The sequence below is a fragment of the Neovison vison genome, chromosome 9 (assembly GCF_020171115.1).
Source record: "Neovison vison isolate M4711 chromosome 9, ASM_NN_V1, whole genome shotgun sequence".
NCBI lineage: Eukaryota > Metazoa > Chordata > Mammalia > Carnivora > Mustelidae > Neogale > Neogale vison.
Window position 1 is genome coordinate 23,230,983 of NC_058099.1, and position 287,439 is coordinate 23,518,421.

Below are 287,439 nucleotides of genomic sequence, written 5' to 3' on the forward strand. Positions count from 1 at the left end.
TCAATCTCCTTATGTGTGAAAAGGAGAAGGTTGGCCTGGACTAGATGAGTTCTTGGGTTCTTTTACCATTTACCATTCTGGGAGTCAGTGTTCCAGAGAATTGAAATTAACAGCCAATCAAAGCCATATAATGCAACTGGAGAGAGACGTAGCACATTTCCATGACTTGTCTCCAAGATACTGTCCCTCAAACCTTAGCAGGGTTGAAAGCCGAGACAAGGATCGGCACCCTCTGGTTCTTGCCGTTCTGCGCTGAGAACAAAACCTGTAAAGACTGCAGAGACTCTGACCTCAGCCTAACTCTGAGGAACCGCACATGTGGGAGTCTGATGGCCGACTGTCCACCATCTTTATAACCCACATTCTGTTTGGAGCAACGAAAAGATTGGTATTACATTGTTTTGCAAAGTACCTTAATAAGCGACATTTTTCCCCCAAATTTGGGATGTGTTTCATTCTGAACCGTCTGTGACTCTACTGAAAAAGTTTGATGATATAAAAACACACAAGTTATGCAACACTTTTTGTTGTGTGCTGACATTTTTAATCTAATAATTGTCTTGATTTCTGAAAGGGTTTTCTCACTCTGTTTGCTTCTTTTTTTTTTTTTTTTTTCTCTAAGTAAATATTAACTGTCTCGGAGGCGAGTGCTCTCTGCCCATGACCGCCTTTCCTCTGTCAGGAGCATGACGGTGCTCCCTACCTATTTCTGTCTTGACCTGGTAGGGCAAATTCTAGATCTGAATTAGATTCAGCTGTCATGACAACAATAACCGACGTAAAGAAGTTTCAGTACTTTATGTATCACACAGGGCTGCCAGGGTGGCTCCAAGAGCCGGAGGGTCCCAGGTTCCTTCTCACCTGGTGCTCTGCCATTCCCAGGATGCTGCTTCAGTGCTGAGGTCCGTGATGATGGCTCTAGCCAGCCTGATGGAGGAAGGGGGAAGGAGCAAGCAACCCCCCCCAAGGGTATATCATCTCGATGTTGGACATCTCCATGGATTAGAACTGAGTGGCAGCATTATAACTCTTGCAAGGCAGTCTAGGAAAGGTTTTTATACCCAGAAACTATGTGTCTTACAAACTCAAGAGTTCTGTTTCTGAGAAGGAAAGAATGGGTTTGAGGGACAATTAATAATCTCTATCATAGTTCAATCCTTTGGTTCTGCCATTCCTCCTCTCTCCAAGGTAGACAACTCAAGCCCCAACCACTTATGCCTTGAAGCTAAAGCTAAGATCACCTTTGGATGATCTGTGGTCTTCTCCATCAGCTCTGCGTGACTTCTTGTCAAATGACCTCTAAATTCAAGACAAGTCATCTCCCAACATAGCATAAATAGCAGGGAAGTAAAAACAGGAAAACAACCACTGAAAACTCATAAGAGGAAAGAACAGAAAACATTGCTCCAAGCAGTTATCCAAGCCCACTGCACAGGAAGAACAAAGATGCTTCTAGAAGGCCAGTAAGTCCCTCCGCTGCCCAACAGCCAAGTCCTGCTCTCGGGGGGGACTTCCTTGTCCATGGTCCTCCATGGCCACATCCAAGGTGGGAATGCAGTGGTGGGCAGCCTTCTTGGGGACAGAACAGCTTTTGTCACCTGTTTACTTCTGGAGCAGTTTTGGGGGGTAACCAGAGTTGTGGTTTCTGAATGCCAGCAAGTACCCACAGCTGAAGGTCTGGCCTAGAATGACATTCTGTGCTCTGCTCATGCCTCTTAAGGGTAGCTACCTTGAGGCCACCAGAAAGAGAAGCCTTGGGTGGGAAGGCAAGACCCTTCATCTGACCTTTAGAGCTACCTAGTTATTTTCTGGCTGAGAGTCCTGAAGGTGCCTTGCTGCCCTCAGCCTTATCTCCTGCTAAGGCTGCCACTTCAAGACCACTGCCTTGAATAGCTACAGTTTGAAGAACAGCAGCAGTTGGTATTTTCTGTACTTGAAGACCTTCATGCATTTTGAGCACAGGTAAAGTGCTCAAGCCTTAGCCAAGCCAGGCTCCCTTCCATCTCTGCTGCAGCCCACCGGGCTCAAGCCTCAGCCAGTCTCACTTTTATGGGACTTCGTGAAAAGCAACAAGGAACAACAGTCATACTTATTGTGCTCTCCCACCATTTTCTCTGTTATCTGGCCTTGGTCAGCATGAGGTTCCTCCTCCAAAGTACTGCAGGTGACACTTCCATCAAAGTGACACCTTAGTCGCTGTATAAAAGGCAATGTCTGTCTTTGCCATCTGCTGGCCTGCCAATTCCACTAAGCCAATGCCATATTTTAGTTTGTTATTTGCAACATCCTACTTTTGAGGATCAGATTCTGAATCCCAAAATCAAAGTAAAGTTGGCTGGAACAAAATAGAAATTTATTTCTTTCTCAGATAAACACAGGAGTCCAGAGCTGGTAAAGGGGCTAAATGGTTATCATGATCTGTGCCCCTCCAATCACATTGCTCCATTAGCCCCAGCATACGTCTTCATCTTCTACCTCACAGTCCAAGATGGCTGCTTCAGCGGCAGTCATCACATCCACACTCCTGCTGGAAAGAAAAAGGGAAATGGTGGCAAAAAATGCCTTTTGCCTTAAAGAATAATTCCTAAAAGTTGCATAGACTTTTTTGCACTGATTTACAAACAGTTGGCCAGAACTTAATAATATGGGTACACCTAGCTGCAAGTAAGTTTAGGAAATGAAGTCTTTATTCTGGGTGGTACACTACCCAGCCAAAAGTCTGGAGTTTTCTTATTGAAGACGGGGAAATGATGGTTTGGGCACCTTAGCAGCTCCCCTGCAGATTCCTTGACTTCAGACCTACTAAAGGGCTGACTTAGGAGGAGCTACTCTGCTCAGACCTAGCACACAGGGAGGATGCAATGAAGTCGTTCAGGTGAGATTGATCGAAGGTCTGGAACTACAGCACTCACCAGCAGACAAGGTCAGCACCCATCCCTTCCATGCAAACATTGTTGGAATAAGAATAGACTGATAACACAGAATCAACTTCTTTTCTAGAAACTCCAGAGCCCCACCCCCAAATTACACAAGTTAGTCTCCCCTTGGTCACCGTTGTATCCAATACTGGTCAGTTCCTAAACCTCTGGGTTCCTCTCGTGGTCAAGGAAGGCTCCAGGATTTCTGCTGAGGCTGCCCCCAGGACTTGGAACATCATCGTCCAAACCAAAGGAAGAACCAGGGAAGACCAGTTGGGACCTGCGGTGGCAGAGGTCCAGGGGAGAGATGGTGGCAGTGAGGACGAGGTAAGTGGTCACAGTCCCAACATAACATAAGAGGAAGAAGAGGGACCTCATAACTGACAGGTGTGCAGAGAGAGGAGCTGAGGGCGGGCCAGTTTCTAGGCTGGGCAACAGGGTGCGTGTGGCTGCCGCAAGCCGGGAGGACCAGGTGTGGGGAAGAGGATGAGGTTGCTGTTTGGGGCTGACGGAGCCAGTCTGAGGAGTCTCACACAGCCACATCTGAACACAAAATTTCATTCCTAAAAATGATGTAGATACTCCTGGGTCCCAAACACCCCATCGGCCGCTGTAGTTGCCTTTTCCTTTGTGCTCTTTCTGCTCACATTTTAATCCATTCCAACGCTCTCGGTAATTAAGTGCAGTTATTAAAATAGTCCATCTGAGAATGAATACGCAGTTGTCATAGTCTTGTCAGGCTGCAATAACGGAAGAGGACAGACAGGGTGTCCCACAGCGAAGGAAGAAGAGAGGAGAGAAGAAAAATGAGGTAAAATATTTTAAAAGATTCATGATGCCGCAAAAGTGCAACAGAACCGCCTGGCGTGGAGGGGCATTGCCTAGGAGAGGCGCGCGTGTGACGAGTGTGAGGTCACTGTGACCTCGGCCTCCGGGGCTCCCGCGAGGAACCGCGCGCTCACATGTCACCCAGACCAGGCGCACGGCTTCGGTTGCAGTGAGAGACCTACCTGGCACCGGCCGGAGGTGTGGAAAGGAGAGCAGGCCTGATCGTAATCGAGGCCAGTGAGTCACACGTGGAAACAGAAGACACGCTATTTATAAACCAACCTTAAAAACTCACCAAATTGAAAGAGAAACAACTGAGAAATGCCTAGACACATCCTAAGATACTTGTTCCAGTCGGAGCCCTTCAGAGGCCTCTCGTTTCTTGTTTCAAATCTGCGTTGTCCTGGATGACACGGAGCGTGGAGGCATTCTGTTCTTGCGTTTGGTACGCACCGTCCGGGCGTGCGGGAGCCCAGCAGGCCCAGGAGCTGCTCCCTTCCCTGCAGTCGGTGCCCAGCGGCCTCCTGTGTGTCTCCCTCCATCAGCAAACCCGCCTCGGGCAAGCCCTCTCGCACAGATCCTTGATCGTCGTCTTTCTGCCTCACTCATCCCAGGTCAAGCTCTCCTGTCTTTCCTTCCTACCACCCAGAACCCAAAAAGCTGTTCATAGCAGTCTCCTTCACAATGAACAAGATGTGGAAAACAGCCAAATGTCTGTCAGCGGATGACTGGAGAGACAAGACATGGTCTGTCCACACAGCGGAACATTATCTGGCCAGGAGTAGGAACGCAGGGCTGACACACGCTACAACATGGGTGAACTTTGAAAACACGCTAAGTGAGCGAAGCCAGACACAAAAGGTCAGGTGTCGAATGAATCCGCTTACAGGAGTGTCCCGAGAAGACAGATTCATAGAGACAGAAAGTAGATGGGAAGTTGATCCCAGCCGGGGGCTAGGAGGAAGAAGGGTGGGGAGGGGCAGCTGATGAGTGCGGGGTTCCTTTTGTGTGGTCCTCTGATGGCTGGGAAGACACCGCCTCTCTTGTGTGTTGAGTCCGTGGTTGTGCTCACTTTATCTCCCTGCTAGAGCCATCACAGCACAGAGAGAAGCAGGTGTCACTAAATAAATGTCCGCAGAATGAACACCAGCCAGTGCTCTTCCCTTTATGTTGCTGATCTCAGCCAGGACCCTGTTCTCCCGAATACTCTGCCTCGATTATGTCCCTTAACACCCCATCACCCTTCCCCCCAGGACAAGAAGTTATTAAAGGAGCTGGGGGAGAGACGAAAGAAAAAGATCGCTACGTCTGACCACATAAAAATTCAGGACACCATACGCACCAGAAAAAGGCAATCAATAAACTGAGAAAAATATTTGTAGCAAATATGACAAAATTTTCAAAGAAGAGATACCATTTTTAGCTTTACACTTGGCAAAAATAAAAGTCATGTTTTTAAGCATATTTAATGACAGTTTTATGGAAAATATTCGAATGGAGAAAAGCCTACAAAGGAAGTCAACATTTTGAGAGTGATTAGACCAAAGTTGTGGGATTGGGGGAGGGGGAGGCATTTTTGTTAAGTTTTGTTCTTCTCCAATTGTTTATGATAAATAAGCATTACCGATAGGATCATAAGGACAACACAACAGATTTTGCTGACTTTCCTGTAACATAAGTCTCCATGTTGATAAGGGGGAGGTGAGATGATGGTGTTAGAACATCAACTGGTACAACCTACCAGGAGGGCTACCATTTTAACCTTTGGTCTTAAGAACTTGAAAAATGTTGATAGTCTTTAATCTAACTTCTAGCCATTGATTCAGTTGATTAGAATAAAAAGCAGCTATGAAATCAAACAGAAATGGAGGCAATTTTTATACATCATTGTTCTTTGCAGAGATTTCTAAAGCACGGAAACATGGGAAACAATGGAATTGTCCAATATTGAGGATATAGGTTAAATCAATTATGGCATGGTCATACAAGAGAATGTGCAATCATGGAACATACCATTTGTAAGGAACAGTTAAGCAAAATTAAAAATGATGATGTAATGTCCAATATAAAAGGCTCAATACAAACTAAAGAGCGTGGTGTTCAAGGTGTGTACGTGCATACAGAACAAGAGGCTCAAAAGATTCTACCACTAGGTTACCAGTAACTATCTTGAGGTTTATGAATTAAGGTTGCTTTTAGGTTTTTTCCAAAACTCTCACGTATCTTTTTATAATCGGGGGAAAAAATCATTTTTAAAAAATCACTTTTACCTAGTCACAGATTGCTTAACAGTACAACTTAACATCACAAAGGCATGTGACCTTGACCCAGCAGTTTCACCTTCAGGAATGTATTTCTCACCTGTGTGAAGTAGCCCACGTACCTGATTATTCACTACAGCATTGTTATGGCAGAAGCCTGAAAACAACTCAAATGCCCAGCATAGAGGTCTAGTTAAATTGTAATACAGACTTACAATGGAATATTCAGCCTTCACAAACAGCAATGAGGAAGCCCTTTATTGTTGTTACTCTAGACTTTTACAAACTAGCATAGTAAATGTTCTATACTATCCTTTTATTACTATTATACGAATGTAGAATGCTCTTCCGGATAGTGTTAAATGAAAACAGCAAGATAAGAACAAGGTGTAGAGAAAACTTCCAATTATGTAAAAAAAAAAAAAAAAAAAAAAAGTTGAATAGAACATCCATCTATGTGAATAGACTACATATAGTTGTAGCTATAGACAATAGACACTTGTGTCTATAAGCATAAAATAACTCTGAAAGTTCATACAAGAACCTTGGAACACAGTGTTTTAAAAATGCAGATGTTTTACTCTAGATGCTTTGGTACCTTTTTTTTTAAATTTTTATATTTTTTTAAGTCCACTATGATTAACATTAAATCAGCAGCTGTATGGCCTCTTTAGTAATAAGTAATGCCCAAAATTAAAATAAAAATGAACAGCCACTGGTTCCCTAGCATTGTTGTTCAGAGCTTGGACTGTGAATTCAACTTGCCTCATTTTATTTTATTTTTTTAATATAAATTTTTTTTTTTTATTTGACAGAGTACAAGCAGGAAAAGTGGCAGGGGGAGACAGAGGGAGAGGCAGACTCCCCGCAGAGCAAGGAGGCTGATGTGGGGCTGGATCCCAAGATCCTGGGATCATGACCTGAGCTGAAGGCAGACGCTCAAGGGACTGAGCCACCCAGGCACCCCTCAACTTGCCTCATTTTAAATCCCAACTACAGTGCTTGGTGAGACTGTAAACATGAGGGGAATTTCTTAACGGCTGTAAGCTCAATATCCTAAGTCTTGAAATAGAGGTGACAGTAACACCTGCCTTGAGGGATTGTTAGAAGGATTAATGCAATTATTAACTGAGGATTAAATGAGATAATCCATGTAAAGTCCTTTATTGTATATGTATAATACATAACATCTATTATGATTCCTTGATTGACCTGGGGATGGCTGGTTCCCAGGGCCACTGGAATCTTCCCTGCCTCCCCAGTGTGGAATGCCATCACCTACGTCATAAAACTGAGCAGATTAAATGAATTAAAACATTTGAAATCCCTGAAACAGTGCCTGGTTCACAGGAAAGGTTAACAATTGTTCTGAACAGAAACATTTCTTTCCCATTCTTTCCTCACATCTCTGAACTCGTGGGCTCCCTGTGTTTCAATAATTGTATCTTTCCTAGAGTTTCTACATAGAGGGGCTCCTGGGTAGTTTAGTCATTTGAGCAGCCAGCTCTGGATTTTGGCCTGGGTGATGATCTCAGGGTCCTGGGATAGATCCCCGGGTCGGCTTCTGTGCTCAGTGGGGAGTCTGCTTAGGGATTCTCTCTCTCCTTCTGGCCCTCCCACTGCTCACTCGCTCTCTCTCAAAATAAATAAATCTTGAAATTTTCTATGTAGACACTTTCTGAACCTGCCTATTATTTTTCCATACTGTTCTGCTCTGGTTTTAAGGCTCATAGTATCTGTTCCTTCATCACTTCAAAAAATTATAAACCTCCTTGTTCAAGAAGGGTTTTTTTGCATCGTTTTATCATCTTTAGCTCTTGGGTTGCAAAGTCTCCCATTTGTTGCAACTGCTGACTGCATGCGACAGGTTTCCTCACTTGGGTTTATAAATGTGTCGCAAGCCCTTCTTTATTGGCTTTCTGGGAGCACCCCGTACTCAGACTGTAGAAGTTTCCCTTCTCGTGGTTTCCTGGACCTTCCGTCCCCCTCCAGTTCTAGACACGTTTGTCCATTCCTCTGTCCACTTGGAATCCTCATACCCTGCAAGTGAGGGGAAGCTTCCATGTTCCCAAGAGCCAGAGCCAGACCTGGAGCTGTTCCAGTCCAGCCTCCTCATCGACAGGCAGCCTTTGGGACTTGGAGCTTTCCTCAGAGAGGCAATCAAAATTGGACGCTTAACGAACTGCGCCACCCAGGCGCCCAAGATGTGCAAATTTACTCAGTTGAATTCAGTTGAATTTTATTTTTTTAACAGTACTGAACAGAGATTTGGAGGAAACGTACTAAAATGTTAACTGAGCCAGTTTTAGCGTTACAGGAATGAGTAACTTTTCTTTCTACTTGTTGGTATTTTCCACATTTTTTATTCCCTTTACCTTGGGGAAAAACATCATAAGCCATGTTTATTTTATTTATTTTTTATTTATTTGAGAGAGTGAGTGAGAGAGAGCACGAGCAGGGGGAGCGTCAGAGACAGGGAGAAGCAGGCTTCCCGCAGAGCAGGGAATCCAACTCAGGACTCGATCCCAGACCCCTGGGATCATGACCTGAGCCAAAGGCAGAGGCTTAACCAACAGAGCCACCCAGGGGCCCCCGTAAGCCACTTTTAAACGTGATTTGCCAATCAGCTAGTGGGAGGTTGCTGAGGTGTCGAGAGAGGACCACTTTCTCCTGACAGACACTGGGGGCAAATAAAGCAGCTTTAGGAGAGATTGTGCTGGGAGGTGGAGGGACTGGGTGGGAGTCCCTGTTCTGTCACGTGTTTGCTAGACCACCCATGGAAGCAGCATCTCTCCGCATCTTCTTTCCCCCTTGTAAACGGAGATTGCCCATCAGTTGGTTGATTCCACAGCGCTTTATGGATTATGTGCCACTTCCTTGGCTCTACTTGTGGGGTCTGGGACTGCCACAAAGAACCAGACAGATGTACACTGGAAGGTCACATTCTAAGGCAGAACTGCCCAATAGAACTTTCTAGGATGATGGCAATGTTCTGTATCTCCACTATCCAATATGGCAGCCACCAGACCTATGCGGCCCCTGAACACTTGAAATTGAGAGCTTCTGGGGGGCAGTCCTTTTTCTTCACGTGTAATTAAATGTAAATATCCACAGGAGGCTAGCAGCCGCCTCATCGGATTCTGCCATAAAGAGCGGTGAATGCCTCTTGCCCTATCACAGTCTGCAAGAGGGTCAAAGCCGCGTAAACACGGGGCTGTGGGCGTCCTCAGATGGGAGGGTGTACCGTGCCTCCCTCGGACAGAGCGAGCTGCGGGGCAGAACTCGGCTGTGGGGACCTTTAAGAGTCGGAGCCTGCTGTCTGGAGCATGAGAGGGGGAAGAAAACACTCAAAGTGGCAGGCACGTGGTCTGGGATCAGATCTGCTCCACCGGCAAGCTGCGGTCTCCCTGGGGAGCACAACGTGTCCTGTTGAGAACAACAGGTAACTAAATCTGTCCCAGTGACATCTGACTGCTCGCTGGCTCCCATCTCTCTCCCGCAGTTGGCCCCGGGTCCCTCCAGCTGCTTTCTTCCCCGTGGGCGGATCTCTGCCTTTCAACTTCCCTTGAAACGGGTGGTGCCAACCCACGTGGCTTCATTCCACACATACCCACCCTTCCCTCTGCCGCCCCGAACCCTTCATTCCAGATCAGGCTGGTTTTCTCAGCCAAGAACAAGGGGCAGCAGCCGCGCCTTCTGGCTTTGCCTGACACCGTGTTCTGATGACCTTCTCCTGGGTGTTCAGGGGCCTCGTTTGCTCTGAGAGCACCCTTTATAACATACCGGGCCCCTTTTCCACAACACCCACCTTCCCCCACTCACCCTGCTGCAAGGGATGCCCTGGGGCCACAGGCGAGCCCTGCTGTCCCCCCTCCTCCCCTCGACCACAGATAACTGGGTCAGAAGTGACCCCAAATCAGCCAATCTAGAGGTTTGCCGGCAGCCTGTTTGCTGGTGGTTTCACTTGAAAAGATGGGCTGAGCCTATCAGATGCTTTCTTGCCGGGACTCGTACAGAAATGCCCAGAGAATGAGGGAGTTAGCAGTGGGGGATGAAGTTGAAAAGAAGTTTTGAGATGGCATCGGGACCCACAGAGGTCACGGAAAGCCTGGCTTGTCGGGAGGCCACCGCAGAGAGGAGAGGTAGAGAGGTGATGAAAGAGACAGAACAGCTGGCCTGATGGCGTCTCCAGCTCGAGTCCCCGCCCGCGTAACCGAAGACACCCGAGAAATCTCTTGCGGGTAACTTGTCATGTATCACAGATCGGGTTTCCTGGAAACGGGCTCTGAGGGGAGTCACGTGCAGAAGCGGTATAGGGGAATGCTTTCGAGAGATCCACCCCGTAAGAAGGGGAGGGAAGAAGAAACACACTTGCAACTGAGTCTCGGTTGATCCTTCGGGGAATTCTGGAGCCGCGGTGGCCCTTCAGAGTTGTCCCAGAATTAAGGCAAAGGCTTTTGAGGCATGCATTAGCCAGTCCTTGGCCATGGACCACGCCGAGGAAGGTGTGTAACCTGGAGGCAGGCAGTTCCCAACAGCAGATGGCAATTCCCCTGAAGTGCATGGCTGGGAGCTCTCAGCAGCCCCCCTTCCCAGCCTCTGGGGCACAGGAGCAAGGACACTGGAGACGGGATCTACGTAAAATAGTGTGGTACCTGCGTGACATGTCTTCACACGCGCGCGCGCGCGCGCGCACACACACACACACACGCTTAGAGCTCCCCGAGGCAGAGATTACGTGCTCTTGTTTTCTTCACTTCCAGTCTAGCACCTGGAACAGGGTATTAATTGAATCAGAGTCAACACATACATTGAGCATCTCTCCTGTGCCAGGCTTCGAGCTAGGTGCATTACATAGATTACCTCTCAGAATCCTCAAAGGGAAAATCTTCTGAAAGCAAAAGTTGTTAGCACCATTTTACAGAAGCAAAAATTGACTCTCAGAAAATAACTTGCCCAGTCAGCCCGCAAATAAGGGTAAAAGTAGAATTTTTTTTTTTTTAAGATTTTGTTTTAGTTAGTTGACAGAGATCACAGATCACAAGTAGGCAGAGAGACAGGCAGAGAGAGAGAGGAGGAAGCAGGCTCCCTGCTGAGCAGAGAGTCCGATGCGGGGCTCGATCTCAGGACCCTGAGATCGTGACCTGAGCTGAAGACAGAGGCTTTAACCCACTGAGCCACCCAGGCGCCCCAAAAGTAGAATTTGAATACAGGATTTGACCCAGGGCTCTGAGACACCACTCATAGCCAAGACAGCTAACTGCCAGTTAAGTACCCATTCTCTTCATTGTTCTTACTGATGGAACCCTGGTTTTATTTGGGGATGACTTGTTATCAGCTAAAAGGCTGCATTTCCCAAGCATTCCTTATGTTAAAAGGGTGGCCAGTGAGACACAAATAGAAATCCTTAGCTGGAAAAAAAAAGAAAGAAAAAAAGAAATCCTTAGCTGAGACTTTGAGGAAGTTTTTGGAGCAGAGGTATTGACTCCCCTTAAAGACTCACCCTGGTCCATTCCCATTGCCTTCCTCCCACCTGAAATTTGACACAGAGTCAGAGGCTGCAGTAACCATCTTGGAACTTGGAAAATAGAAGCCATACTCTCAGGTTGGGAAAATAGAAGCCATACTCTCAGGTTGGCAGAACTGAAAGGCAGAAGTTGGAGACTTCGGACAGTCTCCAGGACTGTCTTAGAAGACCCGCCTCTAGCTGTTCAAGCCCTTATTGGTTTAGGTTAAGGAATTTGCAATTCCTTACAGATATATTAGAGTTTGTTTATTATTCTGTCGTCTTGTAGATACAACCCAAAGTCACATTTGGATTCCACAGTTCACAAAACTGCATGATGAAAACATACTTTTGCCGCAGTTGGAAACTGTATTAGGCAAATATGTTCTTTTTAATATTAGAATGTTTCGTTCTCACACTAACATATAACATCTGATCAAAGTAACTGTAGTAACACCCTACTTTTATTTAGCTCCTTGCAGAATGTGCATTATCTAATTTGGTCTTTGTAACAACTGTGCAAAATAGGGAAGTGTTACTCTTCCCAATTTACTAATGAGAGGAATGAAATTCAGAGGTAGCAGATCGGAGAATCTTCAGATCTTGGGACAATGAAAGACCACGAACAGTTGGATCGTGTCCATTTCATATCAGGTATCTTTCGGTTCTTTCTTCTATACCAAACAGAACCCAAACTTCTTAGATGGCATTGAAGGCCTTTATAACCAGGATCCAAGCCTCCCTCTTGTACTTGATCTTCTCCCAACATGAATCTGTATCAGATTGTATCAGATCAGAATCTGTATCCCTATTGCTCCCAGCTAAGGGAGGAGTCATGGGATTGACAATGGAGCAGTAGCCTGGAATCCCTCCAGAAAGGGAGACGGAAACCAGACCTTGAATGCAGATAGTTTATTTGGGAGTTGCCCCAGAAGTGTGAGGTACAAGAGAAAGTGAAAGAGGGAAATAGGAAAAGACCGTTGAAGAGTGTGTTATATGAGTGACTCCTGGGGCCATTGGGGTTCCATCTTGCCATGGCCCCCCGGAAGACACACAGGATGCTTCTTGGAATTATCTGCTCTAAAATAAACAAGGAGACATATTAATCCATTGACTGCCATCCCCCATTATATGATGGGTGCCCCAGAAGGCATAGGCTCCCCCACCCTTCTGGGCTGCACACGTGTAAACCATCCTTCTCAGGAGCATTGGAGAAGCCAAGGGACAGAACAATGAAAGGTACAGAGCTTGTCCTTGAGGTGAGATGCTGTCAGGCTGAAGTGAATTAAAAACCCACACTGTTTTCAGTTCTGATCAAATACGGATCCTTCTAGATGAATAATCCAACAGACAACAGCTCTAAAATCTGGTCATGATTCAACAAACAGCTCCCTGAAATCACTAGAAGGAGGAAAGAAACCAGGCCGATTCTGGGGCAGAATACACATGCAAAGCAGGGAAATTGTACAACGTGACTTCCCATTTTCATAATGTCCAATTTACAATGTAAAATAGCCCAGTGTATAATGAACCAGGAAAATGGAACACATTCTCAAGACAAAAGAAAAGCAACTGAAGACGGTTCCAAGATAATCCAGATGTTAGAACTTGAAGACAAAGATTTTTCAATAACTGTTGTAACTACTTGCAATGGAATAAAGAAAAATATACTTCTGATGAATGAAAAGGTAGAAAATCTCAACAGGGCAAGAAAAATCAAAATGATTTTTAAAATGGAAATTCTAGAAATCAAAAACACAATATTTTAATTTTTAAAAATAAAATGGATGGATTTAAGAGCCAAATGAAAATAACAGAGGGAAGAATAAGTGAACTTGGACATAGAGCAATAAAAATTATTTAATATGAAGAACAGAGAGAAAAAGCTTTTTTTTTGTTTTCAAGAAGAGACTCAGGGCCTGTTAGATACTATTGCGTGATCTGACATATAGAATTGGAGTTCCAGAAGGACAGGAGAGAAGGAGAATGGAAAAGAAAAAACATTTGAAGAAATAACGGCTGAAATGTCTCCAAATTTGATTAAAAACATAAACTTCAAGATTCAAGATGTTCAATGGACATCAAGCAGGATAAACACAGAGAAGGCTATGCTAACCCATGTCACAGTCAACAGTTAAAAGCCAAAAATAAGGAATAAATACTGACTGTGGCAAGGGTGACAACAGGTTATATACAGGAAACACTGTGGACACCACGATTGTGTGCACAGAACAGCCTAAGGAATGTACACAAGAAGAAAAAGGCTATAGAATAATAAGTGAACCCATCAAGATCGAAGGAGTCAAGGCCAACATATGAAAATTAATTGCATTTCTACATACAAAAATTAATTGCATTTCTACAAAATTAAATGCATTTCTATAAAATTAAATGCATTTCTGCATTTCTAATTACAATTAGAAAGTAAAATTTAAAAATCAACTCCTTTTTTAATACACTCTAACGTACTATAATCGAGTCACTGAGAACCTAGCATAAAGGTAGACACAAAAATCAATGGAAAAAATAAAGATTTTAGAAATAGCCCCATTCTAACATGGTAAATTGATTTCACAAAGAAACCAAGGTATTTTAAGTGAGGAAAGAATAAACTTTTCAACAAGTGCTACTGGAACAACTGGATATCTATATGGAAAAAAAATTAACTTTGACCCATATATCAAACCACATAAAAAAATTAACCCAAAAGCATCCATAGATCAAAGTGTAAAAGCTAAAACTAAAAGTCTTCTAGGGAAAAGAAAGGGAGAAAAACGCTGGTGACCTTGGATTAGGAAAAGAACACACAAAACCCAAACTTTAAAAAAATCGATAAAATGGATTTCATCAAAATTTAAACTTTTGTTCTTTGGGAGATATTGTTAAGAAAACCAGAGACAAACCACAGACTGGGAGAAAATATTTGCAAAACATATATGTGACTGGAATCAGAGGTTTAGAGATGTGATGTGGTTGCAAGAACCAGAAATCTAGAGGTGAGAAATTGATGGCTACAGTCTGGCTGCTCAGTGATGCTATCAGAGACACTGACTCCTTCTCTTTTCTCTGTTATTGGCATGACGTCTTCATCCTCATGTTTTTTTGCCTCGTGGCTCAAGATGGCTGCCACAGTTCCACCAACACTTCATCACATCAATTAGGAAAAGGGGGAAAAAGGACAAGGAGCCATACCTGCTCTGTCTCTCTTCTTTTATCATAACAGCAAGAGATTTTTCTAGAAGCACCCTGTAGCTGATGTCTGCTTATTCTCACTGGCCAGGAAAAAAAGTCACATGGCCATCACTAGCTCCAAGGGAATCTAAAAAGCAAGGGATAAATTTGTCATAAGTGGTCTAGATTTCCTTGTCATGATCACCGCGGAAATGGTACTACAGATGCCTCAGGATCTAAAAGCAAGGATCTATTAGCAAGGAAAAAGAAGGGTGACCATATGTTAGGTACTCCAGTTATAGTGTCTGCCACTACGCCCTAAGCTCTAGCCATAAAGAACACTTTCATTTTCCAACATATCCCAAGCTCTTTCGTGTATCTGTTTCTTTGCATCTGCTGCCTGGAAAGACTTCGCTCTTTGTCTTCACCCAACAAACGCCTTCTTAGCCTTCCAAAATTCAGGGCAATTTTGCCCCAATAAAAATACATATGAAAAAGACCAAAAAAAAAAAAAAAAAAAAAAACCTGGGAAGACATCATCTCCTTCGGAATGCCTTTCTCTCTCTCTTTCTCTCTCTCTCTCCCTAATGTGAATTAAATATCCATCATCAAAAATGCCTGAACTTCCTGCAAAGCACGCCTAGTGGATTGTCCATGAAGCGAAAAGCCAACTTCTTCACTCCTCACAAAATGGTACCAAATCAAGAGAAATCTTTGAATGGCTCTGCATTTCCTGATTCTAAACAATGCCTGATATTTAGTTGCATTTCTGCCATTTGATTCTTGAAGACACCCCCAAAATCCCTAAAGTTCTTATAATGAATTTCCTTTTTTTCGTTTCTGCTAATTCAAGCCAGTTTCTGTTACTTGAATCCAAAGAGTCGTAATTAATCCATGATTCCTCGCTCACTGGAATTGTAGCATTGCCTACGAGGGCAGAGAGAGTACTCACGGAGGGTCTATGAGCTGCCAGGCATTTCCCAGCTTCCACAGGGGTTCACTTGGGCGTGGTCATGGGACATGGGTCTAGCCAGTGAACTGTGAATGGAAGTGATGTATGTACTTCTGGGCCAAGGCACTTAAGAGCCAATGGACCTCTTGATCTCTCCTTATCCGACTCTGACAACAATGTGTCATATATGGTATGACTATAAAAAGGAAGAGGGGTTCCTGACCTGCCCTGGACTTTGCATGAGCCAAAAGAAACCTTGCTTTTTTCATGATCGGCCACTATACTTGACAAGTCAGTGTGATGTAGCAGCTACTGTTAATTACACTACTGCATCCTTTTAATTATAGCTCTATGTTACCGGTCTCTTTCATTAGAATATGATCCATTTGAGGTGAGTAGCAAGTGTTCTCTCTATGACTGTAGTATCAGCCCTTTACAGAGCCTGGGACAAGTGTGTTAAATATGTGTTAGATGAATTACGAGTGAATGAATCATTCCACCTGATGTTTTAACACCTCAAGTAAACACTAGTAACCAAAGAGAAACTTCTAGAGCTGGAAATTGAGCCTAGAATCTTCTAACTCCAAGCCTAGGGTTTTTTGTGGCTAGCTGTCATCATTGCGGGTCGATGATGGGAACTGTGAATTGACTCCAATGTGTGGCAACTCAGAGACAGGCAGTCTATGTGCAGCTTTCTAGGACAATTATTCTGGAAAGTCATTTCTGGGAAAGGGCCCAAGAATTTATGCACAGCAAAGGAGAAAGACTTCTTTAAACATTGACTGCTTCTGTTGCTCTGGTCATGAAACTCTGAAAACAACACGAGTCAGAAGCTTCCTAGGGGACAGAGGAGCATCTGTCCTTTCCAAAAATTCAGGATTCCTGTTAAAAACTCGACTACTGGCTATCTTCTCCATGCCCCAACAGATCACTCTCTACCGTTCTGCTCTGAGCTTCCTAACGCCAACCAGGATGCACTGCAGTGTAGAGCTCTGGCCTCCAGGAGGTTCTGTCTAGCAGGGATTTCTAGCAGGAAAGTGAAGGACTCTAGTGGGCTGCTGCCCCAACTGAAGGTCACTGGTCTCTGTTAACCCCTTCCTTGCCCACTCTCTTCAGCATAGGGACTGTACCAGCTCTACTGTTTCCATGCGTCAGGTCCTACCACACCCCTTGGGGTTCCCTTACACCCCATACCTTTGTAGTTACTCCCTTTATCGGCAACCCTTCCCCAAACTATTCTGATTTGAGGGTGTCGTCCATTTCTTATTGAGACCCGGACTGATGGAGTAAATTTTCCAGAATACAGATTCTTTATCCCGATTACATTTTTACATGCTTAGTGTGGGCCTTTCAGATAGAGACTGAAGAAGAAAATAAAAGTCATCTATAATCCTACTCCTAAAGAGTAGCTAACATTTTGGAGCATTTCACATTTCTTTTTTTTTTTTAAAGATTTTTATTTATTTATTTGACAGAGAGAGATCACAAGTAGGCAGAGAGTCAGGCAGAGAGAGAGAGGAAGAAGCAGGCTCCCTGCTGAGCAGAGAGCCCGATGTGGGACTCGATCCCAGGACCCTGAGATCATGACCTGAGCCGAAGGCAGCGGCTTAACCCACTGAGCCACCCAGGCGCCCCATCACATTTCTTTCCAAGATTTTTCTGAGCACACATTACATGGGTTTTATTATTATTATTACTATTATTATTATTGCAGTAAAGCATAAACAACATAAAACTTACCATTTTAATCATGTTTAAGTATACAAGACAGTGGCACTAAATACATTCATAATGTTGTGTAACCACCACTATTATTTATTTCTAGAACTTCTTTGAAAGACTTTTTTTTTCTTAAAGATTTTATTTTTAAATCACCTCTACACCCAACATGGGGCTGAAACTCACAACCCTGAGCTCAGGAGCTCAAGTGAGCCAGCAAGGCACCCCAACACTTTCTGGTTTTTTTAGAGCAGTGTTAGGTTCACAACAAAATTGAGAGGAAGGTACAAAGGTTTCGCATATACCCATTTCCCCAGATGCATAGCCTCCCCCATCAGGATCCTCCTCCAGAGGGGAACATTTGTTACCATGGGAGGAGCCCACAGTGATACCCCAGAACCGCCTAAGTTCAGAGTCTACATGAAGGTTCACTCTTGGTGGAATACATTCTGTGGGTTTAGACAAACGTATAATGGCACGCACCTGTCAATAGAACACATACAGAATTATTTTTCACTTTTCTAAAAGTCCTCTGCACTCCACCTGGCCATCTTCCCCCATCTTACATGTCTTTTACACTCTTTCAATTTCAGTGCACACGTAACCTCGTTAACACCCTTGCATCATGAACATTTCCCCGTGTCATTGAAGTCTTTCTTACATGTCCTGCTTCAAAGTTCTATACCATAATGTAACGTGATTATTTTTCCCGTGTCCCGATTTAGGTGATTTCTATTTTTTGCCGTCACAAATGTCACTGCAATGGCTATCCCAATTCACGAATCTTCATTGAAATTTCTAAATACTTCCGTAGGTCCTTCCAAGTTTTTACCCTCAAGTAACGCCCGATATATCGTCCACACTAGAGGGAGCTGGAGAGTTCTCAAAAACAATAGTTTTCTGTGCCCCTACGAAGAATGAAAATAACCTGCCAAGACTGGCAGAAATATTAAAGGCATCTGAGGGCTTTCCCTCACCACTGGCAAAGCTATGCCTGATCTCATGAGGAAACAATGTGAGCATTTTCTTCCCAGGCCTGACCGACCATCTTGGGTCAGGAGCAGAGCTCAGTTGGCTATTTTGACGGACAAGTGTGGTCATGAACCTTGAGATCTGTCGATGACCAGTGAGTGACAGCAAAGGCCACACTCCATTGGCAAAGAGGGCTCTGAAAGCGGGCCCCACCCCAGCCACAGGGAGCCACAGTCCCAGAGCCCCGGGGGCCAGGGGCCCACTCGTTGTGGAACGAGTTGTACTAGCTCTCTGCACTTGTAGTGTCCCTACAAGTGCAGAGAACCGGTGGCAGAGTCGGTGGGGGGTAACTGTCCTGAACCAAGGCTCAGGGTCATCAGCCAACAAGTGGGTGGCAAGTCATGTGACTAGGACGCCTGAATGGACTTGGAGATGGTGGAGGCAGGGCCCTGAGCTCCCCGGGCTTTAGATCCTCCTCTGCGGCCCCTCCCACCTTTTCTAGATGGTTCTTCTAGCAGAAGAGTCTGACCCAGGGAAAGCCCAACAGGCAGGGCAAATGCAGCTGAGAAGATCCCCCGAGGATTAGGATGGCACGGTCTGTTGCCCTGGGACCATGGACTTTGCCTCTCCATCCCCCTGTTCCATCTTCCTGGGGATTGGCCCCTCCTGGGTCACCAGACTTGACTTGCTCATTTGTGCAGGAAATACACTGAGACCTTCTTTCCTTAAAACTATACATGTAGGAAGTTTTGACTGTGTGCTAGAGTACTCCCAGGAACCAAGGAAGGCAGTAGATGTTTACAGACGGCAGAAATAGGAAGCTATGGGAAAGGGGGATCTAGCCAGGCTCAAGGACATGCTTTCAAATGCTAAAGGCAACACAGGTAGGGTTCAGGCAAGAGCTTTCCTCTAAAAAAAATAAAATAAAGTAAATCTGTGGTTCTCAACCTTAATTACATAAAATCACCTGGAAAAATTTTTAAATTAAAAAAAAAAAATTAGGGGCACCTGGGTGGCTGACTCAATGGGTTAAGTCTCTGCCTTCAGCTCAGATCATGATCTCAGGGTCCTGGGATGGAGCCCTGAATCATGCACTCTGCTCAGTGGGGAGCCTACTTCCCCCTCTCTCTCTGCCTGCCTCTCTGCCTACTTGTGATCTCTCTCTGTGTCAAATAAACAAATAAAATTAAAAAAAATTTAATTCCCACTCCCAGAACAATCACATAGAAATGTCAAGGGGTGGGACGCATTCCTCAGTGGTTCTTGGAGCTCCCAAGGTGATTTCAGCGTGTAGCCCAGATCGAGAACCACTGGCCTTAAAAGAACAATGAAAGAAGGTCGAGGCTTTAATGGATCGAGCGCTATATAAACTTAATGACCAGATTGCTAGTCTGTACTTAGGTATTTCATTTCTTTAAATCTTGCTTTACAATGTACTCTGGACTTCATTGACAAAGCCAATTAGAGATCTATAAACAAGTTATAATGTCAATAGTTAAACTTAATGAGGAAAAAATACCCTGTGTCACTGTGCTTGAGGAGCTCCCCCTTGTCTGGGGAAAGCTTTGTGAGCCGAGGCACCCGAGGCCACCTTTTTTCACTGAACAGGCAGATGGCTTGGAGGAAGGTGAGAAAAAGTCAAAGTTCATCAAAGCCAAAGCCTAAAGATAGCAGGTTGAGAAGCCCGGGGAACATCAGCTACGTGCCCAGGGGGATGAGTCTGGATTTGAGGGGCAGTGGTATTGCCAGAAAGCTGAGATCGGGGGCTCCCCTGGCTGGCAGCACCAACATTCAGGAGCCCCTTTGCCTGGACTTTGGTTGGCCTTGCCGGCAGGAAAGCCCAGGTTCTTCACATCCCAAAGCCTCAGAATGCAGCCTTCTGTTTCTTGCCTCCTCTCCTCTCTTCAACCGCAGACACCCTCCCCTTTGCAGGGTAGGGCACAGCCAGAGCAGAGATCCTGGGTCAGCCCAGCGCAGGTTCGAGTTCCATCACTGACTAGCTGTGCCACGGTCAGGAAATGTGTAAAGCCTTCCAGGTTCTGTTTCTCCTCTAGGGACTCGGCAGGTGATCTAAGAGTGTGGAGTGCAGCTTTGTCAACCCAGCAGGACCCACGAATGAGGACAAGATCTTCTGTTCCCCTTGGATTAAGGACTCTGCCTCGTCCACCTCGGTTCATCCTCTCAAGGATTGGCCCCTCTTAGCCCGTCATGGTTGACTCATTCATTTGGGCAGGAGATAATAAAGTCAGAAAAATCTTTGGGTTCAAGCAAGGGGGCCCACTGCTCTGGTACCCTCGGTCTATAGGGTCCTGTTCTGGTGTTCCTTTGCCTATACTCCTCCCTGCTGGGTGAGAGGTTAATGGGTCAAAAGGACCTGCCACTCAGAATCCACGCTCCCCATCTGGGCCATATTGCAGGGGCCAGGTCCCTGAAATGCCCCGGCAAAGGAACACCAGAACAGGACCCTATAGACTGAGGGGACCCCCACTTTTAGGGTTTGTAGAGGCTGCTCCCCAGATCCATACTCAAGAGGCTGTACCATGCTGCCTGTCTGAGCCCCGGTAGCAGTCAAGGGCAGCTGCTGGGGAGCAGGAGTTGGGGGTGAAGGTGGGCAGAACAGAGAACTCTCGTTTCCACACAAGTGTGTCCTCCTGGTGTCTTAGGACAGAGTCAGGGTTGAGAAGAGAAGGGGCAGTTCTCCCTACCTCGCCACACCAAGGAACCTGGGAATTCTAAAGGGGAACCTAGACTCGCAGGTCATTATGAAAATATTTGTCAATTTAGGAAATTAGCACTTCCTTGGACAACTTCTTAGCTTGATTTTTAACTTTAAAACATTGGTGCGTATGGTGTGTGGTCTGTGGATCTCCATATGTACTCCTCGCCTGGCCCTCCCCTTGTGAACGGCAGGCCTGGGGAAAACACCACTATCATTTAGGTGGTTGTGAGGAGTCAAGGAAAAAAAAAATCGTATGAGTACAGAGGGAGTGCTCAGTAGGAATTATACCCTTTTCCTTCAGGCTCATTGATGTCACTCAAAAAAATGAAGTTTCAGAAGAGGATCCTTCTCTAGGTAAGCCACCACCTTCCTCCCTTCTGGTTCTAGAAGGCAGCTCGAGCTGTGTTCACTGACTGGGGCTAAGATGCCCTCAGGTCTTTCCACTGAGAGGCGGATCCAAGCTTGAGAGTTAAGCCCAGATCCCACAGTTAACTGTGGCCCCCGAAAAATGGCCCTTAGGCCAACCAGGAAGTCTGTGGCCTCCTTCTGAAGTGGCTCTGGGGTGAGGTAGCCTTGGGGCAGGCAGGGCTCCAGGAACCCAGAACTTCTGCTGTGTGTTTCCAGGGATCAGGCAAGACCTGTGGAGGGAGGTGTCTGGGGTGGGAATCCGCAAGGAGGGTAAAGCAGCCACTTCAGAGACTCTGAGAGCTGTCTGCAGAAGTGCTTTGGCCTAAGCTCAGGAATGGTGCCCACAAAACCATCAGGGCTTCTCCCCCACCCCACTCCACCCCATCCCCCCCTCCCGTCGTGTGGGGGGGGGGCGGAGCAAGGAAGGGGGGAGTGGGGGAAGGGAGCTGGTTGATCCAGGATCCAGCAGTTGAGGACTCAGGGAAGCCAGGCTTCCTGGAGAAATTGGAACCCGCAGAACAGGTTCACTCTGCTGTGTGTCTCCTATTTTGCTAGTGTATCTGGTTTGTACTTTGACAGTGCCCACTTACTGCCTGCATGTTAAACAGTAAGAGAGAGTATGCAAAGCTGTCAGAAGACAGGGCTGGGTGCAGGAGGACGCCACAGACACAGGGAACAGTGTGGGCAAAGAGCTGGAGGCAGTGAAGGAGACCCTGAAGGAGTGGGGGGGGTTGGGGGGGAGGGATGCAGAGGAGGCTGTACAGGTAATCGGGCCATACTGGAATGGCCTTGAAGCCTTCTGCTGCTGCTTCGTGGATCCCAGAGGAAAATGTGCCAAAGACTATAATACGATTTTCTTCTCATTAGAAAACTCTCATTTCCGGGGCGCCTGGGTGGCTCAGTGGGTTAAAGCCTCTGACTTCCCTTGGGCTCGGGTCATGATCTCAGGGTCCTGGGATCGAGCCCCCGCATTGAGCTCTCTGCTCGGCGGGGGGCCTGCTTTCTCCTCTCTCTCTGCCTGCCTCTCTGCCTGCTTGTGATCTCTGTCTCTGTCAAATAATAAATAAAAATCTTTAAAAAAAAAAAAAGAAAAGAAAACTCTCATTTCCTATAAACTTTAGGAGATTTTTTCATATTGGTTACCACATGTTAAGGAATGTTTAACCCATATATAGGCTGGACCTCTTGCTGCTTGAATTTTCTTTCCCTCCCTCCCTTCCTTCCTTTCTTAAATGCTTTCTTTTCTTTTCTTCTATTTCCTTCCTCCCTCCCTTCTTCCTCCCTTTCTCACTTTTTCTATCTTTCTTTCTATCTTTCTTCATTCCTCTCTCTCTCCTTCCCTCCCCCCTTTCTTTCTTTCTTTCCTTCTATTATTTAAATAACCAGACAAAAACATTTAACAAGTTATTTTTCTTTTTAAAGATTTTGCTTATTTATTTGACAGGCAGAGATCACAAGTAGGCAGAGAGGCAGGCAGAGAGAGAGGAGGAAGCAGGCTCCCCGCTGAGCAGAGAGCCCGATGCGGGGCTCGATCCCAGGACCCTGAGATCATGACCTGAGCCGAAGGCAGAGGCTTTAACCCACTGAGCCACCCAGGTGCCCCAACAAGTTATTTTTCAATTGCAGGAAAGTTCATCTGATAATTTTGATGTTCCACTTAGTTCCAGGAAACACCTACCTGAAAATTATTATTAAAAAAACATGCCCGGGTGGCTCAGTCAGTTGAGTATTGGTCTCGACTTGGGCTCACGTCACGATTTCAGGGTCCGAAGACCCAGTCCCACAACGGACTCATGCTCAGCACAGAGTCTGCTAGTCCCTTCCCTCCCCCTGCCCCACTGCTCACTCTGTCTCTCAAATAAATAAATAAAATCTTTTTAAAAATTACTGGAGACTTAAGATGTCAAAAACAAATGAATTTTATAAAAATGATTAATGTATTCAAATGCTAGAGAAGGCTGCAACTCTCAGAAACAAGATCTGTTTGGCCATCCAGGGAAGGAGTATGCTTCCCTGAGATTAAGAAATATGGGCTCACTTTGAGGCACAGTATACAAAGCCTTGAGATTATACTCTGCCACAGTTTACCTGAAGGGCTTGGGGGTTAGAATGCAGTAAATTCACCTACATGCCTATCATTGTCCCCCCAACCCCGCCAACCCCATGCGTACTTTAACTCCCTGTTGCCCCCTCATACTAAACCCAGGTTGGCTAATTTTGATGATAAAACACCAGTTCTTTATATCTATTATTAGTATAAACGTATCATTGTTTGTTTGCCAAATCCCTGAGGGGCAAAGGTCTAATTAATCTATTAAGTCTTCTCTTGGAAAAAATTCAAACCTTTCAGATGAGAAACCTGGGTGGATATCATCAGTGTGTTTTGCAATGGGGCTGGCTGGATTGCTCCAGACAAATCAGACGGCCTCCGCTCAGCCCGTTCTGAGGTTCGTGCAGGCTGGGAATGCAGAAAGAGGGAGCGGTTCGGCTTGGGGCTGTTAAGCAGAAGGGGCCTGCAGTGGGGCACCTGGACGGCTCAGTCAGCTTAGCATCTGACTTTGGCTCAGGTTGTAAACTTGGGGTCCTGGGATCCAGCCTTCCATGGGGCTCGTGGCTCAGCGGAGAGACTGCTTGAGGATCCTCCCTCTGCCTCTCCCTCTGGCCCTCCCCTCCACTGCTTGTGCTTTCTCTCTTTCAGATAAACAAACAAAATTTTTAAAAGGCGGGGGTTGGGGGGTGGGGCAGAGGCAGAGGTTGGCTGCAGCATCTGCAAGCAAGCCAATGTCCCAGGCCTGGCGCCTCTGCAGGGGAACCGCTGGGCTGTGTCTGCAGAAGTGGCAGCAGAATAAGAGGAAACATGGCTAGAAGGGAGGCCTCAGGCATGTCTATGGCACGGGCCTGTAATCTTTCCAGCAGTGAACTTGAGAGTGGGGGCTTAGCTCCGCTGAGTGGAACTCTCTCCTGAGGCTTCCCCTGATGGATGAGGCCCTCGTTAACATGATCCCCCCATAAGACCTCCCAGGACAGCCTGGTACTTACTGGTAGTTGACCAGGTGGCAACAGAAAGTTTGGTTTGGCTTATTTTTTTTTATTGTTATTTTTTTAAGTGCACTTTTTTTTTTTAAATAAATATTTTATTTATTTATTTGACAGACAGAGATCACAAGTAGGCAGAGAGGCAGCAGAGAGAGAGAGGAGGAAGCAGGCTCCCTGCTGAGCAGAGAGGCTGATGTGGGGCTTGATCCCAGGACACGGAGATCATGACCTGAGCCGAAGACAGAGGCTTTTAACACACTGAGCCACCCAGGCGCCCCTGGTTTGGTTTATTTTTAAGCGACAACGTTCTAAGTATTCTCCATACCTTCATAACATTTGAATCCTGGACTGATCTCCCCATTTAAGGCTCCTGTCCCTCATAGGGACACAAAAACGAATCACTACCTCATTGAAATGACAGCTAGGCTGTGTTGCTAGGAAAGAAGGATAAGGAGGGACCCATTGACCTTCCTTCCCTACAAAGTGAGAGAAAACCTCCGGAGCTCTCCATCCAAGAAGCCTGGGACCCCTGACTTCACGGGGCTGAGTATCCCTCCTGGGGCAGTTGGGGGCCGGGGGACTTGATCACGTGGTTTTAGCTCATTGGCTCTCCAGGCACAAATGTTACACCATTAAGAGATTTCCAAACCGGCTTTGTGACATCTGTACCCACAGAGTGGGCACAGAGTGACCAACATTTGGCAGTGGGGTAGCGGGAAGAGAACACAGCTCACTCTACACCCATACCCAATAGAACTTTCTGCAGTAATGGAAACGGTCTACGTCTGCACTAACATGGCAGTCACAGGACTCAGGAAGCACCCGAGCCCTCAAATGGGACCAGGACCCTTAAGGAACTGAATTTTTCCTTTTGTTTCACTGAATGTAAAGAGCCACAAGTGCCTGGTGGCTGTCATATTAGACAGAACAGCATGAAGTTCTCTGACCTCAAGAAGCCAAGGGAGGGAGGGCAGCTTCAGTCCTCTTGGACTTCTCTTTTTCTTTGCTTCTCTGACCTCCAGCGTCTCCTTGATCATCACTCTCTGGCAGCTCCATTGCCAACGCCTCTCCTCAGTTAACCCTATCCCACTGGCCAAACTTCAGCAAGAGGCAACATTACACTATCTGCTTAGAAAAGACTGAGCATGGCTTTCTCGGAGCAGGATGCGGTTGGCAAGGATTGCTGAAGCTGAGCGTGATTTTCCAAACTGCTAATTTGCTAAAATAATTTGGGAAAGTGCTACTTTGAAACCCTGACATGAGTGAAAGCAACCTTTCCGAAATTTGTAGGAGGCAAAAGTCCATGCTACTGGAGGTTATGTTTGCTAATTGTCTCAGTGGTTGTTTATTAAATGGCTATAGAATGTTTATTTCTTGCTGTCAAAGCACTTGGTCCAGAAAGGCAGGCTCGCTTGCTGAGATTTTCTATTGTGACCCAATCTGAAGATTTCTTATCAACTGGAAATTTGGAGTTATGTAATCAGCTCCCTGCACCCCTCCCCCGCCTCCAAGAGCCACAGATGTTTTCACGATAGCCTTTGCAATCCAGGCAAATTGTCCCATGCATAAGCCCTGCTGAGAAAAGAGAGGCAGGTAGATATAGGGGACTGTGTTTTGTACTAGTCTGGTCAACCACCTACAGCTGGTTGGATCAGGGCTGGGCGTTGACCCCAGAGGAGCCAACTCCATTGGCCAGCCAGTGACCTGGCACAGAAGAATGTCCTCCATATAGATTCCCTTTCTCTGCACTCTAAACTGGAAACAGAAATGGCAGGTGGGGGTTGAGAGGGGAGAAGCCAAATGTAGTGGCTCAGGGAGCAAGCTCTCGGCCAGAGACTGATTTCGCATAAAGTGTTCAGAATCTGTGTTTTTAAAAATTCCTCAGGAGACTCCAATGCACTGATACCCAGTTTGCTTTAATTCCATAGGTACTCGGTTTCCTCCGATAGGACGCTTCTACCCAACCTCACACTTTCCATTTGAAACTTTAACATAAGACACAGCCAGTATTTTGCTATTGTTGGGAGCAATTCAGTGTAAAGCTTTCAGTTCAGTATTTCCTTAGGATAGATTGCTAGTAGTGGGGTTAATAGTCAAAGAGATACGGATCTTTGTGGTTCTCGCTACAGATTGCCTCCCCAACCGGTTGTGTGACTTCGCGGTGTCATTGATTAACTGAGCATGTCAGTTTCACCACAACCTTGCCAGCACTGGGACTATTATTTTGCATTTTCCTCCTAATCCCCTGTATTTCTTTAGGAAATGTCTGAAAGTGCCTGAAGTCTGCTTTAATTTGCATTATCTTTGATTACAATTAAGATAATCATTAAGATAATGTTTCCCATTGGTATGTTTACTGTGTTTTCTCTTCTGAGTTTCCAAAAGTAACGTCATTTAGACACCCCTGCTCCTACTATTTTTGTCCTTTTTCTCCTTTGCTCCCTTTTCTATTTTCCAAAGTACAACCCAGCTTTGAATATTTCCAGTGGCAGCATCCTAAAGTCCACCTCCCCACCCCCACCCCAGCCTCCATCAGAAAAGCAATCTTTTTCCATTGTAGTGAAATCCCTATTGTCCTTTCCAGTGGTGTTTTGCACACGACAACTGGCACACATACTCATTCAGGAACCATGTCTTTATAAAGATAGGACAACTGGATTAAAGAAAATTAAACCAGTTTCTTTTTTTTTTAAGATTTTATTTATTTATTTGACAGACAGAGATCACAAGTAGGCAGAGAGGCAAGGAGAGAGAAAGAGAGAGAGAGGGGGGGGGAAGCAGGCTCCCTGCTGAGCAGAGAGCCCGACGTGGGACTCGATCCCAGGACCCTGAGATCGTGACCTGAGCTGAAGGCAGCGGCTCAACCCACTGAGCCACCCAGGCGTCCTAAACCAGTTTCTTAACTGCAGGACTTCTCAGGGCTTTTATCACTCCTTTAACAGATGTTTGATGAAATTCCAAGAGAAGAATGTATGAGGCACCTTTTCCACACCTCTTTTGCCTGCCATAATGATCCTAGTGTGCTGAAGCATGCTGAAGGAATGGTGTCCTGAAGGAGGTATTTTGAGAAGCCCTGCCCTGGCCTAGAGGTTATACCCACATGAAAGTCAGCAGGCTGACGCAGTGGGGCAAAAACATGGCATCCCTTAGTCACTTCACTTCAGCCACCAATACACAGTGATGGAACACAGACAATATGTCTCTTTTTAAAGATTTGTTTATTTTGAGAGAGAGAGAAAGAGAGAGAAGAGTGTGTGTGTAGGATTCTTTCCATCTTCTGCCCCTTCACAAACGGTGAAGGGGCAGAAGGAGATGGAGAGAATCCTCAAGCCGACTCCCCGCTAAGAGGAGAACCCCTCTCGGGGCTCGATCTCATGACCCTGAGATCATGACCTGAGCCAAGATCAAGAGTCACACACTGAAGCGACTGAGCCACCCAGGTGCCCTGAAAACTACCTTTGTCAGACATTCACTGTTTGGGTTTTTAGGTTTAGGTCTTTGGTCCACTTTGAGTTAATTTTTGCATATGGTGTAACATAAGGGTCCACTTTCGTTCTTTTGCACGTAGATATCCAGTTTTCGTCGCGGCCCGATTTACTGAAATCACTGGCTTCCCTACTTGAATGGTCTTGGCGCCCTGACTGGAGCAGAGTCTGAAATCCAGCTGTCAGATTTCAAGCGGTATGGCTGTTCTGTAGTACAGTGTGTGCCCCAGTTTTCTTTAAAGCAGTCTTTCTCTCCCGGACCCAGAAAGGTTGTCATCAGCCAGGCTGAGAGAGCCCCTGACCTGCCTCCCAGGGGGTGGCGAGTAGGCCTCAGGCATGGCCCGAGGGCAGCCCTACCACAGGCTGCTCCCTCTGGATGCAGCCACACCAGCAGACAGGGCCTGGCTCAGGGACTGCCCAGACCGGTTTGCAGGGTTTCTGTTCCCCGGGAGCTGCTTCCCTGGCCACCGTGGCAGCTTTCTCCCTCTCCCTCTCTCTCTCTTTCTTTCTGGCTCCATTTCTCCTCAAATTCTCTCTCTTCCTCGCTCCTCTCTCGTCTCTCCAGTCCTTGCACAGCCTTGCCAACCCCCAGGCCACAGACTTCACTCCCACTCCAATGTCCAAGGCTGGGGGGCCCCGTCCTCCCCTGGGCTGCCTGCCTGGACAGCCGGGCTCTGGCCCAGAAGATTTCTATTTTTTTAATGGATATAAAATTATCGATAATTACAGGAACAGAAATGCTAACAAGAACAAGTCACATGTACTGGGTCCTTACCAGGCATAGTTGGCACCCTTCACGTCCTTTATTCCTCACCCCAGACCTGTGAGGCCAATACTATTATTATGCCCTGTAAACAGAGGAGAGACCAAGGAGTGAGGGCTCAGATTCTGTGCCCAAGGTCACACAGCAAGGATTTGAAAGAACCTCTGACCCATACTCCTGGATTGTGCAGCTTGGGGACCCTGGTCATTGTGTGCCAGCCTGTGTGTGTGTGTGTGTGTGTGTGAGAGAGAGAGAGAGAGAGGGAGAGGGAGAGAGACAGAGAGAAAGACAGAGAGAGAGATACAGAGAAATAGAGAAAGAGCAGGAGTGAGCACACCATCAGGACAAAAAGGCCTGGGGAGAAGAAGTCACTTAACTAAAGTCAGGATGGTGGGCAGGGGTAAGATTGAGTCTCAAAGTTCGTTTCTCGAACCCCAACCATGGTAGTTGGCACTGGTCCCCCTAGAGCAGCTGGGGAGCAGATTTGGGGCAGGGAGCCAACCACCGAAGTAACTTGCTGTGAATGTTCTTGAACACATGTCCAGGACCACTCACCAGGTACCCCGCCTCTTCCTCATGCCTGGATCCTGGCTGGTCTCATGGATCCTGGTTTCCCAGCAGGCTCAAGCCTACCCTGTTCTGTTGGAATTCCAGCAGCTGGGTGCTCACAGGGGCAGGGGATGAACAGGTAAACAAGACATGCTTCCCCTTCAAGAAGATCTTAATCTGGGAGGGAAGAGGACTCGGCAGCCCCAAACCTAGGAGCCACCTGGCACCTGCCTCCCTTGCCCCAGTAGCCCCCATCCCTCGCCCTATTATATTGGGCAAATACCTTTTTCATATCTCAATCCTTTCTTTCTGCACGCTCACCCACGCCGCCATCATCTGTAACTGGTCTCTCAGCACAGAGAAGCGGCCCCATTTGTGTGGCAGAGGGAGATATACATGTATATGGTGCCCTAAGATGACAGAGAGGGAGACAACCAGGCCTATCTAGAGAGGGTCAGAGAGACCTTACCTCAGGGGCCCATCTGGGTTCTGAAGGGTGAATAAGAGTTTGCAGGTGGGAAGGTGGGAGAATGTATCTGGAGAGGGATGGATTTGCATATAAAGGGTTAAAAGGTGCTTTGGGTACCTGAAGAAAGATAATCATTTAGAATTCAGAATGGGGGAGGGGAGTGAAGTGACCAGTGGGCAGTGGCAGCAGGCAGGGCCAGACTAAGAAGGCCTTTTCCCCAGTAGGTAATGGGGAGCTACTGAAAGACAGGCCTGCAAACGTGAGGGAGAGCCTGGTGTAAAACCTGTTCTATCTCCGCAGCAAATAAATAGAGTCCAGCTAAAAATCAGTTTGCGGAGTTTGTCCAGATATCAAACATAGATGGCCCCAGGCCCCCTTCCACACTCCTGGGACTGTCATTTTTACCAGCGTCCCTTGTCATCAGCCTTGCTGAGAGATTATAAATAGGGGAAGGGCGTGGCCCATTTCCTTTCCAGAATCGTCCATGGCTCTGGCGCTGGGTAAAGGGTGGATTGGAGAGGGAAAGATCGCAGGGGAGAGATGTAGTGGTCCAGGAGATCAGGTAGTAGCTGTGGAAAGTGGGTTGGCAGGGTATGAAGGTCACGGGATGAGGGAGGAGGAGGGCTGGACCTTTCTAGCTTGGACGGCTCTCATTGGCTGAGAAAGGCCCAGCTCTGTTCCCCACAGCAGGAAGATCTCCTTGGCCCCCCTTTGCTCTCCGCCTGAAGAGGAGGGAATCCTAATCTGACTGGTCAAGCTCCAGGGCGACGGTTAGGTCAAGCTGACTTGTGTGTGGGGTCACGGGGCATAAAAAAAGGACGCAGGAATGTCTCCTCTCTTCCTTCCGCCCACACTTACTGTGCTGCCTGTGCATCTGGAGTTGGTTACTGGCGAACATGGGGGGTGGGGATGGGGCAGTTGGAGAGAGAGAGAGAGAGAGAGAGAGTGAGAGAGAGAGACTGTGTGTGTGTGTGTGTGTGTGTGTGTGTATGTCTTAGTCCTTCAGGCTAGGCCCTGGGCTCCATCTCAGCTTTATCAGAGGGCCCCTGGGTGCTGGGCAAACCCAGCAAAACCCAAACAAAGCCCGGCTTGTCTCCACCACCAATGCCCTTGCTGCCTGTTTCCCCTGGGAATCTCCCCGGCGCGGGGGAGTGGCAGGGCAGGGCAGGCCCACGGTGGCTTCCATCTTAATGTCATCAAAATCCCTGCCTTTAGTTCTCATAGCTTCATCAAAAGGGAGCAGGGCGGGGGGAGGGGATGAAGGGATGAAAAAGAGGGTGGCGTCTCGGAGGTCAGAAGCTGGCTCTGGGGAGCACAGAAGCGCAGGGCCCCCTCCCAGTGAGTCAGTGAGGGCGGGAGCTGGCATGGCTGCGGGCAGGGGCGGGTTGCAGTTTGGAGAGGCCCCCGGGAGGGAGGGAAGGAAGCCCAGCCAGAAAGCTGTGGGATCCTGGGCTTCCAGTCCTGGCGGCCCCGGCTCACCAGCTCGGTGGCCTCGGGCAGGTCCCACCTCTTCTCTGCGCCCCTGTTTCCTCAGCTATAAACCCGGCATAAGAACGCCTCACAGCCAGGATTATCTTAGAGTCATTAAATGCGGTCATGTCTGTGACAGCCCTTAATAAACCATAAAACCTCTGCACAGCACAGAGAAATAGTATCCTTTTTGTGATTCCCTTGGGAATGAAAAGCAGGGTGCCTCTGATAAGCGTTTGTCACTTCTCAGCTCTGCTCAGCGCCTCCCTCCGCTCAGCTTCACAAAATGCCATTTATTCCTTCCCCCAAGACCCTCTTTCAGGCTGGTAGTATTGGTCCTACTTGCCCATTTTACAGATGCAAAAAGTGAGTCTCGGACAAGACTCCAGCAGAAATGCCCTGTTCTTTCTTTGATACTCACTGCCTCTTTGGATGCTAAGCTTTCCAAAAACGAGTGGTCTGGATCTACCATCTCCATGTCCCTACTGTCCTTTTCTCTTAAACCATACAATCCATTCATGGCTTCCACCACAGAGCTGGTTACAAGGTCACCAAGGTCACAGCTTGTCCCCAGCTAGCCCATTTCAGAGGGCCCTCGCAGACCTCACTCCTCTTAAACCTTCACTGCTATACATCTTACCCTACCCGCTCCCTCCTCTTTCCGCAAATTCTCTTTCCTTGCCTTGAACTAGGGCTTGAAGTTGACCACGGAGAAGGAGGGGATGGGGAGGGTTCCTTTTGTGTCTGTGGTTTCTTGGTTGGATGATGTTAACCCAGGTGAGTCACAGAAGCCTCGCTTACTGGAATACTGCTTCCACACTGTGTTCCAAGCTGTAGCAGGATTTCAAAAACAGCTGCTTCTACCAGCAACCCAGCTGCCAAGGGCTTTCCACAAACAACTTAGCTTGGTTTGAACTGACTTGACAAAAGATGGGTTTTCTTTTTCTTTCTCTCTTTTTAACCTGATGGCAAAGAGGATCAGAGCTATCATCTTGTGCCTTGGCTGGGCATGGAAAGGTTAATGCCAGCAGTCTGGGACCTAGCAAAAGGGGTCATTATTTCAAAGTACACTCTCCCAGCAGGAGAGGAGCAGGGTCTAGGCAGAGGAACCCAGCTGCTGGTGATGGGGTAGGGGTGATGTGTGCTCCTGAGTGAGGGAAAGGCAAACTCCTTAGGAATGTCCAGGAAGAGGGATAATATTGGGGGGAAAAACCGAAAAGCAGCAGAGTGGACAGACTCTATAAAAATGTCCCCTTCCTGCTATACGCATCTGTGGTCGGAATATTAGGACTGTCACATCAGAGCCACGGAGTTTCCCCAAAGCGGGATGCATAGCCTCTAGGGACAGGAAACCCACGCTAGGGTTGGTGTCAAGCAAGTGAGGGACACTCTGATTTCTCTCCAGATGTTATGTTTTGAGTCTAGACAGAGGGCTGGATAGTAGATATTTGGAATGGAGATCTAGGGATTCAATGTTGAGGAGGAAGTTGGGAATATGATCCGGAGCAGGGAAAGGATTGGCTAAAAATATGAGTTAGACACTCAGTTGGAGTCACTGAGTCCTTTTGTCATTGCCGTTCCTATATCTAAAAATTTAGATGATTTGTTAACTCACCATTTATTTTTTAAAAAAAAGGTTTTTATTTATGTATTTGACAGAGAGAGAGATCACAAGTAGGCAGAGGGGGGATGGAAGAAGGCTTCCCACCAAGCAGAGAGCCCGATGCTGGGCTCGATCCCGGGACCCTGAGATCATGACCCAAGCCAAAGGCAGAGGCTTAACCCACTGAGCCACCCAGGCGCACCTTGCCATGAATTTCTTAACAATTCAGTGATAAGCATTGCCTTGCTAATTATTTGCTTGAAGATGAGTCCTTTAAAGTATGAACAAAGTGAATGTCTATTCAAAACAATGCTTATGGGGGGCCTGGGTGGCTCAGATGGTTAAGCGTCTGCCTTTGGTTCAAGTCATGATCTCCAGGTCCTGGGATGGAGCTCCATGTCAGACTCCCAGCTCAGCGGGGTGTCTGCTTCTCCCTCTCCCTCTGCCTCTCCCCCTGCTTGTGCCTTCTCTGTCTCTGTATCTCTCTCAAATGAATAAAAACAAAACAAGACAAAACCAACAAAACAATGCTTATACATTGGAAAGAGAGCAAATAAAGAAAAGGAAAGATCTGGGATCTGGAAAATCATCATTCTAATCTGAGTCACAACTTAAATTATAAATTCCAGGGGTAGCTTCAGGCATGGCTGGATCCAGGTTGTCAAAAATCAAATAGACACTAGAAATTGATGTCTCTCCATCTCTTGGCTCTGCTTTTTTTTTGCATGGTTATCATCCTCAGGGTTTCCCCATGTGGTGTCAAGGTGGGCCCACGGCAAACAGCAAGCTTGTCTAGGCATAACACTGCTGGTTCCCAACAATCTCAACAAGAGGTCCCAGACTGGCCTCCATTGTCCTGCCTTAGGTCACTGCCCATTTCTGAGCCAGTAACAGGCGTCTGGGAAATGCAGTGCTCTGATTAGCCAAGCCTGATCAGGTGCCGAACCTGAGGCAGGGGATGGGGTCAGCTTCACCTAGACCATTAGGACTCTGAGTGCAGGTAGAGTAATTTGCAAAGTAACCCAAACCAGCCAGGTGTAGGTTGGCAGAAACCACAGCAGCTGCCCACGACACAGTCTGTAATTAATGCTAGCCATCATTAGTATGGAACAATACCAGAAAGATGAAGCATTTACCAAACACTAGAAAGGGTAGGGAAGGCTTTGTGTTACCTAGTAAGGTCTCAATGAATGCCTATGGAGGGAAAACTTTACAGGGGAGTCAATAGGAACATATACTGGAGTGTAATCTTGTTCTATGAAGAAAAGAGTCTGATGGAATGAGGGCACAATTTTATTGAGTCTAGGAAAGGAGCCAGGAAACAAAGGATAGGGATAAATGGCACATTTGTGAAAGGAGTTCCTTAGAGACAGGGCTAAGGGCTGTTTAATTAACATGTGAAACTACTCTGGAGGGAGGGAGTGCACGAGGAACTCTCCAAGGTTTGCAGATGACTCGGGGTGTGTGGAGTAGCGACAGCAAGGACTGTGGGGAGTTCTCGTGGACCTGAGGAGGTGGGTGAAGAAGTGGGAGCTGACTTTTAATGAGGACAAGGCAAGGAGGTGACTCTAGAGACCAGACTCCCAATACTGCCCAGGAAACTGAGGAAGTCAAGCTACTAGTGATAACCAAGGAAAGGACCTGGCATTGAGTGTCCACCGTTTCTGGGGAACTTCAGCCCGATATGGTTCTAGACAGAAATGCAAGGGAAAACACGGGGGCTTCTACATAATGATCTGAGGACAGAAGGGCTCCTCAAAGACTGATATGTTGGCAAACAGGATACATGTGCAGTTCCAGCCTGTTCGTGCTGAACACAGAGGAGGGCTGAGAAATGGCAATGAACATTTTGGAAGGGCTCAGCTAACAGGGACAGAGACTTCTAGGTCCAAAAGGCAAAGATGAAGCAAGAGCTATCGCTATTTTGAGATCCGTAGCACCGTGAGCAGACAAAATGCAAACTGCCTCGTCAAATGTTGACATTCTCAGGTTGAAACTTGAGTGACATGGAATTTAATCAAAGGAAGGCCTGAGCCTCTGTTTCTGCTCAGTGTGATAGAGAAAAGAGTGCTTGAATCACTCTACTGACAAGGACTGAATGAGATCCAGTGGGTGACAGCGCTGATACAAAGGAGATGGGGGTAACCCTACAGCCACATGGCAGCCCCACGGAATTCTCAATGACGCAGTGCTGTCGGTAGCAGGTGGCACGTGGGATCTGCAGTCGGGAGGCGGGAATGTGAGTTCAGGCTGTACTCTGGTGTTCATTCTCCCCATCTCTAAAAGGCAAGAGCAATTCCTACGCCGCCATAGGGCGATAGAACGATGAAATGAGATCCTGAATTCATTCAACAAATGGTTTTGTTTCTTTGTTTGTTTGAGCACCCACTACTTACCAGACAGCAATCTAGGTGCTAGGTGGGTATACAATGAGTAAGAAAAAGCCGTGTCCTTCCAGAAGCTGGTGTCCGGTGGGAGACAAGGAGAACCAATAATCACAACCTGAAGGACGCTCCCTATGGAGGCGTGGCTTTGAAAACTGTAAATGCAACAGATCTGCTAGGACGTGATATTGCCCCTGTATTTGTTTCCTATTGCTGCTGAAATAAATTACCGTGAACCTAGTGTCTTGAAATAGTACAGATGTACTCTTGTAAAATTCAGGAAGCCAGAGTTTGAGATGGATTTTTACAAGCTAAAATCAAAGACTGCATTTCTTCTGGAATATCTAGATTATTTGGTCCTTACCTTTTCCAGCTTCCAGCAGCTGCCTGCATTCCTTGGCCCTTGGACCCATCACTTTGACTTCTGCTGCCAATGTCACATCATTCTAATGCTGACCTTCCTGCCTCCCTTTTGTAAGGACCCTTGCAATTAGATTTGGCCTACCTGGTTCGTCCAAGATCATCTCCCAACCTCAAACTCCTTAATTTACTTATATCTGTAAAGGGGATCAGGATGTGGACATCTTTGGGGGGCCATTACTCAGTCTACTATAGTACTTCTGGGCTACCCAGCGGGAAATGAGCTGTCCTTAGAAACCAGTAAGCACACGGGGCTACTTCTGAACACCAGCTTGCTGATGGTATTCTATTAAGTGGAGTCTTGGGGGAAGGGGAGCGGAGTACGTATCTGAAGGCTGTTTGCAGATGCCCCCTCACAGGACAGTGTCACGTGGTAGAGCCCTAGAGAACGTACAGAGAACACTACCGAACAGTCAAGGCACTGGCGGTTGCTGGCCAGGAGCTCTGAGACCTCAGGCAAGGATCTTACCCCTCTAAGCCCCAAACTCTAGCCAAGACACAGGGTTAAACAGAACTGCACGGAAGGGCTGGAGCCAGGATTAATGAAAATATCACCCATGAAATGACCTAAGACATCATCTGATCCTCAATCAATGTCCATTTCCAGAATGCTGCCTGAATTCATCCCTCCCTCTTTTTCTGTCCCTTTTGCTGTGGCCACTGCCTCCTTCCAGACCTCTCAGGAACCTTCACTGTTTGCCAGTCCTGCCGCATGCCTCAGTCTGGCAGTGGTTAGGAGTCCTGTAAATGAGCCCCTGTAAACCGTGAAATCTGGAGCACGTCTCTTAAGCACCCTAAGCTTCAATTCCCTCCTCTGTACAATGGGGCTAAGACCGGCTGTAGAACCAAGTTATTCCCAGGATTAAGTGGGATGATGAATGCAAAGGGCTTACTTAGCACAGTGTCAGGCACACAAAAATAAATAAATAAATATTTTTTTAAAAATGGCAGTGTTATTGTTCTGGAGAGGTCTGCCCTCCTTTCAACCTGGTCTTCCCCAACATTCTTTCCAGCAACACTGGACGATCCATTCTCCCCCAAGCAGAGCTTGAACTCCTATACCTGAGGGGCATTGTTTATAAATACTTCTCTCTGCCTCTGACCTAAACCGGCCTTTCCAGTTATGACTAGTTATTTGTGCAGACCTCTGCATCAATACTGGACACAAGCTTCTTGAGAGAAGGTATTTACTTTTCTTGTGGACTCGGTTGGAAAAGTACTCCCCACTCCATGCCCAGCCTCAGTTTCCTTACTTGGAAGGAGTCCATTGGACTGGAAGGGCCTAAAGAGCCCTTCCAGCTCTGAGATCTTAAACGGACAGAACTTAATTTATCAGGGACACTGTAGATCACCTAGTGTTCCCCTTGCCTTTTCCAAAAGGGGAAACTGAGGGCTCAGTTGGTCCTTCCCTGAACGCTAATCTCTCCCTCCCTCTCGGGCCTCCGGGACAAGGCTTCCCGCAGGGCAGGCAGCCCCGGTTTCCTCACTAGGCAAGGGGAGACCCTCGGGCGGCTGCAGGGCTGCGGGGCTCAGGGAGCCGGAAACACGTGTGTGCTCACCTACGTGTACACACGTGAGCACACCTACAGCAGCAGGGGGCGCTCGGGCCGGCAGGGGGCAGCACAGCCCCGGTTTGCAATTACCCGGCGCAGCCCCGAGGGAGGAGGGCGTGCTGCAGTCCCGGCGGCGGCGGCGGCGGCTGGAGGTGCAGCCTCCCAGGTGGGAGGCGGGGGCTGCGGGCGCAGGAAAAGGCGCCTCAGGAGCCAGCGCTCGGCGGGGCCTCCTCCGGCCCCGGGCGCGGCGCGGCGAGTGGGAGCGAGCGCGCCGGGAGCACGCAGGCGCCCTGCTCGGCTGGCCCTCGGCCGGCGCGCGGCGCGGGAGCAGCCCGCAGCCCGCGCCCAGCGCCCCCCGCAGCTCCGGGGCCGCCCGCGGCCGGCCGTCGGGAGCGGCCCCTCAGTAGCAAGCTCGGGCCGCCGGCCCGGGAGAGCGCGCGGCGGCGGCGGCGGCGGGACGGCTCCGGGGCCGCCCCGAGCGCGCCCTCCCGCCCGCGGCCACTCGCGGCCGGCGCTGGCCGGGCCGGCGCGCCCCGCAGGCAGCCGGAGCGCGGCCTCGGCCTCGGCGGGAGCGAGCCCCGGGCCGCAGGCGTTGGGAGGCGGCGCAGGCGGCCGCGGGCACTGACGGCGTCGCGGGGCGCTCCCAGGCGGCGGCGCAGCGGCGGGGGGGCAGGGGGCGGAGGCAGGGGGCGCCCCCAGCCAGGATGCTGCGGTTCCTGCGCCGGACCTTTGGCCGCCGCTCCATGCAGCGCTACGCGCGGGGCGCGGCGGGGCGCGGGGCCGCGGGGCTGGGGGACGAGCGCGACGGGGGGCCGCGGGGGGGCCCGGCCGCTGCCGCCGCCTCCTCGACGCTGCCCGCCGCGCCGGGGGGCAGCGTGTTCCCGGCCGGTGGCGGGCCCCTGCTCACCGGCGGCGCGGCCGTGCACATCTCCGCCGCCGGCGCTGCCAAGGCCACCCTGTACTGCCGCGTCTTCCTGCTCGACGGGACCGAAGTGAGCGTGGACCTGCCGGTGAGTGACGGGCCGGGTCCGGGGCACTGGCACCCCTTCGGACAGCTCCCCTCCCCCAGTGTTCCTCTCTGGGTTCCCCTCCTGCACCTCTCCGGGAATCCCTTCCCCCTTCTCCTGCGAGCACTCCCTCTCCCTGCTTCCCTCTCGAGCCACTCCGTCCCGGTCTCTTCTGGAGCCCTTTCGGTGTCCCCGTGTCCCCGTCTTGGGACATTGCGCTGCTGGGTCGCGCCTTCTCCGGCTCCCACCTCGTCCCTAGGGCCTCACTCCCTCCCCCGCTCACCCCGTCCCCTCTTCCCGAGTCCCCGCCCCCTGGCGCGGGTGACCAGTGTTCCCCTTCCGTCCCCCAGGTTCCAGGGGGGCCTTTTTGGTGCTGGGGTATTGGTTAGAAAAATCTCAAAGCAATGCGAGACTGCCCCGCGGTGGCCTGCTTGCCCCCACAAAGTCGCCACCAGGCCTTGTCGAGACGGCAGGGAGGAGAAGCCCCCTCCCCTGCTGCCCAGCAGGTGCCCCAAGTTTGGGAGGGAATCTAGGGGACCATTTCTCTCCCGACCCCCTCGATGTCCCCCACCCCTGCCCCATCCTGGTCGCAGAGCCCTTATCAGCCCTCCGCTTCGCAGGGATTTGGGGGACTTGGGAGCTAACTCTATAGTCGACTCTTGGATCCGGCCAACTTTGGACCGGCGGAGCCCTTTGCTGGGGCGCTGGGAGTCGGCTCTAGGACGTCCACTGGGCCTGGTGTGCGGGACTGCCCCTCACCAGCACCCCGGGCAAAGTGCGTGGGGTGGCCGAGGAACCCTCCCCCCCCCCGGGCGGTGGCGCCGGGTGCGGGGCCACCCGCCCACAGGTGGTTGCACCCCGCCCCCCTCCAGCAGTGAGCTAGGCTGGCGCTGTTGTCCCCGCCAGGGCGTCCAGCTTTCTAGCCCGAAGGGGCCAGATGTGATCAAATCAAATCCGCACATTAATGGGCGCCTACTGGGCACCCGGCGCTGCGGCAGACGGTGCCTTTGGGAATCTTTGGGTGTGACTGAGGACACAGCGCCGGTGGAGCTTTTAGATGAATGTCACCGATCATTCCGAGGGGTTCACGCGGAAAAAAGAACATACCCAGACTTCCAAAGGAAACATGTAGGCCTTCCCGGGTGTGGGAAATTCTTTAGGCTTCCCAAGGAAAGTAGGAGGGAACTAGGAGCCTGTATGGCTTTTAGATGGGAAAATCCGATGCTGCTTGGCCTGGACTTTAATGCAGCCTTAGGTGTAATTTTGAGACAGTTTCAATTTATGGCAATTTTATTTTTGTGCCTCCTAGTGCTCTCCATAGAATATCGTTTTGTTATGATAATACCCTTGCGGGGCCTTTTTATTCAGGGAAAAGGAGCCAATGTTCCTGTGCTTAGAGCTGTTGTCTTTAAAATAGCATTAAAATGTTACTCCTCCCCACGACTGAGGCTCTCCAGCTCTCCAGCTCGTCTTCAGCTGGGAGGGGAGGCCCCAGGAGCCTGGAGGATTGGAGAGCCCGGCAGCTGGTGTGTGGAGAGGATGTGGCGTCTTTTGCATCTCGGATCGGGGAGAGGAATGCTTTTCCCTGAGAACTTTGACGGAGCTCCTAGAGGATTTTCTTGTCTGTTCTCCAGGGATGATTCGTTTATAAAATGTATTGCTTCTGTCAGGTTTGTGCGACAGGCTTAATTGGGGTTTCTCAGATGAAAAATGCAGACTGAGCCAAATGCATACGTGGTGGGTCAACCCAGACAGGTACCCCAGCGAACAGGTTGGGATGGGGCCCACACTGAGTGTGGGGGAGGGGGGATATTTTACATCCGGAAAGGTTTCTCCGCCTTAGGAGAGGTTGCTTGACAAAAGGTTTCCCTGGGTTTTCTTAATGGTGGCAGATTTCTTGATGCTTTTAAGACGTGACAGAGCGAACCCCAAATATTATTTATACAGACGCACGCCTATGTATAGCCACCTGTCCAAAGACAAAATGCAGGCTTTTGTCATGTGAGCCCTCAGGGAGGAATGATCAAGAAAAACCACCAGTGGGCACGGCTCATCGATTTAAAGATTTATTAGATATTAGAACTGCATCACACAATCTCCTGCGCTAGTCTTCCCAGATCAGAGTTTTAGCTGCTGTAATTAATTCCCCCAGTACGAGGTTAGCAGCAGGCTCCCAGTGAATTTGTGGATGGATCCATCACCTGCGTGCTCCTTCCTAAGACGCATTTCCCCAGGCTCACGTTTTATGCTGTCTTGTTGGGCATGTAGCCCCACTTGTCATGGTCCCCCTCTTCTGCTTTCCTGGTTTTCACCGCTTCCTGGGCCCTGGTGTTGCCCTGCTCCCTCTCACACAGATAGGATTCACCGTTGGCTGCCATACCCTAAGCTGGATTTTCTGTCCCCCTGTCACTTCCATGGGCACCCAGTGCACTTGCCAGGCTGACTATGGCTCCTTTGTCATTGAGACCCAGTGGTGATGTTAGCTTCAAGGATTCCTTTGCTCTGCACTGGAACAGGGGTGATGCATTGTCATCAGCCCTTTGATTCGTCCTGATCTGGACACAGATTCTGCAGTTGACTTGACCCCAGAAGCGCCTTTGGTGTGACCACGCTGGGCCACGCACGGTGCTGTGTGCAAAGGCGAACGAGGGGTGGCCCAGAGGCTCCCGGGAAACACAGGTGGAAACACGACGTTTTATTCTAAGTGGTGCTCTGTGATGCGACCGGGTGGGGACCAGCTCACCCAGACAGGGTGCTGGGGGATGGGCAGGTTACGGGGGCTTCCCAGAGACTTTGACTCTTGCAGTGGTAGGACCTCAAATCTGCGTCCCTTGTGCATTTTTAGAATACTCCTTATGTCAAGTCCACTCCTGGGCTAATCCGTGGCCTGTGGTTATATATTTGTAATAAAGGAAGAAGCACCTGTGATCCTTTCCAGCAGTCCCCCAACAGGGCCTCCAAACCCCCTTGTCTGGGCTGCACCCCCTAGCATGCCTGCCTGTTTTTAACCTTCACCGAGGTTACTCAACCTTTGATAAAGTGTGAACAAAAGGGTCTTTAAAAAAAAAAAAAATCCCTCTATACTGTGCAGCCTGAAACGGGCTTGCTGTGCAAACCTCGCTTCCAGGGGAGTCCCTGGCTTGCCCTGCAGCCCAGAGAGGCACCCTGAGCCACTCTTCGTCAGAAAACCTGGCCCTGCTTGGGAAGGCGCTGCCTCCCTCTCCTAAGAGCTGCCTGGCCCTGCTCGGCCCTCAGGTGTGGTCTGGTCCGCGTGGGGCAGGACTCCCTCGGCCTGCCCCAGACACTTGCCTTCTATTAATGCAGCTGAAGATCCCATTAGTGTGCTTGGCAGCGGCACCCGCTGTTGACTCATATTAGCTCTCTGTTGACTAAATCCCTGGCATCGCTTTTGCTGCTTTTGCTCGTGCGGCTGTTGCTCAGCCCCGTCTCCCCCTCCCCTGCGTGCACAGTCTTCCAGCAGCTCTGGGTGGAAAGCTGTGAGGATGCGTTTGCGACTGGCTGTTAGCACTCCCGCCATGCCTCTGGAGGGCACGGCTCTTGGGTCTGGAGGGGTGCGATTGGCGTGGTCGCTTTCTCCGAATCTGGAACTCAGCATCCACTCGCTGTGGTGGGTGCGAGCAGGGAGAGCTTTGGAAGAGCCGAGCTGAAGTCTTGCTGGGCCAGCGCTGCAACCTTGGGCTGCTCAGGCCCTCTGAGCATCGATTTCCTGGTCTTTCAAATGAGGATGTGGGCAGGATTATGTGAACAGCGTACAAAGCTTCAGCACACAGCAGGCCCCTGGTCGCTTTTGACCTCCCACACCTCCTCTCTGGACTATGGAAAGGGTTTGGAAGCATGTCTAGTGATGGACCTGAAAAACCCCAAAAAGCTGCGGCAGGAAGGCTAAATATCTCTTTGTGGAAATCAGAAGTTGTATGGGATGTGAGAGATGCTTTTTTGAAAGTTTCACTCTATTTTTTTTTTTTCCTAAGACTTTATTTATGTATGTGAGAGGAGGCGAGAGCGAGCACGGGGGTCGGGGGCGGAGGGAGGCAGGCGGAGGGAGATGCAGACTCTTGGCTGAGCAGGGAGTCAGGTGTGGGGCCAGTCCCAGGACCTGACATCAAGACCTCAGCGGAAGGTAGAGGCTTAGCAGACCTGTTTCACTTTAGATGCAGAAAGGATATCCCCACCCCACCCCCCACCTTAGATGCAAAATTATTACAGTTTTAGAGCTAGAATCTCTGATACAGCGGAGTCCACGTGATAGAACATAAAGATCGTATGCCTTATTTCGGAGTTGAAAGGGACCCTAGACAACACACACCCCATCCTTTGTGCATATGGGAAACCGAGGCCTGTGCATGGAGACTAACTTTGACTTCCCTTTAGTCACTCAATGAAGAGTCGGAATGGGTTACTATGCGAACCCCGAGTGCCTAGCTTTGGAGGTGAGTGTAGGATCAGTGGTAGAAAGACCGCCCCCCCTAGTCCTGACCCAGACTGTGGAAAGGGGGTGGGCTATTGGGAGGAGGACCCATTTTCCCCAACAATGGGAAACCCCAGCAAAATGGTTCCCTAACTGCAGTGTACTTTCTTTTTCTCTGCAGTTAAAATTCCCAGGGTTCACCCCCAGCATTTCTGACTGAGTGGTTCAGGAAGCTGGACTTCTCGCAACTATCCCAGGCGATTCTGGTGGCCAGGGTCCCTTCACACCCCGTGAAAAGCACCGGCGGTAGAACGGGGAGCAGAGGGCAGCCGTGCTGTGCGTTAAGAACTACTGTGGGGGGCACCTGGGTGGCTCAGTCGTTAAGCGTCTACCTTTAGCTCAGGTCATGATCCCAGGGTCCTGGGGTCGAGCCCCACATCAGGCTCCCTGCTGAGCAGGGAGCCTGCTTCTCCCTCTCCTGCTCCCCCTTCTTACGTTCCCTCTCTCACTGTGTCTCTCTCTGTCAAATAAATAAATAAAATCTTTAAAAAGAAAAACAAAAAAACCAAAAAACTACTGTAGGCACACTAGCGCCATGGTCATCTCTGAGCCGGGGGGTTGGCCGTGTCAGCCCTGAGCTTTAGGGAGCCCATTTTTGTCCCGGTGGAGTGAGGCTGGGGCAGTTGTCCCCGGTGAGGGCTGACAAGGGCCTGCCTGGCCTGCAGGACCGGGCAGAGTGGTGGGCAGGGGGAGTCCGTTGAGTGTGGGTGGAGGGGAGGGCAGAGGCCTCATGGGGTCTGGTGTGGAGGCGGGGAGGTCTTCACCCTCAGGTGTAGGTGAAATGGAGGACCCTTGAGGACACCCCAGAAAATGGAGGAAGGCAGCTCCTCATTTCCACCCTCTCCCAAGGTTCTGACTTCTGTGACACTTTGCCTCATCCTGGGCCTCTGGGTGGCTTACTTTTTCCTGCCCCTGAGGGAAGGTGTTGGCTCAAGGTGGTCCTCCTGTGCTGACCCCCAGTGTCAGCCTGTGAATGAGGCCATGGGGTACCTCAGACCCCTACCTGGGTCTCAGTTTATGTATTTGCAAAAATAACTTTGTTAAAGGAGGGCTAGTGGGAGCGGGGGCATTCAGAGAAGAGGAGAGGTGAACATCCTTCCCAAGTGGGATACAGACGTGACCTCTGTCACACTGTAGTTTCACACTTGCTGGACTGTCAGTGTTAATATGGGGGAGGGGGGCATCTGTTAGTGTTTCCCGTGCCAGTAACGTGACCCTACGCTGGTCCAGGACCGAACAAATATTAACTTTCTAAGCACTTTCACGTGCATAATCTCACTGAATTCTGTCCCTAGTGCACCTCAGGGATGAAGGCACAGGTCTGTTTAATTTTGAAATAGCAAAAGGTCAGCGCGCGCGTGTGTGTATGTATGTGTCTCAGTAGGGGTTGGGGGGGTACTTTCCCTTAAATTCTTGCCTAGGGACTTAAAAAAAATCCACTCAGTAACCACAGAAATCCTCCATCCACAATTTGTCCTCAAAACAGGTGTTCCTCCTTGCCCACTGCCTGGGTCCCTGCGCCCGCCCTCCTCCACTCTGCCTGGAGCTCTCCCTTCAGCGGGCACCTCATTCTGTGGGCACTCGGGTGACCTTCTCTGACCTGTGCAGCTGGGGGCAGGCAGATTCATCTTGCTGGATTTTTTAAATTTTCCTTTTTTTTCATATTGGTGTGTGTCTTCGGCCCCTACTTTCATTTCACATTAGAACACGCTTAAAGCAGAAAGACTAGAAAATAAATGCAGAGAACGCAGAGAAGTGGAAACATCTAAAATTTCATCAGCGATAACCAGTTAAAACTGTGGTGTATATCCATCTGTAGTTTTTTTTTCTTTTTGTATTTAGGTATAAATATGTACTCAAAATGATGAATTTGCGTGGGTTGATTGAAAGTCCACCTCTTCGGCACTATTGAATAGGGATCACGGGCCCTGAGTTTGTGTCCCTAGAGGGTAGAGGTTCTTGGCCCCCCTTTATCTTCCCAGGGACCCTCAGCCGGGGTGGGAGCCCCCAGGGCTGGTTGCCCTCTGAGCTGTCCACCTATGTACTGCCCTGCCTGAGTGAGAAGCAGCCTCCCCATCCTTGGAGAGCCTCACTCCACCATCAGCTCTGCTTTCTGCCAGGTTTGAGGCCCTGCTGATGGAGCCGCAGAATTCTCTCACGTCTGGGGGCTTGTGTTCTGAACACCTGCTTTGGGTGGTCACTGTCCTCTCACCGGCTAGGGATGCCGGTGCTCAGCTACCAGCAGGAGCCAATCTGGCAGAGATGGGCGGGAAGCTTGCAGCGTCCCAGGTGTGCCCCCTCTGCCCTGATGCCCCCAGTCTCCTTCTGCAGCCTCTGGCTTCTCTCTAGAGTAGGGTTGATCTCCCTAGTCCTGCTCGATTTTTATTTCTGGTTTATTTTTCATCGTTTCCCAGAATGTGTCTGTGTACCCGTAGTAAACAGTCAGCAAGGGCTCCTTGAGCACTTACACTGCGCGGAGCGTTGGGAGGGATCCATGAGGGATGAGATCATTCTGATCTCAAAGGGGAAACCGGGTGAATACGTAACTGGTAGCTCCACCTGAAGGAGGGCGGAGGGTGAGCAGCCGATCTGTGGAGTGGGGCTGGCGATGGTTTGATACCCAAAGTGACATCAGGTTGTCCCAGAGGATGCACAGGAGGGAGTTCATGCAGATTTGGTCAGAAGGTGTCAAGGCAGAGGAAACAGCAGGTGTAAATGCGTGGAGGTTGGAGCCAGAAAACCCCATTTCCTGGGCTCTGGGCTCCTTGGAGTAGAGGAGGATTGTAGAGCTCTGGCTGAGTCCCTAAATCTTAAAGGAGCGAGTGAGGAACCTTGAAAGCACAGATGTGTGTCTTTAGCTAATCAGAGCTGAGGCTTACTGAGCATTTGCTGTGTGCCTGGTCTGTGCTAAGTGCTTAAGGGATTGGCTTGTTGAATTCTCACGAAAACTTGGATGGTGTAATGGCTGTTATCCCTGATTTGTAGAGGGGGGAATCAGGGCTCAGGAGACAGGTTCTAACACTTGGCCACGTCACATAGATAGTGAAGGTAGACTCCAGCTGGAAGCTCAGACTGTGAGGAGAGATTCAAGGTCTGGAAAGTCTGACAGCAGGAGCAGGCCTTGCTGGGGGTGGGTTCTGAGACTGTCCCAGGGCTCCTGAGGTGGATGGGGACCTCTGAGCCTCCTTTACAAGCCAGTTGGGGTTTCCAGAAATCAGATTAAATGCTTTTTAAATTTTTTTAAAAAATATTTATTTATTTAAGTAACCTCTACCCCAAGTGTGGAGCTTGAACTCACGACCCCAAGACCAACAAGAGTCATACACTCTCCGCCCAAGCCAGCCAGGTGCTCCCCGAGTTGCAGCTTTCAGGCATGCTCATTGAAGACACTTCCGCCCAGAGGACAGTCTGGTTTGATGGCCGTAAATTTTCAACACTGAGGTCAGAAGTAGCCGTAAATTTTCAACACTGAGGTCAGAAGTAGCCTACATCTTGAAAAAGTGCTTCATAGAACAACACTGAACTTTTCACCCAGAAAAGCATTCTGCATATTCCCATCCTGCGCCCAGCTTCTGTCCCTGTGCTTTCATATACGTGTGCATAAACCCGGTGTCAATTTTTTTTCTCCCATCCCAGCCTTCGTGACAAACCCCTCATCATTTGGTGCCCTCTTCTGTGACGACTCCAGACTGCATTCTCCCTGCAGTCTGTGTGTGTGTGATGTGACGTGATTAATACTTGTCTCTCCCTGTCTTGGGGTTGACGGCTGATATGCAAAGCACCTGGTATCTTCTCTGATAGGCAACCCTACCCCTTAGGCTTGCAGAATCTGTGTCACTCGCCTAATTGCTGCTGTGCGGGAAGGTATTATTATCCTGTTTACACGTGGTCTCAGCTAGCATGTGGCCTTGGGCCACTCAGGTAATGAGTGTGGTAGAGTCTCAATTGCATCTAGGATTTCTTTTAAAAAAAAATTTTTTTTTTAAAGATTTTATTCATTTATTTGACAGACAGAGATCACAAGTAGGCAGAGATGCAGGCAGAGAGAGGAGGAAGCAGGTTCCCCGCTGAGCAGAGAGCCCGATGTGGGGCTCGATCCCAGGACCCTGGGATCATGACCTGAGCCGAAGGCAGAGGCTTTAACCCACTGAGCCACCCAGGCGCCCCGCATCTAGAATTTCTGACTCGTTTTCTAGTGCTCTTCCGCCAGCCATGCTGGGCACACTCGGCCTCCCTGGCTTGAAACGTGTGTTCCTGGGAGCGCCTTTGTGATTTGACAGGTCAGAATTTCATGCAGGAAAACCTGCTGTCTTTGCCTTTCAGCATCTATGGCCCCAGGTCCTGTCTGTCATTTCTCCGGGTCTTTCCCCTAAAGTCATAGCTGGCTGAGTGCCCAGCGTTTCCTTGTGGAAGCTAAGGACTAGAAGGCACAGTCCCCAAGGTGCTCTGCCCCCTGTGAGATCATCTGGAGCTTCCTTGTTTCCCAGCACCGAGCTCGGTCTCGAATGCAGGACTGTCCCTGCTGCCAGCCCAGCTTGGGGGACGTGGACTGCCTGGTTCCATAGGGGCCTGCGGCGCCGGCGTCCCTCAGCCCTGTCGTGTCTCCTCCATGCCCGTTTCTTTTCTATTTGTTGTTGTCCCTGTCGTACCTGACCTCAGCTCAGGCAGGTTGAGGTCGGTGTGATAGTGCTTTTCCTTTCGCCCACCTCCATGCTTGGTCAGCGACAACCACTTTGAATTACGTTTTTTTGTTTTTTTTTTTTTAATTGTGATATAGTGTAAGTAACATAAAATTTACCGTTTTAACCATTTTTAAACATCCAGTTCGGTGGCACAGAGTGCATTGACATAGCTGTGCGGCTGTCACCACCATTCATCTCCAGTCATCTCTCCACGCTGGAACTCTGTGCCCGTTAAAGGATAATGGTCCGTCCCCTCCCTGCACCCCCGGCAGCCACCCCTCTACTTCCTGTCTCTACGAATCTGACTACTCCAGTTATCTTCTATAAATGGAGTTATGCAGGATTTCTCCCTTTGCGCCTGACTGCTCTCCCAGCATAGCATCTGGGATGACAAGGGTCATCCGAGCCGTAGCATGTGTCAGAGTGCCCTTCCTTTTTCAGGCTGAGTAGTAGTCCAGTGCAGGCCGGCCCTGCATCTCGTTTACCCATCATCCGGGTTATGGACTTCTGTGCAGGTCTAGGCCTTCCTAGCTCAGTCCTGCCTGTTCATTAGTGGTACTGCCATCGGAGACTCAGATGTCCCCAGCCCTCCGCTCATGGTTCCATTCTGGCGTTCTCTCCCCTGAGACTCTTCTGCTCTGTGCTCTTCATCGTCCCAGGCTATCTGCTCTTTGTCTCCCCCCCGACACTCTTTTGTCTGAATTACTCCATGTGGGCAGGTTGTCAGTCTTCCAATTTTTGGAGCTGCAAATATAAATACAAGAGAGTGTACCACGAATAGTTTAAAGAAAAATAATACCATGAACGCCTGTGTACCCACCACCGAAAAAACAAAGACATCAGGATTAAGCATCTGGATTAAGCCTCACCCCCAACTCCCACCTTGCTTAGTGGTGAGTTTGCTTCTCCCTCTCCCTCTGTGCCTCCCCCTGCTCGTGCTCTCTCTTGCTCTTTCTCAAATAAGTAAATAAAATCTTTAAAAACAAACAAACCAAATAATACAAAGACCTCACCAATGCAGTTAAAGCCCCGATGCTCCTCCTGACCACACTTCCTGCCCTTCCACTCCCCTGATATAATGTCTCTCGTCCTTTCCTTTTCTACGTTATAGGTTTACTGCATCTGTATGTTTATCCACATGATATATTGTTTTGTGTGCTTGTAAACTTTATAAAAATCGATTTTTTTCAATACCATGTTTATGAGATTTGTCCATATTGATGAGCTCACCCTAGTTGTTATTCCTCTAGAATTCCTTTGCATGAATCTCCTGAAATCTGTCCTTTGCTGGTGGACCTTGGGGATGTTTCCAGTTTGGGGCTGTTGGGAAAAAATGCTGCTTTGAACCTTCTGGAATGAGTCTCCTGGTGCATATATGCAAGCAAACGTCTCTCCTGGGTATTCAGTCAGGAGTGGACTGGCTGGGAGGGCAGTGCACAGGGCCTTGTAAGATCACGCGAAATCATTTTCCCAGAGTCCCAGCAGCATATAAAAGCATCTGTGAATCCATTCTTCCACACTTGGCACTGTGCAGCTTTTTTTGTTTTCTTTTATTAGTCTAGTGGGAGTTCGAGGAAAGTCACTGTGGTCTTCACTGTTCAGTCAGTAATGAGGTTGAGTGTGTCTGCTTGTGTTTGTGAACCATAACCATATTTCCTCTTCGAAGACTCTGTTCTGTGATTTTTGCCCGTTTTTTTTTTTAGTCATCCTGTTTCTCCTGTTGTGTTCAGCTCTTTCCCTGCTAGTCTTTATGAGATTGTCTCCCATGTGTCGCCTTCTTCTGAGGTAACCTTCATGGAAGTGAGAACACTTCTCTCTGAGTTCCCACACAGGCCTTTCCTTCCTAAGTGGGGAATTAATGTTTCGACTTCAGTTTTGCTATGCGGGAATTTTAGAGTCAGTTGCCGCTGGTGGGTTTTGGTGAGGAATTGTAGGTATCTGTAGATTGCACTTCAGTGCTGCCTATTTTTTTCAGTTTTTATTATCGAAATTTCTAAGCATATGCAGAGGTAGAGAGAACCCCATGTATGAACCACATAATGAACCCCAAGTACCCATCATCAGGCTTCATCTATCAAGATAGCCATGCTAATGGCCATCTGTATCCTCACCTCGTCCCTTCCCAGTGATTTTTTTTTTTAAAGATTTTATTTAACAGAGAGATAGCACAGCAGGGGGAGCAGCAGAGGGAGAGGGAGAAGCAGGCTCCCTGCTCAGCAGGGAGCCCAACATGGGACTTGATCCCAGGACCCTGGGATCATGACCAGAGCCAAAGGCAGACACTTACCCGACTGAGCTACCCAGGCGCCCCCTTTCCTGATGGTTTTAAAACAAACTCCAAACATGTAATTTCAAACTTGCACTTCAGTGTACATCTCTAAAAGACTAGGGTTATGTTTATAAATAGATCCACTATACCAGTAAAACACCTAGAAAATGGTTATCGGAAGATATTTAGTCAGTGTTCAGATTGTCCTGTTTGGCTGTCAGCAAGGTCCTTTCATTGCATTTGGTTGATATTTTATCTAGAGCTTTTTAAAAATTGTTTTCAAAATATTTTTTCCCTAGCTTGTTGAGGTATAATTGGCAAATAAAAATCGTATACGTTTGGAGTGTAAAGCTTGGTGATTTGATAGAGGTATAAATAGTAAAAGCTGTTACTGTGCATCGAGCTAATGGACATGACTGTTGCTTCACCAGTTATAGTCATGTGTATCTTAGTGAGTTTCTGAGATCCACTTTTAGCAAATTTCGAGCATATTGTACATTATAATTAACTATAGTCACCATTGCTGTATGTGAGATTCCCAGAACTTGTTCGTCTTCTAACTGAAAGTTTGTGTTATTTTGACCGACATCTCTCCATTTTCCCTACCCAACAATTTAAAGGTCTCAATCTAGAGTTTTCACCTCCCCCCCGCCTTTTTGGGGGTCATTTATTTGCCGGTTTGTCCTATAGTAGTCTCTCACTTTCTGGATTTTGTCGATGGCATCCTCAATATTTGGTTACCCTCAAGTGCTCTTGGTATAGAGAACTGGCATTATTTGACGCATCTGACTTTGGGCACACAGAACCATAAGAAGGCTCTTTGTCCCGAAGAAGCTTGGGTGGAGACAAGTTATTACACCTGATGTGAAGAGTGCCATAGAGAACTTTAAGCTCAAAAAAAGGTCTAAGGTAAGGGGACTGAGTGGGACAAATGAGCAACCAGAAAATCCCAGAGAGAGAGTTGGGCTCTGAAGACAAATGGGAGAACAGCCTTCCTGGTGGCCAGATCAGCATATGCAAAAGCACTGAGGCTTGAAATTATCCATTCAAGATTCCTACTCCTTGCTCAAGCCCTGCCAGTGACCCCACGCATCCTCTATTTTTCATAGGATGTTTCTATGTTTCTTCTTCAAAAAGGTCCAAATTCCTCATCTCTGGAAAGTTTCCAGTATATTTGATGAAAGAACGTCTTTTCTTTTTTTTCTGTATTTAACACCCTCTTTCGTCATTAGCTCCTTTACTTCTTTTTTTTTTTTTTTTTTTTGAGAGTGGGGGGGAGGGAGAGGCAGAAGAGGAAGAGAGAATCCTAAGTAGGGCATGCAGCCCCGATATAGGGCTCAATTTCATGACCCTGAGATCATGTCCTAAGCCAGAATTGCGTCGGATGCTTAACCGACTGAGCCACCCGGTACTTCTCTTGACACTGGTTTTGAATGTCTCCCTTGACCTTGGATTCTTCCTTTCTCTAGGTCACTCCTATTTGGGAACCCTTCCATTTTCTGGGAGGTGCCCAGTGAGCCCTTCCCATCTCCTGGCCGGAGGTAGCAGCAGACATCTTAGGGAGCAGAATCAATGAACTCTTCCGAGAAGGGAGACAGGGCAGATGGTGGGGCAGCGGGAACCACTGGGTTATGCCCCTAATGGAGCCCTTGGAAGCCACATGGCCCAGAGCTGCGTTCTGGGATGGCAGGTCTTCCCTGTGTGCGTTGGAACCTTCACTGCTGCTCCTTGTAGCCTGCTGCTGCTCACCTGTGGCAAATGAGCAGTAATTAGTGTGTAATAAGAGCGGTTGCCTGCACGCAGCCCTCCCGGCTGCTTCCCCTCTCCATGGCCGACTGACAGTCAGCAGGCCTCTCGGCTTCTCTGAGACTCCTCTACCTCTCCTGAACGCCAGCCCCTGTTCTCCCCGGGCCCTGCAGAAACACTGCCTGCCCTCTGGCCTGGCCATGAAATGGACGTGGGCTTCATCCAGGAAAGACCCAGGAAACTGTAAAAGGCTTATGAGGGTTAGTTATTAACCTGCAGAGCACGCTGGCAGCCTGATACACAGCGTTTCACGGGCCGTAGTCCTTTTACTGCTCCTGCCTGCCGGACCCGAGGCCCCGAGGTCCAAGCCGCCTACTCAGTCGGTCGTCGTGTGTACTGAGTGACATCGCGTTGTGACGATGGCCGCGAGGGTGGCCGGTCAGAGTCCAGGGTGGGGCTCTGACTGGGCTGGAACCGGCCCCCATTCATTCCCGCAAGCTGGCGGCGGCAGGTCCCACGGGGTTCTCCAGGGTGAAAGCTGAGACAGGGAGGTCCGGACGCCGGGATATTGTAATGGGAGAGCAGGGAGGCCAAGGTCGAAAGTATTTGTTCAGGGTACATCATCAGGGTTCTCTGTGAGATTTATTTTGCTTGGAAGTCCAAAAGTCTGTTGCTTTGCCCTAGAAGCTGAGGTGGATCGTTCCTCTGAGACCCCTGAAGAAAAAAATGAAAAAATTACATGCTGTCTTCTAAAAGAAAGAGAATGGTGTGTACCTGATTGGAACCCGCCCTGTATCTTACCAACTCACGTCAGGGGACGAGCTCTTCCACGCGTGTGACTTGTCCAGAGAGCTGCAGTGCCTTGACTGACAAGACCTGTGTTATCTCATTTCTTTGTGAAAAACCGCAACAAAAATTCAGGATCATCTAGTGTGTTCAAGGCCCAGTGTGGGGAGGATGAAGTGGTTAAAACTGTCGACCCTCCTTAGAAGCTCTGCGGGGCGCCCTGCACACCTGCTGTCCCTCATAAAAAGGAGAACGAACACCTTCAGCCTGGCCGTGGTAGCCCATGGTCAGCATGTGACCAATCTCAAGGATTCAGCACTGCTCCTCCCCCCTCCTCATGGCCCCAGCTTGGGGTTTCAGGCTCCTTCATCATCTGCACCCTGGGGGGCCGTTTTGCCTTGTGTTCCAGCCTTCAGCACATCATTGCTTTGCCCCCTGGCTTTGCCGGGGTACCGGTCTACAGCCGGCCTACCACCACCAGAGACCCGACCATTTCAGGGTTTTTTTAGACTCCCGAGGGGATTCCACGGTACAGCCAAGTTTGAGAACCAGCGTTCCACGGCAGGCATCACACCCCTTACGTTCATGTAGTGTTTTACGTTTGGTGCCATATTTAATCCCAATAGCACCTTTCTGAGACAATGATGTGCATTCTCCCTTTACAGAAAGCTCAGCAGGAGCATTTTTGCCCATCCCACAGCTAGTAAACGTCCGAACCAGACCTGAAATCCTTCTCAGGCCCCACGTCCACTTTTCCGCAGGTCTGCCCCTGGGCTGCACCCCGCCGGTCCTCTTGGTCCCCCCCACCTCCGTTCCCCATGCTTGACTTCTAACCTGCACGCCTCTGCTGGGCTCTTCCCCTTCTTGCTGGCCAGTTCTGGCCCCAGAAGGGTCTGGCCATCTCTCAGGGTGCATCTCAGAGGCTCTCAGGTCTGTGAGGCTTGTGCCGAACACCTACTTCCCTCCTACAGAGTCTTCCCTCTCCTGCCTGAGAGAGCTCGAGGGCCACTTCTGCCTTGCAGGGGAACCAGTAGGTTTCCTGCTGAAGTAGTTGTCCATGTAGTAATTCGAATAATAGGAAACATTATTGACCTTTTTTTTTTTTTTTTTTTTGAAAATGGTTTTCTTTTGGTAGAGCACACATTAAAAATTCGATCATTAGTGACATTTAGTACACTCAAGGCGTCAGGTTCCCATCATCACTGCCTAGCTCCAGAACGTTGTCGTGACCTCACAAGGAAACCCTGTACCCGCTAAGCAGTCGTTTGCCATTCTCCCTGCCCCTGGCAACCACTGATCTGTTTTCTGTCTCTGTGGATTTGCCAGCTGTGGATATTTCATATAAACAGAATCGTACAGAATACTTGGCCTCTTGTGTCTGGTGTCTTTTCCTTGGCATAATGTTTCCAGAGAACATTGACCATTAACATTAATGGAAGCACTTTACATGGCTTAACTCATTGGCTCCTCACAACTGTATTAGCTAGGTGCTTCCTATGAGCATCCTCATTATGCGGATGAAGAGATTGAGGCTCAGAGAGGTTAAGCAACATGCGAGAGCACACACAGGACATAAGTGCTCTTGGCTTCCTCATTGTCCTACTGGTCTCTGCTCTGCCTGCTGTTGACCTTGACCTTGAGAAATTAGAAGTGTAAACTCTGTGTGTGAAGTAGAAATTGAAGGGCAAAATTGCAACATCAGGAGAGGATTAATCTATGGCATCAGGATAACATACATGATGCAGCTCCAGGAGCAGAAACCAGGAGAGGTACCCCTCAGGAGACTGCAGAACAGAACTGCCAAGTTGGATTCTACAGGTTTAATTCTTCGTTTAATTGGAGTGGATCAGTTTTGTTAGAGATTTTTTTTAGATGTCAGAGGTCAAGTCTGAGGATTGTGTATCTAGCGTCGGAATCCAACTGGTATTCCAGGATCACTGAAATGTTGCAGGATGAGTCTCAAGAGCTAAAAAGTGAAAAGGATCCCACCTAAAAGATTTCTTATAAAACTAGTGCCTACTGTATGCTAGACATAGTTCTGAATGCTTCCTGTATACTTACTCAGTTAATTCTCACAAAAAATTTACAGGGTGACTATTGCCCTATTATATAGACAAGGAACCAGGTGCAGTATAGTCAAATACCAACTCCAGGTTCTTGCCACTAGAATGTGGTACACCCAAGAAGTCCGACTCCAGGATCCAGGCTCTTCATCGTTTTTTTTAAATCCTCATTTTCATTTTTAGACTATACCTTTCCTGAAGGCAGTGAGATCAGAACAACCTAGTTGCTTGAGTAGGAAGAAGATAAGGGAAAAAATAATGAGAAAATGTTTTTATTAAAAAGTAATGCTACCTTGTTCTATCAGTTCTTCACTTTTTACTTTTTTATTCTTTTTTTTAAAGGTTTTATTTATTTGAGAGAATGAGTGGGGGGAAGGTGAAAGGGAGATGCAGACTCCCTGCTGAGCAGGGAGCCCAATGCGGAGCTCAGTCCCAGGACCCTGGGATCACGACCTGAGCTGAAGGCAGAGGTTTAACCAACTGAGCCACCCAGGCACCCCAGTTCTGCACTTTTTAAAAATAAAAGCAATACTTGTTTAGTTTAGAATTAGTTTAGGGATTACCAATTAAAGAAAGTACAGAGTACAAATCATAAAATACCTCTACCAAGAGTACCGCTTTGACATTTTGTATATAACCCTGTCCCTTTTTCTCTAAGCGTTGGCAAAAAAAAAAAAAAAAAAAATTTTTTTTCCAACAAAAATGTGATCATACTGTGTATACTTAAAAAAGAATTCTGGTAAAACATGTTCTCAGTCTTTACACTGTACTACGGCTTATATGTGAAGAAACGCTTGGAGAGAGATGGTCCTTGTCACGGGCGGGAGAAATCTTATCTTTGCAGCCAAGAGAGCCCCTGAGCCCTTGTGTAGAAGGATCCACAATGGCTGTGCTATGAGAAGGCATGTTACTGGGGACTTTCGACTCATGGTAGGGCTGAGGTTGGCCACAGGTTCTGAGCCCAGCTGAGCATGTTGGATCTTCATGTGTGTTCCCGGTCTTCATCTCATTTAAAACTTGTAGGCCAGGGGCACCTGAGCCTTTGGCTCAGGTCATGATCTCAGGGTCCTGGGATTGAGCCCCGCATCAGGCTCTCTGCTCAGCAGGAGCCTCCTTCCCCTCTGTCTCTGCCTGCCTCTCTGTCTACTTGTGATCTCTCTCTATCAAATAAATAAAATCTTTAAAACAAAACAAAACAAAAAACACTTGTAGGCCAGCAGAGCAGGTGTTCTCAGTCCCATTTGGCCGAGGGGGTAGACCAACCCAGAAAGGTACATTGTTCTTTTGACTCTTTGGAACTCCCTGCCGCCTCATTGTGCTTCTCAGATAACCATACTGCCAGGCAGAATGACCGGGCACCATCACAGCTGGACAGGTGAAATTGTGTGGGGGTTCCTTGGAAGTAGAGATGGATTTCCCCCAGGGGATCTGAAGCTTCAGGGGAGGTGACCATTGTACTGATTGTGACATTGAGTGACAGAAGATTGGCAGTCCAGGTGGACAGACGACCTCACCGAGGAGGGCAGGAGGGGGATGTGTCTGAAGAAGAGAAGCAGAGGAGACGGGAAGAGAGACTAGCACCCCTGGACACGTGGTCTTTGTCTCTGCAGGGTGGTTGGAGGTGGATGGACAGACTTAGAGGCTGTCACTGGCGTTGTGGGTCTGAATCAGGGTGATACTGGACATGGGCAGGAGAGGCAGGGCGGCGGAGTTGGAGGACCTGGAATGCAGTGGATTTGGTGGCTGGATTTAGGAGTGGGATTGAGGGAGAAGCTGAGATGGGACCCCCATGTTTTGTGCATGGCAGGTTGGGGAGGTAGAGAATCCTGAGGGGAGAAAAGCAGTAGAGAGGGACCCTAGTACCGTGTCGGCTTGGTCTTTGCTTTCGTACAGTTTGCAAAAGTAAGATTTTTGTTTTCTTTCTTTAAAAGGTCCTCCAGATGGTGTAAGTTTTAAGGTGCCAAAAAGCCCAGATTCACTACTGGTTGGGTTTTAGATGAGGCCAGTGTGAGGGGCCAGCAGGTCACACTCCTGGGGAAGAGTCTGGTTGGGGCTTGGAATACAGTCCATGTCTGACAGGGCCAGCTAGGAGGCTGGGACAAGAGGGTCAGGTGCTGATGTCTGTAGATCTCTGGATGCTTGTTCTCTGCCAGGCGCTGATTTTATGTGGGTTTTTCAGCTCAGACAGTCCCTGAGCATAGGGGCTGATGTTCCTATCACTATTTTACAAATGACAAAAGGGAGGCACCCTAAATTCTTGGCCATTCTGCTCTTTTGCTGTCCACATCTGGGCAGGGTGCACATTTTCAAGGAAGAGCAAATAATGAAGAGATGGGCATTCATTGAATGCCTTGCTGTATACACACAGCCAAGCCAGGGGGCTAGGTGGATACAAGACAGAGTCAAAGATGCATCTTTTTTCTTAAGCAGCTGCCTGTTTAGTGAGAAAATGGGCCTTTTGCATTCACTGAGAATTTTACAGCTTTTCCATGCTTTCCTCCTGTTTTTCTTGCTGAAGAACCAGGGCAGGAAACCGGCAAAAAATAGTGATACACCTTGCTTTGTGTAGAACATGTTGCAAGTCAGCCCTCATCGGTCAGAGCTCTGAGATAGTTGGCGCTAAAATGTGCAGAAACTCATATCTGGCACATTGGACCCAGGGAAAAAGCAGGACTTGAGTATTCCATTGAAAAATCGTGGCTCTGAATCCCAGTGTGGGTTATTTTTAGTCTCAGTTGTTTATCTCCTAGCTATCCACATAAGATGGCGTGAGAAGGCGATGAAGACGTGTCTATATGGTTTGGCCCAAACTGAATTTTAAGCTTCCTCTTTTTGTATTCCCATGCATTATGCTAAGTGAAATGAAGCTTCCACAAAAAAGTACTCCCCCTCCCCCCATATGATTCCACATATATGCAGTTCTAGAGCTGGCAAAGCGAGTCTGTGGAGAAACTAAATCAGAAGAGCCGTTGCTTCTGGGGGCCGCTGGGATTGCCCGGGAACTTTATGGGGCGACAGGAACGGGCTAAATGGTACCAGGGTGGGGAGTTACACAGATGTTTCCACCCGTCAAAGTGAAACTGTGCAGATATGTTAAGGAAATTTATTACCACCAGCCGAAATAGATTAAAAATTTAAAAGTTTAAAAAAAATTAGTGGAGGAATGTATAAAGAGGATGCAGAATGTTGGTAATTGTTAAAGCTGAGTGGCAGGTGTTTAATATGCTGTCCTGTTTTGCGTTTGTTTGAAATTGTCCGTATTAACAGGTTTTCTAAAGAAAGAGGGGACCAGGTTTTCTTTGTTGATTCCTCCTTTCAGGAATCCAGTGAATCCTCCTTCCAGAGAAGTCTGGTCTCCTGAGGGACATGCATGCTCTCTGGGCACTGGGGTTGGTCCCAGCCAGGCCTGGCTATGCTGCTTTCTCCAGTTTCCTTGCTTTCTGTCTTGCTGGTGGCCATGAATCTTGAACTCTGGCTTTCTCCCACTGGCACCTGCCACCACCCCTATTTTTTTTGTCCCTGTCCTTTTGTTACTCCTTTTTTTTGGGGGGGGGATTTTTTTTTTCCAATTTATTTATTTTCAGAAAAACAGTATTCATTATTTTTTCACCACACCCAGTGCTCCATGCAAGCCATGCCCTCTATAATACCCACCACCTGGTACCCCAACCTCCCACCCCCCCCCGCCACTGCAAACCCCTCAGATTGTTTTTCAGAGTCCATAGTCTCTCATGGTTCACCTCCCCTTCCAATTTACCCAAAAGCACATACCCTCCCCAATGTCCATAACCCTACCCCCCTTCTCCCAACCCCCCTCCCCCCAGCAACCCACAGTTTGTTTCGTGAGATTAAGAGTCACTTATGGTTTGTCTCTTTTGTTACTCCTTTGATCCGGGAACTGACCCTCCCCTTTTGTGGGACTTTGACCATCCCACTCCACCCAGGACGGTTTCCTCTTATCTTTGACTCTCTGGCTCCTTGGGGCCACCGTGATTCCAAGTCATTCCCTGCTGTTAATTGACTTGAGTTTCATTTCTCTTTAGCTTAGGGTGGTAAAGTGCCACCTGCGTGCCTTTGTTCAGAGATACAAGGTCTGCGAATTGGAGGACAGTGTCCCCACATTCCTAGGCAGCTGTAAGCTAGTACGTGCTGTGTGAATCTGTTTATATGAACTTCGAAGCAGGCAAAACAACTCTGTGGTGCCTGTAGGATGGAAGAAAGGGGTAGAAATGGGAAAGAGGCATGTGGGGGCTTCTGGGAGTCCAGTAATTTCCTATTTTGTTTTTGTATGTTACCCTTTCATTAAAAAGTAAACTAGAGGGGGGCGTCTGGGTGGCTCCGTGGGTTAAGCCTCTGTCTTCGGCTCAGGTCATGATCCCAGGGTCCCGAGATCCAGCCTCGAGATCCAGCCTCTCATCCGGCTCTCTGCTCAGCAGGGAGCCTGCTTCCCCCCTCTCTCTCTGCCTGCCTCTCTGCCTACTTGTGATCTCTCTCTCTCTCTCTCTCTTTCTGTCAAATAAATAAATAAAATCTTTTAAAAAAAAAACCTAGAGGTTAAGGCAAGGCTTTACAAAATCACCACTTTTCACATGATAAAATTCAAATTTGTAGATTTAAAAAAAAAAAAAAAAAAAGATGAAGATCTGGATTCCCAGAGTGGCAGTTGGCCAGATCTGTGTAGTGACTGCCTGTGCTCCCAGCCCCCCACCATTCATCATGGCCTGCTTCAGTCCTGGGCCGGCCTAGCCCCGTGGGTGCACCACTCCCATTCGTGGTTCTGCGCACCTCCGGCAGGAATCCGTCAAGGCGGCTGGCGTGGGGGTGGTACCTGAGTAAACCCACACAGAGTTTCCTCCTCCATTCACATTCTGTTGGTCTCCTAGAAGGTATGAGTGTTGTGGTGGCGGGGGAGGGGCGTGTCAATGCCTGCTTCAGTGTCAGTCTTACAGGAATACCTTTGGGCATGGATTTGACGTCCTGAGGTGCTGGGATCTTGTGTTGTTAAGACATTGCAGGTGAATTAGTTCTGCTTGAACTGGGGACAGTTGGGATAGGCTTAGGACCAATGCACAGCAGTTAAAGAAGGTACTCGTTTGTACCCAGATATCGAGGTCTGTCAATCATTTCCTATTTGTGTATTCTATTTTATTTTATTTTAAATTTTTAGAAGATTTTATTTATTTATTTTGACAGAGAGAGAGAGAGATCACAAGTAGGCAGAGAGGCAGGAAGAGAGAGAAGGAAGCAGACTCCCTGCCGAGCAGAGAGCCCGATGCAGAACTCTATCCCAGGACCCTGAGATCATGACCTGAGCCGAAGGCAGAGGCTTAACCCACTGAGCCACCCAGGCACCCTGTGTATTCTATTTTAAAGTAACGTTGCACAATAATACTAGTTAGTGCTTGTACCTTGCTTGGCATTCTGTTGTTGCTTTTAAAAATACATTTACGAGGGTGCCTGGGTGGCTCAGTGGGTTAAGCCACTGCCTTCGGCTCAGGTCATGACCTCAGGGTCCTGGGATCGAGCCCCACATCGGGCTCTCTGCTCAGCAGGGGGCCTGCTTCCCTTCCTCTCTCTCTGCCTGCCTCTCTGCCTACTTGTGATCTCTCTCTGTCAAAGAAATAAATAAAATATTTTTAAAAAATACATATACGATTGGTGGGGCACCTGGATAATGCCATTGGTTAAGCATCTGAGTCCTGATTTCAGCTCAGGTCATTATCCCAGGGTCCTGAGATCGAGCCCACTTCAGATCCGTGCTCAGTGGGGAATCTGCTTGAGCTTCTCTCTCTCCCCTTCCCTCTGCCTCTGCCCCTCCCCCTGCTCAAGTGTGTGTGCACACACATGCTCCTGCTCTCTCTTAAAAAAAAAAAACCATAGATGATTGGAAAATTTTTTTCTTAGTTAATGGATATGAAAGACTAACTTTCTGGGTGGTGAACCCACGTCAAGATTCTTATAATAGTTCACACTAACCACAAACCACATACCTCAGGGAAATAATCTTGTTAATGCCATCCTTACAAATCCAAACCTACAGGCTGTAAGCATCACACCTCCTTTCCTCCATCTGAATGTGTCATTCTCTGCCTTCTTCTTGCAGGATTTTTTTTTTTTTTTTTTTTTTTTTTTTGGTAAGAATACTGAGTCACCAAAAAGAGAGGGAGAGAGAGGAAAAATCGAAGGCCAGCTAGAAAAAAATGTGATTTGTGTGCCCTTGCCTCACATGGGTGGTTGCTGTGCCTCAGTTATAGTTCTGTGTCTCTACCTGCCAAGCCCACCATAGACAGGGTTAAAAGTCTTACGCGCTTTTCCACTCATGAACTTTTTTTGGAAACTTGTTCACGCACCCAGAGCCAAGTAAAAAGCCTGAAAATTCTGTGCCTTAGCAGTTGGTGTGATCACTAAAAGTTTTCAACTGTAGGCAAATTTCCTAGTTGGGTTCACCGCCCGTGATTTTAGAATACCAGGTCTGGGTGGCACCCGAGGAAGTTGGGCTCCATGGCTGCTGTGACTCAAGCGGGGCCCCCCAGTGAAGGCTCTGGGTCCCCAGAAGGCTGTGCGTGGGGGGAGGTTCCTGGGGCTGAGAGTCTGCGGTCCTGAGCACAGCTCTGGCTCTGCCCGGGCCCGCTGCATGTTTCCATCTTCTCCACACATCCCCGGGTGCTTGTGTCGTCTCCAGTGTAGAAGCAGGAAACAGACCCCAAAAGGCTAGGGGGCTTAGCTGAGCTTATGCTGCTTGCGAATGGTGGAGCCCAGGTTCAAACCTGGTTCCAACCCGAAACCGTGGGCCTCCCTCTGTTAGCTCAGGCTGTGGTAACAAAATGCCTTAGACAGAGTGGCTTAAAGCACAGATGTTTCTTTTCTCTGGTTCCGCAAGTTCGAGATCAAGGTGCTGGCAGAGTTGGCCTCCCTGGAGGCCTCTGTCTCTTCTGGGCTGGTGGCTGGCTGGCTCCTTGCCGCTTCTCCTCTCCATCTCCCTCCTCGCGTGGCCAATCCCCGTTGTCCCTAAGTGTGACCTCGTCTTTCTCTAAGGATACCAGTCAGATCAGAGTAGGGCCCACCCTAATGAACTCATTTGAACCTCTTTAAAAGACTCTGTCCTCAAATACAGCCCCATTCTGAGGCACTGGGGGGGCTAGGGCTTCAATGTATGAAATTTGGGGGGACACAGTTCAGCCCATGACCCACTCCCCTGTTACTTGATCTCCATAGAGCTGTCCTTCTGTGAACGGGCATGCTAGGGAGAAAGAGGCCACCTCCATCAAGGGGGCTGTCTGACGGGCTCACTCTGGGGCTAAGGCCCGTTAAATTCTTCATTTCATTTGGAACTTAAACATCCTGACCAGGTAAGAAATTCCCTGGCCCCAAACTCAGCCCGAGTGGAGAAATAGAGCTGGGACTGAGCGGCTCCCCCTTCCCTTCTCCTCCCCCCGCCGCCCTGCATGCGGACCCTAGAGCTGGTGCCTTCGGCCACTGCATCACCGGGTGGGCTGTGACATCTGGAAGCCCCTGGAGGGTTCCGCAGAGAGAAGGGAAACAGTGGTGACAGGACTGGGGCGTTCAGGGAAGCTTTGTGTGTGAGGCGGCCTTATTTTGGAAATCGAGTCGCACTCCTAAACCGCTGGTTGGATGAGGGCAGTCCTCCACCCAAAGTTAGTTCTCTTCATGTTTCTTGGCTGGTTTCCCTGGGAATTCATTGCATATTTATTTATGTGGGGTTATTTGCTTTCAGAATTGCATGGCGGGGGAATCTGCAATCTGGCTGCAGAAAGTAATTTGGCAATTCATTTTCAGGGCTGCCCTTCTTCCAGCAGCTTGTTTCAAACTCAACCTCTGGCACAAAGACATCCATCATTTTAATTGCGCGTTACTGTTTAGTCAGGCACAAATTCATTTCATTTTCTTTTTCCTTTCTCCTATGGGGTTGTTTTTTTTTTTTTTTCCTGAACCACCATTTAAAAAAGCCAAAAATATTTCCCTAAACCAGGCACTTTTTATAGTTAAGGAGTTTTTAACACTGAGGCTTCTGGTTTTTCAGTGTTGCATATTTGGTTCTTAACCTTTCAGAGACGCAAGGCTCGCTGTTCTTTCTCCCGTTGCGATAACATCCATAATACAGTTGTCTCAAGATGGACCAAGGAAAGACCGTTGACAGTTCTATCGGTCCCAGGGTCAAAAGATTCACGTTCTCCTGACGTTGCGCTGGCTGCCTGGCAGCTTGACCTGCCTCATTTCACCCACCTGTAAAATGAGGGACTTGAACGCGCTGATTCCTAGAACATTCCTGTGTTCCTCCTTGGGAACTTGGATGTTGAGGAGGGCTCCTTACCAAGGCCTGCTCACTGTGGCTATCTAAGGATGCCCACCAGGGAGCGTGTTCTGTTCTGTATCAGATGTTTTTAATCTGCTTGGTCACAGTTGATGGCGGGTTTTTTTTTTTTAAGTTCAAGGATAAAAATCAATCCTGTATCCCTCAGAAACGTTCTAAGGGATAAAAATCACTGATGCCATGAAATTAGATAGGGTAGAATGTTTAACTTTCTTGTCCCACGCTTAAAAGATTTCGCTTTTGTTGCTGCACATATTTTCTCACTATAAAAGAATGTTACTGGTGTCGGTGAAGTTGGGCACGGAGTACAGTAGCACACCCCCTTTATAGGCTCCACCAAGGACCAGGGGCAGGGATGAAATGGGACTTAAGAGCCACAGGTAGGTCCGAGCTGGACAGAAGTCTTGGATTTCTTGGATTTTGCTTTAGGGTCGTGGAAGAAAATCAGTTGTTCACTGCTTGGATTTGTTTCCCCTTTTTGCATCCCGTAGCACCTTCACCCTCGCTGAGGACATAGACTGGTCCCAACCCCTGGCTTGGATTCCCAAAGGTAGGGCTCAGGCCAGACTGTGTTGACAAACTCCAAACCCTAACTCCTTTGCCGTTTGTGAGCTTATTATGGGACTTACTATGGAACTTCTCGAGCACACGAAGTACAGAGAATAGTATGCAACTCTCAGGTGCACAACACCCGTTTATTAACTGTTTACCTGCAGTATTTTATTCATTTTGTTTTATTTTATTTTTGTTTTTGTTTAAAGATTTTATTTATTTATTTGACAGAGAGAGCGAGAGAGCACAAGCAGGCAGAGCAGCAGAGGGAGAGGGAGAAGCAGGCTCCCCACTGAGCAGGGAACCTGACGCGGGGCTCGATCCCAGGACCCTGGGATCGTGACCTGAACCGCAGGCAGTCACTTAACCAACTGAGCCACCCAGATACCCCTTTCTGGTGCAATTTATTGAGTTCTTAATATGTAGTCGGTGAGTGTAGAGTAATATTCCAACTCTTGATTTTAATATTGCTCCTTAGGAGAATTAGTGGCCTTTCAAGAATAGTTTTTTGGTTTGTTTATTCCTTTTTCCCCCCCCAAAATGAGTATGTTTATTCTACTTCCTTATCTCCAAGCAGGTGATACCCTAAGCTAGCATTACAGTGTAGGGATCTCCAAAGAAACATTTTTTAAAGTTACACAAAGATTTATGTACACATACATATGCCACGAACACCTGCTGTATCTGTGTATGTGTATGGTTTTCATTTTGGTTATCTGTTGTTGGATAACAAACTCCTCCACTTAGGCTCAGTGACTTAAAACTACAACCAGGATCCTCTCCGTCAAGGATGTGAGTGGGGCTCAGCTGGGAGATTGTTCTGCTGCTCCTGGCATTGACCAGGGTCACCAAGAGTATTCCTTTGGAAGATGGGCTGGTGTGGAGGGCCAGAGATGACTGTGCTCCCTTGGTGCTTTGGCAGGGAGGTCTGCAGTGGTTGGACCCCGCTGGGACAGTTAATGGGAATACCTGCCTGTGGCCTCTTCAGCCTGGCAGTCTTAGGGTAGTCGGGCTTTTTACATGATGGCTGGCTTTACCCGTAGAGAAGCATCCCAAGAGAAGGGGCACCTCACCTTGGAAATGACAAAACATGACTCACACCATATTCTATTTGGCTGAGGCAATGCCAGATTCTTCCAGATGCAAGGGAAAAGAACAAAGGTCTTAAAAAAAAAAGAGAGAGAGAGAAAAGATCTTGTTGCCATGTTTGTAAGCACCACAGTTAAAAAATAAAACACACTGGGGCGCCTGGGTGACTCCGTCAGTTGAGGATCCGACTCTTGGTTTTGGCTCAGAGTCATGAAATGGAGCTCCATGGTCAGCTCAGAGTCTACTTGAGATTCTCCCTCTCCCTCTCTCTCTCCCTCTGCCTCCCGCCAGCTGTGCGTCTCTCTTTCAAATAAATAAACAAAACTTTTATAACACATGGGCATGCACATGCACGCACGTGTGTGTACGCGCACACACACACACACACATACAAACTTAACACCTTAGGTACTTGCCACCTGCGAAATTTTGAGTCCCCCGTGTACTTGTCTTCTGACGAAAGAAAAAGGCCCCTGGGGTGGAAAGCCCCTGCCCATTCAGGTCCTTCAAAGCAGTCTCCTGTCTGCTGTTTCTTTTTTTTTTTTTTAAGATTTTTTTTATTATTTATTTATTTGACAGAGAGAGATTACAAGTAGGCAGAGAGGCAGGCAGAGAGAGAGGAGGAAGCAGGATCCCCGCCGAGCAGAGAGCCCGATGCGGGACTCGATCCCAGGACCCTGAGATCATGACCTGAACAGAAGGCAGCGGCTTAACCCACTGAGCCACCCAGGCGCCCCTGTCTGCTGTTTCCATTCACTAGAGATTTCAGTGGACTCATTTGGGCAGAGAGCACAGTGACAGATTACATGACTCACCTGGCCTAATAAGGAGGGTGATAAGGAGAGGCCTCCCCAACCTAGAACTTTTAAGAGCAATTTGTCCAGTGAATCTTTGTGTTAGGGAGGCTCTCTGATGCTCCGTTAATGTCCCTGTTGGTAGGAATAGCATATTGCAATTGGCCTGTTAGATATGTCACCCCAAACTGAAGAGTATTCAACACTTGCTTTCTCTGATGTTTCTTACTATAGTTTCAAGCATAACATTTGAAGATTTGTTTTATTTACTTGAAAGAGAGAGCATGAGAGAGAAAGAGAGTGAGAGGGAGGGGCAGAAGGAAAGAATCTTTTGTGTTTTTTTTTGAAGATTTTATTTATTTCTTTGACAGATAGAAACCACAAGTAGGTAGAGAGCAGAGACAGATAGGGGGAAGCAAGCTCCCTGCTGAGCAGAGAGCCCAGTGTGGGGCTTGATCCCAGGACCCTGGGATCATGACCTGAGTCGAAGGCAGAGGCTTTACCCACTGAACCACCCAGGCGCCCCAGAGGGAGAGAATCTTTAAGCAGACTCCTTACTGAGTGCAGAGCCCAACACAAGGCTCAGACCCACGTGATCAGGATCTGGGTCGAAACCAAGAGTTGGACGCCCAACCAACTGAGCCACCTAGGCGTAACATTGGAAGTGTGGGTCGAAACCAGTTTTCAGACAGCCAGCATCAAGTAGTTTTAGGTGTCTTGGACTTCATTCAGCATTGTAAGGAATAAAAGGAAAACCATCCCTTAAACTAACTGTTGAGTCTCTTGTACGTGTTTGGAAGGAGCTATAGGGAGACAGAGGTCACTAGATGTTGGCTATTCCACACTGATTGAAAGAAGGTTCATAGGATCATGGCCAGGGGGATCATTTAATTCCAGCAGCAGCCCTCTGAGGGCTGTGGCATTAAGGGAACAAATGAGTGCGTTGAATTTCTGTTGCTTGGCCGGAAGACGGGATTTATCCACCAGGAACAGTGGCTGAGCAATAGTTAATCAATAATGCACCACACAGTCTGTGTTTTAAATTGATCCCTCCATTACTTGAAGCCAATATGGCGGTGTTCTGCGGTGGAATGGTGAGACCTAAAATCTGCCCACGCCGTCCTCATGCAGCATATTTAAGAGCCCCTTTCCCATCCTGGAAAGGACCCTGGTTCTCAGTGCAGGTGGTCAGTAGGGTCTCTGTTCACTGAGTCATGCACCAAAATAGCAGTCACTTTCTTCCGAGATCGTTCTTACTTCCCTGTTGATTAGAAATTAAGGGCAGTTGTTTTTGTTGCTTCCTCTGATTTCTAGGAGATTGTTAGCCAGGCATGTCAGGAAATTAATATCATTGTGCTCTGTTTTACCAGAATTGAATTTCCAGGAGCTGCCCAGACTGTTGATGTCCCCCTCAGCACAGTGTCTTGGCTTCTGTGTTAGTTTGTGAGCAAATCATCTGCTGTCCCTTCTGCCACAACTTGCCTGCCCTCCAAACAAATTAGTAATTGCCTCCCCACCACGAGATCTGTTTGTGTTGGACTGCGTGGCCTTTTAGCCCAGACCATGCTTGAAGTAGGCTCTCAGTATTTGTGTGTTGAATTGGGCTTAAGGAAAAAAAAAATTATTATTATTTTTTTAAGATTTTATTCATTTGAGAGAAGAGAGTGTGAATGAGAGAAGCAGAGGGAAAGGGAGAACCTCCCTCCTCCTGAGTACGGAGTCTGACATGGGGCTCAATCCCAGGACCCTGAGACATGACCTGAGCTGAAGGCAGCCGTGTAACCCACTGACCCACACAGGCGCCCCTTAAGAAATATTTCCTGTTTGCAGGACACGTTCTGTGTGCTCAGAGCCACAGAGGCAAATGAGTTGAATAGAGAAGCAATGGAGTGAGGTAGAAAGAACTCTATCCTAAAAAAAATCAGAAAGGCTGGATTCTGATTTTAGTTCTACCACTTATAGGCAATATGAACTTGGTCATGTAACCTCTTTGAGGCTCAGTTTTCCTCTCTGCAAAAATGGGGTCTTGGAACGCTGGTAAACCTGAAGCCGTCTTCAATTAGGGGTTGGAATTTATAAGCTGGACAGTCTGGCTTTAAATCCTACAGATGGTGGATATTGTTACGAGTCCCCAGATTTTGCTGATGGCTGAGATGGTATTTCTCACAAGGAAGTTCAAGGTAATAAATTTTCTTTTGTAATTTCAGGTATTTATTTGGTAAATTCAGATAGTTGGTAATTTCACATATCCTAGAGTAAACAGTTTCTATTTGTTCTTAATGACTTAGTATATTGATGGCAATGGAGACAGAGATGCCTGGGCTGTGTGTGTGTGTGTGTGTGTGTGTGTGTGTGTGTAAAATAGCTAGTTCTACTAAGAATATAGAAAATTATCAAATTATAAAGTTGTGTGGATGGGGGGCCCAGAGCTGGTAACTAACCAGGAGATCAGCACTTCGGAGAAACAGTTGAAACGGGCCCTGAGGCAGGTGCCTTCTGGGAACTGCTGGCTACAAGCGACCAGAGACCAGGCCGACTTCGGAGAGCTGCATCAACTCAGGGCCTTTACGAACCTGGAAAGGAAGGAATTGATTTCCAGGGACCAACATGGGTTTATAGAAATCCCCCAAAACTGGGACTCGTCTCTGCTTTTCCCAAAGGGAATTACTAAACTGCTATCGTGGACTCCCTGAACTTTGATTTTTGTTCAGTATTTGGCAAAAAGCACATCATGTCATTCCTGTGGACAAGTGAGAGAAATGAAGTTTGAAGGAAGGTAATAATAATTCCTTTGTGTGGCTAGGGCACAGCAGTTGACTGTACGTGCTCATATGCTTCCTTGTTTTCTTATGTTTTATTTCGTTTTACTTGATTTATTTTTCAATAAGTTCCACACCCGATGTGGGGCTTGAGCCCACAACCCTGAGATCAAGAGTTGCACACTCTACCAACTGAGCCAGCCAGGTGCCCCTCTTGCTTTTGCTTAGTAATACAATGACTCAGCAAGGATTATAGGTGAGAGCACCCCATTTTTCAGATGAAGCTGAGACTCATGCGGTTACCTAAGATCACGGTCAAATTACTAGAAAAGTGGTACAACTGGATTCTAACCCAACATGTTTGGCTTCTAAGAGTCTCAGGGCATGACCCCACCATGGTCACACTGTGTATGTTAATAACTGGGTTGAGTCCACCATCAGATGGCACCTTTGGTACTGTACAGCTCAAGAAGGCATCCCCACTTGCCACCTCCACCCCTCCGCCCTCACTCCCCACCCCTGCCTGCATTACAGTTCCCGCATTTTGTAAAACAGAGATCAGTATCTGATACGTGGGGTAATAGCCCAGGACTCGTAATGTTCTTAACAGGATATGTCATGGGCCAATTTAAATAAGATGACATGTGTCTGAACGAATGTAAAAGCTTGCACTTAGGTTTAGAAATGATCACCACAATTATTTGGGTTATTTTTTGGCCCATATGTAAAAATCCCAAACTTGAGATTGTTTTGGGTATGTATAAGGCATAGGCCAGGGTGGTATGGCTTCCAGAACACCAGTGCGTTGGAGCAGACAGGGCGTCTGGAAGGCAAGATGGTAGGTCCAGGGTTCTGCAGACCCCTATCCCAGTTGGCTGTAGAGAACTCCCAGTGGCGTTGGGCTGGGAAGATCAGGCTTCCAAAAAGTCAGGGGTTTGGAGACTGTTGTGGAGACTGAGGGTCCCCTTCATCTGTCCTCATCAGCGTGTGTTTGCTGAGCTTCAGAATGTCAGATGGTTGAGAAGCGGGGGTGAGCCGGACAGGGTGCCACAAGGGAGACGTTTCATAATGACCACTGTCGCTTCATCGTGGCTGTGGGGATTGGCTTCCTGCCAGCAGGGTTGGGACTAGGGACGTAGGAGGTGGGCACCTGGGCAAAGGGATGACACAGGCAACGCCGTTCGAGGGGACCTGCTGTGTATGTTGGGTGGGCGTTGTGGTCAGAGAGTATATTTGACTGGAGCCCAGGGTACATGTGGGGCCTGGGGAGATGAGACAAGTGTTGGGCGGGGGAGCCTGCCGTCCATCTTCGGATGCACAGATTTTGTGCAGAAGAGGGACTGAGGTGAGGGCTGTGTTGTGTGAACTCCATTCTGGTGAACACAGAGAAGATAGGTTTTTGCAGGGGCGCTCGCTTTGGTGCGGGTACAAGGAGATGTCACTGAGCTACAGTGGGGGAAGGGGAGAGAGCCTTTCTGAGGGTGGGTGCAGAGGGCCGTGCCGTCTGGCGTAGGTGGAGCGGATGGACAGAGAGCCTCGTGTGCCTGCAAGGACACGGCTCCTAACCCTTGCACTGCCCGGATGTCCTGCTTATCCATGTTAGTTCCCAGCCAGAGCGTATCCAGTTACCCAGCCCCCAGCTTCTCTCCTCCTTTCTGACCTGGGGATGCCCGGCGTGGGGTTCAGATGCATTGGCTTCTGTCCTTGTTCAGGACCACAGTTGGCCTGTTACACTGCGCGTGGGTCAGTCTGCGGTGAGACACTGCTAGTTGCCTCTTATCAAAGAGGGTCAGGGTGGTTCCTTTACTGGGGGAGACAGTTAAGACATCAGCTGTCCAGGAGTCCTCCTTACCAGGAGGATGGCCGGGAACCCATAAATACACAGCCCTGGAAGTCCTGACCGGCTGGTAGAGAGAGCACGGTGTCCGTACCGTTGCCTGCTGGCTGCCTGCCCTGCCCGGCCTTCAGCTGGTACCTTTGTACTCTTGATTTGCACAGGGTGTCAATGAACTTGGTGATTTTTTTTTTTTTTTTTTAAAGCTCCTTTCTGATCCGAAGTTGTTGCTCAGAGAGACATACTGACTCAGAACCACGGTTGCGGGTCCTTGTGCGAAGTGATGTGTTGAGGCGGGAGGAGGGAAACCAGAACCCAAGGGCAGAGCTTATGCCCTGCCGTGTTCGGGGACAGCCTGCCGTATGCGTCTTGAGGTAGAAGCGTCGCTGAATTCCAGAAGAGTGATCCGGACTGAGTTAGGGTTTTACACTCAGTACAGTCAGCTTCAGAAGGCCGTGGGATGAGTGCTCCTGCTACTGTAGCTCAGTGGTCATGCCATTTTGGGTGCCGTTGCTCCCCAAGGATGACTTATTCATTGACAGCTTCCCGTAGCTCTTGGGTCTTCCGGATTCGGTGACCCCAGTGTACCCCAAGCCCCGGAATAGTGGCTGGTACTCCATGAGGACAATATCTGTTGAATGAATGAGTGGATTCATCACAGCTGAGGAGACATCAAGGCAGGGAGGCAACAAGGAGCGGCCTCCAGTCTTGTCACGTTAATGGGTCTCTCACTGTAACCACTAGACAGCACTTCACTTAACAGCCACAAAATCGCGTTTAGGTAAATGGCCTTGGAAGTGCAGCACGGTTCTCTAGGCACTTGTTCCTGGAAGACTTAATGTGAAAAGATTTTAACGAGTGCATCCTCATTTAGGCCTGCCGCTGGTGAAGTATCAGTCTGCTGTCCACACTTTAGCATGGTCCATCCCGAAGATGCGCTCTCGGTGCCAGACCCCATCCTCCCCGCCCCCCAACCAGCAGAGCCGGAGTGCCAGCCAGGCAGCAAACATGTCTATGGGGCACCTGCCGTGTGCCGGCCGGGGATGTGCTTTGGGGATGGAGGGAAGGGGAGATGAACACAGTTGGTCCCTGCCCTCAGCCTCAGGTCGGAGTAAGACAGGAACAAAGGCGACTGCGGTGTAGGGTGATAAGTGCCTGTGTAATAGGGACACACGCTTGCTTATGGGAACACAGGAGGGGCACTTACCACGCTGGGTATGGGGAAGGGTGGGGTAGTGAAGGAGGGCCTGTTTGGGCGAAGCCTGAGATGACAGTCTATGGGCTCCTGGGGGCTGCCCCAGGTGGCGTGTCCAGGCTGGCAGGACAGGGAGTTACCTGGGGCCTTCTCGGTTTTTGAGTAGACACTCTGTGGGCCGGGAGGAGCGAGAGGTGGCGGTGGGTTCAGGGGGTATGCCCTGGACCCTCCTGGCTTTGTCTGACCTTTCACTCCCTGGGACCTCTGTTTTGAGGCCCCCTCTCTCCCAGCCTTCATAATCTCACCAGATTCTTTTTAGAGTGGGAAAGGGCCACTGGGAATTCTCTCTTGCAGAGGAGGAGACCGAAGAGCGTAAGGGGCAGGGGGAGGTGAGTGGGGGAAGGTGTTTAGAGATGAGTCAGTAAACATGGTGCTTCCCATCCACCAGGCCCTGCTGTGTCTGGCACCTCCCAGTCCAGCTGAGCCAGGATCTGCCGGGATTGCAGCCGGGCTGGTATGGCAGCGGGACCAGTGGACTCTGGAAGGGTCCTTTCCTTGACCTCCCCCTTGAGCTCCTTCTAGATAAGAGCCATTTTAGAGAGATAACAGAAACCTAAGATTTGGAATGACCTAGAGAGAAGCTTGGGCCAGCTGCCCTTGTTTTCATGTGTGGATCTGTGTGCTTTCAGTTCCTCCTCTGTGAACGTTAGAATGATATACCTGGATGGTAAGCCCAGAACCAAAATAGGGAGACCCAGGTGGGGGTGGGCGGGATTTGGGGTCAGCTGAGTTCGAGCGACCCTGTCCATTCAGGGCGCTGTGCCTGATTCATCGCTGAGGGAGACGTCCAGGATGGACATATGGATTTGGGGAAATTGTGAATCGCTTAAGGTCACAGTTAATGCATCTGGGACTAGAGCATAGATCTCTTGCTTCCTGCCAGCCCAGTTCTGTCTGCCACATCCTGCTGCTAAAGCTGGTGCTGACTAGTTCTGTCCCACTAGGAAACCCACTAATGAGGCACTGGTGCCATGGTAATAGGTGTTGGGTAGACCAGTAGTACCGGCAAATAAGGGGAAAATACATCTGGAGGAAGAGTGCCAGAGTAGTGATTTTTTTTTTTTTTTTAATGTTATTTGTTGTGTAAGAACTACCAAAAGATCAGTGTTAAAGAACATTTGGGAAGAAAATCATCCATAGTTTCTCCATCCCAACATAGCTCTTTGAGGTTTCACAGGCCATTTTTATCAAGCCGTCCCTATAGCATAGGCAGATTTTTTTTTTTTTAATTTTCTTTTGCATAGGCAGATTTTTATGTAGTTGGAATCACACAGAACTTCTTGTTCCTTTGTGGCCTGTTTACTTAATATCGACATAAGAATTTTCCTGATTCCTGTCTCATCTTTAGAATTATCCTAACAGCCCAGGAGTATTCCCAAGTGTTGAAGGGCCCAGCTCTGTGTCCCTGTGGTTGGAGTTCCGGTTGTTTCTTCTTCCTGCCCCACCCCCACCCTTCCTGCTCCAGTAGATAATGGTACAGAGAACATCCCTGGGCGCGCATCCTTCTGCTCCTGTTGAATTGTTGCCCGTAAGGAGTGTTTCCAGGAAGGAAGGAGTCCGAAGGTTGTAATCCAGTGCTATAATTTTGAGTTGGGTTGTTTGGGGGTTTTTTTTTTTTTTTTTTTGGCTTTTTTTGAGTGCTGTTTTATATAACAGAAATGCAGAAATGCAGACGTACAAATAAAACAAAGGTATAGTTTAACAAGCTACAGGAAGGCAGACACCCTTGTACCACTACCCACGTCAGGAGCTGGGACCCTGTCAGCCAGCGGGAAGTCTGCCCTGGGCTCTTTCCCCAGCACATCCCCTCTGGGCCCTCGAAAGCAACAACTCTCCTGACTCTCTTGTAACCACTTCTTGATTCTGTCTTCAAGTCTTACCACTCAAGTGTGTGTCCCTACACATTGCAGTTTCGTTTTGCATTTTTTTTAAAGGTGTCTTTTAAATCTTTTTTAACCTCACGGTGCCCCTCCATCTCTTCTGTTGGTTGAAGAAGCTGTGTGGTTTGTCCCGAGGAGTTTCTAGAATTTCCCACAGGTTGGATCTTGCTGGTTGCAGCCCCATGGAGTTCAGAACATTCCTCTGCATTTCCTGCAGTTGGCTGTTGGATCTAGTGGTTGAATCAGCCCAGGCTTGGTTTGTTGTTGTTGTTGTTTGCCTGCAGAGAGACAAAGGTGAGGAGCAACCATTTTGGGGGAGGGTGTTCTTCATCGGGGGTACTCGATGGCTAGTTGTCTTCTGTTGTGATGTCAATAGCCGCTGAGGCTTAGCACCTACCATTCGTTAGAAGTCACAAAACTGTGATATTGCAGGTCTGTTATTCCTTCTTCATTTCGTTGTTGGCGTACTACTGTAAGAGAAATTTTGCCTCTCTACTATTTTTAATACCTTTATTGAGGTGGGCATACCATATAACTCACCTATCTGAGGTGTATAATTCGGTGGCTTTTAGTATATTCATAGAGTTGTGTGTCTCTGTCCCACACCCAGCGTGGGGCTCGGATTTGTGACCCCGAGATCAAGAGTTGCATGCTCTGGTGACTTGGCCAGCCAGGCACCTCTGGTTTTGTTGGGATTTTTTGTTGCTTGTGCTTGTGATGTTGTATCTAAGAAGTCATTGCTTAATCCAAGGTCATGAAGATGTGTGCCTCTGTTTTGAGAATTTTATAGTTTTAGCTCTTGTGTTTAGGTCTTTGATCCATTTGGATTTGATGTTTGAATGTCCCATCAATTGCTCTTTGATGACCCAGTGCTGCAGCTAACGGCCAGATCAGGGCCTCATCTCTTCCCTCTGTTTACAAGTTTTTATAATAAGATGTTGGTTCGCTATTCATCCTGTGAAGTTGTTGTTTGGTGTTTTGTTTTGTTTTCATAATGAGTGATTAGATTTAATGATGAGTCTTTATTATAATAAAAATAATTAAATTTCCTTAAAAGATTTTATTTATTCGAGTCAGCAAGAAAGTGAGACAGAGAGAGAGACAGTGAGAGAGAGAACAAGCAGAAGCAGAGGAAGAAACAGACTCTCCTGCTGAGCAGGGAGCCCGATTCAGGACCTCGAACCCAGGACTCTGGGATTGTGACCTGAGCTGAAGGCGGATGCTTAACTGACTGAGCCACCCGGGTGGCCCCCAAAATAATTAAATTTTTTTCAAAATATGTATACTGGGACGTATACATGTATGCAGTGTAGAGACAAAAGTGGTTTGGGGGTTTGTTTCTTTTTAAAACGTTTTGTTCTTATCCAGCAGTCACATCCCCAATTTTCATCTACCCGATTGTCTTCCAGAAACATGCCAAAGGCCAGGATCTGTTCGATCAGATCGTGTACCACTTGGATCTTGTGGAAACAGATTACTTCGGCCTCCAGTTCCTCGACTCTTCCCAGGTTACTGTAAGTATTCTTTTGATCCATTTCGGGACAGGTTGACTTTCCGTGCTAATTGTAGATCCAAAGTTGCTGGAGACTGGTAGAGGGAAACATAGGAGTTAAACCATGACATTGCTGCCGTAGCGAGCATTGGGGTGGTGGTGATGGCACCCCGTGCCGCTGCTCCATGTGCCCCGCTTTGGGATGGCCAATAACCAGGAGAGGAAGAGAAAAAGAAGCATTCCTGTTGTGCAGGGAATGCATTCGGGAAACATTTCCAAGCATAGGGATGCGACTTGGGCAAATCTCTGGAGTTGGTAGAAAGTAGATGACATACCTAGGAATTCTATTAGTGATGTTTTATTTTTAACCAGCACAGAGATGGCAGCGTCATCTGTGGCCTCTTGCCGGGTGGAGGGTGTGGGTGCCGTGGACACACTGAATGTGATCCCAGCCAGGCGTAGTGGGTGCAGGCGCCCGCTCGGAGCAGGTCTTGGCACTGCCTGAGAACGAGCTTGCAGGCTCCAGGAGGTGGTGTTAGGTCAGAAGGACTTCCCTTGCTTTGCCTGAGACAGAACCGTCCACGGCGGGAGTGCCAGAGGGAGTGAACCCGATGGGGCTCAGCTCTGCTCTTCTCAAAAGCATGAATGACTTCAGAGTCTCCTGCCCCCATGAAATCTAACATTGGGTTTCAAAGGCAATTTATTCCACAATCAAAACGTGTTTTTTGAGGTGGGTGGGGGGATGGGTAAAATAAAAGGGATTAAGACTGTATGTATCTTGGTTAGCACTGAGAAACGTATAGAATTGTTGAATCATTATACCGTCTGCCCGAAAGTATTACCACACTGTATGTTAATTGAGTAAAAAAAAAATATTATGAGGAGTATTTGAGAGGCAGGGCAGGAGGTTGTGGGGGGGGTAGGGAGAGAAAAAATGAAACAAGGTGGGATCGGAAGGGAGACAAAGCACAAGAGATTCTTAATCGCAGGAAACAAACTGGGGGTTGCTGGAGGGGAGCGGGGGGAGGGATGGGGTGGCTGGGTGATGGACATTGGGGAGGGTATGTGCTACGGTGAGTGCTGTGAATTGTGTGAGACTGATGAATCACAGACCTGTCCCCCTGAAGCAAATAATACATTATACGTTAATAAGAAAATTTACTGAGTATCAGTTATGCACTGAGCCCTATTTTAAGTACCGTAGATAAAGCAGTGAGCATGTATATGACAGATGGTGGTAAGTGTTCAGAAAAATAAAGCAGAGTAAGGGGAGAGACAGACTGAGTAAGGGGCGGTGCTGTTTTAGGCTGTAGGAAAGGGTGGGTTCCCTGATAGGAGGTGTCTGAGCATCTGTGGCTAAGCCTTTCTCCCTAAAGACACTTCCTCAGATACTCCCTGGTGGGACATATGGGACAGTTAAGACTGAGATTCTCAAAATTGCTGCCTAGAAGTTGGGTCCACCTGAGAATGTCTGTGTGATACGGAGTCCCAAGATGATGCCACGGAGGCCGGACTGTTCATCTTCCTGGCTGCATACCTTCTGGACTTTGTTCATCCTCCTGGCTGCGTACCTTCTGGGCAGACGCCCGCTCTCTTCCCACCGGACGCCCCTCAGGACTTCTTGTCTGCTGACAGCCCATCCCCTTACCTCCGTGACTGTTGCCTCAAGCATTCCAGCTGCCACCTTGAGTTAGGGGTCCGGATTCCTTCTCCATGTCCCAACTGGAGATTCATCCCCGCCCAGTGGGAACCCTGGTCGGGGGCCCACCAGCCTTCCTCTTTCTGCCCCCTGCCCAGTTCTGCTGTCTTCCAGGTTGGGCCATGGGTGCCCTGCCTTCTGACCTCACAGGTGGTCTCAGCCTTTCTTTTTCACTGGGCAACCTGGGAATTCAAGTTGCCCATCCTTCTAAATATCCTGGACAGTGTTTCCTCGCACTGAAACTTCACTTGGGCAAACCTCACCCGCATTCAATTGGGTCCATCACCACCCGATCGCTCCAAGAGCTGGAATTCTGTCCTTCCCATTCCATGATAACTTCCTTGGTTCCATCTTTCCAGTTCCTCTGCACCTGGCCTTGGACCTTAACGATCACCTCCTGCCTCGTTCTCCCCTCTCTCGACCTGGTGGAGCCTGAGCCGTCTCGCCTCTTGTATCCTCACTTGCCTTTTGATGCTCCTGCCCCCGTCACTGTCCCGTAGCCTCCTCTCAACACACAGGCCCATCTGTCTCCTCTGCTGCCTCTCCCAGGCTGGCAGGCGTTGCTGGAGAGTCACGGGCTGTGCCTTCTGGCACCAGCACAGGTCACAGATCACAGATGCAGCAAAGTCAAAGCCTCTGAGCTACTCCTGGAGCCTTGTTAGCCCCTCTTGGACTCGGTTTCCCTGGTTCCCTTTGGAATCCTGAGCACAGCCCCGCAGTCCAGTTCTTCCTGCAACGACTCTGTTCGTGCGCTTGGGCTTGCCTCTTCCTGAGAAGACTGAAGTCATTTAGCTAAAACCCTCTGCGTTTTCTTACCCTGCACCTCAAAGTTTCTCTTTCTCTCTGCCTCTCCTTTCGTTTGGTTTCACGGAAACGTGCGTGTTCCTCTAGCAGTTACCCCTAGACCGGCATCACAGTTCCATTTCCAGTCGCTTCCCGAGTGCCACACTCCGAGTGCTCCTCTCTGTCTCCGGTGCCCTCCAGCTCTCCCGTCGTCTGACCCCGTCAGCCCTCCGCTTCCCGGAAACGCTTCTGTCTTCTGCCTTCTGTGTGTCTTCATGCACGTGGTATTTTGGGCTTCAGAAGATTGGACTGTGAGTCTGACCTAGACCTTGTTCCTGGCTCTGCCTGTGACTCAGCTGGGGGCTTTCGATGAGCCACATGTTCTCCCTTGTCCTCAGTTTTTTTCATCTGTAAAATGGGGTTCCCGGACCGGTTCCTGAGAGCTCCTCCAGTTCTCGTGTTCTAAAGGGGAGGCAGGTGTGTCTGCCCCACATGGCTTCTCGTGTCCTCGTTTCTGCCATTAGAGCCATGTGCCTGCTGTCCTGGTGCCGTGTCCTCATCTCTAGGTGGCCCCTCTTCAGCCACTCGGATTCCCAGAAAGCCAAGGATGGGACTCTATTACGAAAGACCGAGCCCTGTGCCTCTGCTCACTGGGCTGCCAGGCATTCCCCTTGGCCAGCGCCCTGGCTCAGTCTCTGCAGGATCCAGGCGTCCTTCCAAGGCCAGACACCTGCAGACGCTCAGACTCTACAGGCTCTCATGTCTTTCCAGCTTCCAGCTCTGAGCGCGACATGCTTTTCTTCCCCCACAAAGCAAGTGCAGGGTCCTCATCTCCCTGACTTTGAGGGTCCAAGGATGTGCGGTAGATCCCTTCTCATTAGTCTGACTTCTAGGCTGGGCTCCTGACAGGCTGGGTTCTGGTGAGGCCTGCGCTTCTCTGTATCCCTGTGCTCGTGGGTTCCCCTCCTAGCATGCCCTGTCTCACCCCGTGTAACCTTCTGGCTGTCCTTCAAGACCGTCTCAAACAACAGCTCTTCCTTCATGCAGCATGTCCGGACGTCCCGGGCTTCTCCTGCTCTCTGGAAACCTTTGAGCTGTCTTGCCTTCTGTAGCAGTTGGCTCCTCTGGCCTGGGGCTCGTTATCTGTGTATATAAACAAACCTTTCTGCTTCAATCCTGACACTTAAGACTGTTTCTCCCTGGGGACTCTTGTTGACCAGGCATACCACGCACAACCTCCGTCTTCAGCCCCAGAAGGGACCTTAGCAGCCATTTGTCGATTGTTTCTGTCTTCTTGATGGTGAAATGAAAGCCTCAGACTCTGGCAGGGCCCTCGGTGAGTAGCACAGCTCAGACTCAAACCCAGGTTTTACGACCTCATGGCTAAGTGCTCTTCTCAGTACACTAGACTTGCGAGCCTGTTTTCCTAACCGTAAAGTAGAGGCAGTAATGTGTGTGTCGCAGGGGCAGGGACGTTGAGGGGCTCATGAGTTAGGAGGAAGGCTTTTGAAGTCTAACATAGCTGTGGGTCTCCGTTCTAACGAGGCAAGCTGAAGGAGGACCGGAAGTCACCACCGGAGGTGACGCACTGAGGCTAGCTGAAACCTGCAAGGCCACCTTGCCTGTGGGAGAAACATTAGCGATTTAGGTGATCCCTCTGGGACTGTTCCCAAGTCATTTATTTTGCGGGCGCCTGTGACAAACGAAGCAATTGATGGCCGGTGTAATAGATGGGGGCCAGGCAGGGAACAGTCCGCTTGGCCATTTAGCTTATGGCCTTGAGGGGCTCCCGTGAGAAATGGCATCCCCACCCCACCCCCGCATTCAGATCCCAGAGGGCTGGCAGTGGCGGGATTTGGCACAGCTCTCTGCATACCCAGCGTCTGTCCCCAGCTCCCTGAAAAGAGCCAAGCCTGGTTACCATAGTGTGCTGCCCAGCCCTGAAGCAAGGTCAAAGTCTGTTGGCATTGCCTATTTTTAGCAGTTGAGGCTGGGGCCTCCTGTTTGCCTTTTCCGTATCAAGGCAGGCAGCAGCCCATTCTGTAGATCTCACCTTTGCACAACTCAAAGCAGGGGTAAGGGCTCTATTTTTATAGAGGAGAGCTTTCTTCTGCAGGAGGAGGCTCTGGCCTCCACCCACCTAGCTTTCTTAGAGACTGATCAGATAGCTGCTGTTTCCTGAGTTCCCACTCTGGTGAGCTCTGAGCCAGGCATCAACCTAAAGGCATTGCAAATAATTCTTTAAACATCATCTGGAAAACTAGCTGTAGAGCAGACCCATTTTATAGACGATGAAGCTGAGGCTCACTAGGAACCTTGTAAAGGTCAAAGTGAGGGACAGAGGCAGGATGCAAAACCTGGTTTTGTTCCAAAGGCCAGCCCTTTCCAGTGGGCTCTACTGGTTCCATTACACATGGTAGCATCTCAGCCACACACGTCCATGTGCGTGCGCCCGCACGAAGGACACTGTTAGGCAGTGGCCATTCAGCAGACTTTGCCTTGGAGCTTCTTCACTGTCCGTCTCTATGGCGCAGAAGTAATCAGGACCCTGTTCGGGCCTGCCACATTCTGGTGGGGGAGATGCACCACCCACCAGTGGAATACAGGGGTGTGTGTCTTTACTCTGGGAGCCTCGAGGAGGATCATCTGAGTATCAGTGATGAGCTGAGCGAGGCATCAGAGGGAAGAGGGGTACAGGAATTTGGGGCACTGGTAACAATAGCCCCACCAAGCAGGAGCCTCCTTCGGGTCATGCAGGTAGAGCACTCTAGATGGCCAGTGTGGCCATTGTAAGTCCCTCCCAGAGCCCCTCCCAACGCGAAAAAGGGACATTTTATGGGGGCACGCTTTGCAGCAAGGGACCCAGAACAGGTGATTTGGACCTTTGTCTCTAGACCGTGGGATGTTTTTCCTCTGGTTTTTGCAGCCTAGAATTGGGCGGATGGGTAATAAGAGGCCCAGGGCTGCGAGGTGAGGTTGACACAGATTTGGTGGCTGCCGAGAGGGTCAGCGTTGAAGGGATGTTTGCAGCTTTGCTCTGACGATCGCTTGGAGGGCCATCACACGTGCCCCTTATTCGGACACTGCTGAGCCTTCCAGCTGTCTCAGGTGCACCTGGAGGGAGGTGTTGTCGGGATGCTATTGCTATAAGGCACAGGCAAGCCTTCCGCTTCGGTGGCTCGTCACAGTTTCCATGGCCACTGAGCCGATTCTTCAGACCGCGTGTTCGAGCACAGCTCAGTGCCCAGATGAGGAAACAGTCCCAGGGGGCCTGCCCATGGCCACACACCGGGTGGGCGGCAGAGCTGGGCCTCGAACTCTCATCTTCTGCCTCCTTCTATTTTCGTCCAGAGGAGTGGGAAACAGCTCAAGAAATGCCACCGGCCTCCCGGCAGCCTGAGTCTGAAGGCTGGCAGAGCGAGGGTTTTCCTGCCCACGTGCTAATATTGATGCTAGCTGGAGAGCTATTGATAGAGGGGTCTCTAAAGTTGATTTAGATGAGTCCCTAAGGAAATCTCGCATAGCTGGTAGATGTGAGGTTACGGGGCTTCCTGTGGATGAGAAGGAGCCATCCCTCCGTAGGTGGGGAAGGCACTCTCTCCAGATCTCTGTGTGTTCACCAGACCGGAAGCTCACCACATCGCCTTTTAAGTTTTTGCGGAGGCTTTGCTACAAGGGCGGGATTGATTCAATCATTGGCATTGGTGAGTGATTCAATCTCCCGGCCCCCACTCTTCCTCCTCCCGGTCCCCAGGGGTCAGAAGTAAGCTTAGTCACAGGTTAGTTCCCCTGGCTCCAAGCCCCCATCCTCAGGTGCTTTCTGAAAGTCGCCTCAATTGACATAAACTCAGGTGGGGTTGAAAGGGAGTTGTTACGACTGTCAGGACACCTTTATTGCTCTTACAGTGTAGAAAATTCCAAGGGTTTTAAGAGCTCTGTGCCAGAAACGAAGACCAAATATATATTTCTTATTATAAATCCCATCACACACAGTAAGCGCCAAAAGTGTCCTTTCCCTTCTTTCTCTTTTCATCCCTTGGATGTGATTATCTCTCCACATTCCTTCCAGCTCCGATTTAAACGTGAACTAGACACCCTCTGTAAGCGAAGAAGCTCTACAGGTCCCGGGCAGCCAGCGATGAGCTGCGGCACTCACACGTGATGGCGAGGGCTCAGGGGGTGTTCCGGCGGGTTTTAGACCCTTTCGGCTTCTCCTGGCCATCACAGTTCAAGGGCTTCTGTGCAGATTTCGGACAGCTCAGTTCTACAGCCAGCCTTCTCCATGTCATGGTTCCAGAACTGATGTACTGTCAGGACAGATGGGCTTTGCCATCTTGATTTACGGAAAGGGTTCTGCCAGATTGACTTGGATGAGATGTTCAGATCAGAAACCACCTTCCTAACACCTGTTAGAGGGTTTGAGTTAAATGTCATGCCCTATGAACTTAGAAATGCCCTCTTCTATCCCCAGTGACTGGTTTAATGGTCTCTTAAGAGGGCTGGAGCCATTCGCCTTGGCCTTTGCCGACAGGCCGTGTGGCTATATTTAGCTGAACATCTAAGACTGGTCCCACTGCGGCGGAATGCAGGCCTCTGTGCAGGGACAGTGCAAGGATATGATTTACCAAAGGCCACGCTGGGCCGTAGTGCCCGGGTGTTCATCATGAGGTGGTCTTGTGGGATAAAACACAAGTAATCAGAGTTTGGCCAGCTCCTGTAGCTAAGAAGAAATTCAGGTCATTTTGAACTGGTTGGATACAAGATAGGTTTTATCATCTCTTGTTCTAGGATTCTGGCTGGATTTCGTATCGCTTCTGATGCAGGCAAGCAAACCTGATCTGAATCCTCCCGATAGGGCCAAGGAGCTTTTAAAATGAAACTGTTTCCGATGACTTTCCCAGTTTAGTGGGCCGAAGACTTCTCCATCCTGGTACGTCCTGCTTCGGGCAGGGCCCCGTGGCTGGGCAGGAAGGATGGAGGCCAGCCGCCCCACATGGATCAGGGAGCTCCTTACCCACCATGGCCAGAGGAAGAAGTAGGCTGCTGTCCAGGAGGAGCACTAGCCGTGAACTGTCAGTTAACACCAACCACAGACATCTGGCCAACAAACCCCGAAATTGCTTGAGATTTCACAAAGCATAGACAACGATTTTCAGAAGAGGTTGCGGATGTGTCAAGATTCCCAAGATCCGTAGGCTATGTTCCTGGGTCAGAGGAGGATATGGGAAGACTTCAGCACTAAATATTTAATGGGCACACAGGGAGCCTTTAAAAAATAGTAATGCTCTGAGACTCTGTTTAATGGATCTTGGGTGGGACTTGGGTAGTCGGGACTGCAGTGCACAACCAGGGTTGAGATCCATCGCCACGGGAACAACACCGGTCCGACTTGGATCGAGATTGTAGTTTGACCGCGGAGGGAGGGGAACAGGGGGCTAAACAGGTTCTATTCCAGATAGAAGATAGAAGGGAAGAAATGGGACAAACCCCTTGAAGCTCTGAGCCTCTGGGTCTAAGTTAGAAGGCTGGTTGTGGGGAGAACTTTCTTTACGTGGTAGTAGTACATTCATTTCAAAGTGAGGGGAAGGAGTTTAGTCATCGCCATTGGTGTGACACTTTGGCAGGAAAGTAAATAGACGTTTATCAGGTCTGTGTCTGTCCTCCTCCCAGAGGCTAAGGTCCGAGGTTTTCTGCTTGGTTGAGGGCAGCAGTGACACGGCATTCTGACGGGACGAACTGATCTTCAAAACCTGCCTGCTAAGCAAACCACGGAATGAACAATGAGAGTGACAGTCTGGCTCACGCCTTGAAGATCGTATTCTCATTAAAAGTAAAAAATTATGCAGAAAAGTAAAAAAGAAAAAAAGTAAACCGCACCCACCGCCCCACATCCACGTCTATAAATCCTTCTGGGCATATCTTGATAGAAAATAATAATTTTCTATAAACGCAATCCTGGGGGGTTTTTTTGGTTTTTTTTTTGTTTTTTTTTTCCTTTTCATCAGGTGTTGAGCTGTGGGTCTCTTGCCACGTGGATAAAGAGGCCCACATCCGTTTGAAAGACTGAATAGTGTTTCACCACAAGGACGAGCCATTTTTTTTTGGATCCTTTGTCGATAGACATTTAGGTCATTTCCAATTCATAGCTATTAACAGGAGAGCAAGCAGCCTGCGCTTGCCGCGTCCTGCCGCGCGGATCTTCCCTCATCACGTGGTTGCTGAGCCGGAGGGTGGAGATGGCAGAAGCCCACGTCCTCCCCTCGCACTGCTCACGGCTGATTGTGTTCTAAGTCACCTGTTACTTGCTCTTGTGTTTCCTCGTTCCCCTCCTCCCACACAGTCTTAATGGGCTCCGTGGTGAGGGGTAGAGTACGCCGCACTCCCTCAGTCCTATCCTTCCTCGTGGTTAGAACGTGCGGAGCCGAGATTGCTCCTGACACCGGCCTACAGTCCCTAACCTGCCTCTGGTTCCCAGCAGCCGGGGAGAGACCCCCCTACTCTGGCTGGGTCATTCCAGACGTTACCCTCACGGGCACGTTTCAGTGCGTGGCCAGTTCCTCTTTGCCCCCTTTACCCAAAAAAAAAAAAAAAAAAAAAAAAAAAATTATATCAAGCCTGTATTTATTTCTCAAGAATCTAATAGGGGCCTGTGCCTGGCAGGAGACAGGAGAAGAAGGATTAAAAGCGCACCGTCCCTGCCCTCCCCGCTTGGGATCACTTGGAGGGGCTTCCAGAGTAAGGGTCCTAAGTACTGTTTTCCCTGGGAGTTAAGCTGCTGAGGCTCCTCAGGACAGTGTAGTATCAACCACTTAGACATGATAGAGAAATTTGCATACGAGGGAAATGGTTCTATGACTTGCGGGGGGGTGGCTGGGACGCAAGTGTTCTTGCTGATGAAAATGACGGGAAGCTGAAATGTCCTCGTTGACCAGAGCAAAATGATCTCCAGCAAATAAATCTCTGCCTGTCTTCCCAGCTTCCTTGGGGGTCCTTTTCCAGGCAAAAGAATAAAGGGGTCATGAATTTGGGTTTTCTAATTTTAACATTTACACTGACAGAGCTTCAAGACGCATGTGTGGTCAGAGGCTCCCGGCAGTGTGGCTGGTAGTCTTTCCTAGGCTGATGGTGACTTGGGAGAAAATGGAGTATATCTTGAGAAATTTAGAAGGAAAAGCCGGTCGACACTCCACTGACCAGAAAGGGCCTCCACGGATCAATTAGTTAAAAGGTTTAAAGTTCTTTTAGGCGCCTCTTTGAAAAGTTAGCATTCGCATGAAAAAATGTATTTTACCTAAGCATGGATTTTTTTTTTTTTTCTTTTAATACCATCCCACACAGCTTGCTGATCCCCAGGCTGAGAACCCTGATCTGGTCTGATCCCTGGTTTCATGGGTAGAATGACTGAAGTTGGTAGAGGAGGGTAAATGCGGGCTATGTTGTCTAGCTGATGAACTATTCCTAAAGAAACCTTTTCTCTCTTTCAGCACTGGCTGGATCATTCCAAACCCATAAAAAAGCAGATGAAAAGTAAGTAAGCAGAATTTAGCATACTCACTTATTTCTTTGATCAGAGAGTAAAACTCCTTTGCCAATGTTTTGAGGTATTGTGTTTTCCTCAGGACTTGGGAGCGTTTTAAAATAGATTCTGTTTTAAGTGGACGATTTCTCATTTCTTAAAGCTGGCCAAATGTTAGAGTTTAAAATTTGGATAAGGGTTTTTGGTAGATATTAAAAAACAGACTACGCTCTCCTTTGAAATCAGGCACTCTTGCCAATGAGAACTGATTAATATGCTCTTCAGAAGCATGACTTTATGCCTATTACATTCATTTGCTAACGAGTTATAAAAGTGGACTCAGAGGATGGGAAGGCCGGCATTCTGACAGTCCGGTCCAGCTCTCCGATTTAACAGGTGTGGCAAGCCCTTGTCTTCAGGGTTGTGTATGCATGGGTCATTTTAAAACATGTAGTACTTTCCGGTGTCCTCACTGTATTTTTAGGTTACGGAACCCTTGATTTGTATGTGTCCCTTTCCTTTAGCCCACTTCTTACTTTGTAAGAAGCTAGTATCCGTTTGGAATATCTTGGCAATTGGGTGAAAGTAAAATGTCAGCACTTAGTAATTCATCTAGACGGTTAGGGTTTTATTCCAGAAGGAGTTACTAGCTGCGCCATCCTTGTCAACGCGAAAGCACATTTCAGTTTTCCAGACTGGAGGATTGAAAAGAACTCACTAGCTTTCTGTGCCCCATTGCGTCCTCCCCGGTGTAAGTGTGAGTGTATGACTAGATTTAACGTGTTTTTCCTTTTGTCCATTCTCTGATCTTCAAAACTGGGGGAAAACGTCTTCAACCTTCCATCTCCGTGTGTTCAGTTGGACCTTCTTATGCTTTGCACTTTCGAGTTAAATATTACTCTTCGGAACCAAACAACCTTCGTGAAGAGTTTACAAGGTAGGACAACATGCAGGACAAGGTTTCCCTCTTTCCCGTAGCACTTGCCTTGCAGCTTACGGGTTCCCTGTGTTGTGGATCTGCCTCCTCTTCTGTCTGCTGGCTTTCAGTTCTGAGCAAGAGTTCTTTGTACTCTCCCTGTGCTTGTCTCTGTCTTCTGTTGAAAATCTGCCCTTTGCTTAATTTGAACTTTTTCTTAGCAAATCAGAATTTAAAGATTTTATTTTCTTACCGTGTTTCTGTTTTGTTGGGCTGTGTGTAAACTGGTGAGTCGTTCGAGGGCACTTTATTTTCGTCGAGGTACAAAAAGGCTTCCCTTTTGGTAGCCTTACCAAGGGAAAACCAGGTGTTGGAAGAGCATTTCTTAGTCCCAGATTGCCATCTTATTTTTTTAAGGGGCTGCACAGTGTTCCCTTGATTGCTCCAATATCAAAGTTGTTGGAACCCCTTCATGTTATCTTTCAGCCCCGCTGGATTTCTTTTGAGCTGTGCCCGCCTATGCCTGTCTCTTAGACTTCAGAAACAGTGTTGAAGCAAAAGAGACTTTAAAAACATTTTAAGTACGGAATTTCCCTCCACTTACCCTTCTGGCAGCGAGACTCTCTACCCAGCCTTCCACTGCTTTAGATGTCCCTCTTTGTCATTTGTGTGATTGACGTAGTGGTGACATGTCAGCTCATGGTGGTGGCCATTAGCCTGGAGATGACCCCCCAAGGAATACTTTTAAAGACTGCTTGTCCTCATTCTCCACCCTGGAGAGGCCAACTGGCCTTCCGTAGCTAGGTTTTCCTGTAGAAATTGGAAGTTCTGGCCATGTCAGCCCTGTGTTCTCTTTGATGTAAGTACTCAGCTCAGTGGTGGCACAGCAGCTGTCGGAAGCAGGAACATTCTGGAATGTACTAGAATCTTCAGCTCCCCCATCCTTTGATTTCTGGGTCACCCACATGCTCTTAGATCCATTCCAACAGAGAGTGACCGTCTGCATTGTTTTCCAAGTTCAAACAAATTATTCTCGAGTTCCTCTTCAGAGTCCTTTACGAAACATGCTGCTTCTAGCCATCATCAAAGCCGGTGATTCTTAACCAGGGTTGTGTGAATCAGAAACACTTAGGACGCTTTTGAACAAATCAGATTCCTGGGGACCACTCTTGCATGTAAGACTGATTCCATAGGTATGGGGCGGAGCGTGGGTAGCTTTGGCTTTTACAAAGCACTATAAGTGGTTCTGATGCCCACATCCTCCTGGTTTAAAAAAAAACCACTTAGTTAAGCCAAGACACTTAATTTTTTTTTTTTTTTTTTTACTTAGGTGAACTCCACTTGTGTTATTTGCTGCTTTCCTCTCCCCATTTCTCGTTACCCCAAAACCCCTGCAGCCCAGATCCGGGATTTTTGGGGTGTGTGTGTGTGTGTGTGTGTGTGTACACAAGATTATTTTTTGAAAGACAGAGTCTGCAGTTAACCTGCATCAGGAAAAAAGCCTCAAGCAGTTGCTAACTACTGGCAGCTGTAAACTTTCTGATGCGAGCAGCTGCACCCTTCCCGGAATGTGCTGGTGGGACTGGCTGAGGGCCACGTCCGGGGACTCCGCCCTGTCTGTCCGAGTGGCCACGCCGCATGCCTGTGTGTGAGCTCTCCTCTCCTCGAGCACCGCCGGTGCGGCCCAGGCCGTCACTGGACTGTGCTGTGTTCCATGTTCCATCCTCTGAGTATCTTGCAAATCCTATACATGCGCTCACCTGCCTAGCTAGGTTCTGGGAGGCCTTCCCTGGAGACTCCAGAGGAGATGCTTCCACCAAAAGTTCTCATTTGATTTGGACTCCTTTTTACAATGCGGAATTGTGGGCTGTGTCGGGGGTGGTATTTGTGATGGGCAGATGGGGATTGGAAGCGGCTGGGAAAGAGGGACCCTCTGTTGACTTTTGTGTATGTTTATCAGGTACCTGTTTGTTTTACAACTCAGGCATGACATTCTTTCAGGAAAGTAAGTATGTTTTTGTTCTCACTCTTAATGCAGGATAGATCATAGTATATTTCTAAATCACTGCTGATGTTGTTGTTGTTTTAACTCTTCTACCCTTGTTCCCTTTTCAAAATTCAAAAAAAGTACACCAGGCATTGTAAAGTGAGTCTAATACTTGTATCACTGTCATTGTCATCTTGTTTTAAATGATTACTCTGTGGCTTGAAGCATTTCCAAGAGCATTTACTATCTTAAGTGATGTGCATTTGGGAATAATTCTCTCCCTGATCACATCCCTGCCCCATTCATAATGGCTTTTGTCGTATTTGCAAGCAAGATACGTTATTAGTATGTATACACTTACAAGCATTTGGGCAGTCAGAAGTCTCATTCATCACCATCTGCATTTAAGCAATGAAACAGGTTATGTTCTGACTCTGATAGGAGGTTTCGACATCTCGCCTCATTTCCTTTTCCCCTCTTAAAAATGGTTTTTCAATACCAGGCCTCTGGCGACAATGATTGGTGAGCGCAAGGGGGTTTGGTCTCGCCTGCAGTATTCATTTTAAGGATGGGAAATTCCAGTGTCCTAGCCCTTACAGTTGTGTCACTTCTCTGCATACATACTGACCATATTCTGTTCCACGGAAAACGAAGGCCGTACTGAATCTCAAAAAGTGATCCCTGATGCTCAAAAGAGCCTGTCTTGATTTTGAATACACTCAGAAGGAAATTGGAAAAGTGATGTCTGAATTTGCAGGCTCTGCATCGAACATCCGCTATAGAAACCTTGATGGCGATATATATACCATGGAACAAGTAGATTGTACAGTGTATACATTTGCCTTTTTCAGTCATGCACTACAAATCTTTGGTGTGTGTATTACGAGTGTGTGTGTATTTCTATCTGTATCCCTCTCTGCATACTGTGCTCCTCCTAAGAAAGGCCTCTTATCTTTAGTAATTGTCTTCCACTTGGAAAAATATTAATGGTGACATCTTGTATTTTTATGGTACTTTGTAGTTTCCGTGTACTTTGGCCTGATTTACCTGATTTACACAGTGGTGCCCTGGTCCCCAGCACTGCCTCCTTCCAGCTGGGTGGCTTTGAGCAAGACACGTGAACACTCAGTTCCTCATCTCTAAAGTGGGGGGTGGGGGAGCCCTGGGAGGACCCATCTTCGGGGCTTATAAACTCTGTGCATTGACCGCATTTGGCCATACATGTGAAAGGCTTTGAGAACTATGAAGTGCTGTACCAATGGATGTCATTATTATTTTTCTGACTCAGTTTGTAATTTGAAGTGTGAATGAGATCAGTGATTGGAGGTATAGTAATTCCCCTCCGTGGGTCTGCCTCCCTTCTACTTACGAGAATGCTTGAGTGTGCCCAGCTGTCCTGTTAGATAGTGTGTCTGTCTGCTTATTTTTAACATTATGACCTGGTTTCAAGAAAGACATAAGGCAGCTTGAAAAGGCGCATGTACTAGATCAAGTAAGTTTCAGAATCACAAGGCAAGGGAAGGCTGTTCATTTCATTTCCCATACGTCCCCCATCCTTGCCAAATCCAGTAAAATTGCCCGCAGGGTGGATAGAGACTATACCAGGGTTGGGTGCTTTTGCTAGACGGTGAGACCGACTTTGGAAATAGGTAGCGGAAGTCAGCTTGTTTGCATTGTTTAATGTGGGCAGCAAAAATAGAAGCCGCTGGGAAAAATCATTATCTAAATATCACTACCTTTTGAAAAATGACTTTAATGATATTTTGTATGGTTTACGAGTATTAAAGTTCATATACAGAATTAATTTCCTCTCTCTCTCTTTTTTTCCCCCCAAGATTGAAATGCCCCTATGAAACGGCTGTGGAATTAGCTGCTCTCTGTCTACAAGGTACATTCTTCTTTGGTGGTAATTAGCATTTTAATGTTATGCTCTTGTTTCAGCGATTGATGATCCCGTGTACCAGGCTCAGTTCTCTGCTTTGGGGTGTAATTGCATACAGTACGGCCTCCATCTCCAAGTAGCTTGCGGTCCCGTGAGGACATGGCAGAACCACAGAGAGGTAGCATAGTTGCTGCAGGGGACTTAGAAGGCGAAGGCCCTTCGTGGGGATGAGTGGATGAGGGTGCACAAAGGAATCAAGACACAAAGTAGGGAAGTGCAGAGAGGCATCCGCAGTCGCATGGTGTCAGAGGGTCGAAGTTTAAGAACCCAAAGAAGTGGACAGACTTGAACCCTGTTTAGACAGCATGACTTTCATGCTGTCAGCAGCAGGCCCCTGAAGGCTCTTAAGAGGGAGGCAGGCCTGGTCAGGTGTGCGTTTAGAAAGAGCACACCGTCTGCGATGGGGAGGAGGGACTGGAACAAGACCAGGGCTGCGGCTGCATTTAGAAGGTGTTGCTATAATAAAAGGAAACTGACCAGGGCAGGGGGCACACGCACGCATGCGCACACCCCCCCCAAAAAAAACATTATTGGTGCAGGAGAAGGACCTGGTCATGAGATCTGTGGCAGGTGATGGGAACAGTGAATGGTTAGAACAGTTGGCTCCTGTGAAGGGCCTCTTGGCTGAGAGGTGCCAGGGGGACCCCCAGTAGCTTCTTGAGTGTTCACATCTGGCTGCAGCAGAGAGGTCAGGCCAGAAGCATTGACAAGGTGTTATTTGCTTAGAGGTGGGACATTAGATGGTAGGTTTGCCTGCATGGTTGTCAACGTTGGCTGTTCATATTAGGCACTGGTGGATTTTAGTTTAAAATGCATAAGAAACCCTTGCTAAGGTCTCCAACATTAATTAAGAGGATTCGAATGTGTAACTGCACATAAGGAATTTTATCAGTATATCAGATAGACATATGTTGTGGATTCATCTACCAGTGCGTTTATCGGCTTCTATGGGATAATGAATTATGATGTATTTATGCGTATTACTAATTAATTTTGAATACCATCATAAGATTTGGCTTCCAGCTTTTGTATTTGCCAATTTTTAGAATCGATCTACGTCTTCAAATTATAAAATCACATCTATGATAGAATATCAGGACAGCAGCACAATAGACATATAGAAGGAAGGAAGGAACCTGTCATCCTGCCATCCACAGATAATCAAGAGTGTCTATAAGCCGGGTGCAGTTTTTACAGTGTAATTCCGATAAGTCATATATAATTTTTTGTATGACTTTCTACTTGGTATTTTTAGTGTACATTTTTTGCCGTAAAGATGGTGCTTAATGACTGCAGGATACTCCCCTTACCTCATAATACTATTCCTTAGTCACTTCAATTCTTGTTTTCTAATGGGGGCTCACATATAGCAGGTGCTCAATAAATATAGAAGGAATCGAATGGAGTGGGAGAGGCCCTTCAAAGACTGTGGTTGAAGGGGGAGCCTGCCCCTGAGGTCTGAATGCACGGATGGTAGAGATGACAATATTGTCCTCTGTGAATGTCTGTGCTAAATACAATGCTGCGTGCTTCATGTCCACGTTTCCTGATACAACAGTCCTTATGATGAGTGCTTGGGGGACATGGCAATCTGCTCTCCATTTTGGCCAGGTATAATATCACCAGCTGGCCAAGTAGTATCCATGCTAGAGTTTCTGAGTCTTCAGGAATTTCTGCCATCAGAGTTGGTGGCTCAGCAGTAGATGTCAGAGTGTGGTTAACGGGACAAAGTCCCATCCCTGTCCGACCCGGGGCCATCATTCTGTGGGTCCAGAACCATGAGCGTGCCAGGCACATACATTCTCATCTTCCCCTCCCCTCCACTCTCCCTCACTTCCTGCCATGGGATGAAGTCATCATCACACTCCCAAAGTCCAGCTCTGGTAGGACCACTTGCCACGCTTCAGAGCTGGGGCAGGCGTGAATGAGGTCTCTGTCTGTGAGCCTTTCTCGGGGAGATGACCCATTTCAGTTGGAACCACAACCGAGTGTCATTTAAGATACAGTCATTGTTTCCCATATGAATGAAGAAGGCTAAAGGCTTAGACACACAAGTCAGGGAGGTCTTGTTACGTTGTCCCTCTGAGGCCTCTTTTCCCCACATCCCGTTGGGAGGTGCCACAGCCTGCTTTCCAGTTCGACCCTGTGGAGCCAGTCTGCCTCAGGTCATCAAGGTTACTGGAGCTTGTCTGGCTTTGCATAAAATGGAGGGTGTGTTTTCCTCCCTTGCTTGAGCCTTGCAGACATATCTTGCTGTGGTTGTCCTTGAATGGATGGTGTTCTGGAGGGGCAGACGCAGTGGCCCTGAGTGAAGGCTGCGCTCTTTTGGGGATTAAGTTGATGGTAGATTTGAAAGTTACTGGGACATCTGAATGGCTCAGTCAGTTAAGCATCTGCCTTTGGCTCAGGTCATGATCTCAGGGTCCTGGGATTGAGTCCCGCATCAGGCTCCTTGCTCAGCGGGGAGCCTGCTTCTCTCTCTCTCTCTCTCTCTCTCTCTCTCGGCCACTCTCCCTGCTTGTGTTCTCCCTTTCTTTCTCTCTGACAAATCAATAAAAGCTTAAAAAAAAAAGAAAGTTAATTCAGGCAGAAAGAAAGAGTGGGGGCATTGGGCCGTCGTTGGCTGTGTGTCCCATGATCTTCTTTTGTTTGTGCAGCAGTTCCCATTTTTACAGGCAGGGCATCAGAAATGGCGAGCAGTTAAGTGGCTTGCCCGGGTGGCACAGAGACAGTGGACGGTAAAGGACGGATTCGGGCCCTCCTGTGTCTGAGCTGTTTCCACCCTACCCCACCCCCACTCACCCCCACCGCACACCCTTCTCTGCTGCACCCCCCACAGCCCGGACCCTGGCTGCAGAGCTCACAGACACAGTGAGTGTCATTTGGCCGGCAGATTGTCGGAAGGCGGGCGTGCTGTCTCAGCGTACGTGTACTAGGCGTCGCTCATGCTGGTTCTCGCCCAGCAACAGTGAGGAGGGACCCGGGCCCCCTTGCCCGGTCTCAGGAAAACCTTACCATTGTCTGGCTTCTTCCTGCTGTGCTTGATGAGGTTAGTGGTGTCGCTGAGACGTCACTCAACCCAGGGTCCTGTTGCCCCCCTTCGGCCCGTGGGTGCAGGGGAAGCGTGGTTCCTAGGAAGGGGAGCTCTGCCCACACTGCCCCGCTAGCCTCACCAGCCCCCTAGTTTCAGGGTGAGCGCTTGGTCAGAGGTCAGTGGTAGCCTGGGGAGCCCAGCCCTCCCCTTCGCTGGGTGCGTTATTTCCAGAGCAGAATCCTCATTTGTGACTTTGCCTGAGGTACCAAGTAGCTGCACACCCTGCCCCAGCCCACCCTGGTGATTTTAGGGGGCTGTCCGCCCAGAGTTGCAAATAAGGGTGAGGAGACGTTCACCAGGTCCCCTCCCCGTGTCAGGCAGCATCTCATCCAGCCCTCCCACGTCCCCTCTGAGCGTGGTAGTCCTGCATCTGTGTGGACAGAAAAGGCTCAGCCCTTCTGCAAGCCCATTGAGTCCCTCCGGAAATGTGGGCTCTCGGATTGGAAAAGCTGCTGGGGACTTAGTGAGGGCTGTGACTGGAGGGGTTCAGACAGTATGACTGTGTGCTGACTCATCAGGTGGTGGGATCTGTTGTGTTGAGCCGGGCTTCTCAAGGTGTGTGCCCTGGTCAGCTGCATCGGCATAACCTGGGAACTTGCTAGAAATGCACATTCTCAGGCTTCATCCAGCCCTGTGGTATCAGAATCTTGGCAGATGGGGTTCAACAATGTGTGTTTTGGGGGTACCTGGGTGGCTCGGTGGGTTAAAGCCTCTGCCTTTGGCTCAGGTCATGATCCCAGGGTCCTGAGATCAAGCCCTGTGTCGGGCTGTCTGCTCAGCAGGGAGCCTGCTTCTCCCTCTCTCTCTCTGCCTGCTTGGGATCTCTGTCTGTCAAATAAATAAATAAAAATCTTTAAAAAAACACAATGTGTGTTTTAGCGAGCCCTCTGCGTGATTCTGACGCACATGCAAGTTCAAAGTCCAGGGGTGCAGATCCGTGCTTTCCAAAGTAACCTGTGAGCCCATCACCTGGGCTTCTGGTGAAAAGGCAGCTTTGACATCAGTAGTTCTGGACTGGAGCCTGAGACTGGGCATTAGAAGCAAACTCCCGGGTGATGCAGACCCTGTGCATAGTAGCGGGATGTTAGAGAAACCTCTGGAAGATTCCTTTCCATCCTGGGGTCCGCCCCCTGAGCTGCAGGGGTGGGGTCCTGGCTGGGGAGAGTGGATTTTCTCATTCCTGTCTTGGAGGCCTGGGGCCCCTTGTGTCCTCGGGCCCTCCATTCTGTGGGGTACTTGGCGAGAGCAACTAGTGTGCAGGGCGCCCCGGGCTCTCTGTTGGGACTGCTCACGTGGCTGTTCCCCGTCTGCGCTGGTTCTGGCTGACTTGCCGCAGTTGCTCCTGCAGCCTTGTCACCCCCTCCCTTCCTCCTCCCCTCCGCCCTCCTCCCCTCTCTCTCCCGGCTTATTTTCCCCCAGATTCTACATGTACTGAATGCTTGATTGGTCCTCTCCAGCACTGCAGGCTCGGGAGTGCTGCTCGGACCCACCCTTCGCGAGAGCCTGCCGAAATGGATGTTTCCGAGCAGGTCCTCGTTCCCTGCAGTTGCCTTTTATTGCAGATCTGGGCTCTACCACCTCACGGGGGAAACATAATCTGGGCCTCCTTGGGTAGGAGAAGCAGGCGAGAGAGAGAGAGACACACACACACACAGTCATAACTGAGATAATGGTGTTTTGACCAGTGGGGAAGGCACGAGGATGATTCTTGGGGATTCTGGATGTACGTGTGGGCACCAGGTGGGAGTTCAGCCCTCCTGAAAGGAGGGGGGTCCTCCACATGGGGGTACCTATGCTTTATTACTGTTGTGCAAACTGCCTCTGGACCTGCTTGCAGCAATCACCGAAAGCATTCACCATCTCCTGTTTTGTTTTTTTTTTCCCCTTTTATGAACCTCGCAGCGGAGCTGGGGGAGTGCGAGCTTCCAGAACACACGCCAGAGCTTGTGTCTGAGTTTCGGTTCATTCCAAATCAGACAGAAGCGATGGAATTTGATATCTTCCAGAGATGGAAAGAGTGCAGGTACCATCTCTCATTCTCATGCGTTTCTTTCGTGATCTATAAGTGTGTGTCGGACTCGGATGTGGCAGCACAGTTGCTCTGGTTGAAGACTATAAAACTGTAGCTCCAGCTTTTCACTTCTCGCCCGTGGCTCTCAGTCCCATGTTTCCAAAGCCCCCTCCCCCACCACGACACCTGTCTTTCCTGAGATAGTGAGATACACAGGCAGGACAGAACCACACCCCCGCTGCTCTCTGAATTACAGAGCCTGGTCCCGATTGGCTTGTTCCAGCGGGGGACACCGCTGCTCACCTGGCCTCCTAGAGGGAGCAAGGAGGCTCTGCCTCCAAGTCTTCCTCCACACCTGGGTCTCTGTCCGTGTCCTGTATTTGAGACCACGTGTTGTACAGCGTTATATTTCAGGACATGCGATGCCACAGCTAGATCCAGCCTTGTCGTTTAGGTCTTGCCTCTTCCCTCCTTCTCCCTGGGGTCTCCCTAGCGGACAGTTTCATGCCTTTCTGCCCTCCCAGCCCACCTTCCCAGACTCCGCCTCCTCTGAGTCAGTCGTGGACTTAGAAACGGAGCCTAGTTTCCTCCTATCCTTCCGTCCTTCAAAGGGGCCTCATGACCTTTTTTTTGAAACTGGAAGGTGACGCCAGCCCACTCTCGTACCAGGTCAGAGCGGCAGAGGAAGGTGTGGCTGTGGCATCACGCCCCGACGCATGTCCCCCCTCACCCCCCCGCTGTCCTCTCTGCAGCCAGTGGTGCAGCTCTCTGGCCTTTTTACCTGGCGTAGACACAGCCACGTCCGTGCACAAAAATTGTCGCCTTCTGTGCTCACATTATAAGCGCTGCTGTCTGTCATCTTTCTAGTCAGAGAGCAGTCTGTCCATGGAGGCCTTTTCCTGTTCACTCGGATTGGTGTCCCTTGTTCTTCTAATTGCTGCCAAGCATCCCAATGTGGCTGTGCCCCTCAGAATCCCATCAGGGGGGTTATGAGCCACAGTTTACATGTGTTTCCGTTGGTTTTTCTAAGGGGAAAGAGCCCTGCCCAGGCGGAGCTGTCCTATCTGAATAAAGCGAAGTGGCTGGAAATGTATGGGGTAGACATGCACGTTGTCAGGGTAAGAACTGTGTGGGTTAAGTCTTGGGGTCTCTTGGGGTGCACTGCGACTGGGCCACGTGTGAACAGTGTGCCGGCAAAGTAATGTGGCGAGGAAACTGTTTTGCATTCTGCTCTGTGACGACCTGTTAGAACCCTGTACCGATTGTCACTTCGTTTATTTGTAGGGAAGAGATGGCTGTGAATATTCTCTTGGACTGACCCCGACAGGCATATTAATCTTTGAAGGAGCTAACAAAATAGGCTTATTCTTTTGGTAATTTAGTTTTGTCTAATCTTAAAAATGTCTTTTCCTATTTTGTGGTGGAATTCTCTGTGGATGATCATTGAGGGATATTGGCAACACCCAGACGTGCTTTAAAAACACACCGTACTCTCGCCTACGCGGGTGTTTGGCAGTGGCCGTGAGAGTTCTGGGTAAATAAATCACTTGAATGAATGAATGATTTCTTGAGCAAATCAAAGCTTAAAAAACGTAGAAAGGAAACTGCTGTCTGTGTAGATCGCCTTCCTGCCGATTGTGCTTTTAAAATGTTTTCTCTCTGACCAGGCCTAAAATTACCAAAATGGATTTTAAAAAGAGCAAATTGACGCTAGTGGTGGTGGAGGACGATGACCAGGTAAGGCTTGCCTGTGGTCCTCCGCCCTCGCCGCAGACCCTGCCCGGCGGAGGTCACGGGCGCGCACCGATCACCGCACCGTGTGCTTCGCCTCGCAGGGCCGGGAGCAGGAGCACACGTTCGTGTTCCGGCTGGACAGCGCCCGGACCTGCAAGCACCTCTGGAAATGCGCCGTGGAGCATCACTCCTTCTTCCGCCTGCGCACGCCGGGGAACAGCAAATCCAACAGATCAGACTTCATCCGGCTGGGGTCCCGCTTCAGATTCAGGTGGGCTCCTGCTTCTGCCACCTGGACACACCCTTCTGAAGGAGGGGCCTGGGGCGTGTCTCCTGAATGGAGCCACGTGTGGGTGTGTGTCCAGAGGCTTGAGTCGGACATCCCTGCTTCTTTCTTGAGATCTGACCTTCCGTCCCTGAACTCTTTTAAAGTTTTTATGTATTTATTTGAAAGAGAGAGAATGAGACAGAGAGCATGGCGTTGGGGGGTGGTGGGCAGAGGGCGAAGCTGACTCCCGGCTGAGCAGGCAGCCCAGTGCAGGGCTTGATCCATCCCGGGACCCCAGCATCATGACCTGAGCCACAGACAGTTGCCCCCATGAAGTTCTTTCAGCCTCCGTGTCCTCATGGATGAAATGGGGCAAATACCAAAATTATTATTTGCTGACATGTAGCTGGAAATGTGCAGTAGACACTAGCCACATGTGGCCATTAAGAGTATTATTAAATGAATTTTTTTAAAAAGTAATTTGGGTGGGAGAGCACATGTGGTGCTATTTGGGGAGGGACAGAGAGAGGGAACCCCCAAGAGCAGCTCAATCTCGTGACCAACGGGATCATGGCCTGCGCCAAAATCAAGAGTTGGATGCTCAACCGACCAAGCCACTCCAGCACCCCAAGACTAATATTAAATAAATATTTGAATTAAATTATTATTTAAATTAAGAAATTTGGTGATGATCAGAATGAGAGCAGATGTCCACATGTGTGCAAGTGACCCAGGATGGGCTCAGTAAATATCTGAATCTGAAAAGACCCCAAAAACATGAAGAATTTCATTTTCCACATATTTTTACTTATGAATGTAAGACCGTGTCTTTCAAATAACATAAAAATTCCTTGGGAGCTTATTAAAAATGAGGATTTATGAACTCATCCGAGACCCTTGTAATCAGAATTGATGGGGTGCGCGCACATACGCGTTCATGAGTAAGGCCTGGGAATGTGCATTTTAAATGACCTCCCCAAGGTTGGTTTCCAAGGCTCGTTTACAGATCTGAGAACCACTGTTATACACTCTAAAACTTCACCTGCTTTCATAACCTCTACCCACACAAGGCATGTCCTTGAACTCTTGAATATGCCAAAAAATGTGCTCATCTCAGATTTATGTACTGTGCAAGGAAGTGGCTGTTGGGGTGGCTGCCAAGGTGGGTTTTTCCATCCTGGGAGGAAACTCCCCCAGGATTTGGCCAGACCAGGCTCCTTCTGCTCCTTGAAGAGAACTGAGAAAGGAAGGGAAGGTCGGAGACAAGGATGCCTCTTGGAGGCACTCAGAGCAGGAGACAAGTGACCCCTTCTGTGTGAGAAATCCTCAGCCGGGCGTGACTGGGATACAGCTGCTCAGATGAAAACAGTGCACGTCCTGGAAACGGCAGCGAGGCCGCACGGTGGTTGAAACCCAGAAAGCCTTGGTGAAAGAAGTCCTTTTTCCCTTGGCAGAGTAAGGAGGGCCAAGGTTGACTTAAGTGGTCATTGATTACGGCGTTTTAGAGGAGGTAAATGTCTACATAATGTGTTGTGAAAGGTTATTTTATTTGTGGATCATTGTTCTCTCTCAGTCAGATGTTCCGAGTACTTGGACCTGCTCTGTCTATGGAGTTAAGGGGCTGGTACCTAAATTGCAGGCTTTTGTCTTTTGGTGGAAATATCTGCCCCTATAATACAGCCTGCGTTTGGCAGAGGTTTTATTTCCAAATGCAAGGCTAAATTTAGTATGTGTCTTCACCAAAGGAGTTCACGATAAGTTGAAATTTACATTGGAGCTCTTGAAAATAGAAGCGTGCTTCCAAATATGCATAATGTACTGATATTCTGATATATGCAATGAAATATTTACCTTCCAGCGGGCGGACAGAGTATCAAGCCACACATGGCTCCAGGTTACGAAGAACCAGCACCTTCGAGCGGAAGCCTAGTAAACGCTATCCATCCCGGAGACATTCAACGTTCAAAGGTGGGGTGTTGTTCATTCTGCCTGGAATTTTACCTTAAAGTTTAGTGGGTTAAGCCCCAAAGAGCTTGGTAAAGCCATTCTTAAAGGAACTGTCTGCCGTTCTGCTCTGTCATTCTGAAGCTTTTGACAAAATCCCAATGGGAAGGATTCTCTTTAGGGGCATCAGGTCACTTTTCCTGTCCACTCTCTTTAGTTTTTCCCATTAGATGTGTTCATTTTCTTGTCCCTCTTTTTCTTACTTCTTTCCTTGTACCTCTTTGCTTCTGCTGAGCCCGGGACCTTAGGAATATCGTAGGTTACCACGTTTCTTGCCCATGAAAGATGATCCTCTGTCTTGGAGGGAAAACAGTCCCTTCTCTCTTCCATCTTACAATTTCAAATGGGGACGTTAGTCTCATGCTAACCAGAATTCTGTCCACATGTAAGAGCAGATCCAGAACTTTAAATCCCGGACTCAGGTCTCACGGTGCATCCGAACACACCCTGCCCTTGAATTTAGCCTGCCCCTCCCCCTCTTGCCAGAACTCCTTGAGCCTTGTCTGTCCATTACTACTGTGGCCTCACGCCTGTCTGAGGACGGACGCCCAATACGGCACCAGTCAGTGAATGAGCAAGCAGCTTGTTTAAATCTGGCCTCCACATCCCACCTCCTAGCTCTCCTTCTGTGCTTAATTATTCCTCCCTTCAGGACACTTAGTTTAGCATTGAATTGTGGGCTCTGCCATGGCATGGCCTCTGTACTCCAACCCCCCAGGCCCTCTCCTACATATATATATATCACTTACTCCTAGTGGTCATTCCGTAGGTTTTTCTCATATAACTCAGGACTTAGCGAGCCTTTGTGGGATCCGCATCTGTACTTGCCCCTGTTCTAGAATCTAACCTTGTGTTCCCCACTGTTTCCTGCCTTTTTGAACCAATGGTGCAATACCATGGTAGCCAGAAGCTCTCTAAAGTTACTCTTGGCTGCTTTAATAAAGACAGAATGTCCGGAGCCCAGGAAATGGGACCTCACCTTCAAGAAAGACCGAAGAGTGAGAGGATGGGGGGTGTCCTCGGAGAAGGGTGACAATGGTTGAATGTGACTGACTGCAGGAATTGGGAGTGACAAGTGATGCGTTGAAGAGAGGAGGAGGGGTGTGTTGCCTCCCTGTCAAGGCTTATGCCTGCTTTGGTCCATTGGGTCAACGTTGTCCAAAAATACTCCAAAAAAAGAATGAACTTCCTTATGGTGTTATCCAAAGATAGAGCCATCTCAAGACCGTGCTGAGCTCCCAGGCCCTGGAGGCATGTGCAGACAGAAAGGGAAAGACCCCTGGCATAGCCTCTGCAGAGGGAGGAAGTTGCCTTTGACTTGACCTTTGACCCCATGGGTGGCTTTGGGGCTCTTCCAGACCACAGGTTCTCTGATTCTCCTCTACTTTCCTTCCCAGTCTCTGCCCTCTTTTCCTTCTTGTTTTACTGGTGTTTTCTCCAGCCGGAGTTCTGGCATCTCTGTGAAGCTTTCAGTGATTTTCCACTCTGCGTCCTTTCAAAAGCAAGTGGAGTCCAGATAAAGGCGCTAACTCTGTCCGTGGTCCCTTCCGCAGATGCACATGCCTGCTCCAGCCAGTCTGTCCTGAGCTTCCCAGTGCAGTCAGGCTTGTAGTCCAGCCTTCCTCATCCCCTTTTGCTGTCTTTGACTCTGTGCACCTCTGTCTCTGTGTCAAGACTGTGAGCTCCTTGGCAGTGAGAACCGTCTCTGATCTCTGCATCTGAGAGCACCAGGCCCTGGGACCGTGCTCAGCATTCGCTGGGTGAATTGGAGGGCTTGGCCCAGGGGAAAGGAGACTTTTCCTCCAGAAAGGAGAAGTAGCTAAGGTGAAGATTTTGCCTCCTGGGATCAGGACCCCTCTGAAATCCCAGAACTGTCCACCCTGGTCCTTGTCCTTGCGTGGTAAACAGTGATACCGCTCTCTGAGATGACACACATTTTTGTTTTTCCTTTAAAGCAACCAACCCGGTGATAGCAGCTCAGTTCTGGTAAGTTCCCCCAGACTCTGGGGTCCAGCTCTTCTAATTATTGTCTTTATTTGCAATGTTGACTTTTTTCTTAGTACAGTTAAACCACAGAGTGAGTCACCTGATGATCTTTCCCCCATTTTTCTCTGTCTGGCTATACCATCCTCCTGGTTTTCAATAAGTACACAATAGAATGTTCCAAGAGAGGTGGGGTTTTTTTGTTTGTTTTTTTAAACACAGCTGCTTTGTTTGCATAGTTCTGGGCTTTGCTTATGACAGCGGTGGGCGATAAAGGTGAGAGGAAGGTGTGCAGTGCACAGTGCGGAGGGCACTGCAGGCAGGGACGGGAAGAAAGGCCACACCCTTAAGCAAAAGCTTCACAAGAGCGCATGTGGGATCTGCTCAGTGGCGCACAGGCTTTACAGACGAACAATACAGAAGTCCTTTACTAAACACCTTTATCGAATGTCATGGAGACAGAAGAACACAAGGCGGAAACCCTAACCCAGGTGTGAGCAGCTTTTCCTGTAAAGGGCCAGAGAGTAAACACCGAGGACCTTGGAGGCCATGCTGTCTCTTTCACGATGGCTCAGCGCTGTCGCTGGCACACACAAGCTGCCATACACGGCGTGTAAATGAAAGAGCACAGCTGTGTTCCAATAAAACTTTCCTCATAAATGCAGGTGGGCCAGGCTTGGCCCTTGGGGTGGGATTTGCCAGCCCCTTCCCCAGCACAGGGGCTCTTGATCCTTGCTGTACATGGGATCTCCTGGTGAGCCTTGAAAGCTCCCCCTCTGCCTGGCCACTCCCCAGGCTAATGGCATCTGTCACAGAGAGGGGGACCGAGGCATCTGGTTTTTTAAAGCTCCTAGGTGATTCTGGTGTGTGGCCCAGGTGAGAAGCCCCATCCCACCTTGCATGGACCTCTTGTTCGATCTCAGAAACAGCTGTTTGCACATGTGGGCTCTGACTGAGAATCACAGGCTGTAATTGTTTGGGTCCTGGTGTCCAAGCTCCAGCCACTGGGAGCCCAGTTTCGTTAGCTCCTGGGTGTTGCCAGGCACAGGGCTCAGGCTGCTGGGGAGATCTTGGAGATGAGCACAGCTTGACTATGGCAGGTGTTCCGGAGAGGGGGCTGGGCCTGGCATGGCCTGGTGGGGGAGGAAAGTGGGAACCCAGGCCCTGGTGGGTGATGAGGATGCAGGCCATGGGACCAGGAGGTCTCCCGCCTCGCCCCACAGCCTTGCTTTCATCCAGCTCTGGGACCTTAGGCCTTCATCCTGGGCCACCTTTTTTTTTTTTTTTCCGTGGAAAACGAGGAGGTTGAGCTAGATCAGTGTTGGTCTGCATTTTCTTAGCCTCCGCTATCTGCTCCCTGAAAGAATGCTGACCTGGGAGCCCAGCGTCAAGTGCAAACAAAAGTAGAGCTGCTCTGGGTGAAGCCAGGCAGGGAGGAGGAGGCCGGTGCCTGCCTGTTCATCTGGCCCTCCCCACCAAGCAGCCCCAAGACATCTGGCAGGGCCCCAGGGTGCTAGAGAACACAACCAGCCCCGTATCACACAGCTGGGAACTCGGCCTTCTGTCTCTGGTTTGAAGCTCTGCCCGCAGGTGGGGGACAAGCAGCTGACTCTTGTGTCTGGGTTCACATCTCAGCACCTAGAGAAGGGGCTCCAGGGTCCTGTTGAACCACTGGGCATCACACCCTGCCCCCCCCCCCGAGGGAAGGAGGAGGTTGCAGGGTCCCTTCATGGCTTCCTTGCTGGCCCGCAAGCACCCCCGTCACTAGAATCCCTGAGGCAGACAGCCTGCCCAGAGTCGCTACACCTTTCTGCACCTGTCAGCGTGTCTTTGAATTCTCAAGGGCTTCCAAGTTATGACATGTCTTTTCTTTGCTTCCTAGGGAAGTGATTGTTTTGTTTTTCCCTAATAAAATTATATTTTTCCTTTTAGCATCTAGTGGAAATTATATATATATTGGGAACCAAAACAAACTAAAAAAAAAATGTCCACTGGAAAAAAAAAACACACACACACAGTAAATATACCCTTTAGGAACAAATGAGCTAATGACCACTGTTTGCAGCTGTTCAATTGCTCCTCAGAGCCTGTGGGATCCCGGGGTGAGTAGGATTGCTGTGGGAGCCAGGGATGAAATTGTGCTCCAGGCTGCAGAGGTGATACCAGAAATAGCACCTTGCCCTTCCTGGTGAGATCCGGCTGGAGGTGAACCTGGCCCGTAGCCTGGCTCTATGCACCCGTCCCCTCGCAAAACTGGAACACAGAGCCATTTAGACCCCAAGCTAGACTCGTAACAATGAACTGTTTCTCTCATTGTCGGAGAAGCAGTAAACCTTGATTTCAGGTACACTACCCTGGCACTGTGGCCCAGTGATGGTGCCGTTCGTGGTTTTCCTGGCAGCAGCCAACCTGCGGACAAAACATGCTGGCTGTGTTTTACGTGAAGCCAGCCTTCTCCACCAGTATATGACATAGAGAGAGAGAGACAGATATATGTGGTTTTTTGTTTTTTGGTTTTTTTTAACCAAAATAGTTATATGTCAGGGTCCATCAAACTAGACTCATGCATCAGGAGCCCAGAACCTTTTCTTAGACCCTCAGGGAGCCCACTTGGCTTTGTGGAAAGCACATGGGCTTTGGGCTGGAACAGCTGTCCCTTCCAGCCCTGGCCCTGCCACGGACTAGCTGGCTGGCCCTGAGCAGGTTTCCTCACTCCTCTATTAGGCAACCTTCCCTTTATCTGTAAGAAGAGGTGGTACCGGTTGTTGACCTCATAGCCTTGTCGTGTGGGTTAAATAGTAACAGATGGGAAGGTCCCAGTGCAGAGCCTTTTATGGAATGAGTGTTCCAGAGCAGTGGCCCTATCACAACCCCGTTGATAGTGGGACCCACCGCGGTCGGTGCTTATGGGCGGCTGAGCTCTCCCTGCGGTTGGAGAACGCTCTGGGTGGCCAACCAGCAATGCCAGTGCAGACCTGGGATGGGAGCTAAAATTCGGTGATGTCACCAAAACATGACATCACGAGCAGCATTCCAGAATATTGCCTTTGTGTTTCTGTGAGCTCAAAAGTGACAAAAAGAAATTGCTGTTTGGTTCCCTCATTTAAACGGCTATTATAAACCGAAGAAGAAATGGTGTTCGGGAAAGTTCTAACAGTGTTGGATTTGTGAATGACCGTTAAATAAATCACAGATCATGCCACCTGTTACATTACAGTTTTCCCTTCTTTTCTTTAGCTCTAAAACAAATCCCGAAGTCCATAATTACCAGGTAAGATACTGCTTTTGAAGATTTTCATTAATACTTCTTGAAGTTTCAAAATCTTCTGCATTCAAGCAGTCATTATGCTTATAGCCAAATTTTGAAGAAACAAGAAGAAAACATTTTTTTGGTTGGCGGGAGGGAGGGGCGTGGTTTTTGTTTTTCGAGAAAACAGTAAGAGGAGATCCTTCTTCCATGAACCCTGGTCCCTCTTGGTCATTTCAGCTGGCCCTCTTTTTTCTTAACATTTTCAGCTAGCGAACAGCAGGGACATATGTTCAAGTTTCTGGGTGGTCAGATACAACCTCTTAGGGGCACTCAAGCGAGGCCGTGTTTTGTCAGTGTGTTCTCGGCCTCAGGAACATGAGTCCCTTGAGATGTGCATCCGGGAAAGGATGTCTTAGTCACATGTTTGGGAGATGGTATGTCCTTCATTCCCCTTCTTGGATCTTACAGGGCCCATTTGGGTGTTAAAGGTATGGAGAAATCCTGCAAAAAAAGACATTTTTTTTAAGCTATTGTTTCCCAAAATCATTTGACTATTGAACAACCCTTCCCCCATTTAAAAAAAAAAAAAAAAAACTGCCTCTCACTTCCCTGCCTGTTTTTTGAACAGTATTGAGCATTGGTTTCTAGAACCTTCTTTGTAGAGCAGTGTGGCAGGCCTGTTGAGCCTGCAGAAGGAGTACAGAGAGGTTTCCCTGGCTAGTGGTTCTGCTCTTCTACCGGGTAGCCAAGCAGGGCCCCCACACCCCTGCCTGCCCACCCACCCGTGCCTGGGGGTGGCTCTTGCTGGCTATACATGGCTTTCTAAACCTGGCTCCAACCTGCTTTTCTACATTTGCTTCCTCCCCACTCCTCCCTCACTAGATTCATGCTAGGGGCAGCATCTGTGTCCTATGACCTCCTCGTTTGGGGCCATTTTTCTTGTGTTGGGTGGTTTCTGTCCAAGGGCACTTACTCTTCTGACACCAGTCTGGTTTTGAATTCCTTAAAAGGGGGTGGGATCCCAATGTATGTGGTCTTGACAAGGTCTCCAAAGTACATTTCAGAAGAATTTTGTGATATCATCTTCTGTGATCTTCTGTGAAATCGTCTTCCCGACGTGCAGAACTTGGACATGACTTCTGACTTTGGGGAATAGCATGTAGAAAGTGGTTTGAACCTGGTAGGGGAACAGCCAGATTTCCCGATCTCATTGCCTTCTTTAGGCCCTTGAATCTTCTCAGTCACAGGTTGGCTATTTGGTCCGGAGGGATTTTCAGGTGCGAGGGACTGGCTGTGGGGGAAGGGAAGAGCTGTGGATGGGTGGTCCTGGCTTGAAGGCACCAAAAAAAATGAAAACAAAGCAAAGCCTTGCCTGCCCAGAGTGAACTTGGAAACAGTTGTTCATTGAACTCCAGGCACAAAAACTGTTACCTAGACGTTCTCATAACATCTGTGGCTTCTACCCCCTGGTCTTCTACCCCCTTGCCAGTCTCAGAGGCTCTGTATTGCTCTATCAAGGTTTGGGAGTGAAATGACCAGGAAGAGAACGTCCTGAGAAGCGGGCTGGTCGGTCAGCGTGAGTGCTGAGAAGGTTTTCAGGACAATGGGCTTGCAGCGTCCCTCTTCCTGTGAGCTCAGCCAGCTGCCATGAAGATTGGATTGCTGCGGTTTTTGTTAAAGACACTGTTGGCGTTTCAGGAGGGGCCGTTCTTCATTGTGGGACTGTCCTGAGACTTACAGGGTGTTTAGCTTCCCTCTTTCTCCTGGTTAGCTGAAGGTAATCCTGTCATCCTCGTGACAAGCAGAAGTGCACATACATATTTCCAATTGTCCCCAGGGGAACAGAACTGCCCTGGTGGGAGCCATCTGGGTTAACATTAAAAAATGCTCCTTGACAGCTTTAGAGTGTGGATAAATTACCAAAGCAGACAAAGGAAGGTTTGGGAATATCCTTCCACGTCTTTATGGCTGAAGTACCCACCTGGCTCTGATGAGTCTGATTTGACTGTGTTTGAAGACAAGCACTAGAATGCGAGGTCCGTTTCTTTTCGAGATTATCCCCTTCTGTTGAAGATCCAACTGGTGGAACCTCCTTTGGGGCCTGGCTGTGTGATCAAAACACTCAAAGCCTTCCAGCTTTGGGCAGACCATCTGAACTCTGAAGTCTCTGTTTCCCGAGAGAGGGCTGCTTTCAGATTCGGCTCCTGAGATCTTTTCCCCACGCCCTTTTTCCTCTAGCATGTCCTTCTGGGGGCTGCCCCCTTCACTCATTGACCAGTGCCTTTGAAGGAGAAAGGCCACTAGAAGGCAGAATTAGGCAGGGAGAGAGGGCATCTTTGGTTTCTGAAAACAGAATGAACAGAATTACTGAGAACTTTCCACAGTACAGAACAGATTTGTGCTCATTAACCCAAACAGCACGGAAAGGAGAAGAAGGGAAGAAATAATTTGAAGAATAATGGTGGCAAGACAACAGTAACTTAAAAGTCAGGAGGGTCTAATGTGCCCCACGGGAAGTCTAGCCTTGAGAAGTCCCCGTGGCTTCCGGCCATGCATGGGGCCGCCACTTTCTACAGGCTGGAGGTGGACAGACCGCCCCGCTGCCCAGCCAGGCCGCCTTGTCTTCACCTCTGTCCTTTTGTGAGTCACCAGTCTGGATCTATTTTCCCATCTTACAGTGGACGAATTCCTTCCCTCTCTCCCTCCCTCCCTTCCATTTTTTCAGGATAATAAGTGCTTTGGGTGGTTTGGAGTTTGCTGTGGCGACCGGGTGAGGGGTGAGGGTTGGTACTGGGTTTTGGATTGTATTTTAAAAAGTTATTCTTGGGCACCTGGGTGGCTCGGTGGGTTAAGCCTCTGCCTTCGGCTTGGGTCATGGTCCCGGGGTCCTGGGATCAAGCCCTGCATCGGGCTCTCTGCTCGCCAGGGAGCCTGCTTCCCCCTCTCTCTCTCTGCCTGCCTCTCTGCCTACTTGCGATCTCTCTCTGTCAGGTAAATAGATAAAAGTCTTTTCAAAATAAATAAATAAAAAGTTATTCTTGCTGCTTACACAAGGCAGAAGTGACCGGCCGTAGTCCTGTTGCCTTGGTGTCCCCGTCCAGTTCTCTTGCGTTTGCAGATGTCACTGTTACGCATGGTTGCTGTCATTCGCGGCAGTGACAGAGATTGTCTCCGCGCTTCCCATTCTCCCCCCATCTTGGGTGTCTTCCATCTCTTCCCGTGAGGGACATGGATAGTGCCTGTCCTGGACGCTCTAAGGGACCCTTTCCGGGCAGATGCCTTCCCCAGCCCCCCATCCTTTGTTTTGGGGGAAATGTGATCATCCTGGGAAGCTACCTCCTAGCCAGAGTTTCCTGAGCCTTTCCATTCACAGCCCTGGGCCCCCTCAGCTGGATGCCAGTAAAAGAGAAAGTAAATGAAGGCCATTGAAATCAAAAGGTCATCGAATAATCGAGTTTGGTATTTCATTTCTAGCCTCCGTACCATCCCACTATCCACCCCAGCCAGCCTCGGTGGCACCCTCACTCTCCAAATGTAAGGTAAGTGCTCACAGAGCTGTGCTTTCTCGAAAGTTCTCCCTTTGTCTCAAAAAACTCGCATCCTCCCTACTTATGAATCGAAAGTCTGCATCAGAAACAGCTGTTAAGAGTTGCTGTGTCAAGACAGAGATTAATAATTTGCTAAGCAAAGGAAGCCAGTGAGTGTGGATTTACCAGTTACGCTTTTTGAAATAAAAATGAATCGGGTTTTGTTTTTTTGGTGGTTTTTTGTTTTTGTTTTTTTGGTTTTGTTTTTTTTTGTAAGGCATTCTAACCTCAGATATTTTTGGTTTGGTTTTGTGTTAGAAATGTTATTTAAAATTTCTAAGTAACATTTTCCTGTCCCAAGAATTCCATTACTAAACATGTGAGTCAAGCTTGGGGATTTTTGTTGAGGGTTTTTTGAAGGGAATATTTTTCAGGGGTGGGGTAGGTGGAGGGGTTGTTTGAGTGTTTTTGGTTTTTTTGTTTGTTTGTTTGTTTTTGTTTTTGTTTTGTTTTTGTTTTTGTTTCGTGACAGATCTTTTTTCTAAACCCAAGGGTCCGCAAACTTTGTTCTGAGCCAGATAACCAGTATTTTCAGCTTTGTTGTCTCTGTCACAACTACTCACCTCTGCCTTGTAGCTCGAAAGCAGCCAGAGACAACCCAAAAGTGAATGGGCATGGCTGCATTCCGATAAAACTTATTTACGAAAACGGGCGGCGAGTGGGATCTAGCCTGTGGGCTGTTTGCTCACCTCTGCCCTAACCTACATCACGATCCTTTCCAAGGAAACTGGCACCTGCCTTGCTGGGTTTTTCATTAGGCTGGAGAGTGTTTTGATGCCAGCTTTGTAAAGGCAAACGTTCCTTTTCAGATTTGAATTTTAGATCAGTCTTAATTGGTGTTTATGTGTGAAGCTCTTTCCGTTGGTGAATTCAGTTTGCATAAAGTTCCTGCTTGGTGAGGTTTCTAGCCTCGCTGCTTGAGAAGGTATGGAGAGAATAGAGTGATGAAAATAAATCCATGTGGAGCACAGCAAAGGAGAGCAATTAGTTCTTGATGGTTCTTGCCACTTTGGTTGGGAGACCTTGGAGGAGGACCACAGTGCAGTTTTATCGACAACACTCGATACTCGGGTAACTTTTTAAAGCTAGTCAGCCCGGTGGAGTAATAACTCTAAATGTTTCTGTATTGCTAAAGGCGGTTTCTTTTCCAGACATAAGAAAACAGAAGAGATTTCTAGAAATGCTATTTTTTATTAACCTTATTTTTCGAGAATTTTAGACTTTTTAGTACCTATTTTACCACATTCGTTTCCTTCTGAGGCATGACCTTGCCCAGCAGTTGGCAGCGGGGATTCTGTGGGAGGCCATGACCGGGTCCTCTCGGGGCGGCATTGGCCTCTCCTGCGAGCTTGCTGATGCTCACTCTTTGCCCCACCCCAGCCCTGCTGGATCAGCGTCTAGGGGTAGGGCCCAGCACTCCGTGTCTTATCAGGCTCTCTGGAGTTCGAGAAGCCTGACATACTTACCCCAGGAAAAGAGAGTTCCTGGGCCCAGCACTCTTGGCAGACGCTGCCTAAGGCATTCACAGCACCCCTTGGCAATGTGCTCACAGCCCTGAGAGGTGCCCGGTCAAGGATACGGTGCCTGGTCAAGGACACCTTGTCACCTAACTTTCCCCAGACTGACTTGCTCACCAGGGTGCCTTTTGAGAAATGATGGTATGGCCGTGGAACGGGCTTCTCTTGACTTGGATGTTGATAGGTAACCTGCATTCTGAATTTTAAAAATACCTCAGAAAATCCATTCATGTCCATTCGTAAGCCATCCCCATTAACATGGCTCATGGTTTCCCCTGCCCACCTCCCTCATGCTTGTGTTATTTCACTCACATTTGTGCATTTTCTTCCATCCCTCCCGCGAATCATTCACCCTGCCAACAAAACAGGCCATGCTTTCAGGATGACAGGCCGCCGCACTGGGAAACATCGGCCAGTGGAGGTGGCAGCCATTTCGATTATGTCCACGACCAGAACCAGAAGAATTTAGGAGGAATGCAAAGTATGGTGTATCGAGATAAACTCATGACTGCACTTTGAGAGACTGAAGCATCTCCCCTCCCTTCACCATCATAGTGTCCTTACACCCCATGAAAAGTGTCTTGGCATCACATAGATGTGTTTGCACAAGTGTCCTTGCGGAAATGTTCTGAGAGATATTCCCGGCGTCCGTGTAAATATTTGCAAACAGCCACAATCACTAGTCCTAACTGTCCTAAACACTAGTCCCAACTGTTGACTGCATTCTCAATAAAATGAAGGTAGTTAAAGGCTCAGGAATCACTTTAATATTCTGATTTTAAAATTGGAGTAAAAGTCTGTGTGTATCGTATTGCTCTGTACTTGATATTTCTTTGTTATTTAATGAATGGGACCGAATAACACCAGAAGAATATGGGAAGATAGCTCTGTGGAGAGCACTGCACAGTCCTGAGGTGACGAGGAGGCCGCGGGGGCCCAGCCCCGGCCACTGGGAGAGGGCAGACAAGCCCTTCTCTTCCGTTGGCCTCCTTTGCCCCTTCCGGAAAAAGTGGGTTGGACTCAATGATCACCAAGCTCCTCTACAATTCTGTGATCTATGCAAAGTTAGTATTTTCCGTCTGAGGATCTGACATTCCAATGGAATTTCTCAGAGGAAAACTGCAGAATTCCCTTCTCTAACAGAGGCTTAACCCTTTCAGAAGCTGAATGAAGCGTATTACTGGTTAGGTGGGACGTGCATATGGGGAGGCTCTGAATTTCCCATTTAAAGCAGGTTCGCCACTTTGAATCCTAGCAGTTTTACGAATCACAAATTGCATAGTGTCCGTTTTGATAGAACTTGCTGCTCTAGTACGAGAATAATTTTTTAAACTATGGATCGGTGCTGCTAGCTTGTGTGATTTCAGAAGACGTAATTATGAATACACACTGTCAGAATTTATAGAACTTGAGGCTCGGTTTTTACCCTGGACTTCAGTCTTTTAAAAAGCAACATGCAATCCAAGATCTATTTATGGCTCAAATTTGAGTGTATAGGATTTTAATGGCATTGTGCCAAAACGTCCTCTCAAAGGATGGGGATGTTGCGCTGTCACTTTGTAGATCCAGCTGATCAATGTGTTTTCTTTGTGGGAAGAACTTGTACCAAAATATTTATTGCCCCTCTTTTTAAGCCACAAAGTCAAACATTTTTTTTTCTCTAAATAGACCTGATATCTTTCCCACCAGCATTTTTGTGAAAGCAATTCTTAAATGCCATTTCCGTATGTGTAATTGTAATTTGGCCCATTTTAAGCCTTTTTAAAAAATGTATTGATGTCTCTGAGATACCTTATTGCTAAAATCTGGGTCTATTCTCGGTTACCACAAAAAATGTGTACAGAGGGAGGGACTCAGCTACGTGCCCTGCACAGTACAGCCAGTCACCTTCAAACTCTTCCAAAGATACCTGTTCACAGGTCTGTTCTGTCTTAGCAGATGTTTTGATCCTCAGTGTTTGTGCTGCCTACAAATAAATGTGTTCCGAATCCTTTAATCTTAACTGATACGTTTTTACAAATGTGTTTCCAAGGAATAAAGATTATTCTTGCTTTTTTGGACTCCATCTTCATTTTATGTTGCACAGAAGTATCCTTTGCGGACGATGTAGATGATGGGACAGGGAGCTTTTGGAAGCCTTGAAGGTGAGCGTTCAGTTAGGTGACGTGGAGTGAGCCCATCTCAGAGTGAAGCTGCTCTCGGAAGGGGTGGCTCTGGTAGGCACAGGGTTGAGGCATTTCTTCATGTGGTGCATCTGTGGTGAAGGTTCTAGACGCCGGTCACAGCGCTGAGCCGAGCAAAGTGGTGGCCGAGTGGGTTTCCCCCATGACCATCCTGTGATGACGGTGCGTGTTTGTCCTGGCTGCCGCTGCTGCTCCTGGTGGAAAGACACCCAAACGTGTGTCTATGGCCCCCCGGAAATCGTGTATACACGGAAACCCTCTAATAAATGCCTTTCTGCTTAAAACAACTTGAGTGGATTCAGTTGTCTACAACCAAGAAGTTGAACCGGGCTGCTTACGGATGACCTCCTAGCTAAATGGCGTGTACGCTTTTCATCCCTCAGCTTAGCGGGCCTTTCCCTACTGCATTTGGCAGTAGTGGTCAGTCACTCGTGGCTTCTTGAGACTCTACGCCCTTGGTTGCTGCGCTCTCTGGTTCTCTAGCTCTTTGACTTTTTCCCCGGTCTTTGTAACGGCCTCATTGTTCTGTCTTCCTGTTAAGTGTTGGTGTTTTCCAGGGGTCCTTCCTCTGCCCACTGCCTTTCTCGCCATCGCAGTCGATCCTGCGTCTCCTGCTGGCACCACTGTATGGCTGTGGACTCCAGAGTCGTTATTGCTAACCCAGATTACTCCTATCTGTGAGTTTTTTAACACTGACATTTCGACCCATATACATGTCAAACTCCTGTCAGAGTCAAATTCATCATCTTTTACTGGAGAAAGAAGAAGATACTGATTCTCCTCCACCCGCAAGAAGAACGTATACGTCCTCCATCCATGGCTCTTTTCTTGCCCCTTTGCCACCCATATCCAGGCAGTTCCCAGGGTAGCTCAGCTCCTGACATGTCCCATTCTGACCTTGCAGCAGCATCTTCTCTGTGCATCAGAGCTGCTCTTCCTGGTCTCCTTGACTCCAGGATCCTGCCAAGCTTCTTGTCCTCACAGTCATTCCAATGATGGACATCTGCCAGAGTTCTCCAGCACCGTAGGGTGAGGCTCGAGGCCTTCTGTATGGAATTCCTTTGCTATCTGCTTCCATTCTATTGCTCTAGCTCATTTTGCCCCATTTCTTACCCTCCTGTTTAAATTTCTACACCACCAAGCTTCTGGTCGTTCCTGGCATGCACCATATCCTGCTGTTGCTCCCATCTGTGCTTTGCAAATACTGTCCCTTCTGCTGAGAACACGCTCACTCCTATCTCCCTTGCCCAACTCCTGCTCACCCCTTCGATGCCTCTGCTCAGACGCATCTTCTCCCCAGGACTCCTACCACCCCACCTCTGCAGAGTGGATTAGTTTCTGTGTTCTGCTCTATGCCTGCCCCTCAGCCCTGCTATATCAATGTTGCATTCACTGCTTTACATTAAAACTGCCTCTTTTGTTCATCATCCTGGAGACTACATTCTTTAAGTGTGAGCTTTGTCCCATGTTTGCCTGTTCCCCAGTGCCTGATAGATGGCAGGTGCTCAATGAATGTCTGTTCAGCAAATGAATTATTCCACATTCATTCTAACAGAAATGTCTAACCAGGGGCGCCTGGGTGTCTCAGCTGGTTAAGCGTCAGCCTTTGGCTTGGGTCATGCTCTCAGGGTCCTGGGATTGAGCCCTGCATCAGGCTCCCTGCACAGTGGGGAATCTGCTTCTCTGTCTCCTTCTGCAGCTCCCCCTGCTTGTGCTCTCTCTCTGTGTCCAATGAATAAATAAAATCTTTAAAAAAAAAAACAAACTGTCTAGCTAGATAACAGTCAGCATGTCATCTCTGAGCTGGTCCGGAGGTATCTGAACAGCTGTACCTAGCCCAGGGCGTCGCTTTTGGGTAGGACGCTGACCACCAGCTGTGCTCTGGCTTCAGCTTCGTCATTGGAGTATGACCCAGTGTGTCTGCAGTGTTCTCTTCCGAAGCACGGCATCATGACGCGTGTGGTTGCTACAGGGCAGATGATGCTGGAGATGCACTGGAAACCCTGGTAGGTTGACAGGGATCCTCAGAAACATGCAGGGACTGTCAGCTAGATGTATGCGCCCAGCACTATGCGGGTCACTTCACTTGATCTTCCGGGCCACTCTGTGTGATGCACAGTGTCCTCTTTGCTCACATTTGGAAGCTCGGGCTTCGGGTTGAGGGAGAAGCTTGCCCATTGTCACACGTGCAGGTCTGACTCCCAGCCCGTGTTCTCGGCCCCTGGGCTTTGACATTTCTCACCAATGACCGTCTCGCCATCTGGGACCCTTTTGACTTCTCTGTATCCATGAGACTAATACTAGATTTTGTTGAGGAGTTCACTACCCTGAGATCTGGTTACTAACTAAAAGCCACTCACCACCACCAACATCCATGTCCCTTCTCACCAGTGGTCTAGTGACCCTGTTCCCTTTCCCAGGGGTCTTGTAACCCCTCACATCTTACCATCACTCCTCCTGCAATCTAGAACCTGCACTTGCTCAATAACCCCTTTCCAAAGGAACAGAGATTGAACATTATTTTCTTCTTAGTGAACCACTCTGCTGGAGGCAATCCACTGTGTCTGTCCCCAGAGCCCCTGAACCAGTCATTTCTTCTGGAGTTATTATCTGCCTGCACCGTCAAGCTCAAGACTCCTTAATTAACGGAATTAACTTTTTGCATTTTTGAAATTCGGGTATTTACCAGTCTTGGATCATCTCTTTTATTTTTCCGTGACTCACTCAGAATATTGAACAGTGAGCTGACAGTGTGGTCAGATTGATGTAATTCATGTGGACTGAAAGACTTGAAATCGTGCCAAGTGATTATCTTGGCCTTCAAAACCCACTTGCCTGTTTCATTTCTTGGTCTACCATTTCCACTGAGAAGTGTTCTCCTTAACAGCAGAGATGAAGGAATAAGGACAGTATGGAAGTACTGCTTTTTTTTTTTTTTTTTTCCTTGCCTGTTAATATGGCACCATCCTTCCAGGTCAGTGACTCTAGCCTCCTGGGTCCTGGTCTGAACATAACTAATAATAGATCCTTTTTGTTGCCCTTGACTTTCCAGCTTTTAACTAGTCCTTTAAGATCTGAGCTCATCAAAAAACTCCCTGAGCAGCCATATTGATCCTTTGGATCAATATTTCCCAAACTCAGCTCTAAGTCAATTCCCTGACTGTACTGAATCTTCCAAAAGGACCAGGTAAATACCTTAAATAGGCTTAAGGATGATTTGCCTCTGCTGTTTCCCTCCAGGAGGCAACCAGCAAATGCCGAGGCAAGGCATAATGGGACAAAGAGAGGGAAACACAAACTGCTGTTAAGAGTCCCTTTGCACATGAAAAGTAGCACATTTTTAAGAGGCCCCAGGAGTATCTAAAAGGTGAAACTAATGTGAAATTGACATTCAGCCTAGCCTCTGCAAAAGAAATCTTAAATAATTCTGCAAATTGGCCAACTTCCCCAGAATTGGGGAGCCAAAGAATTGCTTGGACAGCTTACTAAAAATAGAAAGTGCTAGGCTCTATTTAAGTGGTTGATGGTGAGACCTAAGGAAACTTCATCTGAAGTCTCGAGGCGAGTCCGTGATGGACAAGTGTAGGACCTCGCCTTGGAAAAGCACAGCTTCCTGTCTGGTTTGCTTTCATCTTATGGTTCAATTTGAACTCATTTAGATGCCAGTTCCTTTTTTTTTTAAGTAGCCATGCTATCAAAAAGTAAACGGATACATCATAAGAAGGAGCTAGAGATGGCTACTCAGCATAGTTTTGCACTTGCTTAGGTTCACAGTGAGGTAGAAGAACGTGAAAATTCTAGGGTTTCTTTATATGGCTTTGGTTTCGCCCTGAGTTCCTTCTCCCAGGTCTGTCAAACTGAATCTGTCATTGTTCTGCTCTCCCACTGGAAGCAAGGGTCTAGAGAACTGTATCCACTGGTGAAGAAGGTGGTCTGGACACACCAGCGTAGGGACCCATGCTGAGATTCGAACCCATCATGGGGAAGAAGCAGAAGCAAAATGGCAGGTTGCTGCCCACTGATGAGAGACAGACTGCAGGCCCAGTGTGGAGTGGTGATTTCGTTGGGGGCAGGAGCCCTGCAGTTTTCCCGCGAGGTGACATGTGAATGCTCTGATGTCCTCCACGCTCTGAATCCCAGCTTTGCCACTTCCCAGCCATGTGACCTTTGTCGGGTTTCTTCTCTGTGCCTCCTTTTTGGTGTCCCCAAACAGAATCAAAGGATATTATCCATGGAAGGGGTTTTGCACCATGTTTGGTGGTGGCTGGCAGCAGTTTTTGGTGGTTTTTGAGATTTAAGGCCTTAGCAGTCCATGTGGTGAGAGACGGGTCAAAGAAATGCAGTCTCCCCCAAGGAATGGTCTGTGTTAAAGGCTGCTGGCTTGGGATGTATGGTCTAAGTTTAGCAGTGGAAAGAGGTGCTTGGCTCCAGGAGAAAGATCAGTGAGAAGAGGGTTAGCACAATACATAAGACACGTCTCTGAAACTCGAACAAGCCAAGAGCAGAAACACCGTGGGGATCTTTTGAGACGGAATAAAAAGAAAGAAAGATGATATTTCTGTCTGAGAATACTAGGAAGTAACTATCCAGGCGGCATGTGGACAGTGCTTTCCCATCTGCTGACGGCAAAACTGGCAGAAGAAGGAACTGGTGAGACCACTGAGAATTCATTCTGCGGGTACAATGGAGATCCAGACGTTGGGAGAATTGAAACCGCATCCGCTCTCTTTCCGGCTTGTCTAGCTTAGGGCTTCATCTTCTACAAAGCAGAGGAGACGTTTAACAATTAGGAGGCTAAGTAGAAAGTCAGTAATAAAGGGAGCTGCTGTGCTTTTTCACTTATTTTAGTAGGTAATATGGTGGTTAAAAATTCAGAAGAAAATTCCTAAAAGTTACTTTTCCTCTCCACCTTCTTATTCCCTAGGTCCGCAGTTCTCCCCAGAGGCAAACATTGTTAGTGTTACGTTGTGTCAGTCCAGGAGCTGTTCCACGTATAAACAAGTATGCGTATTTAACCGGTCATACATGACGGTCCTTTAGGCTGCCCCAGATCTCTAAAATTACAGTTTTTCTGCTGTCATTGTACATTCCGTTTATGCACCTGAGTAAATCCATCTGTAGAGAAACTCCCTGGGAACAGGGGCACTGGCTAAAGAGGTACGTGCATATTTAATTTGGACATTGCCTAACGAAGTTTCACTCTAAAGATATTCTACTTGATTACATGTATCTCCCCCAAGCCTCCCGGCCCACCAGCGATTTGACAGGGCCTCCCGTTCCACAGGGACCAAGCGCATAGCCTTAACTAGTTCTTTTAAACCTTTGATGGGTATGTCCATTTTAATTGTATTTCTCTAGAAGCAAGGTTGCCTACCTTTTCATCTTGTTGAATGCCATTTGTTAAATGTTTCCCCTGAACCATCTGGAAGCTCTGCTCTTATGCCCTTACGCTGTGCTCTTTATTAAAGACCAGACTGATGAAGTAAAATTAATCGTGTCATCATAGCCTTTTTAATAGCGGAGCAGGGGAAGGATGGAAAGAGTTGATATTTACCAGACATTTTTTGAAAGCAGATTTCCAGAAACTCAGATAACAATCAGCATGATACAGTGCCCTGGAGATCAGAAGAAAGAATCCGGACAGCATGAAAATAGCCAGGGTAAAGGACTTGATTTGTAACACCCATCTTTCTGTTCTTGTTTAGGAGTTTGTGGAGAACTTTCCACTCCAACTTCTTTTTTTTTTTTTTAATATTTTTATTTTTATTTATTTGACAGACAGAGATCACAAGTAGGCAGACAGGCAGGCAGAGAGAGGGGAGGGGGAGAAACAGGCTGAGCAGAGAGCCTGATGCGGGGCTCTATCCCAGGACCCTGGGATCATGACCTGAGCCAAAGGCAGAGGCTTTAACCCACTGAGCCACCCAGGCGCCCCTCCACTCCAACTTCTTAAATACTCACCCAGACTTTGTGAATTTCCCTGATGCATTGGCCGCGGAAGCAAGGGTTTACTTTCAGTCACAATTAAAGTCCTAATTGAGCAGGTCTAAAATCCCACTGTATCCCAAGACTTGCCAGCGGTTTTATTGCTGGAAAGGCTGCAGAATTTAAAACACCCCAACTGCTGTAGTGCAGGCAGTCCGCTAAGCAGGGTGAGAATAATTAGAGGAACATCCCCGTAGGCTCGTGTTGTAAGAAGACCACAGAACCTACCTAATCATCCCCTCCTGAATTGTGAATGGCTTCAACAGCCACTTTCTGCAGCAGAAACCTCAAAAGCAAGAGCTGTTGCTATGCTAACGGCTAAGCCAGCTTCATCCCGCAGCTGAATAATGGAGGCTGTATCTATATACAAGGCAATTAAACGGGCCCTTAATATTAGGTCCAGTGTATAGCTTCAGAGGCTAACCAAGGATGTTTACAGGAGAAGCTTCTGGAAAACCTACAAGAATTGTGGAACGGAGAAGGGATCACTTGGGGAGATTTTAAAACACAAAAACCGAAATAGATGAATCCTCCTCTGTATCACCTCAGGAACACATACCCAGTGTTCCGCTCCCGCTCCCGCTGCTGTCTTGTGCAATTAGAACGTCTAAAAACCTGCCCTTAACAGAGCGTGCATTTTCTTCATCTAGTGTGAACTTCATTCTGGAATGAATAATAGTTTAATTTCATTCATTCTGATGAGTTGGATGCTGTCTGCCAAGTGGAAAAAATAACACTCAGCTCATGCCCAAGCCGGCCATGGCTCTTTCATGGTGCAAAGACGGGCTCCTTAGACGTTATTCTGCACAGCTCGTAGCTGCGTGTTCGTGGCAATGATTTTTTTTTTTTTTTTTTTTTTTTTTTTGTCTTGCTGCTCCTTGAGGCCTCCCAGATAATACTGTTTGGGGATGCACTTAAAGAAGTGGTGAGGGGTAAGTCTGTTAATGTCACTACCCACCTGATCAAAGAAAATCTTCATTGACAGCAAAAAGTAGACCCCAGAATGCAAAAATGAGAGCCCCCCCAAAAAAAGTCCCTAGGAAACCGAGAAGGGAAAGCACTGTTAGATTTATTACAAGTGAATGCTTTAAGAGAAAACAACTATATTTGTGTCAGTATTTTTTTTTTAAGGCAGGAAAGAGATTGAATAAACTCTTAGTCATGAGCCTCTGTGCAAAAATGCACTCATGAAATATTTATTCCTTGGGCTCAGATCCTGAAATTGATCCGGAATTGTTAAAATCCTAGATTTCTCCACAAAGTTTTTCTAAAGCCCTTCTCACAGCTTCTCCATGCCTCAAATAATCAGAAAGACATTATAAACTTAGTAGGAATCACGTTAGGTTAAAATGGATTTTCTAGCAAAGAATCTATCAAGGTCTGCCTAACCACTTACAGCATTTTGGTAAAACCATTTGATACCACTTTCACCGAAGGAAAATTCCAGATTCAAAGATGGGGACACATACCCCACTACTCTCTCTCACACAGGACAGATGCAGCCACCAGGAGACATGAAGAGCCTCTCATGGCTCCTTAAGAGGTGGAATGTTCTACGGTTTTACAGAGGCTGTTTAGTGTTAGGAACAACGAGGAGCTCCTGACCAACGTGAAGCTTTTATGAATAGACACTTGATAAATTACCTAAGGAGAATTAAACTTTAATGCACTACAACATTTATTCAGCAAATATTTACTGTGTTTCTACGCTGTGCCAAGTACTATCATAGGCACCGGGAATTGATGTTGAAGACGACGCTGCCTTTGGCTGTAGGCAGTTAATAAACTAGTCAAAACAACAGCTACCAATCTTATAGACTCAGACAGCACCTGAGCTAACACTAGAATTAGTTCCAGGTTGATTGCTTAGAAGATGGCTTGAAAGAAATACAAATTGAGAAAATTCCCATCTGTCCATTAGTCTGTATAGAGGAATCTAAACCATGCCATATATATATATATATATATATATATATATATGTATATGTATAATTTGACCTTTTTGGACAAGAGGAAAATGAGGTCGGTTCATCTTTTCTCTCTAGTCACTTAAAAAAAAATAAATAAAACCACAAAGTTACTATAAGAAATGATCCCTATTTAAACAGACCTAACATTCCTAATGTGTCCCATTTCTGAGATGTTGATAACAATTTTCTTCTCAAACCCATTATGAAAAAGATGCAGTCTTTCAAATATACTCTCTTCTTACGGCCAAAGAGTGCGCTTGCTTGCACTGAATGTAATAAGAACTTGTAGCAATATGTTTGTCTAATGACCCACTCTGTTCAGTCTCTACTAAATTAAAATTGATGTAAGTGACAAGTATCCTGGAAACCATGATGAGTAAATGCACCTTCTCTCATCTCTCGGTCGGACGTGGCACAAATCAAATTATTTCATTGAGCCGTAGTTCCTGGCATATAAATACATAATGACTGTTTGGCCAAAAATGCAGTGTCTGGGGCCCAGATAAGTGAAATAGGTTACCTGAGGTCACATAGCTAAGCCCTAACAAAATCAAAGCTAAGTGCCTGCCAGTGTTCTTTTAATGTCATTGTTATGCTCCTTTTATCCACTGGCAAGGCAGTCTCTCAGCGCTAAAGAGAGCACTGGGCTCTCGAGTCAGGTTGCCTGAGTTCAAATCCCAGCTCTGCCATTTACTAGCTGTGTGACTTTGAGAAAGTTAAGTATCCTCTCTGTTACCATTTCCTTACCTGCAAAATACGGATAATAATAACTGTCCCTTCTTCAAACGGTTGTTAGAAGATTGAATATGTTAATAGACAGCACAGGGCTAGGCAACCAAAAATGTTAGCTTTTGAGTTTTTTCCTCTGTGAGTATTTAGAGAGCGTGATTAATGCACCAGTGTTCAGCCAGGAAGTCTGATTCTGGCTGACACCATCTGCTGTAAAAACATGGTAATTGAGGAGATTCTGCTAAGAGCCCTAATTGGAGAGCCACAGTTCAGGCTGATGGACAGGATATGGACTAGTGGAAACTTCTTCTTGTCCTTGGCACACATAGAAAATGACATATTTGTATAGCACACGGTGTAAGTAGATAAGACCATTTGAGCTCTAACCCATCCAAAGTCCATTTGCTGGGAAGCTCTGCCGGGATATTCGTCGATATCTCCCTGATGCTTTTGCTCCGATTAGGAACATGGACTTGTCCCCACCTAGGCTAAAAGTGAAACAGGAGCCAGTTGGCCCCGACCAGGCTCGTCTAGTTGTGTGCTGCGTGGGCTACCTAGAAGCTGGTCCTGCCTCAGGAGCCCTGCTGTGGAGTTAAGCCAGGTGTCATGAACGGATAACAGAGTAACTCTGAGTCCAGGCAGCGTGCATACGTGCGGTAAGCGATCGAGACGTGATGCTGGAGAACTTCAGATAGAGGATACTCGCTCTGTTTTCCTAGGAGAGACTTTCAGCTGGCACAGTGTGGATGGGGGATTTCTTGGCCATCCAGATATTGGCATTTCATTAAAAGCAGAACATCTGTTGATTTCTTGGCCTTCCTGCCTGATTACTTAGTTGTTTGGAAGGTAGAAGAAACACTGCCCGTGTTACTGTTATTAATTCTGGTCAGCAAGGAAGACTAGGTTGAAATGTGTGAGTGGTGAGATCCTTGGGGGAAAAAATGACTCTTATGTCTTGAAATTGTTTTTGGTTTTTTTTCTTAAGATTTTATGTATTTATTTGACAGACAGAGATCACAAGCAGGCATAGAGGCAGGCAGAGAGAGAGAGCGGGGGAGCAGGCTCCCCATTGAGCAGAGAGCCCGATGCGGGGCTGGATCCCAGGACCCAGGGATCATGACCTGAGCCGAAGGCAGAGACTTAACCCACTGAGCCACCCAGGTGTCCCTTTCTTGAAAATGTTAATACAAAATGAGAGGAGCTCAGGGTTTAATCCTTCATGCCCAAGAGAAGATGGGTCTAAAAGGGGAATATTTTTCATATTGACTGTGAATATATATCATCGATCATCTGAAAGAGAAAGGTTTTTAGGGAGCCACAATTTAAAACAGTATTTTATCTTATTTTTTTCAAGATTTTATTTATTTATTTGATAGACAGAGATCACAGTAGGCAGAGAGAGACAGGGAAGCAGGCTCCCCACCGAGCAAAGAGCCTGATGCAGGACTCGATCCTAGGACCCTGGGATCATGACCCAAACAGAAGGCAGAGGCTTTAACCCACGAGCCATCCAGTCACCCCTCTAACAGTATTTTAAATAGAAGGAAGGTGGAACATATAAAAGAATGAAGGGGTGTAGACCTTTTTCTAAAAGGACTTTTAAAGTTTCATAGATGTATGGTTTAGTTGGAACAAAGATGGGGGCGCCTGGGTGGCTCAGTGGGTTAAGCCGCTGCCTTCGGCTCAGGTCATGATCTCAGGGTCCTGGGATCGAGTCCCGCATCGGGCTCTCTGCCTAGCAGGGAGCCTGCTTCCTCCTCTCTCTCTCTCTGCCTGCCTCTCTGCCTACTTGTGATCTCTCTCTGTCAAATAAATAAAATCTTTAAAAAAAAAAAATTAAAAAAAAAAAACAAAGATGAACAGTTTAAGGACAGCCATTCTTTTTTTTTTAAGATTTTATTTTTAAGTAATCTCCAGTAGTCATTCCTGAAGATGGTATATGAGATTAACAGGACAGAAGAAACACTCCTCAACTTCTGTTTTGCTTTTCTCCTTTTTGATAAGGAAACCAGGCAAAATGCTAACTGCCGAGGGTGAAAAGAACGAAGAGAAGGAAACTGAAGTCCAAGATGAGAGAACAGTCAGGAAATTAGTTCAAGCCTTCAGGCGTAGAAAAATGGCCACGGGGAATAAGGAGAGAATTTGTTATGTCATTGCTGAGTCAGCATCACTATGCTTTGAAGAACTACGGAGTCTTGGGGAAATGCCAGAATGGACAGGGAAATGTCATACAGGTTCTTGAAAATTGTGTTTTTAAAACCGGACTGATAAGCTTGATGGTGGTATCAAAAAAGAATCTTTTTTAAGCACTTAGTGTAGGAAGTAATGTTCACTTAGGAATAGCATGGATTCACTCAGAATAAGAGGTGCTAATGTTCCAAGACTCTTAGTAGACTGAGTAAAAGGACCGTGTCTTCCCTGGTTAAGTAGAATTTGTCAGACGCCAGACTTTAATGTTGAAACACTGGGTAATGTACACACTTCAGGAATAAGAATAGCAATTCATATTCAACACCATTTTGCAAGCCTTACCAAAGCAATAAGCCAAGAAAACAGAATAAGCAATAAATACCAGAAAAGAAGAAACAAAATTTATGTGATTATGGAAAATACAAATGAATTACAGTTCACTAGAGAGGTAAGCAAAGTGGCCACAGTCAGAAATATCGTAAAGTCCATAATTTTGTGTATCTAGTAGCATAAAATTAGTGGAAATATAATAATAAATGAAATCCTATTTTCAATTGTGACAAAATTGGAATTCACCTAGGAATTAAATTAATAATATATGTTGCTTACCTTTGTGGAAAAGTAAAAAATTCTAACTGATGAACATTTAAAAGATCTGAATAAAGGATGAAAAGTACCCTATTCCTCAAGAATACACTCTCTCAAATCCATAATATTTAATGCTCCAAATCAGAATTCCAATGGGATTTTTTTTTTTTTTTGGTAGTAACTGGAGTTGTAAAATAATCTGAAAGAGTAAGTACATAACAATAGTCAAGGAAAAAAAGAAGAACAACGGTGTGGGAAGGGGAACAGGATTTGTCCTGTGAGATATTTAAAAAAAAAAATACACACACACACACACACACATATACACAAATTAAGACAATCTGGTGCTGGTTGAGTAACAGAGAAGAAGGTCAATAAAAATAGGAAAAATCCAGAAACACACATAAATACATGTCCCGTATTTTCACCATAAGCATCTCTGACAAGCATTTTCGCTGCAAACATTTTCTTTGCATAACGACTTGGCTGTAAAGTAATTTTGCCCTAAAAGAAAATCATGATAAATAAAAGAGGGACATTCACTTAAAAAGACATTGTGGAACATGAAAAATTGAATAACAAAAAAGTGGAATGACAAAATTCTAAACACTTTATTGCAAAATAAAAAAATATTTGAATACATCAAAAATGTATAGCCTAGAGTCATAGCAACACTGCACAAATAACTGATTTTATTTTGTTACATTGTACCTATGCGCTCTTTTTCAAGGTCTACGTTCATAGTATTACGTACATGTACTTTGGGGGGCACTGATCGATCTTAGCATTGCATTTTTACTTTTGTCCCCACGATTTCTGCCTTGGCTAACAGAGGTATCCGTTTCCAAGTGCTAGGACCCGAATTTGCAGCTGAGCTTTGTATTGTTTCCTAAAAGCTTTCTACACTGTTGTTTGTTCTTGGCACGTTGTCCCTCGACTGTTGCTAGATGTTCCCAAGTTCCACGGGAAGAGTGGAAGGAATGCTAAGGCTGTAGTGTGTTTGTAACTGAGCTTTCTTAATGACATTGCAACTGGTGCATTGTTTTGTGGCCTAGTCGAGTGTGCCGTCTGGCTCTTACAGGGTCTTTCCTACTTCCAGTAAGTTTTATCACCGCGTTATCAGCTTGATGCTGATATACGTAGTTATCATCCACCCCTACTCATCACCGTACAGACCATGATGAGCGCCAACTGAGATTAATATGATAAAAAAATGGGAACTTTGCCAATGGAGAAATGAAACCGAACTGTAAGCCACTTGTTTTATATTTTACAGCAGAATTCTCTTACAGTCGATTAGATATGTGGTGATAACACGTATCTGGACTAATTGCAGTGGAGGTGCACATGGCAAAGGTGTTTACGGGGAAACTACCTAGCAGCACCCATGGTGGATGTTGTACATCAATCCCGGACAGTCAGGAACACGGAGACCGCACGAGGCATATCTTACAGAGGGAATTTCATGCGGGGAATTGGTTACACAAGAGATGAAGAACTAGGAAGCTAGGCTGGACAGGGTGACGAGCCGGAGGGACTGAGGGAGGCGGCAGTTCAACACCCAGGGGCCGGGGCCCCAGAGAACTCACAGCTTCTGCTAGAAACATCACCTGAGGCAGAAAGAGATGGGGAAGAAACACCTTGACTTCTCTCCTTTTCCCACCTTCCAGGCTCTGCCAGTGCCTCCCACTGGCCAAGCCTGCATAAAAGCCAGAGGGCAGGGAGCCTGAGAAATGTATTTCCTTGGAAACACAGCAGGTCGGGGCAGAGCAGAGCAGGGATCTGAGAGCTTTCAGGAAAGTGACTGGCACATGCAGAAGGTGGCATTTCAAGTTAGTGGGACAAGGATGCATTACTCCCTTGGTGATGTTGGGACAATTGCCTCCCCGTTTCAGAAAAGAAAAATGAGAACTTTCCCTTACAGTAGGCACATAAGCTCTTCTTCCCTGTTGGCTCTTCCCCAGGCTTAGATTAGCTGCCCCTCGTCGCTTAAGCCTCATGAAAGCACCTGTCGCACTGCCTTGGACTTGTTACTCAGCAGTGGGCTCCTTGAGGGCAAGGACAACCTCTCACTTGTCTTTGCACTCCCCTGCCTACCACCGTGCCGGGCACAGGAGTTGGCACTTAAATATTTATTGAGTGCATTGATATCTAATTTTCTTTTCCATCTGACCAGTATTAGTTGAACACCTGCTGTGTCCTTAGCACAGGGGAGGGTATGAAAACATGTGACATGACCGTCTCTGTTCCTACAGAGCTCACTGTGTCGCTGGGAAGGCAAGATGTGTACACAAGGATGTCTCAGGCAGTGCGGTTCTGAGGAGGTCTTAGGATTTTCCCGATGAGTGCATTTGCTGCCTGAAATAGAAGCCAAGACAGATGGGAAGATATAGCAGATGGGCAGCAAGCAGAGAGGCAGTAGTCCTGGATTGTGTCCCAGGCTCAGCCAGTTACCCACAGTGTGACCCGGTCACCTCATTCCCCCAGCGAGCCCCACTTCCCCACGTGCAAAGTGAAGAGGTCGGACTAGGGCAGTGGGGCTCAATGCTGGCTGCCCACTGGACTTCGAGATCAATGGTGATGTCATTGGTCTGGAGTAGGGGCTAGGCATGGATATTTTTCAAAATCTTCCCTGGTGATTTTTTAAAAAATCAATTTTATAAAGATACAAGTTAGTATCATACAATTCACCAATTTAAACTGTACAGCTCCATGATTTTTAGCATTTTCACAAAGTTGTACAGCCATTGCTACAATCTAATTTTAGAACCGTTCCAACGCCCCTGAAGAGACCCTATATCATTAGCAGGGTCTTTTGTCTTGCTGTCTCCCCCGATCCTCCCCAGTCCTAGGAAACCACAAATCTACTTTCTGTCTCTATGGTCTTGCCTATTCTGAACATTTCACATAGACGGAATCATGCAACACGAGGCGTTTGTGTCTGGCTTTTTCATTCACTGTGACGTTTTTCAACGTTCTTTTATGTCCTAGCATGGATTAATATTTCACTCTATGGCTGCACCACTTTTATTTATCCATTCATCAGTTGATGGACATTTGGGTTGTTTCTACATTTTTGGCCATTACGATTAATGCCGCTACGAATGTTCATGGACAGGTTTTTGTGTGGACATATTTTCATTTTTCTTGGGCATATATATCCCCAGGAGTGGAATTGCTGGGTTGTGCAGTAACTCTGTGTTTAACTTTTTTGAGGAACTGCCAGGTGTTTTCCCAAAGCAGCTGTACCATTCTGCATTCCCACCAGTGGTATGTGGGAGTTCCCCTGGTGATTTCAATATTTGTCTGGGAGTATAAAACCACCAAATAGAGGGTCTCCATTTTCTGTGATTTCTTATCTAGGATTAGCTCCCCAGAGCTGCCCCCAGAAGCCCATGTCACCCAGAACTTGGCTGAGCTGTAGACTGTACGGGACAGTTGGCTTCCGAGAGCACCCTCACCATTCCTGGCCTCATTCTTGAGAGAAAGCCCTGTTGAGTTCTCTCTTCCAGCTCAAGACCCTCCCCAGTTCCTGCCCTGCCCTGGTCACAGTTCTGGCAGGATTATTCAGAATAATTATTCCATTTTATACCAGTTATAATATTTAATGAAGAACGACATAGTAACATTATTAATATGATACTAATTCCTGGGGTGCCTGGGTGGCCCAGTTGTTGCACATCTGCCTTTGGCTCAGGTCGTGATCCCAGGGTTCTGAGATGGGGACCCTCATCTGGCTCCCTGCTCACCGGGAGGCCCGCTTCTCCCTCTCCCACGCCCCCTGCTGGTGTTCCCTCTCTCACTGTATCTCTGTCAAATTAATAAAATCTTTAAAAAAAAAGAAATACATAAATATAATCCTAATTACTGTAATACCATAATAACAAATGTTATTAATATTATTATAATATTTTAAATATCCCATTATTCAGTATGCAATACATTTTGATTGAGCAGGCTGGGGACCCAGGGTCATAGAGGAGAGAGGCTCTGGTGGGATTAGGCAGGGCCGTAAGACTCCCCCACCCTCCCCAGGTCTGCAGAGCTATGCCCACCCCTAATATAGACAAAAAAGTCCTGTACGACATAGCCCTTGCTAATAGAGCACTCACTTCTCTAGAGTTGGAAGTAGAATGGGAGTGGGGGCTTCCCCTGAAAAAAACGAAGAGAAGAAATTAGATCGGATTCGATTTTTCACTGATGTTTACTAACAGGGCACTTTCTCCCCTCCTCTAAGCCCCAGTGTAACACAAGGCATCGGCAGCTTTCTTGCAGGGTAACTGCAAAAGTTGAACCTGAAACGCCTAGCACAGTGCTGGGCACACTGGCAGCCTCTCCTTCTGCACCAGAGTCCTTCTCAGCTGCCAGCCTGTGGAAGCAGAGGCTGAAGCCTACATAGCCCTTCTCCATCACCCTCTGCAAACCAGGACTTGTGACCTTGTTTCCAGAATGCCAGAAGCTCATGAACGTCCGTCTCTGTTGACCATGAACACAGAGCTGGTCTCATTTCCTGGACTTTAACTAATGGTCCCAAGGCTTTGGGGCTCTGGGTGCTGGTGGACTTGACCTTCTCTGAGGTGCCTAGGAAGAGGGTAGATTCACAACTCTCATGGATGCCATTTACATCATAGTCGATACGAACAGCCTCTCCTAGACTTCTGCAGGGAAGGGTCCGTGAGGCCATGAGCAGTGGTTTCCTTAACAGACCCACAACCCTATAAAACTCCATGAATTGGGATCTCTGGGATGGTGATCCCTTCATGTGCATGAGCTAAGAGAGTTCCCAGGTCCTCCCACTCCTGCTTAGAAACCTTTGCTCTTCTAGAGACCCTCACCCGACAAGATTTGAGCAGCTTCTCTGACCCTCATCTATTTCTCTTCCCGTTTGTCTTGCTCCGTCTTCCCCGTAAGTAGCTGTGAAAGGAAAATCACACATGCATATTTTATTCGACATGTTATTAAATGCAATTTATCACTCCCTGCATATATATTTATTTCCCTGTTTAACTTCTCACTCTGGGTTTCCTTGAAATAAAAAATCACACACTTTTAAACTTGGAAAGACGAGTACATGACACCAGTGCTCTAGTCCAAGTCCATGGCAGACATCACTAATCAATCACAACACTCTTTCCTCCTGAGCTGGGCACAACCTCAGAATTCTTCTCAATCTTGCTTTCCAAGCAAAGGGTGAGAATCACTTGGAGCTGGCATAGGAGATGGTGACTATTTGCCATTCGTCAGAAGGTCTTACTCAAAGCTTTCCAACTCCACCTCCAGCCCTAAACGTACACCAGATCTCTGCTATAAGGCATCTTTCCCCTTGGGTGTTCATTCTCGCATTCAAGGTAATTCAAGGTGAGCCCCAAATTGGGCAGCCCCTCCAGTCCTCCTAGGCTAAAGGGAATTTTCTCTCTTCTGAGCCCCGAGTCTCTGTGCCTCCTTAGGACAGATGTTGTTTTCAGCATCTATGAGAGACAGGAAAATAATGCCAGCGGGCTTTGGAGTCCACATAGCTGTTCTCAAATCCCAGATCCACAGCTTCGTCAGTCCTTCTGACTTCCCTCCCGCCCTCGCTTCCTTCCTTTCATCAAATATGTATGGAGTACCTACTGTGGACCGAGCAAAGAAGCAAAGTTCTATGTATCTATAAAATGGAATGTTTTATGTAAAATAGCTAGCACACAACCTGGGAGAAAGCAAGTGCGAGATAAGTAGTTGGGAGAAAGGGCGATTTTCAGACCTAGAAATGCGCCCAGCATCACCTGACCCAGCTGGTGTTGCAGAGGAGGAAACCAAAGCCCAGAGCAACGGTCCAAGCTTCCCGCACGGGCTGGGGAAGAACTAAGGCTGGAACCCCGGGCGTTTCAACTTCAGCTCAGCACACTTTTTGTTGCCCCCATTACTGGCTGCCTGGGGGAGCGGGATACCCTGGGTTATGTTTCCTGTTGGGAGAGGTGAGGCTGAGCCGTGACCCCCCTGAAGCCAAAGTCACACCTTATTCCACATCCTTACACACACGTACATGATGCAAGACTGACCCCAGGGAAGCGGAGTCTGCCGGAGGCGGCCAGAGTGGACAGGAACTTCCCCCTCGCTGCTGCTCTGGGGACAGTGGGCTGGAGGAGACAGTATAGGCAGGAACTGCAGTTCGGATCCTAAACAGGAGATGACATGGGCTTCCAGAAGGGCAGTTTTAATAAAAACAGAACAATTGAAATTACAGATGTCATAGCAGTCACCTTAGCAAGTGTCTCCTGTGTGGTGCGGTGATGGAGAAGAAGAGAAAGGGACTCCAAGACATCCCTCTGGTCACAGTCTTGTCGTGGGATGGCTAGCAAATTATTTGCTAATATCGCTTTTGATTTCCTCCTCCCATTTAAGGGATGTCTTTTCTTGAACGAAAGTTGTTTAACTTCAGAGTAAGAATTCTTTCAGGTTTCGGGTCTCTGACAAATACAGCTTTCCCCTCTGCGCTTTTTCTCTGAACGCCATGAAGCCCCTGTGTCCTGTTTTGCAGTGACCCCGCAGACGCTTGTTGAACCGATGTCTCTTGGTTTTTAATGGTCAGAACATCTTTTAAAGTACACACAGGAATATCAAGACCCTTGACTTTTCTAAATCCTGACTTTGACACCCTCCACAGCTACCCGCTCCCTTCCCCAGGGCTCAGCAGCTCGGACCGGCTGCCTTTCGGCGTCGAGGAGAACGGGGGACCCAGCCGAGCCTCAGCCAGGCACCATCACCACCACCAGCACCAGCACCAGCATCACCCGAACTATGGCCTCTCGCTGACTCTGGAGAACAAGGAGGGGCCTTCCAGGTCTCCAAACTCCAGCAGTAAATCCCTGACAAGTAAGTAGGGTTGCAAAGGGCAGGGGGAGAGGGAGGGATGCTGCAGGGTATGGATGGCTTCCCCAGATCCTCAAAACAGACCCTTTCTGGGTAGCATGGAAAGGCAGGAAAAGCAGTGCTGGGTTGCCAGGTCGGGGCAGGAGAGGACACGCGCCTTGTTCATTTCATCAGGAGCCGCTGAGAGATTACGGTTTATCAGGAAACTCCGGCTGGAGGTCAACGTAGCCGTTCTCTCTCTGCCTCATTCCCCGCAGTTCCTACTTCCCCTGGCTCAAGTAATAGAAAGAGGAGGGAGCCAGGAGGCTAGAATCTCTACGTTTCCAAATTACAGGAAAACCTATTCTGCCCCATTTCTGGCATCCCTCGTCTGAGAGCAAAGTGATGTGAGGGAGGACCAGTGTACCCTGTTTCAGATTCTGGCATAAGAAGGTATGGAAATGGAGAGCAGGCACTTAGAAACATTTTTAGCAATAGACCAGAGTGATTTTACATCCATTAAAACCAGTAAGAAATAGGTTTGGATTTGGTAGGTCTATTATTTTTTTTTTTTTTAGAAACTCCCTTTTATTACGCTTTACCAAATAATTAATCTGTGACAGACCAGAGGAGAAGGAGCCGGTTCTCTCACATACGACGTGGGAAAGCCCTGAGCTGGAGGAAGGAGTCAAGACACTTTGATTCTGGTCTTTGCTCTTGACCCGTGTTACCCTCTTGGACCTTCAGCTTTCTCGTCTATGAAAAGGGGTAGAGGGTGTCTAGTGCATGGCCAAGGAATCTTCCAGCCCTGACATTTCATGAGATTCTATGAGTCTGTGCAGCAGTGAAAGGATGAGCTGATGAGCCTTTCGCCGTAGACCACAGGGAACAATTCTGGGTTGGCTGAGTCGGAAATGGAAATTCATCATTCACGGGGCATTGATGAATCAGAACTCTATCCCCTTGTCACTATCCACACTGCCCTTCTAGAACCGTGTCTCATCCTTTTGTATCCAGATAACTCTAACAGCCCCCTAAGGAATACCTGCTCTAATACAGTCTTCATCTTATAGCTGCCCAAGTGAGACGTCTCGCCACAGCTCTGACCAAATGCCTTGAGACTTTCAGTGGTGTTTCACTGACCTGAGATAAAGCCCACACTTCTGAGCAGGGCCACACGCAGACCTCCCCAACCTGGCCACTGCCAAGGTCCTCAGTCTCCCCCGATTCCTCACTACACTCTGGCCACATGAATTCTTTCACCAATGGCTGAGCTGCGTTCCTAGTGCTATCCTTCGCACCTGCTGTTCCCTCTGCCTGGAATGCAGAACTCATTTCTTCAGGAGCCTGCTCAGATGTTGTTGGCGGAACTTTCTCTAATACGCCTTTCTGATTCCTGGCTTTGGAGTGCCTTCCCTTTTGCCTCTTCAGCAATTAACTTTTACTATCTGCACAAGTTTCTGTCGTTCGTATCTACATGTGTCTCTGTCTCCTCCACTAGCCTAGAATTGTGCCTCATTTATCTTTTTATTCTAGCTGCCCGATCTCAATTGCAAACGATAACTTGGTTTAAGCTTTCATATGTAATGAATACTTAATAATTAATGAATATTTCTCTGTATTAATGGATAAACACGAGCCAGTGGAAGGGGTGATGGCCAACTAATCCAAATAGTACAGAAATTAAAATCAATGCATTTGGTTTTCAAGGGCACCTTCATATGCCTGTGAGCCCGAGTAGTCAACTTTCTAATTTGCATAGTGTTTTGCCTTTAATAATGCATTTGTATGTAAATGACCTCCCCTAATCTTTAAAGCAACCCTGCAGGGTAAGTAGTTTTATTTTCATTTTAAAATGGCTCAGAAGCTCAGAGAGATAGAGTGACTCGCCCAAGGCCTCCCAGCTCCTGCCTGGGGGAGTTAGACGTTGAAGCCTTGATCTTAGGTGTTCTCACAGCCCACCAGCTGGAGCATAGTCAAGGGATTTAAGGAGGGGTGAGGGGGGTGGGCAGTGGAGGCAAACAGAAGGGTGCTGCAGATCAGGCTCTGGTAAGCATCTTTTATCACCGCGCTCTCTCTCTCTGTCCATTCCACCTTTCCTTATTCTTCCTCCCCCTGCCCCACCCCCACCACTTGTAGAACTGAGTCCAGGACCGCCTGCCCTGTTCAGCGAAGCTGCCGCCCATCTAAAGAAGCTGGAACTGGAGACCGTGAAGGCCCCTGGACCCTGGCCTGCTCTGCACATCAACATAAACAAGGTGCCGCTGAGGACCAGGGCCGGGTGATGGGCCCGGACCGCCGGCTGGCGGCAAACCTCTGGTTATTCCCCTGGCCTGCCTCCTAGATTATGTGCCTTGGTCTTGGAGGGATTTCTATTCAATTGTTCCTGGCATTTCTGAGTCTCTTAAGAGCAGAAATGTACTTACGTTCTTTTCGGCTGAATGACAGCACAGGGAGTTTCTCTCGGTGCCGAGGCGAACAGGCAGGCTCTGTTAGGAATCTCTCCCTCCTTCTAGATCTAAAGCTCAATGAGGAGGTGCCCACATTTGCCTCTTCCCACGTTTACCCATCCACATGGGTCTATTCCGGCTGTTGTAACAAAATACTGTAGACAGAGTGGCTTAAACAATAGATATTTAGTTGTCACTGTTCTGGAAGCTGGGAAGGCCAAGATCAAAATGTCAGCCAGTTTGGTTCCCTGGTGGTAAGGGCTGTCTTCCTGACTTGCAGATGATTGCCTTCTCGTTGTATCCGCACCTGCAAAGAGAGCTCAGTCTCTCTCTTTCTCCTCCTCCTTTTCTTCTTCCTTTTAAGATTTTATTTGTAAGTAATCTCTATACCGGATGTAGGGCTCAAACTTGCAACCCTGAGATCAAGACTCGAATACTCTACCAACTGAGCCCCTCCCTTCCTTTGAAGCCACTAATTTGATCATGAGGGCCTCATCCCATGACCTCGTCTAAATCTCTTCACTTCCCAAGGGCCCCGTCTCCAAATGCCATCCTGTGGGGTAGGGCTACAACCTATGAATTCCAGGGTGGTGGCCGGAGCATCTGGACAATTCAGTCCAGAGCATCTGACAGGTCCTAGCACACAGTAGAAGTTCAGTACTTGTTTTCTGATGGAAAAAAGGGAGGGATTGAAGGCAGGAGAGAGAGAGGGAAAGGGCCACAGCAAAACTCTCCTTTGGTTAGTTAGACCCGTTCTTCTACCCAAATGAGCAGCCTTATGGAAGCCAAATTTTATCTTAGAACTATAGAATGTCCCGGCTGGATTCAAACTACCATTTAGCTCAGCTTTCTTACCATCTGAGCCCAGAGGAAGGGAAGTTACTTTCTCGAGGTTGCACAGCAGGGGCTGAGTCCCAGGGCCCCTGACTTTGGACCCAGTGCCCTCTGCACTCCAGCGTGCCACTCTGTTTTGCACACCAGAGTTTCTCGACTTCAGCACGACAGACATTCTGGGCTGTGATTGTCGTGGAGGAGCTGTCGGTTGTGTGTGTTGTTGGATGCGTGACAACATCCCTGGGTTTCACCCGCTAGTCCCAGGAGCACCCCCATCCAGGTGCAACAACCCACTTCATCTCTAGACATTGCTACAAGTATCCCCTAAGGGGCAAAGTCACCCCTAGTAGGGAACCAGCATTTTATACATATTTTAATTTTTAAAATCCCCAAAGCAGTCTTTTTCCCTCGTGAATCATTTCTTCCATTCCGATGCTTAGCCTCGCCCCCTTTATAGGAGGGAATAGGAAGGATTTGGAAGATCAAGCCTAGGAAGCTCTCCCTCCTTACCCGCACTGGACTATTATTCCTCCACTAGAGCCAGCCCTCCAGCCTACATTAGACTTCCAGGATTTCTCATTTCCTTGCATACCTTGCAAACCCCTCAGCCTCAAGTCCCTTTGACAACATCAAGGGCCCGCTCACCTGCTTTTTCTTCCATACCACCCTCCCTGATGGCCAGCTGGAGAGAATCCCTCCTGAAGTAGAGCACCGATATCGACTCAATCAACAAGTGCTTAGCAGGCAGGCCTGTATATACCCAGTATATCACATGCCCCCTGCGTGGTCTTCTTTCTCTTAGTCTCTTCGTTTTCCAACTTATTGTCTGCAATCCACACAATAAATGATTTGAAGAAGCTTACCTAGAGTTTGGCAGAATCCAAACGTATTTTATAAGGAGCTACAGCAGATAGCAAGCCTCGGAAGGCTCACAATCTCTGTGAAACCCGTAGTTGTTGGTGGGCCGACAGCAGGACTGGCTTGCTCCAGGTTAAGGTATATCTGAGACAACGGTGCATTACTGAGCATTTCCCTGGAGCCCCTTTTTTTCCCTTCCCCTTGAAGAAATGCATCAGGGAGCAAGTGGGCTCAAGTGATATCAGATAACCTTGGGTTTGTCCAAACATAGAAGCAAAGTGTGTTACTTCTTTATCCTTAATCACACATTCCGTGTCGTGACCCTATACTTGGCAACCAGTGGCTTCCCTGCTTTCAGGGATTTTTCCAGTCTCAAGGATCGAGAATCCTCTGAGTCTTTGAAGATTTGGATAACTTCCTATTCTCGATTTGGTGGTAAGAAGACAGTTTCGTGGCTCAGGTCCAAAGTTGCACCTGAAATGATCACAGGGATTTAAGTCTCACCAGATTTCAAATGTGTAAACAATGTTATAAACAATTTAAAAATGCATCCAATCCATTCTTTATCCCCAAATGACTTCCCCCAAACAGATGGACTGTTTCCAACTGTAATCTTCGCAAGGCCTGACTGTCGTTTGTATGTTGTAAAATCTGTATTTCAATATTGAATGATCAGGCATCTTTTCACCATTCAAACTGGATGCAGAACACGAAGTGTGGTCATGCAAAAGAGAGAAACATAGTGTTCTTGGAACCATCCTTCAGGCTGGAATGGTGGACTCGGTGCAGTCTGGACGTTTATCTCCTAGAGATGCCTTTGATGCAAACCTATTCATAGAACGGTAGTTGGATTTTCCAAAATTTATATTGGTCTTCACCTGAGTCCATTCAGAGAGCTGGCCGGCAGCTCCTGCTTCATCTGGTAGAATAGGAACAAGCCAGCTTTGATTTTATATCCCAAAGAGGCAGTTTAAAGGAACCAAATTTGAAGGGGGAAAAAAAATAATGCTGAATTCTCATTCTTTTCTTATTTTAGCAGCATTCTTTTTTTTTAATCTTCGGTCATTACTGTCAGTATAACTATATCCCCTTAAGCAATTGTCAAAAACCTCAAGTGGGCTTTGGAACAAATTTAATTCTTACATTCCAGCATATCATTGCAGAAAATGAAATCTAATTACAAAATTAACTCTCCACACACCAGTGAAAACACCCATGCTGGTGTTAAACAATTATCTTCGTGTGGCAGAATTTACAAACACAAGATAAATTATCCGAGAGCCCTACCACCAAGCTCATCTTTCAAAATAAATGAGTTACTTACCTGTTTTGGGAGGGTGGGGGCATTCCATGCCTTCCATGCCAGCACTCCATGCTGACTGGTAATGATTCCAGTCATTATATATTACATATTCAATATATTATAATGTTTATTTATATTATAATATAAAATTATATTATTCTATATTCTATATATTGTATATTATATATATATAGAGAGAGACTTGCCATCTCTCTGCTTTGTTTTTCTCACCTATAAAATGGGGATGGTGGTAGTATCCCCCTTCAGAGGGGACAGCTCCACCAGAGGAGTCAGTGATACGTGCTTTGTCAGCAGCTGGCCCACAGCAAGCTCTCAGTAAATGTGAGCGACGGGGACTGTCTCTCTTTCCATCATCACCATCGTCATCATTTTTGTTTTATGGTGCTGGCCAGGGAAAGAGCGGAGATTAAAACCCAGGTCTTCTGCCCCTGCTTATCTTGCTGTTCCATGAAATTGCCTCATTCTACTCGTTCCACCAAGGGCTCCTTGATGCATTTGGAAGTCCCGCTGGGAAACTGCATTCTGTGCTCTCTTTCCTTTATTAAATGATGTCAACCCGCCAATTACCCTCTGCTTCCTCTACCACTTTCATAACACCCCTGCTACACGTACCAAGGTGCTCAATTGGACTTTTGAATTAACAAATGGGGTTCATTTGGGGACTTGAGAACATTTTGTTTTCGCCCTGTGCGTTGTACCTGACACGCCGCCGCAAGGCCTGCGATCACTAAATTGACTTTTAGCCATCGTAGGGTCTTATACCTTTCTTATTAAACACATCTCTTCTAATAATAGCCATTTATCATTACCATCTTCCTTAGTATGTGTTTATGGAGCACCTGCTGTGGGCCCAGCACCATGTTTGCACTGGGATATGCAGTGACCGCCCTAAGGCAGGGCTCACATTAAGACTTTATTCGAAGAGTGGTGTGTGTATCATCAGAGATGATTTCTGGTTGTACAGATCGATGCGTATTTCTTCATAGTTGTGTAATTATCGTAATGTCTATTACAATAAATAGCCACGAAGCCTATGATTTCAAAGATCCTGTTGTGTAGGACACACTGAAAATGGGCCGTGCCCGGGCAATCCACTCAAAGTGCATCATAGAAATGATAGGTATCTGTTAGGATGCCTGGCTGGCTCAGTCCTCGGAGCGTGGGATTCTTGATCTCAGGGTTTTGGGTTCGAGCCCCACGCTGGCTGTAGAGATTACTTAAAAATAAAATCTTTAAAAATAAATTTTAAGTACATGTTTAGTGAGTACCTAGAAGATGACAAAACAGTGAAGAAAGGGTACCATATCCTGACATCTGAGACACTCCGCAATGAGGTGAAAGAGATACGAGTTTCTGGAGAGTCAGGAATTTCAGCAAGGTTTGTTGTAAAAATCCCAAAGCCCATTTTTTCACTCTTTCCCCAGCAAGTCACAGGATTGAATCTGTATAAGAGGAGGCCGTTATGGGGGGAAACAGCACTGCACTAGGGGATGGGAAACTCGAAGCTTCGGTCCCAGACGTGCCCCTAGCTGGAAGAGCCACTTCTCTCTGACCCTTCAGCCCATCTTCTCGTTCGACCCCTCACCCCTGTGCAGGGAGAGTACTTCCTCTCCCTGCTTCACGCGAGGAGGCTGAGGAGGTGGGGCCGTGCTTGTGAATCCTTTGCAAACACTAAAAGCAGGAGCCCGCGGACAAGGAGCTGGGGGTCGCACTTGCGTGTGTGTTTTCGCCTGTGTTCCGATTGATGGGGAAGGTTCACGTAGCTGTTTCCTTTCCTCTTTGTTGACAGTCGGTTGCATGTGTTTTGGGTTTGTCACAGGCTGAAGAGAAAAAAGTATCCGAGAAGACTCTTCAGACCCCGCTTCTGCCTTCCCCCGTCGCCGACCACGTGAAGTGTAACATTTTGAAAGCCCAGCTGGAGAACGCATCCCGAGTGAGTGCCCAGGTCGGTGGAGCTGGGACATTCCTTTGATGACGCGTCACCTCATTGCGGAGTGTCTCAGATGTCAGGATTTCCTTCCCTCCCTACAGGAGAAGAGATACTCTAGGCCTGAGATACCGCGTCCGGCAGGGTCCAGCCAGGAGACAAGAACCACACCTGTTACGTGAACAGGGATTTTAACCCCAAGACTTACGAACTGGTGTCCGGTTATTCCCTGGGGAAGTGCAAGCGCCAGCTCTGTAGGTTGTCGAGGGGTTGAAAGCCACAGGCTGCTGCCCTGACCTCTGGTGTCCGTTCGGCTGGCCTCCCTGGCTGAGTGCGTGTGTCTCCCTCCCCCGCCGTTCTTTTTTTTTTTTTTTTTTTTTAAAGATTTTATTTATTTATTTGATAGAGAGAAATCACAAGTAGATGGAGAGGCAGGCAGAGAGAGAGAGAGAGAGGAGGAAGCAGGCTCCCTGCTGAGCAGAGAGCCCGATGTGGGACTCGATCCCAGGACCCTGAGATCATGACGTGAGCCGAAGGCAGCGGCTTAACCCACTGAGCCACCCAGGCGCCCTCCCCCGCCGTTCTTTGTGGGATTCACCAGAGGGAGGAGGACAAGGCTTCTAGCAAAATCATATGATGTAATTCCTCCTCGGCTTGTTACACTGATATGAAAAGACAGATTCTAAATTCCATTGTAAGCCGTAAGTGATAGGTGAGCCGAGAGCTTATTATGATTCCTGATCAGCAATGGCAGCTGGGGGATTAAACTGTGGGTTTGACTTTTCCCACACTCTCCCTTTCTCCTTCAAGTATGAGCTGGCACACAGCAGGTGCTCAATAAAAGTATGAATGCAGGCATTGATTACATTTGAATGATTAAGTGTTAAATCCCCCTGATGGGGAATGACTCATGAAAACATTTTTTTTCTTCTATAAACACCGGAGAAAATTTGTTATTGACTGAGTACTTCGTGAACCACCTCTCTGAGCTACCTTCGCATTTCTGTAATCCTTTGAATGCTGGAGACTTGAAAACATTTTTTGTTCACCGAGATAATTCAGGTTTGACTAACCGGCCTGTTTTCTTCAACAGGTTGGAAAAGAGGAATCAACGTTTGTAAATATCAATAAGAAATCCAGTCTTCAGGATGCTAATGTAAGGTCTGTTGCTTCTTGTTTGAATGGGGAAACAATGCTCTGTATCATCAACGTTATCCTGGAAACATCACTCACCAGTGATGATTAACATCACTCATTTGTTAATAAAATCAGAGAGGAGAAAAGAAAATTGGAAAGAATGTCAGTACGAAGAGATAGAAAGAGACTGGCTGAAAACAACTCCATTTAAATCTCAGAAATGCTGCTTAGTCTCGGTTTTATTTTTTTTTTTTAATTTTTTTTATTTATTTTTTTTTTTAAGATTTTATTTTATTTGACAGAGAGAGATCACAAGTAGGCAGAGAGGCAGGCAGAGAGAGAGGAGGAAGCAGGCTCCCTGCTGAGCAGAGAGCCCGATGCGGGACTCGATCCCAGGACCCTGAGATCATGACCTGAGCCGAAGGCAGCGGCTTAACCCACTGAGGCACCCAGGCGCCCCAGTCTCGGTTTTATTATTTCTAACTGCTGCGCTAACAAAGAAATCGCTCTGAGGTGCTTCACAAGTATACAGATAAGACCTTGTCATTCCCCTGCTTGATGTCCTGTAAGGACGCCTTTGCTCTCCCGGTGGAGCCCAGACTTCTCAGCAGAGCCTGGGAGACCCCTTAGGACTGGGCTCTGGCTTTCTGCCCCAGCTCAGTTTATCACTCTTCCTTTGGCCGTTGATGTACTCTTTATACGAAGCTCCTTATAGGGCTAGACCCATGCATGCTCTTTAAAGCTTCCGGGCCATTACCACTTTAAACCCAGAGGGAAACCCTCCTCCTCTGATCTCCCAGAGAGCAGACACCCTTCCTCTCTCAGCCCAAGTAAGTCACAACCTATAAATCATGGCAGTCCCATAGCCTCCTTGGTGGTCTAATACTGGTGGGTATCCCCAGGGTAGACTTTCCTAAAATAGGTCCAAGCGTCATTGCATCAGTCTCTCATTAAAAACACAGACTTTTAGGGGTGCCTGGGTGGCTATGTTGGTTACGCGTCAGACTCCTGGTTTTGGCCTGGGTTGTGAGATAGAGCCCTGCGTCGGGCTCTGCACTTAGTGGGGAGTTAGCTTAAGATTCTCTCTCTCCCTCTTCCCTTGCCCCTCCCTACCATGCACACAAATAAATAAATAAATCTTTAAAACAAAACAAAACAAACAAAAAACATGCACACAGGCCACCCAGGTCCTTCTCCAGACCTCTCAATCCTTGGAGGTGGGGTGGGCTGGACAGGAACCAGAATTTCAACAATACTCCAGATGATCCAGGAAACATTGCCCTGGGGAATTCTTGATGTTAAAAAAGAAAACTCAGGGCACCTGGGTGGCTCAGTGGGTTAAAGCCTTGGCCTTCGGCTCAGGTCGTGATCCCAGGGTCCTGGGATCGAGCCCCATATTGGGCTCTCTGCTCGCCAGGGAGCCTGCTTCCCATCTCTTTCTCTGCCTGCCTCTCTGCCTGCTTGTGATCTCTCTCTCTCTCTCTGTCAAATAAGTAAATAAATAATCTTTAAAAAAAAGAAAAAGAAAAAGAAAATTCATACTTTTGAATGTCACCTTCGAATCCCAATCCATGTTCTTCGTATAACGTTGTCTTAGTGCAGAGCACAGACCCAGCTACCTCCTGGACTCTGCAAAACCTTAATTCATCTCTTCCCATCCTATCCCACTAACATTCACCTGTTTTTCTTTTTTTTTTTTTTTTTTAAGATTTTATTTATTTATTCGACAGAGAGAGATCACAAGTAGGCAGACAGGCAGGCAGAGAGAGAGCGAGGAGGAAGCAGGCTCCCTGCTGAGCAAAGAGCCCAATTCGGGACTCGATCCCAGGACCCCGAGACCACGACCCGAGCCGAAGGCAGCGGCCTAACCCACTGAGCCACCCAGGCGCCCCACATTCACCTGTTTTTCTGTTTTGGTTAATGGCATTATTACCTACCCATCATCCAGATCTGATGTCTGGGAGTCCTCGACTTTCCCCTCTTCGTCCCCTCATAAAACTGATCCCCATGTCCTGCTAATTCATATCTTCCCCCACATCTATCCTCTTTCTTCCTGACCTGAATCCCGGTCTACCGCAAGCCCACACCGTCTGTCTGCTTGGTTACCTTCTGCTACAGTCTTTGAAGATGCTCCCGGCCAGCCTGTCTTCACTAGTATCCTCTTCCTTTCTCTAAGGGTTTTTCCAACAAGCAAATCTGACTGTGCCATTCCCTTGCCTCAAACCTTTAATGACAACTTGGCCTTCAGTGTAAATTCCTGAGTCTGAGGCCCCTCGTGACCTGGCCCCTGCTTTCTGCTCTAGTGGACATCTCCTCCTCGTCTGTGGGACCTCACTGGTTGGCGGTTCCAGTGCCTTGCTTTCTGTAGCTCTCTACTCTGTCTTCACCTTGGAAGTCTTCCCTCCATCTGGTTAAGTGTAAACTCCTCCACGAAGCTTTCCAGATGCCAACCATTCCACCCAAAGTGAAGTTGTGTGCTTCCTGGTTGAGTATGAGTCCTTCCAGGGACTGTGTTCAGTTGACACCAGGGTCCCAGCTTAGGGAAATCATGGATCTAGACTATGCTGACTCCAGTTTCTTTATTTGCTCATTCATTCACATGTTTATTCAACAAACATTGATTAGGCACTGGCAACATGCCTGGCACCGTATTAGACACTAAATAGAGGAGAAATGGGGGCTCAGAATGGTTCATTGGTTTGGTAGAGGTTCCTTGCTGAGGACCCCAACTTCTTTTGATGCCCTTATGTCCCAGAAGGTAATTTCTGAATTTTGTAAAATGAAATTAGTCATAACCGCTGCAAAAATGTGTGAAAGCTTTTTCTTAAAATCTCTGTTTTGAGTAGGGCCCATTGGTTATCTGGCATATTTTCTTGAGGAAATATAGAAGTGAAACAATTTTTAACATTTCACATATACACAAAATTAAAATATTTTAGAACAAGTCTTAAAGGCCTTCCGATTATGCTTTTTCACATTAAATACTCTGTTTATCTGTTAAAAATATATACTGTGCTATATTTAAAATAGCATAACTACCAGATTACTTGGAAGTAAAAATGGGTTATCCACGGGTTTCTCTCTGCTCATTTTATTGGCAAAACCTAGTAATGAACCAAACCCTGGAGGTAGGTGTTTTGGGCAAGAAGCTTTATGTGGTACCCCAATTATATTCAGTTCATATTTGCTATATTTTCTTCCCTATGATTTTGGGTTTCTTTTTTGGACTTTCTATGATATATTTAAAAATTATATTTAATAAGTAGAGTGGACAGGAAGAAAAATGGATATGTTTACTATCAACATTATTAAGGGTTTAAATTAACTGAGAAAGCAATTCTTACAGCCAAAACTAGACCATAAACTTTCCTGTTGGTGATATTCTGTTTTTTTGCTCTGTCTCTAGAAGTCCTATTCCTATACGTGTGGAAACTACCCAGCCAGTAGTAGAAAGGCCGGAAATCAAGCCTCCCCGAGTGAGGAAGTTAACAAGACAATACAGTTTGTGAGTTCTGTACTGCGAGTTTTTTAAATGATAATCACAAAGTTGATGCTAAATGTTCAGTTGTAAATGCTTTTAGCCTCTCACACCATTTCCAAAGAGCCTTCCCCCAAAATACAGTTTGTTTCCAATTTAGGTCATAATGGGACTTGACTTCTCTCCCTGAAAGCATTACATAGTTGGCATATGTATTGATTATCGATTGCTATGTAACAAGTTAGTCTAAAATTCATGGCTTTAAACAGTTCACATTTATTTCCTCACGGTTTGTGTGGGTCAGAAGTCCAGGCATAGGCTCAGTTGGATCATCTGTGTCAGGCTCTCTGACAAGTTTGCATTCAAGGTGTGGGTGAGGGCTGTGGTCTCATCTGAAGGCTCATTCTTGCAGGTCAGAAACAGGATTTGATTCTTGCTGGCTGTTGTCTGGAGGTTGCCCTCATTTCCTAGTCACGTAGACCTCTCTAGCTTCCTCCTTCAGAGAAGGCACACAAGAAGAGCCAGGGAGAACTCTCACAAGGCAAAAATCACAGCCTTTTGTGACCTAATCACAAGTAACATCCCATCACTTTTGCCATATTCTGTTCTTTAGAAGCAAATCAGGAGGGCCAGCCCACACTCAGCAGTCAGGGATTACACAGGGGCATGGATACCAGGATGGGGAATCCCCAGGAGCCATAGCAAAAGCTGCCTCCATGGCAAAATTATGAAATGGTAGCATGGTCTGAGCTGGGTGAGACCTGTGGGAGGAGTCCTATCCCAAAGTATCCCGGAACCACCAGGGCCTGTCCAGTTTGGTTCAGCTTAATAAAAATGTTCTTGGCTACTATATACACAGAGTTGTTTTAGGCTATTCTAGGAAGAACAAAATGAATTTGCCAGTTCCCATCTGAGGAGTCACGGTTTATTGGAGGGAGAGACAGATTGCAAATAATTATAATCCAAAGACCAGTAACTGCTATCTTAAGAGTAGTAGTATTTTAGTAAGAGCAGTAGTGCTAATCACAGTGGTAGTTCCCATTTCTTGACCTTGGCAGCAGCACCATACCTAGGTGTGTAATTGGCCAGAGGGCTGCAGGGAGATCTTTGGATGCTGAGGAAAGCATGCAGCTCTCGAGTCAGAAGGGCTTCTGTTAGAGTCCTGGCTAATAGTTTACTGCTCTAAACTCTTGGGAAAATTACTTTTTCAGCTTCTCTTTCCTTGTCTGTGAAATGGGTGAGATCATACCTAGCCTTGAGGAATTTGGTGAGGGTCGCTGTGCCAAAATGCCTTCCCAGCCCATAGCAAGGGACTTGGCCAGTGGATGAAGCTCCCTTTCCTTTCTTCTTGATGACCTGGAAGCCTTTGAGAAAAGGTCAAGTTTAGGGGATACCCTAAATGCAAAGTGTGGGCTGGGGAGGGTGACTGTGGATGCACTTTTCAAACAGCCATCTCGAGCCTGCACCTGGGAAAAAGGAAAAGGCAACCACCTCCCACTTCATTAGCCTTAATAGAAACGCTGGATGGTTAGAGCAGCTGTATTTCCTAGGAAAGCCAAAATGAGTAATTCAAATAATTAACAGTCCTAATGGTTTCTGGGGGACAAATTAAATCATGAAAAAATCTGCTCCCCGGAGGATAAAGCTGTCAGGATTAGACTTTCTTTTTACATTTTGAAACTCCGAGTGTTATTATCACCTATTCGGGATATGTAATCATGTTGGAAACAATGACTAATACGTGGCCAGGAAGGAAAGAAAATTTAACTCACTGCAGTGGCTCTTTTAAGCAAGCCCTTTTCAAACCTCCAATGTCACCTATGTATTTCTTAAGCTACCCCGAAGTATTTTGCTTCAAAAATCAAAGAATAGAGGCATTTTCCCCATTAGTAATCATAGCAAAATTAATAGATGAGATTTTTCCCGGCTTTAAGTTTTTGCCCCATAAAAATAGTTCTTCAATTGTTGACACCAGGCACCACTCACTTCCCGTCATAGATATTGGTAAGTTAATAAACACAGTGTCAAGGAATACAGATGGAAAAAACTCAGATTTCCCTTTTAAAAAATATTTCTGCATTACTGTTTTTGAAACACACACACACACACACAGCCCTTTTGGCTCTTAGGGTATTCCGGGTTCCTAGGTCAGCAAGATGTAGAATTGGATTTTAGGGTTCCCCACCAAGAGCATCATGACGTTCAAATGCTCTGAACGAGTTTTCAAGCTGATGCTTTTAAGGATATGCACAAAAACATCCGCCATGTTGTGTCCTGGAAGTAATGACGTAGGGAAGAAATGTATGGCTGTTGTATGCAGAGAAGAGTAAGAAGCAGACGCCGTGTAGAGTTCAGGCAGGAAAGAGTGTCCTCTACTGATACCAGCCAATGTGTTTAGAAAATGATGAGCTGCTGTATTTTCTTCTAGAAATGTAACTTTAGTATTTATTTAAACATTGTATAAAAACCTAAAAATATTCTGGAGAGAAAAATATCCTCAGTCTGAAGAGAAAAGATAACCAATTTCCTAGAATCGTGCCATCAAAAATAACCTAGGTTCACATCGAACGACTCTTGCTGTAGACATTTTTCATGTAGTGTTAAAATGAAAAGAAATCATTTCAAAGAAAAGAATCCTGCTACACATAAAATTGTACTTGCTAAATGATGTTTCATGAATTTAACATGAATTTACCTCAGAAACGGAGGTTGAACTGAAAGACGTAATGTAGTTAAGCACAATATCTCTTTGCCACAAGATCTAAGTTAGGACAAAAGGTTATAAAAACCATCAAGAATTTGGAGTCTTTTTCAATTCTAGGCAGCGTCAGTTGACTTCCTGCTGTGAAAGATGAACTATGTGTGTGTGTGTGTATTTTAATGGCCTATAATGTTAAACTAAATAACTGTGCTTTTAAGGTTATAATTTTCTTTTTTAATGAGGCAGAAAAGAATTTTAACCCCACTCTTCCACTTAACTAGCTATCTGACCTTGAGAAAGTCCTGTCACAACCCGCCACCCAATAACGTCTGCTTCTCTGAAGAGTGGAGAGCGTAAGGCAGGGCTGTTGTACAGATTAAATGGGCTAATGCGTGTGTTACTGAGTGGATTAACTCCCTCAGCATGGATCCACTCATGTGGCGTCTTACTGGTCTTCCCACTTACTCATTGCAACCTCACCTGTCCCCTAATTAAGAATAAGTCCTAAATCCTCTTGAGGCTTCTCCGTATACAGAAGGTTCCAGAATCTCTCAGGACCCTCCTTGCTGAGTTCCACCCTCACCTCATTTTGTGTACCATGGCTACGTTTCCCATGAAGCCACGGCCCTGGGAGGGACCCTGCTCAGGCCACCCTGGTGCCCACTGGCTGTGGACCTTTCATCTACACTGTTGCTCAGCCATTACTTCTAACAGTAATGTTAGAAGTAATATTACTTCTGGGAGTTCCACTTGCAACCCCCTTAGGAAAACTGTATCAGGGTCCCTAAGATCACCCTCAAGTTTGATCAGCCACTAGAAGGACTTGCAAAACTCAGAAAAGCTGTCATCTTCATGGTTATAGCATATTCCAGTGGAAGGATCCAGACTAAAATCAGCAAAGGAAAAGGCACATAGAGTGGAGTTGAAGAAGACTGGGCGCGAGCTTCTGCTTCTCTTGTCCTAGAGGAGTCACGTGGGCAGTGTCTCATTTCCAAGCAGGGGAACTCACCCGAGCCTTGGCGCCCAGGGTTATTAAACTGATAAGAACAGATACTACACTTGATCTTAGCCAAAAGGCCGAGAAGCGATTGGCGCCCAGGGTTATTACTGGGGGTCTCCAATAACCACCCCGGAGCCCAAGATCAAACTGTTATAGTCTGGCCCTAAGCTCTAGGATACAAGAGCAGGTCTTCACTATAAGTCACATTGCTAGCACCGGCTGTGTGGCATGGCCCAAGGTCAGGTATGCAGGGACACCCTTATTAAGCAGGTTATGCCCAGGGCCCTGAGGTTCTCCCAGAAGCTCATCAGTGGCCCGCGGTTCCTGTGGCACATGCCGAGTTAGAGCCCCCAGGCCTGCAGGGTTAGTTAGCACTGTGCTGCACAGGCAGCAGTCCGGTTGGCATCAGGGGGTCGGGGACTTGTCTTAATTTCTGCAAGTTTGAGAAGATAGTGTTCATACTCAGAGTGGGTAATTGATGGCGTTGTTCTGTCCTGGGCCACTTGGGACCAGATGAAAAGGTCTTCCTGCCTTGACATACTTTGTGGGAGGCCAAACCTTTCCCATACATGTAATCCCTGGAAACAAACCCAGAATGTCAGCCTGGGCTCCTCCTCCATCATGGCGACTTCCTGTCTCATGTACTTTTCTGCCTGCATCATCCTGTTCTGCCAGAGAGGTTCTAAGACCAGAGCTATGAGGCCCCCAAACGCATGTGCCCAGCTCCTCCCCTCTAACTAGTTTATTACACCAATGGGACAGTAGCTGTTAGGTCACGGAAGGTGCCATTGTGCTTTTTACCCAAGGCATTTGGTTCTTAAATGGCTTGTATTTACCCTCGTAAGAGAGGCCCCACTCCCTTGGTTTGGTGGCTCCTCAAAAAATTAACCATATGACCCAGCAATCTGACTTCCAGTGGAATCCCAATCCAAAAGCATTGAAAGCAGGGTCTCAAACACATTAGTACATCAGGGGGTGCACGCATAAAGAAAATATGGTCTATCAATGCAAGGAATATTATCCAGCATTAAAAAGAAATGAAATTTTGACATATGCTACCACGGGGACGGACCTTGGAAACATTATGGTAAGTGAGATAAACCAGATACAGGACATATATAGTATGATTCCACTTCTGTGAGATACTTAGACTAGTCAGATTCATCCAGACAGAAGGCAACACAGCTGTTACCAGGGGCTGCAGGGAGAGGGCATTGGGAGTCACTGTTCAGTGGATACAAAGCTGCTGTCCGGGGTGATGAAAATGTTTTGGGTGTCCTGAATGTATCTTTAATGTCACTGAATTATACACTGACCAATGGATAAAACGATACATGTTATGTATATCTTTCCATAATAAAGAAAAAAATTTTAAATCCCTTGGCAAATAAATGACAGAACATCCAGCCCAAATTGGCTTTGGCAAAAATGTCACTGTTTTGGATCCTGGAAGCTGGACATCTGGCAGACATCTGTTTGGGGAGCTCCCCCATCCCCCTCCCGGCCCTCCCTCCACTCCCCACAGCCTGTTTATTGTTGTAATGAGCAGAGCTTCATGTGCTTTTAGTAACCACAGTGATGAAGACGACCTCCCTCCTGACCTGGCCGAGGCAGTAGGAGCGCCCACCGCCGCAGCCACAAACACCACCGCGGCCACCACGCAAGTCTCCGTGCCACTGGTGTCCCCCAAGGGCCACAAACTCAGCTCACCTCAGAATTCAGAAAGCAAGAGCCAGCTGTCCCCAGGGGCCAAGGTATGGGCGAGGGTCCCGAGGAGTAGCTGCGCTTGCTAGGAATTCAGTATAAATTGAGCACATGGCATCCCGCGTGCATTTAAACTTGGCTCAATCATCTGTGCGCTTGTAAAGCAGGGGAAACAGCCCCCGGGGCTGGGTTTTTATGTAACTCTTCCCGAAAGATGACCTGTTTATGAGATGCAAATGGTATAATAAAGATCTTGTGCAGTGTACTTTAAGAGAAGTAGAAGAGATGTTTGAGGGCAGTTCGGTTTTAGAATATCATCCCTACTTGATCTATAGTGCACATAAATACAGAAAACAAGACACGTTGCCCCCCCCCCCCATAATGGAAATCTTGGAAGAGTAAAAACGTAGACGTGTTCCCATCCCATTCCTTATGTTGGATGGCCCACATGAATAGCTTGAAAGTGGAAAATATTATTTTGTCAGTTTACAATTTCCGGATGTTGCTAACTATGTGAATGGGCTAGGATAAGGGCCTTACTCAAGACATTTCTCTTGGTTTTTTCCTGAGTGACACTAAGCTGTGGTCATTCTATACAGCGAGTGGTCCAGATGCAGTCAGACCTATTGCTCTGCTAGTAGATGTCAAGTCAAAGGCTCCCTGGTCTGTGGACACCACTGAGGAAAGGGAGTGTGTGGGGGTGGGTGTCCCGAAGGCAAGCCCAGACCCCGGACTCTGTTCCCAGCTGCTCCTTCCACATGTCTTACGGCCGCTTGAAGCAAGCAGTTACTCCACAGGCTTTGTTTCTCCAAGCCTGCTTCCTTCACCTGCAAATGGGAATCAAGTCTGCTTCCCTGCCCAGCCTATGGGCCAGTACCCTGTCTGGTGGAGCAATAAGGTCATTCTTGGGAGCCTCTAGGAGACAGTGGGCCAGGCCACATCCTGCTTGACCGTAGCCAGGCATATACCAGCTCCCTTCCCAGGATCTTTGGAAACCCCTTTGTGGTTCTCAACATGAGATCCTGCTCAAGCCAGAGACCCCTCAGCCAGTGACTGGCCCAGACTAAGGCTCCGTGCTTTCCTGTCAATCACCATCTGGTGACTTGAGCCAGGTTTCCCTGTCCTGGGCAGAGTCCCTCATACTGCTTTGTTACAAGTGTGGACACAGGTTCCTATCACCTGTTCTTTGCCACGGTTAAAACCAACACCACCCCCCCCCGCCCCCTCCAAAATGTATGAAACAGAGGAGAATTCAGTGGGATGTGGGTGGCATCCTACCAGAGGCCACAGGGCTCCCTCTCCTGGCCATCTCTCTCCTTGGGGCCCTGCTGGTGACAAGCTGATGATGGAGCTTATTTTTTTTTCCCCCATAAAGGGCCTCTAGGCCTTCCATGCTGCTGAGACCCCTAGAGCAAGAGGGAAAAAAAATGTTTCCCCAAAGCTGAACATGGTTTCAGAGATACCTCCCTCCCACCATGAAGATCTTCCTCATTATTATGCAGATGACAAAAAAAAAAGTGTTTTTAAAGTAAACTCTGTGCCACACATAGGGCTTGAACTCCTAACCCGGAGATCAAAGACTGCACGCTCTACCGGCTGAGAGAGCCAGGCGCCCCCTGTGCTCCTGAGTTTAGCCCCTTGAGGCCTTGATCCTCTTGATCCACGAAGGGGGCTTTGCTCTCAGTATAGTCAAAGGACTCTTTGAAGCAATTCCCCCCGCCCCCCAAAAGACCAAAGAGCACTCAAAGCACTTAAAAGAAGTTGTTTGCACCTTTTAAAAAGGTAGTTCTCTAACCTACACACTCTTTCTGCCCATTAAAGTTTCAGAAGACATTTGGGGCTTGACTTCTGGTATATGCCCACTGTGGGGCTAGTGACTCGTGTGGGGGACTGGCACGGTCATGGGCTCCATGATAGAAGGGAGGGCGAGGAGAGGGAGGAAAGTCTGTGACTTCCAGTGACAGTCCCTGGTCCGCCCAGAGCTGGCACTAACCAGGAGTATTTCTGTCTGCCTTCCCAGAGTCCCTCTGACCGAGGAGGTGCCTTTACCTTGGAGCCAGGCGATCTCCTGATGGACTTCACGGAAGCTACTCCTCTGGTAAACTTCCCATTTTGCTAAAACCAGAAAAGCCACAGACCATAGAAACATCTTGGCGGTAGGACGGATGGACAGAGGTGGGCATCGCTGTTGGGAAGGCTCTTCCTCTTGTCCTGCTCACGGCCTGGAGGCTCAGGGATCAGCCTTCTTTGGGGGTTCAGGCACATGGGTCCCTTTACCTCCCAGAGCCCTCCAGGGAGGCAGTGCTCCCTTCCCCCCTGAGGGCGGTTGCAGGGGTCCCATCCCGCCTGTCTGCTGCTTCCCCAGTGTGTAGGGCTCCTTGGTCTTGGCTTCTCAGCTTCTTGGGCTGCTCCCCGCATGCCCCCCGCCCCACCCATGGGGCATCTTCTGCTGCTGCTTCCAGCAAAGTGCTCTGGTCTGAAGCACTGGCTCAAGGCCTCCGCCCAGCTTTCCAGGCCCCTCTGCCATTCTCCCTCCCCTGCCTCTAGGTCTCCCCTTAGGAATGGTGGTGGTCCTCGTGGGACTCCTGCAGGTGGGAGACCCTTTTAGGGGAGAGAGCACTGGCCCGGGTATCATGCAAGCCAGACCTGGCTCCACTCTCTGCACACCCTTCTCAGGAGCCTGGTCGTGGGATCAAAGATGCCATCATTTGCCACGTCTGCCTCAGAGTATTCTAATGATCCCATGAGACAGAGTCCTTGAAGAATGTAGAAGCACCATAAACGTGTGTGAGATATTACGAGCAGTAGTAGATGACGCAGGCAGACTTGGATGTGCCTTTGGCTGGGCTCGGCCAGATACCCAAGTGTACTTGAGCGTAAACCATGGCCCACGAGTGTAGAGTGTGAGTCAAAATGTGCACCAGGTCAAAAACTCCCTCCTGAGAGCTTAGTGCACACCTGGCCTCGACTGAGGCTCCGGGAGCGGGCAGGGCAGCTAGAGGCTGGAGGGGAGGCAGGTTGATAAAGGACAGGCTTGGCAGGACAGTCACATAGAAGGTGCTGGGGAGAAGCCCCAAGTGGGAGTCATTCAGGACAGGCTCACCGGAGGAGCAGGAAGTGGGTAAGAAGGGTCTCTGGAAGGCTTTCAAAGGTGCGGGGGGACGAATGAGACAAAACGCCATCTAACATTTAGGAATGGTCATTGTCCCTGCTTCAGCTGGTACATGGCGATCATTTGTGATTTGTATTTCTCATCTGGAGACGTGGTACGCTCTGAGAGCTTTAGGTCAGCACGTTTGGATAAACAGCTGAGAACTGACAGCGGGTGAGACAGCCTGCTCCGGGAACCTGCGGGGCTGTTCCCCTCCCATGCTGGAGAAAATGCAGCCAAGTCCTTGATGGCCTTCTTGTTAGACAGACTGCCTAGAGAGAGCAACCCAGAAGCAGGGCCTTCCTTTATCCCCTCGCCATCCTTTTGCACAGATGAGGAAACTGAGTCCCAGAGTGGGGTAATCACATAGGGACAGAGATGTTCCAAGCCCATGTGTTCTAGTTCCTTCTCTGGTGTCCTTTCCATCATCAAATTGGGTTGAATCTGGCATCTGGATTTCAGAAATTTGCCGCTTTGAAGAAAAGCGATGCCTAGAAGGAGGGCTGTGTTTAAAGCACTCAGACTGAGAAAGCAGAACAAGGGGTGTGGAGGACAGGATAGCAAGTTAGGCAGCCTGGGCCTGTTGCTACATCGGTATCCCAACTAAGTATCCCAGCTGGGGCCTTATACCCTAGGAGGGCCACATGTGGGGGCTGGAAGCTAGGGCCCCAATCGGAGGACATCAGTCTAGCTGGAGGGCAGCAAACCCCAAAGGCACCTGAGAACCAACCTGAGGGCATATGAAGGCAGAAGTGGGAGAAAGCTAAGTTGTAAGGCTCACATGAAGAAAACCTGCTGGGTAGGAATAGAAGACAGTGGGGGAAGATCTCTCCTGAGTTAGGCTCTTGAGAAACTTCCAGACTGCTGAAGCATACCGAAATTAATGCCATTTGAGAGTCTATAGAAACTGCTACTGTTGTGGGACCCAGTGCCTAAACCTGTCTGGGGCCCCTGAGAAAGAGAAGGCTTCATAGCACTAGGGTTTTGAAGTATGAGTAAGAGTTTGCCAGATGGAGGAAATGGACTAAAGCATTTGATGCAGAGGGTACAGCATGAGCAAAATACTGAGTGTTTATTAAAGATTCTGGCAGATCTGAAAAACTTGGGTTAGTTTGCCAAAAAATATTTCATGGCTCTGACAAGAATGATGGGATTCCCTTAAAAACCACCATGTTGCTGGCCCAGCTGGTAGATTTAATGGTCCTATCTTTATCTTTTCTTTGAAAGTAAGTGTCTGAGATTAGAAAGGAAGCCACATCTGCCAGGGACCCAGAGGTCCCCAGTGCCTACCAAATGACTGTCTGGCCTTCGCTTGTACACCTCTGGCCACAGGGAGCTCATTCCCTCTCTGAGGATACCGCCCTTTCATCTCTGGGCTGCTCTCACTGAGCTCTGAAACAGGGCCCAGGCTGCTGCACTGCTCGGGCACAGGACAGCTGAGGTCCTGGTATGGCACCGGGACACAGCTGTCCACTTAACAGCTCAAGTCTGCAGCAAATACGTGTTTTCAGGATGGAACATCCTTAGTCTTGCTTGTGTGGATTTGAGGTGTGAGTGCATGTCCACGGCACACGTTCATACAGAAGGTATGCTGGAGGGCTCATACTTTGATGAGAGCCTGTTCCATTTGGGGCTTTCCTTGACATCACTGGCTTTGACCTTCCTTCACTCCAGAATCCCGTCTTCACTGAAGCTGAAGTATCCTCAAGAGGAAGGGGGGCTCCAGCAGTCTGCTTCTCCTATTTGGTCCTCTTCCCCCCATCTTCTCCATCTGCTCTGCCCAGCATCCTGGAAATACAGGCAACAGTCCTCTGTTCTTGTTGGGGAGGGGGGTGTGTCTCTGCCCCAGAGGACAGTGGAAGAGAGACTGGATTTAGGGTCTGGGGCTCAATGAGACTCCTATAGCCACAGGACCACTGGTTCCTTGGGCCAGAGCTAGAAGGACAGCAGAGAGAGGGTTGGGACCAGATTCTCCTACCTTCATTCAACAATGTCCCACCAAAGCAGTAGCACTAGTTTAACCCTTATGACTCCCACTTAGATGATCCCTTCTCTGCATAGGGTGGTTTTTGAAGAAGCGCAGTCCAAACAAATGAGAATAATAACATTTCCGTCTTTAACCGACATCTCTCAAAAAGCATTCAAGATTAAATTAGCACCTCCTTGGTTAACACTTCTCAGATCCCATTTTGCTTCCTTCTTAATTTTCTTGCACCCTGCATGACTCCAAAGATTTTCATCCTCAAACTCTCCAAAAAAAACATTCTTTCCAGGGTCACTCTTACACCATTTTTCCCTTCTTTTTCCATATCTTTTCTTCTCCCATACCCAGCTCTTTTACTATGTAGCTCAGCCTAGCTGTAGGAGCTCTACAGCCTGTGCGGCTTGTGGCTTGCCCGTCCCAGGATCCGCATCGAGGACCTGCCCACCAGACTGGAGATTCTTGCCAGGATGGAAGAGGCGGGGCAGAAAGAGGGGATAAGGGGAAGGGATAAGGCAAGCGAGGGAGGGCCAAGAGCACCCACTGTCCTTTTGGTATTCTCTTTTGGAAGGTGAGTCTGCGCTCATGCATGGGGTGTTGGTGTTAACAGAATGGAAGGAGGGGACATTGACACGTCAATCAAGTCTGTCCTCCAGGTCTGTCCTGCCAGCTTCCCTCCCCAGGTGACATGCACCACAAACACCTATGCCTTCTGTGTTCCTGATGCCTTGTCTTTAGGGCGTGTCCCTCCCCAATCCCCAGACTGCATGAACCGCTCAGCCAGTGGCAGAGCAGAGGCACTTAGGACCCATGTCTGTTCTGGGCGGGGGACTGTTAGTCTAGAGTTCATGCGCCAGGGAGGAGACTGGCCTGGCCAGTCGAAGGTTGTGTAGGACAAAAAACAGTCCCTGGCTCGAGTGTCGGAAGAACTGGTTCCCTGTCTAGCTCAATAGCTTGGTTTTTATTTTTGAACCTCATTCTATCAGGAGGGCTGAAGCTTGATCCCCAGTGAAATCGGGGTGCCTCTTCCACTTTCCTGGGGACTCATCCATCTTCCCCAGGGCACAGGAAGATGGAAGGCAGTCTCTTTAGTCTGTGATGTCATCTCTTTGCTGATACATCTGGGGCACTGCCTGCTTCCCTCATGCCCCTTTTGGGTGGGTGGAAGCCTGTCCGGCTGGGAGGAGAATCTCGATCCGCTGGCGCCTCTCTGCTCAGCACTTCCTAATGTCTACCCCTCCTCACTTTCCCTCTGACTTTTCTCTCCAGCCCTCACACTGGCAGCCTCTTTTCTTGTCTGGATGATGAAGAAGCCTTTCACATTTCCATCTTCATTTGTCTATGCCAAAAATCTTTCTGTTCCCCAAGGAGTCAGATTTTAAACCTCAAAAGCCAAGTAGCTTAGAAGAACCTAGCTGCCTGAATGTGGAAAAAAGCCAAGGAGGAGAGGAAATGCCGGGAGAAAAAAAATAAAACGGTATTTCAAAATAGTATCCTATTACCCGTGTTCTCTTATTTCCTGTTCATTTACTAACAGATGCATATTTAGAAGAGTCGTACATGCTTGTGGGATGGATTGACATTTCTTTACCATAAAAGTCCAATGCTAGACAAAGCCTGAAGTCATTCATCATAACCTTCAGCTAAGACACTAGTGGCTGGTACACAATCTGGTTTCTAGGCTGTATGTCCATGTTTGCTGGTCATTTACACCAGCTTTTATTTTCTTCAAAAAGCCCATGGGAGTGCCCGCTTATCTGCAGAGGCTAAGGCCCGGTGGCCTGGGGTCCCTGGTGCGGTTGGTTCTGACAGGGCGGTGTTGAGAAGCAAGGGCGGGTGGGACAGGCTGGAGCCCGCTTCAGTCAGGTGTCCAGCGCCACCTCCCAGAGGGCAGGGTTCAGCCTGAGGACAGGAGAGAGCAGTGGAGGGAGCCTCAGCCATGTGCTGAAACTTGACGGCGGGTGGTTGATGCGGACTCCCCTGTTTCTGAAGGACGGCTGCCGATTTAGGCTTTGCAGATGCCATTTCTCAGCATCTCCAAATCTGAGTAGTAAAGCAAGGCGGTCACCAAGACTGTTGGAGATTCCGGTTGTAAAACCCCTTTAGGAGTGGTCCGGGACCGCACAACTGTAAGGAGATCGGCGTCAGATCAGTTGTGAGACAGGAAAGTTCCCGCAGTGTTCTGGATCTTGTTGTCGTGAAACTTCCCCAGGGGCTCTGCTTCCTTCATTATGGCAGGATGTTACCAACTACCTAAGGAAGCTCTCTTGAACTGAGAAAGAGGCGTGTTTTACTCTCGGGAGTGACTGGTCCCTCCTGGCAACCCACACCAATGCTGTCGGCCGCCCTTCCCCTAGCTCCAGAGCCTTCCCTCGTCACCATGTCACCATCATCCTGCTCACCAGTCCGAGCTGCCGGCCCTCCTCTGGTGCATGGCGCTCTGTAAGGCTGGGGTGGGGAACCCAGTACCCCGAGCCATTTTCTCACAATGCTTGATATCTTCCAGCTAAAGCAACAGGGTCCCTTGGCGACAACCCAAGTTGTCATGGCCTGGGCCAGGGGGATGGGGGGACGGGGGGCAGGGCCAGTATGTTCTCTAACACAGATAACAAAAAGCCGTGGCAGATGAAATCCACAAGTCCATGTTCCTGCCTGCTGAGATCCGTCTTTCCTGGATCTGTGGGACACCTGCTCGCCCGTACACCCCGACGGTCCCTTATTAGCAGAGTGCAGGAGGCCACCAGGTGTGCAAGGCCAGCACGCTCAAGGCTTCCTAAGGCCCCCATGGCCGGCGTCACTCACTCATCACGGCTGTCTTTCTGGCGGGGCCTGACCGATGCTTCGGGAAGCCCCCGCCTGGCCCTCGCAGTCGGTCAGGAGTCTCCCTGCCCGGCCGACCCCAGGAATGGGGTTCCGATGGGTTGTTCTGCTCAGATAGTGGAGAAGACAGATGAGAGCCAGAGAGGAGGAGAGAAGGTGGGAGAGGAGGGGGGAGGGGGGCCTCGAAGCCAGCTGGCCAGAGGCTAGAAGCAGGCGCGGGCGAGGCTGGCTCCAGCGCCGTCTGGAGTTGACAGATCCTTCTTGCACTGTGCTATCTTTCTCTCCTCCCCTCCCTTCTCTCCTCTGCCTCCTTCCCCTCTCTCCTCTGCCTCCTCCCCTTCTCTCCTCTCCTCGTGAGCAGGCAGAGCCCGCCAGCGCCCCCCACTGTGCCCACTCTCGCTGTTCTCCTCCACTCTCTCCCCCCATGAAGGAAGAGACCACTGGAGTTTGCATGCACCCTCCAATCAAAACGAGGCTGGTAGGTACCCTGGCAGGGAGAGGGGCCTGGCCAGGAGAGGCGAGGCGAGGCGGGCAGGAGCCACCAGGCGGCTGCCCCGCTGGTGTGCGTGAGCGCTAGACCTTCTGGAAGGGCCTGACTGACAGGTGCTCTGACCCCAGGATGGATACACAGTTTGGCCAAATGAGGACACACCGGCTGCTGTCCTGCCCTGTGTCTCCAGCTCTCAAGAACCAGGAAGAATTTTTTGTTTTGTTTTGTTTTGTTTTCCTAAAGCTTTGATGAGCATAGATGCTTTTCCCAGAAAGAAAAAAAAAAAAAGCTTAGTTGCGTTTCTATGGAAAATAAAAACTTTTCCCCCTTGTCTCTCTTCCTGCTACGTTTCCAGATAACAGGATGAGTGTTACATAACAGCCTGAAAGGCATCACCCATAATCCCAACCTAGCACGATGTTTTTTTTTTTTCATTTTTACATGTTTCCTTCTAATGCTTACTTGTATTCATTTATAACTTTACAGAGCGAAATCACAGTGTCCGTATCGTCTCTCGTTTTTCCTCTCTTCGCTGAGTGTTGGATTGTTTCTATCTTGTTCTCATCACCACATTGTATATGACTGTTTGCCTTCCATCCAGTGCGTGGTCTCCCATTGATGGACACATTCTTCCAGCAGGATGCGTGCTTGGTTTCCAGCGCCTCACTATTCAAGGGGACACATAGCTTTTGTGGCGGGTATTTTATTTTCTTAGGCTAGACCCTGCTGGGTACAAGATTGTGACTTTGGCTTTGCTCCCTTTCTAAAGCGGTTACACCCAGGGGCAGCAGCAGAAGACTGACCATGCTTTGCCACTGCTGAGCAACGCAGAGTGTAACTTTGGGGATAGATTTTTGTCTTATTTAGAGAAAATACAGGATAATTCATGGAAGCTGCCAATGTTCACCTTTCTTTAATAGCAGTAATAAACCGCTTTTCCCTTTTACTTCACGGTGGTCTGAGAGTCTTATCTGAATGTGACTTTTCACTTTGCTCTTGGTCTCGGCACACACGCTGAACTGTTAGGCCCCGCGAGGAGAAGGCACCACAGGCTTCCCCTGGGTCCTCCCGCTGTGTGGCAGGCAGCCGCCCGCAGCAGTCTGAGCTGCCACAAGGCATTCAGGCGCCCATTCTGGGGATTCAGAGATGTTTAAAGAGAGTTTGGGGAAGGGGAGCAGGCGTGGGCTGGGAATCTCCGTGCACATTATAGAGACACTGCCCTTCTCAGATTGGTTGAGAACTACTCCACCCATTCGGAAAAGCCAGATTTGGGTCTGTTCTGATGTGCTCTCGCTCACCCCTACCTTAGCGCAACCCCCTCCCCGCCCCCCCTCGTTTAGAGTGAGTCCAGAGCATCAGATAACTACCCCAGGGTCCTTAGACAAGTCCCTGGGAGAGACTGCCCCTACCCAGGGTCCGCGGTGGCCTCAGTGTCCAGGCTGCCGCCCTCTGGTGGCAGGTGGCGAGAGTGCATTCCCCAGCGGGTGGGAGGGCAGTTTCTGTGCCCTGGGGGCTGCAGGCAAAGCCAGTAGCAGAGTCCTTACGCTCCTGGGCCTGCTGGCAGTCCTCTAGGCTGGTATAAAGACAAAAGCACACTCCACATTCCCCAAGGCCTCTATGGGGACAAAGACAAATTGACCAAAGAGAAAGAAACGGAAGCAAAGTCTCCTTTCGGCCCTCCACCACTAGCTGATCAGGTCATTCGCTCACTCCTTCAGACCAGCCCTGGGTAGCAGCTGCCCTAGCACTGGGCCCGTCTGATCACAGTGCCCTGTGTCCCCAAGGCCATGGTGGCGGGGTGCTCACATGCTTACAGAGCTTGGTCCAAGGTTCTCCTCTGTGGCCGACGATTTACAGGGAGTCCAACAACTGAGGGGAAGAGACCGGAAGCAGTTTGTGGCCTAATTAGTGCAAGCCGCCTCCTGGTACTCTGTCCACCGTCGTAGACCGTGTCCCAGGATGTGACCTGTCAGCAGCCTCTAGGGCATGCCCCCCCAGCCGTGGGGAAGCCAACAGCAGCCACCGAGGCAGCTCTGGCGATCCGCGATCCCACACCCTGATCGCGGCCTTGTATGGATCAGGCCATGCATAGGGCCCAGCATGCCTAGGAGGCCCACACAGCCTCCAGGGAAAGGAGTTCCGGGCCAGGTGAGCATGGCGTGCCCTACAAACATGAGACTGAAGCCTGTCCTCCCTGCTGGGTTCCTGCCCTACGGCACAAGGATGGGCGCAGACACGACCACTGGCCAAGGGGCCGCAGGGACCGTCTATACGTTTCCCTGCAAACAATGAGGGCTCTGCGTGTGTTCCCCTGAACCCATCACTTCGGTGTTAAAAGTGCCAAAGATTTCAAACCTCTGCTTTCTAATCTGAAAGTAACCCTCTTATCTTTCTCTTTTTTGAAGATAAAAACATTCCCGGCTGATCCAGTGACCCCATTTCCCGATGTTTTCAATTCAGGGCCACAGTTCACTGTAAGTAGATTCAGAAAACAGGTCTGTGTTTTAAGATGTTGCTCCCATGTGACATGCTTTTCTGTGGCATGCCAGACGACAATGTCAGCAGCTGCTGCTTCTTCTTTCTTTCTTTTTTTTTTTTTTTTTAAAGATTCATTTATTTTGGGGGCTCCTGGGTGGCTCAGTTGGTTGGGTGTCTACCTTTGGCTCAAGTCATGATCCCAGCATCCTGGGATGGAGCCCTGTGTCGGGCTCCCTGCTCAGCGGGGTGTCTGCTTCTCCCTTTCCCACTCTCCCTGCTTGTGTTCTATCAAATAAACAAAATCTAAAAAAAAGAAAGAAAGAAAGAAAGAAAAGTTTGGGTGCCTGGGTGGCTCAGTCATTGAGCGTCTGCCTTCAGCTCAGGTCATGATCCCAGGGTCCTGGGATCGAGCCCCACATCAGGCTCCCTGCTCAGCGGGAAACCTGCTTCTCCCTCTCCCACTCCCCCTACTGGTTTTCCCTCTCTCACTGTGTCTCCCTCTGTCAAATAAATAAATAAGATCTTTTTAAAAAAGATTTATTTATTTTGAGAGAGTGAGAGGTGGGGGAGGGGCAGAGGGAGAAGGAGAATCTCAAGCAGACTCCCCACTCCCATACTGAGCCTGGAGCCTGACACAGGGCTCATTCCAGAACCCCGAGATCATGACCTAAGTCGACATCAAGAGGTCAGACACTCAACTGACTGAGCCACTCCGGCACCCTGATAGCTTCTTTTAATCCTATGAATGAACTCTGTGAGGTTGGGAAGGACTTGGGGTTTGGGGTCTCTACCTTTTTGTGACTTTATTTTACAGAAGAGAGCATCACGTAAGATAAAACGCATCATTCTAAAGTGACTTTTGGTACATTTAGTGCTATCCACCTACGATCTCTGGTTCCAAAACACTTTTATCACCCCAAAAGGAAACCTTTTTTTTTTTTTAATTTTTTTTAAAAGATTTTATTTATTTATTTGACAGAGAGAGATCACAAGTAGGCAGAGAGGCAGGCAGAGAGAGAGGAGGAAGCAGGCTCCCTGCCAAGCAGAGAGCCCGATGCAGGACTTGATCCCAGGACCCTGAGATCATGACCTGAGCCGAAGGCAGCGGCTTAACCCACTGAGCCACCCAGGCACCCCCCAAAAGGAAACCTTGTTCCCACTAGCAATCACTCCCCTTCCCCACCCCTCCAGCCCCCGGCACCCACCAATCTGCCTTCTGGCTCTGTGGATTTCCCTAGTGTGGATATTTCGGATAAATGGGGTCGTAGACTTTATGACCGTTTGTGCCTGGCTTCTCTCACCGAACATCATGTGTTTGAGGCTCTTGTACATGGTAGGAGGGATCAGAGCTTCATTCTTTTTTTCTTTTTTTAAGATTATTTATTTATTTATTTGTGAGAGAGATCACAAGTAGGCAGAGAGAGAGAGAGAGAGGAAGAAGCAGGCTCCTTGCTGAGCAGAGAGCCCGATGCGGGACTCCATCCCAGGACCCTGAGATCATGACCTGAGCTGAAGGCAGCGGCTTAACCCACTGAGCCACCCAGGCGCCCCCAGAGCTTCATTCTTTTTATGGGGGCTACTAGTCCAGTCCATTGGTCCGTTCATTCACTGGTGGGTATTGGCGTTATCTCTACGTCCTGGCTGTCGTAAGTCACGCTGTCGTGAGCGTATGTGTACATGTCTTTGTTGGGGTTCCTGTCTGCAGTCCTTTTGGGGTGGGTCTCCATCTTGGTGATGATGTGATCTTAGCTGTCGCTTCACCGCTCCTGGCCCCAGTCTCCTTTTATCTGAATGGAAATAGGAATAGGGACTGCCTGGTATCCGGTGAAGGCAGGGATCAAAAGGGAACAAGAAGTTGGCAGAACTTGGCCAACCACAGAATGTCCCAGAAGGGTCAAGGATGGTGGCTGTTTCTCAAGGGCCAGAGAGACAGGGGGGTGTCATTAATGACAGCAGGGAGTCATGGCAACCTACTTCATGTCCCCACCTCCCTTTGTGTATGGGGCAGCTGCTTTAAGCTCTGCAGAATGTCAGAATATTAAACCTTTAAATGCTGTAGTTTTCTCATCTGCAAAATGAGCGAGTCCGATGGCTTCTTTTCAGTGGCAAGTCTTTCCTTTCAATGAAAGCTTCCGCAGAACTCCCTGTCCAAGCGGCTGCGGGGAGCAGAAGTGGGGAGTCTGGGATCACCCTCCTCCTCTTGGGGGTCAGAGTTTGTAATTCCTAGAACCGAGTGATCCCCAGGCTTCCTTCCGGAGGCTTCCTGGCCAGTCTGGAGGATGTGTGAGGTGGGCCGGGGAGGGGGCTCCTCTGGGTAACCAACAGTGCAGTCTCTGAGCTGGGTGGTGGTCACTCCCTGAGGCGGTTTTAGTGGCTCAGACAGAGAGGGAGGGAGCAGTGGCTGGTGTAGTTATCAGAGGTTGAGCAGAACTAGGAAGGGGTCTAGCAGTGTAAGCAGAGGCAAAAAGCAGGTTCCTCGAATAATATATTTCTAAGGTCATGAGCAGCTTCCCACACCTGTCTTGGGACAACCAGACGGCAGAGACCCAGGCGCTGGGCAGGGCTGTTAAGTGCCATTCCATGCGCTCATCCTGCCCCTGTGGTTTCCCTGGGCTCAGCTCCCCCCGCTGGAAGCGCCTGCTCCGCTTCCCTCAGCTGGCCCACGGCGGCCACTCTGGCCTCCTGCCCAGCCCTGGCAGGGCTGTGAGACACCCAGGGAAGCCCTTCCTGAAAAGCTGGGGGCCAAGATGGAGCAGGAAGCCAATGTCAGAAACCACACTGAGTCTTTTAAGAACTGGGCAAGAGTGGCTCGAGGACAGCAGTTTTACCAAGTTCGAGAGAATATGGATGCTGGCAGGCTTTGGGAAGCACTGAGATAGTGGTAAAAAACACCAGTTATGGGGTCAGCTAATCCTGGTCCTCAGTGCTGCTTCTTAATACTCACTGTGTGACCCTGGCAAAATTAATTAACCTCTCTGAGCCTTACTTTTCTTTTTCATAAAATCAGCTCTAAGATACCCATTTTTTTTTTTTTCTCCACTTTTTAAATCTCTGAAACCAGTTAAGCATCTGCCTTCGGCTCAGGTCATGATCCCAGGATCCTGGGATCCAGCCCTGCACTGGGCTTCTTGCTCAGTGGGGAGCCTGTTTCTCTCTCTCCCTCTGCCTACCACTCTGCCTACTTGGGCACTCTCTCTGTCAAATAAACTAAAAAAAGCAAATAAATCTCTGAAATCAGAACATTCATTACATGAGTGGGTGTGACAAAGTTTGAATGACCACATTTTTCTTTCTCTGTGGCTCATGCAAAAGTGGTGGATCTTACAATGGATGGTGTCAAATGTGATGAAATATGACCTCTGCCTTAAGGACTGTCAAGAGGTAATATATGTAAAGTGCTTAGCACAGTGTCTGGCACAAAATAAAATCATTTAATAAGTGGTAATTTAGCTATGTTAAAAAAAAAACAAAACAGGAACTGTATGGTAAGGCGTAGGGAGTCACTGACAGTGTGAAAATGGAACCCAAATTGAGATTGATTTCCTCTTTTCTGTTTCCTCTCCAGGCAGACTTTAGAGACAGTAAATTACCGTGCTGTCCTGGCCAGTCTTCCCCACTGATTCCGGCAGTGACCCTGAGGCCTTTGACAGAGACCATCTCCACAGTGCAGACCATCTACACCACCCGGAAGCCCGTTTCTCTGGCAGCCAGGTGAGTGAGGTCAGCAGGTACCCGCAGGGAGCTCCGGTGATAGGGAAAGCAGGCACAAGCTCTAGTTTCACTGGTTCTGTGACATCTGTTTATTTATTCTTTCATTCATTTATTCTGTACATATTTACAGAAGTGTCTACAAAGGCTAGAGAATATTCTAGGCCCTCGGGATGTACAGTAAATAAAACAGAAATGCTACCTTTATGCAGTCTGTAATTTAGTGTTGGGGGAGAGGAGACAGACATTAAATAAATGCATGTGAATGTGTGTGTGTGTGTGTGTGTGTATGTGTGTGTGTGTGAGAGAGAGAGAGAGAGAAAGAGAGAGAGAGACCGAGGGCAGGGGATGACAAGCTAAAGAGGAACATGAAACCGAGAAGGGCACTGGGCATGCGGGGATGACCTCATTCAGGTGGCTTGTAAGCAGAGACCTGCAGGCAGGGAGAGAGCAAGCTGCAGGTGTTTGCAGGAAGAGGATATTCATCAGCGGAACGGCCAGTGCTAAGACCTCTGAGACGGAGTGTGCCCAGAATGGTTAATGGTTAATGCTCTGGCCAGCATAGCCAGAGCAGGATGAGACAGGACAAGAGCCCCATGAAGTTGGAGCTTGGGGCCAGATTGTACTTGTTGGTCACAGTAGAGAATGATGTCTACCCTGTATGAGATTATTTAAAAACTTTGTGCTTTAGATGTATACTTTGCGTGTGTGTGCGCGCGCATGTGTGTATGGGTGTATGTGCATGTAAACAGTGGAGACAGATCCCGTAGTCAAGCAATGGGGCCTGAGGGCCAAGAAATCAGAGGCAACCCCTCAAAGCAGCCAATTTTATTTCATACAATTTGCTTATTAAAATATGGGGGAGAGAGGACTCTGGGGGAAAGTGCATTTGAATCCGATTTGAAGTATGATTGAAAGACATCTAACCCTTGGACATCTTCCCGCTCCTTCAGAAGACCTTTACTGAGGCTGCTGTGTACCAGGTCCTAGGCTTGGCTCTGGGGTTCAGGGATGAATGACATATACGGTCAGTCCACTGGGGAGCAGTGCCCCGAGGAACTCTCAGTCTGGTGGGGGAACCCAGTAGGAAGTCAGACAATTTCAGGTCATTGATATGCTTGCAAATATCGGGGGTCCTTCAGGAGCCTGAGAGGGAAAGTCAAAAGCCAAGGTCAAGAAAGAAGATGGGGGAGATGACACTGTTCTTGTCACTGTTTAGTGGAATCTCATTATTTTGTCATCTACTCTTCTTCAGTGCAGAGACGCTCCGGCAGGAACTGGAGAGAGAGAAAATGATGAAAAGACTGTTGATGACCGAACTGTGAAATTCTCCCCTTGTGGCCTGGAGGATGGCATGGTGCCTTCTGTCCGTTTTCTTTCTTCGGGCTTTGTGTGCTCACTTAAGCACAGCACACAGATGTGTGCTCTGTTCGCCCAGGTCTCAGACCGTGGTTGGTTGAAGCCAACTTCTGGCTTGACTTTTATGGGAGAAGTTATTTTCTTTCTCCTGAGTATTAGAGTTTTTCTGCTACTCAATATAGTTGGGACAGGATTTGGGAAGCCTAGGAGAAGAAAGATGGGGAGATGGGATTCCCTCTGAGGACTACCTGTGTGTCTATATTAATAAGCACAGGAGTCAATGTGGCATGGAATCCTTTGCTATCAGTCTCAACCATGATTTTGTATGATTGAAACTTGCACCAAGCTTTGACTGTTTGTTAAAGAGTCATTTTTAATGAGAGAATAATTCTTTACTGCTGGTTTTTTCATTTACACTGGTAATTATACAGATCTTATAAAGTCCTTAACATTCATTTTTATTCCGACACGAACCGATGAACTAAAACAAGAAAGCTGCAGTCACCAGGATTGAAGTACTTCAGTGAAATCTGAAATACAATTTAAATTGTGGATTTGTTGGATATGATATTATTTGGGATAGACAGAATTTTTCATTGAACCCAAAGTAGGAAATTATAGCTTAAAATTGTCTAAAAATCCTAACAAGGGTAAGATGATTCAATATCAAGATTCATTTGGGCGTTCCATAAAGGAAAATCATTTCTAAAGTTGATTAATTCTTGTCCTGTTGATAGAAACTTGACCAGATGACACTTTGTTCTCTTTTTATATAGTTTCAAGAAATGTGTTTTTAAATTTTTATTATGCACTTGAACAACTTTGCAGGAATAAAGGCACCCCCTCCCCACAGACTAGCCCTCTAAGTTGTCTCCCGAGCTCTCAATGAACATGCACACATTTTTTTCATAGCTGTGAACAGTGTGTACATACTCTTTGGTTGGACTTTTCCACCTCACACATATCTTCCCTTTTCAATGCAGATCCTCCTCTCGCCAATTTAAATGTCTGTATATCCATGTAACATGGTTAACCTCACTCCTCCCTATACTAGATATTTGAGTTCTATCCAATTTTTCACTCTTATAAATAGTGCTGCTATGAATGTCTTTGTAAAAAAAAAAAATGCTCCTTCTTTTGGATTCTTCCCTTGGGAATATGTCCAAAGAGGGATTACAAGGTCAAAGAGCATGAAATATTTTATAGCTCTTATTTCATATTGCCAGATTGCTTTCTAGAAAGATCCAATCTCTGGGTTGGAAGGACCTTACAGGTCATTAGTTCAACTCCCCTGTTCCCTCTGAATGCTTGAATCCCTCTACGATTTATGATGCCACCAGCAATGTATAAGCATTTCTACTTACCGATAGTTCTGCCAGTATTGGGTTTTGCCATTTTAATTTATTTTTGCTAGTTTAATAGGTATGTATAGTTGTTCTTGAGAGGTTGTTTTATTTCGTTAATTGCTAACAAGGCTGAGCACTTTTCCATGTGATGATTTCCTAGCTGTATTTCCTTGTGTGTAGAATGTCCATCCACTTCTTATGACCACTTGTTAAGTGGAACTGCTCTCGTATATTTGTACCAGAACTGTATTTTTATGTTGTATTGTATAGTTTGCTCTCCTGTCCCTATCCTTAAAACTGAATGGTGCCAATAATTTGATACTAATGATTATTAAAAAAAAGATGTAATGCCTCATTTACTAGTATTGTTGTAAAATGAGGTATGTACGCAAATATTCAGATAACAGAGGATTAACCCTTTAAGTGCTGGATCTTTAAAATTTTAATATTTTTTGAGGGAAATCTTTCTAAAATGCGTTATGCACTTCCCTGCCTTAGTAAAGAGTATCCTGGAGAGTATTTAACCTTTTCTTGATGATTCACGGTCATCATTATCAACATCAGTCCCTTTTGTACCTTGGTGTGGTGCGGTGATGTCATCAGGAGCTATCAGAATACATAGGGCTTGGCTTTGCCTTTCACAGACTATTGTGCTCTTCTCACTGATGAATTTTACTGCTTTCTGCTCTATTGGTGAAGCCATCTGGGACATTTGTGGTGTCTGGGACTTTTTACTCCCATACTGTATGACCCCGGGCTCTACTTTTAAAACAGCTTTATCTGTTCTTTATCTCGTGCACACGATCCAAAATGTGTTCCTGTACAAGACGGGGGAGCTATCTGTGTCTGGTTGTAACCCCTTGCCAATGCGGCACCCTCCTCCTAACCTGCTTTCTGAGTCCTCTGCTCGTCACCTCCCTCTCTCGGACGGAAACCTCCAGGGCAGAACGGAAGTTTTCCTGGAGAAGCCGGGGAACCAAGTATGACACTTGTCGGGTGTGCTTTGCTTCCGAGGAGGGGTGCATGGGCTCTTGGGACGCTGTTGCCAGGAGGCTCCGAGCCTCCTGCTTTTTCTCCCCACATCCCCCTGGGTTCACCGATGTTCAGAAGTTAATGTCACTGGAAGTCTGATCCCAACAAGTTGGCTGTTACTGTATATGAAAACCCAGTACCTTTGGCAGCTCAGCTCTAACCAGTAAAATCAAGAGGATTCCATTGTTTCAGCAGTTGTCCTGGTTATTTGCCTACTTCAGTGTACGACGGGTGCTCGGCATGGTGAGCTGAGGCGATGACATCATGTTGCGTGGTTCATAGGGACAAAAAATAAACTGATAGAATTGCTTAACCTTTTTTACATACTTAACACAAAACAACAGCACTGTACGGTCACACAACACATACTTTATGTCTGGGGTGGGCGGGGGGGCTCCCCTTACTGACATAATCGTGCCAGAACAAGAGCTGAATCCTGGACCATAGACTCCTGGTGGGCAAGGAGGGAGGGTACACAGGGGGCCTGGGAGTCCTGCAGTTCACAGAGTTTGTGGATCGCAGATGCAGAGAAGATTCTTTTTTCTTTAAGATTTTATTTATTTGACAGAGAGAGACACAATGAGGAAGGAACACAAGCAGTGGGAAAGGGAGAGGGAGAAGCAGGCTTCCCGATGAGTGGGGCGCCCAATGCGGGGCTCAATCCCAGGACCCTGGGATCGTGACCTGAGCCGAAGGCAGACATTTAACTGACTGAGCCAGAGTGGGAACATGTCTCCCTCCAGGGCTCAAATCTTATAAGAAAACACAGAGGGGGCCCCTGGCTGGCTCCGTTGGGGGAGCATTCGACTCTAGATCTTGGGATTGTGAGTTCAAGCCCCATATTGGATGTAGAGATTGTTTAAAGATAAAATCTAAAAAGAAAATACAAAGAATAAAATCCCAAAGGGTAATTTAAGTGAATGGGAGAGAACCTCATGAAAGGAAGAGCCAAGTCAGTAGGGAATTGAGAACCAGAATAGTTTCAGGCCCTCACGAGGCATGCAGAGTGAATGATGATTGATGACAGCTATGGGGATTCTCCCTAGAAAAAATATCCATTCATCACTTGTTCCAGCACTTTCACAAGAGTCCTCACACCACCCTTGAAGCGCATTTCTGGTCCCCTTTGAGTCCATGGACCCCAGGTTCTGAATAGTGGAAATCCGTAGATTACCTGCAAGCCTCATTGTAGGCTGTGGTTGTAAACCCACCTCCAACAGCACCACCACCAACATCCCCTACCAAAAAAAAGCCCACATGGTTTTATCAGACCAATTTACTGAAAGAATGACCTGGTTTTCATTCGCCTTCTATCTGGCACCATCACTGTTAATTATAGTAATTAAAATGAAGGGAATAAAAAAGAAAATGAAAGATAGCAGCTTGTATTCTAAAACCAAACCCTCAGTATTGAAACCAGAAGTCCAGTGCTTGCTTTTTTGATTCATTGATTTTTGCTAAATGTTGGTCCATTTATAACTCACCATATCTTTGTAATTTTTAAGAATGAGTTTTTCTTTTTTTTTTTTGAAAGAATTACATGTTAGCAGATTTTTGATTGACTTTTTTATATTTTAAAATGTAATGCATTGCAAAGCTATGTTTTTTGGGGGAAGAAGTCTCCGTTTTGATTTTCTTAAGCAATTATAGTTCATCTTACCTGTTTTCAAACAATAAATCAGATCCACTTCTCATAACGACTGGCGTAATAGGAAACCTAGTAAAGCCCAAACTTTTCACGAATTACACCTGATTTACCCATCAAACTAAACATGGTTAAACTTCATTTGGACAATTCGCCATTGGCATCAGCTGATACACAAAGGCAAACACCTGACCTCTGGGTCACATAGCACTTTTTATAAGTTTTTTTTTTTTAAGAGTTTATTTATTTATTTGACAGACAGGGATTACAAATAGACAGAGAGGCAGGCAGAGAGACAGGGAAGCAGGCTCCCTGCTGAGCAGAGAGCCCGATGTGGGGCTCGATCCCAGGACCCTGGGATCATGACCTGAGCCGAAGGCAGAGGCTTAACCCACTGAGCCACTCAGGCGCCCCCACATAGCACTTTTTACAACTTCAATTCCATCTTCCATCTCCCACGGTCAAAAAAGGTTGCGATCGGGGCGCCTGGGTGGCTCAGTGGGTTAAAGCCTCTGCCTTCGGCTCGGGTCATGATCCCAGGGTTCTGGGATCAAGCCCCGCATCGGGCTCTCTCCTCGGTGGGGAGCCTGCTTCCTCCTCTCTCTCTCTCTGCCTGCCTACTTGTGATTTCTGTCTGTCAAATAAATAAGTAAAATCTTTAAAAAAAAAAAAGAAAAAGAAACATACTTTTAAAAAGAAAAGGTTGCGATCGCGAGTTTCTTTTTGAATATTTGTATTTCGTAATCTTACGCATATCCATTCATGCCATCTGTAGTGTCAGACCCTTTCGAGCCTCACCTCTGCATCTTACAGAGCCTTCCTTGCCTTTACAGAGGTTACTCATATACCACTCCACACAGTCTGACTTCTGGGCCTGCATTTGGAACCTCTGTGATTTTTTGCCTCCCTAAGTATTTCCTTTTTTATGCAGTGAAATAAAAATAAATAGAAAAAGGTTAAAATGCTGGGTCTGCAATGCGTGAAAGGAATTATGTCCATGTTTCCTAACAGAAAACAGTTTAGCAGTTATCACTCCAAAACCACCAAAAGAACTCCAGGACCCAGCCTCTCCTAAGTGCGTGGTGTGGATAAATGGCTGAGTAAACAAGCAACAAGTGAATTGCAAGCAGCAGGAATGGATTTGAGAAAGTGGAGAATTCCGGGGGGTCATCAGGCATGGGGTGGTCTGCCAAGGTCTGTGCTGTCTGCTGCACGGAAACGGGGTAAACCAGCTGCCTCGTTTTGAAGGGGTTAGGTTATGCAAGGTCACCAGCAGTGTCTGCTGATTACACAGTTCAAGTCTGGGAAGGACTGAATCCCGCCCAAGAGTTGGGTTCTATTTTCCGCTCTGGCTCTAAGCATCTCAGTTTACCTATCTAGAGTGCGGGAACCTGCTCTTTCAATTCACCTCTGTGATCATCCCAAGAAGTTATGGGTACAATGAGCGCTTTATATAAAACAAAAAGTGCTGGAACAAAATAATGGGGGGGGGCAGCAATTCTGGCAAGGTGTGTCCAAGGTACACCCTTCAGGGAGCATTTCTTAAACTGGATGTGCACTGAGGTCTCCTGGGGATGTTAGTAATATGCACATCCCGATTCATGGGTCTGCAGTGAGGCCTGGGATTGGTGATGCCAGCGAGCTTCCTGGGGATGCCATGCGGCAGGTCCGCGGACCACATGGAAGCAAGGGTCTAGAAGGGCCACATCTGTTTGTGGTAGGGGAGGGACTCGTGGAGGGAGGGAGGGAGCGGATGGGAAGACTGGAATTAAGGACGGAGGAAGGGAAACCGCTAGCAGAGAGTCCGAGCCGGGAGGAGAGGATGCTAAGAGGAAGGGGACGCATCGCGCCGGCTGGAGGATGCGCAGAGCGAGGCGCGCGGCGGCGGGGACTGGCGGCTGCGCGGCCGCGCGGGCTGCGGGCGGGGGCGGGCGCGTGCTGACGGCGGCTGTAGCCGTAGCGGCGCAGTCCTCGTCCGGCGCCCGCGGCGCCCCCGCTACGGCCCCGAGCGGCCTGGCTGCGGGATCGGTGCGCAGCGATGGCAGGACCGCCCTGGCAGCGCCGGGGGGCCTGGGTGCCGCTGCTCTTGCTGCTGCTGGCCGGGCCCACCACTTGCGCCGCCAGCCCCGCAGACGACGGCGCGGGCCCCGGGGGCCGGGGACCCCGGGGCCGCGGGCGGGGGGACACGGGCGCCGACGAGTCGGTGCCGCGCCACGACTCCTCCTATGGCACCTTCGCCGGGGAGTTCTACGACCTGCGCTACCTGTCCGAGGAGGGTGAGGCTGCGAGAGGGTGAGGGGCTGCGGGAGGGAGACGCGGGCTGGGGGTGGGGGACCGAGGCGGCCGGAGGGGCGGTTTGGTAAGGAGACCGATGGATGTAGCCCTGGCACTGCGGGACTGGAATCGGGAGCGCCCTGCTCAGACCCCCGCCGGCCTGCAGGAGGCACCCGGAGAATTGTAAGCGCCTTCCACCCGCCGCCCGCTTTACAGGTAGGGAGACTGAGGCCAGGAGAAGGAGGTGGTCAACCGAGACCTGAGAGGCTGTCCTCAGGTGGGGCTGAGCCTGGGCTCCCCCAGTTCTTGGCTCGGGCCTCCACTCTCCCTGTCCGGGGTTGGGGTAACGGGTGGTAGGGGAGGAGGCCTCCATCTGGCCTGGGGTGTGTGAGATCAGGGGAGCTGCTGGGAATTAGAAATCTCAATTTAAAGTGATGTTGTCTTATTTTCTCCCTGACTGTATTGACCTAAATTTGCAGAGACTAGCGCCCCAACCTCTCAGCGTTCTGTTCCTGCTGACTGCCGTGCCATTCTAGCTCGGGCCTATTTCTGTCGCGACTTCCATCCCAGTTCTTTTCTGTTACCACACGTGTTAGGGTTCCCCGCTGTGAGCCACCATTGTTGGGGGCTGCTGGGCCCAGAGACTAGGGGTTTTTCAGCTCCAGACCTCCCTGTGGAGTTGCTTTAGTGAGCACAAAAGCCAAGCTGATTCTGTGTAGAAGGAATAGAAACTGGCCTCTTCTCCAGTTTGGAATGTAATGATTTTCCTATTTTTATGCTAAGAGGAATATGCAAGAATTAAATTGGGGTTGAACTGTTCTTGCAACTGATAGGAGGCTGTGTATATTTGTTATGAAGGATTCGTTTTAGCTACATACAACAAGCACACATTAATAGCTTAAATAAGATAGAAGTTTCATGTAAAGAAATCTAAAAGTCATGTAAAGAAATCTAAAAGTAGGCAATCTGGGCTGGTATTGGAGGTTCCATCCTCATCAGAGACCTTGGATCCTGGCCTTCTGCTTCTTCACAAATCTTAGCCTGAAACCTCATAGTCCAAAATGGCTGCTTGATCTCCAGCCACTACATTCACAGGCCAGACAGTGGGAAAGAGAAAGTGGGAAGTAGGTCACTATTTTATAAGGTGATTAGTCAGAAGTCCCATAGAACAATTATACTTCATTGGCCACCACGTGGCCACATGTAAATGCAAAGGAGACTGGGAAAGGTAGCCTTTTAGCTGAAAGGCAATATGCCCAGTTTTTTAAAGAATTGGAATTATTGTATTGAAATGGAAAGGTTGGATTTGGGGGAATATATTAATTGGGTAGAGGTTCAAGTGCTGAAACAGACACCCCTACCTATAGTGGCTTAAATAAAGTACTTTATTTTTTTTCTCACATGAATCTGACTGGTCTGGGCGGTTGGGACAGCTCTGTTCCACAAGGTCCTTCCATCTTGTTCCACCATCCAGTCAAGTTTCATCCTCATCGGTGTGGTGGAAGATGGGTTGCTTGAATGTCCTTGTTCAAGCTTGAGGAAAGGAGAAAGAGGAAATTTAGGACAGACCATTACCTTTTAGGCTGGTTGCACAGGTCACTGCTCTTCGTATTCCTTTGGCAAGAACATAATGACATGACCTAGCTGCAAGAGAGGCTGGGGAATGTAGTCTTCTAGACAGGCAGCCATGTGGTTGGGTAGGAGGAGGGAGGGGGAGGGGGTGGAGAGGGACAAGCAGAAGCAGCGGTATCACTCTGGAAATGATCAAACATTTCAAAGCCCATCTGTTTCTGAAAGTATCTAATACATATTTATTCTGTTCATAGTCAGCCCAGCATGCTGCCACCTCACACACGGCACCTGAGAGCTCATATTCTTATTGGGCACATATCCCTAACAGAGGAGATCAAGGTCAGATGCTCTATGTCCATTTGTATATACAGAGAGAATGAAGTTAGTTGTAGAGTCCAGATGGTTTTATGAACATGGACGTCTGGTGGCTGCAGCCATAAGGAAGGCTTTATAGAGTTGAGCTAGGAAGTATGAAAGCCTTTGATGAGCCAGAAGAGGGAGGACATTTAGGAGAGGTGACCCCACAGGGCAAAAAGGCAGGCAATGTGTGTACAAATCCCTGGTTTGTCTGCTTACCCTTCTCACCGGTCCTGCACAGGCAGCCTGAGGCTCAACTCTGACCGCCAGAAATCCATGATGGTTCCAGCCTGCTCAATGGAGGAAGCCTCAGCTCGTTTATCTGGAATGTTCTCTTTGGACCAACTTCCTTTTACAGTCCTCTCTTACTCCTCCCCTTTGCAAATCTCTTCTCTCCAACACTTTCACTATCTTCAAGTGTAGATCCTACATCCAGCTGGTGGGTGCTAGTGGGAGGTTTGAGCTTCTCAGGGGCAGCACCTCCACTAGATAACCCTGGGTCTGGGTTTTAGCTCTGCGGATCTTCAATAGAGATTTTCTCCAGATCCTTAGAAATAATCAGTGACAATGCCTTAAAGGGTACCGGCAGAGTGAGAGAAGCAGACCAGGCAAATGTCCCAGGTGGATGTTCTAACCCAGAAAGTGAAGGGAAAGGGGACGTCAGGGTGCAGTGTCCGAAGCCTTGGTGAGGCCCAATAGTGTGACAGCTTGAAATAGTTGATGGATTCAAGAAATGAGAGGTGAATTTTCCTGAGATAAATTCAATGGAGAAGGAGGGACCCAGATTGATTTTGAAGGAAGTGGCAAGCGAAGAGGTAGAAATAGTGCCTTTAAACTACTCTTTCTTCTTCTTTTTAAGACTGTATTTTTATTTATTTGATGGAGAAAGGGAGTACAAGCAGGCGGTATGGCAGGCAGAGAGAGAAACAGCCTCCCTGCTGAGCAGGGAGCCCAATGTAGGACTCCATCCGACGACCCTGGGATCATGACCTGAGCTGAAGGCAGACCCTTCACTGACTGAGCCACCCAGGTAGAAAGAATTACTCTTTCTACCAGTACAAATGAGGTTGTCTTTTTCTAGTGATTAGAATATATGTTTCTTCTATGCAGGGGACCCTCTTTTCAGATTCAAAGTAGCCAACTAACTGAATTTCCAGTGAAAAGATGGCCTGGTAATATGTAAATCCAAAAAAGGGAATTAGACTAATGGAGATGGAGAATTCACTGGAAAGCCCACTGACCATCACCCACCCTGTCTAGAAACCATTTCTCCAGTGTCCTGATAGCCCAAGACCTCTATAACCAGAGCTGAAACCTGGCTAATTTGGTATCTTTAAGTACCCCCTAAACACGTTCATTTTTAAAAATTTATTTTATGTTTTGGTTTAATTATGCTATTTGGAGAGAATGTGCAGGGTGAGGGGGATGGGCAGAGGGAGAGAGAGGGATTCAGTAAGCAGTTTCCATGCCCAGCAAGGAGCCAATTGCAGGGCTCCATCTCATGACCCTGAGATCATGACCTGAGCCAAAATCAAGAGATGAACACTTGACTGACTAACCCACCCAGGCACCACTTAACTATGCTAGATTTCAGAATTCTTAGGGATTCCCACTCTTTAAGCCTATACGACTCATCCGTACATTCCTAACACCTCTTTCAGGGAACTTTCCTGATTTTCTCCTTCTCCCCATCCCCTGCCACTAAGTCCATGCAGAAAACTGACCCACGGAAAAATGTAAATATCTTAGCGAAAGCCACACAGCTAGAAAGTAGCAGGGAACTACGTAGATTTGTTCATTCCCTTTATGGATAAGATGGTTCCGGGTGTCCAGCTCTTTGGAATAGAGGGTCCCTGTTGATCTGTACTCCAAAATACAGTGGCATGGGCTGAATGGGCTATATTGGTGGGCAGACTTGAGGAAAGGGGCTTGGAATCAATGGCGTAGGCAGTTAGTGGGGAACTGCTGTTTTCTATCTGGTGGAGTGCCAAGGCAAAAGCTTTGCTTGATGGCCACGCACGCGTGTGTGGAGCTTTCTATGTTTTACATTCTCTAAATCTCCTCGGCCTGTGTACTTCATTCTATGACCCTGATGAGCAGAAACAACGATTCAGGTAGTTTGGAAAGAGAAAGAGGCTGGTGCAGTTGTTCTCAGATTTGAACAGACAGCTGCTGGTTAAAACTTCAAGGAATCAAGACTAAATTAATACCTGAGGGCGGTGAGCCAAGCAGTCAATTAGAAGCAATAAATAGCAAACCAGAAGCCATTAACCACCCAGCGGAGGATGGCAAAGCAGGCTCAAGGGATTTCAGAAAAGGAACAGAGAGTGTCTGGGAATTAGACAAGAAAGGAAACCACAGATAGTCAGCAATTGATGGATATTTGGGTTATTTCCCATTTTTGGCTATTATGAATAATGCTGCCATGAACATCTGTGTACAAGTCTTTGTGTGAATATATGTTTTTCTAGCCCTCTTGATAGGAATATTTACATAGCAAATTGGAAAGAATCAATAGATCCATAATCAGGTGAATGCCTTATAGTTACCATAGACAAGATCGACATAAGTAAACCAAAAGCTCTCTTCTTTTTTAGTGAAAAATAAGCTAGAACATGTCAAAACAAGATATCTAAAATAGCCACAAAAATCTGTATACTGTCCAAATTTTGCCTACCAAAGAATGCCCTGGTCCTGTGTGGAGAAACCATTTTTTAACTATTAAGTGATATGAAAACTATGAATAAATGGGAAATATATCACGATCTTGGAAGGAGTGACTTGGCATTACAAAGATGTCAGCTCTCCCCTCCCCCCATTCATCTGTTCATTTACCACAGTTCCATACAGGAGCCCAGCAGTAGTTGGGGAGAGAACTTGACAAATTAGTATCCATCCTTTGCATGGAAGAACCAAGTTCTGTGAATTGCTGAGATATGTTACAAAGCCTGGCAATTCATACACTGATCCTGGCTCAGGAACCACTAAATAAACCAGAGAACAAAGCAGAGAGTCCAGAAATAGACCTATGTTCCTCTGAGAACCAGTAAATTATTGAGTTGTTCTCATAAATTGCTAGGGAAAAGATGAGTTATTTGAGTAAATGACAGTGAGAAAAATTGAGTCAATGTAGTGAGAAAAATAGAGCTGTTTTCTTCACATTGTATTAAAAAAAATAAATTCCAAATGGGTCCAGTCTAGATGTGAAAGGCAGTACCACAACGTTAATAAATAAACGTGCAGGGAAAGATCTTCAGGTCCTTGGAATGCAGATTTATCTCTGGGACCAGACTCTAAAAGCACAAAACAAAGGAAGAAAAATTATCTCCCCAGCATCATCACATTTAAAGATTTTGTTCCAAGGAAGGATATCTGAGAAAAAAGGCAAGATGAGGAGCAGACCAGAAGGGGGGAGAAACATAGCGTGTGAAACCAACAGTGAACAGTGAATTAGTATCAGAAATGTGCATAAACTCCCGTGAGAAAGACCAAAAACCAAGTTAAAAAAAAAGTTCAACGATTGTGTGTATACACACCATAGAAAAGGAAACCCAAGTGCCTAATATAGATACGAGATGTTTAGCTGCACTAGTACTTGGGGAAATACAAATTAAAATACTGAGAGGGACGCCTGGGTGGCTCAGTTGGTTGGACGACTGCCTTCGGCTCAGGGCGTGATCCTGGAGTCCCGGGATTGAGTCCCACATCAGGCTCCCAGCTCCATGGGGAGTCTGCTTCGCTCTCTGACCTTCTCCTTGCTCGTGCTCTCTCTCACTGTCTCTCTCTCTCTCAGGTAGATAAATAGGGTCTTTGAAAGGAAAAAAAAAAAATACTGAGAATGTGGGATACTATCAAGTACAGGCAAGACTGGAGGGAAAATAGGAACCTCGGGCTCTGGGGGTGGGATGATAGACCCCTCCCCTCTGACCTCACCGAGCCTTCTGGAATGAAGGGTGTGACCTAGCTCTAGCTCTCTGGGGTTTACTGAAACAAAACAAAAACCTCTTGCATAATATGTCCATAAGAAGCCTACATAAGGCAGTTCTTCTCATCATTATTAAAAAAATTTTTTTGATGAAGCAGACATTGAAGGTACTTCAAACATTAAGGCAATTGAGAGGTTATTTCCTTTTTTTTTCTTTCCTTTTCTTTTTTTTCTTTTTTAAAGATTTTATTTATTTATTTGACAGGCAGAGAGGCAGGCTCCTTGCTGAGCAGAGAGCCCGATGCAGGGCTCGATCCCAGGACCCCGGGATCATGACCTGAGCCAAAGGCAGAGGCTTTAAGCTGCTGAGCCACCCGGGCACCCTGAGAGGTTATTTCAAAAAAATCTGGTTATATGCACATCCGAGAATGCTCTTCAGTCAGGAATAATAACAGGTCTCACGTTTATATATAGAGATAGATTTCCAAAGGAAAATAATAAGTAGGAGAAGCTGTACCACACACTATCGCTTATGCAGATTGAAAGCATGCATAAGGCTCCTACTTTTCAAGAGCACACACTTATAAAAATCAACATAGGGATGGCGGCTGGTGAGTCGGGGTGGGCCCTTGCTAGTCTGCTCTGCTTGGGTGCTTCTGGATATCTCCTACATGGCCTGGAATGGCCAGGGCCTCGCCTTCTGTGGGCAGCGTGGCACGGTGGTGTTGGTAGCTCGGTGAAAAATTGGGCGTGGAGCCTCCACGGTAGATCCAGGTTCTGCTAAAGGCACTTTGGTGATTATTTTATAAGGGAATCATGCAAGACTTTCAGGATGTTGTTTTTGGGAACATGAAAGGGTTTTTGCAGTAAGGCGGGACCTCATCCTGGGCAGGCAGAGTTCCCTGATCTCTGAGGAGCAGGAACAGATGAGATGCTTACCTCCCAACCCCCCTTTCAGTATAGCACAGTAAAATACTGCTTTTCTAAGATGTATGCGTCAGAGTGCTCATTCTGTTAAAACATGCAGGTTTGCAGAAGGTTACATAGGAAATACTCTAGACCAGGAGGAAAGTGGGCTTAGGAACGGATTAGGGGAAAATAGAAGATGGGCTTTGCATAGACTGTTAGGACTGTCCCAGGCCAAGCCAACAAATGTCATTGGTTTCATTTGGTGCACCTACAGACTTAAAAATCAAAATTGTGCCATCAAGATAATGTGCCAGTCCAGTTGTACAAAGCCTGTCAAAAACCCTGTTGAACGACACTCTCTCGCTCTTTACCAAGAGAATGGATGATAAGGTACAGCCTGCAAATCCATTGTGTTGGTATTTAAGGATTAATCCATTCAGTCTCTATCCATCAAGATCCGATCAGAAAGACAGAAACCAGTTCTAAGCTTTTTTGTTGTTGTTTGTAAAGAGGATGACCAGCCCCAGGAGCTAAGTAGGTGCTGGGGGCCTGGAGAAGCAAAACGGGGCACAGAGATAGGAATGGTTGGAAGCAGCTACTGCCCCTGGGACTGGGTGGTGGGATGTGTCAGGGCACAGAGAAGGGCTTGAAGCAGTGAGAATCTAGAAGCTCAGCCAAGAGACCCCCTCAAAGCCCCCAAAACTGCAGCCCATCCTCTGAGAATGGGGCTCTCTGCCCAGCTGCTGCCAGTTCCTTTGAGGGCATGACAGGCTGGTTAGGAGAGTCTAGAAACAAGCTGGAAGCTGGAACCAACTTGCCACAGCAAGGATGAAGCAGGATCACTGAGGAGTGGAGTGGTGGGCAGCAATCCAGTTGGAAATGATGAGGGAACAGAAGGAAAGCTGAAGACAAAGCAGAAGCTGACCACCCCCCCCTCCGCCATGGCATACATGGACATTCCTCAGGCCCTCCTGGCTGCCCTATAGGGAAAACATAGTTCATCTGTAGAGATCACAATCCTGTAAGACATGAGTCTCCCTCAGTTTACAAATGTCTTAGCAATCTAGAAGAACAAAGCATTTCTATGAATAACCTCGCTTCCAGAAGGAAATGTAGACACAGTTAAATGCTTATAATCTTGACAGATACTTGAAGTGGGGAGAGTGTAATGTTCCTCCAGGAACTTCCCAACTATGTTCATAGTTGGGAGAAACAACCTTCATAGAGGGAAAAAGAACCTTAACTTGAAAAACGGCAAGGCTCCTGGTATCCTGTGAGTTGTCTTTAACATATGAAAATCCTTTTGAAACCCCTTTTGCCTTACTACCCCCAATCCCATAGTGTCTAATCAGCCACCCTTCACAACCCCGGGGCAGCGGCTCTTACTGCCCACAGGTCCTGTCCCCGCACTTTAATAAACCACTATTTTGCACCTAAGATGTCTCAGGAATTCTTCCTTGGTCACTGGATCTGGACTCCACCCCACAGAACCTCACCTGTATTCTAAAACCCCATCAGGAAGGAATGGTCTTCCCTTCTTCCTGCCTCCTAACCTTCCTCCAGTGTTTCCTTTTGGCAGAGCCTAGCCAGTTGGCAAAGGAGAAATGTGGTTTGCAGAGTGCTCAGCCCATCATAAAGTTGGCTATAGAAGGCTGGGTTGTAGCTCACAGACGAGAGCTTAAATACTGGCACATGGGCCAAACTAAATTTGTGCCAAATAGATCATTTAAATTCAGGGGGGAAATGGTAATGTTGCTGCATTTAATATTATTCTGCCAACCCCAATTAGTAGAGTGAACTTAATTTCTGGTGCTAATAACCCAGAGTTAGCGCAGACCCCACACACCAAAGACCCCACACATGACCGCTTTCACTGTAGATGAACTGGCTGTGAATCCTGGGGCTACCCGCAGCCCCCCTCAGGTTCTGTAATATTCACTTGATTATTTCACAGAGTTCAGGAAGGCACTGTACTTCCTATAAAGGATATAATTCAGGAACAGCTGGTGAAGACACACATGAGGGAAGTCTGGGGATCTCCCAAATGAGAGTTCCTATATCCTCTCCTCATGGAATCAGACCTTGTCACCCTCCCTAGTATTAGTTTGTTCACCAACCAGGAAGCGGGATTGAGCTTGTGTCCGGAGTTTTTATTGGGGTCTCATTATATAGGCATTACTGATTTAATCACTGACTACATAATTAAATATAGTCCCCAGGGGCTGGCTGACAGTCCCAAACCTCTACTCATGGTTGGTTTTTCTGGTGACCATCCCCCTTCCCGAGTCCTCTCATCTCTTAGCATAAAATCCAGTGTGAGCCCAAGGGGCTCATGAATAACAAAGACAGTCGTGCTGGTAAGTTCCAAGCCTCTCACCCAGGGACCATGGACAAAAACCAGTCAAATTCTTTATTATACAACATTTTACAAAACCAGAGAAAAAGATACGCCCCAAAAGCATTTGACAAAACAAGTTCTCACTCCAAGTTTTAGAATTGTAAAAGAGAACAGGAAATTAGCACTAGAAAACCCCTGAGAAGCCATTTGCTAACACTAAAAGGTAGTTTGGTTCGTTAATAAATGAGTTTTGTTCCAAAGCTTGCTTGTATTTAGAGCTTAGAAACCCATTCTTCTAGAGATTATCTTACCCAACAGTTATTAGTTCTCAGTCCAGTTTACAAAAGTTAATAGTCCTAGTAACCCAATACTAATAATAACTGGCATTTATTGAGATGGAAATCTGCTGTATGCTAGTGTATTTGTTCTAGGTGCTAGGAAGTGGTAAGGATATCAGAAGAAGATGGGGAAACTGAGAAGCAGCATTGTAAGAGACTGTTTCAGTTACCTACAGAATTTTTAAAAAATTTATTTATGGTGCCCTGGGTGGCTCAGTGCGTTAAGCATTTGCCTTCAGCTCGGGTCATGATCCCAGCGTCCTGGGATCCACTGCCATGTCGGGCTCCCTACTTAAAGATGGCAAAAAGCTACTAGTGCTGTATTTTAGCGTGTGATCAAGATCTAGGGTAGTAGAAATGAACTGTCCAAAGTGTACAGATGTGTGCCAGGAAAGTGTGGCTTAGCGGCTTTTTTAAAAAGTACAATCTAGTGTGATATGGGAAGCAAAGGCAAAAGAAAAATTAAAGTTTCCTTAAGTTACTTAGGTTTCCTTAAGTTACTTAAGTTTCTTTACTTAAGTTTCTTTAGTACCTTACTAAGGGCAAAGGTACTCTTAGCCCAACCCCTAGGATCCTGTAGTTTACTTTGACATATAAAAATTCCTTTGGAAACTTCCTTTATCTCTGCCCACCGAGGTATATATTGGCAATCATCCCCTAAGCATATGATCCACTGATAATACATCTGAAGGGTCTCATGACTGAGTTTTCACTGAACAGTAATAAAATGACCTTTTCCTAACATAGCTGGAAAGGTCCTCAAGGCCCTGGAAACCTTGTTTCCAAAATACCTGGGAGGCTTGTACTTTCCCTAACTCTCTCCCAACTTGAAAGGATATAATGGGGCTCTCCTCAGGACCCCAGTACAGCTCCTTCTGCTCACAGCTCCTGGGCAGGATCACTTATATTTATTTACATTGCCTAGTAGCTGTGGGTGATTTTATTTATTCATCTGACAATCATGTAATCCAGTGCCAAGCACTATGCTGGACAGAGAGCCCAAGATGACCCCTATGTGGTTCCCATATGCATGGAGTTAGTTAACAGCTGAGGAGAAGAAATCTTGCTGTCACAGACCGAAAGCATAGTGCAGGCCTACCCTTCAGTGTGTGGTTGAATGCATTAGGACGTTAAGCAATCTTACGAGAAAGAGACTCAGTTGTTAGAAACAATGTGTTTGAAGAATTTAGTGAGCCAGGAAAATGTCCTATAAACTTTGTGAGAGATGAGAGTTCAGAGAAAGGGGGAAATCCTATTATCCTGTATAGGTATAAATGGAAAACCTCTACTATCAAATATACAAATATTTCATTGTTGACTTTTTTTCCTTTTAGAGCATGGCTATTGTATGAACACTGTGATGTTCACACTCCCAGGGATGGTGGCGAGCCCATGGTTTTATGAAATTAGGCCACCTCTCTGCCTCATGTTCCCTGCCTGTATAATGAGGGAAAGGCCACATAATTCTCAGTTCACATGTAAGACTGGCTCAAAGACGTGTGCCCTACACCCTCCCCTCCTGAAGAGGGTGATTAGGCTTACATGAAGCCCTTTTCTGAGGACCTAAACGTTTCTGGACACACGTGATAGAAGATAGTCAACATACTAAAAAGAAAAATTTCTCCTTGGAAAAGCTGTCACTGGATTTTCTAACCATTGTTTATTCTCACCGTCTAGGTTACCCTTTCCCTACTGCTCCTCCTGTGGATCCATTTGCCAAAATCAAAGTGGATGACTGTGGAAAAACTAAGGGATGCTTTAGGTTGGTAGATCTGCAAGTTGGATAACTTTAAGGCTAAGGCACTGATTTACTTCTCAAGGTCGTATTTCCGATGTGTACAACTCTCTCTAATCAAGCGCCTACAGCCCCCTCAGAGTGTCCACAGGGGTGTGGCCTGCTTCCAATGGCCACCCCAGTCTCCAATCTTGGAGGCCACAAGCTCTCAAAGGCTCTTTGGCACTGGAATGTCCTTCTCTGGTTTTTCATATATGACCATACTGCCGTTGGCTCAGGTGTCTACTTCTGACCAGTTGGCTGTATGAACAAGAATCATGTGACGTGGGCTGTGTCTTAGTAGCAGGGTTGTGAGTGGGACAGACCATGATAGACACGTCTGAGACCAAATTTCTTTTCAAATAGTCATGACTTAGTGGTATCTGGATGATACTCTCTCGTCATGAACACTGATGATTGTAGTGAGTTTGGTTTGTCAGGTTTAGGGAGTCCCCACGTGATTACTAGTCATGCTCTATCAAGACATGATGGCCCAGAACTAGCAAACACTGATATAGATGGTGAGCCTCCCGTCCAGACAGCCCCACTTTGTTGGAAAAGCCACCTCCTCTTTGAAACTGTTATTTCCTAAACTAAATTGTCCTTGAGTAAAGGTTGTGATGCCCATTGCACTGAAAGTTCTGAATTTTTTTACTTTTGCTCAGTGCTCAAGGTCTAAGGAGAAAAAATTAAATAAAGGGGTTTTGATTTCTCTTTGGATTACAAGGGTATTTCTAAGGAATTTTCTTTAAAGATTTTATTTATTTATTTTCGAGAGACAGAGAGAGGGCACAAACAGTTGGAGAAGCAGAGGAAGAGGGAGAAGCACATTCACCGCTGATCAAGGAGTCTGCTGTGGGGCTAGATCCCAGGACTCTGAGATCATAACCTGAGCCAAAGTCATATGCTTGACTGACTGAGCCACCCACACACCCCTCTAAGGAGTTTTTAAGAATCCAAATAATACTATTATTGAGGAAACGGGCCAGCAATGTTAACTCTGGTGACTGGGGACGTTTTCTAGAAGGGAAGGAATTTCAGTACCTGCTGTCTCCGGGGTGGTTCGTTTTCTGGCCCATTCAATCCTCTAACTTTCTTTACAACCATTCAACATTTTCACCCACTTCTACAATGTCCTCAGCTCACATCTCTTCCCAGACGTTCAGGGTCCCTGCCAGCCTGCTGGCATGTTCCTTGCCTCCCTCCTCAGTCAGTACTTGGCAGCCTTGTGCCCTGTTCCTTCAGGTACCTTCCGCCTGAGTTTCCCTTGTCCCACCCATTGCTACAGTTTTCTGTTCTTCTGAAAATGACATGAAGCAATGTCCCTCTCACTAGGGCTTTCTGATTCTTAAAGGATCCATAAGTCCCCTGGATGAAAATTTAAATTTGTGTTTCCATTGCAATCATGCCCCTTAAAATGATGAATGTATGCATAATCGGATTATGTGGATAACCAGTTTATACTGCTCAGTACTCTGGTGTCCTGATTTGTAATTGTGCGATAGCCCGATAGAGCCAAGGCAGATTTTATAAATAAATGAGGCATTCATGCTCAGGGAATACCAAATGAGGTATTCATTTGAGGTATGTATGAGTGTTTTGCAGCCATTCAAACAGATAAAAGCGGAGGAAAGTAGAATCATGTTTAGTAGTAAAGAACGTGTTCAACCAAGAGACCCTGCGCAGTATAGTGAGATATAGCCTGTGCAGGTAAGCAAAATCTACCTTCAGTAAGACTACACCATCCATTACCTGAATGCTCAGAATTTACACGTTCCTGGGTCTGTAGTTTGATTTATATTTAATCTGTAAGTTTTTGTTAATTTAGTTTATGAAAACTTGTAAGTGAAAAAGAACTGGTATATATTTAATTCACAAAGACAGTTTATTAACTCTGAGAATTTCTTCCCCTGAAAGGGATTCAGAAAGAACTCAGTCCTAACGAATATCTGAGAAACTCTAATATAATGTTGAGAACTCTGGCTGGGAGTGGATGCCCAGGTTCAAGTTCTCTTGCAGCTACTGACTCACTATGCAAGCTAGCCCCTTCCCATCACTGGCCCTCAGCTTCTATGTAGGTAAAAAGGAGCAGATATTTTCCAAGATCTCTCCCAAGTGAAACTGGTTTTCAGATTCCTGGTAGAAAGGATCTCATTCATTTGGTAATCTTGCTTCACTCTGCCTGATATGTTGTTGCCTTCTTAATGTTTTGCAAATAAGAAGATGAAGCAGCGGTGCTCTGTTTTGTTCTATCCTATAGATACGGCAAGCCAGGCTGTAACGCAGAGACCTGTGACTACTTCCTCAGCTACCGGATGATAGGGGCTGATGTGGAATTTGAGCTGAGTGCTGACACAGATGGTTGGGTGGCAGTTGGATTCTCTTCAGACAAGAAAATGGTAAGATGCAAATCATGATAAAAGATGATTTTTTTCCCCCTTAGTTCTCTGTGCTACTTTAGATTTTGGAGAACGGGCATGGTTTCTCTCAGCCACCGTGCCACAGTGAAATATGTGCATCTCCAACATTTGATTTTCTTTTTCAAAGCAAGGGAAATAAATTGATAAAAGCAGTATACCAATTATATTGGTTATGGCTCTCTGATTGCAAGTGAAAAAAAAATTCAAGCTAGCTTAAAAAGAAAAGGAAGGGCTGGTTACAGAAATATGAGGTATCATGTGGTACCTGCATTCGTTAGTTATTTGGGCAGTAATGCTGCAAGAAGAGCTTCCAAACCACGTGGTTTAGAAGCATTTATTTCTTGTTTACGTGTGTGTCCCTTGGTTAGGGTTCAGCTGGGCTTGACCCTAGCACATGAGTTGGATTTGGGTTTTCTCTCATCATTCTGGAACTACCAAGGCATGTCATTCTCATGGCAGAGACAGAAGGGCAAGAGACCTCCAAGCCTATTTCAAACTCCTGCTCACGTTCACATCTGCTAACATTTCATTGCCCAAAGTGAGTAATACAGCCAAGCCCAGAATGAAAGGATTGGGAAGTTCACTGTCCTGCCCAAGAGGCCCTGTGAAGGGGCAGGTATGTCATAGTACTACTGGGGAATGAAGACTCGAACCCAACAATTCAGTCTTCCACAGTACACCTCTGGACCTCAGAGAGACCAGGAACCCAGAGCAGGACCAGGCGGAGCATGTGGACCCCAGGCAGCTGTCCATCTCTTACCTCTGCTTCTCTCTGTGTCTCAGCTGTCTTCTTCCCTCTTCCCTGTGTGATACCATCATTTGCCATCTCACTGTGCCAGGGTGCTTCCCAGACAGCCAGACTTTCTTGGGCCCCTCCACTTTTTTTCTTTTTTTTAAGATTTTATTTATTTATTTGACAGACAGAGATCACAAGTAGGCAGAGAGGCAGGCAGAGAGAGAAGGGGGTGGGGGGAAGCAGGCTCCCCGCTGAGCAGAGAGCCTGATGCGAGCCCCTGTACACTTGCACAGGCTGCTGCTCCACCATGAGGAGCCTCCCTCTCTTCCTCTGGCCTGCTCTGAGGCTCCCGTAAGGAGAGGAGGCCGGCTCAGATCAGCTTACAGCAGTGGGCGTGGCGAGAAGTGCTCAGATTTGGGATATGCTTTGAAGGTACTGCTGACAGTGTTCACTGGTGGATCTGGGAGAGGTTGTAAGTGGGTATTAAGTAGAGACTGGGGGATCAGGCTAAGCAGTTAGAGCTCTGGGGGCTTTGCTCTTGGAAAGGTCACCAGAACGATGAGCTTCTACCAAAGCCAGTCCTGGCAGTAAGACTGGGCCTACCTGGTAAGACTGCATGGATATGAATCTCCTACTGTAGGGTCAGGGAGAGAAACAGCAGGTGTGTGCCATCCCAGAAGCTGGCTTGCAATGCAAATGACCATTTCCTGTCCTAGATGCATTTGTGTTCATGGTGTAGCTGTTAAGATTAAGGTGCTCAGGGGCCCCTGAGTGGTTCAGTGGGTTAAGCCTCTGCCTTCTGCTCGGGTCATGCATGATCTCAGGGTCCTGGGATCGAGCCCCGCATCGGGCTCTCTGCTCAGCGGGGAGCCTGCTTCCTCCTCTCTCTGCCTGCCTCTCTGCCTACTTGTGATCTCTGTCTGTAAAATAAATAAATAAAATCTTAAAAAAAAAAAAGATTAGGGTGCTCGAGGAGGGAGGTTGAGTAAGGGGCATTCGAATTTTATGTTTGACATTTTTTGAAAAAGATATATTTATTTTAGAGAGCATGAGTGGGGAGGGGTGAGGGAGAGTGAGAATCCTCAGGAGACTCCCTGCTGAGCACAGACCCTGACTCAGGGCTTGATCCCAGGCCCCTGAGGTCATGACCTGAGCCAAAACCAAGAGTTGGTGGCTTAACCGACTGTGCCACCCAGGTGCCCCTATGTTTGACATTTTGCTATCTGAAGGCCTTTAACAGGTAAGTCTCTCTTTTCTTCTCCTTTTATTCCAAGCACAGATGAAATTTTTTTTCAAAACCTGATGTAAGGGAAAAGCAAAATGGAACCTCTTTTTAATAACCTTAAACTTTTTTTGAAATGGTACATTATAGGTTTTTGTTTTTTTTTTTAATGAGACTATTTTTAGAGCAGTTTTAGGTTCACAGCAAAATTGAAGAAAGGCACAGACAATTTTCTGCCCCTCATACTCCATATACCCCGTATACCCTGTATACCCCTGCCCTCACACATGCCTAGCTTTTCTCATTATCAGGACCCCCTATGGAGTAAATGTACATAAACGTAAAATCTACCATTTTAACCATTTAAAAATGTACACCTCAGTGGCATTAACTATGTTCACACGTGCAACCATCACCGCTGTCCACGTCCAGAACTTTTTTTTTTTCCACAAATGATGACGTTTTGCCACATGTGCTTTATTTCTCTCCCCTGCTGCTGCTCCTGTACTTGCTATTATTTTTATTATTTCCTGGAAGCTTTGGAGAGTCAATCTATTCATTAAAGTCAGGGAGTTTAACATTAACATGATAGTATGATCAAACATCGTGCCCATTTTCCAGTGTTGCCCATATAAAACTACCTTTTATAGACATTCTTATTTTATGATTTGGGATTCTGTCTAGGAATATTACTAGTTGTCATGAATGCTTTGTCTTTTTTATTGAAATTGTTTCTTTACCGTGTGTGTGTGTGCATGTGTGTGTGTGTGGTCTTTCATGACATTGGCTCTTTTGAAGATCACAAGTATGTCTTGGAATACTTTTTGTAATGATTTTTTGTAGAATGACTCTCAGTTTGGGTTTGTTTCTTCATGATTAGGTTCGGTGTGCATCTTCAGCAGGAGGACTAAATCGCTGTATTTATTTATTTGACAAAGAGATCACAAGTAGGTGGAGAGGCAGGCAGAGAGAGAGGAGGAAGCAGGCTCCCCGCTGAGCAGAGAGCCCGATGCGGGACTCGATCCCAGGAGCCAAAGGCAGCGGCTTACCCCACTGTGCCACCCAGGCACCCTGGTTAAAGCTTTTTTAATAAAAATAATTTGGGGAGGTGAGATTTCAAATTACAGAGATAATGAGGCAGAGATATCTGAGTGAAATTTCTTTCTAGCAGAGAGGTTTGTAAAAGACGCATCTTTGACTCCTTCCTTCATCGTTTCCATGCAGGGTGGTGATGACGTCATGGCCTGTGTCCACGATGACAATGGCCGGGTCCGCATACAGCACTTCTATAATGTCGGCCAGTGGGCCAAGGAGATCCAGAGAAATCCTGCCAGAGATGAAGAAGGAGTCTTTGAGAACAATCGGGTCACCTGCAGATTTAAACGCCCCGTGAACGTTCCCAGAGACGAGACCATTGTCGATCTGCATTTGAGTTGGTATTATCTGTTTGCCTGGGGTCCAGCCATTCAGGGTAAGCTTACATTTTGGCATCTGGATTAAACTCCAGACACTGCCTTGCTTGCATTCATTATTTATTGGACAAGAGAGCGATAAGCCCTTTGGATACAGTAAAAGAAAAAGGAGAAAGGATCCTGCTTTTAGGAAGTTGTAATGGACTTGTTACACACATGGACATACAAATGGACAAGTAATACGCGTACACAGGTGGCACAGTACAAGATAGTATATGACGAGCTCTGTGCTTAATGGAATAGATCATGGGTCTGCTAATGTGGGGGTACGTGTTGTATTAAATTCTCACAACATTCTCATTTACTCCTCACCACATCCTTAAGCGGTATAGATATTACCTTCCTCATTTTAGAGAGTTTCAGGAACTTGCTCAAGGCTATACAACCAATTAATGGAAGAACTAAAATTCAGTCCTAGGTCTCACTGACTCCAAAGTCAGTGAGTACTCTTAGCGCTTATACGTTAAGAATAAAAAATACTGAAAATAAATAAATATGGGGCGCTTGGGTTGCTCAGATGATGAAACATCTGCCTTCGGTTCAGGTCATGTTCCCAGGTTCCTGGGATTGAGCTCTGCATCGGGCTCCTTGCTCAGCTGAAGTCTACTCTCCCTCTCCCTGGTGCTCCCCCTGCTTGTGCTCTCTCTCTCTCTCAAATAAATAAATAAAATCTTTAAAAAAAAAAAAGAAAAATAAATATAAAAAATATTGAACAGGAAAGGACATCTGGAGACTTCTGTAAGAGACTGACATCAACCATCCCATTCGTGTTCACTTTATGACTATTCTGGTAGTCACAAATCTACCAAATTATCATATAATTTAGCCCATCACTCCTCAAATTTTAACATGTACAGGAATTACCTGGCAATATTCAAATGCAGTTTCAGTAGGTCTGGGGCGGAACCTGAGACTCTGCATTTCTAACCAGCTTCCCAGTGAATGCTGCATCATTGGGACCTCACTTTGAGTGGCAAGGCTCTTCAGCAGATCCCCCACAAAGACCCAAGGATATCATGAGACCTTTGGGATGTTGCCAAAATCAAGTTACACAGCATTCCTCCTGGCTGATCAAGCCTAAGGGCCTAAGAATGGAAGTGAATTGTTCATGGTCCTTGTAGGAGTTTCCATTGATTGGTCTGGAGATTTTATACCTTCTTTGCCTGTTTCTTTTTCTTTCTTTTTTTTTTTTTCATTTGGAGAGAGAGAGTGCGCATGAGCGGGTGAGAACCCAAGCAGGGGGAAGGCTCAGAGGGAGAGGGAGAAGCAGACTCTCTGCTGAACAGGGAGTCCTATCTGGGACTCCATTCCAGGACCCCGAGATCATGACCTGAGCTGAAGGCAGATGCTGAATGGACTGAGCCACCCAGGCGCCCCCATTTTTTTTTTTTTTTTTTTTTTTGCCTATTTCTAATTGGAAAACATTTGTTGGCCTCCAGATTTATGACACCTTTCCATTTTGCTTATTTCCCAGGATCCCAACAATGGATCTGCAGTTAAATCTCTGAGTACTTTTCAGTACTCACAGAAATAAATTATATCTCAGCCTGGAGAAATGAACCCATTTAAAATCATGGGATTTGGAGCCTAAAACTTTTAGAATTGAGTGTGTGTTTTCCCCATTGGTTGCTATACCCAGCTCTCATCTAAATTCTTAATTCCCAATTTCTTGGTGTTTAAAATGGAGATGATGAGAATACCAGCTTCAAAGGATCGTTGTAAGCATGAAATGAAAACGAGTATTTGAAGTTCCTTTACAAATTGGGGAATGCCATACTTGGGAAAGTCATCGTCTGACATAAATGGAATAACAAGCCTAACATTCCAGGCCCTTCTCAAGTCTGTCCCACTTTGCCTAATCAGCCCTCCAGGACTCTAGGTGTTCTCATTGTCCCCAAACAGAGCAGGCCTATTCCTACCCCATATACAGGCTCGTGAACCCGTTACTGATTTAGTCCCTCTCTATTGATCAAATCCTATCCATTCTCTTTGTTTGTTTGTTTGTTTGTTTAAGTGCAGGGTGTTCTGTTGAATCTTATATTTTTTTTAAGATTTTATTTATTTATTTGACAGATAGAGATCAAAAGTTGGCAGAGAGGCAGGCAGAGACAGAGAGAGGAAGGGAAGCAGGCTCCCTGCTGAGCGAAGAGCCTGATGTGGGGCTTGATTCTGGGACCCTGGGATCATGACCTGAGCCAAAGACAGAGACTTTAACCCGCTGAGCCACCCAGGCGCCCCCTGTCTGTTCTCTTAAAGTTTCTCAAAGGGACTATAGTTTAAGCTTAAAGGGGATGTGGGATTAGGTTTCCCTTAAGGGAAGTGGAGTTCCATGGATAAGACTAGGAGCCCATGTACACGACCAATGAGGGAGGTTCGGTTGGATAGGAGAGGGGAATGTGTCTGTATCTGTAGAGAAAGAAAAATCTCTACCAACCTGAGTTTGACTTGCGCTAACAGGAGCCAGCACAGAGGTTGGAGCAGGGAATTAACATGTCCAGTTTGGCAGGGCTTCCTTAGCAGATAGGACTTTAAAGAACACTCACTCTGAGCCCTGTTTCCAAGGAGACCTTTGCACTGAACTCACACTCCTGTAGTCCCCCTAATCCAATTTCCATGTGCTTTTTCAGGAGGTCAGGCACTTTGAATCAACTTCAGGTTTTTAAGCATCCCATGTACACAGGCTTTCCCTCTTTACATGTCTTATCAGGTTAAAAAAAAATGTCTATTGTCCAAACACTTGTTTGGTATCTTAATCCTCCTGCTACCTCCCTCTGCCTCTCAGCCATACAGACGTGTGCACCGCACACCTGCACCCTCTCTGGTCCAGCCTGGGCCGACCACCACTTCATTACCCACAGACAGTGACAGAGACCTCCATCTAGAAGGAGAGCGTGGTCAGGAGTGGTTGATGACCCATAGAGGAAAGGTACATTTGAGGGGGAAAAATTGTAGCTCTTGCTGTCTGAAATCAACATAGTTTTCCATATGGAATTAGTGAGATAAAACTCATTAGAGACCTTGAAAGTGGGCGTTCATATGATTCGAAGAACCAACAATGTGGGGTGAAGTGGAGAGATCGGTAATGTTCTTCTGGTAGTGGGTGTCTGCATCCATGAGAACCAGTCTTTAGGGGGCAAATTTAGGTAATTTCGATGTTCCTTCTATTCCTATTTAGGTACAGTTGCAAAGAATTCTTTGATAGCTCTAATACCTGATTCCAGATCTTTATAATCCTGGCTTATGGATTCAATGCTAAAGACTTGTCTGGTCTTTCTGTGGTTTGCATATGTCATTTTAAATCTTTCTTTTCTTTCTTTCTTTCTTTTCTTTTTTTTACTGACCCCTTCCTCTTTCTTCCTTAAAGGCTCTATCACCCGGCACGACATAGACTCACCACCGACTTCAGAACGTGTTGTCAGTATTTACAAGTATGAAGACATTTTTATGCCATCAGCTGCCTATCAAACCTTCTCCTCTCCGTTTTGTTTGCTTCTCATTGTTGCCCTGACCTTCTACTTATTGATGGGAACCCCTTAACTACAGCTGCAAAGCCAACATATTAAATAGATTAGAAAGTCTTTAGTATAAATATATTTTTAAAGAATATGCAGTATAATTTTAGCTTTTCTTATTTAAAAAAAAAGACTCCTATGATTTCAGTTTTTTGGAAGAAAGAGCAAGCTGCTTTTCTAATCAAAGAGGATTGTTTAATATTGATCCCATACTTTTGGAAAGTACTTAAAATTTTTTCTAAGCACTTTCACATGTGTTTTCTTCTTTGAGCTTCATAATATCTCTGAGTTGGCTTGATGAAAATTGTTAGGGCCATCTTACTGGATGGGCTTTGAAGTTGAGGAAGCTGCTTTTTTTGGTGACCTCTGTACCATGTGGCCTTGGCTACTTGGTCAGATAACACATAATAAGGTAGAGAAGGAGCTAGGCACACAGATTCTAAACGACCTTTATTCTTCCAACTACAGCTCAGGAGAGCATTACTAAAGAGAACTTTACTGGGTGGCCCTTAGTCGGGAGAAGTTTCAAATTTCCATAATACGTTTGGATATTTACATAGCTGATGGGGAGAATGGGAAAATTTGCAATGATAAGAAAATGGTCTCTACTTACTGGAAATGTCTTCTCAGTCAGTGAGTAGTTATGAGAAAATATTTTTTTATTGCTGTTTGGAAAGGTTAGAAACAGAACTGTGAGTGTTCCTGAAGATGTAAAACTCTATTAATGATTAAAAAAAAAATAAGGGCATTCTTAGTGGTTAGAATTTAGACTCTTCTATCACTGTATTTTATAAATTAAACAGTTCATGTATGGTTACAGCTATTCTGTTGTCAGAGTCAACATCTACTGAGTATGGTTAAATATGTATTATAATAGACAAATCATCCTAATAAAAGTTTAAGGCATTTTGAAAATAAATTAACATTTTTGGAGATTGTGGAGATTTGGAATAGAAACTTTTTAAAGATGACATTTCTTTTTTAAATCAGAAAATGGGAGATGACTCCTAGAGTGAATTCACCTAGAGTTTCTGTTCAGCGTGTTCAGACTTGTAGACTGGACCAGCAGTCAGCAGAAGTTATCCTAATGCCTTGACTTAATGCATTTTCTTTTTTCAAAGGAACCCAAATGTTCCTTTGTTGCAAATGTCTGTTCAGAGGAAAAGAGTCTATGGTATCGTTGAGTTGCTGATGGATTTCTACTGTCGAGTTTTGCAGTCCTCTGGCTTGCCCCCCTGCTTGTTGCTTTACAGCTGGATTTGTGGATTTTGTGATTAAACAAGACTGGAGACTGATTTCTAATGCAGTCCTTGGAATTCACCATCAGGGTGAAAGTCCGCTTGGAGAGAGGGGTACCTTTCAAATTGTGGAACTGTATAAAAATAAGGAAAATATTGAGATTTTGTGACATACAGTCTACCAAGTGATGTCAGAGAAAGAATCCTCATTGCAGATGGGGAGAGGTTAAATGACATTAGGTGAGCAGAAGAGCTGGGTAGGATTCAAACTCAGGTCATCTAGTTCAAGTCTGTGGCTCCACCTCACTGCCATCGCCTTGGAACGGAGCCTTCGGGTCCACACTGAGAGTGGCCATTGCACACCTTCTAAGCTATTGTGCTTGTTCAGTAGTGAGGATAGAGCATGTGCAGGCACCAACTTTGTAAATAAGAAGGCAAATATTTTTCTACTTCACTCTCTGATGTATATAGTATTTTAGCTACACACAGGTTAAGACGAAAGAGAGATGGGCCAGCCTCTGGAGCAGGCAGGGAAGGACTACCCTAACTGACTTTCCCTCTTTTGCATTTCAGGTCAAGCTAATATTTCATGAATTGCTTCCACTTTGATAACCAGTCTTGCATATGCATGCTTAGAACTTTCTCTGACTTCTCATTGCCATTAGGGTAACACGCAGTCCATTTTGATCACCCCCAAAGTCATCTCTTGCCACCACTCCTCACTTGCTTCGTCCATGCAAGACAGCTGTTCTCAGCTCCCCTCTCATGGTGTCGCCTGTGCCCAGAAGTCTCCCACTTCCTGTGCTTGCTGAATTCCTGCCTATCTTTCGGGTCACAGCTTTAGTACTTCTTCCTCCAGTCCCCTGGACTCGACAGGTGTAGGTCTCTGCCACGTGCTCCCACATCACACTGGGCTTCCCCATCCTGCTGTCCATCACACTTCACTGCAGTCGCTTGCTTGCCCTGCCTTGCTAGTTCCCTGATGCAGGGACCCCGACAACCGTGAGTTGTAACTGACACCGCTACGCTGTTGGTGCTCAGCAAACACTTGTTGGACAGAAAAAGCAAATAAAACTGTACTTCCGTGGCAAGACGCTTTGGTTCAGAAGCTTGTATTTCATCCACGAAGCCAGAAGGACCAACATTTTTATTTTATTCCGCCTGTGATCCAACCATAAGCCATTTCTTGAGCAAACCCTGAACTTTCAAAATACAGATAGAAAGTTGGTGCCGTTGTGCCCTGAAGTGAACCTTAATTGGTATTTTGAACAATAATTATTGTTCGCAAATAAGAATTGACAAGCCAGGATTGCACAACAGCATTTGACTGTCATTTCGGAAGATTGTTAGTTTGCAGGCACACTGAAATTAGAATTCTGCAGATTTCAACTTCATTTATTCTTACCTGATATGAGAATAAATTTCTGTTTTATCTCTGTATTCCCATTTTCCAACATAGTACTTGTAACAGGGGAGATGCCTAACCCATATACACACACGCGCACACACACACACACATACATACATACGTGTGTGTGTATATATATATACACACATTTAATAAAATGCCCAAGTAGAACCATAATAACAGCTAAATGTATTGACTGCTGTTCTAAGCCCTTTATGTGGATTTATCCATTTAATCCTCATAATCCCCACAGGAAGTAGATTCTGTTATTAAACCAATTTTACAGATGAAGAAACTGAGGCTAGTCATTTGGCATAGATGACCAGTGCTGGCCGTTGAATCTAACGCACTTCCTTTACAAAGGGGCAGCTGACACCCACATAGGTGAGAGGAATTCCTGCACATTCATGTCCTTACGCACACTCATTAAGTTGTTTATTAAATGGAACCCACTAAGCACACTCAAATTAGGTGCTTTTCTCCCCTTTACTGATTTACAATAAAATAAGAGGACTTTTATAGTTCTGTTTAGGGAAAGAGGTACATTTTTCTTTCTTATCAAAAAATCTAGACTCTTTATCAGCCATTTTAGTACTTTTAATAGTTGTTTTTTTTTTTAAATACACAGATTGGATAATAATGGAAGAATGTATTTGTCTTAGTTACTTTTTAGAAGTGATTTGCCGAAAGCCCCAGGTCTTCTCATTTGGAACCCAATGTCCTCTCATTGCTCCGCTGTGGTCACAAAGCTGAATTTATAACCACGATTTCAGACAAAATGCAGGAGCCGTATTTAATGATCTTAAGCTGGCTTTTGTCATTAAGGACACCAGAAAGATCTGACAGCTCAGGGATGGATTTTTCATCCCAGATGGTTCTTACTACAACTGCTGTAATTAAGTTTCCTGTCTATATTCTGGATTTTGTGCTTCCAAGATGTTACCACGGAGGCTGTGTGTCATTCTCAGGCCTAGGCTGAGGTCTACAAACCTTTGCGGTAAAGGGCCAGATGGGAGAGAGTTTTAGGCTCTGCGGTTTCTGTTTCAGCTGCTTGGTTCTGCTGCAGTAAATCCAGAACTGGGTAAGCAGCATTTTTAATTTCTCTAAGCTGTGGCAATCATGAAGGACTTTCACTGCTGAACTTCTCTTCATGGTGGGGATTTCAGTGTTTCTGAGTAATTCACTTCCCTGTAGATTTCTTTTTAAGCATTATCTAAATCTGTTACGCCCAAGGGAGAGTTTTACACACGTGATTATGGCACCTTGCTTGTGTATCCTAGTGGAAAAATGTTTGAGAATCCCTTCCCTAGGCTAGATGCTGAGATGTGTATAGTTGGTTGTATATAATTGTAGTGTATATCCTTGTTCTCTAAACAACTGGTTATGTTTAGCGGACAGTTGATTATTCTCAGTGTGTGTGTGTATATATATGTTTGTACATACATGACGAGGTCTGCGTGTATTTGTACATAAATGCCTGTAGACACATGCCATGCCCACATGAAGGTCTTTGTCAGGATTGTTCCTGTTCCTGATCTCTTGAATCCTCTAAATCCCAAGAGATACATCTTTGTGCCTATTACAGGCAAATCTACCTTTGAGTTTATAGGAATTTCGTTTGTAGAAAGGGTTCCTTTATGAAGCCTTCCCTCCTCCACTCAACCAGATAATGAGTTGTTAAGAATGTACAAAGTATCTGGGACGCCTGGGTGGCTCAGTTGGTTGGACGACTGCCTTTAGCTCAGGTCATGATCCCGGAGTCCCGGGATCGAGTCCCACATCAGGCTCCCAGCTCCATGGGGAGTCTGCTTCGCTCTCTGACCTCCTCGCTCATGCTCTCTCTCACTGTCTCTCTCTCAAATAAATAAATAAAATCTTAAAAAAAAAAAAAAGAATGTACAAAGTATCATTGTTGAGTTTGACTTGGCTATATTTTTAGTTAAGAAACTAAGGCTGACGTTAACTAACTAAATGGCATGTTGATAGAAGCTATACATATTTTGTATTTAGATTCCTTATCCGGATATTTAGTTATTTCAAGTTGGACTTCCCTGTTTTCATATTTAATCAACAACCTGATTGTAAGTTCCTTTTCGCAAAAATAGTGGCTATGCTAGTGCGATTGTAAGTATGTCTGCAGACTGAACGTTGAAGTGAATCATCAAGCTCTTTGAGATTTTTCTCTTAAAACAGACTGATGCTTGCTGTTAGGCAAATAGCTGTTCAGTTCCGTCCTTCTGGAGGGTCAGTGATGCTCTAGGGTGAACTCTCAGTGGTGGCTGCGGCGTCCGCCCGGGTCACAAGAGTCTGGTTCCACTTCATCACGTGCAATGTCCCGTTCACCTGGATGAGCGAATGCAGCTTCTCCACATGCCTTATTCCCACAGACACGTTGATATGCTGGAACAATCTGGCTCCAGGAGTATTAATATACTTTTTTGAGACTGTCTACAAAATACTATTTTGTAAAAATGATGCCTTTACATAGACACTGATGGGTTATATTTGTTTTATAATAATTGTGTACCTAATGTTCAACTGCAATTGATTTTGAGACTTATGTATATTTATAAGCCTGTCCTCTGTGAATTTTTACTCTACGATGTGATACCTTACTAATAAAGACATGGATTTCTATTTATGTAAAATAATTGTAGCAATATTCCTAGATGCTACCTAAATGATTGTTCTGTCCATTTGCCATCACAAATCCTTTTATGTTTAGAGAATTATGTTACAATTAGAATATGTTAACTAGATATAAACTTTAAAGTATAAATTCTCAACATGGTTTGAAATTCTTCTTCCTGTTGGTACAATTAAAGTTAGTTTATAATTCCTTACTGCTTTGCTCTGGTCCATTTTGGTTTGTTTTTTTTTGTTTGTTTGTTTGTTTGTTTGTTTGTTTTACATGCTTTCATTAGCAAAGTCTCCCTGAATTTACAGAGCTTGGAGAAGATGACAGCCTGTCTTGTCTGATAAAGAGGAAAGTCATGTTGCAGTAGTCAGATAAAAGTCCTTGTAGAGAAACAGTTTGCAAAATGAAATTGTACCTATAGCTTCAGCTTAATACCTTTATCAAATAGTAAAGGTCTGTAATCCCATTTAAAGGTCTGTAGTCCCATTTAAAGTATACAGTATTAATGAGGTAGTAGCATAATTTCAGTTATGAGCCTTACTGGGAGCTAAATTATTATATATTAAGAATAGTTAGAGTTTAGTAGTACAGCCTCACGAATCATGAGGGAAGTATGAGACTTGCTGAATAGGGTAGGTGAGCTGTCAGTGCCACTGGGGCCCAGATTGAGAAGCTCAAGGAATGTTAGGAAAGAATCAGGCATTGCCACATTCTACATTATCGGCCCTAATCCTCACCCCACCCCCGCCCACAAGAAAACAAATATTTGGTTATTTCTTGGTATTCTCAGTGTTCCCTGTGGCATTTATTTTGCAGGATTCTCAGTGGATAGCTCAGCTGTCAGACCTGAACCTGGCTGATGGTTGAGTTGGAATTTTCTTAGGGCTCAGTCCCAAGTGCAAGGGACTGTTCTTTTCATTCAGCGTTTTCTGCGGATTCTTATGAGCCAGTTCCTGTGCTAGACCCTACACAAAGGGGACTCAAGGGAGAACAGCTTTTGACTTCTGCCCCTCAGGGGCTCACAGCCTGCTGTGGAAGGAGACACATAAACGCCATGATTAGACGTTTTGGTGACTGCGGTGGTAAGGAATTACCCCAGGGGTGGTGCCAGCCTGGAGAACGGACCTTCCCACCCACCTGGGGCAGCCAGGAGAGCAGACAGTGGTCCTGAAGCTGAATCTTAAAGAAGGGGTAGGAGTAAATCAGGCAAAAGGCATGGAGAAGCATCTCCACGAAAGAGGAGAGCAGCCCCAGAAGAAAAGCCAGTAGGATGTGTCCGGGACCACCGCCATTTGACAAGGTTTTATTACCAAATATGACAAATATAACAAATTATCATACATGTAGTGGCTTAAAATGACAGAACTGGGTTCTGTTTCTATTCTGGAGGCCAGAAGTTCGAACTGAATTTTAGGCGCTAAAATCAAGATGATGGCGGGGCTGATTTCTTCTGGGAACTCCAGGCGAGAGGACCCTTTCTTGCCTAGTACTTCTGGGCATTCCTTGGCCTCTGGCCCCACCACTCCAATTTCTCTGCATCCTTGGTCAGATTGCTGCTGCTTTTCTGTAGCCTAATCTCTCCCCTCCCTCTGATGAAGATATTTAAGATTACATTTAGGCCCCACCCATTTGACCCAGGATAATATCTTATCTCAAAATCTTTCAAGTGCGAGTGCCTTTTACCGCCTAAGGTAACACACCTGAGAGGTTGGGACAGGACCAGTTTTCTTTCCACCACAGTATGGGAGGATAAAGGACAAGGCAGGGATGCGGAGAGCTGGGGGCGAGTGTGGGCCCATCACACAGGACCTTGGAAGCCAGAGTCAAGAGCTTGGACTCCTCCATGGGGTAAAGAGGTTTTGAAGGGATTCCATTGTATTTGAGAAAGGTCACACTGCCTGCAAGAGAGAGAACTGAATGGAGCAGGAGGGCAGAGATGGTAGCAGAGACCACGCAGAGGTGCTGGTGACATCACCGTGTGGCCAAGAACATACAAACAGGTGACACTTAGGATTCAAACCCAGCAAGACTTGATTCTCAAACACAAATAGTTTATTTCTACATAAAGAAGGGTCAGTCCGGCCAATCTGAAATGCATTCAACATCTTCTGGTTTTCAGAAGCGTGGTTTACTCTGACTTACCCAGAAGTGTGGGTGTTTATACATTGGGTAGCCTCAGCCTTCATTTGAATATATTGTTGGGAGTAGAGCCAAGGAAAGGGCAGGCTAAGAATTCCAAATTCTGATCTGTAATTCTCAAACTCAGCCATTCCAGATAAAATGTAAATCTCTCCTGGGAAGATGCATAGCTATCAACAAAGGACACTGAAGACCACCTACTTTCTGGATAGGCACTCTGGCTTTCGGCACAGATTTGTTAATCACAAAATTCACCCATTTTCCTGAACGGAGCTATCTTGGTTACAGACTTTTTTTTTTTTTTTTAAGATTTTATTTATTTATTTGAGAGAAAGAGCATGAGCAGACTCTCCACCAGCCAGGGAGCCTGGTGTGGGACTCGATCCCAGGACGCTGGGATCACAACCTGAGCAGAAGGCAGACACCAAACTGACTGAGCCACCGAGGTGTCCCAGACTTTTTTTTTTAAGATTTTATTTATTTTTTGGGGCGCCTGGGTGGCTCAGTGGGTTAAGGCCTCTGCCTTCAGCTCAGGTCATGATCCCAGGGTCCTGGGATTGAGCCCCACATCGGGCTCTCTGCTCAGCAGGGAGTCTACTTCCCCCTCTCTCTGCCTGCCTCTCTGCCTATTTGTGATCTCTGTCTGTAAAATAAATAAATAAATAAGACTTTATTATTATTATTATTATTTTTATTTGAGAGAGTAAGCACAAGCAGGGGTGGGGGAAGAGCAGAGGGGGAGAGGGAGAAACAGACTCCCCACTGAGCAGGGAGCCTGATGCAGGGCTCAATCCCAGGACCTCGAAATCATGACCTGAGCTGAATGCAGATGCTTAACCAACTTGAGCCACCCAGGTACCCCACTGGTTGCAGACTTTCAAAAAAAAAAAAAAAACTGTGTGTGTGTGTGTGTGTGTGTGTGTGTTTTCCCAAAAGGACTACCCAAGCTGCTGCTTATTCACTGGCTCTCTCCTGGGTACATGGGCCTCAGTTAAGTCGACTGAACCAAATTTGATAATCTCTTCACTAATCTTTTCATTAACTAGTAAAATTATCTGTTGACATGGCATGTAGGTTCGCGGAAGCTGGATGTCACAGACCAGAAGCTAAGGAACCTGGAGGCAGGAAAGGCTACACTCCACTCAGTGAACTGGCAGGACCCACACTGTAAGTGATGTCCTGTGTCCCAGCATGGGAAGAGAAGAGGGAAGGGGAGTAGTTAGGGAGTCAGGCAAGGCCTGATGGTAGCAGACTTATTTGCAATATTTGTCCTTTAGCCATTGAGGTTTTTTTTTTAAATCTCTGAGTATTTTCTGACACACACACTAATTAACTTCCTAAACTCTTCTACACCAGGCACCTACCTTTTTAGTCTGCCATTTTTATCTAGTATCAGACACTCCATGATTAGTGATAGTAGGAAAGGCAAATAAGTTTCATCTTGTGTGCCTACTTTGTTCAGTTGATAGTGGTTCCCTAGAAAGTTCTGCTGAGGATTTTGAGGCTATGTCTAGGCAGAGGGAGAAAGAGATCAGTGGTTAATTAGCAATGTCTGCCTTGAACTTAGCGAAAAGGTAACTTTTCTTTGGAATTGCAATGCCTGTTCGATTACTTTTCACATGATCTCTCCTCCTTCACTGTACATATGTATCACTTTATACCTGACATACACACTCCATGGTTTTTGTTTTGTTTTATTTTTTTATTTTAATTCCGCCGTAGTTACCATACAGTGTTAAATTACTTTCAGGTGTACAATACAGTGAGTCAACAATTCTGTACATTACTCAGTGCTCATCAAGGAGTTTCCTCTTAATCTCCTTTACCACTTTCCTCATTCCCCCACTTGGTAACCATCTGTTCCCTATAGTTAAAACCCTGGTTTTTGGTTTTTCTCTTTTCTTTCCTTTGTTCATATACACTCTATTGTCAGCACCAGATTTTGTACAAAGCAGGGGCTTAGCACAGCTCAAGAACTGTGTATAAAGACACTTGGAGAACTCCAAGATACAATGCCTGGGAGAATCCTCTTCTGCCTGTATTTGCTTTATCCCTGGGGCTTTATCTTCACACCTTCAGGAAGTGGGCAGGGGTGGGTGGGGAAGGTGGTCTGTGAACGTTAACTGTTGTTTAGAACTGCCTCTGTGGCTTCAGGACAGCCACTGTGTCACCCTGAGAGCCCCTATCAGGTTCTCGCCATATCCCAGGCACATGCTGCTGCTTTAGATACTCTTCGAAAATCCTCAGAGCAACCAATGATGTAGGTGTTATCATTTTATCTGCCAGAAAGCTTTCTGTTGCCAGAAATGTAAAACACGAGTGAAACTGGCTTCAATGATTAGAGAATTGATGGGTTCACGCAACAGGAGGCCAATGGCAGTGTGGTTCCAGAGTCAGCTTGGTCCCCTCCTGAGCCCATTTCACCTGCACTGTGTCCTGGCTGTCCATAGAGGCCGTTCTTGCCTGAAGTGGCTGGAGTGAGTTGCTATGTGAGGTAAACAAAGAAAGCTCAAGTAGTCTCACGTTTTGGAGGAGAAGACTAGAGGCCCATGTCCTTCCTGTCAGCTAGAGAATTGAATGGACTGTGTGTACTCTTCTCAAATGTAGTTTGTGGGACCTACAGCTCAGTATTTTAATTTGCTCTGCTCTCAACCTCAAGAATGCCTCTACCAGGCATTCAGTGTTTCAGTAACATTTCGTGCAGGAAGCACAAACAGGCTTTTTGAAAGGCTACCATTCATTCATCCACTTGCTCAGCAAACACTGAACTTCTACTCTATACTACGAAACTCATGCTGTGTCTGGTGCTGGGGAAACAGAGATGAAGCAAACCCATGTAAACCACTGACCTTGACCACAGTGTGGTAAGTACAATCATAGTGTGGGGAACAAAATTCTGTGGGAATCTTAAGATAGGCCATATCAACATTGGTCTAGTTTGTTTCCAGTGCATCTGCCATCATTTCTGTTAGAATTCCATTCTTGACTAGAAATTCTATTGGAGACCTGTCAATTCGATTGCTTTGGCCATTAGAACAGTTTTGAAATGTTCAGCAATTTTGCCTTTTGCTGAGGCTTGGAAGCAGAACACCATGACAGGGAGTTTTTGGTTTGCTGAGCTGGGACCCTAACAGAGTTTAGACAACCTTACTGCTGTGCCAACCACCCCTAACTTCCCCCTCACCCCCAGTGCCCAATGCAAACCTAAGTCAGTTTCTGTTTGTAAAGCCTTTTGTTATGTAAAATGGAGCTGTTGGGACTTTTTCTTTTGGTTTCGTTTTGTTTTTCTTTATTTGTAACTAGAGGGAGAGAGTTGAGTCTTTGGTTGGAGGAAGACCTGGGATACTGGGTCTTGATAGGTTCTGAGACCCTGTGACTAGCGGACAGAAGACCAGACACAGAAGGAACTCTCATGAGGAGAGTCATAATAAATTGAACACAAGTGGCTTGGTGAAGGGCTTGGGTCACAAAGGGACACAGGGTAGGCAAGTCAGGGAGGAGGAATTCTTCCTCCTCTCTGAGTGGAGCCCAGTTCTTTGGCACGCTGAGGATTAGAAGTTCGGGAGTATCCAGGATCTGGGAATAGTGACACACACACTGGCAATCCTATGACAGGTACAGGAAGCAGTGAGCTGTTTGGGCAGCAGGGAGGACACAGGGTGGTTGGTGGTTGACTCCTGTCGCTGGATATATGTGAGGCACCATCTTTGGGATTCTCTACTCATTACTGAGGACTTTTTGGGGAAGAGGCTGAGACCTTGTTGTGATATAAATAGGAGCTTGGGGCCAATGTAAAATGGTCACTAAAAACAAACGTGACCACGATTGTAATATAATCTCAGCAGACCTGGACAAAGTAAAGAAGCAAAGCAAAAATGTAAGACAACTGTAGCAATATATTTACAGAGTCAAAGTGCAAAGATCACTTGAAGAACAAGAGCTGGGATCTGAAACCTAAAAAAAATGAGATAGAAAGGAATTATTTTTTCTTTTACTTTATCTCCTGACTCCTCTTATCTCCAAGTCTTAGTAAGCAACAGTTTCTTCATCTGAAAGCTGTGAATAATGATATTGTCTGTCTACTTAAAAAGAAACAAATTATGTTTAAATTTATAGGAAAACTTACTGAAAACAGAAAATGTGTAAACTGCAGGGTTTCAAATCAGTCACATATTGAGTACTCAGTAAAGCTTGCCTGCTTGCTTTTTTCTCTCTCTTTTTAAAGATTTATTTGTTTGAGAGAGAGAGAGGTTGAGAGAGCATTGCACGAGCCGGGGGAGGGGCAGACAGAGAGGGAGAGAATCTCAGGCGTACTCCACTCCTTTCTTTTCCTTTCATTTTCTTTTCTTTTTTTGTTTCTCTCCTTCCTTCCTTCCTTCCTTCCTTCCTTCCTTCCCTCCCTTCCCTTCTTCATCTTCCTTCCTCCCTCCCTCCCGCTCTTTCTTTCTTTCTCTTTTAATAAAAATGTTGGTTGGGGTGTGAGTAGTAGGGCTGGATCCCAGGATCTTTCTAACATAAAAAATCACCTTGCATTGCCCTAGAGATTTCTCTTTTTCTCTCCTGAGACAAGAGCTTCTATTATTATCGTATTCACGTGACAGATGGGAAATCAGGATTGGGGGCTTAAATAATCTGACCCCGGGTCTCAAAAAGAAACAGCAGTTTGAGAATCTAATCTCGAGCTCTTTTAGAAGTTTAGATTCGCTCACATGACATCTGCCCCCCATGTCAACAGTAGCTGTACTTCATAGTGCACTGGGGAGCTTTAAATAACATGCCAGAGATCACTAGTCAGACCAATTAGTACAACAGGTAAGACAAAAGATTTAGGAGTCAGATTCCGCGCTTGAATTATGCCTTTGCTACTCAGTAGCTGTGTGCCCTTGGCAAAGTACTTAACTTCTCTGTGCCTCAGTTTTCTTTTTTGTAAAGTGGGGATAATAACTGGAGGGTTGTTCAAAGGATACAATGAATGAGGAAGTTGGAACAGAGTCTGCGGTATGGTAATCGTTATTTAAGTACTGCACGGGAGCAAACACTTTGCTTAAATAAATCAAGAGAACGGAATGTGGGGATCCGTCTTTCTTAAGTACTACCCCCCAACCCCCGGCCCATCCTCGCCACCCCGGGGATTCTAAAGTACAGCCTAGAATTTCGATCTGCGAATATAGTGCGTCTTTGGAAATTCCGCCTCCTGAAAAGTTGACTTTAACCAATGGGTGAAGCGACATTTTTGCACCACATTCCTGGAAGATGTTGAGCCTAGAAACCTGTTACCTGCATCTGCAGGGACCAATAGGCGAAGGAACCCGGGGGCGAAAGAACTCTTTCCAGACTTTCTGGGAGTTGTAGTTCTTTAAGGGTCTTGTAGGCGCCGAGTGCCCAGCTAGAAACTACGACGTCCATAATGCTGCGCGCGGTGCGCCTTGCCTCTCTCCGGGGCCTCCCGCTCGGCTTCCCAGTACCGCCTCTTGGCGGCGGCAGCGGAGCCACCATGGCTGACGGCAGCGGCCCTGCCGAAGCGCCCAGTCCCCGGGGCTCCCCGGGCCGGGTGCTGCGGGTCCCGCGCCCGGTGGGCCCGGGAGGCGGCGGCGGCTGCTGCGGGGAGACGCCGAGGACGCCGGCGCTGGCGCTGCGCTTCGACAAGCCCATCAAGCAGGCCTTCTACAACACGGGGGCCGTGCTGTTCGTGTGCCTGTGTTGCGGCGCCGCCGTGCTCGTCTACTTCATCCTGGAGGCCTTCCTGCGGCCGCTGCTGTGGGCCGTGCTGTGCGGCACCTTCTTGCACCCCTTCAAGAGCTCGCTGACGCGCCTGGGCCGCCACTGGCTGCAGCGCCTGCACCGCGCGCACACGCCCATCGTGCTGGCCGCGCTGCTGCTGCCGCTCTGCTTCGCCGACTACGGCGTCGAGGCCCTGGGCGAGCAGGCGCTGCGCCGCCGCCGCCTGCTGCTGCTGCTGGGCGCGGGCGGCCCGCTCCTCTACGGCCTCTACAGCCTCGGCAGCTACCTGGGCGTGCAGGTGCTGCTGGCGCACGTCGGCGCGCTCATCTGCCGCGGGCTGGACTACTTCAGCAGCCTGTGGGTGAGTGAGCGGCGGCCCGGCCTCCGTCCGGGGGCCCGGCGGGCGCGCGGCGGCCCGCCCTACACACCCCTGAGTCCCGGCGGTGCTGTCCTGCAGCTCCTCCTCACCAGTGCGGGGACCCTGCAGAGTCTCCGCCCTCCTTCCCGTGCTGCTGAAGACCTCCGCCCGCTTCCTTCCAAAGAGAGAGCGGGTGTGCCTCGCAGCAGCCTCCCTGTCCCCCGGCCCCATCTTAATAGACCCTCTCCTGGGGACGTGTCCCCAGGTGGGGGGAATCGCAGTGCGGCTCTGCAGGTTGAGTTTTGAGCATGGGCGGGTGGACTTGAATTTACCCCTGGCCAGTGGAAGGGCAGGGTGGTGGTGGCCCCGGCCATCTTCAGTTCTCACAGGGGGCTTTTCTGGATGGCAGCGGGAAGGGACCTAACGGATCCTAGTCCAGCTTGACATTCTGCAGATGGGACAGGTAACTTTTTTTTTTTTTTTTTTTTAACCAGGCAGGCCAGGGCTAGTTAGGGACAAGGAAGGGAGCGGTTGACTCCAGTTGCTCAAGTCCTAAAACAAAGCATTCTTCAAAGGCCCGTGCAGTTTCTGAGTTCAGATGAGAGGCCCCAGGCCTGCTTCACGCCACAGTCTACTTCTTGGGAACCACCTGCGGAGGAAAAGCTGTACCGCAGTACCTCGCCTCCCGCCTGGATTACTTACGCAGGCTAGGTGAAGGAGTGGCACATTTGTGATTCTTAGATCACTCTGAGCTTATTTTCTTAGAAAATTAGGGAGCTTTAGAATTGGAAGGGATTTTGAAGATAATCTAGGGGCATACTTCCTAACTCAGACTAGATTGTAGACCACTTAATACCCAGCTGTTTAACTGAGGACTATTAAAAACAGGTGGCTGTTTAATGCGCATTTGTCAAACTAATTTGGCTATTTTGTCAATAAGGCTAATTTGTCAATAAACAATACCCTTTAAGAATAATTTTATTCGCTTTTGTCAGTGTTCAGTGTGCCTTGACATCAAGTTGCAAAATAATTCCCCTTATGTGTCTAATAGGGTTTTGACTTGCCAAGGTTATTTGTAGAATGATGCTTGATCCCAGAACTCCTGTATTCCCTTGCTCTGTCAGGGCCACCTCTCAGTTTCCATCAAAAGGTGTTTGAATATGTTGATGGATACTAGGCTTTGTGTAGGTTTTTTTATTTTTTTTAAGATTTTATTTATTTATTTGGCAGTGAGACACAGTGAGGGAACATAAGCAGAGGGAGTGGGAGAGGGAGAAGCAGGCTTCCCGTTGGCAGGGAGCCTGATGCAGGGCTCGATCCCAGGACCCTGGGACCATGACCTGAGCCAAAGGCAGACGCTTAAGGACTAAGCCACTCAGGCGCCCATGTGTAGGAGGTTTTAAAGGAATAAGATGCAGGCCTTGTCTTCAAGGTGCATATAATTGTATGTGAACATGTTCTCCTGGAGAAGACACGCACACACACATGTCATGGACCAGCAAGGTAATGGGGAACCCCTCGTCCATAATTTTGGTATGTAGCCTGTGATCAGACAGACAAGCTTTGGCCTTTAAGTGGCCTGGGCTATTTAAATTGTGGTAGGAGGGAGGGATGTGGAATGACCTTTGAACTCAACAGGGTTTGCCGGATTGTCCGATGGGAGAGATCCCGGAGTTTATACATTTTTACTGCCAGATGCCTGCCACTTTTCAGGAGAGGCTTCTAAGGCACAGAGAATGTGGTTGTTCCCGAGGTCACACAGTGTGAAGAAAGTCATGCTTTGCTTTTGTGGAGTACGCCACGTCTCCTTTGCCCTGTTATACCTTCAGTGCTATTTCTCCTTTACCTTGTTGCACAGTTAAGTTGATTGAATGTCTCATATAAGGCAGAATACTGAATGCTGTTAAGAAATATAAATACAGGGGCACCTGGGTGACTCAGTGGGTTAAGCCTCTGCCTTCGGCTCGGGTCATGATCTCAAGGTCCTTGGATAGAGCCCTCCATCGGGCTCTCTGCTCAGCAGGGAGCCTGCTTCCCCCTCTCTCTGTCTCTCTGCTTGCCTCTCTCTCTCTCTGCCTGCTGCTCTGCCTACTTCTGATCTCTCTCTGTCAAATAAGTATGATCTTTAAAAATATATATATATATATATATATATAAATACAGTGACTTGATTTCTATCCAAGAAATTCAGTCTTGTCAGAGGCAGACACATGTAAGGTTTCTGCTGACATTTTTACTGTTGATACTGCAATTTAGTGCAAATTATTTTAGGCGAGGCCAAACAGGATATCCACCAAACTGTAGCAAATTGGAAAAGAAAAGGTCTAATGTGTGAATAGTGTAATTTCATACTTCAGGATCAGTGGAAAGTGGGGGCATTTCTTCTAGTTACCCTCAGTGAAGAGAGATGAGGAAGTTAAGTACCAGTGGGGAAGTGCCTGTAGCTGCGTGTATGTCATTTTGTGTATCTCTTTACAGAGGAGAAACCCTCATTTTTGTATTTTACCTAACTACTCTAATCTGAGTTGAGGATGAGTGGAAGAGAAGTAAGGGCCAGTATTGATTTTGTGGCAGGGAATGGGTGTTGGGGTAGTCAAGTTAATTAAGATTTTTAAAAGGCTTTAAACAGCAGTTTGACTGCAGTGATGGGGCATGGGAGAAGTGGGGTGGGGAAAACAGAACCATTATAACAGAAACCGTATGAGTTAATTAGGAGTGAGTGGGAGTGGTAGAGGGGGTTAAATTGAATGAGAAGGTCCCCCCTAGGTTGATCTGAGTTTGAGAGAAATGAGGCTTGCAGTTGTGGTTTCTTGAACCAGCACTTAGGCATGGGTGGTTGGATGGGGTGAGGTGTACTTGGGAAACAGAGACAGGGAGTCCTCAGCTCTTAGCCAAAAAGGCTGATTAAAGCTTGACACGAAGTGGAGGAATGTCGGGTGACTGGGCAAGGGGCCCACTCTGTAACTTTTCTATCTCATAGTTCACCGTCGCTGTGGTTCTCTGAGCCCAAGCAGAGCGGGCTGGCGTTGAAAAAGAGTCCATGTTTTCTAGACAACTTGTAAATTTGCACCTGCTGCCGAAGAGGGACGTAGATGAGAAAGGCAGGGAGAAAAGTCACATATAAGCAAATATACATTTTGTAGAGCCGACAGTTCATACGTTTAAGGTCCAACTTTTGAGAATCTGTCATATGCCAAGTGCCGGATTAGGTGCTTTCATGGGTGTTGCTTTATTCTCACGATTGTCCTATGATGCAGTATTTATCATCATGTGGGAATTAACCAGAAAAAAACCTCCTATGAAGGAGGGAGGAATTTTGTTGGTTCAGCGATTGACTTAGAGATTGATCTCTTTATTCTGTCAGTAAAAGCTCTTCAGCAGACCTATCAGTAAGTCCTTTTTTTTTTTTTTTTTTTTTCAGTAAGTCCTTTTGTGATCAGAATTCTCTGAGTAACCTTTGGTAAGAATTTTTAAAAGGTTTCCCCTGCTACATTGTGTTTAAATGTTTTAATGTAACTTTCTAAAATAAAAATTGATTTTAATTATTTGGGGAAAGAAACATAAAAGAATATCAGGACCAGACTAACCATGGATGTTTCCCCAAAGGCCCTTGGATTCTAGTCATCTAGTGACCTTGGTCATCTGTTCTTTTATCCTTGTATCTGTTCAGCTATTTCCAAGTGGTTTGGAAATAGTTTTCCTTTGTAGTGGCTTCAGTACCTGTATTTTCCTTTTTTGCTTATCCTTCTAGTTCAGTTCCTTTTCGCCTTACTCTTGCGGTTTCTTCAGTCTCCTAACACTCTGTCCTGCTTACAAGTACAGACTAGTCACTTATGGTATGAGTAGCTCTTTTAAACGGTTTCAGATGTTAGAATTTTGTATGGACTTAGTAAGTGGTTTCTAAACACTTAAAAAAAAAATCACCTGTTGCACCATGCTCACATGTGACACAGTCCTTGGGGCCCTTGGCACCTTCCCATGATGTGGAGTTGTCAAGATAAAATTGAAAAAAAGCTAATACCCACCCCTCCCCTCCCCCTTTGCTGGGAGTGTTTTGATGTTCCTCTCCTTAGTTCAGACATGTTAGAATATTGGGAGACCATGTACAGTTTTTGCAATAGTGATGGATTTGATTTCTCCATGGTTCCCGATGCCACTATTCCCATGTTACAAAGTAACATAGAAGTACGAAGAAAGGCGAGAAGACTGTAAATTCTATTTATTTAATTTATTTTGTAAGTAATCTCTCTGCTCAACATAGGGCTTGAACTGAGATCAAAGAGTTGCTTGCCCTTCTGACTAAGCCAGCCAGGCGCCCTGAGACTATAAATTCTAAACCGAGCTCTGTCAGTAACTTGTTTTGTGACCTTGGATTGACCAAGGCTCTTCTCTGAGCTACTAAACTCCAGTTGGTGAAGTGTGGGTTTGGCTTGGATGATTTCTAAGGTTCCTCGTGCGGTTCCGAAGTGTTTGTCATTGTTGTTCAAAAGGCTCTTAGCAAGTGCACATCTGTCAGCCAGCCAGGCCCCCTCCATCCCACTTCGGAACCTCTTCTAGGTGTGTTTTTGCTCGCCTGGCATCCGTGAGGAGGAACGTTTCCAGTGCTTAGGTTCTTTTTCAAAGATTTTGATTATAAAAGGCTCTTCTTCTTCTTCTTCTTTTTTTTTTTTTCAAAGATTTTATTTATTTATTTGACAGAGATAGACATAGCGAGAGAGGAACACAAGCAGGGGGAGTGGGAGAGGGAGAAGCAGGCTTCCCGCTGAGCAGGGAGCCCGATGCAGGGCTCCATCCCAGGACCCTGGGATCATGACCGGAGCTGAAGGCAGACGCTCAACTGACTGAGCCACCCAGGCGCCTCTGATTAGAAAAGGTTCTTGACTCTAAGTTGCCACACCATAAAAGAGTACAGTTTTCAAATTAGAATAAAGCTGTTTTAAAGGAGGCTGAAGTACCTGAAGCTACCAGGGTTTGAGACTTGTACATTTGTGCAGTTTGGATCGTTCTCTGTGCTTTGCTTCTCTCGGTAAGACTTGGGAAGCTGTTTCACAAAAACCTGCAACAGCAACAAGCCGAGTTGCTTTTCTGGTTAATTCCCACATGATGATAAATACAGCAATCTCAAAGGCAAAGTCTACTAATGCATTTAATATTTTAATTAATCAGAAAAGTGTATGTGGTTAATTAGCCAGATGAAAGGAAATTGGATTGTTTATTAGCTTGCTTGTAGTGCTAAATAAATGCCTCCAGTTTTTAGGGGGCATCTTATATGGTATCTAGCGCACATGGGTGCTTTAAAATGAGTATTGAATGTGTATTTGAGAAGGATACATTGTTTTAAAGAACATAAATTTGAGGAAGTATGACCTCTTATTTATAATCTGTGGTTCATTGATTTATGGCTGGAAGAAAATTTATACTTGAACAGGTTTGCTCAGAGGCTAAACATAGAGACAGAAATAAAAAAAAAACTCTTAAAGACACACTTGTAGGAATCCATCCTAGAATTATGTATGAAATTTGAAAGTACAAATCTTTATTTTTGGTAAAGTTGTTTTAAAGAATATTTAGCAGTTTCAAAAATTGATTCAAGTAAAACATGTTTGTTACATAAGAATCAATTTAAGCAGCGCAGAAGTCTATATGGTAAAGTGAATAATTTCTTTTCTCTGTCACCATTCCCACTGTGTAGATGTTACTGTTACTGTTTGATGAATAGCCTTCTAAATTTATTTGTATGCTTATGTGAACATACAAAGTATAGGGTTTTGTTTTACCAAACAAAAATTGGTAACATATATATATGTTTGCACCTTGCTCTTTATCATTGTATTAGAGAACATCTTTCCTTGTTAGCACTTCTAGATAAAATTCTTTCTTTTTAATAGTACTATAGTATAAAAAATTTTTTTCCAGATGTTTTAGGAAGTGTCCCTATCAGATTATTATAGCTCAGAATTTGTATTAGGATAATCTGATAAACATTTTAAAAACATTGATAATTTGTATAATATGGCTTAGCAAAAAATCTCTGGTGCTTACAGATGGTCATGCTTTTTGAATTAATATTCTGTGCATCTTTTCTGAGGAGACACTTTAGAATATTGAAAGAAAAAATCCATAGGCCAAGAGAGATTTTTTTTTAAGTTAAAAAAATTTGCTATTTATAAAGATAATAATCTTAGAAAATTTAGCACTTGAAGAAAAACAGAAATAAGCAAATTATCTCCAGAAATCCAACCATCCAGAGATAATATTTTTAAATATTTTGGCAAGTGTATTTTCACTATTGTAAATTTACACATGTATGCATTTATGCTGTGTCATTGAATGTAGATATTCATCACACCTCTGAAAGTCTGAATAATTATTCCAGTTTTTTGAGGTACCATTATTTAAAGAGTCCCTTATAAAATGATGTTTAGGTTGTTATTAATTTTTTAATATTTTATGCTGCCATAGTGAACATTTTCATATCTCTGTGCACAGTCTGTAGTGCTTCGGTAAACCAAGTTTAGAAGTGGAATTGGGGAGTGTATTTAATAAGTTGTTATTTTATTTTTTATTTTTTTGAAAGAATGTGAGCAACAGTGAGGGAGGGGCAGAGGGAGGGAATCTTAAGCAGTCTCTGCACCCACTGCAGAGCCCGATGACCCTGAGATCACAACTGAGCCGAAATCAAGAGTCAGGCATGTAACCGACTGAGCCACCCAGGCGCCCTTAGTAAGTTGTTATTTTAAACTGAAATGAGGTTATCCATGAGTTTTAGGTTTACTAGGGGAAAATATGTGCTTCTCTTTAGACCATGCTTTTTCCTTAAAAAATCTGAAATATGAAGTCTTTTCTCTCCCTGTAGGTGATACTGATTCCTTATGAGTCAAGGTAAGAATCAGAAACTTATTGGAGATCAGTTTTAAAACATCATAGGCTCAAAGTATGAAAAGATATGCCTTTTGTGATCCTTTAGGTCAGCGTCTCACGGAGAGCAGACTCTCCTGCTTTGTCATCCCTGACAGCTTTTGCTCAAATAAAATACTCCATTTTTAGACCGCTATAGTTTGTTAGAAAAATTTATCCTCATATTGAACTGAAATGTGCTGCTTCCTAATTCCCACATATTTCTCCTGCTCAGGACCATGGGCGATTAAGGCGAATGTGTCTCCCAGAAGACATTCTCCTAGCTATTTGAAGATAGTTATCAAATCTTGATATTTCCTTCTCTTTTCTAAGCTAAGCAATTTTTTCTCCCCCATGTATATGTGTATCTTCTTTGTTGTGATTTCTCTTTCCTTTCCCATTCTGAATTTTATTGCTATAATTCAGTAGTGCAAAAGTCATTGAAACAGTCATTTCTCCTGATACGAGAGTTATTAAGAGGCACTCACACCATTTATACTGCTGACTCACTGAACTGGAAAGTAGTTTAGCTGTCCTTTTTCTGTTCAATACTTGTGCAGTTGAGTTTTGAACCTAAGAGCAAACTTTTGGATCTTTCTATTATATTTAATCTTATTTTAATTAGCCCTTTTCTAGCTTCAGAATATCATTTTGAATCATTACAGTCATCTCAGTTTTTATTGAGTGTTCCCAGTTTTGTGTAACCTGGGAGTTCACTTAATAAGCCTTCTAGTCTCTAACCTGAATTACTGACTAAATGTTTCATGGGGTGGGCTGATAACCAGTGTGTGATATAACCATTGAAAACGGACCATTTACTGGGGATCATTTTTTATTTCAGCAATTTGTAGTCACCAAAACAGACTTTTTTATTTTTTATTTTTGCTTGTGAATACTGGAGCAGCTGTTCATCTTTATTTTTTTAGCACACACCCTTCTTTCTCCTCACTGTTAAGAAAGCAGACTCTGGATCCAGATTCCTGGGTTCTAATCCTGGCTCTTTCACTTTTTAGCTGTGTGACCTTGAGGAGGTCATGCCCCCAAAGTCTCGGTTTCTTTCATCTGTAAAATGGGGATGGTAATAGTACTGATTTCGGGGGTTATGAAGATTTAATGAGTTTATATATATATAAAGCATTAGAACAGAGGCTGGTCCGTAGTAAGTATTATATAAATGTATTATTATTATACTCAGATTTTGGTCTGAGCTCTACAGCCCTACCTCAGATTCTCTGAATTACCAGATTAAATTTGTGTGGTTCTGCAGGCTTGAACTGTTTTGAAGCAGCTGTGGTCTCACTTCCCAGGTGCTCATATTAAGGGGCTTAAGATCTCTTGATCTTTACTGGAGTTGCTTGAAGAATATTTTAATATCCTGGGACGCCTGGGTGGCTCAGTTGGTTAAGCAGCTGCCTTCGGCTCAGGTCATGATCCCAGCGTCCTGGGATCGAGTCCCGCATCGGGCTCCTTGCTCAGCGGGGAGCCTGCTTCTCCCTCTGCCTCTGCCTGCCATTCTGTCTGCCTGTGCTCTCTCTCCCTCTCTGACAAATAAATAAAAAATCTTTAAAAAAAAAAAAAAAAGAATGAATATATATATATATATATATATTTTAATATCCTTTCTATGATAAGATAATTAGTGCTCATTAAAGGCTCTTAGGAAAATACACAAAAAAGTAAAACCACCATGAAAATATAACTACTAACTTCTTAGTACATTTCCTTTACCTCCCGCCACACAGTAGATACAAACATGTCATATGTATGCGATTTTTGTATTTTGCTTTTTCTTTAAGAATATCTTAGGAATGTTTCTAACTATATAGTTTTGTTTACAAAACCCAATTTTAATGGCTGCATACATTTTATTGAGTAAATCCTCCTTACTCACTTCCCAGCTGTGGGACTTACTAGATTATCCACTTTTCACTATTTTAAACGATACTGTGATGAACTTCTTTATGTTATAAAGGCTTTTGCAGAATTTATTCTTATTTAGTAAAGTTCCAAAGCTGAAGTCTCAGGTCAGAAGCTGTGAACGTTTTAAGACCAAAAGACTATTTTATTGATTGATATGACCCAAATAAAGTAGGAGATAGTTTTTGTTTTCCCCCTCTTTTGTAGTAATTAGTTCTTTTTCTTCATTCTCTGACTTAAAGTTGTGGAGTGTTTTTTTTTGTTTGTTTGTTTGTTTGTTTTTAATTTGCCCTCCCCCCCAAGATTCAGGTTATTTTATTTTATTTTTAAAGACTTAATTATTTTGAGAGAAAGTGTGTGCATGAATGGGAGGGGCAGAGTGAGAGGGAGAGAGAATCTCAAGTAGATTCCACACTGAGTGTGGTGCCAGACGTGATCTTAAGACCCTGAGATTAGGACCTGATCGGAAACCAAGAATTAAACATTTAATGAACTGCACCACCCAGGTACCCTCAGGTTCTTTTAATAGGTTCTTGGTGCTCACATCGTTGTGGGTTATGTATTCCTTCCATCTTTTGTAAATGTTAGTACAGAGTTTCTCTGTAGGCTCTTGTAGGTATTCCTTTAGTGCTAGATCCCTTGGTTTAGTGGAGGGAAAACTGAGGAGGGGACCCTGGTGGTTCCTTTGTCCTCAGCTCTTGCAGTTTCTTCCTCTGGTAATTTTTTTTCTTTTAGCTACACTTCTTGAGCTGTGCACACAGCTCAACTAGGGTTAACCATCTGTTACCTGGATTATTTCAGGGGTCGCACTTCACAGGCTGCCTTCTTCTTAGCTTTTTAAGAAAATTATTTTCACAGTTAACAAGCAAGAGTTCATAGGATGTGATAGAATCTTTTAACCTGATTCTTTTGGGAAACTTTCTTTCTCTCTCTCTCTTTTTAAGATTAATTTATTTATTTGAGAGAAAAACAGAGTGAGCATGAGTGGGAGGGGCAGTAAGAGAGAGAGAATGTCAAGCAGACTGAATGCAGAGCATGGAGCGCCATCCCAGGACCCTGAGATCATGACCTGAGCCAAAACCAAGAGTCTTTTGACAGATTGCGCCACCTGGGTGTCCTGGGGAAGCTTTCTTTTTTGTTGTTCTTTTAAAATATTAATATGTAGAGAAACTTGAGGAATTTCACCATATTAAGCTCTCACTTTAAGTCCATAGCTTAAAAACGAATATTTTTATCTTAAGCATCTTTACGTATACAATAGCTTTTGAACTTCAACATATTTTTAAAACTATATGGTATTTTTTTGTTGTTAAGACTGTTTTTTTTTTTAAAGATTTTTGTTTATTTATTTGACAGAGATCACAAGTAGGCAGAGAGGCAGGCAGAGAGAGAAGAAGGGAAGCAGGCTCCCTGCTGTGCAGAGAGCTGGATGCGGGGCTTGATCCCAGGACCCCGGGATCATGACCTGAGCTGAAGGCAGAGGCTTTAACCCACTGAGCCACCCAGGCGCCCCTCTTTTTAAGATTTTTATTTTTAAGTCATCTGTGCACCCAATGTGGGGCTCAAACTCACAACCCTGGGATCAAGAGTCACACGCTCCACTGACTGAGCCAACCAGGCACTGTGAGACTCTTTAAATAATATTGCTACATGGATGCCTAGGTAGCTTAGTCATTAAGCATCTGCCTTCGGCTCAGGTCGTGACCCCAGAGTCCTGGGATCGAGGCCCACATCAGGCTCCCTGCTCGGCGGGAAGCCTGTTTCTCCCTCTCCCCCTGCTTGTGTTCCCCCTTTCTCTGTGTCTCTCTCTGTCAAATAATAATAATAATAATAATAATAACAACAACAACATTGTTACATATGCTGGTTTTCAAATGCTTGTTTATTTCAAATCTTGATTTATCTACACAGAAGAAGAAAGTCTACACATGTGTTTAGCACGACCACCTTCATCTTATCTGTGTTGTATCCACAGCTCTCTAAATGTATAGATGTTTGCAGATTTTTGTATGATTATATGTTTATTTTCATGTATATATATTTACAACTGTGTCTATATTTCATTTAAGATCTGGACGTTGGTAGTTGGCTATGTGTTGACTGTTTCATTCAAGTGGAATGCAAGCACTGAACGCTACTTGAGAGCAGTTTCAATTCCTGTCTGGATTATATTGCTTTTTCATTTAGGTGGGTCCCTTTTTCTAAGAAAGTCTAGCTTAAGATCAGCAGAGGCTGATCCTGTGTACCGAAGTGAATTTTTTGTATTTTTTGTATGTGTTACATGTTGCATTTAACATTCTTTAAAATGATCTTCAGAAAATGTGCTTTAATCCTTCTTTAATCTTTAATACAAATGTTATGCTTTAACATGTCTGTCTTTTAATTATATAGAATCTTCATTTTCAAAAGGTCCTTTAAAAATAAATGTATCTTAAAAAATAGGACACCCTTGCACCATGATGGGCACTTCTGAGTGTCAAACTTAAGGAGAATATAGCTAAGCAGTCAAGTGTGTGAGCAACAGTTATGGGAACCAGAGGTATTTACTCAGGATGAGAGAAGGGGCTGTGCTCTATGAGTGGAGGGAAGGAGGAGATAAAATATGGAAGCCTGTTGCAGGTATTTGAAGGACAGTCCTGTGAAAGAGCGGTTTAAACAGATCTCTGTAACCATGAGGGGGAGGTGTCAGAGCAATGAGTAGCTTCAGGGAGACAAATCTCTTCAGCGTCACGTTGATCAGTGTTAGCTGCTCAAAATGATGAGTTCCCTGTTACTTGGGACTCGTTACTATTAGCAGGGTACCTGCTAGGATATTGTAGAGTGATGTTTTTTCAGGGACTCTTTTGTCTCCAGGTCTTAAGCTTATGGAAGCATTAGGTTCTCATAAATAAAAACAAAATTCAGTTATCTAGAGCAGTAATTAGCCTATCTAAAGTAGTTTTTAGAGCTGCTGGTTAAAAATCGGGGCTGATTGAAGGTAGATCTTTGCTTAGAGTCTGATGTGGAACAAAACATTACTTTCTAAGAAGCTTTGCTGATTTGGAACCCTAAAGGAGGATGTTGTATTTTAGCAAGATCCCCTGATGAGTCTGACGTGATTCATTTTGAATTTGGGGAAGGTAACAGAGGGAGACAAGCAGTCCAGGAGGTTCTAGATCAACTCAGGGAAAGACAAATGCCTATACGTAGGGACCAAAAAGGTTAGCATTTTTGCCCTCTACATTGAGGATACACTGAAGCTTTTCATAGTGGTCTTCTGGGCCATTTCACCCTTTCTTGAGAGATGGGAGTTCACCCCCAGTGGTATTTTTAGGAAATGAAGTCAGGTCCCATGACTTTAGGTTCTGTGCCTGATGCAGGTCATTTTGGGGTTAAACAAAAAGCTTGAGTTCAGGTTTGTCCTCAACACTGGTGTACCTTAGAACAGACCTGATTCCTCAGGCAATAGAAGCCCATTCAGGGTAGGCTGGCACATACCCAATCCTTTAGACCAGGGGCCTCAGAGTAGGGCTGGATTTAACTGAGAGGAGTCCTGAACTGAGGTTTCATCTGTCTTATGACCTTTAAAACAATTGTCTTCCCTGTGAAATAATTTTGTTAATGACATCTATGCCAAATTGTTCTGTCAGTCTACTGGCCTTTTTTTTTTTTTTCCCTAGTCTAACTTCTACCTTCAGATACTACTGCTTAGAATAAATTGAGTCTTCTAAAGACAAGTGCTAGATTTTTATTTAACTAAAAATGTTAACTCTTAATAAATTTTCAGCATCCCTGGCTGGCTCATGGAGAATTCCAGTGTTCCTGGTTATTGTTTTCCTGATGTCTGTGGGCACCCTCTATGAGAGACAGAATGGAAAAGAGTCTTCTGGTAAGAAATGGGGCATTCTATTAATATTATTTTAAGAAGTATTTGAAAGTAGCTTTATTGAAAAAAAAACATGCAATGATGAAAGTGCTTTAAATCTGTTTTAAAATTTGTGGTATTTTATGAAGAGAAAATAAACATATAAAATATTTTAGGTTTTAAGACTGTATCTGACTCCTTCCCCCTTTTTTTCATTTTTGAAAGGTATAATTCAGGGGCACCTGGGTGGTTCAGTGGGGTAAGCCTCTTCCTTCAGCTCAGGTCATGATTTCAGGGTCCTGGGATCGAGCCCCACATCGGGCTCTCTGCTGAGCAGGGAGCCTGCTCCCCCTGCCCCACCTGCCTCTCAACCTACTTGTGATTTCTCTCTCCTTGTGAAATACATAAAATCTTTTAAAAAAAGGTTAATTCATAAAAAATTAACGATTAGCTTTCTAAATGTGGATTTAGTACATTTACATTGTTGTGCAACCACTACTTCTGTCTAGTTTTAGGACATTTTAATAGGAAAACCTGTATTCATTAATCAGCTCACCATGAAGTTAGGTTATTTATTTGAAATCTTTTCTCTTTCTTTGTTTTTAAAGATTTTATTTATTTGAGAGAGAGAGACAGACAGAGACAGAGAGAACACAAGCAGGGGGAGGGGCAGGAAGAGAGGGAGAAGCAGTCTCCCCGCTGATCAAGGAACCTGATTCAGGACTTGATCCCACAACCCTAGGACCATGACCTGAGTCAAAGGCAGGTGCTTAACCTTCTGAGCCACCCAGGTGCCCAAGATCTTTTTTCTTAATGTAGGCACTTACCACTCACTCTAAATTGTCCTCTTAGAACTGCTTTTCCATCCCATAAATTTCATTTGTTGTATTTCCATTTTCTTGGGGTCACGATACTCTTTGATTTCCTTTTTGATTTCTTCTTTGACACATTGGTTAATCAGAATTGCATTGTTTAATTTCCACATCTTTATGAGTTTTCCAATTTTTTTGTTGCTTGTGCTTTTGGTGTCCTATCTAAAAACACCATTGCCAAATTCAAGGTAGATCTTGGGTCCTGCAGCTTTGCTGAATTTATTAATAAGCTTTAATATTTTTTTATGGCTTCTGTAGGATCATGCATATATAAGATCGTGTCATCTGTGAAAAAAGATCGTTTTCCTTCTTTCTAATTCAGATGTTTTCTTTTTTGGCCTGGCTGCTGTGGCTGGAACTTTCAGTAAAAGCTGAAGACACCATTTTCTCTGAAACAGTATTTTTAAATATCCTGGTTGCAAGTGATTTATATCCAGAAACAGTTTATTAAAGATACAGGTTTCTAATGAGTTGTAAGGTGGGGTATGGGGATATTAATGGTCCTCAGATCATCAGACTGGACCTCTCCTTATCCATCCCTGTGGAAATAGCTGTTACTGGAGGGTCGATCTGACCAGCACACGGTTTCCACAGCAACCGACATATGTTCCTTCTTTCTGAGGGTTATACATAAAGTAAAAGCAAATTACTACTTGCAGCACATTTTTCAGAAAAATTAATTTCCCTGGTATTTTGTTGTCATTAACTTGGAGAAACAAACAAAAAGAAAATAAAAATCATTCAAAATCTCACTCTCCACCTCAATGTTAACTAATGCCTTAAGACTCCTATGCCTTCAGACTTTAAAACCCAGGAAAACTGGCTTATGGTGAAGGTTCTCCTTTGTGATCGACATTTTATTATTTATTTATTTATTTATATATTTTTTAACTTATTTATTTGTCAGAGAGAGAGAGAGAGAGAGTGAGAGCAAGCACAGGCAGACAGAATGGCAGGCAGAGACAGAGAGAGAAGCCGGTTCCCCGCTGAGCAAGGAGCCCGATGTGGGACTCGATCCCAGGATGCTGGGATCATGACCTGAGCTGAGGGCAGCCGCTTAACCAACTGAGCCACCCAGGCGTCCCACTGTGATCGACGTTTTATTCAACTCCGTGTCATGACCATCTTTCTGTGACCAGCATTCTTCTACAGCAGTACTCTTAGCCTCTTTGTTGTGTGTTAGTCGCAAGGTGTTTGGTACAGCTACCTCATAGTTTTTGGTTTTGTTTTTTAATTAAGTTGCTCTTTGGTTTTTATTTTGTTTGCAAACCTTATCTCTCTGACAATGGAAAATAGGGAAGATTTTATTTTGCTCTCTCTCTCGATTTTCTTCGCTTGGCTTATCTTCCTGGTCACAATCTGTTAGACTCTGTGGTTCTGTATCAGACCAGTAGACGTGAACTTCCTGTTTTGACAGCTGTTGTCGAAAGCTCAGCGGTCACTACTGGTTCCTCTTGGTACCTTTATCCCCCCCCCCCCCCGCCCGTTTTCTGCTAATAGTGATGATTCAGATAACTCAGCTTATCCCTCACCCTTCATCCCAGGATGGTTTTCTTTTTTTGTTTATCTGGAAAGTCCCTTCCTTCCTTCCTTCCTTCCTTCCTTCCTTCCTTCCTTCTGAGATATATTTGACATATATTATTAAATAAGTTTCAGGTGTACAACAAGGATTTGATGTTTGAACAGCACACTGAAAAGTGATTGTAAGAAACCTAGTTAACATCCGTCACCTTATGTAGTTACAAAAAAGTATTTTTTTCTTGCAATGAGAACTTTTAAGATCTATTCTCTTGGCAACTCTCAAATATGCAGTACAGTATTATTTGCTTGCTCTAGACACCATGCTGTACGTGACATCTCTGTGACTTATTTTATAATGAGTTTGTACCTTTTAATTCCCTTCACCCATTTTTTTCTATTTCTTACTGGCAGTCACCAATCTGTTCTCCGTATCTGTGAGCTTGGTGTGCATTTGTGTGTGTGTGTGTAAGTTTCCACATACAAGTGAGAGCATATGGTATTTGTCTTTCTCTGAGTTATTTCACTTAGCATAATGCCTGAAGGTCCATCCATCCTGTTACAAATGGCAAGATTTCTTCTTCTTCTTATTCCATTATGTACACATACCACATTTTCTTTATCCATTCATCCATTGATGGACACAGGTTGTCTCCATATCTTGGTGATTGTTAAGTAATACTATAATGTACATGGGGCCATAGAAATCTTCTCCAGTTACTGTTTTTGTTTTCTTTGTATAAATACACCAAAGTGGAATTGCTGGATCTTACGGTAGGTCAGTGTTTAATTTCTTAAGGACAGTGTTCTCATCTTGACTACTTTTGTCCAGGACTTAGTGAATATGTTGCTACAAGTTTATGAATGGTGTAGGTTAAAATTGATTTCTTGGGTGTAAATTCTAGTCTGCTATGGGGCTCCTGGATGGCACAGTCGGTTAGCCTCTGACTCTTGGTTTGGCTCAGGTCATGATCTCAAGGTTGTGAGATTGAATCCTGTGTTGGCTTTTTGCTGAGCGCAGAGTCTGATAGTTTTTCTCACCCTTTCCCTTTGCCCCTCCCTGCCTTGCTTGTTTTCTCTTTCTCTCTCTCTCTCTCAAATAAGTCTTTAAAAAAAAAATTCTAGTCAGCTGGGGATGGCAGCTTAGGGAGCTGTGCAGCGGGATTCTAAGACCCAAGTTTTTGAGTTGTGGGAGTAAAAAGGCCATGTTTGATTCTTACCATTATTATTTTTCATGTTTGATTATTATTTTCAGTGATAAACCCAGCATAGTGTTGTGCTGGCACGCCAGCCAGATTTCTGGTATTTGTATTCTAGACTATTACAGGGAAGGGAATCACAGAGACATAGAACACATGTTGAGAACAGATTTGAAAATGTTGGTTTTGTTTTGTTTACTCTGATTCCAGTCTATTTGAGAATTTTTTTTTTAAAGATTTATTTATTAGTGTGAGAGAGAGAGTGAGTGCAGGGAGGGGCAGAGGGAGAGGGAGAGAGACTCTCAAGCAGACTCCTCACTGAGCTTTGGAGCCTGACCTGGGGCCAGATCCCAAAACCATGAGCTCATCCCCTGAGTCGAAACCAAGACTTGGCCGCTGAACTGACTGAGCCACCCAGGTGCCCCCAGAATAGATTATTCTTTTTTTTTTTTTTTTAGAAGATTGATTGATTGATTGATTGATTTGATAGAGAGAGAGAGAGACAGCGAGGGAGGGAACACAAGCAGGGGGAGTGGGAGAAGGAGAAGCAGGCTTCCCGCTGAGCAGGGAGACCAATCCAGGTCTCGATCCCAGGACCCTGAGATCATGATCTGAGCCAAAGGCAGATGCTTCACGACTGAGTCATCCAGCTGCCCCAATTATTCTTGATCTAGAATCCTTTTACAGATTTCTTTCTTTTTTTTTTTTTTTTAAAGATTTTATTTATTTATTTGACAGAGATCACAAGTAGATGGAGAGGCAGGCAGAGAGAGAGAGATAGAGGGAAGCAGGCTCCCCGCTGAGCAGAGAGCCTAACGTGGGACTTGATCCCAGGACCCTGAGATCATGACCTGAGCCGAAGGCAGCGGCTTAATCCACTGAGCCACCCTGGTGCCCCCTTTTACAGATTTCTTTTTTTTTTTTTTAATTTTTTAATTTTATTTTTTTAAAAAGATTTTATTTACTTATTTGACAGAGAGAGATCACAAGTAGGCAGAGAGGCAGGCAGAGAGAGAGAGGAGGAAGCAGGCTCCCTGCTGAGCAGAGAGCCCGATGCGGGACTCGATCCCAGGACCCTGAGATCATGACCTGAGCCGAAGGCAGCGGCTTAACCCACCTGAGCCGCCCAGGTGCCCCCTTTTACAGATTTCTAGTCTAGGTAATCTTCATCATAAAATAAGCCTTTTAAACATTTTTTTCCCCCTAAATTTCTGAGTCTTCTTGCCTCTAGAACCTTGTTTCTTTTAGGCATCAGGACCCAAACCATCTAGTCAATATCAGGACAACCTTTTGCTTGTATTACATTCAGTTCTGTCCTGTAGATGTCATTATAGTATACTTAGGCACAGGAAGGCTTTAATGCATGCTGTGGCAATGTGTGCACTTATTATTTCCTTATCATTTCTACTGTCCCATTGGAGGACCTGAATCCCACTGGATTCACAGGATTAGTGCTTTGGATCAAAGCATGAAGGTTGTTTAGTTCCTAGATCTGGAAAACTCTTCTTATGGATCATTGTGGAGTTAGTTTCAGTGATTCCTTCTGAACCCAGGGGCCTTACTCTATGGTTTTCTCATAGACCTTGGGAACTCTTCCTTGGCATTTTCTGGAACTCCAAGATAATGGAGGGAAACACTGTTAAGTGCCTATTGTGTTTCAAAATGTACTTTTTAATCCATAAATACCCCCCATCCTTCCCCCCCACCAAAAAACTTTTAAAAGTGGATATGTCCATTTTGGTGATGAAGACATTTAATTTTAGAGTTTAGGTAACTTGCTCACACAGGCAACTGGTAAAACTAAGATTGATTAATTGATTTAAAAATTTTACTTACTTGAGAGAGAGAGACAGTGAGAGAGGGAACACAGGCCGGCAGGGAGGGAGAGGGAGGAGCAGGCCTCCCACTGAGTAGGGAGCCCAATACGGGGCTTGATTCCAGGACCCCAGGATCATGACCTGAGCCGAAGGCAGATTCTTAATGATTGAGCCACCCAGGCTCCCCTAGAACTAATATTTAAAACTGAGGGTCCTTGATCCTAAGCTTGGTGTTCTTCCCCTTCACCAGGCTCTTTGAACAAGTTCAGTCATTTCAGTCATTCTGAAAAGGGAGTGAGTGCTGATCTCTCTTGTACTCAGTTATAGTCATGAGCTCCTCAGTCTTACCTGTGGGCCCTGTTAGCCTACCACAAGTTCAAGAACTAGCTTCTCTGCCTCCTGGATCATTTCTCAATTGGTAGAAACCTGGAGTCCAACTTCAGGGTATGCCTTTGGCTTGTGAGGAAAGAACACTTGCATTGTTAATAATTGCACCATAAGTGAGGCCCCGCTGGGCTCTTTAAACATGTTATCTTACATAATTTTCTTAATAATCCCATGGACTTGGTACTTATTTTACAGATGAAGAAACGGAGACTCGGAAAGCCATTTACTCTGAGTTAATTTACACTTAGAAGTGCTTTTTCAAAAGCTAGGCAAACAAGCACCGTATGTACTTGTACTACCTGGTCACCTAGTCTGACAAGTATGGGCAAGTACGACTGGGTCCGAGATGCTGGGGATTGTTTATAAATGATCAGAAATACCTTGGCAGGGAAGGCTTAGTAGTTGCCTTAATCATTTGGGATAACATGTAACATGAGTGAACAAGTTTGGTGCAGTTGAGCCCAAACTGGAAAAAGAAAAGGAACAAACTGAGTTTCTTATTGCTTATCTGTTACTGCCCCATCTGACAGTCAGTTAAATAGGCCTAGAGAAACTGCTACTGGTCCATATCCAAGCCCTTGCTACTGACCGTAGTAGAGTGAAGTGATACTAGAAGCCCTTGAAGAGGCATATTTTCCACATTAGTGATGGAAACAGAAGCCTTCTTCAAAGGGAGCTTTGCATGCTGGGGAGATTTTACTTGGTATGTGGTAGAGCCCCTTCCAGTAAGTATCCTTGGATGTATTTCTGGCATCTGTCACTATCACTAAGGAGATCGAGTATCTCCTCATTTAGACTGTTCTCGAAATATATCATCCTCCGGGTATTAGAAACATTATTGTGCCCGTTGTTGCACTGGCCGTATTAACAGATACGGTGTGAACATGTGATCAGTGTCTTACTTGCCAGACCATGTGTTTCTGTCCCCTAGTGCTAGGCTGCTAATGTTAGTGGCCTGCTTGTTTGGCCTTGTGTAGATTGCTGTTATTTGGGCCTCTGCCTGACCCTGGCCCTGCCCTGGGTAGACGGATACTTGAAACCTTGGATGCTCTTCCTTTTTTTGTTTATGGTTCTTAGGTCCCAAGATTATGTGCCCTTTCTGTGTGTCTGTTTTTAGCTGGGGCTTCTTTTCTAGTACCATGACTTTGCCTAGGTTCTCTGTCCTGGCATTCTTGTGTGTTTATTCATCGTTTCTGCCAGAACCCTTGGGGTTTTTGAAGTGCGGGAGGATATCACTAAGGCAGAAATGATTGAAGTGCCAGTTTGATGAATAAGAACAGTTGTCAAATCTTACATCCATAATCTTCAGACACTCTGCATTTCCCCCGTGTGCTACTCTTCATTCCTTCGCGAAGTTTCTGGCACTCTAAAAATTTGTCTAATTACTTGTGTATCAGCGAGGATGTTATTGCATAGTTTTCATTGATTTAGCTATGATTCATTGAGTATTGACTGCATTATTTTAGTGACGTCAGCAAGGTGGAGAGTCTTTAAGTGATAATTGTGAAGGTTTAATTAATTGGTCTTAACTTTTCCTCAAGTCTGTCAGTGCCTACTGGATGCAAGATATTTCACATAACTCTGTGGGGAGATCTTGAAATGTATGCTAAGGGCCTAAGATCTAGGAAAATGGCCGTAAAATGAAATAGAAAGGGGATGGTAGGCACGACAAATACTGTAGGAGTACTAGTGGCTTTTCTCATAGTTTATACTGTTGGGTCTGTGAGCAAAGGAATGAGACTGATAGAAAGTGAAGGTTAAGCAAAGCTTTATTTCGTGCCAAGCATCGAGAATCAAACTGACCAGTCAGGGCCGTCTCTTACAAAGAGGCGAACCCCTCCCAGCCTCACAGACTAACTTTTATAGAGGTGGTTGAGCCTGGCTCTACACAGGTGGTCAATGAGATTGTGACACACAGAGAAAACTGCACAGTCATGCTAGGTCACACACGGGTAGCCAATTGAATTTCAATTTACCCTATTAGATATATGCGTGCCCCACTGATTGGATGTCTCCAGCTGGTCTGACCCACCCTGGTATCTGGGCTTTGCAATTAAGTTCCTCTGGAAGGACCAGGGTCAATTTAAGTTCACTGCATAAACACAAAATGGCTCCCTCTGGCTAAGTAGGCCCTTACAATAGTACCAAAACCGTAGTTTTGCAATAGCTAACATTTTTTGAGCAAGCCCTTCACACCAGGCATTGTTCTGATTACTTCATATGTATTGTTTCACTTAACTGTCACATGAAATAGGGATTTATATAAGCCCCATTTCATACATGAGGATTTTGAGTGACTTACCCATGGTCATCAAGCTAGTAAGGAATAGACCAGGGATTTGAACCTGGACAGTCTCGTTTCCTCACCTGTGCTCTGCAGCCACTAGGTTGCACAGGTGTTACTGCCTGGGGGCCTAGTAAATGTGAGATTCTCCGATGCTCCGATCTCCTTCTGCATCCTTGCGTCTCTTCCCTCTTCTCATTGCAGCCTTTGTCCTGGCCTTATTGGGCTTCTTAGAGTCCTTTGAAAAGGACATTCTGCTACATCTGCTTTTTTTTTAGTCTTTTGGAAAATCTTTTCTCCACCTACCTCTGAGACACCAGCCTCTCTCATCCCCTCCAAGACTGACTTCCTGTGTCTTTTTAAAATCTGGATAACATATTGAAATGGGTTATAAGGGTGGTATCTTTTACCATTTTTGTCAGGCCCTTGGAGGCCCCTCCTTGACCTCCCAAGCATGGATTAGGTTTCCATATTCTGTACTCCTCAAATATGCTATGCCTGTTTTTAGATTAGCTCCTCACTTAACTGACTCATAACTAGTAATCTAAATCTCAAACTGAGCTTGGGACTTGGGTCTCAGGCTCTTATGTCAGCGTGTAGCCTAGTCACCTGTTTGGTGAATGAGGACTTAGTGGGAGTTGAGAAATACGTCAAACTGCAGCCAAACCGAAAATCCATTGTTGAGGAGCTGTGACATTGTTACTGCAGAACGACTTACTACAAGGGACTCATTTTTCAGAATCTCTCAAAGATGAGTCACTACCTGATTAAATTGCTTGTGAAGAGGTGGGCTTAGTAATTTAGGACCCTCAACTAGTCTTAAATCTTACATCAGGGAGAACACTTTGTTTGAATTCTGACTGGAAGTCTTTTTCTGCTTCTGCTCTGCTGTCCCAGGCCATCAGTCATCAGGCATTTCCCTCCTCCGCTCTCTAGTGGAGCCCGAGAAACCTCTCTCGGGTGCGCAGAAAGCCAAATCCTGTCTTGTCTCTGGTGTAATCACTTTGTTTTTGAAAATTCTGTCTGGAAGTCTAAAGAAGCACGTTAATCTGTCCAAATCTTCCTCTGTTTCCCCTCTGTCGTTGTTGTCATGGTATTCCCTCGTGATTATCTTTACAACCTTAATCTGGAAACTTGGGGCTTACCTTTGACCCTTTATCTTTCATTTCGTTTATGGGTTCATCATCGAGTCTGGTCCACTTTGACTACTCCCTGCCTCTTAAATGCAGCCACTTTTTTTTTCTTTTAAGATTTTTATTTATTTATTTGACAGACGAAGATCACAAGTAGGCAGAGAGGCAGGCAGAGAGAGACAAAGGGGAAAGCAGGCTCCCCACTGAGCAGAGAGTACAATGCAGGGCTCCATCCCAGGACCCTGGGACCAGGACCCCAGCTGAAGGCAGAAGCCTTAATCCACTGAGCCACCCAGGTGCCGCATAAATGCAGCCACTTTTCTGACATCTCCCCTGCTAGCTGCTGCAGACCGTGCCGTCATCTTGTCTTGCCTGTAGTATTGCCATCACTTCTCTCCCTGTACCCATTCTTGGTCCCCTCCAATCTGCTCTTGACCAGACAGCAAGCATGATCTTTCTGTATCTCAAAACTGTTCATTTATTTGCAAACTGGGAGGCTGGGTGTGCTTCTGAAGGGCAACATGAGAGATCCTTGCCGTGCTGAGCCTGTCCTGTATCTTGTGTCCATGCTGATAATCCCAAGCACAGAACTGTGCCTCAGTGTTGCAGGGGAACACTGGGGGAAACTGCGAAAAGTGTAGACAGGATCTCTCTGTGTCATTTCTTACAATTGCACATAGAGCTACAATTATCTCAGTGACGTTTCAGTAGAAATACTATCCTGTTTAAAATTCTTCACTCCTTCCCTGCTCTTTTTAGAATAAAGCCTGAAGTACTTACCATGGTCTTCTGTGACTTGCATCATCTGGCTCTCGATGTCCAGCCTGGTTTATTAGATACCAGATTCCAGACACACTGACCTTCTTACACTATCTTTATCATGCTAGTGTCTTCACTTAACAGCCTTCATACTCACTTCCTGCTGTCCCAAATGTTATTCTTTACATTCTTTTGATGAATGCCTTCTCATCCTTGGTATATCAGCTTCATTTTCTTTTCTCTTTTTGGCATTTTATGTTATTTTAATTTAAATTCAATTTAATTAACATAGGGTATTATAGTTTCAGTGATAGGATTTAGTGATTCATCAGTTGTTTCTAACATCCAATGCTCATTCCATTGAGTGCTCTCCTTAATGCCCATCACCCATATACCTCCCCACCCACCCATCTCCCTCCAGCAAGCCTCAGCCTGTTTCCTATAGTGAAGAGTCTCTTACGGTTTGTCTCCCTTGCTGTTTTCATCTTATTTTTCCTTCCCTTCCTCCTATGTTCATCTGTTTTGTTTCTTAAATTCCATATATGAGTGAAATCATATATTTGTCTTTCTCTGACTCATTTTGCTTAGCATAATACCCCCTAGTTCTATCCACGTCATTGCAGATGGTAAGATTTTGTTCCTTTTGATGGCTGAGTGTGTGTGTGTGTGTGTGTGTGTGTGTACCACCTCTTCTTTATCCATTCATCTATCGATGGACATCTAGGTTCTTTCCATAGTTTGGCTATTGTGGACATTGCTGCTGTAAACATTGGGGTGCATGTGCCCCTTTGGATCACTATGTTTGTATCCTTTGGGTAAATACCTAATAGTGCAATTGCTGCTTCGTGGGGTAGTTTTATTTTTAACTTTTGAGGAACCTCCTTAATGCCTTCCAGAGTGACTGCATCAGTTTGCATTCCCACCAAAAGTGGAGGGTTGCCCTTTCTCTGCATCCTGTCCAATATCTGTCGTTTCCTGAGTTTTTAATTTTAGCCATTCTGACAGGTGGTTTTGTGGTTTTGATTTGTATTTTTCTGATGCCGAGTGATATGGAGCATTTTTTCATGTGTCTGTTGGCTATTTTTATGTCTTCTTTGGAGAAATGTCCATGTCTTCTGCCCATTTCTTGACTGGATTGTTTTCTTTGGGGTGTAAGTTCTTCATAGATTTTGGATACTAGCCCTTTATCTGATAATACATTTGCAAACATCTTCTCCCATTCCATAGGTTGCCTTTTAGTCTTGTGGACTCTTTCCTTTGCTGTGCAAAAGCTTTTTGCCTTGATGTCAAGTCCGAATAGTTCATTTTTGCTTTTGTTCCCCTTGCTTCTGGAGATGAATCTAGTAAGAAGTTGCTATAGCAGATGTTAAAGAGGTTGCTGCTCATGTTCTCCTCTAGGATTTTGATGGATTCCTATCTCACATTGAGGTCTTTCATCCATTTTGAGTATATTTTTGCATATGGTATAAGAGAATGGTCCATTTTCATTCTTCTGCATGTGGCTGTCCAGTTTTCCCACACCATTTGTTGAAGAGACTTTTTTCCATTGAATATTCTTTCTTGTTTTGTCAGAGATCAGTTGACCACAGAGTTGAAGGGCCATTTCTGGGTTCTATATTCTGTTCTGTTGATTTCTGTGTCTGTTTTTTGCCAGTACAATACCTTCTTGATGATGACAGCTTTGTAATACAGCTTGAAGTCTGGAATTGTGATGCCACCAGCTTTGGTTTTCTTTTTCAACATTCCTTTGGCTATCCAGGGTCTTTTCCGGTTCCATACAAATTTTAGGATTATTCATTCTAGCTCTGTGAAAAAGTTTATGGTATTTTGATAGGCATTGCACTGAATATGTAGATTGCTCTGGGTAGCATAGACATTTTAACAGTATTTGTTCTTCCAATCCATGGGCATGGAATATTTTTCCATTCTTGTGTCTTCCTCAGTTTCTTTCACGAGTGTTCTATACAGAGTACAGATCCTTTTCATCTTTGGTTAGGTGTATTCCTAAGTATCTAATGGTTTTTGGTGCAATTGTAAATTGGATCAGTTCCTTGAATTCTCTTTCTTCTGCCTCATTGTTAGTGTGTAGAAATGCGACTAACTTCTGTGCATTGATTTTATATCCTGCGACTTTGCTAAATTCCTGTATCAGTTCTAGCAGTTTTTTGGTGGAATCTTTTGGGTTTTCTACGTAGAGAATCTTGTCATCTGCGAAGAGCTGACTTCTTCTTTGCCAATTTGGTTGCCTTTTATTTCTTTTTGTTGTCTGATTCTCAGCTTCTTTTTCATTTCTTAAAGAGAAGCTGTTATGATTCTTCAGACTAAGTCAGATTTTTTTGTGTTAGGAGTTCATGAAATAACTGGTATGTTTCCTTATAGCAGTCACCATAGTTTGTATACATTCACATTTGTGTGGTTTTTTTTTTTTTTAAGTTTTTTATTTTTAAGTAATCTGTGCACCACCCAGTGTGGGGCTCAAACTTAAAACCCTGAGACCAAGAGTCGCACACATGCTCTATCAAGTGAACCAGCCAGGTGCCCCCCACCTTTTAAAGGTGAATTAACAAATTATTCCCTAAGTACGGTAAGAATTTTTTTCCCATGTGGTTCTTTAATTTGTATCCATCTCTTCCACTAGACTCCATGAGGGCAGGGTCTATGTCTTTATCCGTAGCATTCAATACAGTGAGTAATGAGAACATGTGAGACATGAGAGGCAATGTCTTTTCCTCTCATCCTGTTCCCTTAGTGGTGTGAAAGAAACACCTTTCATACTTAGGCTAGAAGAATAGGTCCCAACTCTTCTCTTCCCAGATCATGAGTTTGACGTTCTCTTGGATTGCCTGAAAATAAACCTCTGTTAGGCATTTATTAGAGGAAGAATAGGATATGGTTGAGCAAGATAAAAGCCCTTGATCCTGATGTTTCATTCTACTGGTGAGCCATTTCAGGACCCAGCCTGCTTGCCTCTGGGAGATGGCCAGCTTTGGATTTGCTGAGTAGGTGGAATTCATTGGACCTGAAATTCATTGGCTTTCTGAGTGGTCAAGGCTCTTTTCATTGGCAGCATTCTGTGTTGTTGCATTGTATATTGGCCTACCAAAAGTGGGGTCCCATCTCCATGAGTGTTGCGTTGGTGGTATAGTGATGAGCATAGCTGCCTTCCATCTCTATGAGTGTTAATGTTCTTAGTTGTGGACAGTAGAATCCACACTAGCTAGTCTGCATAGAAAAAGGTATTTGTTAGCATATAGACTTTTTGGGAAGTCCAGACAATTAAGCTTGGGTCTGACACAGGCAGAAGCAGTGCAACTGGGAAAAGTACTCCATGACACCAAAGGACTATTTGAGCAGAGATGCCACAGCTGCCACAAAGTTAGAGATCAGCCAGCAGAACTTTTAGAACTTCTGCTAAGTAACTTCCTGCAGAAATACCATCTATCTCCATGACTGTTTGACACCCAAGTGTCCAAATTACTGTGAGTCCCACTATGGTCTTCTATGTCTTGGACTGGTGTGTAGAAACTCCGTTATACATGGGACCTTAGCTGCAATGGAGTTTAAGGAATGTAGTCTAGCTTTCCAGTCTCTTGGAGGAGGAAAGCATGCTAGAACCTGGTATTGTGTGTGCTAGTCTGTGTTGTCTTCCATAGCAGATTAGACCATTACAGACAGACCTCACTGGCCAGTAAATTTTTTTTTTAAGGATTTTATTTATTTATTTGATAGAGAAAGCAAGAGGGCACAAGCAGGGGGAGTACTGGAGGGAGAGGGAGAAGCAGGCTCCCCACTGAGCAGGGAGCCTGATGGGGGCCTTGATTCCAGGACCGTGGGATCATGACCTGAGCTGAAGGCAGGCATTTAATGGCTAAGCCACCCAGGCACCCCAGTAAATGTTTTTTTTGAGTTTAGTGCAAATGATTAAGCTTGGTGTACTACCTTTTAGGAACTTAACATAGGGACATATAACATGAAACAGAGTAATATATTTTAGACTCTCAGTGGTGGATTTTGCCTGTGCTGAATAATTACTTTATCGAGCTTTATGGTTTTGCATAGTACCCATATGTTTGCCTGTTTATTCATGGAATGTTCTTATTGAGGGCACCGAGTGTTAGCTGTTCCATACGGTACTGAGAGCTAGTAACGCAAAGGAGAGTAAGACAGTCTGCATTCGGGAAGTTCCCAGACTTGGTGTGGCAATGTGTTTTAACAGCGATGTGCGTTCACATTAACTTGTGAAGTTAAAAAGTAAAAAAGGAGGACTCCACATTTAGGTGTCCACCCTCAGTTGCGTGCACCAGTTTGAGTTCCCAAGGGAGACTGACATGCAGTGTCCAGGGACCAGATTTTTAATAGACTTCCCTGTTGATTGTTAAGCATTCTTCCTTGGTGAGGAACCCCTGTCCCTGGATCAGTTAATAACTGTTCTGTTTCATTGCTTTTGAAATCTTGGGACTGTGTTTCAGTTTGCAAAAGTTGTTTCCCACGTTGCTTTAAAAGTTGTAAGAATACTTGCTTGTTTTCCAGGAGCAGAGTTACCAGGGCAGGTTATTTCCATGGCAGCTTCTACTCTAGCGACCTTGGCCATCTCCATTACAGGGTACGAATCCAGCCCTGACGACCCGCCCTCCGCCCAGCCTGCAGGTGACTGACCCTTTGAAGGAGTATTTTCAGAATCATTTGGGAAAATGAATTACGCTTTATAAAAGATAAGCTTAAGGACATGAGCATCACAGAGTGTGATTTAATGGCCCTTCAGTTTCCTCTGATTTCTGTTTTTACACTTTTCCTCCTCTCATCTTTGTTCTCCCATAATCACTTTTTTCATACTTTTAATTATTTACCTTTTTATGTTTCTTACCTTGAATCTTTATCTTTTCCCTTTTTTTAAAAAAAAATGCTTTTCTCATTTTTCTTCTGTTATTCTCACTTTCCTTTCATTTTATTTTCTTTTTCTTGGTGCCCCATATACCTTTTCCATATTTTTTTCCACTTCATCCTTTCCTTGTTTTCTACTTCTATAGCTGTTAGTTCTTCTCCACTGCTCTGTTTTGCTCTAACTCTTTTTACATTGCTTTTGTTGTTGACCCAACTTTTTCTTTTGGTCTTCCTTTTCTCTCTTACAGTCCTCCATTTCTCTGGCATTTCTTGCTTTTCTTCTCAAAGTTTGCTTTGCATGCCTCATGCTGTTAATACATTAACTGTTTGCCCTAAAATGGGCCTGTTTGGTTGTTCTGGATACCATGTTTCTACAAGATCCAGCTGGCAGATTTACATCAGCTTTAAAGTCACACTGTACTCACGCAGAGTTCAAGAATGGAATGGCCATCTCTGTGCCAAGCGGTCTCTTAGTTCCAGGGGATTTGCAGTTAAGGAATATTTTTGGTGAGCTCTTCCTAAAGAACTTACTTGAGAAAAGACTTGAAAGGAGGGATCAGCTAAGAAAAAGTCATTTAGGGTGGTAGGAAAACACGTTTTTATTTCACATTGAATCAAGTTTTCAGAATGAAAAGGGGTGATTATTCTTCTAGGAATCTGCTACACCTACAAGCATGAAGTTTTCAAATTAGATTCTTTTTTTTTTTTTTAAGAGCAGTTGGCTCCATTTTAGGTGCAATGACATTGAAAAGCTGTGTTTTATCTTGGCTTTATCATATATATATATATAATCATATTAAAAGAGGAGACATTTTTAGATCTAGGAATTCTGTATCTTAATATTGGTTGCTTTATACAGTTTGAGGAGTTTTCATGGGCTAATTATAATTCTCAGCTATTTTGTCATAGTTTTTTGTTTATTTGTCATAAAACTTTGAACAGTGTGACATGTATATGGTAAAAAGTAAAAAAAATCACCATACCCAACCCTACCCCCAACAAACTTTATTTCCCCAGATTTAAATACAGTCAGTAGTGTAATTCTCCATACATTTTTCAGTGCCTCTGCAAACATACATCCAGACCTTTGTCTCTTTTTGTGATCATACCATCAGAGTCCATTTTGAAGGCTCACAGTAGAGCCACCTAGTGAATTGCTCCGTAGGACTCCTGACTCACGTGGGCTAATATGGTTGTGATCCCCCAACCCCCTTTCAGAAACCATGGACGGAGGAGAGCCCCCTCCAGCATTATCCTCCTCTCCTTCACCTTCCACCCCTTCACCCACTCTGGGCAGACAGAGGCCTGAAATGGGAACATTTGTCAGGAAGAAGAAAACCAGCGACATCTACTTCGTGTCCCTCTTGTGGGCCATTATTGGAGTCCAGCTCTGGCTGAACCTGTGGATCGTACAGCTGCTGCCGGTGCCGATTGCAGGTAATTGGCCCCTTACGGTCTGGTCTTGGAAGACTTCTTTTTCTTTCGAATTTGGATTTTAATATTTGAGGTAATATTACTCTCTTTTAAGATAAAACAATGTATATTTAAATTGTATATTTAAAGCTGTCTTCTAAGACTGGAAAAGTAAGTAATTCAGATGAATTTAGAAGAGTTTTTTATGTCATACTTTCCTGATTGTTTGGGCTTAACCTCTTACTGCAGTCAGAACCTTTGCGAAATTTATTTATTTATGTACTTTATAAAAAAGATTTTATTTATTTATTTGAGAGAGAGCACACATGGGTGCGAGCAGGAGCAGAGCGGAGGGACAGGGAGAAGCAGACTCCCTGCTGAGCAGGGAGCCTGATGTGGGGCTTCATCCCAGGACCCTGAGGTCAGGACTTGAGCCACCCGGGTGACCCCCTTTGCCAAGTTTATTAAGTCCCCAGTTGATGCTCCAGACCTGCCATCCAGATACCTCCTAAATGTGATTAATCCTTTTTTTAAAAAAAAAATATTTTATTTATTTATTTGACAGACAGAGATCACAAGTAGGCAGAGAGGCAGGCAGAGAGAGAGAGAAGAAGGGAAGCAGGCTCCTTGCTGAGAACCCTGAGATCATGACCCAAGCCAAAGGCAGAGGCTTAACTCACTGAGCCACCCAGGTGCCCCAGTTCTTTCTTCTTTATCAAAGCTTTTCACTGTTGATTTAAACATAATTTCCTTTGGGGTGCCTGGGTGACTCAGTCTGTTAAATGTCTGCCTTTGACTCAGGTCATGATCCCAGGGTTCTGGGATCGAGTCCCATGTTGGACTCTCTGCTCAGCAAGGAGTCTATTCCAACCTCTTCCTCTGCTTACACCCCCCCTGCTTGTGCGCGATCTCTGTCAAATAAATAAATATAAAAAAATAAACATAAGTTCCTTTTTGGAAGCCTGTTTAAAAATCTTAATTCATTGGACCATTTACCTTCTATCTCCTTAATTTTATTTTATTTTATTTTATTTTATTTTATTTTTTTTTAAAGATTTTATTTAATTTTAAAACTTATTATTTGGGGGCGCCTGGGTGGCTCAGTGGGTTAAGCCGCTGCCTTCGGCTCAGGTCATGATCTCAGGGTCCTGGGATCGAGTCCCTCATCGGGCTCTCTGCTCAGCAGGGAGCCTGCTTCCCTTTCTCTCTCTCTGCCTGCCTCTCCATCTACCTTGTGATTTCTCTCTGTCAAATAAATAAATAAAATCTTTAAAAAAAATTAAAAAAAAAACTTACTATTCGTATTAACTTGGACAGTTAGTGAAATAGTTAACCTTTGTAAAAAAAATTTTTTTTTAAATAGACTTGTTAGGCCCAGAATACTGTATAGTGCCTGTCATTAGGGAGCATAGAATATGAGGTCAAAGTTTGTATCTGCTTCTTGCATCCTCAAACAGAACTTCTCTTTGGCAGTTGGAGCAAGATACAATTTTAATGAAGTATATACCAGAGTATATACCAGAGCCATGCTTTCTGTTAAGGAATTCATAGAAATGCTTAGTGAAATAGTTTAAATTGCTCTTTCTGGATTGTTCCATATGTTTTTGGTTTTGCCAAATTATTTATTTTATGCTGCCAAATTGTGTCGGGTACTATTGGAACCCCCTTAAAATTTGTTAGCAGGAGTTGGGACACCTGGGTGGCTCAGTGGGTTAAGCCTCTGCCTTCGGCTCTCTCTGCCTACTTGAGATCTCTGTCTGTTGAATAAATAAATAAAAATATTTAAATAAAAAAAATTGTTAGCAGGAGTTAACATTCATCCTAGTCATTTCTTAACCTTCAGGCCATCATAACAATTTGACATGGCTTTGGGAGAGCAGGCTTTGAACAGGTGGCCCCGAGAACATTTTCTACAGCCTGTAATTTCCCTGGGGTTGTTCTAGAGACCATAAGAGCTTTCCTGGGACCTCCCCAGAGATTTAGAAAAGTTAATGATGTAATTGTTGAACTGGTGTGTAACACTGAACTCATGGTTCAAAAGAGTAAACTGTGAACCCTTAGATTGCATGGCCAGGGCTAAGGACACAGAAATTCCTGGAATTTGGTAAATTATAGTAGTTGGGATCAGTTATCCGGAGTCCAGACTTCAAGGCAGCCCCACAGTTAAGTAGCACTTCCTTCTGGCCCCACTACCTTCTTAGTTGGCTTTTAATAGGAAGCTCACCCCCTGCTTGCAGGACGACCTTGCTACCCAGTGCAGAGGGTACATCATGTTCTCCATGAGTGGTCTCTGCGGAAGCTATACCCTGCGTAGCCTCAGGGACTATTTGTAACAACCCTGCTTGTCTCTACTCTGCTTCTCTACTGAAGCTTGCTAGCAGGTTCATACGTACAGAGCAGCATCAAGTAGAGAAATAGGAATACCAGAGGTATAAAATCATGATACAGATGGAATTCCTGATACTTTTCTGGGCACTAACGTTGTTAAACATCCAAGGAGAAGAATAGCATTTGGTAATAGCATCTATAATAGCCAGGGAAATTGGGACATGTCAGGGGTTAGGATTCTTCAGCCTGGAAGGGTAAGGTGTGAGGGGCCAGGATTGTAGTCCCTGAGATCTTTATGATCAGAGTGTCTTACGTTTATACATGCTGTGAAATAATCCCTGGCTCCTGCGGGGATTCTGGACTTGACAGCGGAGGCAATATATGGGCAGGGGGTTTGTGTGGAAAGTTATTTGTCCTAATTCTGACAGTCTGGAATACCATGAACTTTTCATCTTTCCCCTTGCCTTTTTTTTTTAAATAGATTTTTAAAAAATATTTTATTTATTGATTTGAGAGAGAGAGCACAAGAGGGAGAGTGAGAGGGAAAAGCAGACTCCCTGCTGAGCAGGGAACCCAATGCGGGGGCTTGATCCCAGGACCCCAAGATCATGACCTGAGCTGAAGGGAGATGCTTAACCGACTGAGCCACCCAGGTGCCCCCTTAATTGATTTTTTTTTTTAATATTAGCTTTGCTGTTTTAGAAAGGTCACATGAAATTAAAGGTCCCTTTCAAGTTCTGACTTTGTAATCTATGTTTTGGTTTTATATGTCTTCCTTCCTTCTAGTCTGGATCCTCAAAAAGCTCATTATTCACTTTGGAGTTGTGAACTTCCTGGAGAAACGCTGCCTCGTGTGGTGGCAGGCTGTGGAGCGCTTCCTCAGGGAGCGGCAAGAGGCTCTCGCCCCGTGGCCAGTTGTTGGGCTTGGAAAATTCTTGTTAAAAGTTGATAGCAAGGTATTATATTATAAGCACTTGGGCTGTTTTAATGGAATATATATATATATTCCATGTCATGGTATTTGGTGTTCATACTATGATCGTCAATAACACATTTAATGTCTGTATCTGTGATGATATTTAAAGTTTAGAACTATGGCTTCTGTAAGGATAGGATAGACTTAGTTTAAATCAGTATTGTGTAAGTAGTTTTCCCTCTTAAAAATGGTAGATAAGGATGTTACGGAACACGTGCTCAACTCCCTCATTGAAATCTAAAGGGGCTAAGTGACTTGCCTAAAATTACATTGTCAGGTAATGCCACCTCAGTGCAGTATTTGTGGAGTAATTCTCACATGTCAGATAATGGGCTAAGTCCTCAGGAAAATCCACTGACTCACAGAAAAGTAGATGCAGGAGCTCTGTTTAATGGAGAGACAGCAGTCCATTAAAATTTAGACACAGTGGTTAAGAACATGAACCCCAATTTCAAACTGGTTTCAGATCCCAGTTCTGCTACCTACTAGCTCTGTGATCTTGGATGAATTTCTTAACTTTTCTATGCCTTGTTTTCCTTATCAATACAATAAACATAATAGCATGCACCTCGGAGAACGGCTATGGGGGGTTAAATGAGTTAATAGACATACAGTTCCTAGATCAGAGCCTGATTCATAGTGGCTCTGTGTGTTAGCAGTGGTTTTAATTTGTGGAGGGCAGGATGTACAGAATACAGTGGCAATACTGAGCAAGAGGGGACTGGCTCTTGGCAAGGCAGTGGGAGAGGGGAGGTTTTGCAGAAGAGATGATGCCAGAGGAAATTTCAAGGCACAAGTAGGAGTTTCTTAGGTGACAGGGCAGGAGGAATAGGCGGATGGAGCAGTGCAAAAGGGAATGACTGCCACAGCGTGACTTCTTAGGGAGCACCAAGGAAGCAGTCACAGTGGGAGATATACAGATGCGAGGCAGGGGAGACAGGCGAGACTGAATCGAGGTCTTTGTGGGTGCTGTGCTGTGTGAGCCGGACTTCCTCACAGAGCCTACGGACTGTTTCCCTGAGCAGGTCCATCCATGACTTCAGGTTGAGAAATACTGTCAGGTGAAACCAGCATAGATAGGAATGGAACGAAGAACTGGAGTTCACGTAAGATGGAAGGAAAGAAATCTTTTATGTTTATTTATTTATTTATAAAGATTTTATTTATTTATTTGACAGACAGAGATCACAAGTAGGCAGAGAGGCAGGCAGAGAGAGGAAGGAAAGCAGGCTCCCCGATGAGCAGAAAGCCCAGTGTGGGGCTCGATCAGGGATCATGACCTGAGCTGAAGGCAGCAGCTTAACCCACTGAGCCACCCGGGTGCCCCAGGAAAGAAATCTTTTAAAGCCATGGTAACATCTCCTGGGGGAGCAGAGATGCAGGGGGATACTTTTTTTTTAGGACTTTATTTATTTGAGAGAGAGAGAGTGAGGGAGAGGGAAATGGAGAGGGAGAGAGAATTTGAAGCAAACTCCACACTGAGCACAGAGCCCAATGTGGGTTTTGATTCCATAACCACAAGATCTTAACCTGAGCCGAAACCGGGAGTCAGAAGTTTGTTTGATTTTTGAGAGAGGGAGAGAGTGAGTGTGTGTGTGCGAGCATGAGCAGAGGAGAGGAGGGAGGGCCAGGGACAGAAGGAGAAGCAGGTTCCCTGCTGAGCAGGGAGCCTGTTGTGGGGCTCTATCCCAGGACTCAGATCATGACCTGAGCGGAAGGCAGACGCTTAATGACTGAGCCACTGAGGCACCCAGGTGCCCCAAGAGTCGCAAGTTTAACTGACTGAACCAGGCTCCCCACGGGGTTATGTTTTCTTACATATTGCCTTTCTGTCTCCAGAAAGTTTGCCAGTTTTAGTTCCCATCAGTTTAACATAGGGCAGTGCCCATTTTCTGAGCTCTTGCCAGTACTAGATATTATAACAAAAAAGTATTTTTCAGTTTCATAAAAAGAAGTATGAGTGTTGTTTTAGTTTGAAATTAAAAAAATGAGTTTGCTTATTGGGTATTTATATTTTTATTTTGTGATTTGCCTATTTGTATTCTTCAATTTTTTAAATTTGAAAAAGTCTAAGATTTCCCACAGATTTTAACATATTTATCACATCTTCCTGGTATTGGGGTGAAGTTTTGTTTTACTAGAGCAGATTAATCCTGCAGATTGTTTAAAGAGGACGACTCTTATTTCAGTTAACTTCTGACAGCCTTACCACTATCAGAAGGGATGGACACTAACTCTTGTTTTCAGAGTCCCACATATTTGTATTTGGAACCCTTCACTTAGGACAACTCTAGAATTGTGTCAGTTGAAGTTCTGCAGGTATCAAAAGTGTTGGTGATGGAGTAGCCTTGTAAAATTGTCATTTTTTATTCAAATTTGTATGCCAGCTTGTTCTTAAGAGGGACAGTAAAATAAATAAAACTATCATTTTTGGCTATAATAAATATATCAGAATAAGTGACTACTGCAAACTGAATATTTGTGTAGCAATAATTGATGCCATAATTATGTTTTATCTAGTATAATAATATATATGGGTTGCTGCTTTGGGGAGTAAATCTATTTTTCTTGTTTCTTTTAAATTTCAATTGATGAGACTAGTGTTTTTGAAACTATACCTCTACAGGAGATTGATTGAAGTATAGTTTTAAATGTGCACTGGGTATACTTTTAGTAAAAACTCTGCAAAGAGTGTTTACAGTTACCCCGATAAAATTAAGCTTTTTAGCTTTTATATTTTTTATATCACTAATAATGCCTTCAATCCTGTGTTTAGCGATTTTTACATCATGTGTCCACTAACTAGTATTAGTTATATAGTGTTAAATATTGTGTGGTGTTTTGATGAGGTAATGTTTATATGAAAGAAAGAATGTTACATAAAGTAGAAATATAAGTGCTTCAAAAATTGAGATGGAAGGAGATACACCAAATATTAACAGAATTTTGGTTCCTTCTGCTCTTTGGCCAAGTGTTCACTGTTCCAGATGAGCATGGAAGTGTTTTACTGTTTAAAAAAGGTGAAATGACCTGTACTATAAAGCTACAGCCACAAAGTTCACTGAACACATAGTATTTGAACATGAATTGGTTTATAAAGGGACACAAAATCCGTTTGGTACCTGATATGAGAAAGAATTTTAATTATTATTCTGATCTTCGGAATTTGGTGTGACTACTTAAGCAGACAAGCATGTATATTTTATTGTGGAATTGCCAAAAAGTTTGTGGTTATTTCAGTCATTGTATATCTTAAATGAATACTATATACAGTTGATTTTAAAACTTTGTTAATGCATTACAGTTATTTTCCCAGTTTTTGTTTTGTTTTGTTTTTTGGTCTGGGATTATCTCCTCCTCATTCTCTCAGTGACTTTCTTTTCTTTTCATACTATTACTGCATTCTCTAATGATATTCCACTGTTCTTATCTTCTCTTTCTTACCTTACCCCCTACCCTCAAGCTCTGGCACTGGCTAAATAAGAAGGTAAATGAACACATGGATGTTGGGTTTTATTACTGAATTCTGTAACTTCCCCCTGTCTCTCCATTTACTTTCTGTTTCTGTCCATATGTCAAAATTAGTTCTGGCTTTTAAAGTTCAAATTAATAAGCTATGGAAGGTCGTGAATCATTGGTACTATCACAGTACAATTTGCTAAACACCCAAATCTATTTATTTAGGATAAATGGTTACTATGTCCTTGCCCAGGTGTCTGTCAGAAGTTCTGTCTTACAGTCCTTTCATCTACAGTGAGTGATTGCCATTTTTTTTCAGCTCTGTAATGTGGCCCTACTCTAGTCTTCTTTGATGTGTGAGAGCACATACTTATCGAAAAGGAACAAGAACTTTTTTGTAATAGATTTTATTTATTTATTCATTTGAGAGAAAGAGAGAGAGCATGAATGGGGGGAAAGGGCAGAGAGAGAGAGGGAGGGAGAAGCAGTCTCCCTTTTGAGCAGGAAACCAGATGCAGGGCTGGATCCCAGGACCCAAAGAACAAGACCTGAGCCAAAGGCAGATGCTTAACCAACTGAACCACCCAGGCACCCCGGAAATAGAACTTTTTATTGCTATTTATTTTATAAATGACACAGGAATTTTTGAAAAAGATCTGTGAAATACTTGATATTCACTTGGCTGGTAATTTTATATAGGTCTTTTTTTCTTTTTTTTTTTAATAGCTACTCTTCTAGAATTTCATTTTTAACTTAAAAAAGATTGTTGTCATGTCCTGTGACCTTTAATTTCATGTATTTCCCAAGGTATGACATTGTATATATAGTGAATGCTTTGCATGATTTGCATGAAATAGGTACATTTTTAATAATTTCAATAAAGGCTAATCCAGATAAATTAGGAGTTTTGTACTTGTGACATGTAGCCTATATATAGTAACTGTAGACGTAGATTCATCAAATCCCTGAGACAGATCGCAAGAGATGACATTTATGTGTATCATGTTTAGATACAACAAAACCTTAAATTTTCAGTGGCGATATCATAGAAGACCTTAAGATGAATGTGGTACTTCATAGAAATAGACCAAGGTGACACTTTTAGTATAGAGATTAAGGTTTTCTTCTTTCTTTTGAAGAAGTAGAAAGCGGTGACTTGATTTGCGTTAAACTTCTGAACTTTGGATTGAAAATAAACAGTGTGTAAAATACATACATACATACATATACTTATTGGCCACTGCCCTGCTCCTACCAACATACATGCTATTGTCTGTACCTCCATTCCGTGCAAAACTAACATGAGTAAATGAGTTCAATCCTTGGCAAATAATAGTGCTGCAAACAAAAGTCACATTTTCTTATTTTGATCAAAGTAGGTGGTTTTATACACTTCTCCAACTTGTGTATGTTGAAATGAAATTGTCCTCAAGGTATGAGAGAAAGGAGAGCTAAAGTCATTAGGTGCAATTTGATTTAACCTTTGGTGACTGCCTGAGTTAGAACACCTAATTTAAGAGCCTATTTCATAGCTAACCAGTTGTGACTCAGGTTTAAAAGATTCCTAAGAGATCAGGTGAAGGTTTCCTTTCTTTGATGATTCCATATAGTATAGGTAAAGCATCGGTGGAGAGCGGGAGTGACTGCTGTTAAGTTCTGGGACTGTCCATTCCAGGAAAGCACATACATAAGTTGAGGTCTATTTTATTACATTACATCCAAGGTTAGAAAATTTGCAGCATTGGGTATTTGGTGTTTCAGCTTCAAGTGGAGTGAACTAGGAAACTAATTCAAGGGAAGGGAGGGTGAGAGAAAACATATTTGTGGTTAATTGAGACAGAACCTATTTCTCAAGGCTTGTTTTATTTTTTAGTGTTGTTTATTTGCACTAAGACTCAACTAGAATTTGCTTTAAAAAAAAAATAAAACAAAAGAAAGCCTACAGACCCAGAATAATGAATAGAAAACTCAGTACTGGAATGATAACTTTCTTAATAGCTTCCTATACACAAAGCCAATTTAGAAGTTTCAACGTCTTGCAGTATAACCATACATTTACTGACCTCTCTAAATTTTGAAAAAATGCATGCCCTTCCTTCACGCTGGAAACATTCAGAATGTCATTTTAAAATCACTCCCCTTTTCCCTTTAAGAAAATAGAGTTTAATAACTAAAATAATTTCTCAGAGCAAGGAAGGCTGGGGAGATCCCCAGGGACAGTGTGACTTCTCTGGGCAGGTGGTAATGACAGCTGATGGCAGTGATGATAGGTGGTGTGGATTCTGCTGCCCCAAGCTGAACACAGCTTTGAACACAGCTCTGTATCCTCGGACAGTGCCTTCGGCATTTCTTTAGGAATTCTCTCCTCCATTCCCTTCTGCGTCTCTATTGCTTCTTCTGTCCACGTGTCTCTCTCTCTTTCCTTTTTTTTTCGTAAACATTTCATTCATTAGAGAGAGAGTGAGTGACAGAGCACGAGCAGGGGCAGAGGGAGAAGCGGACTCTCTCCTGCTGAGCAAGGAGCCTGATGTGCAGCTCAATCCTAACACCCCAGGGTCATGACCCGAGCTAAAGGCAGATGCTTCACTGACTGAGCCACCCAGGTGCCCCTGTGTTTCTCTTTCTATGTATGAGTTTCTGTTCCCTCGAGAGTCTTCTTCCATTCACCTTTTCCTGGGGGTTCTTTTCCTCCATCTAAGTTTTCTGTCCACTTCTGTTATTTCCTCTTTATTGATTGGTCCTTTGTTCTGTGTACCAGTTTCCCCCAGCCACACACTTTTTTCTCTTGTTTTGACCTTTAAAACAACAACCACCAAAAAAACCTCCCTTTATTCGTTGGTAACTCTTCCTCCATCTCTCTTTCCCACTCTTCTCTCTTTACCTGTCTCTGTTTTTGTCCTGTTTTTTTCACCGTAACTTAACCAGCAATAATGGGACTGGATCCCCCTCCCCGTCTTTTTAGTTTATATATTGAGCATCTTAAATAGTTCTATTTGTTTTAAATCTTCAATGAAACCTCTAACCCTTACTGTTAGCCCTGAATACAGGTTTTTATCTTATCTCTTTATCTTTTAGTGTGGATTTTTTCTAACCCTTAGGTATATGGCTTCTGATAGGAAAATTCTACCCTGGTTTAGAAACATTAAGTTTGATTTTGTAATATTGATATACATAATGTGTTTGTGAATTCCATGTTTTATATGTTAGAAATACCCCCACTTAAATTTAGAGATATTTTCTAAATCATTATTTACATTTTAAAAACATATTTCAGAATAGACATTTTTTAGAAAATTGGGGCTCCCAAGTTATTTTTAGAAATTATAATTTGTGAATACAAATCTGGTCTTAATTCTGAAGTTATTTATGTTTGCCTGTTCAAATATATATTTGAGCTTTTACCATGTGCCACGCACTGTGAGGCTTGGGAACTACAAAGAAGAAGAATAGTAGCTCTTAACTCAGGAAACTGTCTTAAGAACTATTTAAGAGTTGGTTTCTGATTGTGCAACTGGAAAGTTTCAGTTGATTTTAGAACATACATTCAAAATATGACATCTGACCTTCCATATCTTAGAAACTTGATACTACTTTTTTTAATCTCTGTACTGTCTTTGATGCTTTGGTGGCATGCACTGAAAATTAACTCTTCTGTTTGAAGCTATAATTGTCAAGATAAAAGATGAACTTTTTATCTTCGAGTTCACTGCAGCGTTGATCTCTTAGTGATAGTATCTCTCGTGAAAGATAAAGGGATGCAAGCTTACAGCACGGAATGGAAAATATTTTAGAAGTCCTGCTTTGTTTTTAACCACCATTCTTTGCTCTTGTGTGTTTAACTCACTGGAGGCATAATTCAGATTTAAATTAAGACTAACTTACTCAGCAATGCTGTAGCTTATGCAGGGGTTGAGGAGTGCAATGTGGTGTTTCAGTAGTCATCAGTCTAAATGATTTTATTTTTGAAATGTTACATGGTAGCTTTGCATGGGAGGAATTGTAGAAATCTGTCATAATTATTATATATTCTGAAAACAAAATTTTTTTAAAAATGTAAGGTTATGTGTGATTGTGAAAGATGAGAGAAGTTATACTCAAAATATAGCATTCAGGGAGAGCTATAATTTTATTGATTAAGGAATTGATTAAGGAATTTGTTGATTAAGGAATAATCATTATAGTAATGATTATTCTTTATTTACAGTCAATTTGTCCTAGAGCTTATGTTTTAAAAAGAATGGATATTTCAAGTGGAATGTCAGATTTTAAAAAGTATTTTGTTATGAAATATTTCATATATAAAAAGATGTAAAGAACATCAGTGAGTTTGTCCTCCAGCTTGATAAAACATTCCCTGTATAATTAAAGCCCATTTTGTATCCCTTCTAATTGTGCATCTACCTGCTGACATCCCCCCCGCCCCCGCAGGGTTGTATTCTGAAATTGATATTATCATTACCTTAACCTTAGATTCTTATTATTACTGTTTTTGTAACTTTAGTGGCATCAAAGGGAAAAAATATTTTGAATGTAATTCCTATTTTAATTTGCTCCTTTTTTATTTGTATAATTTAGGGAATACCTATTTTGTAAGGCATACTTTTTCTAAAGCTATGTATTTGCTAATTGATAGTAAAATTCCAGGAGATTGAGTTCAGCTAATGTACTATCATTACTTCGTTTAAATATTTTATTTCGTTTTGAATACTTACCAGATTATAAATTACAACTTGAAATGTAAATATACCATTGTGTGAGAATTCAAACATAAATATGTTCAAATTGACTGCCTTTCTTAGATAGGACAATAATAAACTTTTTATATAACAATAGTAATTAATGCTATTAGTTAATTTTCTGAACTTGCTTACAGCTTTCGCTGCTTTAATCATTATGCCGTAGTTTGATTTGCAATGCTGAATATCCTATTTTGTCTTAATAATATTTGGATATATATGCATTTTTATTAAGTTATGCTCAGAAGATGAGTAATTCTCTTTTTCCTTTCTATGCAGATGATCATCTGGTTGGAGAAGATGTTAGACAAAATAATAAGTATTTTCATCATATTTTTGTTAGTGATAGGAACTCTTCTGTTAGCTCTACTCCTGACTGCAAAGGTAGAGTATGACAGTTACTATTGCCATTAATAAACTCTTGTTGGAATTTTAGTATGCAGGGGTGCATGGGTGGCTTAGTTGGTTAGAAATCTGACTCTTGGTATAACCTCAGGTCTTGATCTCAGGGTTGGGCTCCATACTGGGAGTGGAGCCTACTTAAAAAACTGTAGTATGTACAAGAAGCTGGCAGAAGCTGGAAAGCTTCCTTTGCTTATAAATATATATATAACAAATTATTTAGATTTTTGCATTATTAGTTTTGCCATGAATTTGTCTACTTTTATTTTTTTATGTGCATTTTTATTTTGTTTTTAGCAAAATCCTCAGAAGTGATCACAGAAGAAATGATCACAGATAGTGAAGAATAAATGGCTTCTTTTAAATGGGAGAAATGTGATCTGGTCTCATGAGTCCTAATCTAGTTAGTTCCTTGTTTACTAGATCAGAATTTTTTGATTAGCTCCTTCCCTTCTTGTCCCATTGGTCTTTCTCTAATATACTATAGAATCTTTATATCTCAATTTCTAGTTCCTTCTAGCTTACACTTCCAGTTTTTTCTCTTCTTAGTTTGGACTGCTGTAATAGAATACTATACACTGGGAAACTTAAACAACAAACATTTATTTGTCACAGTTCTGAAGTTGGGGAGTCTCAGATCAAGGTGCCATCACAGTCAAGTTCTTGGTAAAAGGTACTCTGGTTTAGAAGTGACCGTTTTCTTCTTGTACCCTCACATGGGAGAGAGAAAGGTCACCTCTCTGTGTCTCTTCTTGTAACAACACTGATACCGTAGTGAGGGCTTCCATCCTAATGAACTAATTACTTCCTAAGGCCCTGTCTCTTAACCATCATATTGGAGATTTGGATTTGAACATAAGAATTTTGGGAGGATACAAACATTCAGGTTTTAACACCCTTCTTTGTTTAAAAAAAAAAAAACTTCTCTAAAGTGCAGCTAGAATTTTCTCTATAGTGATGTATCTTCTTGACTTTTTAAGATAAATTCTTATTTTATTTTATTTTATTTTATCTTAATCTTTATCTGAAGTCCCCTGAACTTGTCATCCTAGGTTTTGATATTTACTTTCCAGGAAATGTGAAGTTTATGTGAAATCATGGATATGAAAAATTTTCATATAATGCTGTAGAGATATGTTATCAGTAGATAATCTGATATGCAGAATTTACTGAGGGATTGCATTGTTTCCTGGTATATGAATCTCCACTTGGAAGTCCTGTTCTTGGTTATTTTTAGGCTCAGTATGTCCTCAGTCTCAGCTCGTAATAACTTGCTCTCTCCATATCTCTGTTTCAGTTTCTATGTAATTCTTATCTGTTCTCTGGATACTGATCATGTATAGTCACTTATGTAAACTGTATAGACTTGTTTAGAAACCTTTTTTTGTTTTTGCTACATTTTGCCTAAACCTGCCATTATACATTCTTACCTTATATTCTAGTTCTTAGAGAAACCTTATAACACTATGAGCTTCCATTTTTCTTTTTCTTCTCTCCTGCTCTTCCATTTCACTTTCTTTCTGTGTTTCTTGGCAGAGGGTCTTCTTGACTGCTCATGTCAATTCTTTTTTTTTTTTTTTAAGATTTTATTTATTTGAGAAGGAGAGAGAGAGCAAGCAAGAACACAAGAACAGGGGGAGGAAGAAGCAGACTCCCTGGAGAGCAGGGAGCCCAACATGGGGCTCGATCCCAGGACCCCAGGATCATGACCTGAGCCCAAAGCAGACACTTAACTGACTGAGCCACCCAGGCTCCCCTGCTCATATCAATTCTATTCATTTTTCATATCCTTTTTTTTTTTTTTTCTTAACCCATGCTTCAATGAGCTTTTGCTTTCCTGAACTTGGATAACATGTATTACTGAACTACTTTTTTGTGGTCTAGGACTTAACACAAACTGAGCTTTTGAAGGAAACTTATTGGTTATCTAGTTTATTCTCCCAGCCAATAATGGGATTCTCTAACACCATGAGAGTATCCACTTGAATGTCTAATAGCCATCTCAAATATAACATATCAGAAACTGAATTTCAGCTCTTCCCTTGCTTGTGTGTTCTCCTCCTGAAAGTAAGTATTTTGGCGTAAATGACCACTCCATTCTACTTGCTTAGGTGAAAAGCTTCTGAGTCATCCTTGACTACGTTCTTTCCTTTTGTTATCCACATCCAGTCTGTCAGAATTCCTTTTAGACTTCATCTTTGGGTAATAACAGGGCAAGGATGTCAGATAATTCCTTCCCACAGAAAGCAAGAGCAAAACAGCATAAAATTATTAAAAATACTGGGAAGCCTTGGTGGCTCAGTCAGTTAAATGTCTGACAACTCAGTTCATGATCCTAGAGTTCTGGGATTGAGCCCTGTGTTGGGTTCCCTGCTGAGCAGGGGGTCTGCTTCTTCCTTTCTCCCTGCCCCTCCCCCTGCTCATGCTCTTTCTGTCTTTCTCTCAAATAAATACAATCTTAAAAAATTACTAAAAGCACTGTATGAGGGCATTGGAAAACCATCAGCAGGAACCTGTTGGAAAACCATCAACAGGAAAAACTGTTACTGAAGCTGGTAAAACAGGTAGTTTGTGGCTTTCGTGCTTGGAGTTTTTCTCATTCTGCCTAACTTGGGCAACAGAAACCTGCAGCTTTTCCTGTGGGAGGTAGGAGACTTGGTCTGGGGCTGGCAAGAGAGCAGCTCTAAATTAAAGGGAGAGATTCTGGAAGCAAGAGAACCATGAAGGGCTTAATTATAAGAAGATTAATAAACCATACATCCTAAACTGGTATCTGGGAGACTCCATGGAGCTCTGTGCACTTTGAAAGCTTGGAGAATTTGCAGATTGGTTGTGCCTTTGATTGCATTTCTCAACTCACACATCTTAGGCTACAGAGAATGAAGATTCCTATTGTGAGCATGATTTTTGCCAAAATCATTTGCTGACTGCTAAACTATGTAGGCTCAGGGAAAGGCTTTAGGCTTTAAAAAATAATAATAAAATAAAAAACACTGAGCAGAAACATCAGTGACAGGGAGGGCAGATTTGCAGCTTCACTACAGAAAGTTAATTACTTACTGAAACAAGCAACAGCTCTCAGAAGAACAAAACAAAATCCAGAGTTGCTACAACACATTTAAAAAAAAAATTTTTTTTAAACTAGAAATTACTAGACATAAAAGAAACAGATAAGTGTGACTTGGAGGGGAGAAAAAGCAGTCAAAGAAAGGGATACTTAAGTAGTGCAGATGTTGGATTTAGCAGCGATTATAAATATGTTCAAAAACTAAAGGAAAGTATGCTAATAATGTATAAATAAATGCAGATGCTCAACAGAGAAATGGAGACTATAAAACAGAACTAACTAGAAATCCTAGAGCTGAAAAGAGCAATAACAGGAAAAATTCACTACATAGGCTCAACAGCCGATTTGGGATCCGGGGGAGGGGAGAATGAATTTGAAGAAAGATCAATAGAAGGTTTCCAGTCTTACGAACAAAATATTTTTAAGATAGTGGATGAGGAGAGACTCAAAGATTTGTAAGATGATAGCAAAGATTCTAACAGATATGTAATTGGCCTCCCAGAAAGTGAAAGGAGAAAGAGAAGAGTGGAAAAAAATATTTGAAGAAATAATGGTCAAAAACTTGTCAAGTTTCGTGAAGAGCAATAAAATAGCCAAGAAGCTCAACAAATGCTGAGTGGAATAAATACATATAAAACAAAACCTAGACACCCATTATAGTCCAACTACTGGAGGCCAAAAAGATAAAAAAAATCTTGAAGGAAGCAAGAGAAAAATTACACATCATACGCAGGAGAATAATAAAACAAGTAATAACTGACTTCTCATAATAAACAGTGAACACCACAGGACATTGGAATGACATATTTAGCCTTGGGAAGAAAACAACTAGTCAGCCAAGAATTTTATATTTACTGAAACTATTTTTTTAAAGATTTTATTTATTTATTAGAGCATGCACAACGAGAGGGAGAGAACAGGTGACCTGATGTGGGACTTGATCCCAAGATGCTGGGTTCATGATCTGAGCAGAAGGCAGACACTTAACTGACTGAACCACCCAGGCGTCCCTCTGAAACTATTTTTTGAAAGTAAAAGCAAAACAAAAGTATTTCTAGATAACCAAAACTGAGAATTAGTTAATAGCAGACCCAGAGTATAAGGAATGCTGAAGGAATTCCTTCAGACTGAACAGAAATGACTCCAGAAATAACTTCTATCCAAAGGGAAGAATGAAAAGCACTTGGTAAACATGTGGATATATATAAAAATTACATTCCCCCCCGTCAGTTTATTTAAACAACAGGACTATTTAAAGAAGAGTAAAAAAGTAAAAAACACTGTATTGTAGAGTTCATAATACACATACATGAACTATATGTGTAACCATAGCACAAAAAGACAACTTGGAAACAGAATTATACTGGTTTGAAGTTCTTATATTTAATTGGAAGTAAGTCAGTATAACTTGAGGTGGTTTATGATAAAGATGTGGTTGGCTTGAGATGAATAGCAACCATTAAATTTTAGAGAAACTAAAATGCTATACTAAAAATAGAATTGCTTTACACAGAAGGCAGTGAAAGAATAAATAGGGATGAAACAGGAAAGCAGATAGGAAAATGGCAGACCTGAATCCAGTCATGTCAGTGGATGTATTAAATATGAGGCAGTTAAATAATCAAATGGCAGAGATTTTTCAGCCTGGATATAAAGTAGCAAGTTCTAGCAGATGATATCTATAAGTGGTTTACCCTTGAAATTCAAGCCATAAAAAGACTGATAGTGAGGGACGCCTGGGTGGCTCAGTTGGTTAAGCAGCTGCCTTTGGCTCAGGTCATGATCCCAGCATCCTGGGATCGAGTCCCGCATCGGGCTCCTTGCTTGGCGGGGAGCCTGCTTCTCCCTCTGCCTCTGCCTGCTTCTCTGTCTGCCTGTGCTTACTCTCGCTCCTCTCTCTCTGACAAATAAATAAGTAAAATCTTTAAAAAAAAAAAAAAAAGACTGATAGTGAAAGGATGAAAAAAAAGATACACCACGCAAACTGTAAACATAAGAGTTACAAATTATATTAATATCAGATAATGTACTTAAATATTACTGAAGACCAATAAGAAATGAGGTCTTTCCTTAATGATGGGGTAATACTGCAGTAGGGTATACCGATTTTAAGTGTGTATGTTCCTAACAATAGAGCTCTAAAATACATGAAGCAAAATATTCAGAATTAAAAGGAGAAATAGACAAATCAGTGATTTTAGTTAGGGATTCAGTAATACTTCTCTTGCAGTAATTGAGAGAATAAGTAGATGCAAATTAGTAAGAATATAAAAATCTTGAAATATCAGCCAATGTGAAGTGACAACAGCAGAATCATGTTCTTTCGAGTAAACATGGAATAGCAAGACAAACCATATGCTCAATATGCCTCATTTAAAAATAGTAAATATAGGGGCACCTGGGTGGCTCAGTCCATTAAGTGGCTGCCTTCAGCCCAGGTCATGATCTGGGGAAGTAAGGCCCAAATCGGGCTCCCTGCTCTGTGGGAAGTTGCCTTCTCTCTCTGCCCCTTCCCCTGCTCATTCTCTCTTTCTCCAATAAACTTTTTTTTTTTTTTAAGATTTTATTTATTTATTTGACAGACAGAGTAGGCAGAGAGGCAGGCAGAGAGGAGGAAGCAGGCTCCCTGCTGAGCAGAGAGCCTGATGTGGGGCTTGTTCCCAGGACCCTGAGATCATGACCCAAGCCAAAAGCAGAGGTTTTAACCCACTGAGCTACCCAGGTGCCCCTCCAATAAATCTTCTAAAAAATAGTAAAATATAGAGCATGTTTTCTGGCACTAGCTTGTTTCTTTTTATCCTTCTCTCTCTCTCTGTTTTTAATTTAGAAAGGGGGAGAGTGGGAAGGGCAGAGGGTGAGAAAGAATCTCAAGCAGACTCCACGCTGAGTGGGGATCCCGACACAGGGCTTGACCTTCCAACCCTAAGATCATGACCTGAGCCAAAATCAAGAGTCTGTCACTTAACTGACTGAGCCACCCAGGTACCTCTGTCCTCCTCATTTTGTTTGTTATTTAGCAAGGTAAATTCTGAGATGCAGTTTCAGCTGGTTTTTTGTTTTGTTTTGTTTTGTTTTACTCTGAAACTTTACTAAATTCTTTGTTTGATGTCTCACACTGCGTCATAATTATATAAGTTCATGCAGTGTTGATAAAGCTTATGTATACTGTAGACACATAATGTGTGAGAACTGAATATATTTACCTATTTGTCTTGTGTATGGGTATAAATATTTGAATGTATCTTTTTATGCAATTTTTCCTGAAGTTGTTAAACTTGAAATCAGAGAGCTAGTGTGTACTTTTTATTTTCCATAATGAGGGTCATAGGACATTATGTATAACAGCTGTTCCGTACAGGTTTCTAAATTAATTGGAACTAAGTGTGTAATTATTTGACTCAAAATCATTGTTCCAATAACAGTGTGGAAAAATAAATGTTAAATTGGGCTTATTTTTTATTGAGATTCTTTTCTTTCCTATCTGTAACACAGGTGCATCAAGAGAGTGTACACATGATTGAAGTCACAAGCAATTTGATTAATGAGACTCTAGCAAATCACCCTGAGTGGGCAAAGTAAGAATGTTATTTTGGCAAAAATAGAAATGGATGCCCTAGGTTTAGTATCTGTATTCACAAAATGATCTTCATTGATGCAGCTAATTGGGAAGAGAGGTTTGATGAATGTTGACATTTTTGCATAAGAATGTCATGTTTTGGGGGATGGTGGGAGAGGGATGTACATAAGATTTTGGGAACAGTTTATGGTCAGTGCCTTTATATTTGAAATGAGATTTACAGTTTATGGTATGTTTATGACTTGCAAAGCACTTTCACCTACCGTGTGTCCTGTGTTCCTCGCAGTGACTGAGGCGATTGGAGAGACTGTCCCCATTTCGTACATAGGAAATCAGCATCAAAAGTTAAGCAAATCACTCCCCAGTGGCAGAGTTAGCAGTGTTTCCACCTTGTATCATTTTTTTTTTTTTAAGATTTATTTATTTTAGAGAAAGAACTGAGCTAGAAGAGGGGTAGAGGGAGATAGGGAGAGAGAGAATCCCAAACAGATAAGCAACTGAGTGTGGAGCCCAATGCGGGGCTTGATTTCACTATCCTGAAATCATGACCTGAGCTGAAACCGAGTCAAATGCTTAACGGACTGAGTCATCCGAGGGCTCTCACACTGTATCATTTTGGAGGCAAGGTTGGCAATCTATGGCTTAGGGTGAAATCCAGCCACCTGTTTCTGTAAAGTTTTTTTTGTTTTGTTTTGTTGTTGTTGTTTTTTAAAGATTTTACTTATTTATTGGTTAGAGAGAGAGAGCACAAGCAGGGGTAATGGCAGGCATAGGGGGAAGCAGGCTTCCTGTTGAGCAAGGAACCAATACAGGACTCCATCCCAGGACCCCAGGATCATGACCTGAGCTGAAGGCAGACGCTGAACCGGCTGAGCCACCCAGGCGTCTCTGTAATTTATCAGGCCTAGTAGACACTTGTTAGTCATTAAAGATCTATTCAAATACTAATGTGAATTCTCATACTTTAACACTCAAGGTTATAATTTTCACCATAAAATGTCGTACCAGATAATTGAAAATATTCAGCAGTTCCTTCAAAGCACTGATGAACTGAATAATTTAAAAGCTACTTAATTTTTTCCCCAATCCCACCTCTATTTAAAGATCTCAATTTCCTGTTCATATCTTCATACTTAGATTATTACATTTGTAATCATCTCTAAAGTTTTGTCTTAACTTGCTGAGAAATATTTGAGAATTTGCCAAAAGTTTCAGAAATACTTTATTTGGAGTATAGGAAGAACTGGTTAATATTAAAGATTGAAACCGTACCAATTTGAAGTTGCACTTTCTAATGTATCCAGAATGTCTGGAGGATGTTGTTTATCGAGGGGACATGCTTCTGGAAAAGATACAAAGTGCACTTGATGATATTGCGCAGTCACAACTGAAGACAAGGAGTGGTACCCATAGTCAGTCTCTTCCAGACTCCTAGAACCGGTATACACCATGTGGCTGAGAAAAGAGCTATTTCTGTGCCATTAAGAATTCTGCATCTGGGGCGCCTGGGTGGCTCAGTGGGTTAAGCTGCTGCCTTCGGCTCAGGTCATGATCTCAGGGTCCTGGGATCGAGTCCCACATCGGGCTCTCTGCTCGGCAGGGAAACTGCTTCCTCCTCCCTCTCTGCCTGCCTCTCTGCCTACTTGCGATCTCTCTCTGTCAAATAAATGAATTAAAAAAAAAAAAAAAAGAATTCTGCATCAAATTTAGATGTAAGCCTTACCAACAGTTACAGAAATATTAAGCACTATGACACATTACCTTTTTAGCTATTTTTTAATAGTCTTCTATTTTCACTCTTGATAAGTAAGCCTCTAAAATTGCGATTGAACCAGCTTTAAACCATCATTATACCATCATTTTTTATTATTGAAATGAAATTATTGAGGTAGATATTGCATTAATGGTTTTAATATAATTAAACAGATGTACTTTAAAATTCTTAAAAAAAATGTCTTTTTCTTTGGTTGAAAACAAGTACTTTCCTAGGTATCATTACATTTCGTTAGTGGCAGTTGGCTTTCTCTTTAGGACCATCTTTCTCTCTCTCTTACACAAATACACGCGCAAGCTAGCTATCACTTCCAATTTACTATATAAAGTACTACAAGGATATAAAACCGCTGTAAGTCGAGAACGTTGTGCATTTGACTTGACTCTTTCCCATAAGCCAGCTTTGTAGTGTGTGTCATAGTTAGGCCTCAGGAAAGTTTTTAGTTACTGCTTGCCTTGGCCTTTGGGCATCACTCGTGGATAGTTGAAATCAGGACTATTCAGTTTGTGAATGTCAACATCTGTAGTGTACAACCCTCTGAGGTACAATTTAAAGAATGTATGAGGGGTGCTTGGATGGCTCAGTTGGCTAAGGGTCTGCCTTTGGCTCAGGTCATGATCTCGGGATCCTGCGATCAAGTCCTGTGTCAGGACTCCCTACTCAGCATGGAGTCTGCTTCTCCCTCTCCCTCTGCCCTTCCCCCTTCTTGTGTGCATGCTCTCTCTCTTTATCTCAAATAAATAAATAAGATCTTAATAAAGAATACATGAAGATATTTCTCCTTTGGAAAGCACTAGGCATATGAAATGTGTTATTGATTAAGGCAGATGATATAGCCTGCTTAACAGGATAGTGGGGAGGCCATCTCTCATGGCATGAAGAGAAGTTTTTTCTTTCTCAGTTCTTTACTCAGTTCTTAGATCAACGTGTATGAGAATCACTTTCAGAGCTCATGAGGGTCCTGGTTGCTGGGCCCCAGCCCTGTTTCTTTTTCAGTAGGTCTGGACCTGGGCCCAAGAGTTTGCATGTCTAACACTGAGGCTGGAATAAGGCTGGTGCTGAATAAGGCAGATGATCCAGGATGTGTATGGGCAGAGAAACCAGGCAGAGCAGAATGAAAGGGAGGTTGTGGGGAAAGTGGGTCTAAAAGCTAAGGAGAGCTTGAACAGCCTCTCAATTGGTAGAATTAAGTGTTAGTCAAGGATTCCTGCATGGGATTCATTTGTATCCTCGTGTGATGACTGATTAGTAATTTGTCAGTTACTGATTGTTTAAATACATGGAATTCCAAGAGTTATTGACATAGTCCACTAAAAATGTATTAGTTTTAATTTTTTCTTTCTTTTATTTTAAATTAGTTGGCTTCCTGAGGCGCAAGTAGTCCAAAGAGCCCTCAATTCTGCAGCTAACAACGTGTACCAGTATGGAAGAGAATGGATAACACACAAGGTAAGAGAAGAGCCTCTCTCTGCAAGGTCTTCATTGGTAGGGGCCTCCCTTTGATGAAGTGTAAATGGAGATTCTCTTTAGAACAGTTTCTGTTTTTGAAATATGCTTAAATCTACAGGTCAACAAGAAACATACAATGAAAGTAAACTTTCTGGAAGATTGTATTTAACGGTGCTAGTAGCCTGAACAGAGAGGTTGGTCCTTTGCTTCTTGCTCAAGGTAGATACTCATAATTTATGCCTTAGGACAGAATGATCATTAAGATTGGGTGGTCAAATAAGACTTGGTGGAGAAAGAAATGGTTGTTAGCAAATATTAAATATTACTGTCTGCTGGTGACTGTCCTTGGCAGTTTCCAGTTTATTTCATTTAATCTTTCTAAGAAATTTGCAGTAGTCTAAATTGTTTGGCCCATTTTGCAGAAGAAGAAACAGGCTTAGCAAGGCTAAGTAAATTCCCAGTGGTCATGTAGTGAATGGCAGAGCTTGGTTTCAAACTGAAGACTGCTTGTAAATCCCTTGGTTGTGTCTGCTGTAGCCGGCTGGAAGAGCACGATCGGAACTGGGCTAGGTGCTTTGCTGTGGCACTTGAGATAAACCGTGAAGGATTGAATGATAGGTTTTCAATAGGAGTGTTCATGTGAGCCAAGATATGGAGGTGGAAGTGTGCTTGAGGAGATTAGCTTGTCTGAAGCTTTGTGGAAGGAAATGAAGGATAGAGGATAAGGCACAATTACTGCAGGTAAGGGTCCATTTCTGTGATACAAATTTGGGATTACCCTACCCCCACAATATTACCTATGGGAAAGAAGGTAATTTGGAATTTTAGTATATTGGAGTAATTAGGAACATCTACGGATTAATAAGATTTGTTGCAGTGAGATGTATGTTCAGGAAAAAAGTATTGGTATATGATTCCTTGTTTAAAATTCAGTAACAGGGGTTCCTGGGTGGCTCAGTGGGTTAAGCTTTTGCCTTCGGCTTAGGTCGTCATCTCAGGGTCCTGGGATCGAGCCCTGCATTGGGCTCTCTGCTCAGGGGGGAGCCTGCTTCCCTCCCTCTCTCTGCCTGCCTCTCTGCCTACTTGTGATCTCCCTCTCTGTGTCAAATAAAATTTAATAACAAAAGTCTCAAAAAGAAAGTTATCTTAAAAATTACAGTGTATACATGTGTATAGTAATCTAACCTAAGAATGGAATTGTGGTTGAGTAAAAAGTTAAAAGAAAGATCTGTGTAACTGATTTTCTTGAGTCCAAGGCAGATGACCTAATCGAATGCCACATGGAAGTCTTTAAAAGATAAGTTTATGGGTATAGCTCTCCTAACTACCATAGAAGATCCAGCCAGCCATTGCAAAAGCATTTTAGACTTCTAGAACCGTATTGGCTGACTTACTCTGCTGAAAGAAGGACATTTAGTTTTTTTGGTTTTTCTATTTGAGTTCTGGAATTCTTAATCTATTTGGGAAGAGCTGGAGAAATGTGCATAAGATTTTATAGAAATAACTTTCAGATTACTTAGAAGTTATGTTTGAAACCTTTTACCCAAGCCTTGAAAGGAAAGACAGTTGAAGAGAGATGGGTCTTGCTAACAAAGGTTGTAACATATTCATCATCCTGATTTGGAAGACAGGGGGATAGTATCTAAAATCAATCATTGACTATCCATTGACTGATGAATGGATAAGCAAAATGAGGTATATCTAAATGGTGGAGTATTATTTGGCCATAAAAGGGAAGGAAGCACTGATACATTCTACCATGTGGATGAACCTTGAAAACGTTATGCTGAGCAAAAGAAGCAGTCAAAGTAGATATGTATGATTCCATTTATATGAAATGTCCAGAAGAGGTATATCTACAGAAAAAGAGAATAGAGTAATGGTTTCCAAGGGTAGGGGAGATTTAGCGAAATTAGGGAGTGATTGCTAAGGAGTATGGAGGTTCTTTTTGGGGTAATGAAAATGTTCCAAAATAGGTATTGGTGATGGTCACATAGCTCTGAATATACTAAAAGAAACTATTGAATTGTACACAGAAGTGGGTGAATTATAAGGTGTGTGAATTATCTCAATAAAGTTGTTTTTTAAAAAGAACCATTGAGGCTCCTGGGTGGCTCAGTTGGTTAAGGGTCTGCCTTCAGCTCAGGTCATGATCCCAGGGTCCTAGGATCAAGTCCCACATCGGGCTCCCTGCTCAGCTGGGGGCCTGCTTCTCCCGCTACATGCCGCTCCTCCTGCTTGTGTTCGCACCCTCTCCCTCTCTCTCTGTCAAATAAATAAATAAAATCTTAAAAAAGAAAAAACCCTAAAAACCATTGAAATTGTAGAAGTTGAAATGTAGAAATACTAAGATTCCTTTATTTATTTTAGAATTTTAGAGAGAGCAAGCTCAGAGTGGGGAGGGGGAAGGGAAAAGGGACGGAGAGTGACAGAGGGAAAAGGCGAGGGAGAGAGAGAGAATCCCACACAGGCTTCTTGCTGGAGTGGGGAGCCCAGTGTGGGGCTTGAGCCCACAACTCTGAGATCATTACTGGAGCCAAAATCAAGAATTGGATGCTTAACGTACTGAGCCACCCAGGTACCCCTGTAGGCTAGCTTTTCTAATAAGCTCAGATCTCATCCAGCTAACAATCATGAGAGAATTGGGTCCTAAGAGCTAAAGTATAAAAAGGGATAAAGCTAGGATAAGAGGTCATACTCAGAAAAAGTAGAGTTTTTTAGGATATTTGTAGGTATGAACAGAGAAGGTTTCTGTCTACCTGCCCCGGTCTGCCTTGTCAGCCTTATCTCTTATATCCTCCATGCATTATAGTACCCAGATCTGCTACTTTGCTCTTGCTCAAATCTAGTTTACTTTCTTCATTGGACATCCTTGCTTGAGCTAACCTTTCTGCTTGATAATGTTCTTTCCAAAATTTATACCTAGAGGTGCTGCCCTGAGACAGTAGGAAAATTAGTCCTGAATGGGTTTTCACTGTCCCTTCTCCCATGCCTAGAATGAAGGAAGTGACAGCCAATCCACAAATGTGCCAGGCACTGTTCTAAGTTCTGGGGAAAAGCAGTAGACCAGAAAGAGTTGCCACCCTCCTGGAACTCATTCTGAGAGGAGGAGGAGACAGACATGAAACATGTCAAGAAGTAACCATATCTGTTCTAGAAGTGTTGTGACCAGGTAATGTAAAGTGACTCAGAGCGATGCCTTAGCTAGAATGCCAGAGAATGTCTCTGAGAAGGTAATGCTTTCACCAAGACTGGGAAAGGAATGTTTCAAGTTGAGGGCATAGAAAATTGCAAGGCTCTGAGGTAGCAACAAGCTTGGTTGAAGGAAAGAAAGAAGGCCAGCGTGACTGGAATGGGGGATGTAGTGACAGGATGAACCATAGGTGATGATAAGAAGTTGGGATTTTATTTTAGTTACAAAGATATATATGGATTTAAAGCAGAAAGGGACATGACCTGATTTAGGATATTGAAAGCTCCTTTTGGCTGCTTTATTGGGAGTGATGGGCAGGAATGGAGAAGGCAGGGGTCTGGCTAAAAGAATATTATTCCAGTAGTCCAGGGGAGAGGTTGATGATTTGGACTGGGGTGGTAGAAGCGGGAAATGAGAGAAATGGTCACATTTGGTATATATTTTTGAGGTGGATCTGACAGGAATTACTCATGGATTGGATACGGAGTGAAAAGGAAGGAAGTTTTTGGTTAGCCCACCTGGAAGGGTAACCACTGTGCCACTGTGCCACTTCCCGAGGTGGTGGGGGTGGGACCAGGGAGGGGCGGGATTACAGAGAGATGGAGCTGTAGTTCTGTTTGGGGTGTGTTAAGTTAGAGATCCCTAGCAGATCTCTAAGTCAAAGCATCAGAAAAGGCCCCACGTAGCTGGGGCTGGGGGGGAGGTCTGGGCTGTAGGTGGAAGTTTGAATGTTGTCAGTATCTGTCACTCTACCCAGCAGGAGAGATGAACTGTGTTCGTTTGGTAGGGCTGCCATAACAAAGTACCACAGGCTGGGTGCTCAGACAACAGAAACTTACTTTCTAATGGTTCTACAGGCTGGAAGTCCAAGATCAAGCAAGGTGCTGTGGGATTGATTTCTTTCGAGGCATCTCTCCTCAGCTAATGATGGTGTCTTTTTCACATGGTCTTCTGTCTGTGTGTGTCTGTCTTCTGATCTCTTTTTATAAGGACACCAGTCATACTGGATTATGGCCCACCCTGATGGCCTCCTTTTAATGTAGTTACTTCTTTAAAGACCCTGTCTCCAAGTACAGTTACATTCTGAGGCGTTGGGGGGTCAGGATCTCAATGTAAGAATTTAGGAGGGACACAGTTGATACTATAACATGGCCGAAGGAGACAGACAGAAGAGGACCAAAGATAGATTTCTGGAGCACTTACGTTTTTGAAGGTCCCAGAAGCAAGCCGACAGAGAAGACTGAGGAGGAGTAGCCTGTGGGAGGAACCACCCGTGTCTGTCGTAGAGGCTGAGAGAAGATACTTCCAAGAAAGACTTGGTCAGGTGTGGCAAATGCTGTCAAGGTTCTAAGCAAGATGAGAACAGAGAATTGCCCACTGACTCCCTATCCCCATGTTATAGAGGAGGTTATTCGCCGTAAGTCAGCACAGCTCTCAGATGGCATCCTGAGATGCCTAGTTAGTGCTTCATCGTCTTCCATATGCAAAGAGCATCTCCTACACCACTAACAGTATCTGTGCTCTGGTGAGTCCTCTGATAGCAGTGCTGTTGCCATCAGGCCCCATGCTCTCTGGCCTCGTCTTCCTTGTGGCTTGTGCTATGTACTGTAACGTTAAAACAGGATGGTGTTCTTGGTCTGTGGTTGGCAGCACCACAAGTTGCAAATGATGCTGAATCCTGCCTTCAAAGTCGTGGTGTTGTAGAGTTCTCACTGTCGTGCTGTGATAAAGGGTATCTGGGTTTGAGCTAGTGCTTTATTTCGGCGAAGGCCACTGTGCTGGCAGCCTAGACTAGGGGCTTTTCTGGTTCAAGAAGGATCTCAGAAACTGAGCAGACAATGGCGGAAAGAGTTGGTAGTAGGAGGTCTGTGAGTATCTGACTGTCAGGCTACTTAAAAGACAACTTACAAGTAATTAAAGGAAATTAGACTAGGGTAATTGTGACTTATAGTTATTTTGGGCAGTTTGCTGTGTTAGGTGTTCTTTGTTCATAGGTTTTAGATACTGTAGTTGAAGGACTATTAGAGTTTTAAATCCTACCTCTGCCAGTTAGCTGCCTGACCTTGGTCCTGTCATGGGTCCTTTCTAAATTTGCTATCTCATCTTGAAAGAACAAAGGTGATAAAAACTTTCTTCTTCCTAACTCTTGGGGGTTTTGTAAAGATCACATAATGTAAGGGAAAGTCATTTGTAAATTATAAAATGCTGTGCAAAGGTAAATGGTTTTTATTATATTCACTCATTTGTGTTTGGTTTTTGAATAAGTAAAATATAAAGGAAAACATTGGGCAGATATTTTTGCATCCAGTATGTCTAAAAACTGGTTCAGATTATCTGTAAGGACAGTGTCAAGAGAGCAAAAGGTGTGGATAGGACACACAAAAGAAAACACACATTGAAAACCAACATGGAGGAATGGTCACTCTTGTAGCTGAAGAACAAAAGTAAAAATAATTGGCTCTAGTTATACACCAATTAAATTACCTAATAGCTTGTCCATAAGGCTTTGGAAGAATTGGTTTATTCATATGATATTGGAAAATATTAACTGGTACAATCCCTATAGAAGACAGTTCAACAATGCATAGCAGGAGCCTTTAGTGAAGTGCCTCTTTCCTTTGATTCTTGAACGTTATCTTACTATTAGTAATTAGAAAAAAATCGTGTGCAAGGATGTTCAATGCAGTGTTACTTGTGACATTAAAAATTGGAAATCATCTCTGTATTCCTTGATCGGGTAAAATAAAACCAAAACTTAATGAACTGGGGTGCCTGGCTCGCTTATTTGCTAGAGCGTGCGACTCTTGATTTTGGGATTGGGAGTTGAAGCCCCCAAGTTGGGTGTAGAGATTACTTAAAAATAAAAAATCTTAAAAAAAAAAAGAAAAATTTATGAACTAAAATGGAACCATTAAAAATGAAGATGAAGGTTAGTGATGAAGAATTCTAAATTATATCTATAAATGGGCAGAAAGTTGCAGAGGATATGGAAAAGTAGAAACAGTTATGCTAAGAAATTAGTGTTTATCTTTTAAAAAATGTCTTTGAGGCACCTGGGTGGCTCAGACAGTTAAGCATACAACTCCTGATTTTGGCTCCAGTCGTGATCTCAGGGTCATGGGACTGAGCCCGTGTGAGTCACTGCATGGGGCATGGAGCCTGCTTAAAATTCTCTCTCTCTCTCTCACTTTCTCTCTCTCTCTCAAATAACTAAATTTTTTACTGTTATGTTGTGGTTTTAAAAGCAAAACATGGGGTATTATAATGAATAATTATCCTCAAAGTTATCTTGTCTCACTGTACTTGATTCCCAGAAACATCACCAGTCTAATTAGTCATAACTCTGAGACCTGATGTCTCTCAGCAAACTATAGGAAATATCTGTGTTTATAGCTATGGTCCTAAAATTTTACTTAAAGTTCTGTGGTAATTTTTTAAAAAATATTTTATTTATTTATTTGACAGAGAGAGATTACAAGTAGGCAGAGAGGCAGTCAGGGGGGCAGGGGCAGAAAGCAGGCTCCCCGCTGAGCAGAGAGCCCGATGTGGGACTCGATCCCAGGACCCTGAGATCATGACCTGAGACGAAGGCAGAGGCTTAACCCACTGAGCCACCCAGGCATTCCTAGTTCTGTGGTAATTCTTATACTGGTGATAAATGTAACATGAGCTTTCTGTGTAATAGATGAACATTTGAGCCACATCCAACAGACTTTTCTCTGAGCAGATAAGACTTGCTAAGTCAGTGATCATGGCTTCATATGTACCGTTTTCTAACAACCTGAAGTAACCCCCTCAGATACCCAAAAATAGAGAGAAGCAAAAAGCCAAGAAAGGCGAGGAAATTTGCTAGCAATATTGAAGAGCAGAGTTTAAGAAAAGATCATAAGGTGACTAGAGGCCGTTAAATAATCTGGAATATTTTAGTTTGATTTGGAACAAATGTAAAGACCTAGCATGAATTAATTTTACTGGATTTTTGTCTGAAATATTAAACCAGATCATATCTGTATTTCTTCCAGCTTCATAAAATTCTGGGAGATAAGGTGAACAATACTGCTGTAATTGAAAAGCAAGTACTAGAACTTTGGGACAGATTGTATCATTCTTGGTTTGTAAAGGTAAGTTATTTTATTAGAGGATTTCAGTCGCAAACTATAAAGTCCTTTTATTTTACAGACTCATTGACTAGATAGATGTTAATTAGGTAGATATTAACATTAGGATGTTATTTATTGAAATTCTTAAGTTAAAGGTCCCAAACTTCAGGTCGCTGAAAGTCCCCTTGAATTGATGGTTTATCGGCATGCAGAGCCCAGCAGTCCCTGTGACGTCGTGTTTTTCATCCTGTGTTCATTATCATCAACAGCATCTTATCTCATTGTGTAAAACTGCAACGTGTAAACCATGTATATAATGTTAATTTTTCTAATGGCCACTTAAAACATGAAAAGTAAACAGGTGAAATTAATTTTAGTATTTCACTTACCCCAGCATACCCCCAATATATTATCATTCAGTATGCAAACAAGTAGAAAAAAATCTCAGTGAGATATTTTATATCCTTTTTTTTTTTTTCTTCTTACAAGCCTTGGAAACCTGGTGTATGTTTTATACTAACGCCGTTTTTGGACTCTCCAGGTTTTGGACTAGGTCCATTTTAAGTGCTAATAGCCACATGTGATTAGTGGCTACTGGTTGAGATAGTACAGGTCTAGACATTTTTTTTTCCTTAAAGGAGGTAAATAGAATAGATCCAAAAGTTTGGAGAACTCGATTTTTAATCACCTTTATCTGTTGCTTGTGCTGATATACCCTTACTTCAGAAATTTTGATGGAAAATAATACCACTTTCCACTAAACATAAAAATGCTGGTTTGGAGAGCAGCTGGTTGTGTGGGGTCATGCCGTACACGGGGTTGGCAGGGCCTGTGGGCCTCCAGGAGCAGGGCTGTGGGAGATGACTGTCCAGTGGGGAAGGAGGTAGAGAACCAGACAAGTTGGTGGTCAGTTTTCACAGGGTTGGCAGTAAGAGAGGAGCATGTATAGATCAACCTCTTCACTTGGGGTGGAAGGGAGGAAAGCTCAATTCCAAATTTGAATTTGTTGCTCAGTGACCAGTTTTTACTCTTCCCCTGGGACGAATTGAGGGAACAGTGTTTGTTTTTGTGAGTTTCAGAGTGGAAGTTAAAACTGATTGTAGAATTTGTAACTATTATACAGTTACTTGCTGAAGAACTGGTCGATTGGAAAGATGTCTTTTTCCTCTGCTAATTCTGGGGCTTCTGGTTACAAACAGCATTTTCTATCCCTCACCTCCTTTAAAAAGCTTCATTTTATGGTCCAGGAAGATCAGTGTTTTAAAAGCATAGATTTACAAGCAGGCAGATGTATTCCTTTCTTTATGTCTTTCACTAGGACCTGAAGTCTTCATTGCATAATGAAGAGTGGTATCACTGTACTGTTAGCAAAAGTGTCAGAATGCAAACAAAATATTAAGAAACTACTTTGGTTTCTAAATGTTAACCTCACTAGTCACTTTGTTTATTCCTGTCTCTTCCAAATTTAATTATTCCTGCGTTCTTGTCAGTGTAATTGTCTTCCATATAGAGTTTGATTTGCTCCCTGTTCTTGTTTCTTTTTCTTCTTTCCCTGTTTTGTTGAGATATAATTGACATATAACATTGTATTAGTTTTAGGTGTCCTGTATGTTCTCTCCCCTTGCTGTTTTTATCTTGTGTGGAAGACCGATAAGGAAGATGAGGAAAGGAGGAAAAAAGCAAAATGGTGGGCCCCCCAAAAAAGGTAGAGGGGTGAAAAGAAAAAAGAGAGTAAATGCTGTGTTGGTGTACAGTGGTACAAATTGAGGGATCAAGTGTGTTCACAGCTGTATTTAGGAAGAGACCATTTGAGCTAGGCTAACACATAGTACTGAGAAGGTAAACAGAAAAATACAGTTCAGGTCTTTAGGTGGAGTTCTTAGTTGATTTCTTAAATAATGCAAACTTTTTCACCCTTGAGTAACTATTAAAGTGCCCAAGTAGATCTAAACCGAAATGGGGTATTTATACTTTTCCTGTTTTGGCCGAAGATGGAGATGTCACATCTGAACCATTTTGTTCCGTAGAACGTGACGCACTCTGGAAGGCACAAAGGACAGAAGATGCATATAAGTCGTCAGAATAGCTGGCTGGGAGACATCCTGGACTGGCAGGATATCGCTTCCTTTGTTCACGAGAACATTGAGACATTTCTTTCGGTAAGAAGTAGTATTTTTAGTTTAACTGGACTTAGAAATAAAAATAGAAATTCTAACTTCCAGTTTTCCCCGCACCCTCAGAGGCCTTTGGTTACCCTGTTTTTAATGCCATGACATTTACAATTTTGAGAGTTCTAAATGCACTAGAAAGATGTCCAAAAGCCATAGGCCTCAGGGTAAGTAGTTCCCTGGTGGCTGAAGAGTCACTGAGCAGTGCTGAGTCAGGAAGCGTGTGTGCAGTTTTGTACGCTCTCATTCTGAGATACAGGTACCCCGTCCTCTTAGGCTGACTAGAAAGTCCCCAGGATGGAACCCTGGAGAGAAAACAGCCTTTTGGTGGACAGGGTCTTTGGTAGATGGTGATATGGTTCCCTTTACATTAGAGAGACTGGATGTTCTTCAGCCCACTCTCCAGCCACGTACCACCCACCTCTGCCTTGTGTGCCAAAGGGTCAAAGGCAGCAAGGGACCACTCTTGGTTCCACGGCGTGTTTTGTAAACATGTCTTGGCATGTGGCTTTTCACTGAGAGGAGTTTTCTTGTGAATAGACTCATGACTTTCATCAACCTAACAAAAGTTGACGTTTGCAATGCTAGAATTTTATTTTATTTATTTATTTATTTTTAATTTTTAAGTAAGCTCTACCACCAAAGCAGGGCTCAGACTCAAAACCCTGAGGTCGGGAGTCAGACACTACCAACCAAGCCAGCCAGTGCCCTGCAATGCTAGATTTTTTTAAATTTAATTTTTATCAAACTAATAGATGATCATAGTGGAGAGTCAAAAATATTTTTTTTAGCAAAAAATAACATTAACCTGCTTTGTACTTCCCCATTTCAGTCTCATTTTCTAGAAACAGCTGTCAATTCTTTTAGCTTTCTTTGGATATTTACCTCTAAATTTCCAAAATAACCTGTTGGTCTTTCTTGGTTTTACAATTTTGGTATTATATTTTGGCTTCCTGATAAGGAAGGTGAAGATGAAGATGTGATTTTGAAATCTCCCCATGCTTTCTTACACCACTTTTGGGGTTTTCTTATAACTCCTTTGGTTCTCTTCCCCGCCCTGCCCCCGTCCCTGCGCTCACACTTGCCCTTCCTCCCATGCACTTAATATAGCTGTCGCAGTTTGGAATTAAATCTAGAAATTCATGTCCTTCAGTTCTAAGACTTTATGGTTTTGATAGTCCCCTCCCTGTTTCCTCTAGTCCGATGGCCATGAAACTTTTTGGTCTGAAGATTCCAGAGTATTTGTTTTTGTGGGTTCTGTTGATTATTATTGTATCAGCAGTTAAAACTGAGAACTTTAAAAATATATATTAATTCACTAAAAATAACATTACATATTAATGTAACACATTTCTTACATCTGCAAAGCAACCTTTTTCCAAAACAAAAAATAATTTTTTAATATATGTATTCTCTCAGATAGTTATTATTTATTTATTTTTTAAAAAGATTTTATTTATTTATGTGACAGATGGAGATCACAAGTAGGCAGAGAAGCAGGCAGAGAGAGAGGAGGAAGCAGGCTCCCTGCTGAGCAGAGAGCCCAATGCAGGGCTCCATCCCAGGACCTGGGATCACGACTTAAGCGAAAGGCAGAGGCCCCAACCCACTGAGCCACCCAGGTGCCCCCCAAAATAATTTTTTTTAAAGATTTTATTTATTTATTTGTCATAGAGAGAGAGAGCACAAGCAGGGAGCATCAGGCAGAGGGAGAATCAGGCTCCCCACTGAGCAAGGAGCCTGATGCAGGGCTCAATCCTGGGACTCTAGAATCACGACCTGAGCTAAAGGCAGATACTTACCTGATTGAGACACCCGGGCATCTCCAAAACAAAAAATAATTTAGTGAGAAGGGTGGCTTTCTTTTATATTTTTGTAAATCTGTTTAATGTCTGGATTCTCACACTTGCTTCTATATTCAGTCAGTCAGAATACATTGGTTTTTTTTTTTTTTTAAAGATTTTATGTATTTATTTGACAGACATCACAAGTAGATGGAGAGGCAGGCAGAGAGAGAGGGAAGCAGGCTCCCCGCTGAGCAGAGAGCCCGATGGCGGGACTTGATCCCAGGACCCTGAGATCATGACCTGAGCCGAAGGCAGTGGCTTAACCCACTGAGCCACCCAGGCGCCCGGAATACATTGTTTTGATTGAAATATATGAACAAAATCTAGCCTCATACGGATATGTAGTTGGAAAAGAGGAGAGTCCTTTATTTATTTATTTATTTATTTATTTTTTAAAGATTTTATTTATTTAGTTGACAGAGAGAGATTACAAGTAGGCAGAGAGGCAGGCAGAGAGAGAGGAGGAAGCAGGCTCCCCGCTGAGCAGAGAGCCTGATGCGGGACTCGATCCCAGGACCCTGAGATCATGACCTGAGCCGAAGGCAGCGGCTTAACCCACTGAGCCACCCAGGCGCCCGGAATACATTGTTTTGATTGAAATATATGAACAAAATCTAGCCTCATACGGATATGTAGTTGGAAAAGAGGAGAGTCTTTTAATAGCCTTTTCAGATAATTGTGGTTCTTCTTTCATACTACTCCAAAACTCAACAAATGGTATTTCTTAAAGGTTAGTTGCAGTGTGGAATTTGAAACCATATCAGTAAATTTTTTGCACTGTATTATATTAAAGCCCATTGATCTGTCTTGTTAGAAATCAGCGTTTTACTCTTGCATGTTTTTGTGATATGCACTGGTCATTTAGAATATTGGTTCACTGATTTTTGTACATCATCTAAATTATCAGCACACATTCTTACAGAGTATAAAACAATCACATTCTTTTTTTTTTTTCTTTAAAGATTTTTTAATTTATTTGTCAGAGAGAGAGAGGGAGAGAGAGCAAGCACAGGCAGACAGAATGCAGGCAGAGGGAGAAGCGGGCTCCCTGGAGCCCGATGTGGGACTCGATCCTGAGGGATCCTGATGGGATCATGACCTGAGCCGAAGGCAGCTGCTAAACCAACTGAGCCACCCAGGCATCCCAAACAATCACATTCTTAATATTACTACCTATTTCATCAGAAAAAAATCTTAAGGTGTCGAGGTCAACCCTTGATCAAATTTTTTATTCCTGCCTTCATACTTGTAATAGACAACAGCTTTCACATTCGGAACCTTTCTGCCTAATCCCCTTGGGTACACAGAAAGGTTACTTGATTGTTGTTGGAGAACTGGCAGTCTACAATTAATGTATTCAGTTAATTTCTTAAGAATCATCACAGAGTATTTCCTATCAGTGTGACCCAGAAAGTATTTAAAATTTTTTTGATAAAAATTCCAAAATGACAGAAGCCCCCAAAAGAATGCATGTAAAAATCACAAGTAAGGGCATTGTTGATTTGTTTCTTGTAATCAGTGGTGTTATTCATTCATTCTTTATCCCACAAGGTCAAATGGTCAGTCATGCATATTTTTGTAGGCACTGCAAAGCATTTTCAAGACTTTCTGTAAGGAGTTATTGTAAATGAAATCAGCCTGCAAAAGCTCTTCCGTGAAGACTGAGCTGAGCTTTGCAAGAACCGCCAGAGACAACAAAATATGCCTTTATAAATGGTACATTTAAGATAGGAAAGGAATGGGTAGGCCTTTCATAGAACAGATGGTATAATTTGCACATATGACAAAAAGCAGAACTGCTGTTTTGGAAAGGGCACACCAAAATAAAATCAGACATTAGATTTCTGGTCCCAGCTCTAGTTCCATTTACTAGCTCCAAGGTCCTTGGGCAAGTTTTAAAAAATCTCTGAGCTTTGGTTTGTCTCTCTTTACAATAAAGATCATATCATCTGTTTTGCTTCTGTCACAGGGAACAGATGTTATCATGAGGGAATTTAAGTTTATGAGGCGATAGGAAATGAAAACATACAGGCGTGCCATTAATATTGTACATCTTCTTTTAGTAATATTTAATAGGTATTAATAACTTTTAATAACTGGTTCTAGTGAATTTGCAGGTGATGGATTAAATGAACACTATTAAGTCTTGATATAAGGGTCATCATCTATCTGAAGAAAGATTTTCAGCTGCAGAGTTCTGTCCTTGACCTATCTGATCATTTCTTTTATTATGATTTTAGGGAAATCATCCATGTGATGCTTTTGTGTTTGTAGGTGAATCTAAGTTGGAGGTGGCGGGGGGGGGGAAGGCAGCCAGTAAGACAAATACTAGAATTTTCATGGTCTGCACTTGTGATCCTATACAGGTTGCATTCTGGAATATTTTCCTGTAGGTATTTTTCCTATAAATACCATTTTTACAGAGTTATATATATCATGCTACATATAAAGTTTTTATTTTCTGCTTTTTAAATAACCTTGCAGTATATCGGAAAATGTTTTTCTGTGTTATAATAGAGCTATCTTTAATGGCTACCTAATATGATTTGGAGATAGGTTCACCATAATTTTCCCAACCATTTTCCTTACTATTCAGTGTTCACATGCTTTCAGATGGTTTTTTCTTTTCAGTTATTTTCAGTTTCTGATACTCACACGCTTGTAGTAAAAGCACAGCAGAGAGCTGTAGAACCTTCTTTCTGGAGGATTCGCCCTGATGTTTGGCTTTCCGTCTCCATCAGATCTTAGAGTCTCTGTGGATGGTCATGAGCCGGAACGTGAGCCTGCTTTTCACCACTGTCACGACGCTGCTGACCATCCTCTTCTACAGTGGGACTGCCCTTCTCAACTTCGTGCTGTCTCTGGTATGTACAGGTAGATAAGCACGTAATACCTCTCCTTCCGCAGTAAAGCATGTTGTGGTTCCATTTACGCTTCCTTCCTGTAATTTCCAAATGTGATTTTTTAGGAGATACTATCCTTTGTTTTGCAGATAATTTTCCTGACCACACTATTTTATCTATTAAGTTCCAGCGATGAGTACTACAAGCCAGTGAAGTGGGTGATAAGCCTGACACCACTCTCTCAGCCAGGTCCTTCTTCTAATATTATTGGCCAGTCTGTGGAAGAAGCTATCAGGTAGGGAGAAGATGTATGCTCTTCTTCTTTCCATCAGAAACTGCTGTCTGTGAGAAGCCTATTTTCCATCGCGAGCCTTTCAGATAACATTCGGTGTTATTAAACCGGTGGCGGACCTGGTATTTTTCAGATATTTTTCTTTTGAGAGAGTAATGTGAGCAATGCCAGTGTTGATAGGAAAAAAAATTCAATTTCAGTTTCCTGCTGTCAGTGCTGTGAGTTATGGCTTTCCCCCGCTGTAGGCTCCTGCTCTAGCTGCAGCTCCTGTCTTCATGTCACTTGCTGGGGAGAGCCCCTCCTTTGTCACAAACATACACCTCCCCTTCTCCGGGCGCCCTCCTATTCTCAGGCCCTGCAGCTGTGCCCAGGCAAGGGCAGCAGACGGTCTTTCTGTTTCTTCCTCTCTTCCTCTGTAGCCAGGCTGTCCCTTTGCATGAGGGTAGGTCGGATACTGGAAAATGCAAAGTTTCTGGTTATTTCCAAGTCACAGGCTATGTGTGTATCTCACAAGTTCTGGCCAGAAACTTCTGTCCTGTCGTGCAGGCTTGGCTTCTGAATGAGATATTCTTTACCTTTTTTTCTTCATATGCTCTTCCCAAGTCATTGGCTATCCCCACCCCCACCCCCCACCACCCCACCGCAACCCTGCCTTTCATCTTTGTCATTTTGGATAGGGAAAGGCCCTTGCAGCCCAGGCCTATCTCAGCTCCTTCCCCACCCTTGTCTCTCATTGCTTTTAGCTCATTAGGATTCTACTGTATTTTTACTGCTTACGAATAGTTGTCTAAATTAAATCCTCATGTTATCCATCAAAGCTTCTTTTTCTAGTAAGTTGTTCCCTAAATGGTCTTAAACTTATCTTGAATAGTGAATCTTTGGCTGGCATTTATGTTTCCACTTACTTTTAAGAAATAGCATTGCTTGCAACTAGTCTTTTATAGAAATCTTGATTTGACCTGATAATTCTGTCTGACTGATCTTGGCTTATTTCTTCATTGTGTTCATTTAACAACTGGTTGAGGATACCACTTTGTCTCTGGAAAACCCTCAGTTACATTCAAATAGCATGCATGTTGCTAAAGTACATTCTCTAGAAAATTTGCTGGGTTATCTTTCTTTTTCCTACTAGCAAGGCCTGGGTAAAGTCTTCATCAATATCTTGCTTCCTTTATTGGCCGTCAGATAGAATTTTTAAAAATGCCCTTATTCTCTGTGGTGCTCTTGGGTATCCATGTGGGGCCCTCTATGTAAAAATTCCAAGTTTTAGAGTTTATTATCTAATATAACAGTTTTCAGGGTGAAGCTGTCTTCAGGGAGGACACCTGTTGGCTTTAGCGTATATAGTCATTGGGTATCATCTTTATTGAGTAAATCAAATGTTGAAAACCCTAGCAATAAATTCATGTCAGTTTACCTAAATGACCTTATCTGACTCAGAGAAGTTTATGTAAATAACTCAACCAAAAAGAAAAATAACCTATTTCCCAATAGGCTGAAACTATTGAATCAGCCATGTCAAAGGTTGGCAGAATCCTTTATTCAATGTGACTAAAGCTCAGCCTTACAGAAAAATACCTATCTTGTCCCATTAAGAACCTCAAGAGAGTTACTTCCTTTTCCTGAAATAACCTTTATTAATACTGACCCTTCCTCTCACAAAAGCTTTTCTGTTTTCAAATCATGGTTCTTGAATTTTCTCTTGTTCTGCTTTCTTAGAGTGAACCACTTTGTTTTTATAGCAAATATTCCAGCTCCTTTGTTTCAAACTTAGCTCTTTAATGTCATGATTGCTTGGAATTGATAAGCAGAGCTGTGATTTGTACCTAGGTCCAGCTGATTGAAAGGACATATTCTAGGCACCTGGCTGGCTCAGTTGGTGGAACATGTGACTCTTGATTTTGGTGTTGTGAGTTTGAGCCCACAATTGAATATAGAGTTTACTTAAAAATAAATTTTTTTTTCTTTTTTTTTTTTTTTAATTTATTTATTTGACAGAGAGAGAGAGAGATCACAAGTAGGCAAAGAGGCAGGCAGAGAGAGAGGGGGGAAGCAGGCTCCCCGCTGAGCAGAGAACCCGATGCGGGGCTCGATCCCAGGACCCCGAGATCATGACCTGAGCCGAAGGCAGAGGTTTAACCCACTGAGCCACCCAGGTTCCCCCAAAATAAATTTTTTTTTAAAAAGCAAGCAAGCAAGTAAGCACATATCCGTCTGGTATACCATGGTGCCTTCTTCCAGGGGGACCTGGTTGGGGCAGAAGATTACAGTTTAATTTGTGGCAGTGTTGGGAGTATTCAAATGGACACATGAGGCTGGCAGCTAGAAATTCAGGTCTTGGGCTCATCAAGGAAATTTGAGGTTAGAACGAGTATGGTCATCTATAGGGAGAGGAAATACATATGTGCCTTTTCACAAATTAGATTTGCCTTATCTTCTTGGAATTGTACACACTAATTATGCACTATAACAGTAGGCTAAGTCTTGGTTCCAAAGAATACTGGTATCAAAACCATTCATTTTTGTCGTATTTTTGATATAAGAAGATGTCTAAACCCTTAGTACCAGAAGTATATTCTTAACAGTTGTCAAAACTGAGAAATACAGTACAGACCAGATGACTTGTCTGGATCATTTGTATAACCACAGTTATGTAAATTAAAGATTTTAACTCAAGATAATTTTTAGTGGTCCAAGTGCTTTTTGTCTCTTTCTTTACTGGGTCAAATTCAAGACCGAAAATGGACAGGTTTTACACAGATATCTCTGAAAAACCTTCTCATGTATGTAAGATAACAATGAGCTCTAGTTCTCGAGCACTTGTCAGATTTTTCATTCTGAAGGATTGTGTTCAAGATGGAATGTTTCTTCATGGACAGAGATTTTAAGAGGAAAAATACTATACACGTGATTATGAAAATGTTATTACAAAGTCCTGAGACTGCAGTTTAATCTGTGATCAGCCTCCATAAACATCAGCCGTTAGTCGTCGTCAGGTGAAAATCATTCAATTCGTTTTATATGACCCATCAATAAGTTGAAAGTGGAATTAAAATTGGGGGTTAACTGCATGGCCAGGCAGCCAAAGTGTCTTGGCTCCTGAAGCTTGGCCTTCTGGAATATGTGGCTATTTTATGATCACCGTCCTGTTCAGTTTTTGAATCTCAGTTACGATTCTCAGTTCTGAATAAGTAAATGTTTTTTCTAAATTGGATATGTTTGTGTGTTCATTTGGGTTTTCATTTCATGAATTTTTATGTTAGTGGCATGTATCCCTTATCCCCAAACCATTCTCGTCCCTGGAGAGCATGTTGTGTCCTGAATGTTTGCATCACACCCTTCTCCCCTGATGCTCCCATTCTGCTTGCTCTGGTGGAGATATTGCACATTACTAAGTTGCATGTTGTCACGGCCTCCGTGCAATTTAGTGTGTGTGATATTTTCACATGAGTGCATGCACACGGGTATGGCTCTTGCTTGTGGGAATACAGCTTTTCAGTGCCGGTGGGTGGGAGTCCTACTTATGAATTGGATGGGAAAATGTATGTGCTGTGAGGTCTCTTTTTTCCTTTCCTTTTTTTTTTTTTCCTGGAACGTGAATGTGCTTCTCACCTCTGCCCCCCAGCTCTGGAGAATTAAAAGTATTTGGATTAAAAAAAATCAGTGTCGCTCATTCAGTAAATCAGTATTTCCATTTTTGACTTGGAACAAATTAAATGTTCAGTGGAAAGAAATTCTCATGAATTTAAGGTTATAAGCATCTGTTTAAATTAAAATGTATAAGGAAGAGTTTAAAGCTGTAAGAAAATATATTTTCAATTATTTGAAGAGATAACTCTCCGAACAGTGGAATAGAGAAAATGAATCTCTTATACATACTTGGGAAAGTCAAATTAACTGAAGCTCTTAAATCATAACCCACTCAATAAAAATAATGCCTTTTTAAACTACTCAATTATAGATGAATTTAATAATCTTAAACCTTTATGTCACGTAGGAAGGAAGGACATTTCTTAAGGAAATGTCCTTAAGAAACTTCGTCTTGTATGTAGTTTCCCATTGTGCTGCTCTAAAAGTTGTTAAATTAATTTTAATAGCCTTATAATTAGTGTTGAGGTACAAATGTTTGCTATTTGTCTATATGATTGAAACAGCCCCTTGTTAGTTTTTTAGTTAGCATTAGAGTGAGCATCCATGATCATTGGGCACTGTCAAAGACATAAAATCATGTACTAATGTATAAAAATATTGAATTAATATTTCTACTGCCAAGGACTCCAGTTGATTGAATGTGATGTCACTGTTTTATGCTTCAGTGTGTGTGAATGACTCACTTTTTTTTTCCAGTGGGGATGGAAGGCTTCCACAGAAGCAGCCTCTCTGTGCTCCTCAGCAGCGTGCTAGGTCTGCTCATGCTGCGTGACCATTCCCCTCTGCAACGGGGAAATCCAGTGTCATCTGGGTTTCTGTACATTTCACCATAGAGCTGGGTCTCTGGGGAAGATGAACCAGGAAATGGAAGGAGATGTAACTTTTCAAGAGAGGTTAGGTAGTAGTGAAGAGAGCTGGGGGATTCCTTTACCCAATTGGTAATTTTATCTGCTGTGTTTCTGGAAGCTGGCCTGCCCTGTCTACTACCTAGCCTTCTCAGAGGGACAGTATATTGCAGTGAGTGTAGAACACTGGTAAGGTCATGCTCATGGCTGTTTCCTGAGGGAATAATAATCTGATAATCTTTCTGTCTGATCTTTAGAAAGAAAAGAAGGGAGAACCAGTGTAAGAGTGTAAGAAAGTGTTGTGAGTAGGTGAAATTTGATTTTGGGCTCTTTTCTTTTTCCTTAGACACGTGCAGTCTGCCTGTCTATGGTCTGGAGCCTGGTGTTCTCACAGGGCATAGAGCTTCTTGACTGTGGCTTATCATTCTCCCCAAACCCCTCCTTGCTTCAATCTCATTCCATTAATCCAGGATATCTGATCAAATCATGGGTTGTCTGGCCAGTTTTCACTTATTTAGAAAAGGAACACCCGCCCCCCCTCCGGCTTTTTCAAGCTTCTTTGTCATCTCTCCCCACAAGAACACCTTTTTGGTCAGAAATGAGAGAGCTGAGATATTAGCTAGCTTATAAAAGAGTTAAATGTCATCTTAGAGTTCAGTTTGTAAAGGGTAAGGAAAAAGCTGGTTAAGCAGTAAATCCTAACCTAGCCAGGCATTTTTTAAAAAAGATTTTAAAAAAGTATTTATTTATTAAAGAGAACACAAGCAGGGGGAGGGGCAGAGAGAGAACCAGACTCCCTGCTGAGCAGGGAGTCCTGTGTGGGGCTAGATCTCAGGACTCTGGGATCATGGTGACCTGGGCTGAAGGCAGATAGTTAGCCGACTGAGCCACCCAGGTACCCCAGGCATTTTTTTTTTTTTAAGATTTATTTATTAATTTGAGGGACACTTTCAGCTTGGGTCATGATCCCCTGGTCCTGGCATCGAGTCCTGCATCGTGCTCCTTACTCAGTGGAGAGCCTGCTTCTCCCTCTGCTTGATCATTAGGTTGTGAACAGTTATAAGGGAGGAGTAACTTGTAATGGCACCATGCGTTCGTGCAGCACAAATCAAATGTAACCACCCTTAGAAAATGCCTCAAGTCCACTTTTGTGATTTTTGCAAGAGACTGGATGAAGTATATCTTAGTTTCTTTGATGACAAGATAGGAAAATGCTCACTGATTTTTGAGTATCCAAAAAAGTATTGATGAATGGGTTGATATCAATGAAATGAGAAGATGATCTATCATTGGTGTGATTATAAGGAACAAATACTCTTTGATTAAACTAGTGATTTCTGGCAACCCATTCAAACTGTATTGTGCATGCCATTAGTTACGCGCCAGATAAAGTTGTATTTGATTATGGGAATGAACAATTCCTAGCAGTCCCTGAATTTTAGGTTCCAAAGAACCTGAGAGATCAGTCATTATATACACTGTATTTTGGGGTTTTGTTCATGCAGCTTCACCAGTACCTTACAATTTAAAATAATTAATCTAAGACTTTGTTGTATGCTTCTTCTACTCCCAGCTTTGCCATACCCCATATCTCTTTGGCACACAGCAAAAATTGGAATACCTCCAAAAACTGCAAGGAAAAAAAGAAAGTTACTATGTGCATTATTTTTAACCTTACTAAAATGCTAATTGGTAATAATGACACAATTCTCTAATAGCACAAACTTAATTGCCTGCCTCCTGTGCACCGGTCACTCAGCTTATCACTTGAGTCGCATCATTAATCTTCATAGTAACATTAGGAAGTGAAGGCTTGTCTCTGGTACCTCTGTTTTACCGTGGAGCCAAGTGAACCTCAGGGAAGTGTTACAGTTTTGAGGATCAGGCCACTAACCAGCGACAGGACTGGGATTCCAGAGCAGCTGGTGACAGAACCCGAGCTCTTTCAGGTCTGTGTGACTCTGATTTCTGTATTCTTGCTGCAGAATCCACATCCTGTTTGCCTTCCTTAACATTTCTCATGTATTACCGCATTCTTGACTGTTGCCTTTCTCACTACCGCGCCTGTCGTCTCACTTATTAGCTCTCAGAGTCTCCTAACTTCTGTCCTGTCCCTTCTTTCATCCATCCTCTACCTGACATTTGCTGAGCACCTGCTGGGCACTGAACACTGAGTTAGTTCCATGCTTTGCATAGTTTATTTCATTGATTTCCTCTTGGGTCCCCGCATTCATCCAGAAAAGAGACCTCTGGTCAGATAGCAAGAGAACGTTTTAAACTGAGAGCGTTCAGGTTTTTTTGTTTTGTTTTGTTTTGTTTTGTTTTTAAACAAAGGCAAAAAAAAAAAAAAGGCTCAAAATGAAGGCCTGAATTCTTCTAAGTAAAAAGGCAGTATGAACCCTCTTGAAATTACTAGATCTGTACTGCTTCAGTCTGTTCTACTAGCTCCCTGCCTAGGCACCCAGCTCACTAAAAGCCCAGCCCCCTGGTGCCACAGTGGGTCACAGAGCTTGCCATAGAGTTGTGCCAGTAGGATGTGGGTGCACACACTGTAGGCACTGTGTGTGCCTTGCACACCTCTTGTTGTTCCTTTCCCCCATCTTCATGTAAGTCTTCCAGAACATTTCACTCTAATAGGGTGAATAGGGCCCCAGTTTGTCTCAGCATGGGTGTACTGAGCCCCAGTCCTCTTGGAAGTGGTCAGCTAGAATAGCCACTATAGAATGATGGCTGTGACCAGAACCAGATGCCATACACTCCTCAGGCTTCTCTTGGTGATGTCTTGACTTTGAGGACCATCAGGTATATGTTTGGCCTGCAGGTGAATATCTTAGTAATACTTAATAGGAATCTGAATACCAAAAATACCAAAAGAATACCAAAAATCTTTATCCAACATCTTGACCTTTAGTGAGTTGGGTGCCTTGACTGGGAGTTAAAATACCAGAGCGATCTAGTACCCACATCCAACAATATCCAGAAGAGTTTTCTTGCCTTTTAACTGAAAATAGCTCAGCTCCATTCTGCTAGGCCCCTGCACTCATTTTGAGCTTTCTTCTCTTCTTCTTTCTTTTTTTTCCTTTTTTTAAAAGATATGCACTTTCAGTTTAACAGATTTATCTGATCTTTGACCAAGACTCTCTTCTCTAGGGGCACCTGGATGGCTCAGTGGGTTGGGCCGCTGCCTTGGGCTCAGGTCATGATCTCAGGGTCCTGGGATCGAGTCCCGCATCGGGCTCTCTGCTCAGCGGGGAGCCTGCTTCCCTCTCTCTCTCTCTGCCTGCCTCTCCATCTACTTGTGATTTCTCTTTGTCAAATAAATAAATAAAATCTTTAAAAAAAAAAAAAGATTCTCTTCTCTAGATGAATGAGGGGATCCCACAAGCAGTCAGTGGAACCACATAGGCAAAGCATGTAGCTCAGTGCTTGGCAGGTAGTGGGTTGTGTTCCTTTTTTATTGTAGCTAGAATATCGCCATGAGCTTCGTGGCTTAAACCACACAGAGCTTTTTTTATCTGACAGTTCTGGAGGTCAGAAGTCCTAGAATACAGGGTGTCAACAGGGCTGTGTTCTTTCTGGAAGCTTTAAGGGAGAATCTGTTTCCTTGCCCTTTCCAGTTTCTGGAGGCTGCCTGCATTCCTTGGCTCATGGTCCTCTCTCCATGTTCAAAGCCAGCAGTGTAGCATTTTCAAATGTGTCTCTCTCTCTGGCCTCTGCTTTTGTCCTCATGTCTCCTCTAGCTCTGACTCTCCTGCTTCCCTCTTTTTATTGAGATGAAATTCACCATTTTAATCATTTTAAAATGTACAGTTCAGTGGTTTTAATATATTCACAATTTGTACCTCCATCACCACTGTCTTATATCAGAGTCATCTTCTTCTTATAAGGACTTCTGTGATTACATGGGGCCTCACCAGTAATCTAGGATAATCCTCCTAATCTCACAGTGTTTAGCTTAATCCCATCTGCAAAGTCCCATTTGCCATGTAGGGTAACACATTCCCAGGGCCTGGGCATTAGGATGTGGATACTTTTGTGGGGCTGTTATTCAGCCTGCCACAGAGGTCCTCAGCAAACGATAGTGTCTCTTGAATTGACCTTCTCAATTTGGACACTAAGCTTTTGTACTACAACTTTCTAGAGTCTTCATCAGAATCCTCTGAGCATCAATGAAATATACTGTTCTTAGGAAATGTAAGTACAATAGCTCTGGTAATAACTACTGTTTATTGGGTACCCAGCATGCACTGGGTCAGTGAGGAGGACTTTTGGATGCACTGCCATTTAGTTTTTCTTGAGGTTGAGTTGCTATTTCTGCCAGTACTCACCCTTATAAGACCAGAAGTATGAAATTTAGCCTTTCCCCTTGAAGAGATGTGGTATAATAGAGCAGGCAATGACTCCTGACTGATGGTCCACGGACTCTACACTTTCTTTGAATTGAAGAGATCAGAGGAATTGCGAGTGTTTCTTACAGAATTAAAACATATCACATGACCCAGATCTCCATTTCTAGGTACATAAACTGGAAAGCAGTGAAGGCGTATGTCCATGCAAAGACCTGTGCTCGAATGTTCAGAGCAACATTATTCACAATAGCCCCCAACCGGAAATAGCCCAAATGGCCATCAGCTGGTGATTGGATAAACCAGTTGTGGCATATCCAAATAATGGAATACTACTCAGCAATTAAAGAGAAACAGGCTGCTGATGGTAATGTGAGCGAGTCTCAAAATACGGGCGTAGGTCGAAGAAACCAAACACAGAAGCTGTATGATGATGTGAACGTCCTCCACACTACCGAACTGTCCAGTTAAAAATGGTTAAATGGCAAATTTCTTAGTATGTATGTTTTACCACTTTTTTTTTTTAAACTACATAATGTATGGTTCTTCATATGAAATTCTGGAAAAGGCAAAACCATAGTGACAGAGAGCATACCTAGTAGGTGTCAGAGATCAGGGTTCAGGGAAGGGTAGACCATTCCAGGGCATGAGGGAACGTTTTCAGGTGACAGAGATGTTCTACATCTTGGCTATCACGGTGGTTCTGCAGCTGTATAGGTTTGCCAAAACCTATTGAATCAATATACCTAAAGGTGAGTTTTATACTGTTTATAAATTATAGTTCAGTAAAGCCAATAAAAAGGAGGAAAAAATGGCTAGGAATTTGATGGAGTTAAAAAAACGTTCTGTCTCCTGGTTAATTATTAGGGGATTTGTCTTTCTGTTTTATAGAAAGCTTGTGTATCAGGTCATAAACAGTACGACTGAGGGGAGTACATGACCATCCCTCATTGGGTTATATGAACACGTTCAGTAACTGCGAACAGTATCTAATACATTTAGGGTCCAGAGAATTACTTGAAAGTTGCCTTAATGAGAACGTTATCAACAGTCAGTATTCCCAGAGGCAGAGGAAGGAAGACTATGTGCTGTTTCTACCAGGGGTCCTTTCTGGGTGGAGTTTTGCCTACTTGCCACCCAAAGGAGTGATTCAGTTGAGATATTTTGTTGCACCTTTGATACTAACTTCATTTTGGTGTAAAAATTTTTAAATAACAGGTTGGTAAAACCTTTTCAATAACATAAGGTTGGTGAAAACATCTATATCTTTTCTCATTGAGGTCCCCAGTTCTGGTCAAATTCTGTAGCTTCTTAAAATTTTTATTTTTTTAAGGATTTTGTTTATTTGAGAGAGAGAGAAGGGACAGCGAGAGAGCATGAGCGGGGAGGAGAGGGCGAAGCAGGATCCCTGAGAGCAGGAAGCCCGATGTGGGACTTCAGGACCCTGGGATCGTGACCTGAGCTGAAGGCAGATGCTTAACTGACTGAGCCACCCAGGGCCCCCTGTACTACTGCTTCTTCTTCTTTTTTTTTTTTTTAAAGAACTTATTCCTATTAATCTCCCTGGGGTATTTGACCTTAATATCATCTCCTCTTTCTCAAAAGCTTCTTTCTCTTTTGGTCTCTGAGAATACTACACTCTAGTGATTGTCTCCCAACTGCAGGAATGATTTCATTATCTCTTTGGCTCATGTATCTCTGTCCTTAGGTCCCCCGTGGGAACACAGCCCATTGCCCCATTTTCTGTGGGCTTGTCCCTGAGGGTATCTTATCCTTTCCTGTCATTAATCTCTTCTGTCACATCTCAAAGCTCTTGTCCCAAGTTCTCCATCAACTTTGTCTTTCGCTTCCAGCTACCTCCAGGGTATTTTCACTGTCCTTATTTCTTACCATTGCCCAAACTAAACATATTCCTTTTTCTTCCACGTCCTCTCTTCAGGGCTTTTCCGTGCCCTTGAAACACTGCTCTTCTTTCCCCCTCACGTTGAAAACCTGGAGCTGGGCTACTTTTTCTTTTCCCTTGTCTCCTCTGTTCATTCGCTCTTCAGATATTTTCTGTTTCCTCTGGGTTCTCTCCCTTCCTTTCAGCCTTTTTGATACCACTTTAATCTGCATCTTTATTGTCCGAGGTCACATGGCAGCTCTCCATTCTTGAGCGCAAGCTGCTGGTCAGCATGACAAAGGAGGTTTGACGGTTTGGGGAGCCCTTTGTCACTAAGGCCATGTGTCAGAATTCTAGTAAATGACCGAATCTCTAGGTTCTGGAGCTTGACTTTGCTCTTACGGTCTATCTCTTGGGATGCTTTGGAAAAGCTCAATATTTCCTCTTATGTGTCCAGTGTCCCCTTTGCTGCCACAGCCTGTAATTTTTTTTTAAACATTTTTTTTGAAGATTTTATTTATTTATTTGACAGAGAGAGAGATCACAGGTAGGCAGAGAGGCAGGCAGAGAGAGAGAAAGGGAAGCAGGCTCCCTGCTGAGCAGAGAGCCTGATTCGGGGCTCGATCCCAGGACCCTGAGATCATGACCTGAGCTGAAGGCAGAGGCTTTTAACCCACTGAGCCACCCAGGCGCCCCCAGCCTGTAATTTTTTTTTTTAATTTATTTATTTTCAGAAAAACATTATTCATTATTTTTTCACCACACCCAGTGCTCCATGCAAGCCGTGCCCTCTATAATACCCACCACCTGGTACCCCAACCTCCCATCCTCCCCCCCCCCCCCCCCGCCACTTCAAACCCCTCAGATTGTTTTTCAGAGTCCATAGTCTCTCATGGTTCACCTCCCCTTCCAATTTACCCAAATTCCCTACTCCTTTCTAACGCCCCTTGTCCTCCATGCTATTTGTTATGCTCCACAAATAAGTGAAACCATATGATAATTGACTCTCTCTGCTTATTTCACTTAGCAGAATCTGTAATTTTTTAATGACAGCTTTTCCTTCTCTCTTGAGTATATGCCCATGCTTCCCCTGTGCCCTGCAGAATCCTGCATTTCCTTTGGAATAACTTTCTGCTTTTGTGCTCTCTCTAAGCAGTTCCTAATTTCTCCTCCTGACCAATAGTGCCTTAATATTCCAACTGAAAACCAAAGCTGAAGCAGCTGACATTGCAGATTTTCATGTACTTCATTCCTGTTAATTACCAACTACATGCATCTGTTTTTATCCCTTTTGTTATTTTCCTCTCTGATTTTACTTGGGAGGTAGTGAAGACTTTTTTTTCCCCCCATAAATTCTCATCCAGTGACCTGCATTTTCTGATAGCATTTGTAAAAGTTTCTTGGTAGGCTTGGGTGTAGAGTTCAAAGAACGTGGGAAAATTTTGTTAATAAGAGAAGACCCAAGCAGTACAAGTTATACTATCCTGCTCTTGTTCTTCCCAAAGGGGAGGGCTGGCCACAGCCTGTATTACTCAGAATTTAACTGTGTCCTCAGAAATAAGATAGTCATGCCTAATTTTTCTTCCATTTATTTTGGCGGTGAAAGATGTGCTTTGTAAGGGGAAAGTTGATGAATTACCTCAGTGAATAGGCTGTTTTAAGGCGTTATATTTCAGATATTTTTTTCACCAGAGAAATTTAGTAAACATGAAATCAGAGGCCAGGACATACTGATTTTTCTAATCACAATATGATGCTGTGTTTATTTACTTTCCCTTTTATCTTTGGGCATTCTAGAGGGGTGTTTGATGCTTCCCTCAAAATGGCTGGCTTCTATGGACTGTACACATGGCTGACTCATACCATATTTGGCATCAATATTGTCTTCATACCATCAGGTAACAATAGAATCATAACTTCCATTGTCCTCTGTTTAAGGAAAATTAAGCCATTTTCTGTACATGGGGAAATGCCATCTTCCTCAAGCTTAAAATACTAAATTTTGAGATCTAATCTAGTCTAGAATAGGAGCAGAAGTATGACTTGTAATGTGTATTGATGCTGTTATTCCTAGGAGCTGGAGTGATCCCAGCACTTAGAAAGCAGTGAGAAGTCTTTATTAAATGAGTGAATGTCCTAGCACTTAGCATAACACCTAGTACATACTTGGCACTCAGTGAATGTGTGAATTGAACTGATTGGCAGGGAGCAATGAGTTGGCCAAATAGCTTTGTACCATGAAGGATACTGTCCCTCAGGCAAGACAAATGTATCCGAGGGCACATAAGCTGTCTCCATACCCCTTAGGATCTGTTCTGATAATACCCTCATTCTGTAAGCACCAGTATGGTTCAGAGCCACCCTTTACTTTTTCCCCCACATTATCTCTACTCCTCTCCTTCCACTTTGCCTTCTGTTATTACTGTGGCTGCTTGTCTTCCCAAATATATCTGCCTTCCACATTTACCCTCTACCACCATTTCTTCCCCTTTTGTCCACACTCCCTTTCTTCTTTACATTTCCAAATTCATTCTTAATCTTTCCTCCTTCACTGTCCTCTAAGCCCCCCTGTGACATGCAAGCAGCCTGAGAGCACATGGTGGTTGTTTCATAACAACCTTGTGAGGCAGGCACATCAGGGGGATTCCTGTTGTAGAGATGAGAAACCAGACATTTGCCAAGATCACGTATCTGGCTAGTGGTAGGACCAGAGCTAGAATCCACAGCTGCTTGATGTAAGGTCTTACATCCAGGGTTTTGTTTTTATTTTTGTTTAAATTACATTTTATTTTTGTTAGAAAGAAACAAGATGAAGAATATACATTTATCTCTGGGGTTGAGAAACTAATTTCTAATTTCGCTTTGGACTCAGTACAAATTTTGACCAGTGCTTTACTGTAGTATTGTAGGACTATATATTAACTAACCATTGATTCAAAATAACAACTGTGGGACATTAGTTTTGTTGCTTAAGAGACTGATGAAGTAGACACATATTTTTCAGCATCAGCTTTTGAGATACATATCAAACCTTCATTTAACTAGCAAATTCAGTTAAACGGGGCATTATCATGCACTTGAAATTCGAGTTTGTATTTGTTTAACTTGTTTTGGTGTAATTGTTTAAGTAGGAGGAGCTAGTACTTAGGTTCTGCTGTTTTGTTATCATTTTCATGGTGATGTCAAGTTGCTTTTCTTTTAATCTTAGCATTAGCAGCAATCCTAGGAGCAGTGCCATTTCTGGGGACATACTGGGCAGCAGTACCTGCAGTTCTAGACCTGTGGCTTACACAAGGCTTAGGGTGCAAAGCCATCTTACTGTTGGTTTTTCATCTCTTGCCAACATACTTTGTAGATACTGCCATCTATTCGGATATATCAGGGTAAGTATCCACAGAACTTCTCAAGTTGCTGGTGAGTCATATCCAGGGATTTATGTGGCCTTGTTAAAGAAGGATTGTTTTGTTTTGTTTTCCCTTTTGGGGATGGGAAAAGGGACAGATGGTAGGATTTTTCAGTGAGGTAGTCCCTATGATCCCACTGATACAATCATTGTATCAGTGTAATATATTACATATATTATACATTACATTATATCCGTGTACAATACTACATATTACAATAATGTAATATAGATAATACTGTTTGCGATTTTGTTGTCTAAGTATTTACAATACTTAGACATATATTGAGACCCTGTTAACACAAAATTGTGGATAATTTTCTGTTTTAATGAAATTTTAAGTTAGGAAAGAAATATTATTAGATGTACATAAAACGTTTTAAGTACAGTAATGAGTGAGTGGTTATTTTTAGAACTTCTTTGCTTTTGGAGAGAAACACTAAGTTGTAGTTCTGAGATTTTCCATGTGAAACCAAATCTCATAAAGTTAATAATGTCCAATAAGCAAAGCTCTTGTTACTTAAGATATTTAGTATGGTTCTAGGATGGGTACAGGTTAAATTTAAGACAGAATCCAAGCTTTGGCCATGTAATACAATAAATAAATACCTGTTTTTATAGATTTTGGTATCTCTTAGAAATTGCATTGAGTAAATCAAGCCAATTCTTACTTGGTCACATATCCAGATTCACATTACTTATTAGAATCTAGGATATAACCAGATTGTTATCTGAATTTTCATCCATTTACTCAAATTCAGAATATGCCTACTGAAACTGGCCTAATAGTTAATGTATTAGATTTTTTAAAGTAAAATTCACCATCACAATAAGTTTAGACAAGAGTTCAGTTCATAGAAAGTGTCCCCTTCAGTTAACTGAAAATTTACAGGGACAAATGATATCCCACCTTGTTTTCTCTCTAGTAAGTTGAAGTAGAAAATGAATGATATATAACTACTCTGAAGCCCCAAATTTCCAGAGCAATAAGAAATAAGCAACTCCATGCACAAGCCTTAGGGAAATTGTTACATCTAAAACTTGAGAGAGAACTTTAAAGACAAAAGGAGCACATCAGGACATGGTTAATTGGTGCATAACAGTTGAAATTTACAGAGTAGTTATATGCCTTTATCATTAAATGTTCTCATTTGTCTAAACTTTAAATTTTTTTATGAATGTTTCTAGCTACAATTTAAGATTTATGTGATTTTATCTTAATAATAAAATACTACCTTGTTTAACCAGCATTAGGAAATGAAAGATTTCGTGTAAATTGTTAGATTTTTTTTTTAATAAATGAAGACTTTATTTAAAAGCTTCCACACTTTCTTTTTTTAAGCTTTAAGCATTTTTGGTAGAAATTTTTTAAAGTGTGTTATTTAGGGAAAAAGCTTACTTACATAGCATAATACATATGTGGAATACTGCCCTAAATTGATTTTTTTTGAGGGGAATGAAGATGGGTTATGAATATAATGTATTGGTTTCCTAAAGGCTGCCTCACCTTAAATCTACTTATTCAACTGTAACATAGTACAGAACATTATTCCTGAGTTATTTACCCCTCAGTAAATTGTTCTAACCACCTGTGTTTGAAAACTAGAACTAGAACATACCTTCTTTCCCAGTCCCTCTTACGTTAGTGGTTATTTGTTACTGTTATCACTGTGCCCAGAGGCTGTAACCTCTTACTGTATTCGGGTTACGTAAGTGATCCTGTGATAAGCTGGAGGGCAGTTATGACTCTCCTCTGAGATAGAAATCTGGGGCTTTGTGACGGATAGTTTCCTCAGGATGCCCTTTATCATTACCCTTGTTTAAAAACTATTTAAGGATATTGCCACAAGTCTAACCTATCAATAACTTGAATACTATTGTAGTGCCTTATAAAAAGCATAATTATTTGAATTACACACTAAATTGTGCCCCTTTAATTATTCTCAGTGGAAGTAAACTGAACATGTGACTTACGTAACCAGTCCTCAGCCAAGACTAACCTAGGTCAGGCAGGCATGAAACGGGTGTAGGATATCTGTTTACAGTTGGACTTCACTCCCTCCGTTGCTGGACCTTATAAAAAGGCAGATGTTGTGTGTGTTACATAGGTACATAGATGTGTCACATCTCAATGTTAGTACAACTGATGTTCAGTTATCTGCACAGAGATAATCTAAAGAAAACTGGTCATGCAGTCAAAGGCCTGGTGTGTTAGGAATGAACACTGTGCTAGAGATGTGTTTCAGATTTACTCCAAGGCTTATGTTTGTGAAAAGCCATGAGCTAATCTGTATGCTCTTTCTTCCAGAGGTGGGCATCCTTACTTGACAGGCTTGGCAGTGGCCGGTGGGGCGTACTACTTAGGCCTGGAAGGAGCAATCATTGGGCCCATACTTCTCTGCATACTCGTGGTCGCTTCCAATATCTATAGTGCCATGCTAGTGAGTCCCACGAATTCAGTGCCCACGCCAAACCAGACCCCGTGGCCTGCCCAGACTCAGCAGCGGTGAGTTAAAGCAGAATACCATGAATTGTGTGTGTGAAATTGAACTGTCCCATCGTTTATTTTTTTTTTTAACGTGAACGGTGTGTCAGGATATAGGTATTTCAGTGCACAGACTCTGCTGAAGACTATAGAAGACTCCAAGTAAACAGAAACCATTCGTTTGTAGACATTTGGGTTTCAGATACCAGGAACATTTAAAAACTAAATTGGGACAGAATTGTTCGTGTCATGAAAGACCAAAAATAAGTAAAACATTAAAAAAAAAAACACACTTGGGGACATGGTGTACCAGATTAAAGGTGGAGTCTGGAAGTAAGACAATCAAATGCAATGCAGGAATGAGTGGACGGTCCTGGATTAAGTGTGGGGAGAATTGATAAACAACATTTATGGAACAGTTGGAGAAATCTGAATATGGTTATGTGTTAAATAGTATTTTTATATCAGTGTTAAGTTTCCTAGCATGATACTGAAAACCTTGGTTGTATAGCAGAATATCCTTTAGAGGTAAGGTGTCAAGATGTCTGCAACTTATTTTTAAATAGTTGAGCCAAAACGGATAGAGGGGACATGACTAATAGCAACATACTAACAGTTGGTGAATCTAGATAAATGACATATGGTTGTTAATTGTACAAGTCTTTTGGTTTTTTGGTAAGTTTATACTTTTTCAAAATAAGAAGTTGGGGAAAAATTTTTGAGTATACCAATATTGAGTTATAACTTGTTATTTTCCAAGTACAGACATATAGTTCATAATTGCTGTCAGCTGTTGGTCACCAACAGTTCATAAAATAAATTACAGTGTAATATGAATTATAAGTAAAAATTTTCTCTGATTGTGTCAAAATTTTATAAAGCTTTTTATTGAGGTTTATCTTCCATGGAGCTGAGATGCACATCTTAAATATACAACTGGATGGGTTTTTTCAATGCATATACCCATGCAAGCATCACCTTATTAAGGTATAGAGTGTTTCCGTTTCTCTAGAAGGCTTCCCCATACACCTTCTCAGTCAGACCCTTCTCTGCTAATAATCTGCCTATATTTGAACTTTGCTTAATAGGAATCCTGTATATTAAGTACTCCTGAGTCAGGTCTCTTCTGCTCAACGTTGTGTCTGTGGCCTCCAGCCACACTGTTGCATGTACCAGTCATCCTTTTTTCGTGCTGCCTAGTATTCCAGTGCATGAGGATAACCACAGTTTATTCATTGCAGAGATGATAGACATTTGTGTACTTGCCAGTTTTTGTTTTTGTTTTTTAAGATTTTATTATTTGCGCGCGCGAGAGAGAGGGCGCGCCTAAGCAGAGAGAAGGGCGGAGAGAGAAGCGGACTTACCACTGAGCAGGGGGTCTGATGCAGGACTTGATCCCAGTGGGATCATGACTCAAGCCGGAGGCCAATGCTTAACAGACTGAGCCGCCTGGGTGCCCCCTACTGGCCAGCTTCTTGTAGTACATGTCTTCTGGTAGACAGGAGTACTTAAGAGTGTATGCCAAGAAGTGGAATGGCTGGGTATACATCAGGTTTAACTTCGGTGGAAACTACTTGTTAAACAAACTTTATGTTAACAACAGAAAGGTAATATGGGCTGTTAAGAATGAAAAAGTAAGAAGTCTCAGAATAAAGAATTTCAACTTTTCAGAGACTATACTACGTTGTCCTTATTAGTCTCCACTGGAAAACTGTTTTTCCTCCCATTGAGTCTTCTAGTATAACCAAGAAGTCATTAATGAGTTGATTCTGAAAATATATTTACTGAGACTATTTTATGTATTTTTTTTTAAATTCTTTAGAAACATGGTTCTGCTTATTTTCTGTAAGTGTTGTGCTTTGTGAAGAAAGACATGGCCCTTTAACTCTGAAAGGTCAAATACAGTTTCCGAGTTAGACTCAGTTGATTCTTAGACTCAGTTGGTTCAGGGCCATTTTAGCTAATGCAAGGCATTTAACTTGATGGCAGGGAAAAATCTATTTCCTTAAAAGGAATAAAAAGAGAGGCACTTAGGTCGTTTTAACAAAACCTTCACCATTTCGAAGGTGGTGACCCTATGATTTCTGCCTTTGCCTCTTAAAGGCAAGTATGCGGGTACCTGAGAAACCAGTGAACAGTTACTTGAAAGCAGTAAAGAGCACTTGCTAACTGGGTACCCTACTCTTTGGGGATCCATACAAGAAGCCAAAAGAAAATTGGCTTTTATAGACTTCATCTTTTTTTTCCTTAAAAGTTATGTAAGCATGTAGTTCTAAGAGTCAAAAATTTCTACAAAACTTACTGTGAAAGCTATCCTTTGTTTTCCCCTTGTCTCTCCTCTTCTGCTCTGAGAGGAACCAGTTTTTAAAAGTTTTTAAGGTTTTTTTTTTTTTTTTTTGAGAGAGAAAGCAGGCATGAGGGGGGCGAGGAACAGAGAGAGAAGCAGACTCCCTGCTGAGTGTGGAGCCTGACACTGGGCATTGATCCCAAGATCCTGGGATCATGACCTGAGCCAAGGGCAGATGCTTAACCAATGGAGCCACCCAGGTGCCCCTGAAAGGAACCACTTTTTGACTCTAATTTCATTTTTACCTCCATTTCTTGAAATAGCATGTTAATTTCTTGATTTTTTTTAATGTATAGGCATTATCTATTTACTTCCCAGTTGGAAGGTGAGAAATTAGCTCTTTTACTACCCACCTCCCACTGTTTTTTATTTTCTTAAAATTTTTTGAAGATTTTTATTTATTTGACACAGAGAGAGAGAGAAAGCGTACAAGCAGGGGGAGCTGCAGGCAGAGGGAGAGGGAGAAGCAGGCTCCCCATGGAGCAGGAGCCCGATGCAGGACTCGATCCCAGGACCCCAGGATCATGACCTGAGCCGAAGGCAGACACTTAACCAACGGAGCTACCCAGGCATCCCTCCACCTGCCACTGTT

At 45.1% G+C, this 287,439-nt stretch overlaps 3 protein-coding genes and 1 pseudogene across 8 annotated transcripts in view; 3 read left to right on the forward strand and 1 right to left on the reverse strand.

Annotated features, from left to right (window-relative positions):
* Positions 1–37,890: 37,890 nt before the first annotated feature.
* EPB41L4B (erythrocyte membrane protein band 4.1 like 4B) lies at positions 37,891–162,445 on the forward strand. Of its 5 annotated transcripts, none has more exons than XM_044265176.1 (26): positions 37,891–38,196; positions 74,133–74,237; positions 84,182–84,224; positions 85,072–85,150; positions 87,090–87,134; positions 88,952–89,004; positions 94,055–94,175; positions 95,194–95,281; positions 95,448–95,536; positions 95,831–95,900; positions 95,999–96,168; positions 98,024–98,133; positions 100,125–100,155; positions 103,390–103,423; positions 106,877–106,941; positions 128,798–129,006; positions 131,122–131,240; positions 136,268–136,393; positions 137,469–137,536; positions 140,919–141,017; positions 146,259–146,445; positions 148,416–148,493; positions 154,709–154,825; positions 157,243–157,311; positions 160,881–161,026; positions 162,279–162,445. In XM_044265176.1, the coding sequence occupies exons 1-26, from the start codon at positions 37,891–37,893 to the stop codon at positions 162,346–162,348; spliced, it is 2,697 nt and encodes an 898-aa protein (XP_044121111.1). In that variant the 3' UTR covers positions 162,349–162,445. The 5 variants fall into 5 exon arrangements, with proteins under 5 accessions (XP_044121111.1, XP_044121112.1, XP_044121113.1 ...); XM_044265177.1 differs by having other exon boundaries at positions 146,268–146,445; XM_044265178.1 differs by having other exon boundaries at positions 136,268–136,381.
* Positions 144,655–144,780, reverse strand: LOC122917934 (annotated as a pseudogene).
* Positions 162,446–168,428: 5,983 nt separating the features above from the next.
* Positions 168,429–190,196, forward strand: FRRS1L (ferric chelate reductase 1 like). The gene is made up of 5 exons (XM_044265182.1): positions 168,429–168,681; positions 179,796–179,880; positions 182,153–182,291; positions 185,495–185,741; positions 189,107–190,196. The coding sequence occupies exons 1-5, from the start codon at positions 168,444–168,446 to the stop codon at positions 189,277–189,279; spliced, it is 882 nt and encodes a 293-aa protein (XP_044121117.1). The 5' UTR covers positions 168,429–168,443; the 3' UTR covers positions 189,280–190,196.
* Positions 190,197–202,171: 11,975 nt separating this feature from the next.
* The window catches only part of TMEM245 (transmembrane protein 245), a 98,417-nt gene continuing 13,149 nt past the window's right edge, over positions 202,172–287,439 (forward strand). The window contains exons 1-17 of one of the 2 annotated variants that reach the window (XM_044265183.1): positions 202,172–202,759; positions 213,640–213,757; positions 215,337–215,438; positions 229,914–230,030; positions 231,483–231,701; positions 234,792–234,961; positions 238,445–238,468; positions 243,456–243,560; positions 250,138–250,220; positions 253,355–253,445; positions 260,661–260,759; positions 262,766–262,897; positions 267,495–267,617; positions 267,746–267,891; positions 280,410–280,510; positions 281,821–281,995; positions 284,324–284,521. In XM_044265183.1, the coding sequence (XP_044121118.1) occupies positions 202,172–202,759; positions 213,640–213,757; positions 215,337–215,438; positions 229,914–230,030; positions 231,483–231,701; positions 234,792–234,961; positions 238,445–238,468; positions 243,456–243,560; positions 250,138–250,220; positions 253,355–253,445; positions 260,661–260,759; positions 262,766–262,897; positions 267,495–267,617; positions 267,746–267,891; positions 280,410–280,510; positions 281,821–281,995; positions 284,324–284,521 (2,591 nt within the window). The remainder of the gene's footprint in view (positions 202,760–213,639; positions 213,758–215,336; positions 215,439–229,913; positions 230,031–231,482; positions 231,702–234,791; positions 234,962–238,444; positions 238,469–243,455; positions 243,561–250,137; positions 250,221–253,354; positions 253,446–260,660; positions 260,760–262,765; positions 262,898–267,494; positions 267,618–267,745; positions 267,892–280,409; positions 280,511–281,820; positions 281,996–284,323; positions 284,522–287,439) is intronic. The other variant, XM_044265184.1, reaches the window with a different exon arrangement.

Excerpts from the sequence above, each read along its gene's own strand:
- EPB41L4B (XM_044265176.1), top strand. The coding sequence starts at position 37,891 with ATGCTGCGGTTCCTGCGCCGGACCTTTGGCCGCCGCTCCATGCAGCGC. Across the intron at positions 100,156-103,389 it reads GTGATAGCAGCTCAGTTCTG|CTCTAAAACAAATCCCGAAG; the intron begins GTAAGTTCCCCC and ends TCTTTTCTTTAG. Across the intron at positions 129,007-131,121 it reads CAGCAGTAAATCCCTGACAA|AACTGAGTCCAGGACCGCCT; the intron begins GTAAGTAGGGTT and ends CACCACTTGTAG.
- FRRS1L (XM_044265182.1), top strand. The coding sequence starts at position 168,444 with ATGGCAGGACCGCCCTGGCAGCGCCGGGGGGCCTGGGTGCCGCTGCTC. Across the intron at positions 182,292-185,494 it reads TCTCTTCAGACAAGAAAATG|GGTGGTGATGACGTCATGGC; the intron begins GTAAGATGCAAA and ends GTTTCCATGCAG. Across the intron at positions 185,742-189,106 it reads CTGGGGTCCAGCCATTCAGG|GCTCTATCACCCGGCACGAC; the intron begins GTAAGCTTACAT and ends TCTTCCTTAAAG.